Genomic DNA, 288,358 nt, shown 5'->3' on the forward strand with positions numbered 1-288,358 from the left:
TATGCGTGGAGCCAGAGGAAATGGGTGAGGTATTAAATGAGTACTTTGTGTCAGTATTCACCAAAGAGAAGGACTTGGTGGCTGATGAATCTGGGAAAGGATGTGTAGATAGTTTGAGTCATATTGAGATCAAAAAGGAGGAAGTATTGGGGTTTTTGAGAAACATCAAGGTAGACAAGTCCCCAGGGCCTGATGGGATATACCCCAGAATACTGAGAAAGGCAAGGGAGGAAATTGCTGGGGCCTTGAAAGAAATCTTTGTATCCTCACTGGCTACAGGGGAGGTCCCAGAGGATTGGAGAATAGCCAATGTTGTTTCTTTGTTTAAGAAGGGTAGCAAGAATAATCCAGGTAATTACAGGCCGGTGAGCCTTACATCAGTGGTAGGGAAATTATTGGAGAGGATTCTTCGAGACAGGATTTATTCCCACTTGGAAATAAGTGGACGTATTAGTGAGAGGCAACATGGTTTTGTGAAGGGGAGGTCGTGTCTCACTAACTTGATCGGGTTTTTCGAGGAAGTGACGAAGATGATTGATGAGGGTAGGGCAGTGGATGTTGTCTACATGGACTTCAGTAAGGCTTTTGACAAGGTCCCTCATGGCAGACTGGTGCAGAAGGTGAAGTCGCATGGGGTCAGAGATGAGCTGGCAAGGTGGATACAAAACTGGCTCGGTCAAAGAAGACAGAGGGTAGCAGTGGAAGGGTGCGTTTCTGAATGGAGGGCTGTGACAAGTGGCATTCCTCAGGGATCAGTGCTGGGACCTTTGCTGTTTGTAATATATATAAATGATTTGGAGGAAAATGTAACTGGTTTGATTAGTAAGTTTGCGGATGACACAAAGGTTGGTGGATTTGCGGATAATGATGAGGACCATCAGAGGATACAGCAGGATATAGATCGATTGGAGGCTTGGGTGGAGAGATGGCAGATGGAGTTTAATCCGGACAAATGTGAGGTAATGCATTTTGGAAGGTCTAATACAGAGAGGAAATATACAGTAAATGGCAGAACCCTTCAGAATATTGATAGGCAAAAGGATCTGGGTGTACAGGTACACAGGTCACTGAAAGTGGCAACGCAGGTGGAGAAGGTAGTCAAGAAGGCATGCGGCATGCTTGCCTTCATCAGCCGGGGTATTGAGTTTAAAAATTGGAAAGTCATGTTGCAGCTTTGTAGAACCTTAGTTAGGCCGCACTTGGAATATAGTGTTCAATTCTGGTTGCCACACTACCAGAAGGATGTGGAGGCTTTGGAGAGGGTACAGAAAAGATTTACCAGGATGTTGCCTGGTATGGAGGGCATTAGCTTTGAGGAGAGGTTGGAGAAAATTGGTTTGTTCTCACTGGAGTGACGGAGGTTGAGGGGAGACCTGATAGAAGTCTACAAGATTATGAGGGGCATGGACAGAGTGGATAGTCAGAAGCTTTTTCCCAGGATGGCAGAATCAGTTACTAGGGGGCACAGGTTTAAGGTGCGAGGGGCAAGGTTTAAAGGAAAATTACGAGGCAGATATTTTACACAGAGAGTAGTGGGTGCCTGGAACTCACTGCCGGGGGAGGTAGTGGAAGCGGATACGATAGTGACTTTTAAGGAGCGTCTTGACAAGTACATGAATAGGATGGGAATAGTTGGATACGGTCCCCGGAAGGGTCGGGGGTTTTAGTTCAGTCGGGCAGCATGGTCGGTGCAGGCTTGGAGGGCCGAAGGGCCTGTTCCTGTGCTGTAATTTTCTTTGTTCTTTGTTCTTTATCCGCTGGTTGCCCCCCAGCCTCTGTCTGCCTTTCTGCCCTTTCACAATACGGATACCCCTGTTGTGCTGCCGCACAGTCTGTTTTAATCCTTACACGGAGGACAAATAACTGCGAGTAGACGTCTGGTTAGTACAACCAATATTTATTTAAGACACACAATCAATAATCACCCACCCAACCAACAATAAGTTATCTTTACAGAAAATACGAGAGTTCAAGTCCAATACAAGACCTTGACTTAACTTTGCGTGACTGGCGAGTACCCAAGCAGATATTGGCCTTTATCTGTGCGCTGGTCTCGGTCGTCCTCTGCGTAGTCTGGTCCTTTGGTCTGGTCTGGCACTCTGGCTCTGGTCTTCCTTCCTTCTCGGGTGTGGTGGCTCTCCTCGTGCTGGTTGTCACTGGCGATGGTCACCGGTGTTGTAGCTCGTTCGTGGGGTCAGAGAGAGGGAGATTCTTGGTTGTGCAGCACCCTTTATACCGCGTTGGGTTTCGTGCTCCTTTTGGCCATTGCCAATCAATCGATCAGGACTTGATCACCCTGATCGATAAAGTCCAATCGGGTGCTGCCACACCAATCTCTGGGTGTGTCCCCAACGGCCATGTCTGCAGGTGCTGGGGGCACGTAGGGTTCACACCTCCCTCCCAAATAAGGGGTTACGGCGCCCTTATGTCTGGTAAACAAACCAGTTTGACCAGAAAGTCTCTGTTGTCCTGGAGATGACCCATATCCTGTTTATTCACCCGTCTGGGTTGCAGCCTGTTTATCTGTCTTTTAGGCTGCAGCCTGTAGTTTTACTTCTTGCCCAATTGTCCCAGAGTGCTTTACAAATTGCCATTTTAGATGCCCGTTTGGCCACAGTCCCCCCCTTTGATCCTGAACGTGAAGTGTGATGGATCACAAACTCAGCACCAGTATCTGTCAGGAATTCCCCAGTCACTCAACGGTCAAGTAAGGCCCAGGCATTGGCACGCACAGTAATAGTACATTCCTACAACATATTCCAGAAGCTACAGACAACAACACTCTGCAAATACAAACAACCACATATTCCAAACACCATTACTACAATAAGCTAATTATAAACCAACATTCAAACAGACATTGGAATAAAGTATTCGCAGATCTGAGGCACATTTTGGTAGTAGAATTTCCAACGGCTCATTAGTACAAATGGCAAAATGGCTTCCTGTAAACATTGCTGTACTGAATTAGAGGGGACCATGGTTCAAGGGCGGACCCCGTGTCCTGCCTCCGGGTGATCCTCTTTTTCCATTGGCTGAATTGGACTGTGAGGATGATTAGGTATACCAGGGTGAACAAAATCAGTACGACCGCCAGGTGTGACATTATGCGAACAAATGGATGGATTTGGATGTTTGAGCTCCAGTTCCAAAGGTCATCCCACCAAGAGGTGACTTTAATTTCTTTAATCCTCCTTTTCACCTCTTGGGTCTGCTGTACTATTGGTGAAGGTTCTGTGGGCTGTAGCCAATTTTGCCCGAATCAGGTTCAATTCCTCTGGCAGGAGTTTGAGGCTTGTGTCATATTTCTCATGGAACTCCCCTAGAGTCTGTCGGAGCTCGTCAGTGGCGTTCAAATCTACCCTCTCCCTCTTATGGATGTCTATTAGTTGAATGAGACCCACCCTGGCTGTGTGGTTTGATGCAGAATGTAGTGTTAGTAATATTACAATGTGTTGTGCCATACTGATATTGTTTCAGGGAGGTGGTGAGACAGTATCTCCCTGCTCCCTTGTAAGCCACCCGAGTTATGTCTGTGTCCAGGCTACGAGCTTCTACTGAGCAATTTAGGCTAGTGTTCTGAAGCCACACAGTGCATGCTCATTTAAGTAAACTGGGTACGGGCATGCGATTATTTCGTCAGTTTGCTGACATCTGTCCAGAGTAGTGCCTATGAGCCTTCCTTCTTTCTCCACTGCGTACGGTAAAGTGCCGTCGTGCCCTATCCAGATATCCTCATGGATGATCCCTATATTTTCCACTTCAAAGAACAAAGAACAATACAGCACAGGAACAGGCCCTTCGGCCCCCCAAGCCTGCGCCGCTCATGTGCCCAACTAGACCATTCTTTTGTATCCCTCTATTCCCAGTCTGTTCATGTGGCTATCTAGATAAGTCTTAAACGATCCCAGCGTGTCCGCCTCAATCACCTTGCTTGGCAGTGCATTCCAGGCCCCCACCACCCTCTGTGTAAAATACATCCCCCTGACATCTGTGTTGAACCTTGTCCCCCTCACCTTGAACCCGTGACCCCTTGTGTTCGTCACCTCCGACCTGGGAAAAAGCTTCCCACTGTTCACCCTATCTGTGCCCTTCATAATTTTATACACCTCTATTAGGTCGCCCCTCATCCTCCGTCTTTCCAGGGAGAACAACCCCAGTTTACCCAATCTCTCCTCATAGCTAAGACCCTCCATACCAGGCAACATCCTGGTAAACCTTCTCTGTACTCTCTCCAAAGCCTCCACATCCTTCTGGTAGTGTGGCGACCAGAACTGGACGCAGTATTCCAAATGTGGCCTAACCATCGTTCTATACAGCTGCAACATCATATGCCAACTTTTATATTTGATGCCCCATCCAATAAAGGCAAGCATGCCATATGCCTTCTTCACCACCCTCTCCACCTGTGCTGCCACCTTTAAGGATCTGTGGACTTGTACACCCAGGTCCCTCTGTGTGTCTATACTCCTGATGGTTCTGCCATTTATTGTATAGCTCCCCCTTACATTAGATCTACCGAAATGCATCACTTTGCATTTATCTGGATTAAATTCCATCTGCCATTTCTCCGCCCAATGTTCCAGCCTATCTATATCCTGCTGTATTCTCTGACAATGTTCATCACTATCCGCAACTCCTTCAAAGACCCTCAGTCCGACCCGGTCGTCAGTGATTATCGGGAGCCCTAAGATCATTCCCAGGGCTTTCCCTGGAGTCCCTTTGCAGTCGTCATTGAACCAGACTTTGGTCAACTGTCGCATCCGGCAGCCAGATAACTCGGGGTGTTTCTTACCCGTAAATAAGTGTTCCATCTGTTCGTCACTAATCCAAGACGGAACCTGTCCACTGCGTACCTGCTCTAGGTTTTCCCTCAGCTGTTCTATCATCCACTGTCCATATGCACGACATAAAGTCCGGTTCTGTTGTCGGTCATCATCCTCTAATTTTTCCCTGATAATTTGATTGATTGTCTTGGTGTGTCCTTTAACACAGCTACCATGTGGCTGCTGGCTGTGTTCCCAGTCAGTTCCCCTTCAGCATCTTGCTGATTGTCCTCATTGATGGAACTCAGTGTCTGTTTAACCTGTTGGGTCAGAACTCTAAGTTTATTGTCCAGGTCGGCTAAATCAAGGGCGTTGATGGTTGCTCACCCTGCCCCGTATGCTGTGGCCATGTCATTGACTAACTCCCTCCTGGATCTTTCCTGTCTTTCATCCATTCCTACCTTCCGTTCTAACAGTCTGCGAGTTAAGTGGAGGTATCTCTTAAATTGGGGAGAGCACCACTCTGGCAGTTGGGTCCCAGCTATATCCACCACCACAGGTACCAATTCGTGGTGGATGTTGTCATACAGGGATTTCCCTGTGTGTTTCAGTATCAATCCATTCTGTGGTCCGGGGGTGGCTTCAGGACAAATCGAGTGGGAATGGGTCTGGGATTGGCTTCGGTCCAGTTCTTATTTCATACAATGCAAAGTTCCCCTCTGAGCGTCCCGGGGCACCGCTGCCCGAGCTCCAATCCTTTTCCTGGGCCGTTGGCCAGACATCCAATTTCAGGGCACCCATTATTTGAAAATCCCCACCAATCCCCTGCTACGGTGACACTCGGATAACATTCAATTGAACTGCCATTTGGTTTTGTGTACACCAGCCGCTGGTTGTTAGACCCAAACATTATACTCTTCTCAGGGTGCACCCATAACACACCCTCCTCACATTCCCCCGCATGGGGCAAACCATAAATAACCGGGATACCACAAGTTCATCCTGCTTGGAATGTCCTGTGTGCTTATCCCGATGCTGAGTCCGATGAGGTCGATTGTAGGTTGCATCTCTGTCGTCGTCCGTCACTGTCCTGAGAAAATCAATGTAATTTCTGCTGTTACCGCATCTAATATTTGATGTATGTACATATATTTAAAGTATCCATGCTCCCCCCTTTTTTTTTGAACACTTATTTGAGAGTGGTGTGGTCAGGGGGACCCCGGTATCTCGAGCGTCACTTGCACGTCGTAATTTTTTATTCTAATTGTGGAGCACTACGGAGCAATCTTTTTGTTCAGATCGATGAGTAGACGAGTCGTGGGGTTGTTAGAAAGAGCTTATTTTAACTGGCCAGCAAAATCAAGGTGGCTGGTTTTAGTCTAGCAGCAGTCACCATTAACTATAGGGATTCGAACAGCACTGGAGACGGTCTGTAAGGACCTGAAGAAGTGTCTGTTTTCTAAGTGTGTTGGAGTTTGAAAGCGGGCCGCATGTAAAATTTAGCACAAGTGCCTCTAAGAGTTGAAAATGTGTCCCTTTAATATTAGGGGTAAAGAGATGGCCCTTCACTATAAGAAGGATGTGGAAGCGCTGGAAAGAGTGCAGAGGGGATTTACCAGGATGCTGCCTGGTTTGGAGGGTAGGTCTTAAGAGGAAAGGTTGAGGGAGCTAGGGCTGTTCTCTCTGGAGCGGAGGAGGCTGAGGGGAGACTTAATAGAGGTTTATAAAATGATGAAGGGGATAGATAGAGTGAACGTTCAAAGACAATTTCCTCGGGTGGATGGAGCTATTACAAGGGGGCATAACTATAGGGTTCGTGGTGGGAGATACAGGAAGGATATCAGAGGTAGGTTCTTTACGCAGAGAGTGGTTGGGGTGTGGAATGGACTGCCTGCAGTAATAGTGGAGTCAGACACTTTAGGAACATTTAAGCGGCTATTGGATAGGCACATGGAACACACCAGGATGATAGGGAGTGGGATAGCTTGATCTTGGTTTCAGATAAAGCTCGGCACAACATCGTGGGCCGAAGGGCCTGTTCTGTGCTGTACTGTTCTATCTATCTATCTATGTTCTATCATTAGAACACTGGAAATACAATTCTCAGTGTCACTCGGAACGCAGAGCAGCTGCATATTGTACCAGGCTTTTGCACTGTAAGAGTTTGTTTATTTTATTTCCTGTTGAGAATGTAGTTCAGTCGCCTTGAAGATTTAAAATTTAGTGCAGCTGCCTCAATGAAGTTAAAATTTAGCATAGCTGCCTCAAAGATTTTAAAATGTAGCATAGCTGCCCAAAGATACGTATAATTTGCTTAATGTGGTCTTAACTGGAGAAAGTTGGCGAAAGCGTTGGCATCGGGTTATATGAGTAGCCTGGTTAATCGTACTAGCAGTATGGAACCGCTTGTAGGCTGGTGCTTCCATCAGAGATTCTTGTACCTTGCATTGGTCTGTACCGTAGGCTGAATGTCATCATCTGGAGCACCTTAGATCCCTTCGTTCAGCATTTTTGTTAACCAATTGCCCAACAGAGACTCATCTTCTGAATCCTTTGTCTCATGGTGCTCCATCATTATCTCCTCACCTGGTTTCCATACCCGTGTCTGGTCGTTGGACTGCACTGTGGGGTCTACATTTGAATCAAGGTTCAGAGGTCCTTCATCCTCGTGTCCCAGTCTAATTAATCTATGTGTCTGGTCCCTTATCCATGTGGGGGATGCAGCATCGGGTGTCCCCATCACAATAACCCAGTGTTGTTTAGTCGGGGCCTCACTGTTGGGTCTGGGGCTGTTAAGGTTTATGTTTATGGGAGAATCCATAATGCTGCGAGGGCCGATATCTAGCGAGTCGCGCCAGTCCTCTAGGGTGCGCAAGTCTCCTGTTATGTCTGGGTCGATCAGTACCCCTCGGGGCACTTCAGGTGTGGACGAGGCTCTGGGCTGTAGTGTGATAGGGGTAAGGATCTGGTCTGAACCTGAAAGTGGATGAGAAGGTGTCTGGGGAAATACATTTTCTGGGTGGGGCCGTTCTGGTCACCTAGTGTCATCCTCCCCTATCTCTAATGTGAGATGGTGGAAGTGATTATTCTGAGTCCCGTAAGCTTTCAGTTGATTGACGTGGAACCAATCAGTTTCCCCGTTGGTGATCAGGACCTTATACACTGAGGGGCTTATTTTGTCGGTGATGGTGTGCGGGCCTGTGTATCTCGGGGACAAGAAAGAACTGGGGTTGTAGCGGGAAATCATCACCTGCTGGCCAACTGTATATTCTACCGGGTGGACCCTTTTATCGAAATATGTCTTGCTCTGTTTCTTTTTAACTCCTAATCGGACAGCCGCGGCTAACTGGGCTGCTTTAATGTTTTCGGTTGGCTGCTGGATGGCTTTCTCGTGGGTGAGCGCTGTGATAGCAGGCTCAGTTAAATCAAACCCCAATAAATATTCAGCTCCCTTCATAGGTCGGCCAGTCATTAATGTGTGGGGGGTGAATCCAGTAGAACTGGAAACAGTGTTACGTACCATCATGAGGGCAAAGGGAAGTACTGTATCCCATGTTGTGTTGTTTTGCTCCACTGTCTTTCTAATGATCCCTTTTAGCGTTCGGTTCATGCGCTCTACGATTCCACTGGATTGTGGATGGTCGGCGATATGGAATTTCTGCTTGATGCCAAACATAGCCATAACGTTCTGCATCACCCGCCCGATGAAATGTGTCCCTTGGTCGGACTCTATGCTGGGGGGAAGACCCCATCGTGTAAACACCTGTTGGGCTAATATCTTTGCGGTGGCCTTAGCTGTGTTGGATCTAGTGGGGAATGCCTCGACCCATTTGGTGAAAGTGTCTATTATTACCAGGATGTATTTAAATCCATTCCTACATGGCGGCAGTGGGCCGAGATAATTAATTTGGAGATTTGTCCAGGGGCCTTCCACTGGGCGTGTGTGTCTTAGCTCCGCTTTTCTGGCATCCCTATCGGGGTTGTTCTGGGCACAAATTAAACAATTGTCGATATAATGGGCAACGTCATCGTGCGGTTCGGGCCACCAACATAATTCTTTTAATCACTCGGTTGTTGTCTTGATGCCCTGATGGCCATGTCCGTCATGGCACTGGTAGATGAGCTGATTCCTGTCCTGGGTAGGGACTACGTAAGTGCCTGCCTTTAATATCAAACCATCCTGAATCTGTATTTTGTCTTTCCATTTCTCATATGGGGCTGGGTAGACTCCGTCTAAAATTTGTTTTAGGGAACTGTCAGTGCGCTGCGCCTGGTCCAGGTCGGCTATATTAGTTTGGCAAATGGTCACAGCATTTACTCGCTCTCCTATAGGTGGCTGCCAAAACTGTCCCGTATGAGCACCAGCTGTGGCTAGTGCATCAGCCTTACAGTTACCAGGTGGGGAGGTCCTATGGTGGCTTCTAACCTTAATAATCCCATATGTGTGCCCTTCGGTGGCCTGCAGAACGTATTTTAATAAGGGGGCTGAAGGTAGGGGCTTTCCGTCTGCAGATACGAAGCCTCTGGCTTCCCAGAACGGTAGGAACTCAGTCAGAACATAAGAACATAAGAAATAGGAGCAGGAGTAGGCCATCTAGCCCCTTGAGCCTGCCCCGCCATTCAACAAGATCATGGCTGATCTGAAGTGGATCAGTTCCACTTACCCGCCTGATCCCTATAACCCCTAATTCCCTTACCGATCAGGAATCCATCTATCCGTGATTTAAACATATTCAGCGAGGTAGCCTCCACCACTTCAGTGGGCAGAGAATTCCAGAGATTCACCACCCTCTGGGAGAAGAAGTTCCTCCTCAACTCTGTCCTAAACTGACCCCCCTTTATTTTGAGGCTGTGTCAGGCTGTTGCACACGTACATACTATCGGAGTGTATGTTGGCGGGGGTTGGAAATAGGTCTGGGTGACTCACTACGTCTGCGACTGCTGCTAGTTCGGCAGCTTGAGCACTCAAATGTCTGGGTAGTTTGAGAGTGAATTCTATTAGTGGCTGTCCCTGTTGATTTTCTACATAAATGCCCCATCCTGTGATTCTGGTCCCATCCTCTATGGTGGATGAACCGTCTACATAAATTCTCACGGCTGAGTCTGTCCGTCGGGTGGTTATTTGTTTTGTCCCTGATCGTCTCTCCTGTTGTTTCGGGATAAACGGACCTGTGGGGCCCTTTGTGGCTATGACCTGACACTCATGCGGATCTCCCCCATAATTTAAATTATCTGCCAGGAACGTGGGCACTTTAGTTCGCTTTGCAGTGATGTCCGTACCCTGCAGTAGTCGTGTCCAACGGGCAGCGCGGACCTGGCTTACTGAGCCGTCTTTAAGGCAGCCATCCAGCAGAAGCTGGGTTGGGGTGTGTTCAGTGAGGACGGTTATTGGGTTCAGTCCGGTGATATCGGCGAAGTGCTGCACGGCCCAGAATACCGCGAGCAGGTGTCGTTCACACCCGAAGAAGCCTTGTTCGACTGGGTCTAATACTCGTGAGGCATTGGCTACTGGGCCTGGTCTACCATGTCTTTCTTGTAATAATACTGCTGAAAGTGTGTGGTTGGTGGCTGCAACTTCTAAGGCGTGTGGTAGATCTGGGTCAGGGACTAGTAAGGCTGGCGCTGTGGCGAGGGCGCGCTTTAAATCGGTCACTGCAGCTGTGGGCTGCACAGTCCACTTCCAGGTCGCGTTTTTCTTTAGCAATTCAGACAGTGGGGCTGCCTTGGTGGCGAAGCCGTCTATATGGTTCCGACAGTACCCTACTAGACCTAGGAAAGATCAGAGGGAACTCACATCTCGGGGCAGTGGGAGGTGCACTATGGAGTCTATCCATTTCTGTTCAATCTCCCTCTTCCCATGGGTAATCACTGTACCTAGATGTATAACCTTGGGCTGCAAAACTTGGGTCTTTTTCGGGTTGACTTTGCAGCCTAATGAGTGGAGCAGTGCGAGTAATTCATCCAGCAATGTTATATGTTCCTCTTTAGTGTTAGTCTGGAACAATAAATCATCTACATATTGGACCAAGCACTCGGGTCGGGAAAACTTTCCTAGTCCGGTAGCCAGTCGCCTGTGAAAGATGGACGGGGAATTATGGAAACCCTGTGGTAGGCAAGTCCAAGTATATTGCTGTCCTTGGAAGTGAAGGCAAACTTATACTGGCAAGACCGATTTAAAGGGATGGACCAGAAGCCGTTACTAATATCTAGTACCGTGAAAAACTTTGCCTGGGCTCCCTGTCTCATCATGGTGACGGGGCTTGTGGCTACTGTGGGGGCCGTGAGTGGGGTAACCTTATTTAACTCCTGGTAGTCGACCGTTAACCTCCATGATCCATCTACCTTCTTCACAGGCCATATCGGGGCATTATTTGTGGATGCCACTCGTCTCAACACCCCCTGCTGTAATAGACTATCAATTACTTTGACCACCTCCCCCTCTGCCTGCCTGGGGAAACCGTATTGTTTCTGTGGTTTCAAGTCCGGCCCTTCAATGAACACGTTCCCCGGTATCTGGCCACAATCATGTTTATGCCGCGCAAACACCCCATTGTTTCTTTGAAGCACCTCCCTGATGGCTGGATCACTGCTAATCGTTAAAGGATCAAACCAGAATTCCCCTATTGTGCTAACCCTATCAGCATATGTCCCGACTGGAATGATTGAAGGCACTCTGCTAATCGTAGCCATCTGCCAAATGCATCGATTAGCTGGATCGAATGAAAGATTACGTTTATTCATATAACGATGTGTTCAGCGCTTGGGGGAAGGTCAACTAACACTACCGGATGGTCACACACCATGTTACCTAGGAGGACCAGTACAGGGGCTGTAATGTGTCCCTCCTGCGTGTGTCCTGTGAATCCACTGAGTGTAATTGTGCCCGTAGTTGGCCAAAGGGTAGTTCGGGAGCCTCCGGTTTCCCAAAGGAATTCTATAAGGTGGCCTCTTACCTCACCGTTAACTAGGGGTCTCCCCACACTATCCCACCTGGTGCTACAGATCCAGGTTGGGGAGGCCAGGCACCGTCAATCTAGGGTTCCATAGGCGGGGACAGTTGGATACAGTGATGGGCTTGTGCTTACGGTATGCATGGGGTGACCAGGACCTTCCATCGGTGGTGGGTGGTGTTCTCTCTCGTACCTAGGAGCTGCCCTAACTGGTGGAGCCAGTGGTCCTGGTAGTCTTATATAGATAGATAGAACATTACAGCGCAGTACAGGCCCTTCGGCCCTCGATGTTGCGCCGACCAGTGAAACCAATCTAAAGCCCCTCTAATCTAACTATTCCAATATCATCCATATGTTTATCCAATAGCCATTTGAATGCTCTTAATGTTGACGAATCCACTACTGCTGCAGGCAGGGCATTCCACGCCCTTATTACTCTCTGAGTAAAGAACCTCCCTCTAACATCTGTCCTATATCTCTCACCCCTCAATTTAAAGCTATGTCCCCTCGTGCTAGCCAACACCATCCGAGGAAAAAGGCTCGCACTATCCACCCTATCTAATCCTCTGATCATCTTGTATGCCTCTATTAAGTCACCTCTTAATCTTCTTCTCTCTAACAAAAACAACCTCAAGTCCCTCAACCTTTCCTCATACGATTTGCCCACCATACCAGGCAACATCCTGGTAAATCTCCTCTGCACCCTTTCCAACACTTCCACATCTTTCCTCTAATGCGGCGACCAGAACTGTACGCAATACTCCAAGTGCGGCCGCACCAGAGTTTTGTACAGTTGCAGCATGACCTCCTGGCTCCGAAACTCAATCCCTCTACCAATAAAAGCTAACACACCGTATGCCTTCTTAACAACCCCATCAACCTGGGTGCCAACTTTCAGGGATCTATGCACATGGACACCCAGAACCCTCTGTTCATCCACACTACCAAGTATCTTACCATTAGCCCAGTACTCTGTACTCCTGTTACTCCTTCCAAAGTGAATCACCTCACGCTTTTCCGCATTAAACTCCATTTGCCACCTCTCAGCCCAGCTCTGCAGCTTATCTATGTCCCTCTGTAACCTGCCACTTCCCTCCGCACTGTCTACAACTCCACCGACTTTAGTGTCATCCGCAAATTTACTAATCCATCCAGGTCATTTATAAAAATGACAAACAGCAGTGGCCCCAAAACAGATCCTTGCGGTACACCCACTAATCACTGAACTCCAGGATGAACATTTCCCATCAACCACCACCCTCTGTTTTCTTACAGCTAGCCAATTCCTGATCCAAACCACTAAATCACCCTCAATCCCATGTGTCCGTATTTTCTGCAATAGCTTACCGTGGGGAACCTTATCAAACGCTTTACTGAAATCCATATACACCACATCAACCGCTTTACCTTCATCCACCTCTTTGGTCACCTTCTCAAAGAACTCAATAAGATTTGTGAGGCACGACTTACCCTTCACAAAACCGTGCTGACTATCCCTGATCAAATTATTCCTTTCCAGGTGATTATAAATCCTATCTCTTATAATCCTTTCCAATACTTTGCCCACAACAGAAGTAAGGCTCACCGGTCTATAATTACCAGGGTTGTCCCTACTCCCCTTCTTGAACAAGGGGACAACATTTGCTATCCTCCAGTCTTCTGGCACTGTTCCTGCAGACAATGACGACACAAAGATCAAAGCCAAAGGCTCTGCAATCTCCTCTTTAGCCTCCCAGAGAATCCTAGGATAAATCCCATCCGGCCCAGGGGACTTATCTATTTTTACCCTTTCCAGAATTGCTAACACCTCCTCCTTATGAACATCAATCCCGTCCAGTCCAACAGCCTGCATCTTAGTACTCCCCTCGACAACACTGTCACTCTCCTGTGTGAATACCGACAAAAAATATTCATTTAGTGCCTCTCCTATCTCTTCAGACTCCACGCACAACTTCCCACTACTGTCCTTGACTGGCCCTAATCTTACCCTAGTCATTCTTTTACTCCTGACATACCTATAGAAAGCTTTAGGGTTTTCCTTGATCCTACGTGCCAAGACTTTTCATGTCCCCTCCTGGCTCTTCTTAACTCTTTCTTTAGGTCCTTCCTGGCTAACTTGTAACTCTCAAGTGCCCTAACTGAGCCTTCACGTCTCATCTTAACATAAGTCTCCTTCTTCCTCTTCACAAGAGATTCAACCTCCTTAGTAAACCACGATTCCCTCACACGTCTGCTTCCTCCCTGCCTGACAGGTACATATTTATCAAGGACGCGTAGTAGCTGTTCCTTGAACAAGTTCCACATTACAATTGTGCCCATCCCCTGCAGTTTCCTTCCCCAACCTATGCCACCTAAATCTCGCCTAATCGCATCATAATTTCCTTTCCCCCAGCTATAACTCTTGCCCTTTGGTATATATCTATCCCTTTCCATTGCTAAGGTAAACGTAATCGAATTGTGATCACTGTCACCAAAGTGCTCACCTACCTCCAAATCTAACACCTGGCCTGATTTATTACCCAGTACCAAATCCAATGTGGCCTCGCCTCTTGTTGGTCTATCTACATACTGCGTCAGGAAGCCTTCCTGCACACACTGGACAAAAACCGACCCCTCTAAAGTACTCGAACTATAGCTTTTCCAGTCAATATTTGTAAAGTTAAAGTCCCCCAGTACAACTACCCAGTTACTTTCGCTCCTATCCAGAATCATCTTTGCAATTCTTTCCTCTGCATCTCTGGAACTTTTTGGAGGTCTATAAAAAAACTCCCAACAGGGTGACCTCTCCTTTCCTGTTTCTAACCTCAGCCCAAACTACCTCAGTAGACGAGTCCTCATCAAATGTCCTTTCTGCCACCGTAATACTGTCCTTGACTAACAATGCCACACCTCCCCCTCTTTTACCACCTTCCCTGCACTTACTGAAACATCTAAACCCCGGAACCTGCAACAACCATTCCTGTCCCTGCTCTATCCATGTCTCCGAGATGGCCACAACATCGAAATCCCAGGTACCAACCCATGCTGCAAGCTCACCCACCTTATTCCGGATGCTCCTGGCGTTGAAGTATACACACTTCAAACCGCCTGCCTGCCTGCCAGTTCACTCCTGCGACCCTGAAACCTCATCCATGACCTCACTACTCTCAACCTCCTGTACACCCGGAGCTACAATTCAGGTACCCACCCCCCTGCTGAATTAGTTTAAACCCTCCCGAAGAGCATTAGCAAATTTCCCCCCCCAAGATATTGGTACCCCTCTGGTTCAGGTGTAGACCATCCTGTTTGTAGAGGTCCCACCTACCCCAGAAAGAGCCCCAAATGCCCAGGTATCTGAAACCCTCCCTCCTGCACCATCCCTGTAACCACGTGTTCAACTGCTCTCTCTCCCTATTCCTCTCCTCACTATCACGTGGCACGGGTAACAAACCAGAGATAACAACTTTGTTTGTTCTAGCTCTAAGCTTCCACCCTAACTCCCTGAATTTCTGCCTTACATCCCCATCGTCTTGGGGACCGTGTATATGGTGGCGGGGATCTCCTACAATCTTGAGCGAAGTGTCCTGGCTGCCTGCCAGTAAAACATGTCCCTCTATCTCTCCCTAGTCAGAGGCTACAGAAGGATATCGATAGGCTGGAAATTTGGGCAAAGAAATGGCAGATGGAGTTCAATCCAGATAAATGCGAGGTGATGCATTTTGGTAGAACTAACATAGCGGGGAGCTATACGATAAATGGCAGAACCATAAAGTGTGTAGATACACAGAGGGACCTGGGTGTGCAAGTCCACAGATCTTTGAAGGTGACGTCACAGGTGGAGAAGGTAGTGAAGAAGGCATATGGCATGCTTGCCTTTATAGGACGGGGCATGGAGTATAAAAGTTGGGGTCTGATGTGGCAGTTGTATAGAACGTTGGTTCGGCCGCATTTGGAATACTGTGCCCAGTTCTGGTCGCCACACTACCAGAAGGACGTGGAGGCTTTAGAGAGAGTGCAGAGGAGGTTTACCAGGATGTTGCCTGGTATGGAAGGGCTTAGTTATGAGGAGAGATTGGGTAAACTGGGGTTGTTCTCACTGGAAAGACGGAGGATGAGGGGTGACCTAATAGAGGTGTATAAAATTATGAAAGGCATTAGATAGGGTGAACAGTGGGAAGCTTTTCCCCAGGTCGGTGGTGACGTTCACGAGGGGTCGTAGGTTCAAGGTGAGTGGGGGGAGGTTTAACACGGATATCAGAAGGACGTATTTTACGCAGAGTGTGGTGGGGGCCTGGAATGCGCTGCCGGGCAAGGTGGTGGAGGCGGACACACTGGGAACGTTTAAGACTTATCTAGATAGCCACATGAACAGAGTGGGAATGGAGGGATACAAAAAAATGGTCTAGTTTGGACCAGGGAGCGGCGCGGGCTTGGAGGGCCGAAGGGCCTGTTCCTGTGCTGTATTGTTCTTTGTTCTTTGGAGCTGCTGTGTAAGGTGGAGCTGTACCTCTCTGGTATTGGTGATCCCCTCTACCCTCGTTTCTCCATACTGGACCCTGGCTGGCCCTCATTGGAAGCATTCTCGCCTCCCTTTCTGACCGTGACATTGTTCCCTGAACTTCCTGTTCCCAGACTCGAGCGAAGCGTCGGAGAACCCATGCTTCATTGTGTGAGGTCTCTGCGGGGTCAAAATTAACACAGGCTTTCTTGCCTTCCTCGAGACTCATGTCCAAGCCCATTTGGAGGAATCAGCTTCACTCAATCTAGCCCGATCTAATTCCCCATACACTCCCGTGAAGTGATCCATAAACGACCGGCAAAGGCAGTCGGATGTTCCCCTTTCCTCTGTCTACGTTTATTTAACCCATCTACAGGATCCCCTTTATTAAACCCTACCGCGGTCAATATCGCTTCCTTAATTTTGTTTAAGGTTCCTTCCCAGACATTTTGAGGGGCTGGCAGGGCAGACCGTACAGACTTGCTTAAGCACATGATTATCAGCTTCACCTCTTCCCTTTTATCCAGCCCATGCATTATCTTCTGCTGCACAACATCCTCAAAGAAACTGTGTGGATCAGCCGATGGCGCAAAGGTTGTGATTTTATTTGCGATTTTGGCCAATTGTGCCGCCGTAAACAGGGTTGTATATGTAACAGCTGGGGCCTGAGACTCTCCCACCCAACGTTCAGTCGTCACTGGGTGCACTGGTACTGGAGGTGAATCTGGGGGCGCAGTGGGTATGACTTCCCCTGGGAAAGATGGCGGTGGACCCCAATCCTCGGTTTGCGTAACGTAAAGTTTAGCATTCTCCTTTAACTCTCCCCAATCTTCATCCTCTATCTCCTCTTCCTCTCCTGTCCCAAAGGTTCACATAAATCCGCTCTGAACCGATAATAGGGATTCCAGCTGTGAAATTTCTCACTGGCGTTTGGAGTGGTCAGCGGTTGCCTGTCTCTGTTCTTTACCGGCTTGATGTAGCACTTTTATTGCCGTCTGCAGATTGGTGCACTTAGCTTCCAATCGTGCTACTGCCTGCTCAGTTTCACCTTTGGCCAAGACAGCGCGCTGGGTGTCTTGGTAGGCTCTCTCATTCTGGGTTTGAAAATTGCCCAGATGTAATAAATTTGCCTGGTTGGTTCTCCTTAATTCATCCACCTCTCTGTCCTTTTCTGCTCTTATCTGCTCCATCCTCTCCTGCTGCTGTTCCCTTAGTTTCTTAATCTCCTCCTTTTCCTCCTGTGCTCGCTTCGATTCCTCCAGTTCCTTATGAACTGTGTTTAACTCCTTTTCTGTTCCTAGCAGCTGTCCTAAGCAGCTCACAATGGCAATTTCTTTCTCACTTTTGTCTGCCCGTTTTCCCTGAACTTTCCTTAGATCATCCCAATACTTCTCCCCTCGGGATCCCGGTCCCGTCTCAGTATTGGCACAAGATTCTGCCCATAGGGGCCACCCTTTCTTCTCAATATATTCCCTGATTTTTGTTTCCCATATGGGACACTTCTCTGTCTCTGTGCTGTTTCCTGCCATTCTATATTCAATGAGAATGGGTAGGGAGCTGATCGGACTGCGGGTACGGCTTTGGGCTATGTTCCGGTCCTAATCCCTCCGGATTCTAATGTAAACCTACCGAGTTTACCCTATCCTCCTTGTTAGTAACAATGCATGCACAATAAACAATTTCCCGAAAGCGGTTATTTGTCCAATAAGGAGTTTACACCTGTTGGCTGAGTTTTAAATATTCCTTTAATATAGATTCTGCGGGATTCGATATCGGAGCAACAAAGTTACTTCTTGTCGATGTCCCGGCGGAGTCGCCAATTGTTGTGCTGCCGCACAGTCTGTTTTAACCCTTATACGGTGGACAAATAACTGCTAATAGACGTCTGGTTAATACAACCAATATTTATTTAAGACACACAATCAATAATCACCCACCCAACCAACAATAAGTTATCTTTACAGAAAATACGAGAGTTCAAGTCCAATACAAGACCTTGACTTAACTTTGTGTGGCTGGCGAGAACCCAAGCAGATATTGGCCTTTATCTGTGCGCTGGTCTCGGTCGTCCTCTGTGTAGTCTGGTCCTTTGGTCTGGTCTGGCACTCAGGCTCTGGTCTTCCTTCCTTCTCGGGTGTGGTGGCTCTCCTCGTGCTGGTTGTCACTGGCGATGGTCACCGGTGCTGTAGCTCGTTCGTGGGGTCAGAGAGAGGGAGATTCTTGGTTGTGCAGCACCCTTTATACCCCGTTGGGTTTCGTGCTCCTTTTGGCCATTGCCAATCAATCGATCAGGACTTGATCACCCTGATCGATAAAGTCCAATCGGGTGCTGCCACAACAATCTCTGGGTGTGTCCCCAACGGCCATGCCTGCAGGTGCTGGGGGCACGTAGGGTTTACAGCGCCCTTATGTCTGGTAAACAACCCAGTTTGACCAGAAAGTCTCTTATCCTGGAGATGACCCATATCCTGTGTATTCACCCATCTGGGTTGCAGCCTGTTTGTCTCTGTCTTGCCCAATTGTCCCAGAGTGCTTTACACATCGCCCATTTTAGATGGCCCGTTTCGCCACACCTCCCATGTCCCTCCCCATCTGTACCCTCTACACCCCCATCCCCCAGCCACCCCCCAGCTGTAACCTTTGCCTCGCATCATCTTCAGAATATCCCCCGCCCTTTGTGTCAACCTGCAGCATCTCACACTATCCCCAAGATTCTCTCAGGAATTATTCTGGTATTTCATTATTTGGCGTCATGTGCAATATTTAAATGGTTTTCATTGAGGTACAGTATCCACTCCAGCTGTCAATCTGAAACACCCGTGTTCTCGATGACATTGTTAAACCAGAAAGATTCTCACTCATTATCCATTTTATTAGAACATAGAACATAGAACAGTACAGCACAGAACAGGCCCTTCGGCCCACGATGTTGTGCCGAGCTTTATCTGAAACCAAGATCAAGCTATCCCACTCCCTATCATCCTGGTGTGCTCCATGTGCCTATCCAATAACCGCTTAATTTCCAAAATATGGTGGCAAAAACTTTGACACCAAACTAAAAAAGAATGTTACCTCTTCATAGATGAGGGAGAAAGACAGCCAGCTTTACTGATATCAGCTCGATCTGTTAATCTGGCAGTTGCATTATTAGAATATTTCAGAAAGAGCAGGTCGGCTTGGCACAAACTGTACTGAAAGAGAATTGGCCTCCTGTCTGCTAATGCTAGAAGTTATTTGTGGAATGGAAGCTTAGTTCTGAATCTCATTAGCGTTCTCAGAATGTCCCGTCTGCTCCCTGCAGTCTAAAACATAGATTCACTTGCAAAGTAATCATCCAAATTAATCAACAATGAATTCAGAAGCTTGTATCTGTTGTGTGATTTGGCACATCAGCAACACAGCTTTCAAACTCGTTCTGATTTTAATAGATCGTTTGAAAGAATTTTGTCAAAGAAAAGAAAAAAAAAGGAAATGCTGGAAAAAATGGCCTGGCAGCATCTGTGGAGAGAGAAACAGAGTTAACGTTTCCAGTCTGTGTGACCTGTCTTCAGGTTCATTTCTGAGCAGCTATCTTCAACCTCAGTGAATGAACTGTGACCTGCCCAATGGCAGTGCATAGGAGTGAAATTTAACTTCACAAAAACTGAAAAAGCATTTCAACAGTTATCGAATTCTATCCATAACGTTCATCTCACAAGTGAAGCTTGGCTTCAAGTTAACTTTGTTTAGCAGACTCTGTAACAGGAGACTAGAACATTAGCTGATTGGTGAGGCTGAAAAGTTGGGCTCTCACTTTGCTCCAAGTAACAGTTCCGATGTTCCAGCAATAACTGCCCAGAGAAGCAGTGGAAAGCTGCTGCAAGTGAGGGGCTGGGAATTGGGTGCGGAGGGAATTCTGTGCAGAGGGAATTGGGTGCAGAGGGAATTGGGTGCAGAGGGAATTGGGTGCAGAGGGAATTCTGTGCAGGGGGAATTCAGTGCAGAGGGGGAAGAGGAGCTGCTTCTTTTCAGTGGTTGGTGAGTTTCTTTCTTGTCTCCAAGCTCGATGAGTGTAACTTTCTATCGCATTATCTGTGTAAGTTGTTAACTAAATGATGAATGAACTAAACAGGGCTGGACAGAAATTTTGGGGCTGCTGGTGTGCTGTGACTGCAGCATGTGGGAACTTGGACAACCATATCTGCAGAAAGTGTCTGCTGCTTTGGCAACTTTGACTGTGAGTTGCTGAGCTGGGTTCTGAGTTGCGGACACTGCGGGGATGTGTTACTTGAAGACAGTCACTACCCTCAGGCTAGGCAGGACTTTACAGCTGATGAGTGGTCAGGGACAGGAAGGTGCGATTGTGAGTCAGGTAAGGGTGTTGTGCTGGAGGAGTCTCAGCCCCTGACTTTGTCCAATAGATACACTGCATGTGTGGATGAGGAGAAGGGTTGTAAGGTGGATGAATGGACTGACCATGACACCATGGTGAAGGATGCTATTCAACTGTGAGGAGGATTATGGGAGTGATAGGAGAATGTATCATCTCCCATCACTCCCAATGGAAAATGGTGAGAGTGACGGTTGCTCTGGTTCATGCAGCAGCAAGAATCCTCCAGTTGCAAGCAATAATAAATAGAAATCAACTTCACAAAGTCAATCCAGAGTAAAGATTTAATAAAGATCCTTCATTACACAACAACTTGGGCCACACCCTGGGTCACAGACGCTTCCCCCCAATCCCCATCTGCTTCCTGTTTTTACTGGGTCAGCTGACCAGCACACCATGTTGCCATTGGTAACAGATTCCCCTTTTTTCCTTCAATTTAATTTTAGGTAACCATTCTCCAGTTCTCAACAATTTCCCGCACTTCGATTAGTAAGGCAATCAGATATGTGGAGATTTGCACCAGTTTAGCTTTGAAACCTCCTTGTTTTGCAGCATTTGTTTAATGCTGGCCAAATTAATTCTCACTCGCTTTTGGGTTACAGAGTGGATGGGGATTGTTCAGGCCTCTTTTCAAGAAAGAAGCAAAGAGCTCTCAGGCCGTCCTGGTGTGGGATGGAGGTGTGGAGAGATTGCACATCCATGGTGAATAGGAGGCGGTTAGGGCCTGCGATCTGGAAGCTGTCAATATGACGCAGGACATCAGAGAGAACCTGGCTGTAGGTGGGGAGGGAATGGACCAGAGGAGTGAGGATGGAGTTAGAGGAAATAAGTTCAGTGGGCAGGAGCATGCTGACACAATGGGCCTACCAGGACAGTCCTTTTTGTGGATTTTGGGAAGTAGGCTGAAGCGGGCTGTCCGGGGTTGGGAGACTATGAGGTTGAAAGCTTTGAGGGGAAGGCATCTGGAGGAAATGAGGTCGGTGACGGTGTTGGTGATAATGTTTTGATGTTCAGTGGTGTGGTCTGGTCCAGGGGGAGATAGGAGGAAGTATCTGAGAGTTGGCACTCAGCCTCTGCGAGGTAGCGGTCAGAACGCCAGATGCCAACAGCACCCCCTTTGTTGGCAGGTTGATGACAATGTCAAGGTTGGATCTGAGGGAGTGAAGTGCAGAAAGTTTGGAAGGAGAGAGGTTGGAATGGGTGAGGGGGGCAGAAAACCTAAGACGACCAATGTCCTGTTGACAGTTCCCAATGACAAGATCGAGGGCAGGTAATTGTCCCAATGAGGATGTCCAATTAGAGGCAGAATATTGGAAGCACATGAATGGATCTGTGGACCACAGGTAGGGGAGTCTAAAACTAGAGGGCATAGGTTTAAAGTGAGAGGGGAGAGATACAAAAGGGTCCAGAAGGACAATTTTTTCACACAGAGGGTGGTGAGTGTCTGGAACAAGCTGCCAGAGATAGTAGTAGAGACGGGTATAATTTTGTCTTTTAAAAAGCATTTAGATAGTTACATGGGTAAGATGGGTATCGAGGGACATGGGCCAAATGCAGGGCAACTGGGATTAGTTTAGGGGGTTTAAAAAAAAAGGGCGGCATGGACAAGTTGGGCCGAAGGGCCTGTTTCCATGCTGTAAACCTCTATGACTCTATGACCAGGGAGGGAGGACTCTTGCCCAAAGACAGTATGGAGACAAAAGCGGCGGAAGAAGAGTTCAGCATCATGTCGAGCTCGAAGTCACTGAGGTGAGGACGTAAGGGTACGAAGCTGAGTCCTTTGCTGAGTTCAGTACGCTCAGCCTCAGAGAGGGGAAGTCGGAGGGTGTGGTGAAGTCACGGCTAGGGCTGGGGATGGAAGAGATGAGGTTTGAGGGATTGGAACCGGTGGAGGGCCCAGGATGGGCAGTGGCGTTGATGAGTTGCTACAAATCACCGTAGATATTCTAGGTGCCTCACATATTCGAAGGACCTCAGCGATGACAGGGCTGGCTGCTGGAGGATAAGGGGTACCTGCATCCACTGAAAGACCGTTACAATCAGTAATATCGAGAGCAAGTTCACATTTGGGCTTGCACCTTCAACCCTCATAACTCACCAGGCCCTAATCATTGGAAAGGTCAGCAGTGAACCTTATATCCATGAACTCTGGGAACTGAATGTCAGCACAACAGTGCAGGCAATGCGTCAAAGATCTTGATGTGAAAATAGCCACTTCACTGAGAAACCTTTAGCAGAAACTGAGCTGTGCGCATGGTTGGAGAGACATCACAGCTGCAGCTCTTGCGCTTTGACACCAGCAATGAAGACAGCTATTCTCTGAGAGTACGAAAGCACCCCCCGGTGAGCAAACCAAACCCTATGCTCCGACGCCCCACCTGTGTGTGGTAACAGTCGTATTGCCGAGAACAGCACTGCTGCAGATAGGCTTTGAACATTGCAATTCCCTCAGAGTCATGAGTGAAATTATAGCAGATACTCTCCAAGCCGCTTTATTGAACCATAGAAAATTACAGCTCATAACAGGCCTTTTGGTCCTTCTTGTCTGTGCCGAACCATTTTATGCCTAGTCCCACTGACCTGCACTTGGACCATATCCCTCCACACCCCTCTCATCCATGAACCCGTCCAAGTTTTTCTTAAATGTTACCACTTTATCTGGCAGCTCATTCCACACTCCCCCCACTCTCTGTGTGAAGAAGCCCCCCCTAATATTCCCTTTAAACTTTTCTCCTTTCACCCTTAACCCATGCCCTCTGGTTTTTTTCTCCCCTAGCCTCAGTGGAAAAAGCCTGCTTGCATTCACTCTATCTATACCCATCAAAATCTTATACACCTCTATCAAATCTCCCCTCAATCTTCTACGCTCCAGGGAATAAAGTCCCAACCTATTCAATCTCTCTCTGTAACTCAGCTTCTCAAGTCCCGGCAACATCCTTGTGAACCTTCTCTGCACTCTTTCAACCTTATTTACATCCTTCCTGTAACTAGGTGACCAAAACTGTACACAATACTCCAAATTCGGCCTCACCAATGCCTTATATAACCTTACCATAACACTCCAACTTTTATACTCGATACTCCGATTTATAAAGGCCAATGTACCAAAGGCACTCTTTACGACCCTATCCACCTGTGACGTCACTTTTAGGGAATTCTGTACCTGTATTCCCAGATCCCTCTGTTCAACTGCACTCTTCAGAGTCCTACCATTTACCCTGTACGTTCTTCTTTGGTTTGTCCTTCCAAAGTGCAATATCTCACACTTGTCTGGGTTAAATTCCATTTGCCATTTTTCAGCCCATTTTTCTAGTTGGTCCAAATCCCTCTGCAAGCTTTGAAAACCTTCCTCACTGTCCACTACACCTCCAATCTTTGTATCATCAGCAAATTTGCTGATCCAATTTACCACATTATCATCCAGATCATTGATATAGATGACAAACAACAATGGACCCAACACTGATCCCTGCGGCACACCACTAGTCACAGGCCTCCACTCAGAGAAGCAATCCTCCACAACCATTCTCTGGCTTCTTCCATTACTGTTCTTCCATTAAGCCAGTGTCTAATCCAATTTACTACCTTCCCATGTATACCCAGCGACTGAACCTTCCTAACTAACCTCCCATGAGGGACCTTGTCAAAGGCCTTGCTGAAATCCAGGTAGACAATATCCACCACCTTCCCTTCATCCACTTTCCTGGTAACCTCCTCGAAAAACTCTAATAGATTGGTCAAACATGACCTACCACGCACAAAGCCATGTTGACTCTCCCTAATAAGTCCCTGTCTATCCAAATATTTGTAGATCCTATCCCGTATCACACCTTCCAATAACTTGCCCACCACCGACGTCAAACTTACTGGCCTATAATTTCCCGGATTTCTTTTGGAACCTTTTTTAAACAACGGAACAACATGAGCCACCCTCCAATCATCCGGCACCTCCCCCGTGAATACTGACATTTTAAATATGTCTGCCAGGGCCCCTGCAAATTCAACACTAGCTTCCCTCAAGGTCCGTGGGAATACCCTGTCCGGTCCTGGGGATTTATCCACTCTGATTTGCCTCAAGACAGCAAGCACCTCCTCCCCTTTAATCTGTCAAGGTTCCATGACCTCCCCACCTGTTTGCCCTATTTCCGTAGACTCTATGCCCGTTTCCTCAGTAAATACGGATGCAAAAAAACCATTTAGTATCTCCCCCATCTCTTTTGGTTCCATACACAGTCTACCACTCTGGTCTTCAAGAGGACCAATTTTATCCCTCACTATCCTTTTGCTCCTAACATACCTATAGAAGCTCTTTGGATTTTCCTTCACTCTGTCTGCCAAAGCAACCTCATGTCTTCTTTTAGCCCTCCTGATTTCCCTCTTAACTAGCATCTTGCACTTTTTATACTCCTCGAGCATCTGATTTGTTCCTTGCTGCCTGTACATTTCATACAACACTCTCTTCCTCTTAATCAGTGTTACAATCTCCCTCGAGAACCAAGGTTCCTTATTCCTATTTACTTTGCCTTTAACCCTGACAGGAACATACAAACTCTGCACTCTCAAAATTTCTCCTTTGAAGGCCTCCCACTTTCCATTTACATCCTTACCAGAGAACAGCCTGTGCCAATCCACACTTCCCAGATCCCTTCTCATTTCATCAAATTTGGCCTTTTTCCAGTTCAGAACTTCAACCCGAGGACCAGATCTATCCTTATCCATGATCAGGTTGAAACTAATGGCATTATGATCACTGGATCCAAAGTGTTCCCTCACACTCACACCCATCACCTGCCCTAACTCATTTCCCAACAGGAGATCCAATATCGCATCCTCTCTAGTTGGCACCTCTATATACTGATGTAGAAAATTCTCCTGAACACATTTTACAAACTCTACCCCGTCTAAACCTTTAACAGTATGCGAGTCCCAATCTATATGTGGAAAATTAAAATCCCCGACTATCACAACTGTTCTGATTCAGAGCAGTCTAATTTCCTGCTGATGTCGCCCATAATTGGGGGGGTGAATGTGATTCTGGTGAGTCGCATTTATATTCATGACATGGATGTAAATGGTGGGCTGACATGAAGCTGTGGGAAAGCTGACCAGCCATTGGCCCGCTATGAGAGTGGCGAGGGGAAAATTCCTCATCGATATCCTGTCAATGGGATTCTGACTTTTGGTCTCTCTGAATTTTCAGCTCCCGCCCACCACAAAACACCACCTGGTGGAACAGGAAAATTCCACCCAAAGTATTTGTTTAGTTTCTCTGCCATTTCCTTATTCCCCATTATACAATCTCCTATCTCAGCCTGTAATTGGCCCAGGTTTGTCTTTGTTCATCTTTTCTTTACATACCCACAGAAGCGTTTACGTTCTGTTTTGTTTCAAAGTCTATTTCCCTTTCTTTATCAGTTCCTTGGTTCTTCTTTGATAAATTCTAAAAAGTTCCCAATCCTCAGACTTGCTGCTTTTTATGAACATTCTCAGCCTGTTCCTTTGATTTAATACAATCCCTAAACTTTTCTTTAACACAGGTGAATCATCTTTCCTGCTGAGATTTTGTGCCTGAAAGGACTGTATATCTGTTGTAAGCCATGTGTTAATTCTTTACATGCTGGCCATTACCTGTCTCCCATCATATCTTTGAATGTAGTTATTCAATCTACTGTGGCTAACTTGGCTCTCTTACCTTTGTAATTTTCTTTGTTTAGATTTAAGGCCTTAGTTTTGGATTGAATTACATCACTTCCAAACTTATTGTAAAGTTCCTCCATAATATGATCACACTTCCCTAAAGGCTGCTTCACAGCAAGATTGTCATTCAAATTAGCCCATTTTCTAGTCACCATACTCCAGCGCCTGTTTGGGTACACTGAGGGAGAATTTAGCATGGCCAATGCACCTTATCAGTAAGTCTTTCAGACTGTGGGAGGAAACCGGAGCCCCCGGAGGAAACCCACCAGACACGGGGAGAATGTGCAAACTCCAAGCCGGGAATCAAACCCAGGTCCCTGGCGCTGTGAGGCAGCAGTGCTAACCACTGTGTCACCATTTGGCACCATGTATCCGTAATGGAAATGAGATCATATCTGTTTACTTCTTTTTGTGCTATCAATTCACCGACCTTGTTGTGAACTTTGCATGCATTCAGATAGAGTGCTTTTAATTCTGTCTTATTATTATTGCAATCACTGGCCTTATCTGCTGGTAAACTCTGAGTTCAGACGGTCTGTCCCTTCCTGCCACGCTCCGATCATCATTGCCCTTCTATTTAGTTTATCGCATCTTGCCAAACAAATTCCTCACCCCACTATTTAAACCCCTCTCTGCTGCTCGAGTTATAACATGGTTCAGGTGAAGACTGTCCGAATGGTGCAGTTGCCACTGTCTCCAGCACTGGTGCCAATGCCCATTCATCAAAACCCATTCTCCCACACCAGTCTTTGAGCCATGCATTTAACTCTCCAATCTTATTTACACCCTGTCATTTGTTCAGGGTCAGGTAAGCAGGGGTTCTAGTCCAGTAATAATCCGAGGGGATTTCTGAAGGGGTTTTCACAGTAACTTCATTGCAGTATTAATGTAAGCCTACCTGTGACAATAACAAAATAAACTTAAACTTAATCCAAAGCTATTACCTTTGAATTTCTGCTTTTAAATTTAGCCCTGAGCTAAGCAGAACCTCTTTCCTAGTCTGATCTATGTTGCTGGTACTATATGGTATATGACCTCTCCCAATGCAAGTTCATCTCCAGCCCAGAGCAGATGTCCTGAACTCTGTAACCGGGCAGGTGTCAGAGCTATCTGGAATCGTGCATTTAGCTGCAGAGACCCATGTCTTTCCTGTGACAATACTGTAATCGACTGCCACCAGTTCCACCCTTCCACCCCACTCCCCACTCGAATGGCTTCCTGTACCACAGTCTCAGGGTCAGTTTTTGCATCCACCCTGCTCATCATAGAATCATAGAAACCGTACAGTGCAGAAAGAGGCCATTTGGCCCATCGAGTCTGCACCAACCACAATCCCACCCAGACCCTACCCCCATATCCCTACATATTTACCCGCTAATCCCTCTAACCTACGCATCTCAGGACGCTAAGGGGCAATTTTAGCATGGCCAATCAACCTAACCCGCACATCTTTGAACTGTGGGAGGAAACTGGAGCACCCGGAGGAAACCCATGCAGACACGAGGAGAATGTGTAAACTCCACACAGAGAGTGACCCGAGCCGGGAATCGAACCCAGGTCCCTAGAGCTGTGAAGCAGCAGTGCTAACCACTGTGCTACCGTGCCGCCCCAAAGCTGTACCTGCTTTCATCCATACAGGCTTCAAAAAGCTCAAACTTATTGGATATTAGCAGAGGCTGAGGCTCCTTCACTTCCACCCTCTCGCTAACAAGAAATAGAGCATTGGCACAAATGGGTCATTTTCTGGCTGGCAGGATGTGAGATTGGAAGAGAGCCACAGGGATCAGTGCTGGAGACTCAACTTTTTACAACTTATATCAATGATTTGGGAGAAGGGACTGAAGGAATGGTTGCTAAATTTGCTGACAACACAAAAATAGGTCGGAAAGTAACTTGTGAGGAGAATGTAAGGAGACACGGGTTAAGTGAGTCGGCAAAAATATGGCAAATGGAAAATTTGTCAGGAAGAATAAAAAAGCTTATTGAGTAAGTGGTGAGAGATCGCAGAGCTCTGAGATGCAGAGGGATCTGGGTGTCCTAGTGCATGAATCACACTAGTGTACAGATATAGCAAGCAATGAGGAAAGCTAGTAGAATGTTATAATTTATTGTGACAAAATTGATTACAAAAGTAGGGAGGTTTTGCTGCAGTTGTACAGGGCACTGGTGAGACCACATCCAGAATATTGTGTATTTTATTTAGATAAAGATGTAAATCTGTCAGTAGTTCAGAGAAGGTTTACTGGGCAATTACAAGGAATGGGAGGGTTGTCTGACAAGGAAAGGTTGGAGAGGTTAGGTTTGTATCCACTGGAGTTTAGATGAGTAAGAGGCGACTTGATTAAAACCTTTAAGATCCTGAGGGGTATTGACAGGGTGGATATGGAGAGGATGTTTTCTCTTGTTGGAAAATCTAGAACTTGGGGTTACTGTTTAAATATAAGGGGTCGTTCATTTAAGGCAGAAATAAGGAGAACGTTTTTTTCTCTCAGATGGTCGTGGGTCTTCGGAAACTTCCTGAAAAGGCAGTGGGAGCAAAGTCATTGAATATTTTTAGGACAGATCTAGATAGATTGTTGATTAATCCAGCCTTGTCGATCCTGCAAAGTTCTCCTTACTAACAACTGGAGGCCAGTGCCAAAATTGGGAGAGCTGTCTCACAGACCCAGCAGGCGTGGTGGCACTGCGGTATACAGCGGGAAGCAGTTTCCCTGGAAATCCTCAACATCGACTCTGGACCCCATGAAGTCTCACGTGACCAGGTCAAACATAGGCAAGGGAATCTCCTGCTGGTTACCACATACTGTCTGATGAATCAGTATTCCTCCACGTTGAACACCACTTGGACGAAGCACTGAGGGTGGGAAAGGAGCAGAATGTACACTGCATGAGACCGTAGCTGGAGTCATCTGTACTTTTGATTTGATTTGATTTATTATTGTCACGTGTAAATATACAGTGAAAAGTATTGTTTCTTGTGCACTATACAGACAAAGCATACCGTTCATAGAAAAGGAAAGGAGAATGTAGTGTCACAGTCACAGCTAGGGTGCAGAGAAAGATCAACTTAATGCGAGGTCGGTCCATTCAAAAGTCTGACGGCAGCAGCAGGGAAGAAGCTGTTCTTGAGTCGGTTGGTACGTGACCTCAGACTTTTGTATCTTTTCCCCGACGGAAGAAGGTGGAAGAGAGAATGTCTGGGGTGCGTGGGGTCCTTAATTATGCTGGCTGCTTTTCCGAGGCAGTGGGAAGTGTAGACAGAGTCAATGGATGGGAGGCTGGTTTGCGTGATGGATTGGGCCTTTTGTCATTCCTTGCGGTCTTGAGCAGAGCAGGAGCCGTACCAAGCTGTGATACAACCAGAAAGAATGCTTTCTATGGTGCATCTGGTGGTGATATAAACAGGGCCTAGTTTTAAGGCTGATAAAATTGGATATCCTAAATTAAAGAATTGGGCATTTTGAAATCAAACACAGTCAGGCCAATTGTACAATACACAAATGTGTCTGCGCCTGACCCATCAACCACCCATCAAAGGTCGTTACACTCTACTTGAGACTTAGCAGGTGATCATGGCACCTCATTGAAATGCATCGGTCTATTGTTAGAAGCCCAGATCGGGCCAGACTTTCTGTCACCGAAAGTTCCTGGGAGACGGGACTCTGGTGTCCTGTCAGGTAGACATCAAGAAACCCACTGGGTATTGGAACCCCCTCCTGGGACCTCATTGGCCGGAAGCCAGAGAAGTTTCTGGAAAGGCAAGCAGGCAGGGGATAAAGGGACACATTTTCAGACACACCAGCAGTGAAGACTCGACGAAGGAGACGACCTTGACCATCCGGAAGACTGACCAGAGAAGGAAGGAAGGAAGAAGCTGCCATCGAGACTCACCTTCGTGACGACGGACCAGAGGGACTCAGCGAATCGGGCCTGCAGTTTAACCAAACCACCTTTATGGGTAGTATACTTGAATCTGGGGTATCCTCTTGTTTTATGTGGGTAATTTAAAGGTTAATAGTGTTGTTATTAATAAACTTGTTGAACCTTTACTTGTGTTTGTCTTTTGTCCATCTTGTAAATAAGGGCACCGGGGTAAAACCTTAGAGTAAGCAAACTGGTCGAAAGTATCTGAGAATTCACAGGTACAACAATCTGTAAAGGTTGGTGAGAGTTGTAGCTGACATGCCAAATTTCCTTCGTCTCCTAAGAAAATAGAGGCGTTGGTGAGCTTTCTTAACTATAGTGACGGCATGGAGAGATGAGGACAGCTTGTTGGTGATCTGTACACCTAAAAATTTGAAGCTCTCGACCATTTCGACTTCATATTTATTGTTTTAGACAGGGGCATATCCTCCACCACGCTCCCTTAAGTCGATCACTATCTCCTTCGTTTTGTTGACATTGAGGGAGAGATTATTGTTGCCGCTCCAGTTCACCAGATTCCCTATCTCATTCCTGTACTCTGTCTCGTCATTGTTTGAGATTCGACCCACTACGGTGGTGTCGTCAGCAAACTTGAAAGTCGAGTTGGAGGGGAATTTGGCCGCACAATCATAGGTGTATAAGGAGTAGAGTAGGGGGCTGAGGACACAGCCTTGTGGGGCACCAGAGGAGGTGTTGTTGCATATCCTTACTGATTGCGGTCTTTGGGTTAGGAAGTCGAGGATCCAGTTGCAGAGGGAGGAGCCGAGGCCCGTGCTACGGAGTTTGGAGATGGGTTTCGTGGGAATAATGGTGTTGAAGGCTGAGTTGTAGTCAATAAATAGGAGTCTGACATAGGTGTCCTTGTTATCCAGGTGTTCCAGGGTTGAGTGCAGGGCCAGGGAAATGGCGTCTGCTGTGGACCTGTTGCAGCGATAGGCAAACTGTAGTGGATCCAGGCAATCTGGGAGATCGGAATTGATTCGTGCCATGACTAACCTTTCGAAGCACTTCATAATGATGGATGTCAGAGCCACCAGCCAATAGTCATTAAGGCACGCTGCTTGACTTTTCTTTGGTACCGGGATGATGGTCGTCTTCTTGAAGCAGATAGGGAGCTCAGATTGGTGTAAAGAGAGGTTGAAGATGTCTGTGAATACCTCCGCCAGCCGATCCACGCAGGATCTGAGTGCTCGTCCGGGTACCCCATCCAGGCCAGTCGCTTTCCATGGGTTGACTTTCGAGAAAGCTGCTCTGACATCTGTGATCGTGACCTCAGATGCAGGTTCATCCGAGGCTTCAGGATGGAGGGCGTGGTCTCGCGCCCCTCTTGCTCAAAACGGGCGTAGAATGCATTGAGCTGATCAGGGAGGAGTGCGTTGGAGCCGGCGATTTTACATGCCATCATTTTGTAGCCTGTTATATCTTGCAGACCTTGCCATTGTCAGCTGGGATCTGTGTGGAAGTCTGGAACTCTAGCTTGGTCCGTTACTGTCTTTTGGCATCTTTGATGGATTTCCTTAGATCATATCCGGCTTTCTTGTATAGGTCAGGGTCACCTGACTTGAACAGCTCAGACCTGGACTTCAGCAAGCAGTGGATATCCCTGTTCATCCATGGTTTCCGGTTGGGGAACACACGGATTTGCTTCTTTGACACACAGTCTGCTACACATCTACCAATGAAGTCAGTTACTGTAGTGACGTACTCGTTCAGGTTGGTCACAGAGTTTTTAAATACTGACCAGTCCACTGACTCCAAGCAGCCCCGTAGGAGATTATCCAATTCCTCAGACCAACATTGCACGACTTTCTTTGACGAATTCTCCCGCTTCAGTTTTTGCCTGTAAGCCGGGAGCAGGAGCACAGCCTTGTGGTCTGATTTGCCAAAGTGTGGGCGGGCGATAGAGAGGGAGGCATGTTTGATATTTGTATAGCAGTGGTCTGGCATGTTTGGGCCTCTGGTGGAACAGGTGACGTGATGGTGGTAACTTGGTAGTACGCTCTTGAGCTTGGCCTGATTGAAGTCCTGGCCACGATGAACAAGGCCTCGGGATGTTTCATCTCAAGGCTATTTGTAGTTGTGTATATTTCATCCAGCGCGGTTTTCACGTCCGCGTGCGGTGGGATGTAAACTGCTGTCAGGATAACGGAGGTGAACTCTTGCGGAAGGTAGTAGGGGCGGCATTTTAGCATCAGGTATTCTGGTCCGGACAGCAGAAACTCGCCAGTGTGGCTACGTTTAAGCACCACGAGGTGTTGATTAGAAGACAGACCCCACCTGCCCTAGCCTTGCCAGTATCGGTTTCCTTATTTAATGAAAGATGTAAATGTGTTCAAAGCAGTTCAGAGAGGGTTCACTCGATAACCCTCGAGCAGGTTGGGCAGGTTGTCTTATGAGGAAAGATTGGAGCGGTTAGGTTTGTATCCACTGAAGTTTAGAAGAGTAAGAGGTGACTTGATCAAAACCTTTAGATCCTGAGTGGTGTTGACAGGGTGGATGTGGGGAGGATGTTTCCTCTTGTGGGTGAATCTAGAATTAGGGGATCACAGTTTAAATATAAAGGGTCACTTCAGACAGAAATAAGGAGAATCTTTTTTGTTGCGAGTCTCTGAAAGTCTTTTAAAAGGCAGTGGCGGCAGAGTCTTTGAATATTTCGAAGGCAGAGCTAGACAGAATCTTGATTAACATTGGGGTGAAATGTTATCGGGGTTGGCAGGAATGTGGGGTTGAGGTTACCATCAGAGCAGTCATGATCTTATTCAATGGCAGAACAGGCTCAAGGGGCCAAGTGGCCTACTCCTGCTCCTAATTTATATCTTGATCCCCCTCACTCACAGTCACACCCTCCTGTCCCAGACCAAAGCCTAAACCAGACACCCTATCCTAAGTCTTGTGACTGCCTTCTCAAACAGTGTCCAGGTAACTTTGCCCTTCACTGAATGTGTCACAGTGTCTGCAGCTCGGCCTCCAGTTCTATAGCTCTGAGCTGATATTAGCCTCTGTGAACCAGGCTCAGGCTGGGAGTTCAGCCAGGCTTCATGCTACAGATCTTTATCCAGTGAATTGGGATGGGAAGACTGTAAGAGGCTGTGAAGGAGAACAGATTGGGATCAGCTTTGTGAAAGAGGGTGCAAGAGAAAGGATGAGCATGTTAGAGGGGTCAGATATTAGACAGAGGGCAGCATAGTGGTTAGCGCTGCTGCCTCACAGCACCAGGGACCCAGGTTCAATTCCCGGCTTGGGTCACTGTCTGTGTGGAGTCTGCACCTTCTCCCCGTGTCTGCGTGGGTTTCGTCCAGGTGCTCCGGTTTCTTCCCACAGTTGGAAAGACGTGCTGGTTAGGTGCATTGGCCATTCTAAATTCTCCCTCAGTGTACCCAAACAGGCGCCGGAGTGTGGCGACTCAGGGATTTTCACAGTAACTTCATTGCAGTGTTAATGTAAACCTACTTGTGACAATAATAAATAAACTTAAAAAGCTATACGTTGGTTCATTGACACTGGTTGGTCAGATTCCACCTTATGTGGGTTTGTCCACTGCGATATGGCATGTGATATCTATAAACTCGAAGACTGCCTCAGTGCCACTCAGAGTTGCTCTGCCTTGTGTCAGTCAGTGTCCTTTTGCTGCGCACAATTCTCCTGAAACAAGTGTTACCCATGAAGGTGCAGATTGAGCCTGGACTGAGGGGCCCTGCCCACAACATGCCTGACTGTAATAGTGAGTGGGGAGTGTGTTTGGTATGTGCAGACACATTTAGCTGGAACAGTACCGGTCCATTTCACTGGCAAACAGCTTTGAATTGACAATGGGAGCTGCTATCAGTTAGCCATCCAAACACAGCAACCTCTGTGTGAACAGTGTGTCTCCTTAACCAATCAGATTGAAGAATGAGTAGCCCAGAATCGGGATCAGGAAGTCCAAGTTAAAATTGTGGATTCCAAGTTAAATCAGGTACAGAGAACAAAATAAAGAGGAAAGGGTGGCTGAATTAGGACACAGGTAAAAAAGTGACAAGAATTTTTTTTTAAAATGGCATTTTTAATATTTTAAATATCTGACAATGAAAATCTGAAGGAATGTTAAAAGGGGTCATTTGCCAGAAATTAAGACTTGGCACCCTATTAACAGCATACCTGTACTGGAATGGACAAACCCTCACAGTTTTTGGTGAGTTTAGCATGTATATATCAGATAGATGCAAAGTACAAAAACATCATGTTGTTCCATGTATGTGAACAAATCGTCTCTCGGCGAGATACCAGTATAATGCAACATCTGCAGGAACAGAGCACCTCAGGCAACAAATTGCTGATTTTCACAATTAACTGCCCATGCACAGTCGCTGGAATTTTCTGTCTAATTTCCATTTAAATAATCTTATTTTCACAGCAATATCTGGCCATTCAGCTGGTGAACAATCCCAATTTCCTAACTCAGACACTGGAAGTATTCAGTGAGTAGATTATCAGGTCACTTTAACTTGTGCTACAATATTGAGACAACTCACATTGGAATGTCAATGTTCCTGACAGAGCAATTAGTCTTAAACTAGCCCAGAGAAACTTTGCTGCTCATGGCCGGACTGCCCAGGTCCTGCTAGAGCCAGCCTAGCCAAATTGGAGGGAATTCAATTTGCTCTATAATAAAACTTATTGCAATTTAAAAAAAAATTATTTCATGAGATTTGGGCATCACTGGATGGGCCAGCATTTATTACCCATCCTTAATCGTCCTTGAGAAGGTGGTGATGAGCCGCCTTCTTGAACCACTGCAGTCTATGTGGCGTAGGTACACCCACAGTGCTGTTAAGGAGTTCCAGGATCTTGACCCAGTGACAGTGAAGGAATGCCAATATATTCCCAAGGCAGGACAGTGAGCAGCTTAAAGGGGAATCTCCAGGTGGGGGTGTTCCCATGTGTCTGCTGTCCTTGTCCTTCTTGATGACAGTGGTCGTGAATTTGAAAGGTGCTGCCTAAGGAGCCTTGGTAAGTTTCTACAGTGCATCTTGTAGATGGTACACACGGTTGCCACTGTGCATCAAGTAGTGGATGTTTAGGTTGGTGGATGGGGTGCCAATCAAGTGGGCTGTTTTGTCTTGAAAGGTTCTAAAAATCTTATGGTCATAAATTTGGCATGAACATCTGTTTGTAAAAATCACTGAGGGGAATTTTCTCGTCCCGCCTGCCACGGGAATCGTAGTGGGCAGGGGCGGACCATGCAAAGGTCTGTTGATCTCGGGTGAATTTTCCAGTCCTGGGGCGAGCGGGGCTGGAAAATCCCGCCCTACATCTTATCTCCGACCCTGCAAAGTTTCTTCTTAAAAATGAGAAAGCCAACAAGTAGCAGAATGAAGAGCAAGATGGAAAAAATGACCATGACTGTGAGATAGGAGGTATAAGTGAGGGGCCTGGTATAAGGCAGTTCCGCGGGAATCATATTTGTAAGGTTCAACATGTAACCAAGGGTCCACCCAGCATCACTTCCTTTAATCTGCAAAGAAAGAAAAAAAACTATCAGTAACCGGGACAGTGAGATGCAGCCAGACCGCAACATGAAGGAGGAAATTAGGCAATAAGTTGATTTCAGCTGCAGTTAGTCGAAAGGACAAAGGGCGGATGAGAGAAACAGAATACTGGAGTGAACAGGTGGAGCGTTCTGGGGAGGGGATTGATGAGATTACCGAGGTTGGGAAAGGTGAAGCAGGAGAGAATCCAAACACAAGGATAACAATTATAATTCCTGAGGCTTTACGTTCAGAAGCTAGATATAAAACAAATCAAATTCCAGGTGATATCGAACTCGGTCTAATACAGATAGAAATATACAGTAAATGGCAGAACCCTTAAGAGTATTGACAGGCAAAGGGATCTGGGTGTACAGGTACACAGGTCACTGAAAGTGGCAATGCAGGTGGAGAAGGTAGTCAAGAAGGCATACGGCATGCTTGCCTTCATCGGCCGGGGTATTGAGTTTAAAAATTGGCAAGTTATTTTGCAGCTTTAAAGAACCTTAGTTAGGCCGCACTTGAAATATAGTGTTCAATTCTGGTCGCCACACTACCAGAAGGATGTGGAGGCTTTGGAGAGGGTACAGAAAAGATTTACCAGGATATTGCCTGGTATGGAGGGCATTAGCTATGAGGAGAGGTTGGAGAAACTTTGTTTGTTCTCACTGGAGCAACAGAGGTTGAGGGGAGACCTGATAGAAGTCTACAAGATTATGAGAGGCATGGACAGAGTGGATAGTCAGAAGCTTTTTCCCAGGGTGGAAGAGTCAATTACTAGGGGGCATAGGTTTAAGGTGTGAGGGGCAAGGTTTAAAAGAGATGTACGAGGCAGATTTTTTCCACAGAGAGTGGTGGGTGCCTGGAACTCGTTGCCGGGGGAGGTAGTGGAAGCGGATACGGTAGTGACTTTTAAGGGGCGTCTTGACAAGTACATGAATGAGATGGGAATAGAGGGATATGGTTCCCAGAAGGGTAGGGGGTTTTAGTTAAGTTGGGCAGCATGGTCGGTGCAGGTTTGGAGGGCCGAAGGGCCTGTTCCTGTGCTGTAATTTTCTTTGTTCTTTGTTCTTTCGGTGGGACAGTGGATTTAGCTGTTCGAAGCAAGGTGAATAAAAAGTGGACAGAGCAATGGCAGATGAAGTTTATCACAAAAAAATGCCCTACATTAGCAAGACATATGTTTAGAATGGTGCTGAAATAGCTCACATGGAAGTTGAAATAGAATTGGTGTATTCAACTCAATGCACAATGTTCAACCAGTAAGCAGCCACAACTACCTAGGCAATAGGATGTTAAACCATATAGCCAGAACCATTGGATAAATCAAAGTAATGATCAAACTATACAGAGTTCTGTTCAATCCCACCTAGAGCATTATGTCCAGTTATGGTCAGACCCACTCGGAACAGTGTGTCCAGTTATGGTCAGACCCACTCGGAACAGTGTGTCCAGTTATGGTCAGACCCACTCGGAACAGTGTGTCCAGTTATGGTCAGACAGCACCTTGAGCACTATGATCAGTTCTAGTTATTTATGTGCTGGGGATGATACAGAAAAAATCCACAAGGATTGTTCCTAATCTGAAAGATCTGGGTGTTCAGAAATGATTGGAAATTCAATTCTTCAGATTTGAAAGGGGGCATCAGTGGCAGAGAAAATGGAATAGAAGGAAGCCATCGGAATATTTAAATTGTAAGAATGGGACAAGGTCGCAGGTTTTAACTGTAAAAGTTAAAGTTAGTAACGTCAGTTGGAAAATTTCTTCCCACTGATCAACACATGAAATGGACTCCCAGAGCAATGCACCAACGATCAGTGGAATCAGCAAAGATCAATGTATGCAGCGAAAGGGAGAATTTGGAATTACTTTCATCAATAAACTGAGGTGGGAGGAGTGTCATCACTAATGTAAAATGATGACCTTGTGATGGGTGATGAGGACTTGCATTTAGAATAGCGGCAGTAGAGTTTGGATGAGCAGAGGTTTATGGCGTGTATGAGGTGTACGGTCTGCCTGGAAATAACTTTGCTGCTCAGCAAACATCCCTGAGAAAGACACATGTGATGTTAGATTTGGAACATGATAAAGCAATTGTCTTTGGAAAGTTAGTAGATTAGCAATTTACTCAATCAGGTCATTACTGCAATCTTTTAACCAAGCAACTCAAATGAAAATATTAATGGAATCCATAAGACCATAAGACATAGGCGCAGAATTAGGCCCATCGAGTCTGCTCTGCCATTCAATCATGCCGGATAGAATCAAGTGTGAGGATTTGAGAGAAAAAATGCAAATTGTTTTAAACTTAGTTCATTACCCCTCTTGTCACGATTAAAAATCCTACTAAAGGATGCGGAGTAGTTGATGATGAGTACACCAAGCTAATTGTGGAAATTAGTCAAAAATATGATAAATGCAAAAGCTATTGGAACACTGCCATGGTTATTGTAAGTCTCCCATTAGCATGACACCTTAATGAGGTGTAGCTATGGATTGGAAGGTGTGGGACAAGGACAGAAACATTCGAATTTTATATTTCATAGACATGGCAATAAGATTCAGTATTTCTAAAGTAATCGCTTCTCGGCCTTTTGGCTAAGATCAAGTGTAGTATGGATCGCCTGCACTTGGTTGAGGCCATTGGGTTACGCTGAGGCTTCATATGTTTCACATGAAGCAATTTTTAAAAGCGGCATCTCGGCCTTTTGGCTGAGATGCAAATGAGCTCAAGTCTTGGAGGAGGATCCTCCCCCTTCTCCAGTCAGCTTGACTCGTGTAGATCAGGCCCAGGACAGGGTGATTTTGGTCTCCCGTCCTGTCTTGTCAGCCTAGATCTGAAATGTCTCAACTTGTTGAGACTCTGAATTGGATTTGATTTGATTGAATTGGAAAAGTATAAAATAAAAAGAGATTTCTAAAGTAAGACATGGTAAAGACAAAGAGTGATTGTAAATAAAATCATCGGAAGTGGGTGGGGCCAGATTGGGGCATCAGCTAATTTTTTACCTGATGGTGGGGGTGGGCGGGGCTTTTTATCAATGACTAATTTAGAGACATGTGCAACATGATAAACAGTACCAGCTGAAAACCCAATCACAGAGTGATTGATGGGATGCTGCATAAGATCTTAACTAACTGACCAAATTGCAAGTTAACATCTCCCTGGCATGGACATTCCATACAAAGAATTTGTTCCAAATGGTTGGGGACTATATCTGCACCTGTTGGTTGATTGGAGAAATCCAAAAATATTTTCTGTGATTTGGGATTATCTTCTGGCCTTGGAAGGGACTACATTTAGTTCCACCTTTTCTGTTCACTTGAATGCCGTATAGGCAGGGAGAAGTCTCAAAAGGTTCAGTGAGCATTATGGTGTCACATAAGACTGTCAGAGATAGACTTCTTTCTGGGATTTAGTATGATATAAAAGAAAGGGTCGGAAAGAGTGGAAAGGTCTGGGTAAAGTGATAGGGTGGGATGGTAATCAAAGTATTCAGATACATTCATCTAGATTAATTGGGATAAACCTGCAGGATTTGAGCAATGAATAGAAGGTGATGAGGTATTCTGCACTCTGCCATATTCCTGTGTCTGACAGTTATGAGGAGCAGGATAAGACAAAGTGATAACGATGCACAGAAGAAGGTTACTTTACCCAAGGACAATTCCCGAAAGCTGGTACTAGGATAATATACGTATCAGAAGGAGCCAGTGAATGGAGATCATTGTAGGGAGAGCAGGGAAAGCCACTGGCAAATTCAAACATTGGCTAAATGTCCAAGATGATGGACAAGTGGTAAGATCTAGATGAGTTAAAACTGTGGAAAGGAAGAAAACACAGTACGAGTTCCCACAGCAGATCTGAAAGTGACTCTGGCCTAGGGAATAACAGTCACATACTGGCAATAATGGAGGGAGGGAGAGGTCACATAGCAATGATCCAGAAAGAGATAGGAGGGCAAGGAGAGTCATAGTTTGACTAGAACAAGGACTATAGAACAATTTCTAAGACATTAGAAGCAGAAGCCCGTTACTGGGAAGGTTTGGTCACTATTTAATGTAAAGTGTCAATTCGAATAATCAGAAATTGTACATCATCAAAGGAAGTGATGTAACATCACATGATTTGATCTCTTTCTTGCAGCCTGATGTAAGACCACAGTAAGATGTGTCTCAGTATCACTCCTGTTTTCATACCTCATCAGGCTTAGTAAATATTCTGTATTAGTCTAACAATACCAAGAATATTATCTAACAATACCAAGAATATGTATGATGGCAGCGAATGAAATAAGAGTTATGGAGAAGTCTTTACCATTGCTAGAAAACTTCGAAAAAGTCGCAGTGCATGGCTGATTTGGTTTCGGAGATTTAACAGATATCAAACCACATCAGGTCTTGTTGCAAAGACAAGCAGTGAGCAGGTCAGTATACAGTTACATGTAATAGAAAACAATATCCTTGTCAGGATGGATAAAAGTTAAGTAAATGCGGGGTCACACTTCTGAAGTAGTGATTACAGAAGGAGATATTTGCAAAACATGGAATCCAGGCCTGGTCATTTCAGCCAAGAGATTGCAGTTCCCCAATGAATACTTTAAAGAGCTCATGGCATCATATGGATTTGTCCAGACTACCAAAATACCCTCAAGTTTACTGAAGCGGAAGGAGGAGTCTGTACACTGAAAGCATTGCTGAACAACAATCAAGCCCAACCTGCACTGTGTGTTATCGTTCAAATCCACTCCAAAATGGTTTAACATAATCGCAACTCCTCCTGAAAAGAAAACTTGAGAACTCAACTCCCTACTCTCTCCCACGCACGCACACACTCAGGCTGTGAGTACAAGCTGATGACTTGGACAAAGAGAATGAGAGAGGACAAATATTTTTCCAGTGCAGAACTATGACAAATGTAACAAGGCATGAAACCTACCAGACTTCTAATGAAGAGAGGCAGTTTGGATCCGAGATCAGGCAAGTGGTTGAACAGAAACCACATCCGCAATCCTACTTTATCTAAACAGAGTATGGTTATGGTGAGATGGAGCAGACATGTACTGGTTGCCACATAGAAGCTAACTCCTATCCTGTGGAAGGAGTCATCTACCCAATCAAACTGGCCAGAGATATTGCATTTATCCATCAAGCTAGATTCACCTTCCGTGAGCAGAGGCAGCTGGACCTGTGAGGGACACACTGTAGTGAGAGGATAAATAGTGGAACAAGGATAGAGGTTCTGCTGAAGGAGTATGAGCAACTAGGCGCTAAATTAAAAGGCAGAACTAAAAAGGTAATAATCTCTGGATTACTACCTCAGCCACAAGCTAATTGGCACTAGGTGAATAAGATTAAAGAGGTATACGTGTGACTCAAAGGTTGGTGTGGGAGAAATGGGTTTGAATTCATGGGAATTCCCCAGTACTGGGGAAGGAGGGACTTATTCCAATGGGAGGGTCTTCACCTGAACCATGATGGGATGACAGTCCTGGTGAATCATATAATCAGGGCCGTAGATAGGGCTTAAATCAAAATTAAAGGAGAAGGTAGGAGTGCAGATTAGTGATGAGGTGGATTGTTACCAGAAAATAAAAGCAAGGGACAGAACGTGTGAACGTCATTTTGGAATTATGTAAGAGTAGGGAAAATCAATAATAGAACAAACTTAAAGACTTTGTGTCTGAATGCACAAAGCGTTTGGAACAAAATTAATGAGTTAACCGCACAATTGGAGACAAAGAGGTATGATTTGGTGGCGTATTTTGAAAGGAGAGACAGAAAGGAAAAGGAGGCGGTGCAGCTTTGCTGGTGAAGGAAGGGGTGAGTGCGAGAGTGAGAAATGATATAAGCACCTGGAGATCATGAAGTGCGTAGAAATAAGAAATAGCAAAGGAAAGAAGTCCCTGGTAGGGACAATCTATAGGTCCCCAAACAGTAGTTCCGCAGTGGGGCACAGTATAAACTAGGAAACACTGGGGGCTTGTAAGAAAGGTAGAGCAATAATCTTGCGTGATTTTAATATGCACATAGACTGGATTAATCAAACTGGCAAGGGTAACATTGAGGGAAAGTTCATTGAATGCATTACAGATTGTTTCTTGGAGCAATATGTTGTGGAACCAACCAGAGAACAGGCTCTTCTGCATTTGGTATTGTGTAATGAATAGAGATTAATCAATGACCTCAGTTTGAGTTTAGAAGAGTGAGAGGGGATCTCATAGAAACTTATAAAATTCTAATAGGGTTGGACAGGGTAGATTCAGAAACAATGTTCCCAGTGCTGGGGGAGTCCAGAACTAGAGGTCATAGTTTGAGGGTAAGGGGGTAAATCTTTTTGAACTGAAGTGAGAAGAAAAGGTGGTGAATGTGTGGAATTCACTATCACAGAATGTAGTTGAGGCCAAACCATTGTCTGATTTCAAAAAGAAATTCGATATAACTATTGGGGCTAAAGGATCAAGGGATATGAGGGAACGGGGGGAGGGGGGGATCAGGATATTGAATTTGATGATCAGCCATGATCAAAATGAATACAGAGCAGGCTCGAAGGATTGAATGGTCTACCCCGCTTCTAGTTTCTATAGTTAAGGATCCTCTAGGGAAGCGTGATCAGAGTATGCACAGTGAAACATTTCAAGAAATGTTTTTGAAACTACCTTAAGACATGAGTGATGTCAAAAGGAAGCTGTGGAAACTATATAAATGTGTTTATGGACTGAATGATGTGCTGAAAGTGTGGTATTTCTTGGTTCCATCTATTTTGTCAAAAGTAGATTGTATTTAGCTGAAAGCAGCAATGTTATACTGGTATCACAAAGAGAAACTCTCAGGCATCTTTATGATACATGTTGATGATTTTCTGCAGAACTTAAGCAATTTGGTTTGGATAATATGAAGATTGGAGTCAGGTTTGAGGGCTTTTAGATACAAAGGGTGGGATTCTCTGGCCCCCTGCAGCATGTTTCTCGCTGGCCTGCCATTGGCTGGTGGCGGTATCTTCTGGTCTTGCTGATGTCAATGGGATTTTCCAATGAATCCACGCCATGCCGCCGGGAAACCGGTGGTGGGAGTGCACCATCAGCAAGGCTGGAAGTTTCCACCGGCATCAACAAATGGAAGAAGACCTCCCCAATAGGGTTAGACAGAGTAGGCCAGCAATAACCTTAAATGAACAAGTGTTAATCAAACTGGACCAGGTCCTCACAGAGATGATCTTCCTTCCAAAGAAGAAACAGAGCAATTAAGATGATTGGAAAGTTAAACTGGCTGTGCACTCGGATAAGACCCAATGGCAAATATTGCATACTGGAATTTAGTACAGTAATGAAACACGCTTTAGTTAAGGAGATTCTGAGGGAAAATCAGAAATTAAATCTGAAGAAATATACGCTCAAGTTTCCAGCCTTGGGTGAACTGAAAGATATGAAGTTTGTCCATTTCAGTGATGCTGCTCATGGATGGATTTATTTTAGTACAACTGGATTTATCACACTCTTAGTTGATGAAAACTGAAAATGTTGCCCCTTGGCCTGGGAAGCCAAGATAATAAAAAGAATGGTTAAAAGTTACCTAGCCGCAGGAATAGCAGCACCAGTAGAAGCAGTAGACATGGTATTTGGAAGGAAATCCTACAAGAGGCAGTCTGAGAAAAGTATGCCCATTGAATGATGTGTGAATAACCAGTCTCTGTGGGATAAGGGTCATTCAGTAAGGAGTGTCACTGGGGAAAAAGTGAGTATTGACCTCACTAATATCAAGGGAATGTTAGAGAGGAAGGAGATCTCGAAAATGGGCCGATGGAAGTCACCAATTATCAGGCAGCTTTACAAAGAGAAATGCTTGTTGGAGGTCCTGGGAAAGGAATGGCTTGTGTTGTAAGAAATATGGAAAACCAATTTATTTTCTTTGATTGCATGATAATGATTTCAGTATGTTATGTAATTTTTGTTTGAAAGAAGGAAGCCTGTTACTGGTTGGTTGATTGTGTTGTTAAAAGATACACAGGTGATCACATTGTGTGATTAAAGACTAAGAGCACATGTTAAGAGCACCTCTCCATGGCTGTGTAGGTGGTCAGTTATCCCTGGAGAGGCCCTCAATGACTGCTGGGCAGCCCGGGGACAGGAGTGTAGCATTTTGATTTAATTAGTTTCCTTTAAGGTTTTTCTTTTGTTACAGTGCCTCTTTAAGAGGCTGTCACTTAAATTTGTTAATTTAACCATCTGTTTATTTAACCTCAAAAGGTTATAAAGGTGGGTCTCTGGAGAAGCTGGGCTGGTAGTTAGGAGGCAGAGATCAGTAACTTTGCATCTTGTGAATTAATCTATTCTCAAGAAAAAGATGTGTGTCTGGTTTTGTATTTCAGCACATGGCTTGAATCCATTGGACATTTTACAGCTCAAAGTAGGCAGCCCTGGTGATGGAGATAATCAGGTTAGGAACTCCATTTAGGATCAAACAGAACATCAAGATTGTGAGCAGCCTGATCTAACGGACATCCTGACTCGAAGCGTTGGCTCCATTCTCTCTCCACAGATGCTGTCAGACCTGCTGAGTTTCTCCAGCATTTTCTGTTTTTGTTTCAGATTCCAGCATCTGCAATTCTTTGCCTTTATCTTTGTGATTTATACTGAGCTAGAGGCTGGGGAGGAATGGAAGCAGTGACCAGGATACAAACCTTTCTCACAAACTTGATTGCTTTCCAATTAGTGGATGTAAAATTGTAACCGTTTTGCAGGAGGCTGAGGATATAATGTCCAGCAAAGCAATATTCACTCAGATATCTTTCATCAATCGAGAACACGCTCTTCACCTGTTAAGAATAAGATAGTATTTTATAAAATAAACAAGATATGTAACTTCTGTGATCAATCCCCAGACTACTTATTCTACACCACAAGGGAGAGTGGAAATGATATTACTCGCCAACAGTCAAACTCGGGGCTTGTAGCAGCAGGAGGCAACAGTACCTGAGAACTAAGCCTAGCGAGCTGCCAGTTAGCTGACCAAAGCTTCACTGACTCCCGCTCAGAGAAAACAAAAAACCTAAAGGAATCAATTAGGAGGAATAAAAGGAAGAAATGGTAAAAAAATATTGGAAGGTAAAGGCAGAGAGAAATAAAAAGGCAGAGAGATGTTGGACTACTGTGTTTTACGTACAGGGTGGTGGAGCAGTGTGAGGAGCCGTGAGTTCTCACTCACTCACTCACTCACTCACTCAGGCACGTCACAGGTTCCAATGACCTCCTCCTTTACAGAGTGGTTAGTCCAGGTGTACACAAGGCTGGACTCTGGTGAATAACTATTATCCTCTTCAGTCTCATGTATTGATTTTGTGGTTTCTGCTCCTGTCGCCAGTATCCTGGGGTTAGGGTTAGATTTTCCTAGTTGGGGATTCAGCTCTGGCCAGAGGAGGCTAGGTTGTAGCTGGATGTGTTCATTGTACTGTTCTTCAGCCATAAACAGTTCCTTCCCTCGCTCAGCAAACACCTGCAATTAATTTTTGAACAACATGTTTCCATCAGGAGGGTTTAATCTCACCCAAATGATGTGTCTCCCATTGTAATAAATTCCAGCACCAATCACAGTAAGTCACCCTCTGCTCTCTGATCCTGGAGGTGAAGGGAAGACTAATGTTGCAGGAACTTTCCACCGGGCCAAAGCGTTCTCACCTACCTCAGCCCACGGGCTTGAACAGAACGTATCAACTGCCTTCTTCACTTTATCCAGATCGTGAGGCCCATCTTTTGTCAGATTTAAAAAATTCATCACAAAATAAAATGCAGAGAATGCCTGCGTGAGAAAAAGGAGAAATGGAATGAAAAAAGCCTTTCTTTTGATCGGTCACCATTCAGCCTGAGCCATAGCAGCATTCCTTAAGCACAGAAACATTACATTCTCACAGAATCAGAATAGTTCCTGTGGAGGAGGCCATTCGGTCCATCGTGTCTGCACCAGCCCTCAGAATGGGCAATTCACTTGGTGCCATTTCCCTGTAACTCTGCACTTTCTTTCTTTTCAAATAACAATACAATCCCCTTCTGGAGCTTTGATGGAGCTGCCTCTATTTCACTCTCAGACAGTACATCCTAATTGTTTTGTGAAAAAGCTTTGTCTCATCTTGCTTTCGTTTCTTTTACTTTAAATCTGTGCCCTCTCATTCTCGACCCTTTCACAAGCAGTTTCTACATATCCACTCTGACCAGAAAGCTTGTGATTTTCAATTCCTCTTCTCAGACAATCCCAGCTTCCCCAATCACTCGATGTAACTGAAGCTCCTCATTCCTCGGAATATTCTCAGGAATTTCTTCTGCATCCTCTCTCATGTCTTCACACCTGATGAGGTGTATCCCAGGACATTGTGGGAGGCTAGGGAGGAAATTGCGGGTCCCTTAGTCGAGATATTTGAATCATCGATAGTCACGGGTGAGGTGCCTGAAGATTAGAAAGTGGCAAATGTTGTGCCTTTGTTTAAAAAGGGCTGCAGGGAAAAGCCTGGGAACTACAGGCCAGTGAGCCTCACATCAGTAGTGGGTAAATTGTTGGAAGGTATTTTGAGAGACAGGATCGACAGGCATTTAGAGACGCAAGGACTAATTAGGGACAGTCAGCATGGCTTTGTGAGTGGAAAATCATGTCTCACAAATTTGATTGAGTTTTTTGAAGGGGTAACCAAGAAGGTAGATGAGGGCAGTGAAGTTGATGTTGTCTACATGGACTTTAGCAAGGTCTTTGACAAGGTACCGCATGGTAGGTTGTTGCACAAGGTTAAATCTCACGGGATCCAGGGTGAGGTATCTAAATGGATACAAAATTGGCTTCTTGACAGGTGGTTGTAGAGAGTTGTTTTTCAAACTGGAGGCCTGTCACCAGCAGTGTGCCTCAGGGACCAGTCCACTGTTATTTGTCATTTATATTAATGATTTGGATGAGAATATAGGAGCCATGGTTAGTAAGTTTGCAGATGACACTGAGATTGGTGGCATAGTGGACAGTGAAGAAAGTTATCTCTGATTGCAACGGGATCTTGATCAATTGGGCCAGTGGGCTGACGAATGGCTGATGGAGTTTAATTTAGACAAATGCGAGGTGATGCATTTTGGTAGATTGAACCAGGGCAGGACTTTCTCAGTTAATGGTAGGGCGTTGGGGAGAGTTACAGAACAAAGAGATCTAGGGGTACATGTTCATAGCTCCTTGAAAGTGGAATCACAGGTGGACAGAGTGGTGAAGAAGGCAGTCGGCATGCTTGGTTTCAGCGGTCAGAACATTGAATACAGGAGTTGGAATGTCTTGTTGAAGTTGTACAAGACATTGGTAAGGCCACACTTGGAATACTGTGTACAGTTCTGGTCACCCTATTATAGAAAGGATGTTATTAAACTAGAAAGAGTGCAGAAAAGATTTACTCGGATGCTACCGGGACTTGATGGATTGAGTTATAAGGAGAGGCTGGATAGACTGGGACTTTTTTCTCTGGAGCGTAGGAGGCTGAGGGGTAAACTTATAGAGGTCTATAAAATAATGAGGGGCACAGATCAGCAAGATAGTCAATATCTTTTCCCAAAGATAGGGGAGTCTAAAACTAGAGGGCATAGGTTTAAGGTGAGAGATACTAAGGTGTCCAGAGAGGCATTTCTTTCACACAGAGGGTGGTGAGTGTCTGGAACGAGCTGCCAGAGGTAGTAGTAGAGGCGGGTATAATTTTGTCTTTAAAAAGCATTTAGACGGTTACATGGGTATGATGGGTATAGAGGGATATGGGCCAAATGTGGGCAATTGTGATTAGCTTAGGGGTTTTAAAAATAAAAGGCGGCATGGACAAGTTGGGCCAAAGGGTCTGTTTCCATGCTGTAAACCTCTATGACATCTTCCCTAAAGTGCGGCACCCAGAATTGTACACAACACAACGCAGACAAGTGTGAGATATTGCACTTTGGAAGGACAAACCAAAGAAGAACGTACAGGGTAAATGGTAGGACTCTGAAGAGCGCAGTTGAACAGAGGGATCTGGGAATACAGGTACAGAGTTCCCTAAGAGTGACGTCACAGGTGGATAGGGTCGTAAAGAGTGCCTTTGGTACATTGGCCTTTATAAATCGGAGTATCGAGTATAAAAGTTGGAGTGTTATGGTAAGGTTATATAAGGCATTGGTGAGGCCGAATTTGGAGTATTGTGTACAGTTTTGGTCACCTAGTTACAGGAAGGATGTAAATAAGATTGAAAGAGTGCAGAGAAGGTTCACAAGGATGTTGCCGGGACTTGAGAAGCTGAGTTATAGAGAGAGATTGAATAGGTTGGGACTTTATTCCCTGGAGCGTAGAAGATTGAGGGGAGATTTGATAGAGGTGTATAAGATTTTGATGGGTATAGATAGAGTGAATGCAAGCAGGCTTTTTCCGCTGAGGCTAGGGGAGAAAAAAACCAGAGGGCATGGGTTAAGGGTGCAAGGAGAAAAGTTTAAAGGGAATATTAGGGGGGCTTCTTCACGCAGAGAGTGGTGGGAGTGTGGAATGAGCTGCCGGATAAAGTGGTAAATGCGGGGTCACTTTTAACATTTAAGAAAAACTTGGACGGGTTCATGGATGAGAGGGGTGTGGAGGGATATGGTCCAAGTGGTTAGCACGGTAGCACAGTGGTTAGCACTGCTGCTTCACAGCTCCAGGGTCCCGGGTTCGATTCCCGGCTCGGGTCACTGTCTGTGTGGAGTTTGCACATTCTCCTCGTGTCTGCGTGGGTTTCCTCCGGGTGCTCCGGTTTCCTCCCACAGTCCAAAGATGTGCGGGTTAGGTTGATTGGCCAGGTTAAAAATTGCCCCTTAGAGTCCTGAGATGCGTAGGTTAGAGGGATATGTGGGGGTAGGGCTTGGGTGGGATTGTGGTTGGTGCAGACTCGATGGGCCGAATGGCCTCCTTCTGTACTGTAGGGTTTCTATGATTTCTAAGTGCAGGTCAGTGGGACTAGGCATAAAATGGTTCGGCACAGACAAGAAGGGCCAAAAGGCCTGTTTCTGAGCTGTAATTTTCTATGGTTCTATGAGGACAAACTAATGTCTTACACGAGTTGAACCTAACCTCTGCTCTTGTCATCTATTAATAAACCCTCGATTACAGTGATGCTGAAGTTCTACACTATATTCCTCACAGTCCACAATGTTTCCAACTTTCATATCATATGCAGATTTTGAGACTGTGTCCTGTACAACAATGTCTAGGTCATTAATATACATCAGGAAGAGCAAGGATCCCAACACCGACCCCAGGGGAACTCCACTACAAACTGTCCTGCAGCCCGAGTACATTCATTAACTGTAACTCTGTGTTTCCTGTCACTCAGCTATGTTACTACTGTCTCTTTATTCCATTCTCGATAACTGCAAGGACAGATGCGTTATGTTTGTGCATTTATAATGAGGTATTATGGGTGAATAGGTTGTATCTAACATTTACATTTTTGAACAAATTGAGTGTTTCTTTGAATATGGAAGGGATAGCCAGGGTAAGAGGAAACATTTTGCAGCTTACAGGAATTCTGCGGGTAACAGAAGAGTATTGGGAGTGAAATCAAGCCTGCAATCAGTGTCCGTGTGAATGCCGGTGGGAGCTCAAGATCTGGAAGTCACAGTTCTCACTGGCGACCTTGATCTTTCTCTACACCCTAACTATAACTGTAACACTACATTCTGCACTCTCTCCTTTCATTCTCTATGAATGGTATGCTTTGTATAACGCGCAAGAAACAATACTTTTCACTGTATGTTAATACGTGACAATAATAAATCAAATCAGAATGTGATTTTGGATCTTCCCTGTCCCTCACCAGTGACATCATCATGTTTACATCAATGACAGGCGTCAGCCTACTTTACATGAATTTGATCGGGGGGGGGATAGAGAAGTACTGACTCTGATCAGGGGTGGCGAGGGGAGGCCCCGAGACCTCCATGGTGGGCTCGGAGGGTAGTTTATTCAAGTTATGATTGGATGTCCTTTAAAGATGGCGGCCCAATCTCTGTGCAAGCAGATTTTGCCAGTGTGTTGAGGCCCTGCCCCGCTGTATGAGAGCGTGAAACACTCCCCCTGGTTTATCTCTTAGCAGCACGTGGTAAGATCTGGAGAGAATACTGACATGTTTCTAGAAACACACCGGTTTTCTTGCCAGAAACAAAACTGTCATTCTTTGGTAAGATTTTCCCCGATATTACATTTTATTAACCCGAAAGCAAATAAAAAGGTGAAAGATTTGGAAGGATTTAAGTTTCAAAGCGGTGCGAGAACATTGGAACCTGAAATGAAATGGGGAAAGAAGGTATTTTCAGGTTAATGTTGGCTGTGTGTGGCGAAGATCTCCTGAAAACAGCTCTGGGCTGGGACAAGGCAAAGTTTGAATCAGACGCGTCTGACCAGAAAAGTCTTTGGCTTCAAAATAGCCGTCTTGTTTCTTGGATTTCCACAGCAGAATGAAAGACTGTTTGAAAAGTTGTGCGGGATATTTCCATTGAAGCAAAGGCGGTTATTTCTTGTGAATTATTACTGGATTTTATAGCTAAACACCGATAAGGGAGCGTTACCTAGAAAATGTTTACTCGTGGGTCTGACCAAATAGGGATTCTTTTTGGGGAGGACTGTTTTGTAAGACTAATTTTAACTGTGTAATTGTAATCCTGTGTGATTAACTTTTCATAGAATCAGAACCCCAACAGTGCAGAAGGAGGCCATTCAGCCCATCGAGCCTGCACCAACAACAATCCTATCCAGGCGCTATCCCTGTAACCCCACGTATTTACCCTGCTCGTCCCCCTGACACTAAAGGTAAATTTCGAATAGCCAGTCAACTTAACCCACACATCGTTAGACTTTTTTTTCCTCTTGTTAATAAATCTTTTAACCTCAATCATAAAATCCCAGAAGTGTTACTGTACATCTTGCTGCTGAAATTCATACTTTTCGTTTTCAGAAAACAAAGATAGGGTCTGGCCTGGAAGCCATGTTTCGTTCAGCATTTAACATCTGCTGCGTTCAGAACTCTGTATCAAATGCCTTTGGAATGCTGTGTATACCACACCAAAAACATTACCCTGATCAACCCTATTACCTCATCAAAAAATACCCCAGCAATACTCCCAAGAAATCCATGTCGGCTTTCCTTAATTAGCCCATATTTGTCCAAGTCACTTTCAAGTTTCTCCTGAAGATTGTTTCCAGAATATTGTATTGGGGCAGCACGGTGGCACAGTGGTTGGCACTGCTGCCTGACAGCGACAGGGACCCGGGTTCGATTCCTGGCTTGGGTCATTGTCTGTGTGGAGTCTGCATGGATTTCCTCCCACAGTCCAAAAGACGTGCTGGTTAGGGCGCATTGGCTGTGCTAAATTCTCCCTCAGTGTACCCGAACAGGCGCTGGAATGTGGCAACTAGGGGATTTTCACAGCAACTTCATTGCAGTATTAATGTAAGCCTACTTGTGACACTAATAAGTAAACTTCAAACTTTATTATTTATTTTTGACTCTCTCTCTCTGCAATGCGATACACTAACATGGGGAAGGACTGCAGACAGCAACAGGAATAGTTGCTGATAAAGCCTTGATTAAATCTTACAGAATTGAAAGAGGTCATTCAGGAAGTGGCAATTAAGCAAGGATAACTTCCGATTGGAGAAACTGGAGATGTTGGAAAGTATTGTGTGATAGAAGGTTATTGCAGAAACTGATGAAGAATCTACAAGACTGTCCTGAGACTGACCTTGTAACATAGAACAGTGGCTCAGCACTGCTACAATGTCCTGTACAGGATTGCCAGGGGTCTGTGACAGGTGTACAATATACAGGAACCTCTCAGTGTGCTGAGGGAACAGTGTACAGGAACCTGTCACGGTGCTGAGAGAACAGTGTACAGGAACCTGTCAGTGTGCTGAGGGGACAGTGTACAGGAACCTGTCACGGTGCTGAGAGAACAGTGTACAGGAACCTGTCAGTGTGCTGAGGGGACAGTGTACAGGAACCTGTCAGTGTGCTGAGAGAACAGTGTAGAGGAACCTGTCAGTGTGCTGAGGGAACAGTGTACAGGAACCTGTCAGTGTGCTGAGGGGACAGTGTACAGGAACCTGTCAGTGTGCTGAGGGGACAGTGTACAGGAACCTGTCAGTGTGCTGAGGGAACAGTGTACAGGAACCTGTCAGTGTGCTGAGGGGACAGTGTACAGGAACCTGTCAGTGTGCTGAGGGAACAGTGTACAGGAACCTGTCACGGTGCTGAGAGAACAGTGTACAGGAACCTGTCAGTGTGCTGAGAGAACAGTGTAGAGGAACCTGTCAGTGTGCTGAGGGGACAGTGTACAGGAACCTGTCAGTGTGCTGAGGGGACAGTGTACAAGAACCTGTCAGTGTGCTGAGGGGACAGTGTACAGGAACCTGTCAGTGTGCTGAGAGTCATGATGTGGAGATGCCGGCGTTGGACTGGGGTAAGCACACTAAGAAGTCTCACAACACCAGGTTAAAGTCCAACAGGTTTATTTGGTAGCAAATACCATAAGCTTTCGCAGCGTGCTGCTCCTTCGTCAGATGGAGTGGTCTCTGTTCTCCAACAGTGCACAGACACAGAAATCAAGTTACAGAATACTAATTAGAATGCAAATCTCTACAGCCAGCCAGGTCTTAAAAGGTACAGATAATGTGGGTGGAGGGAACATTAAACACAGGTTAAAGAGATGTGTATTGTCTCCAGACAGAACAGCTAGTGAGATTAAGCAAGACCAAGGGCAAGCTGTGGGGGTTACTGATAATGTGACATAAATCCAACATCCCGGTTTAGGCCGTCCTCATGTGTGCGGAACTTGGCTATCAGTTTCTGCTCAGCGACTCTGCGCTGTCGTGTGTCGTGAAGGCTGCCTTGGAGAACGCTTACCTGAAGATCCAAGGCTGAATGCCCGTGACTGCTGAAGTGCTCCCCCACAGGAAGAGAACAGTCTTGCCTGGTGATTGTCGAGTGGTGTTCATTCATCCGTTGTCGTAGCGTCTGCATGGTTTCCCCAATGTACCATGCCTCGGGACATCCTTTCCTGTAGCGTATCAGGTAAACAACGTTGGCCGAGTTGCAAGAGTAGGTACCGTGTACCTGGTAGATGGTGTTCTCATGTGAGATGATGGCATCCGTGTCGATGATCCGGCACGTCTTGCAGAGGTTGCTGTGGCAGGGTTGTGTGGTGTCATGGTCACTGTTCTCCTGAAGGCTGGGTAGTTTGCTGCGGACAATGGTCTGTTTGAGGTTGTGTGGTTGTTTGAAGGCAAGAAGTGGGGGTGTGGGGATGGCCTTGGCGAGATGTTAGTCTTCATCAATGACATGTTGAAGGCTCCGGAGGAGATGCCGTAGCTTCTCCGCTCTGGGGAAGTACTGGACGACGAAGGGTACTCTGTCCACTGTGTCCCGTGTTTGTCTTCTGAGGAGGTCGGTGCGGTTTTTCGCTGTGGCGCGTCGGAACTGTCGATCGATGAGTCGAGCGCCACATCCTGTTCTTATGAGGGCATCTTTCAGCGTCTGGAGGTGTCTGTTGCGATCCTCCTCATCCGAGCAGATCCTGTGTATTCGGAGGGCTTGTCCGTAGGGGATGGCTTCTTTTACGTGTTTAGGGTGGAAGCTGGAGAAGTGGAGCATCATGAGAACCTTCAGGAGAACAGTGACCATGACACCACACAACCCTGCCACAGCAACCTCTGCAAGATGTGCCGGATCATCGACACAGATGCCATCATCTCACGTGAGAACACCATCCACCAGGTACACGGTACCTACTCTTGCAACTCGGCCAACGTTGTCTACCTGATACGCTGCAGGAAAGGATGTCCCGAGGCATGGTACATTGGGGAAACCATGCAGACGCTACGACAACGGATGAATGAACACCACTCGACAATCACCAGGCAAGACTGTTCTCTTTCTGTGGGGGAGCACTTCAGCAGTCACGGGCATTCAGCCTTGGATCTTCAGGTAAGCGTTCTCCAAGGCGGCCTTCACGACACACGACAGCGCAGAGTCGCTGAGCAGAAACTGATAGCCAAGTTCCGCACACATGAGGACGGCCTAAACCGGGATGTTGGATTTATGTCACATTATCAGTAACCCCCACAGCTTGCCCCTGGTCTTGCATAATCTCACTAGCTGTTCTGTCTGGAGACAATACACATCTCTTTAACCTGTGTTTAATGTTCCCTCCACCCACATTATCTGTACCTTTTAAGACCTGGCTAGCTGTAGAGATTTGCATTCTAATTAGTATTCTGTAACTTGTAAGCAAATAATGGATGCGTGCAAAAGTGGAACGGCAATAATCATGGGGGATTTTAACCTACATATTGATTGGTCGACTCAAATTGGACGTGGAGGGCTTGAGGAAGAGTTCTTGGAATGCTGTCGGGATTGTTTCATTGAACAGTATGTTACAGAACCTACGAGAGAGCGAGTTATCTTGGATCTGGTTCTGTGCAATGAGACAGGTAGGATTAAGGATCTTCTTGTGAAGGATCCTCTTGGGATGAGTGATCATAATATGGTGGAATATCTGATACAGATGGAGGGTGAGAAAGTAGGGTCCCAAACCAGTGTCCTCTGCTTGAACAGAGGGGAGTACGATAGGATGAGGGTGGAATTGGCTAATGTAGACTGGGCGAGCAGACTGGTAGGTAGGACAGCTGAGGAACAGTGGAGGATTTTTAAGGAGATTTTTTTAAGTACTCAGCAAAAATATATTCCGGTGATAAAGAAGGACTGTAAGAAAAAGGATAACCGGACGTGGATAACAAAGGAAATAAAGGAGAGTGTTAAAATAAAATCAGATGCGTACAGAGTGGCCAAAAATAGTGGAGAATTAGTGGATTGGGAAAGCTTTAAAGAAAAACAAAGAACGACTAAGAAAGCGATTAAGAAAGGAAAGATAGATTATGAAACTAAACTAGCTCAAAATATAAAAAATGATAGTAAAAGTTTTTACAAGTATATAAAAAGGAATAGAGTGGCTAGAGTGAATGTTGGACCCTTGGAAGATGAGAGGGGGGATTTAATAGTGGAAAACGAGGAAATGGCTGAGAATTTAAATAAGTTCTTTGTGTCGGTCTTCACGGTGGAAGACACAAATAGTTTGCCGAATATTAGAGATCGAGAGTTGGTAGGAGGGGAGGTCCTTAAAACAATTACTGTTACTAAGGAGGTGGTGCTTGGTAGACTAATAGGACTGAAGGTAGACAAGTCCCCGGGCCCGGATGGAATGCATCCCAGGGAACTGAAAGAAATGGCTGAGGTAATAGCAGATGCGTTAGTAGTAATTTATCAAAATTCGCTGGACTCTGGGGTAGTGCCGGCTGACTGGAAAACAGCTACTGTTACGCCGCTGTTTAAAAAAGTAAGTAGACAAAAGGCGGGTAACTACAGGCCGGTTAGCTTAACGTCCGTAGTTGGGAAGATGCTAGAGTCCATTATTAAAGAGGAAATAACAGAGCACCTGAATAAGAATGGTTCGATCAAGCAGACGCAGCATGGATTCATGAAGGGAAAGTCGTGTTTGACGAATCTACTGGACTTTTATGAAGATGTCACTAGTGCGGTTGACAGAGGGGAACCGGTGGATGTGGTGTTTTTAGATTTCCAGAAGGCGTTCGATAAGGTGCCTCACAAAAGGTTGCTGCAGAAGATTGGGGTACACGGAGTTAGGGGTAAGGTGTTGGCATGGATTGGGGATTGGCTATCTAACAGGAAGCAGAGAGTTGGGATAAATGGGTGCTTTTCTGGTTGGCAGTTGGTGACCAGTGGCGTGCCGCAGGGATCGGTGCTGGGGCCTCAACTGTTTACCATTTACATAGATGATCTGGAGGAGGGGACTGAATGTAGGGTATTCAAGTTTGCTGATGACACGAAGGTGAGTGGGAAAGCGAATTGCGTGGAGGACGTGGAAAGTCTGCAGAGAGATTTTGATAGGCTGAGCGAGTGGGCGAGGATCTGGCAGATGGAATATAACGTTAGCAAATGTGAGGTTATCCACTTTGGAAGAAATAATAGTAAATTGGAATATTATTTAAATGGAGAAAAATTACATCGTGCGACTGTGCAGAGGGACCTGGGGGTCCTTGTGCACGAATCGCAAAAACTCAGTCTGCAGGTGCAGCAGGTGATCAAGAAGGCGAATGGAACGTTGGCCTTTATCGCGAGGGGGATAGAATATAAAAGCAGGGAGGTCTTTCTGCAACTGTACAAGGCACTGGTGAGGCCGCAACTGGAGTACTGTGTGCAGTTTTGGTCCCCTTATTTGCGAAAGGATATATTGGCCTTGGAGGGAGTGCAGAGAAGGTTCACCAGGTTGATACCGGAGATGAGGGGTGTAGCTTATGAGGAGAGATTGAACAGATTGGGTCTGTACCCGTTGGAGTTTAGAAGGATGAGGGATGATCTTATAGAGACATATAAGATAATGAAGGGGCTGGATAGGGTAGAGGTAGAGAGATTCTTTCCACTTAGAAGGGAAACCAGAACTAGAGGGCACAGCCTCAAAATAAGGGGGGGCCAGTTCAGAACAGAGTTGAGGGGGAACTTCTTCTCTCAGAGGGTAGTGAATCTCTGGAATTCTCTGCCCATTGAAGTGGTGGAGGCTTCCTCGTTGAATATGTTTAAATCACGGGTAGATCGTTTTCTGATCGATAAGGGAATTAGGGGTTATGGGGAGCAGGCGGGTAAGTGGAACTGATTCGCTTCAGATCAGCCATGATCTTGTTGAATGGCGGGGCAGGCTCGAAGGGCCAGATGGCCTACTCCTGCTCCTATTTCTTATGTTATGTTCTTATGTTTGATTTCTGTGTCTGTGCACTGTTGGAGAACAGAGACCACTCCATCTGACGAAGGAGCAGCAAGCTCCGAAAGCTTATGGTATTTGCTACCAAATAAACCTGTTGGACTTTAACCTGGTGTTGTGAGACTTCTTAGTGTGCTGAGGGAACAGTGTAGAGGAACCTGTCAGTGTGCTGAGGGAACTGTGTAGAGGAACCTGTCAGTGTGCTGAGGGAACAGTGTACAGGAACCTGTCAGTGTGCTGAGGGAACAGTGTACAGGAACCTGTCAGTGTGCTGAGGGAACTGTGTAGAGGAACCTGTCAGTGTGCTGAGGGAACAGTGTACAGGAACCTGTCAGTGTGCTGAGGGAACAGTGTACAGGAACCTGTCAGTGTGCTGAGGGAACAGTGTACAGGAACCTGTCAGTGTGCTGAGGGAACAGTGTAGAGGAACCTGTCAGTGTGCTGAGGGAACAGTGTACAGGAACCTGTCACGGTGCTGAGGGAACTGTGTACAGGAACCTGTCAGTGTGCTGAGGGAACAGTGTACAGGAACCTGTCAGTGTGCTGAGGGAACTGTGTACAGGAACCTGTCAGTGTGCTGAGGGAACTGTGTACAGGAACCTGTCAGTGTGCTGAGGGAACAGTGTACAGGAACCTGTCAGTGTGCTGAGGGAACAGTGTACAGGAACCTGTCAGTGTGCTGAGGGGACAGTGTACAGGAACCTGTCAGTGTGCTGAGGGAACAGTGTACAGGAACCTGTCACGGTGCTGAGGGAACAGTGTACAGGAACCTGTCAGTGTGCTGAGGGAACAGTGTACAGGAACCTGTCAGTGTGCTGAGGGAACAGTGTACAGGAACCTGTCAGTGTGCTGAGGGAACAGTGTACAGGAACCTGTCAGTGTGCTGAGGGAACAGTGTACAGGAACCTGTCAGTGTGCTGAGGGAACTGTGTACAGGAACCTGTCAGTGTGCTGAGGGAACAGTGTACAGGAACCTGTCAGTGTGCTGAGGGAACTGTGTACAGGAACCTGTCAGTGTGCTGAGGGAACAGTGTACAGGAACCTGTCACGGTGCTGAGGGAACAGTGTACAGGAACCTGTCAGTGTGCTGAGGGAACTGTGTACAGGAACCTGTCAGTGTGCTGAGGGAACAGTGTACAGGAACCTGTCAGTGTGCTGAGGGAACAGTGTACAGGAACCTGTCACGGTGCTGAGAGAACAGTGTACAGGAACCTGTCAGTGTGCTGAGAGAACAGTGTACAGGAACCTGTCAGTGTGCTGAGGGAACAGTGTACAGGAACCTGTCACGGTGCTGAGAGAACAGTGTACAGGAACCTGTCAGTGTGCTGAGGGAACAGTGTACAGGAACCTGTCAGTGTGCTGAGGGAACAGTGTACAGGAACCTGTCACGGTGCTGAGAGAACAGTGTACAGGAACCTGTCAGTGTGCTGAGGGAACAGTGTACAGGAACCTGTCACGGTGCTGAGGGAACAGTGTACAGGAACCTGTCAGTGTGCTGAGGGAACAGTGTACAGGAACCTGTCAGTGTGCTGAGGGAACAGTGTACAGGAACCTGTCACGGTGCTGAGGGAACAGTGTACAGGAACCTGTCAGTGTGCTGAGGGAACAGTGTACAGGAACCTGTCAGTGTGCTGAGGGAACTGTGTACAGGAACCTGTCAGTGTGCTGAGGGAACAGTGTACAGGAACCTGTCAGTGTGCTGAGGGAACTGTGTACAGGAACCTGTCAGTGTGCTGAGGGAACAGTGTACAGGAACCTGTCACGGTGCTGAGGGAACAGTGTACAGGAACCTGTCAGTGTGCTGAGGGAACAGTGTACAGGAACCTGTCAGTGTGCTGAGGGAACAGTGTACAGGAACCTGTCAGTGTGCTGAGGGAACTGTGTACAGGAACCTGTCAGTGTGCTGAGGGAACTGTGTACAGGAACCTGTCAGTGTGCTGAGGGAACAGTGTACAGGAACCTGTCAGTGTGCTGAGGGAACTGTGTACAGGAACCTGTCAGTGTGCTGAGGGAACAGTGGACAGGAACCTGTCAGTGTGCTGAGAGAACAGTGTACAGGAACCTGTCACGGTGCTGAGGGAACAGTGTACAGGAACCTGTCACGGTGCTGAGGGAACAGTGTACAGGAACCTGTCAGTGTGCTGAGGGAACAGTGTACAGGAACCTGTCACGGTGCTGAGGGAACAGTGTACAGGAACCTGTCAGTGTGCTGAGAGAACAGTGTACAGGAACCTGTCAGTGTGCTGAGGGAACAGTGTACAGGAACCTGTCAGTGTGCTGAGGGAACAGTGTACAGGAACCTGTCAGTGTGCTGAGGGAACTGTGTACAGGAACCTGTCAGTGTGCTGAGGGAACAGTGTACAGGAACCTGTCAGTGTGCTGAGGGAACAGTGTACAGGAACCTGTCAGTGTGCTGAGGGAACTGTGTACAGGAACCTGTCAGTGTGCTGAGGGAACAGTGTACAGGAACCTGTCAGTGTGCTGAGGGAACAGTGTACAGGAACCTGTCAGTGTGCTGAGGGAACAGTGTACAGGAACCTGTCAGTGTGCTGAGGGAACAGTGTACAGGAACCTGTCAGTGTGCTGAGGGAACAGTGTACAGGAACCTGTCGGTGTGCTGAGGGAACAGTGTACAGGAACCTGTCACGGTGCTGAGAGAACAGTGTACAGGAACCTGTCAGTGTGCTGAGGGAACAGTGTACAGGAACCTGTCACGGTGCTGAGGGAACAGTGTACAGGAACCTGTCAGTGTGCTGAGGGAACAGTGTACAGGAACCTGTCAGTGTGCTGAGGGAACAGTGTACAGGAACCTGTCACGGTGCTGAGAGAACAGTGTACAGGAACCTGTCAGTGTGCTGAGGGAACTGTGTACAGGAACCTGTCAGTGTGCTGAGGGAACTGTGTACAGGAACCTGTCAGTGTGCTGAGGGAACAGTGTACAGGAACCTGTCAGTGTGCTGAGGGAACTGTGTACAGGAAGCTGTCAGTGTGCTGAGAGAACAGTGTACAGGAACCTGTCAGTGTGCTGAGGGAACAGTGTACAGGAACCTGTCAGTGTGCTGAGAGAACAGTGTACAGGAACCTGTCAGTGTGCTGAGGGAACTGTGTACAGGAACCTGTCAGTGTGCTGAGGGAACTGTGTACAGGAACCTGTCAGTGTGCTGAGGGAACAGTGTACAGGAACCTGTCAGTGTGCTGAGGGAACAGTGTACAGGAACCTGTCAGTGTGCTGAGGGAACAGTGTACAGGAACCTGTCAGTGTGCTGAGGGAACAGTGTACAGGAACCTGTCAGTGTGCTGAGGGAACAGTGTACAGGAACCTGTCACGGTGCTGAGGGAACAGTGTACAGGAACCTGTCAGTGTGCTGAGGGAACAGTGTACAGGAACCTGTCACGGTGCTGAGGGAACAGTGTACAGGAACCTGTCAGTGTGCTGAGGGAACAGTGTACAGGAACCTGTCACGGTGCTGAGGGAACAGTGTACAGGAACCTGTCAGTGTGCTGAGGGAACAGTGTACAGGAACCTGTCAGTGTGCTGAGGGAACAGTGTACAGGAACCTGTCAGTGTGCTGAGGGAACTGTGTACAGGAACCTGTCAGTGTGCTGAGGGAACAGTGTACAGGAACCTGTCAGTGTGCTGAGGGAACAGTGTACAGGAACCTGTCACGGTGCTGAGGGAACAGTGTACAGGAACCTGTCAGTGTGCTGAGAGAACTGTGTACAGGAACCTGTCAGTGTGCTGAGAGAACAGTGTACAGGAACCTGTCAGTGTGCTGAGGGGACAGTGTACAGGAACCTGTCACGGTGCTGAGGGAACTGTGTACAGGAACCTGTCACGGTGCTGAGGGAACAGTGTACAGGAACCTGTCAGTGTGCTGAGGGAACAGTGTACAGGAACCTGTCAGTGTGCTGAGGGAACTGTGTACAGGAACCTGTCACGGTGCTGAGGGAACAGTGTACAGGAACCTGTCAGTGTGCTGAGGGAACAGTGTACAGGAACCTGTCAGTGTGCTGAGGGAACAGTGTACAGGAACCTGTCAGTGTGCTGAGAGAACTGTGTACAGGAACCTGTCAGTGTGCTGAGAGAACAGTGTACAGGAACCTGTCAGTGTGCTGAGGGGACAGTGTACAGGAACCTGTCACGGTGCTGAGGGAACAGTGTACAGGAACCTGTCAGTGTGCTGAGGGAACAGTGTACAGGAACCTGTCAGTGTGCTGAGAGAACTGTGTACAGGAACCTGTCAGTGTGCTGAGGGAACTGTGTACAGGAACCTGTCAGTGTGCTGAGAGAACTGTGTACAGGAACCTGTCAGTGTGCTGAGAGAACAGTGTACAGGAACCTGTCAGTGTGCTGAGAGAACAGTGTACAGGAACCTGTCAGTGTGCTGAGGGAACTGTGTACAGGAACCTGTCAGTGTGCTGAGGGAACAGTGTACAGGAACCTGTCAGTGTGCTGAGGGAACAGAGTACAGGAACCTGTCAGTGTGCTGAGGGAACAGTGTACAGGAACCTGTCACGGTGCTGAGGGAACAGTGTACAGGAACCTGTCAGTGTGCTGAGGGAACAGTGTACAGTAACCTGTCAGTGTGCTGAGGGAACAGTGTACAGGAACCTGTCAGTGTGCTGAGGGAACAGTGTACAGGAACCTGTCAGTGTGCTGAGGGAACAGTGTACAGGAACCTGTCAGTGTGGTGAGGGAACAGTGTACAGGAACCTGTCAGTGTGCTGAGGGAACAGTGTACAGGAACCTGTCAGTGTGCTGAGGGAACAGTGTACAGGAACCTGTCACGGTGCTGAGGGAACAGTGTACAGGAACCTGTCAGTGTGCTGAGGGAACAGTGTACAGGAACCTGTCAGTGTGCTGAGAGAACAGTGTACAGGAACCTGTCAGTGTGCTGAGAGAACAGTGTACAGGAACCTGTCAGTGTGCTGAGGGAACAGTGTACAGGAACCTGTCAGTGTGCTGAGGGAACAGTGTACAGTAACCTGTCAGTGTGCTGAGGGAACAGTGTACAGGAACCTGTCACGGTGCTGAGGGAACAGTGTACAGGAACCGGTCACGGTGCTGAGGGAACAGTGTACAGGAACCTGTCAGTGTGCTGAGGGAACAGTGTACAGGAACCTGTCAGTGTGCTGAGGGAACAGTGTACAGGAACCTGTCAGTGTGCTGAGGGAACTGTGTACAGGAACCTGTCAGTGTGCTGAGGGAACTGTGTACAGGAACCTGTCAGTGTGCTGAGGGAACAGTGTACAGGAACCTGTCAGTGTGCTGAGGGAACAGTGTACAGGAACCTGTCACGGTGCTGAGGGAACAGTGTACAGGAACCTGTCACGGTGCTGAGGGAACTGTGTACAGGAACCTGTCGGTGTGCTGAGGGAACAGTGTACAGGAACCTGTCAGTGTGCTGAGGGAACAGTGTACAGGAACCTGTCAGTGTGCTGAGGGAACTGTGTACAGGAACCTGTCACGGTGCTGAGGGAACAGTGTACAGGAACCTGTCGGTGTGCTGAGGGAACAGTGTACAGGAACCTGTCAGTGTGCTGAGGGAACAGTGTACAGGAACCTGTCAGTGTGCTGAGAGAACAGTGTACAGGAATCGGTCACGGTGCTGAGGGAACAGTGTACAGGAACCTGTCAGTGTGCTGAGGGAACAGTGTACAGGAACCTGTCACGGTGCTGAGGGAACAGTGTACAGGAACCTGTCAGTGTGCTGACGGAACAGTGTACAGGAACCTGTCACGGTGCTGAGGGAACTGTGTACAGGAACCTGTCAGTGTGCTGAGGGAACAGTGTAGAGGAACCTGTCAGTGTGCTGAGAGAACAGTGTACAGGAACCTGTCAGTGTGCTGAGAGAACAGTGTACAGGAACCTGTCAGTGTGCTGAGAGAACAGTGCACAGGAACCTGTCAGTGTGCTGAGGGAACAGTGTACAGGAACCTGTCAGTGTGCTGAGGGAACAGTGTACAGGAACCTGTCAGTGTGCTGAGGGAACAGTGTACAGGAACCTGTCAGTGTGCTGAGGGAACAGTGTAGAGGAACCTGTCAGTGTGCTGAGGGAACAGTGTACAGGAACCTGTCAGTGTGCTGAGGGAACTGTGTACAGGAACCTGTCAGTGTGCTGAGGGAACTGTGTACAGGAACCTGTCAGTGTGCTGAGGGAACAGTGTACAGGAACCTGTCAGTGTGCTGAGGGAACAGTGTACAGGAACCTGTCACGGTGCTGAGGGAACAGTGTACAGGAACCTGTCACGGTGCTGAGGGAACTGTGTACAGGAACCTGTCGGTGTGCTGAGGGAACAGTGTACAGGAACCTGTCAGTGTGCTGAGGGAACAGTGTACAGGAACCTGTCAGTGTGCTGAGGGAACTGTGTACAGGAACCTGTCACGGTGCTGAGGGAACAGTGTACAGGAACCTGTCGGTGTGCTGAGGGAACAGTGTACAGGAACCTGTCAGTGTGCTGAGGGAACAGTGTACAGGAACCTGTCAGTGTGCTGAGAGAACAGTGTACAGGAATCGGTCACGGTGCTGAGGGAACAGTGTACAGGAACCTGTCAGTGTGCTGAGGGAACAGTGTACAGGAACCTGTCACGGTGCTGAGGGAACAGTGTACAGGAACCTGTCAGTGTGCTGACGGAACAGTGTACAGGAACCTGTCACGGTGCTGAGGGAACTGTGTACAGGAACCTGTCAGTGTGCTGAGGGAACAGTGTAGAGGAACCTGTCAGTGTGCTGAGAGAACAGTGTACAGGAACCTGTCAGTGTGCTGAGAGAACAGTGTACAGGAACCTGTCAGTGTGCTGAGAGAACAGTGCACAGGAACCTGTCAGTGTGCTGAGGGAACAGTGTACAGGAACCTGTCAGTGTGCTGAGGGAACAGTGTACAGGAACCTGTCAGTGTGCTGAGGGAACAGTGTACAGGAACCTGTCAGTGTGCTGAGGGAACAGTGTAGAGGAACCTGTCAGTGTGCTGAGAGAACAGTGTACAGGAACCTGTCAGTGTGCTGAGGGAACAGTGTACAGGAACCTGTCAGTGTGCTGAGGGAACAGTGTACAGGAACCTGTCAGTGTGCTGAGGGAACAGTGTACAGGAACCTGTCAGTGTGCTGAGAGAACAGTGTACAGGAACCTGTCAGTGTGCTGAGGGAACAGTGTACAGGAACCTGTCAGTGTGCTGAGGGAACAGTGTACAGGAACCTGTCAGTGTGCTGAGGGAACAGTGTACAGGAACCTGTCAGTGTGCTGAGGGAACTGTGTACAGGAATCGGTCACGGTGCTGAGGGAACAGTGTACAGGAACCTGTCAGTGTGCTGAGGGAACTGTGTACAGGAACCTGTCAGTGTGCTGAGGGAACAGTGTACAGGAACCGGTCAATGTGCTGAAGGAACAGTGTACAGGAACCGGTCAGTGTGCTGAGGAAACAGTGTACAGGAACCTGTCACGGTGCTGAGGGAACAGTGTACAGGAACCTGTCAGTGTGCTGAGGGAACAGTGTACAGGAACCTGTCAGTGTGCTGAGGGAACTGTGTACAGGAACCTGTCAGTGTGCTGAGGGAACAGTGTACAGGAACCTGTCAGTGTGCTGAGGGAACTGTGTACAGGAACCTGTCAGTGTGCTGAGAGAACAGTGTACAGGAACCTGTCAGTGTGCTGAGGGAACAGTGTACAGGAACCTGTCAGTGTGCTGAGGGAACAGTGTACAGGAACCTGTCAGTGTGCTGAGAGAACAGTGTACAGGAACCTGTCAGTGTGCTGAGGGAACTGTGTACAGGAACCTGTCAGTGTGCTGAGGGAACTGTGTACAGGAACCTGTCAGTGTGCTGAGGGAACAGTGTACAGGAACCTGTCAGTGTGCTGAGGGAACAGTGTACAGGAACCTGTCAGTGTGCTGAGGGAACAGTGTACAGGAACCTGTCAGTGTGCTGAGGGAACAGTGTACAGGAACCTGTCAGTGTGCTGAGGGAACAGTGTACAGGAACCTGTCAGTGTGCTGAGGGAACAGTGTACAGGAACTTGTCAGTGTGCTGAGGGGACAGAGTACAGGAACCTGTCACGGTGCTGAGGGAACTGTGTACAGGAACCTGTCAGTGTGCTGAGGGAACTGTGTACAGGAACCTGTCAGTGTGCTGAGGGAACTGTGTACAGGAACCTGTCACGGTGCTGAGGGAACAGTGTACAGGAACCTGTCAGTGTGCTGAGAGAACTGTGTACAGGAACCTGTCAGTGTGCTGAGGGAACAGTGTACAGGAACCTGTCAGTGTGCTGAGGGAACAGTGTACAGGAACCTGTCACGGTGCTGAGGGAACAGTGTACAGGAACCTGTCAGTGTGCTGAGAGAACTGTGTACAGGAACCTGTCAGTGTGCTGAGAGAACAGTGTACAGGAACCTGTCAGTGTGCTGAGGGGACAGTGTACAGGAACCTGTCACGGTGCTGAGGGAACTGTGTACAGGAACCTGTCACGGTGCTGAGGGAACAGTGTACAGGAACCTGTCAGTGTGCTGAGGGAACAGTGTACAGGAACCTGTCAGTGTGCTGAGGGAACTGTGTACAGGAACCTGTCACGGTGCTGAGGGAACAGTGTACAGGAACCTGTCAGTGTGCTGAGGGAACAGTGTACAGGAACCTGTCAGTGTGCTGAGGGAACAGTGTACAGGAACCTGTCAGTGTGCTGAGAGAACTGTGTACAGGAACCTGTCAGTGTGCTGAGAGAACAGTGTACAGGAACCTGTCAGTGTGCTGAGGGGACAGTGTACAGGAACCTGTCACGGTGCTGAGGGAACAGTGTACAGGAACCTGTCAGTGTGCTGAGGGAACAGTGTACAGGAACCTGTCAGTGTGCTGAGAGAACTGTGTACAGGAACCTGTCAGTGTGCTGAGGGAACTGTGTACAGGAACCTGTCAGTGTGCTGAGAGAACTGTGTACAGGAACCTGTCAGTGTGCTGAGAGAACAGTGTACAGGAACCTGTCAGTGTGCTGAGAGAACAGTGTACAGGAACCTGTCAGTGTGCTGAGGGAACTGTGTACAGGAACCTGTCAGTGTGCTGAGGGAACAGTGTACAGGAACCTGTCAGTGTGCTGAGGGAACAGAGTACAGGAACCTGTCAGTGTGCTGAGGGAACAGTGTACAGGAACCTGTCACGGTGCTGAGGGAACAGTGTACAGGAACCTGTCAGTGTGCTGAGGGAACAGTGTACAGTAACCTGTCAGTGTGCTGAGGGAACAGTGTACAGGAACCTGTCAGTGTGCTGAGGGAACAGTGTACAGGAACCTGTCAGTGTGCTGAGGGAACAGTGTACAGGAACCTGTCAGTGTGCTGAGGGAACAGTGTACAGGAACCTGTCAGTGTGCTGAGGGAACAGTGTACAGGAACCTGTCACGGTGCTGAGGGAACAGTGTACAGGAACCTGTCAGTGTGCTGAGGGAACAGTGTACAGGAACCTGTCAGTGTGCTGAGAGAACAGTGTACAGGAACCTGTCAGTGTGCTGAGAGAACAGTGTACAGGAACCTGTCAGTGTGCTGAGGGAACAGTGTACAGGAACCTGTCAGTGTGCTGAGGGAACAGTGTACAGTAACCTGTCAGTGTGCTGAGGGAACAGTGTACAGGAACCTGTCACGGTGCTGAGGGAACAGTGTACAGGAACCGGTCACGGTGCTGAGGGAACAGTGTACAGGAACCTGTCAGTGTGCTGAGGGAACAGTGTACAGGAACCTGTCAGTGTGCTGAGGGAACAGTGTACAGGAACCTGTCAGTGTGCTGAGGGAACTGTGTACAGGAACCTGTCAGTGTGCTGAGGGAACTGTGTACAGGAACCTGTCAGTGTGCTGAGGGAACAGTGTACAGGAACCTGTCACGGTGCTGAGGGAACAGTGTACAGGAACCTGTCACGGTGCTGAGGGAACTGTGTACAGGAACCTGTCGGTGTGCTGAGGGAACAGTGTACAGGAACCTGTCAGTGTGCTGAGGGAACTGTGTACAGGAACCTGTCACGGTGCTGAGGGAACAGTGTACAGGAACCTGTCGGTGTGCTGAGGGAACAGTGTACAGGAACCTGTCAGTGTGCTGAGGGAACAGTGTACAGGAACCTGTCAGTGTGCTGAGAGAACAGTGTACAGGAATCGGTCACGGTGCTGAGGGAACAGTGTACAGGAACCTGTCAGTGTGCTGAGGGAACAGTGTACAGGAACCTGTCACGGTGCTGAGAGAACAGTGTACAGGAACCTGTCACGGTGCTGAGGGAACTGTGTACAGGAACCTGTCAGTGTGCTGAGGGAACAGTGTAGAGGAACCTGTCAGTGTGCTGAGAGAACAGTGTACAGGAACCTGTCAGTGTGCTGAGAGAACAGTGTACAGGAACCTGTCAGTGTGCTGAGAGAACAGTGCACAGGAACCTGTCAGTGTGCTGAGGGAACAGTGTACAGGAACCTGTCAGTGTGCTGAGGGAACAGTGTACAGGAACCTGTCAGTGTGCTGAGGGAACAGTGTACAGGAACCTGTCAGTGTGCTGAGGGAACAGTGTAGAGGAACCTGTCAGTGTGCTGAGAGAACAGTGTACAGGAACCTGTCAGTGTGCTGAGGGAACAGTGTACAGGAACCTGTCAGTGTGCTGAGGGAACAGTGTACAGGAACCTGTCAGTGTGCTGAGGGAACAGTGTACAGGAACCTGTCAGTGTGCTGAGGGAACAGTGTACAGGAACCTGTCAGTGTGCTGAGGGAACAGTGTACAGGAACCTGTCAGTGTGCTGAGGGAACAGTGTACAGGAACCTGTCAGTGTGCTGAGGGAACAGTGTACAGGAACCTGTCAGTGTGCTGAGGGAACTGTGTACAGGAATCGGTCACGGTGCTGAGGGAACAGTGTACAGGAACCTGTCAGTGTGCTGAGGGAACTGTGTACAGGAACCTGTCAGTGTGCTGAGGGAACAGTGTACAGGAACCGGTCAATGTGCTGAAGGAACAGTGTACAGGAACCGGTCAGTGTGCTGAGGAAACAGTGTACAGGAACCTGTCACGGTGCTGAGGGAACAGTGTACAGGAACCTGTCAGTGTGCTGAGGGAACAGTGTACAGGAACCGGTCAGTGTGCTGAGGGAACAGTGTACAGGAACCGGTCAGTGTGCTGAGGGAACAGTGTACAGGAACCTGTCAGTGTGCTGAGGGAACAGTGTACAGGAAGCTGTCAGTGTGCTGAGGGAACTGTGTACAGGAACCTGTCACGGTGCTGAGGGAACTGTGTACAGGAACCGGTCAATGTGCTGAGGGAACAGTGTACAGGAACCGGTCAGTGTGCTGAGGGAACTGTGTACAGGAACCTGTCAGTGTGCTGAGGGAACAGTGTACAGGAACCTGTCAGTGTGCTGAGGGAACTGTGTACAGGAACCGGTCAATGTGCTGAGGGAACAGTGTACAGGAACCGGTCAGTGTGCTGAGGGAACAGTGTACAGGAACCTGTCAGTGTGCTGAGGGAACAGTGTACAGGAACCTGTCACGGTGCTGAGGGAACAGTGTACAGGAACCTGTCAATGTGCTGAGGGAACAGTGTACAGGAACCGGTCAGTGTGCTGAGGGAACAGTGTACAGGAACCTGTCAGTGTGCTGAGGGAACAGTGTACAGGAACCTGTCAGTGTGCTGAGGGAACAGTGTACAGGAACCGGTCAATGTGCTGAGGGAACTGTGTACAGGAACCTGTCAGTGTGCTGAGGGAACAGTGTACAGGAACCTGTCAGTGTGCTGAGGGAACAGTGTACAGGAACCGGTCAATGTGCTGAGGGAACAGTGTACAGGAACCTGTCAATGTGCTGAGGGAACTGTGTACAGGAACCGGTCAATGTGCTGAGGGAACAGTGTACAGGAACCTGTCAGTGTGCTGAGGGAACAGTGTACAGGAACCTGTCAGTGTGCTGAGGGAACAGTGTACAGGAACCTGTCACGGTGCTGAGGGAACAGTGTACAGGAACCTGTCAGTGTGCTGAGGGAACAGTGTACAGGAACCTGTCAGTGTGCTGAGGGAACAGTGTACAGGAACCGGTCAATGTGCTGAGGGAACAGTGTACAGGAACCTGTCAGTGTGCTGAGGGAACAGTGTACAGGAACCTGTCAGTGTGCTGAGGGAACAGTGTACAGGAACCTGTCACGGTGCTGAGGGAACAGTGTACAGGAACCTGTCACGGTGCTCAGGGAACAGTGTACAGGAACCTGTCACGGTGCTGAGGGAACAGTGTACAGGAACCGGTCAATGTGCTGAGGGAACAGTGTACAGGAACCTGTCACGGTGCTGAGGGAACAGTGTACAGGAACCGGTCAATGTGCTGAGGGAACAGTGTACAGGAACCTGTCAGTGTGGTGAGGGAACAGTGTACAGGAACCTGTCAGTGTGCTGAGGGAACAGTGTACAGGAACCTGTCACGGTGCTGAGGGAACAGTGTACAGGAACCGGTCAATGTGCTGAGGGAACAGTGTACAGGAACCTGTCAGTGTGCTGAGGGAACTGTGTACAGGAACCTGTCAGTGTGCTGAGGGAACAGTGTACAGGAACCTGTCAGTGTGCTGAGGGAACAGTGTACAGGAACCTGTCAGTGTGCTGAGGGAACAGTGTACAGGAACCTGTCACGGTGCTGAGGGAACAGTGTACAGGAACCGGTCAATGTGCTGAGGGAACAGTGTACAGGAACCTGTCAGTGTGCTGAGGGAACAGTGTACAGGAACCGGTCAATGTGCTGAGGGAACAGTGTACAGGAACCTGTCAGTGTGGTGAGGGAACAGTGTGCAGGAACCTGTCACGGTGCTGAGGGAACAGTGTACAGGAACCTGTCAGTGTGCTGAGAGAACAGTGTACAGGAACCTGTCAGTGTGCTGAGGGAACAGTGTACAGGAACCTGTCAGTGTGCTGAGGGAACAGTGTACAGGAACCTGTCACGGTGCTGAGGGAACAGTGTACAGGAACCTGTCACGGTGCTGAGGGAACAGTGTACAGGAACCTGTCACGGTGCTGAGGGAACAGTGTACAGGAACCGGTCAATGTGCTGAGGGAACAGTGTACAGGAACCTGTCAGTGTGCTGAGGGAACAGTGTACAGGAACCTGTCAGTGTGCTGAGGGAACAGTGTACAGGAACCTGTCACGGTGCTGAGGGAACAGTGTACAGGAACCTGTCACGGTGCTGAGGGAACAGTGTACAGGAACCTGTCAGTGTGCTGAGGGAACAGTGTACAGGAACCTGTCACGGTGCTGAGGGAACAGTGTACAGGAACCTGTCAGTGTGCTGAGGGAACTGTGTACAGGAACCTGTCAGTGTGCTGAGGGAACAGTGTACAGGAACCTGTCAGTGTGCTGAGGGAACAGTGTACAGGAACCTGTCACGGTGCTGAGGGAACTGTGTACAGGAACCTGTCAGTGTGCTGAGGGAACAGTGTACAGGAACCTGTCAGTGTGCTGAGGGAACAGTGTACAGGAACCTGTCACGGTGCTGAGGGAACTGTGTACAGGAACCGGTCAGTGTGCTGAGAGAACAGTGTACAGGAACCTGTCAGTGTGCTGAGGGAACTGTGTACAGGAACCTGTCAGTGTGCTGAGGGAACAGTGTACAGGAACCTGTCACGGTGCTGAGGGAACAGTGTACAGGAACCTGTCACGGTGCTGAGGGAACTGTGTACAGGAACCTGTCAGTGTGCTGAGGGAACAGTGTACAGGAACCTGTCAGTGTGCTGAGGGAACAGTGTACAGGAACCTGTCACGGTGCTGAGGGAACTGTGTACAGGAACCGGTCAGTGTGCTGAGGGAACAGTGTACAGGAACCTGTCACGGTGCTGAGGGAACAGTGTACAGGAACCTGTCAGTGTGGTGAGGGAACAGTGTACAGGAACCTGTCAGTGTGCTGAGGGAACAGTGTACAGGACCCTGTCAGTGTGCTGAGGAAACAGTGTACAGGAACCGGTCAATGTGCTGAGGGAACTGTGTACAGGAACCTGTCAGTGTGCTGAGGGAACAGTGTACAGGAACCTGTCAGTGTGCTGAGGGAACAGTGTACAGGAACCTGTCACGGTGCTGAGGGAACAGTGTACAGGAACCTGTCAGTGTGCTGAGGGAACAGTGTACAGGAACCGGTCAGTGTGGTGAGGGAACAGTGTACAGGAACCTGTCAGTGTGCTGAGGGAATAGTGTACAGGAACCTGTCACGGTGCTGAGGGAACAGTGTACAGGAACCTGTCAGTGTGCTGAGGGAACAGTGTACAGGAACCTGTCAGTGTGGTGAGGGAACAGTGTACAGGAACCTGTCAGTGTGCTGAGGGAACAGTGTACAGGAACCGGTCAGTGTGCTGAGGGAACAGTGTACAGGAACCTGTCAGTGTGCTGAGGGAACAGTGTACAGGAACCTGTCAGTGTGCTGAGGGAACAGTGTACAGGAACCTGTCAGTGTGCTGAGGGAACAGTGTACAGGAACCTGTCAGTGTGCTGAGGGAACAGTGTACAGGAACCGGTCAGTGTGCTGAGGGAACAGTGTACAGGAACCTGTCAGTGTGGTGAGGGAACAGTGTACAGGAACCTGTCACGGTGCTGAGGGAACAGTGTACAGGAACCTGTCAGTGTGCTGAGGGAACAGTGTACAGGAACCTGTCACGGTGCTGAGGGAACTGTGTACAGGAACCTGTCAGTGTGCTGAGGGAACAGTGTACAGGAACCTGTCAGTGTGCTGAGGGAACTGTGTACAGGAACCTGTCACGGTGCTGAGGGAACAGTGTACAGGAACCTGTCAGTGTGCTGAGGGAACAGTGTACAGGAACCTGTCAGTGTGCTGAGGGAACAGTGTACAGGAACCTGTCAGTGTGCTGAGGGAACAGTGTACAGGAACCTGTCAGTGTGCTGAGAGAACAGTGTACAGGAACCTGTCAGTGTGCTGAGGGAACAGTGTACAGGAACCTGTCAGTGTGCTGAGGGAACAGTGTACAGGAACCTGTCACGGTGCTGAGGGAACTGTGTACAGGAACCTGTCAGTGTGCTGACGGAACAGTGTACAGGAACCTGTCAGTGTGCTGAGGGAACAGTGTACAGGAACCTGTCAGTGTGCTGAGGGAACAGTGTACAGGAACCTGTCAGTGTGCTGAGAGAACAGTGTACAGGAACCTGTCAGTGTGCTGAGGGAACAGTGTACAGGAACCTGTCACGGTGCTGAGGGAACAGTGTACAGGAACCTGTCAGTGTGCTGAGGGTACAGTGTACAGGAACCTGTCAGTGTGCTGAGGGAACAGTGTACAGGAACCTGTCAGTGTGCTGAGAGAACAGTGTACAGGAACCTGTCAGTGTGCTGAGGGAACAGTGTACAGGAACCTGTCACGGTGCTGAGGGAACAGTGTACAGGAACCTGTCAGTGTGCTGAGGGAACAGTGTACAGGAACCTGTCAGTGTGCTGAGAGAACAGTGTACAGGAACCTGTCAGTGTGCTGAGGGAACAGTGTACAGGAACCTGTCAGTGTGCTGAGAGAACAGTGTACAGGAACCTGTCAGTGTGCTGAGGGAACAGTGTACAGGAACCTGTCACGGTGCTGAGGGAACAGTGTACAGGAACCTGTCAGTGTGGTGAGGGAACAGTGTACAGGAACCTGTCAGTGTGCTGAGGGAACAGTGTACAGGAACCTGTCAGTGTGCTGAGAGAACAGTGTACAGGAACCTGTCAGTGTGCTGAGGGAACAGTGTACAGGAACCTGTCAGTGTGCTGAGGGAACTGTGTACAGGAACCTGTCACGGTGCTGAGGGAACAGTGTACAGGAACCTGTCAGTGTGCTGAGGGAACAGTGTACAGGAACCTGTCAGTGTGCTGAGAGAACAGTGTACAGGAACCTGTCAGTGTGCTGAGGGAACAGTGTACAGGAACCTGTCAGTGTGGTGAGGGAACAGTGTACAGGAACCTGTCACGGTGCTGAGGGAACAGTGTACAGGAACCTGTCAGTGTGCTGAGGGAACAGTGTACAGGAACCTGTCAGTGTGCTGAGGGAACTGTGTACAGGAACCTGTCAGTGTGCTGAGGGAACAGTGTACAGGAACCTGTCAGTGTGCTGAGGGAACAGTGTACAGGAACCTGTCAGTGTGCTGAGGGAACAGTGTACAGGAACCTGTCACGGTGCTGAGGGAACAGTGTACAGGAACCTGTCAGTGTGGTGAGGGAACAGTGTACAGGAACCTGTCAGTGTGCTGAGGGAACAGTGTACAGGAACCTGTCACGGTGCTGAGGGAACTGTGTACAGGAACCTGTCAGTGTGCTGAGGGGACAGTGTACAGGAACCTGTCAGTGTGCTGAGGGAACTGTGTACAGGAACCTGTCAGTGTGCTGAGGGAACTGTGTACAGGAACCTGTCAGTGTGCTGAGGGGACAGTGTACAGGAACCTGTCAGTGTGCTGAGGAAACAGTGTACAGGAACCTGTCAATGTGCTGAGGGAACAGTGTACAGTAACCTGTCACGGTGCTGAGAGAACAGTGTACAGGAACCTGTCAGTGTGCTGAGGGAACTGTGTACAGGAACCTGTCAGTGTGCTGAGGGAACAGTGTACAGGAACCGGTCAGTGTGCTGAGGGAACAGTGTACAGGAACCGGTCAGTGTGCTGAGGGAACAGTGTACAGGAACCGGTCAGTGTGCTGAGGGAACAGTGTACAGGAACCTGTCAGTGTGCTGAGGGAACAGTGTACAGGAACCTGTCACGGTGCTGAGGGAACTGTGTACAGGAACCTGTCAGTGTGCTGAGAGAACTGTGTACAGGAACCTGTCACGGTGCTGAGGGAACAGTGTAGAGGAACCTGTCAGTGTGCTGAGGGAACTGTGTACAGGAACCTGTCACGGTGCTGAGGGAACAGTGTACAGGAACCTGTCACGGTGCTGAGGGAACAGTGTACAGGAACCTGTCACGGTGCTGAGGGAACAGTGTACAGGAACCTGTCAGTGTGCTGAGGGAACAGTGTACAGGAACCTGTCACGGTGCTGAGGGAACTGTGTACAGGAACCTGTCAGTGTGCTGAGGGAACAGTGTAGAGGAACCTGTCAGTGTGCTGAGGGAACAGTGTAGAGGAACCTGTCAGTGTGCTGAGGGAACTGTGTAGAGGAACCTGTCAGTGTGCTGAGGGAACAGTGTACAGGAACCTGTCAGTGTGCTGAGGGAACAGTGTAGAGGAACCTGTCAGTGTGCTGAGGGAACAGTGTACAGGAACCTGTCAGTGTGCTGAGGGAACAGTGTACAGGAACCTGTCAGTGTGCTGAGGGAACAGTGTACAGGAACCTGTCAGTGTGCTGAGGGAACTGTGTAGAGGAACCTGTCAGTGTGCTGAGGGAACAGTGTACAGGAACCTGTCAGTGTGCTGAGGGAACAGTGTACAGGAACCTGTCAGTGTGCTGAGGGAACAGTGTACAGGAACCTGTCAGTGTGCTGAGGGAACAGTGTACAGGAACCTGTCAGTGTGCTGAGGGAACAGTGTACAGGAACCTGTCACGGTGCTGAGGGAACAGTGTACAGGAATCGGTCAGTGTGCTGAGGGAACAGTGTACAGGAACCTGTCAGTGTGCTGAGGGAACTGTGTAGAGGAACCTGTCAGTGTGCTGAGGGAACAGTGTACAGGAACCTGTCAGTGTGCTGAGGGAACTGTGTAGAGGAACCTGTCAGTGTGCTGAGGGAACAGTGTACAGGAACCTGTCAGTGTGCTGAGGGAACAGTGTAGAGGAACCTGTCAGTGTGCTGAGGGAACAGTGTACAGGAACCTGTCACGGTGCTGAGGGAACAGTGTACAGGAACCTGTCAGTGTGCTGAGGGAACTGTGTACAGGAACCTGTCAGTGTGCTGAGGGAACAGAGTACAGGAACCTGTCAGTGTGCTGAGGGAACAGTGTACAGGAACCTGTCAGTGTGCTGAGGGAACAGTGTACAGGAACCTGTCAGTGTGCTGAGGGAACAGTGTACAGGAACCTGTCAGTGTGCTGAGGGAACAGTGTACAGGAACCTGTCAGTGTGCTGAGGGAACAGTGTACAGGAACCTGTCAGTGTGCTGAGGGAACTGTGTACAGGAACCTGTCAGTGTGCTGAGGGAACAGTGTACAGGAACCTGTCAGTGTGCTGAGGGAACAGTGTACAGGAACCGGTCAGTGTGCTGAGGGAACAGTGTACAGGAATCGGTCAGTGTGCTGAGGGAACAGTGTACAGGAACCTGTCAGTGTGCTGAGGGAACTGTGTACAGGAACCTGTCAGTGTGCTGAGGGAACTGCGTACAGGAACCTGTCAGTGTGCTGAGGGAACAGTGTACAGGAACCTGTCAGTGTGCTGAGGGAACAGTGTACAGGAATCGGTCAGTGTGCTGAGGGAACTGTGTACAGGAACCTGTCAGTGTGCTGAGGGAACAGTGTACAGGAACCTGTCAGTGTGCTGAGGGAACAGTGTACAGGAACCTGTCAGTGTGCTGAGGGAACAGTGTACAGGAATCGGTCAGTGTGCTGAGGGAACTGTGTACAGGAACCTGTCAGTGTGCTGAGGGAACAGTGTACAGGAACCTGTCAGTGTGCTGAGGGAACTGTGGACAGGAACCTGTCAGTGTGCTGAGGGAACAGTGTAGAGGAACCTGTCAGTGTGCTGAGGGAACAGAGTACAGGAACCTGTCAGTGTGCTGAGGGAACAGTGTACAGGAACCTGTCAGTGTGCTGAGGGAACAGTGTACAGGAACCTGTCACGGTGCTGAGGGAACAGTGTACAGGAACCTGTCAGTGTGCTGAGGGAACTGTGTACAGGAACCTGTCAGTGTGCTGAGGGAACTGTGTACAGGAACCTGTCACGGTGCTGAGGGAACAGTGTACAGGAACCTGTCAGTGTGCTGAGAGAACAGTGTACAGGAACCTGTCAGTGTGCTGAGGGAACAGTGTACAGGAACCTGTCAGTGTGCTGAGGGAACAGTGTACAGGAACCTGTCACGGTGCTGAGGGAACAGTGTACAGGAACCTGTCAGTGTGCTGAGGGAACAGTGTACAGGAAACTGTCACGGTGCTGAGGGAACAGTGTACAGGAACCTGTCAGTGTGCTGAGGGAACAGTGTACAGGAACCTGTCAGTGTGCTGAGGGAACAGTGTACAGGAACCTGTCAGTGTGCTGAGGGAACAGTGTACAGGAACCTGTCAGTGTGCTGAGGGAACTGTGTACAGGAACCTGTCACGGTGCTGAGGGAACAGTGTACAGGAACCTGTCAGTGTGCTGAGGGAACAGTGTACAGGAACCTGTCAGTGTGCTGAGGGAACAGTGTACAGGAACCTGTCACGCTGCTGAGGGAACAGTGTACAGGAACCTGTCACGGTGCTGAGGGAACAGTGTACAGGAACCTGTCACGGTGCTGAGGGAACAGTGTACAGGAACCTGTCACGGTGCTGAGGGAACAGTGTACAGGAACCTGTCAGTGTGCTGAGGGAACAGTGTACAGGAACCTGTCAGTGTGCTGAGGGAACAGAGTACAGGAACCTGTCAGTGTGCTGAGGGAACAGTGTACAGGAACCTGTCAGTGTGCTGAGGGAACAGTGTACAGGAACCTGTCAGTGTGCTGAGGGAACAGTGTACAGGAACCTGTCAGTGTGCTGAGGGAACAGAGTACAGGAACCTGTCAGTGTGCTGAGGGAACAGTGTACAGGAACCTGTCAGTGTGCTGAGGGAACAGTGTACAGGAACCTGTCACGCTGCTGAGGGAACAGTGTACAGGAACCTGTCACGGTGCTGAGGGAACAGTGTACAGGAACCTGTCACGGTGCTGAGGGAACAGTGTACAGGAACCTGTCACGGTGCTGAGGGAACAGTGTACAGGAACCTGTCACGGTGCTGAGGGAACAGTGTACAGGAACCTGTCAGTGTGCTGAGGGAACAGAGTACAGGAACCTGTCAGTGTGCTGAGGGAACAGTGTACAGGAACCTGTCAGTGTGCTGAGAGAACAGTGTACAGGAACCTGTCACGGTGCTGAGAGAACAGTGTACAGGAACCTGTCAGTGTGCTGAGGGAACTGTGTACAGGAACCTGTCACGGTGCTGAGGGAACAGTGTACAGGAACCTGTCAGTGTGCTGAGGGAACAGAGTACAGGAACCTGTCAGTGTGCTGAGGGAACAGTGTACAGGAACCTGTCAGTGTGCTGAGAGAACAGTGTACAGGAACCTGTCAGTGTGCTGAGGGAACAGTGTACAGGAACCTGTCAGTGTGCTGAGGGAACAGTGTACAGGAACCTGTCAGTGTGCTGAGGGAACAGTGTACAGGAACCTGTCAGTGTGCTGAGGGAACAGTGTACAGGAACCTGTCAGTGTGCTGAGAGAACAGTGTACAGGAACCTGTCAGTGTGCTGAGGGAACAGTGTACAGGAACCTGTCAGTGTGCTGAGGGAACAGTGTACAGGAACCTGTCAGTGTGCTGAGGGAACAGTGTACAGGAACCTGTCAGTGTGCTGAGGGAACAGTGTACAGGAACCTGTCAGTGTGGTGAGGGAACAGTGTACAGGAACCTGTCACGGTGCTGAGGGAACAGTGTACAGGAACCTGTCACGGTGCTGAGGGAACAGTGTACAGGAACCTGTCACGGTGCTGAGGGAACAGTGTACAGGAACCTGTCACGGTGCTGAGGGAACAGTGTACAGGAACCTGTCAGTGTGCTGAGGGAACAGTGTACAGGAACCTGTCAGTGTGCTGAGGGAACAGAGTACAGGAACCTGTCAGTGTGCTGAGGGAACAGTGTACAGGAACCTGTCAGTGTGCTGAGGGAACAGAGTACAGGAACCTGTCAGTGTGCTGAGGGAACAGTGTACAGGAACCTGTCAGTGTGCTGAGAGAACAGTGTACAGGAACCTGTCACGGTGCTGAGAGAACAGTGTACAGGAACCTGTCAGTGTGCTGAGAGAACTGTGTACAGGAACCTGTCACGGTGCTGAGGGAACAGTGTACAGGAACCTGTCACGGTGCTGAGGGAACAGTGTACAGGAACCTGTCAGTGTGCTGAGGGAACTGTGTACAGGAACCTGTCACGGTGCTGAGGGAACAGTGTACAGGAACCTGTCAGTGTGCTGAGGGAACAGAGTACAAGAACCTGTCAGTGTGCTGAGGGAACAGTGTACAGGAACCTGTCAGTGTGCTGAGAGAACAGTGTACAGGAACCTGTCAGTGTGCTGAGGGAACAGTGTCCAGGAACCTGTCAGTGTGCTGAGGGAACAGTGTACAGGAACCTGTCAGTGTGCTGAGGGAACAGAGTACAGGAACCTGTCAGTGTGCTGAGGGAACAGTGTACAGGAACCTGTCAGTGTGCTGAGAGAACAGTGTACAGGAACCTGTCACGGTGCTGAGGGAACAGTGTACAGGAACCTGTCAGTGTGCTGAGGGAACAGTGTACAGGAACCTGTCAGTGTGCTGAGGGAACAGTGTACAGGAACCTGTCACGCTGCTGAGGGAACAGTGTACAGGAACCTGTCAGTGTGCTGAGGGAACAGTGTACAGGAACCTGTCACGGTGCTGAGGGAACAGTGTACAGGAACCTGTCAGTGTGCTGAGGGAACAGTGTACAGGAACCTGTCAGTGTGCTGAGGGAACAGTGTACAGGAACCTGTCAGTGTGCTGAGGGAACAGTGTACAGGAACCTGTCAGTGTGGTGAGGGAACAGTGTACAGGAACCTGTCAGTGTGCTGAGGGAACAGTGTACAGGAACCTGTCAGTGTGCTGAGGGAACAGTGTACAGGAACCTGTCAGTGTGGTGAGGGAACAGTGTACAGGAACCTGTCAGTGTGCTGAGGGAACAGTGTACAGGAACCTGTCAGTGTGCTGAGAGAACAGTGTACAGGAACCTGTCACGGTGCTGAGGGAACAGTGTACAGGAACCTGTCAGTGTGCTGAGAGAACAGTGTACAGGAACCTGTCAGTGTGCTGAGAGAACAGTGTACAGGAACCTGTCAGTGTGCTGAGGGAACAGTGTACAGGAACCTGTCACGGTGCTGAGAGAACAGTGTACAGGAACCTGTCAGTGTGCTGAGAGAACAGTGTACAGGAACCTGTCACGGTGCTGAGAGAACAGTGTACAGGAACCTGTCAGTGTGCTGAGAGAACAGTGTACAGGAACCTGTCACGGTGCTGAGGGAACAGTGTACAGGAACCTGTCAGTGTGCTGAGGGAACAGTGTACAGGAACCTGTCAGTGTGCTGAGGGAACAGTGTACAGGAACCTGTCACGGTGCTGAGGGAACAGTGTACAGGAACCTGTCACGGTGCTGAGGGAACAGTGTACAGGAACCTGTCAGTGTGCTGAGGGAACAGTGTACAGGAACCTGTCAGTGTGCTGAGGGAACAGTGTACAGGAACCTGTCAGTGTGCTGAGGGAACAGTGTACAGGAACCTGTCAGTGTGCTGAGGGAACAGTGTACAGGAACCTGTCAGTGTGCTGAGGGAACAGTGTACAGGAACCTGTCAGTGTGCTGAGGGAACAGTGTACAGGAACCTGTCAGTGTGCTGAGGGAACAGTGTACAGGAACCTGTCAGTGTGCTGAGGGAACAGTGTACAGGAACCTGTCACGGTGCTGAGGGAACAGTGTACAGGAACCTGTCAGTGTGCTGAGGGAACAGTGTACAGGAACCTGTCAGTGTGCTGAGGGAACAGTGTACAGGAACCTGTCAGTGTGCTGAGGGAACAGTGTACAGGAACCTGTCACGGTGCTGAGGGAACAGTGTACAGGAACCTGTCAGTGTGCTGAGGGAACAGTGTACAGGAACCTGTCAGTGTGCTGAGGGAACAGTGTACAGGAACCTGTCAGTGTGCTGAGAGAACAGTGTACAGGAACCTGTCACGGTGCTGAGGGAACAGTGTACAGGAACCTGTCACGGTGCTGAGAGAACAGTGTACAGGAACCTGTCAGTGTGCTGAGGGAACAGTGTACAGGAACCTGTCAGTGTGCTGAGGGAACAGTGTACAGGAACCTGTCAGTGTGCTGAGGGAACAGTGTACAGGAACCTGTCAGTGTGCTGAGGGAACTGTGTACAGGAATCGGTCAATGTGCTGAGGGAACAGTGTACAGGAACCTGTTGCACGGTTTGAGAGTTGGGAGTGTGGGATCTTCCTGAGACCTGCGCAATACTTACTCCAAATTGCCCATGGAGCGGGGGTTGGTAAACCCCATTAAATGAGCAGCTGCTCCAGCTGCAGGAAGTGAAATTGAAGATCTTGTTGACATCCTTACTGCATTGGGCAGAATCACCTGTCCCAATGAGATTCAGTGTTTGGTGAGTCGTACTCTGAGGTCTGGATATGCATGGAGTGTCAAAGAAGACAGTTGCATTGATGGATTTTGAATAACCACGGTTAAAACAGGGGTTGGAAATGGTTCCATCGTTAAGCACCTGAAAAAGAACAAAAAATAAATTCATTGAAGATGTTTAATATGCAGCCCACGCACACAATCCAGGCCAATGTTTAGGTCAGTTTTTGTAAGGCTGCTACTATAGCAGGCATACAGCCTGTTTTATTCCCCCATTTCTTTAAAAAATACATTTCTATATAAAGAGACAGAGAGAGTAGGAGCAGCAATGCAGCTGAGTGCGGTAATGTTTCCTACCTTTTAATTATATTCTGTTTATAAATAGCTGCAGCCAACAGATAAATTATATAATTTAGTCAGTAAACTGGCACACCCCTGCTGGGGGTCCGGTGTGCCCTGTCTCTGTCCCAAATTGAATGGACATCTACAACAATAATTTGAATGTATACATCACCGTCAGTGCATTGGATGACAAGGTACCAGGACAGCTGGCCTAAAGCTTGGTCAAGGAACTCGGTTTTAAGGATTGTTTTACAGGAAGAGGGGAAGTTAGAGCAAAGATGTTTGGGCAAATTTGAGAGATTGTGGGCTGGGCCGGTTGAAGAGGTGGCCACAAGCAGGGGGGCTGAAGGAAGTTGAGAATGCACAAAAGGTGAGAACAGGAGCAATCAGAGTTGATGAAGGTTATAGGCTGGCACCAGCAGTTCAATGAGAATCCCATACATTTCCAAACAAATATTGTTCCTCTTTCTCACACTCCTGCCCCACTCCTGGTCCATGATGCAAAAATCATCATGGTGCAAAACAAAAGTCAACAGACTTGACACAAACTTCTGGAATCTGCAAGCATTTTGGAATCAAATATTTTGCTAGCTAGAAAAAGGTTCAAGGAATCATAATCCATGAAATGACCTTCTGTGGACATGGAACAGTCATTCTGTACTAAACATAATCCGTTTGAGTCAGATGAGAAAGGAGCTGCCACAATACACCCAGGCATGGCCCAGCTCCCATAAGAAGTCAGGCTGACAGTCAGGTTGTGGTAGAGTTGTTCAGAGCTCCTGGGTTAAGGGAATATCTTCTCCCCCCTTCTCTGCCGATTATTTGTTAACAATAAAAACAACGCTGAATCTTCCAAATCTCAATCTTCAGTCTTGTGACAAATCTCATTCAGAACTCAACTTCCTCTCCTGTATTCCAGACACAAGACTACATGATTTTATCACGATTGGCCACAAGCTCCTTGCATTCATTGACAGACACTTGTAGTTCAGTCATCTTCAGAGCAACACCGGTGCCCCACAAGGCTGTGTTCTCAGCCCCCTACTATACTCCTTATACACCTATAACTGTGTGGCCAAATTCCCCATCAACTCCATTTTCAAGCTTGCTGATGATGCGACTGTCAAATCTCAAACAGAGACGGGACAGAGTACAGGAAAGAGATCGAGAATCTGGTGAACTGGTGCGCCGACAATAATCTCTCCCTCAATTTCAGTGAAACAAAGGAGATAGTCATCGACTTGAGGAAATGTAGTGGAGGACATGCTCCTGTCTACATCAACCAGGATGAAGTGGAAATGGTCGAGAGCTTCAAGTTTCTAGGTGTTCAGATCACCAACAATCTGTCCTGGTGCTCCCCATGCCAACACCATAGTTAAGATTGCCCACAACGCCTCTACTTTCTCAGAAGACTAAGGAAATTCGGCATTTCCACTATGACACTAATTTTTACAGATGCACCATAGAAAGCATGCTTTCCGGATGCATCACAGCTTGGTATGGCTCCTGCTCTGACCAAAACCGCAAGAAACTACAAAAGGTTGCGAATATAGCCCAGTCCATCTCGCAAACCAGCCTCTCATCCATTGACTCTGTCTACACTTTTGGCTACCTTGGGAAGATGACCAGCATAATCAAGGACTCCATGCACCCCAGACATTCTCCCTTCCACCTTCTTCCATTGGAAAAAAGATACAAAAGTCTGAAAACACGTACCAACCGATTCAAGAACATCTTCTTCCCTGCTGCCATCAGACTTTTGAATGGACCTATCATTTATATACACACCCTAGCTATGACTGTAACACTATATTCTGTACCCTCTCCTTTCCAACTTCCCTACATACTCTATGAACAGTATGCTTTGACTCTATAGCGCACAAGAAACCATACTTTTAACTGTATCCCAATACTTGTGACAATAATAAATCAACACACTTGGAAATTAACCTTTTGGCGTGTTTCAAGTTGCTACCAATCTTACTCAACTGGTGACTCATATCGAGTTTTTTGGTCACATTTCAGATCCAAAGGAGAAGACGCCTCCCAGTTTTTATTCACTTTTAGCTGCTGAGTCTCCCCCCCATTCATAACCATATATAGATATTTGAAAAGGAAAACTTTGCAGAGCCAGAGGGAAAATGTAGTGGAATGTAACTAAAAGCAAAATACTGCAGATGCTGGAAATCTGAAAGAAAAACAGAGAATATGGACTCGAAATGTTAACTCTGTTTCTCTCTCCTAAATTACAAGGGGAACTGCACTTTACAAAGTACTCCCCTGGCTGGAAAATGCCTTGGGTTACCCTGAGCTTGTGAAAGGTGCTATAGAAATGCAACTTCTTTTCTTTCTATCACGGGTACCATATCTCCTATCCTAATACCCACAAGAACTGAGTTTGTCCGGCATTTTTCTGTTTTTAGTGGAGTAATTGGAGAGCTCTTTCTAAAGCGAGTGCGACCACAACGGCCAAATAGCCTCTTTTTGTGCAGTATGATTCCAGGATCGTAGATTCAGTAACTCCTGATTTAAAGTCTCCACTCCGATCTTTATCCACTCTCATCATTTACCTTGAAGAGGCAAACAAAAGTCTTTACCTCAAATTAACATGGAAACTGGCAGATACAGCTCGTTTCCCACGAAAGTTAGAACAAGTGACCAACAGGAGAGGGCCTCAGTCTACATTCAGATGCTTTTTCCACGGATTTAAAATTTTAATGACTGATCCCCAAATTCAACAAAAGACTCGAAATACAATTGCAGCAACATCCCAGAAAACGTATCACATCGAGAAACGCCAGAGAACGTGATCCTTACCTTCCAGAATCATGTATTCTTGATTGGTCAGGTAACTGCTGTTCTCCAAAGCATCACTGTCACTAATCTATAAAGTCCTCGGTGCCATCACACTCTGGGAACACCACCTTGCTCAGCCTCTGTAATCACAACTTTGTCCTGGAGGACATTATTGTGTATTTTTAAGAAAGTGATTCTCTTTCACAAGGGCACCATTCTCTGTATGAATCTTAATCATTATCAGGAGTGTACCACAATGTCTATGGTCGCAGTGCCACTAAGTAGCACACCATCACCACATTGCCAACATCTTGAGGGCTACATGAAACATTGGTTAACTATCAACCTCCTGGGGGTTACCATTGACCAAAAACTGAACTAGACTAGCCATATAAATACTGTGGTTATAAGACCAGATCAGAGGCTGGGAATCTTGCAGTGAGTAACTCACGTCCTGACTCCCCAAAGCCTGTCCACTATCCACAAGACACAGGTCAGGGGTGTAATGGAATACTCCCCACTTGCCTGGATGGGTGCAGCTCCAACAACACTCAAGAAGCTCAACACCATCCAGGGCAAAGCAGCCCTGCTTGATTGCTACCCCTTCCACTGACATTCACTCCCTCCACCACTGATGAACAGTGGCAGCCATGATGCACTGCAGGAACTCATCAAGATTCCTGAGGCAGCACCTTCCAAACCCACAACCACTACCATCTAGAAAGACAATGGCAGCAGATACCAGGGAACATCCCCAACTAGAAATTTCTCGATAAGTCATTCACCTTACCAACTTGGAAATATATCACAGTTCCTTCACTGTCACTGGGTCAAAATCTTGGAACCTCCTCCCTAACAGCAGAGTGGGTGTACCTACACCTCAAGTACTGCAGTACTTCAAACAGGTAGGTCATTACCACTTTGACAAGAGCAACTAGGTATAGACTACCAGTGACACCAATATCCTGTAAACTGATTTTTAAAAAAGTACCAAGTTCATTCACTATGTCTATAACCTCCATGAGACCACTGCTGTTGCTGCAAAGATGCCAGTTCTGTTGTCCACAGAGTATAGCAATAAAGTTAGCACCATTGGAGAAAAGGAATTTTATATAGTGCACCTTTCCTGACCTCAGGACACTCCAATGTAATTTACAGTCAATGAAGTATTTTTGAATTGCATTCACTGTTAGGATATTGCTTCTTTCTATGAAGGTGCTGCAATCCACAGACCCTTTTCCTTTCCAAAAGATTCACTGTCATTATCAACAACATTCTGACTATTCTTTCTAATTCTGTCCTTTCTGATAGGCTTAATCAATCTCAGTTGATGTTGACCCTACCACAGCAATGGAGCCCACGCAAAGCTCAAACACAGTAAATAGGAGGTAGCTCGATGTAACATTAGTACCTACAGATAAAAGGAGAATGCAGCGACCTTCCATCCTATTTTAAAGTTTCAACTTTCCAAGAGTTCTTTAAATTCAATCCCTATTCTCATTATTCTTAGAAACTTGGCTTTAAAAACTTCACTTGACCTCCTCTTGGGAAATAAGGAAGGGCAGGTGACAGAAGTGTTAGTGAGAGATCACTTTGGGACCAGTGATCATAATTCTATTAGTTTTAAGATAGCTATGGAGAATGGGAGGTCTGGCCCAAAAGCTAAAATTCTAAATTGGGGCAAGGCCAATTTTGATGGTATCAGGCAGGAACTTTCAAAAGTTAATTGGGGGAGTCTGTGGGAAGGCAAAGGGACGTCTGGTAAGTGGGGAGGCCTGTGTTAACCAGGGTTCAGGGTAAACACATTCCTCTTAGGGCAAGGCTAGTAGAAGTAGGGAACCCTGGATGACTCGGGATATTGAGGCCCTGGTCAAGAAGAAGAAAGAGGCGCATGACATGCATAGGCAGCTGGGATCAAGTGAGTCCCTTGAAGAGTATAGGGGGTGTAGGAGTAGAGTTAAGAGAGAAATCAGGAGGGCAAAAAGGGGACACGAGATTCTTTTGGCAGATAAGGCAAAGGAGAATCCAAAGAGCTTCTACAAATACATAAAGGGCAAAAGAGTAACTAAGGAGAGAGTAGGGCCTCTTAAGGATCAACAAGGTCATCTATGTGCGGATCCACAAGAGGTGGGTGGGATCCTAAATGAATATTTTTCATCAGTATTTACTGTTGAGAAAAGCATGGATGTTAGGGAACTTGGGAAATAAATAGTGATGTCTTGAGGAGTGTACATATTACAGAGAAGGAAGTGTTGGAAGTCTTAAAGCGCATCAAGGTAGATAAATCCCCAGGACCTGATGAGGTGTATCCCAGGACATTGTGGGAGGTTAGGGAGGAAATTGCGGGTCCCCTGGCAGAGATATTTGAATCATCGATAGTCACAGGTGAGGTGCCTGAAGATTGGAGGGTGGCAAATGTTGTGCCTTTGTTTAAAAAGGGCTCCAGGGAAAAGCCTGGGAACTACAGGCCGGTGAGCCTCACATCTATGGTGGGTAAATTGTTGGAAGGTATTTTGAGAGACAGGATCTACAGGCATTTAGAGACGCAAGGACTGATTAGGGACAGTCAGCATGGCTTTGTGAGTGGAAAATCATGTCTCACAAATTTGATTGAGTTTTTTGAAGGGGTAATCAAGAAGCTAGATGAGGGCAGTGCAGTTGATGTTGTCTACATGGACTTTAGCAAGGCCTTTGACAAGGTACCACATGGTAGGTTGTTGCATAAGATTAAATCTCACGGGATCCATGGTGAGGTATCTAAATGGATACAAGAGGGTGGTTGTAGAGTTGTTTTTCAAACTGGAGGCCTGTGACCAGCGGTGTGCCTCAGGGATCGGTGCTGGGTCCACTGTTATTTGTCATTTATATTAATGATTTGGATGAGAATATAGGAGACGTGGTTAGTAGGTTTGCAGATCATAGAAATCATAGAAACCCTACAGTGCAGAAAGAGGCCATTTGGCCCATCGAGTCTGCACCGACCACAATCCCACCCAGGCCCTACCCCCATATCCCTACATATTTTACCCGCTAATCCCTCTAATCTACGCATCCCAGGACACTAAGGGGCAATTTTAGCATGGCCAATCAACCTAACCCGCACATCTTTGGACTATGGGAGGAAACCGGAGCACCCGGAGGAAACCCACCCAGACACGAGGAGAATGTGCAAACTCCACACAGACAGTGACCCAAGCCGGGAATCGAACCCAGGTCCCTGGAGCTGTGAAGCAGCAATGCTAACCATTGTGCTACCGTGCCGCCCTAGATTGGTGGCATAGTGGACAGTGAAGAAGGTTATCTCGGATTGCAATGGGATCTTGATCAATTGGGCCAGTGGGCTGACGAATGGCAGATGGAGTTTAATTTAGACAAATGCGAGGTAATGCATTTTGGTAGATTGAACCAGGGCGGGACTTACTCAGTTAATGGTAGGGCGTTGGGGAAAGTTACCGAACAAAGAGATCTCGGGATACATGTTCATAGCTCCTTGAAAGTGGAGTCACAGGTGGACAGAATGGTGAAGAAGGCATTCGGCATGCTTGGTTTCATTGGTCAGAACATTGAATACAGGAGTTGGAATGTCTCGTTGAAGTTGTACAAGACATTGGTAAGGCCACACTTGGAATACTGTGTACAGTTCTGGTCACCCTATTATAGAAAGGATATTATTAAACTAGAAAGTGTGCAGTAAAGATTTACTCAGATGCTACCGGGACTTGATGGTTTGACTTATAGACTGGGACTTTTTTCTCTGGAGCGTAGGAGGCTGAGGGGTGACCTTATAGAGGTCTATAAAATAATGAGGGGCATAGATCAGCTAGATAGTCAATATCTTTTCCCAAAGGTGGGCGAGTCTAAAACTAGAGGGCATAGGTTTAAGGTGAGAGGGGAGAGATACAAAAGGATCCAGAGTGACAATTTTTTCACACAGAGGGTGGTGAGTGTCTGGAACAAGCTGTCAGAGGTAGTAGTCGAGGCGGGTATAATTTTTAAAAAAGCGTTTAGACAGTTATTTGGGTACGATGGGTATAGAGGGATATGGGCCAAATGCGGGCAATTGGGACTAGCTTGGGGGTTTTTAAAAAAAGGGCGGCATGGACAAGTTAGGCTGAAGGGCCTGTTTCCATGCTGTAAACCTCTATGACTGCAAAATTTGATGCATTGTTTCACTGTTTTTCTGGAGATCTCGTGGGCATTATCAAGACAATTCTTCCCATCCTAATAACCTCATAGCATTCTGGTGCTGACATGTAACTGTGACCTTTCCTAATGGCTGGAGAGCGCAAAGGTGGCTTAACTGCTCAATGAAGCTTAAACAGACACCATTATTAATCAATTTGAATTAAAATCACAGCAGGAGGCCATTCAGCCCATCATGGCTGTGGCCATCTGGGAAAAAGCAAGCCAGCCTAATCCCAATTCTTGGTCGATAACCTTGTAGGTTACAGCGCCACAAGTTTATATCCAGGTATTTAAGTGGGAGTACCACATTTCAGGAAGAATGCTCCATGCTCTGGGTGAATTAAACTCTCTTCAACACCCTCCAATCCTTATGCCAATTACTTAAAGGCTGCATTTGCTGTGAGCACTGTGCATTCAGAGTTGCACCGTTTTACTCTGTCACATCATTGCCACTAACAGAGTAGACAATGGCCAGGAGCAAAGATGCTGCTTTTCAAATCATCGCGGCTGTGTTTTAGGCAGCTCGGTGTAAAGATTGGCCTTGTTTGTTCTTTATTTTTGACTGGCTATCTTTAAAACAGGTTAGTTCATTTCATTTACAATTCATCCTGAACATTTGCATAGCTGACAGGGAATTTGCGGAGCACACAGCTACCCCAAGGAAGGGTGAAATCCACCCAGGTTAAAGAAGGTGAAAATGATCATTGCTGTTTGTAAGTGGAGCTCCTGCCAACTTAATTATGAGAAACACCATCCTGGGAATGGATGGGCACGTGGCACATCATAACATTTCGGGCTATGGGCCAAGTGCTGATAAAGGGGATTAGGTGGGAGTTCAGGTGTATTAATGTGTCGGTGCAGACTCGATGGGCTGAAGGGCCTCTTCTGCACTCTATGATTCTCTGATTGCCTTGTATTTTCCAAGTGCCCTGCTCTATCATCTTTAACAATGGATACTGATGTTTTCCCTATGATAGATGTTAGACTAACTGGCCTGTAGGTTCCTGTTCTCTGTCTTGCTCTCTTTTTGAATGACTGAGTTACATTTGCTGTTCCTAATGGAACCTTCCCCAAATCCAGGGAATTTTGGAAAATTAAAACCAATGCATCAACTATCTCACCAGCCACTTCTTTCAGGAACAGATGGTGTATGTGCCTGGTGATGTCATGGACTTACGCACAGGGCAGTGCGCATAAGCAGGTGGGTATCACTGACCATCTTATGTTGGCAGGAAACACTTTCACTTCATGTCCTGGTGAGTGACCTCTCCACCTCAATCTCGCCTCAGTCTTCTCTGTTTCAAAGAAAACAATCCCAGCCTATCCAATCCTTCAACATCGCTACAATTCTCCCGTTCTGGCCATCCTCTCTGTAACCTCGCTCGTACAATCAGATCCTTCCAGCAATGCAGTGATCAGAATTAGAACATAGAACAGTAGAGCCCACGATGTTGTGCTGAGCATGACGCCAAATTAAACGAATCCCTTCTGCCTGCCCCTAGTCCTTATCTCTCTATTCCTTGCATATTCATGTGCTTATCTAAAAGCCCCTCAAACACCCCTTTCGTACCTGCCTCCACCACCCCTGACAGCGCGTTCCAGACACCTACCACCCTCTGTGTAAAAATACTTGCCCCTCACAACCCTAGTTTGTCCAGCCTCTCCTTATAGCTCATACCGTCTAATCTAGGCAGCTTCCTGGTAAAACCTCTTCAACATCCTCTCCAAAACCTCCGCATCCTTCCTGTAATGTGGCGACCAGAATTGAACACAATACTCGAAATGCGGCCTAACCAAAATTTTATGAAGCTGCAACATGACATCCTGACTAAATAAATTATAAGCAGTAATCTTGCTGTGGTCTAACCAGTTCCCTCCGTTCAGTCAATAAACTGAAGATATCCTGGATGCCTTCCTTGGTAATTAGCCATTGGCTACAAAAGGACGTTGAGCATCTTTGTCCATTAGAGGCAGACAATTGGTCATATTACTCGAGAGGCACCACTCCAGTCAAGCTAAGGAGGCCTCTATGAGTTACCACAGCTGGTACAGGAATTAAACCCACACTGCTGGCATCATTCTAGCCATCTCGCCAACTAAACTAAATGACCCCCACATACCTGTGTAAGGAAAGCACACTTTAAAATGGCTGCCTGGCACATAAAGAGTTAACTGGAAAGGAGCCAAAAAGCAGACACCGGCTTCCACTTAGACAAAGATCACTTCAAATCAAACCCAACAGACAAGCCATTTCTAAATCACAGACAGTGACTTAAAGTAAACAAACACCTCAGGAAGCCAAGCCAAGGGTCGAGACATCTTTTAGATAAGGAAAACCCGAGACAAAGGGAATAGATTAGCCATAGGAAGAGCGGGAAATATGAATGCGGGGAAACCAATTAACACCTGAATGAGCCGAAACCAACCATTGATAGATATGGACATAGGAAATGTACCCATTCATAAGAACAATACTATGTTAAATGTCTGTATCTGTTTGTATCTGCCTAAAACGATGTGATAATGTTCAAATCACCGGTCCATCTATTGTGTAAAGAGTATAAAGATGGACCGCTCCCGACATTTTACTGAGAGAAGGTTTGCTACAGACATGTGCCTTGTCTCCATGGAACTCCGTTGAATAAATTGTGTTTTCTGAATCTCGAGGTCTGACTACTATTGGATTTTTCCCACAACACCTGTTTAACCAACTTGCCTAATATGTTACCTTCAGGGATCTTTAGACCGAGATTCCTCTGTTCCTCTACATGTCTCAGTGTCCTACCATTAAGTATTTCCTTGCCTTATTTGTACTTCCCAAAAACCTCACATTTTTCTGGATTGAACTCCCGTTACTGCTTTTCCACACACCTGATCCCACATTGATATCTTACAGCCTTCTTCCTCACTGTCAAACGGCAACTTATCGTATCATTTTTAAACCTCATTATCATATGTTTAAATCTTTATATACATATTGTGAATAACAATGGACCAAGTACCGAGTCCTGTGGAACTGTCACTCTAGTAGAAGTGAGTTGAGATGGAACTCACATCAATGCAGTGACCAGTGTTGAGCCCCACTCCACACCCCCAGGATTCATGCCCTTGCTCAGACTGAAACAGAATTTCAATGTCTCCCATTCCTTGCTACTTCACGGATCAGGAATTTGTTCTGTCCTTTCTTATTATCCAGGTTCTTTGACTTTTTACAGAGATTGAGCTAATGAATGGTTGTAACTTTTGTTAAGAGTGTGTTCACACAATGTAACTGTGGCCATTCTTCAATCAAACACTCAAACATTGTCTATCCAAACACTTCCACAGGGGCTGCCAGACACTCTATGCTCATTCCATTCTTACATTAAGTTTATCCAGAAGCATTTTGAGAGCCTGATCCTTTCCGTAACACAGGTAGCTGTGTGTGTATATGTTGTAACTCTTCCCATACAGACGGAAACACAGAGAACTTTCCTCCGATTCAGTATTCCCATCAGGAACAAATGTGATCTGTGTGGAGGCACCGCCCAGGTCCAAAGCCCCCAGTGTTGGGGAATCTTCTCCTGCGCTGTCCTAACAGAAACAGGAAAGCATTAGACAAAATCCAACCCCGATTTCCAACACAATCAGGAGTTACACCCCTCCCCCCACACGCACACATCCACCTTCACACGCACCACACCGACAAGCAAGCACCAACCACACACGCATGCACTCCCCACACGCATGCACCCCACCCACACCACACCCACATGCATGCACCTCCACACGCAGGCACCAACCACACACACACCTCCCACACAGCCCCCAAAGTGCACTCAATCTCCCCCCACACCCGCACTCCCTCCCCGACAGTCCACGTTCCCCACCCCCGACCCAAACACACACACACTCCACCCCCAAACACAATCTCCCCACACAACCACCCTCACGCTCACCTTCAATCTGGTGTGCGGGCAGTGGGGATGGAGACCTGAAGTGGGCCTTGCTGAAGGGGGATGCCCAGCGAGGGGAATGCCAGGAATGGGGGGACTAACAGTGGGAGCCAGGAGCTGGGGGAATGATGGAGGCCCCACCGTCCAGCGCCTCCCTCTCCAACTTCCCCCGCCATTACCGGTGTCCGCTGCTCCTCCAATCACTGTCTGCTTCTCCCCCATGTTTGCTGCTGATAGGCTGAGTGAGTCCATCAGCAACAATCGCAGGAGACAAACAGACTGTGATTGGAGGAACAGTTCCCTGCAGAATTCTCCCAACTCACTGACCGTCAGAGCAGCATTTTAACCATCGCTGTGTGCGTCACACAGGGGGTCCCTGGCTCTGTGCGTCACACAGGGGGTCTCTGGCTCTGTGCGTCACACAGGGGGGTCCCTGGCTCTGTGCGTCACACAGGGGGGTCCCTGGCTCTGTGCGTCACACAGGGGGTCCCTGGCTCTGTGCGTCACACAGGGGGTCCCTGGCTCTGTGCGTCACACAGGGGGTCCCTGGCTCTGTGCGTCACACAGGGGGGTCCCTGGCTCTGTGCGTCACACAGGGGGTCCCTGGCTCTGTGCGTCACACAGGGGGTCCCTGGCTCTGTGCGTCACACAGGGGGTCCCTGGCTCTGTGCGTCACACAGGGGGGTCCCTGGCTCTGTGCGTCACACAGGGGGGTCCCTGGCTCTGTGCGTCACACAGGGGGGTCTCTGGCTCTGTGCGTCACACAGGGGGGTCCTGGGCTCTGTGTGTCACACAGGGGGGTCCCTGGCTCTGTGCGTCACACAGGGGGGTCCCTGGCTCTGTGCGTCACACAGGGGGGTCTCTGGCTCTGTGCGTCACACAGGGGGGTCTCTGGCTCTGTGCGTCACACAGGGGGGTCCTGGGCTCTGTGTGTCACACAGGGGGGTCCCTGGCTCTGTGCGTCACACAGGGGGGTCTCTGGCTCTGTGCGTCACACAGGGGGTCTCTGGCTCTGTGCGTCACACAGGGGGGTCTCTGGCTCTGTGCGTCACACAGGGGGGTCCCTGGCTCTGTGCGTCACACAGGGGGGTCTCTGGCTCTGTGCGTCACACAGGGGGGTCTCTGGCTCTGTGCGTCACACAGGGGGGTCCTGGGCTCTGTGCGTCACACAGGGGGGTCCTGGGCTCTGTGCGTCACACAGGGGGGTCCCTGGCTCTGTGCGTCACACAGGGGGGTCCCTGGCTCTGTGCGTCACACAGGGGGTCTCTGGCTCTGTGCGTCACACAGGGGGTCTCTGGCTCTGTGCGTCACACAGGGGGGTCTCTGGCTCTGTGCGTCACACAGGGGGTCCCTGGCTCTGTGCATCACACAGGGGGGTCCCTGGCTCTGTGCGTCACACAGGGGGGTCCCTGGCTCTGTGCGTCACACAGGGGGTCCCTGGCTCTGTGCGTCACACAGGGGGGTCCCTGGCTCTGTGTGTCACACAGGGGGGTCCCTGGCTCTGTGCGTCACACAGGGGGTCTCTGGCTCTGTGCGTCACACAGGGGGTCTCTGGCTCTGTGCGTCACACAGGGGGTCCTGTGCTCTGTGCGTCACACAGGGGGGTCTCTGGCTCTGTGCGTCACACAGGGGGGTCCCTGGCTCTGTGCGTCACACAGGGGGGTCTCTGGCTCTGTGCGTCACACAGGGGGGTCCCTGGCTCTGTGCGTCACGCAGGGGGGTCTCTGGCTCTGTGCGTCACACAGGGGGGTCTCTGGCTCTGTGCGTCACACAGGGGGTCCTGGGCTCTGTGCGTCACACAGGGGGATCCCTGGCTCTGTGCGTCACACAGGGGGTCCTGGGCTCTGTGCGTCACACAGGGGGGTCCCTGGCTCTGTGCGTCACACAGGGGGGTCCCTGGCTCTGTGCGTCACACAGGGGGGTCCCTGGCTCTGTGTGTCACACAGGGGGTCTCTGGCTCTGTGCGTCACACAGGGGGGTCCCTGGCTCTGTGCGTCACACAGGGGGGTCCCTGGCTCTGTGCGTCACACAGGGGGGTCTCTGGCTCTGTGCGTCACACAGGGGGGTCCCTGGCTCTGTGCGTCACACAGGGGGTCCCTGGCTCTGTGCATCACACAGGGGGTCTCTGGCTCTGTGCGTCACACAGGGGGTCCTGTGCTCTGTGCGTCACACAGGGGGGTCCTGGGCTCTGTGCGTCACACAGGGGGGTCCCTGGCTCTGTGCGTCACACAGGGGGTCCTGGGCTCTGTGCGTCACACAGGGGGTCCTGTGCTCTGTGCGTCACACAGGGGGTCCCTGGCTCTGTGCGTCACACAGGGGGGTCCCTGGCTCTGTGCGTCACACAGGGGGGTCCCTGGCTCTGTGCGTCACACAGGGGGGTCCCTGGCTCTGTGCGTCACACAGGGGGGTCCCTGGCTCTGTGCGTCACACAGGGGGGTCCCTGGCTCTGTGCGTCACACAGGGGGGTCCCTGGCTCTGTGCGTCACACAGGGGGTCCCTGGCTCTGTGCGTCACACAGGGGGGTCTCTGATACTGAGGACCGATAGAAGGTCTTCTGATCACAGGTCACATGGAGGCGCCGAGAAACCCCTTTCCCTTCCATGACCCCAAAACCCCCAATCTACCTCACCACCAACTCCACGTCCGTTCCCCCAAACCTGCCCCTCCCCCATTGAACTTCCCATGACCCTCCTCACTGACGCCCCCCCCCCAGTCTCCAACCTGACCCCCCACCCCTCTCCACCGACCACCCCCCCACCAGGAATATTTAACGGTTAATGTTTCTGGAATTACCTTCAGGAAGTTTCCCATTAAATAGTTGATGGTAATCCATCCAAATGCTCCCTCATCCTGTCCAGTTAGAATCCGTGCTCCTTGCAAATTGAATGGGTATGTCTTGATGAATTCTTGCACCGAGTTCAGAAGGCTCTCAGACAGTTGCTGGTTCTGTAACCTGAAAATAAGCAGAAAACCTGTTAGAGGATGTGATAGTGTGGCCCCTTTAAGATTGTTCATGGGTCACATGATCATCCCAGGACCTATGAAAATGGAACGTGTGAAGCCCAGCCCATTGAGAACTGGAATGTGAGCCTGCAGTGTGAGCCCAGGAATCGGTGGGACTGGACCTGTATCTGTACATAGAAACATAGAAACTAAAAGCAGGAGGAGGCCATTCAGCCCTTCGAGCCTGCTCCGCCATTCATTCAGATCATGGCTGATCATCAACTTCATGTCCTGATCCCCCCCATTTCCCTTGATCCCTTTAGCCCCAAGAGCTATATCTAATTTCTTCTTGAAATCAGACAACGTTTTGGCCTCAGCTACTTTCTGTGGGAGTGAATTCCACACATTCACCACCCTCTGGGTGAAGAAATTTCTCCTCACCTCAGTTCTAAAAGCTTTACCCCTTACCCTCAAACTGTGACCCCTAGTTCTGGACTCCCCCACCATTGGGAACATTCTTTCTGAATCTACCCTGTCTAACCCTGTTAGAATTTTATAAGTTTCTATGAGATCCCCTCTCACTCTTCTAAACTCCAGTGAATATAATCCTAACTGACTCAGTCTCTCCTCATGTGACAGACCTGTTGTCCAATCAATCACCATTGTGATCCAAGGTTCTTATCACATTACCTCGCGTTGCAATATTGGCAATGAGGATGGGACTGGTCTACAGTCGCAAAAAGAAAATCAACATTTGGCGGGGGAAGAGGCAGTTTCCAAAAACCTGTATGGAAGATAAAAGTTGTATCACCAGAGTGGAGTCGCTGTGCTACTGTTCAGGAAAATCAATCTGTTGGATTCGGAGGCTGAAAGTTGGGGTCAGTACATCGAAAGCTTCGATACTGTGTTGCTGCCAACAAAATAACTTCCAAAACAAAGGAGAAAGTTATTTTACTCAGTTTTGTGGCCCACAAACATTAAACCGCGTCAGAAGCCTGACTTCTCTGGAGGTTCCGGATACAAAATCCTTTGAGCAGCTAGTAGCCCGAGTAAAGGGCCATCACATTCCCCGACGCTCCATCATCATACAGCAATATAAATTCCATTCACCATTAGGGAGCCATGGAAGAACGTTTCTGCTTTTGTCACCAGGGTTTGCCAAGTGGCCAAACGCTGAGTTCAGCCCATCTCTGAGTGATGTGTTATACGATAGTCTCTTATGTGTTTAAGTTTATTTATTAGTGTCACAAGTAGGCTTACATTAACACTGCAATGAAGTTACTGTGAAAATCCCCTAGATGCCACACTCCGGCGCCTGTTCGGGTACACTGAGGCCAAATTTAGCATGGCCAATGCACCCTAACCGGCATGTCTTTCAGACTGTGGGAGGAAACTGGAGCACCCGGAAGAAAACCTCGCAGACATGGGGAGAACGTGCAGACTCCGCACAGACAGTGACCCAAACCAGGAATTGAACCCTGGTCCCTGGCGCTGTGAGGCAGCAGCGCTAACCACTGTGCCACCGTAGTATTAATAGTTGAACGTTTAGGAGAATCTGCCAGCAGAAACAAATTATCCCAGGATGAAGCGGCTGAATTGGCTCAAGTGATTGAAAATCCTGAACAGAGCATTTCTGAACTGCAAGGCGTGCAGGGTGAGGTGAGTCACATTTGGCAGGAAATGGCAGCCATTCGAAATACCAGCAGCGAGGGCCCGGCGGAACCCAGCAGCGAGGGCCCAGCGGAACCCAGCAGCAAGGGCCCGGCGGAACCCAGCAGCAAGGGCCCGGCGGAACCCAGCAGCAAGGGCCCGGCGGAACCCAGCAGCAAGGGCCCGGCGGAACCCAGCAGCGAGGGCCGGCGGAACCCAGCAGCGAGGGCCGGCGGAACCCAGCAGCGAGGCCTGGCGGAACTCAGCAGCAAGGGCCCAGCGGAACCCAGCAGCGAGGGCCCAGCGGAACCCAGCAGCGAGGCCCGGCAGAACCCAGCAGCGAGGCCCGGCGGAACCCAGCAGCGAGGCCCGGCGGAACCCAGCAGCGAGGGCCCGGCGGAACCCAGCAGCGAGGGCCCAGCGGAACCCAGCAGCGAGGGCCCAGCGGAACCCAGCAGCGAGGGCCCAGCGGAACCCAGCAGCAAGGGCCCAGCGGAATCCAGCAGCAAGGGCCCAGCGGAATCCAGCAGCAAGGGCCCAGCGGAACCCAGCAGCGAGGGCCCAGCGGAATCCAGCAGCGAGGGTCCGGCGGAACCCAGCAGCGAGGGCCCGGCAGAACCCAGCAGCGAGGGCCCAGCGGAACCCAGCAGCGAGGGCCCGGCGGAACCCAGCAGCGAGGGCCCGGCGGAACCCAGCAGCGAGGGCCCGGCGGAACCCAGCAGCGAGGGCCCGGCGGAACCCAGCAGCGAGGGCCCGGCGGAACCCAGCAGCGAGGGCTCGGCGGAACCCAGCAGCGAGGGCCCGGCGGAACCCAGCAACGAGGGCCCGGCGGAACCCAGCAACGAGGGCCCGGCGGAACCCAGCAGCGAGGGCCCGGCGGAACCCAGCAGCGAGGGCCCAGCGGAACCCAGCAGCGAGGGCCCAGCGGAACCCAGCAGCGAGGGCCCAGCGGAACCCAGCAGCGAGGGCCCAGCGGAACCCAGCAGCGAGGGCCCAGCGGAACCCAGCAGCGAGGGCCCGGCGGAACCCAGCAGAAGAAAGAGAAGTCGCCAGCCACAATGAGTCTTGTCATTGTTGGGGAGATCTTCCCCAAGACAGATGCAAATGTAAAGAGTTCATTGGTTCCAGATGTAATTGGAAGGGTCATGTACAAGCCAGATGCAGAGTCCGGCAGATGGTGCCTAGTTCCCAAAAAAACCCAATAACTTCAGGGAATAAACTTGAGGAAGATTCTGAAGAGAATCCTAAAGTTTATGAAGTCAACTTTGTGGCGATTACAGGCTGGCGTAAATAGAGCTGCCCAGATCGCTCTCCTATCCCTGGGATTGAAGACCCAAAACAGGCAAGACGCCTCAAGTACATGAAACTGAACTTAGGTCATGTGTACCAACAACTGGAGCTAGAGGAAGAGTCGAGAGAATTTGTCACCATTGATACACACGAGGACTTATCCCAATAAATGAGGTTACCTACAGCATTTCACCTGCATGTGCTGTCTTTCAGCACACCAAAGAAAAGTTTATTAGTCACAAGGCTTACATTAACACTTCAATGAAGTTACTGTGAAATTCCCTGAGTCGCCACATTCCAGCGCCTGTTTGGGTCAATGCACCCTAACCAGCACGTCTTTCAGACTGTCTTTCACCATGGAATGTCTGCTGCAAGGCATCCCAAGAGTTGTCGTTTATCTGGACGATATCTTAGTAACAGGGGCTCTCCACCTGAAGAGCATCGGGCCAATTTGGAGGAAGCTTCAAAAGATTCAACGAAGCTGGTGCCCACTTGAAAAGAGAAAAATGTACTTTTCAGGCTGATGAGGGCGAGGTGCTTAGGATTCAGAATCGATGCAAAAAGCTTCGACTCACTTGAAGAAAAGCTCAAAGTGATAAAAGAGTTGCCTGCATCGGTATGTAACAGAGCTGAAGACTTTCTTAGGGATGGTCTTTTACTGAACCTGTCTACCATTTTGGCACTCTTATACCAACTTCTAAAGCAACATCCATGTTGGAAATGGAAAGATTCTCAGAGAAAGTCTTTGACCAAGTGAACAGGCTCTACAGTCATCGACCTTACTCATTCATTTCCACCCAGATAATAGTGACGTGTTGTGCATCACCTTACGGCATAGCGGCTGTACTTTCCCAGAAGATAGAAGATGGCTTGTCACTTTTGCTTCCAGCACCTTGCCTGTTGCCAAAAGGAAGTATTCACAGATTGATAAGGAGAGTCTGGCAGTTATATTCACAGTCAAGAAGTTCCACCAATATGTTTGTGGCAGCTGTTTCACAGTCATCTTTAACCCATTACCAGGGCTGTTCTGTGACGATAAACCATCAGCTCAAGTACAAATTGGGCCTTACTTTTAGCTGCTTACAGCAACACTTTTCAACACGGGCCAGGGACACAGATCTCCAATGCCAATGCTCTAAGTCTGGTCACACATCCACAGGCAGTACCTTTGCCTCCTGCTCTTCATCAAATGGTCCTTGCTTTGGCACTCTGCCCATTTCATCGGCCCACATCAGTAAGTCAGCCAGAGACACCCAGTCCTTCTGAAGGTTAAAAGAATGCTTTAGACCGGCTGGTATTTTGACATCCGAGCAAGTCCAGCCCTATTTGCAGCGCAGGGTGAAATCAGCTATGAAGACGGGGTGCTTTTGTGAGGAGTCCAGTGATAATACCACCCTAAGGTGACAGTCATGTCTCCGGGAGCTATCGAGTGCGCACCCTGGCAGGCTAAGATGATGTTGGCCAGGAATTGATGAGGAAATAAGGATGTGGTCAACTCTTGTCAACAATGTCAAACGCAGCAGACCCTTGTGCCTGCGACAAATCTGCGCGCTTTGGAGTGGCCCGGCTTCCCTTCAATCAGGCTCCACATTAACTTTGTTGGCCCTTTGGTGGGGATAATGACTTTGACCCTGGTGGACACCCACTTGATGTAGCTTGATGTTCAGATCATGCGTTCCACAACCTTGTCAGCCACCGTAGACAAGCTGCGGAAAATGTTCACAATGCATCACATACCAGAGTGGTTGATTCTGGCAATGGCACCGCTTTCAATACTTTATCAGGACTCATGGCCTCCAACACATACAGACAACCTCGCACCATCCTGTTCCAATGAGTTGGCAGAAAGGACAGTACAAATTTCCATTCTGGTTCGCCAGTTTACTGCTCTCCTATCATACCAGCCCTCAGCTGAACTGTTAATGTGTTACCTGGGGGGTTCGACCTCTTTGTTCGACTGGAGCATAAAAAGCCGGCCGCACTATACAGCGGGCAGCGTCGGGAGCGGGCAGTGAAGTGTGTGGGAAGCAGAGTGTGAGCTATAAGGGCTTTGGCTCACAGGGCATAGGCTGAAAGGGCGAGGCAAGGTAAGTTATTTTTACCCAAACCTATATAGGATAAGAGTAACTATGAGTGATAGGCCAGTTCGGTGCTTCCGGTGTGGGATGTGGGAGTTCCTGGAAACACCTAGCCGCCCGGAGGACCACATTTGTGCCAGGTGCGTGGAACTGCAGCTCCTGAGGGACCGCGTCACGGAACTGGAGCTGCAGATTGCTGACCTTAGTCTAGTCAGGGAGAATGAGAGAATAATTGACATGAGTTATAGGCAACTAGTTACACCGGGGCATCGGGAGGAAGACACGTGGGTCACAGTTAGGAGGAGTAAAGGTCAGAAGGGTAACGTACCAGAGAGTATTCCAGTGGCTGTCTCTCATAATAGGAAGGGTTCGGCAACAGGTGTGAGAGGGGAGGGGAGTGAGCAATTAGTGGAGGGGTCACCTGTGGTTGTCCCCCTCCAAAACAGGTATATTGTTTTGGATAGTGTGGAGGAGGATGACTCTCCAGGGGTAAGCCACAGCGACCAGGTCACTGGCACAGAGTCAGGCTCTGTGGCCCGGAAAGGAAAGAGAGGGGTTAGGAGAGCAATAGTGGTGGGGGATGCGACAGTTAGAGGCACGGACAGGCGATTCTGTGGGTGCGAACGGGACTCCAGGATGGTAGTCTGCCTACCTGGTGCCATGGATGTCTCCGAGCGGATAGGAGGCATATTAAAAGGGGAAGATAAAGAAACGGATGTCATTGTACACATTGGTGCAAATGACGTAGATAGGAAGAGCAGGGGGATCCTACGAGAGCAATTCAGGGAGTTGGGAAATAGGCTAAAAAGTAGGGCCTCCAGGGTGGCAATCTCTGGGCTGCTCCCAATACCGAGGGCCAGTGAGACTAGGAATAGGGAGTTAGTACAATTGAACGCTTGGCTAAAGGACTGGTCCAGGAGGGAGGGCTTCATTTTCCTAGATCAATGGGAAGTTTTCAGGAGAGGAGGGCACCTGTACAAGAAGGACGGGTCACAACTAAGTTGGAAGGGCACGAATATCCTGGCTGGGAGTTTTGCTAGTGCAGTTCGGGTGGGTTTAAACTAGTATGGCAGGGGGGTGGGGATCAAAATATTAGGTCTACAAGTGTAGAGGCTGGGGACGAGCTTGGGGCTGGGACAAGGCTGGCAAAGAAGAAGAGCACTCTGGGGGAGGATGACCTCACTGGGCCTGGGGGTCTGGAGTGCTTATACTTCAATGCAAGGAGCGTAGCAGGTAAGACAGACGAACTTAGGGCCTTAATGCTGACGAGGAATTTGGATGTGGTTGCGGTGACAGAGACTTGGTTGAAAGAGGGACAGGACTGGGGCAGCTGAATATTCCGGGGTACAAGTGTTTTAGGCGAGACAGAGGAGGGGCCAAAAGAGGTGGGGGAGTAGCAGTATTAGTTGGAGAGCATATTACAGCGGTGCAGAGGGAGGACAATTCAGAGGGGTCGTGTAACGAGTCACTGTGGGTGGAGCTTAGAAACAGGAAGGGCGCAGTCACTATGTTGGGGGTATACTACAGGCCCCCCAACAGCCCAAGGGAAGTGGAAGAACGGATATGTCAGGAGATACTGGATAGGTGCAGGAAAAATAGGGTTGTTGTAGTGGGAGACTTCAATTTCCCTGGTATAGACTGGAAATTGCTGAGAGCTGGGACTCTGAATGGGGAGGAATTTGTAAAATGCGTACAGGAGGGTTCTTTGGAACAATATGTAGATAGCCCGACTAGAGAGGGGGCTATACTGGACCTAGTACTGGGGAATGAGCCCGGTCAGGTCTTCAAAGTTTCGGTAGGGGAACATGTGGCAAATAGTGACCACAATTCTGTTAGCTTTAGGATAGTGATGGAAAAGGATGAGTGGTGTCCCAAGGGTAAGGTGTTGGATTGGGGCAAGGCTAACTTTAGTGGGATTAGGCAGAAATTGGCAGCTCTTGATTGGGAGAGGCTGTTTGAGGGTAAATCCACATCTAGCATGTGGGAAGCTTTTAAGGAACAGTTGTTCGGGCTGCAGGACACTCGGTCCCCCTCACTCACTCGGTCCCCCTCACTCACTCGGTCCCCCTCACTCACTCGCTCGGTCCCCCTCACTCACTCGCTCGGTCCCCCTCACTCGCTCGGTCCCCCTCACTCGCTCGGTCCCCCTCACTCGCTCGGTCCCCCTCACTCACTCGCTCGGTCCCCCTCACTCGCTCGGTCCCCCTCACTCACTCGCTCGGTCCCCCTCACTCACTCGCTCGGTCCCCCTCACTCGCTCGGTCCCCCTCACTCGCTCGGTCCCCCTCACTCGCTCGGTCCCCCTCACTCGCTCGGTCCCCCTCACTCGCTCGGTCCCCCTCACTCGCTCGGTCCCCCTCACTCGCTCGGTCCCCCTCACTCGCTCGGTCCCCCTCACTCGCTCACTCAGTCCCCCTCACTCACTCGCTCAGTCCCCCTCACTCGCTCACTCGGTCCCCCTCACTTGCTCACTCGGTCCCCCTCACTCGCTCACTCGGTCCCCCCCACTCGCTCACTCGGTCCCCCCCACTTGGTCCCCCTCACTCGCTCACTCGGTCCCCCTCACTCGGTCCCCCTCACTCGCACGGTCCCCTCACTCACTCACTCGGCCCCCTCACTCACTCACTTGCTCGGTCCCCTCACTCACTCACTCACTCGCTCGGTCCTCTCACTCGCTCGGCCCCCTCACTCACTCACTCGGCCCCCTCACTCAGTCCCCCTCACTCACTCAGCCCCCTCACTCACTCACTCGCTCGGTCCCCTCACTCACTCACTCGCTCAGCCCCCTCAATCACTCACTCGCTCGGTCCCCTCACTCGCTCGGCCCCCTCACTCACTCACTTGCTCGGCCCCCTCACTCAGTCCCCCTCACTCACCCACTCACTCGCTCGGCCCCCTCACTCACTCACTCACTCGCTCGGTCCCCTCACTTGCTCGGTCCCCTTCACTCACTCGCTCGGCCCCCTCACTCACGCGCTCGGCCCCCTCACTCGCTCGGTCCCCTCACTCACTCACTCGCTCGGTCCCCCTCACTCGCTCACTCGGTCCCCTCACTCACTCGCTCGCTCGGTCCCCTCACTCGCTCGGTCACCCTCACTCGCTCGGTCACCCTCACTCGCTCGGTCACCCTCACTCGCTCGGTCACCCTCACTCGCTCGGTCACCCTCACTCACTCGCTCGGCCCCCTCACTCACTCGCTCGGTCACCTCACTCAGTCCCCCTCACTCGCTCACTCGGTCCCCCTCACTCGCTCGCTCGGTCCCCATCACTCGCTCGCTCGGTCCCCATCACTCGCTCGCTCGGTCCCCCTCACTCGCTCGCTCGGTCCCCCTCACTCGCTCGCTCGGTCCCCCTCACTCGCTCGCTCGGTCCCCCTCACTCGCTCGCTCGGTCCCCCTCACTCGCTCGCTCGGTCCCCCTCACTCGCTCGCTCGGTCCCCCTCACTCGCTCGCTCGGTCCCCCTCACTCGCTCGCTCGGTCCCCCTCACTCGCTCGCTCGGTCCCCCTCACTCAGTCCCCCTCACTCGCTTGCTCGGTCCCCCACACTCGGTTCCCCTCGCTCGGTCCCCCTCGCTCGGTCACCCTCGCTCGGTCCCCCTCGCTCGGTTCCCTCCCCCCGCTCGGTCCCCCTCGCTCGGTCCCCCTCACTCGGTCCCCTCGCTCACTCACTCACTCGATCCCCTCACTCACTCACTCGGCCCCCTCACTCACTCACTCGCTCGCTCGGCCCCCTCACTCACTCTCATTCGCTCGGCCCCCTCACTCACTCTCATTCGCTCGATCCCCTCACTCACTCGCTCGGCCCCCTCACTCACTCGCTCGGCCCCCTCACTCACTCGCTCGGTCCCCCTCACTCACTCGCTCGGTCCCCCTCACTCACTCGCTCGGTCCCCCTCACTCACTCACTTGGTCCCCTCAATCGCTCGGTCCCCCTCACTCACTCACTCACTCGCTCGGTCCCCTCACTCGCTCACTCGGTCCCCTCACTCGCTCGCTCGGTCCCTCTCATTCGCTCGCTCCCTCTCATTCGCTCGCTCCCTCTCATTCGCTCGCTCCCCCTCATTCGCTCACTCGGTCCCCCTCACTCACTCGCTTGGTCCCCCTCATTCGCACGGTCCCCCACACTCGCTCGGTCCCCTCACTCGCTCGGCCCCCTCACTCGCTCGGCCCCCTTCACTCGCTCGGCCCCCTCACTCGCTCGGCCCCCTCACTCGCTCGGTCCCCTCACTCGCTCGGTCCCCTCACTCGCTCGGTCCCCCTCACTCGCTCGGTCCCCCTCACTCGCTCGGTCCCCCTCACTCGCTCGGTCCCCCTCACTCACTCGCTTGGTCCCCCTCATTCGCACGGTCCCCCACACTCACTCGGCCCCCTCAATCACTCACTCGCTCGGCCCCCTCAATCACTCACTCGCTCGGCCCCCTCAATCACTCACTCGCTCGGCCCCCTCAATCACTCACTCGCTCGGCCCCCTCAATCACTCACTCGCTCGGCCCCCTCAATCACTCACTTGCTCGGTCCCCTCACTCGCTCGGTCCCCCTCACTCGCTCGGTCCCCCTCGCTCGCTCGCTCGGTCCCCCTCGCTCGCTCGCTCGGTCCCCCTCACTCGCTCGCTCGGTCCCCCTCACTCGCTCGGTCCCCCTCACTCGCTCGCTCGGTCCCCCTCACTCGCTCACTCGGTCCCCCTCACTCGCTCGGTCCCCCTCACTCGCTCACTCGGTCCCCCTCACTCGCTCACTTGGCCCCCTCACTCACTCACTCGCTCGGTCCCCCTCACTCACTCACTCGCTTGGCCCCCTCACTCGCTCGGTCCCCCTCACTCAGTCCCCCTCACTCACTCACTCGGCCCCCTCACTCACTCACTCACTTGGCCCCCTCACTCACTCACTCGCTCGGTCCCCCTCACTCACTCACTCGCTTGGCCCCCTCACTCACTCACTCGCTTGGCCCCCTCACTCAGTCCCCCTCACTCACTCGCTCGGTCCCCCTCACTCAGTCCCCCTCACTCACTCGCTCGGTCCCCCTCACTCACTCGCTCGGTCCCCCTCACTCAGTCCCCCTCGCTCACTCACTCACTCGCTCGGTCCCCTCACTCGCTCGGTCCCCCTCGCTCGCTCGGTCCCCCTCACTCACTCGCTCGGTCCCCCTCACTCACTCGCTCGGTCCCCCTCACTTGGTCCCCCTCACTCACTCACTCAGTCTCCCCCACCCGCTCGGTCCCCTCACTCACTCGCTTGGTCCCCCTCACTCACTCGCTTGGTCCCCCTCACTCACTCGCTCGGTCCCCCTCGCTCACTCGCTCGGTCCCCCTCACTCACTCACTCAGTCCCCCTCACTCGCTCGGTCCCCTCACTCACTCGCTCGGTCCTCCTCACTCACTCGCTCGGTCCTCCTCACTCACACGCTCGGTCCCCTCACTCACTCGGTCCCCTCACTCACTCTCTCGCTCGGTCTCCCTCACTCACTCACTTGCTCGGTCCCCCTCACTCGGTCGGTCCCCCTCACTCACTCGCTCGGTCCCCCTCACTCACTCGGTCCCCTCACTCACTCGCTCAGTCCCCCTCACTCGCTCAGTCTGCCTCACTCACTCACTCAGTCCCCTCACTCACTCGCTCGGTCCCCCTCACTCACTCACTCAGTCCCCCTCACTCACTCACTCAGTCCCCCTCACTCACTCGGTCCCCTCACTCACTCGGTCCCCTCACTCACTCGGTCCCCTCACTCGCTCGCTCGGTCCCCCTCACTCACTCGCTCGGTCCCCCTCACTCACTCGGTCCCCTTACTCACTTGCTCAGTGTCCCTCACTCACTCGGTCCCCTCACTCACTCACTCAGTGTCCCTCACTCACTCAGTCCTGTTTCCTTGTTGTGAATGTGGGACTTTACAGGATTGTAATGTTCACCGTCTCTGAGGTAAAGCAGAACACGGTGAATGGGGATGAGTCCTGAAGAAGGGGCTTGCAGCTCCGAAAGCTTGTGTGGCTTTTGCTACCAAATAAACCTGTTGGACTTTAACCTGGTGTTGTTAAACTTCTTACAATATTTATCCCTCAGTCAACAGCATATAAACAGATGATTTAATCTCCCTTATTTACTAGCTCCTCATTTACAGGCTGCAGATGCGTTCCCTTGTTGTGACAGTGCTGGCTATTGGACAGTACCAAGCCACCAATCCCCAGGAGCTGAAATGTGTGAACCAAGATATACATGCCGGTAGGATATACATACCGAGACAAGCCCAGTGGCATGGTCCGCAGGACTCCACTCCACTCCACTCCTCACTCTTAGCCTCCCTGTGGGGGCTGTGATGATAAGGTGCAGCTCAGGATGACTCCCTGACTCCCCTTAAGTTCTCATGGTATACAGATGGCAAGAGTGAACCTTGAACCTGTCAGACATGCGTAGGTAAGGTTGCTAAGCGGCGAGGGAAAGATGTCCATGTCCAGTTAGCCAATGAGTTCCTAATTATGCTGGTGGATAGAATGCTGTTGGCCAAGGTAAATAGTGTGTATTATTGTAATTGGACCATCCAGTTTGGGTGACAGATTGGGCGGGGAATACGGATCTTTGAAAAGAGTTTATTGGAGGTGTTCATGTGATGTAATTTCAGAGAGAAGCTGGAATCCACCTGGCATCTCACTACCAATGGATATCGGTCAAATAAAGAACATCTTTAACTGCACACTGTCTCTCACAAGTTTTGTATTAGCTGAATTCGGGTCAGTGCAGGACCCCCAGAGGGAAGCCCCCAGAAAATTCCCCTGAGAAATACCTTGAACAAGTGGAATTTACAGCAGAAACATTCCAGCCCAGCCAACACAATGACCCAGCAGACAAGCAGTCTGTCCCAGACAGCTTCAGGCAAAGACAGCTCTTCACAGGTCCTAATCTCCAATAATAACGCTAATAGCCTAAGCATTCATTTATAGAATCATTGAATCCCTACAGTGCAGAAGGAGGCCATTTGAAATTCAACGTGGGCAAGTGCGAGGTCGTACACTTTGGAAAAAAGAATAGAGGCATGGACTATTTTCTAAACGGTGACAAAATTCATAATGCTAAAGTGCAAAGGGACTTGGGAGTCCTAGTCCAGGATTCTCTAAAGGTAAACTTGCAGGTTGAGTCCGTAATTAAGAAAGCAAATGTAATGTTGTCATTTATCTCAAGAGGCTTGGAATACAAAAGCAGGGATGTACTTCTGAGGCTTTATAAAGCACTGGTTAGGCCCCATTTGGAGTACTGTGAGCAATTTTGGGCCCCACACCTCAGGAAGGACATACTGGCACTGGAGCGGGTCCAGCGGAGATTCACACGGATGATCCCAGGAATGGTAGGCCTGACATACGATGAACGTCTGAGGATCGTGGGATTATATTCATTGGAGTTTAGGAGGTTGAGGGGAGATCTGATAGAAACTTACAAGATAATGAACGGCTTAGATAGGATGGACGTAGGGAAGTTGTTTCCATTAACAGGGGAGACTAGGACGCGGGGGCACAGCCTTAGAATAAAAGGGAGTCACTTTAGAACAGAGATGAGGAGAAATTTCTTCAGCCAGAGAGTGGTGGGTCTGTGGAATTCATTGCCACAGAGGGCTGTGGAGGCCGAGACGTTGAGCGTCTTCAAGACAGAAATTGATAAATTCTTGATTTCTCGAGGAATAAAGGGCTATGGGGAGAGAGCGGGTAAATGGAGTTGAAATCAACCATGATTGAATGGTGGAGTGGACTCGATGGGCCGAATGGCCTTACTTCCGCTCCTATGTCTTATGGTCTTATGGTCTTATTTGGCCCATCAAGTCTGCATTGAGCACAATTCCACCCAAGCCCTATCCCCGTAACCCCATGTATTTATCCTTCTAATCCCCGATACTAAGGGGCAATTTAGCACGGCCAATCAACCTAACCCGTACATTCTTTGGACAGTGGCGGGAAACCGGAGCACTCGGAGGAAACCCACGCAGGCACGGGGAGAACATGCAAACTCCACCCGAGGCCAAAATTGAACCCAGGTCCCTGGCACTGTGAGGCAACAGTGCTAACCACTGTGCCACCGTGCTGCCCCGGGTCCCTGGCACTGTGAGGCAACAGTGCTAACCACTGTGTCACCGTGCTGCCCCGGGTCCCTGGCACTGTGAGGCAACAGTGCTAACCACTGTGTCACCGTGCTGCCCCGGGTCCCTGGCACTGTGAGGCAACAGTGCTAACCACTGTGCCACCGTGCTGCCCCGGGTCCCTGGCGCTGTGAGGCAGCAGTGCTAACCCACTGTGCCACCGTGCTGCCCCGGGTCCCTGGCACTGTGAGGCAGCAGTGCTAACCCACTGTGTCATCATGCTGCCCCGGGTCCCTGGCGCTGTGAGGCAGCAGTGCTAACCCACTGTGCCACCGTGCTGCCCCGGGTCCCTGGCACTGTGAGGCAACAGTGCTAACCCACTGTGCCACCGTGCTGCCCCGGGTCCCTGGCACTGTGAGGCAACAGTGCTAACCACTGTGTCACCGTGCTGCCCCGGGTCCCTGGCACTGTGAGGCAACAGTGCTAACCACTGTGCCACCGTGCTGCCCCGGGTCCCTGGCGCTGTGAGGCAGCAGTGCTAACCACTGTGTCACCGTGCTGCCCCGGGTCCCTGGCACTGTGAGGCAACAGTGCTAACCCACTGTGCCACCGTGCTGCCCCGGGTCCCTGGCACTGTGAGGCAACAGTGCTAACCACTGTGCCACCGTGCTGCCCACATTAACTGTTCTAACAAAATGGTTTCAACAAGAGAACCTTGTTTAACATACCGAAACTAGTGTCACAAGACCGAGACTTGGGCTGGCTGACTTCTTTTAATTATACAGTCCTTGGACCTTATTGGCAGTGACTGTTTGACCTCCAATGAGAGCAGGACAACAGCCTGTGCTGTCTGCCGTCAAGCAGGTGGCAGCAGGAAGAACTCTGGCCCTCATCAAACCGTGTGGCTTTTGCTACCAAATAAACCTGTTGGACTTTAACCTGGTGTTGTTAAACTTCTTACTCATCAAACCTGCCAAGTGCCGGAAGCTTGGAACTCGTGTCTCCAGAGTAACTCATTCCATTGGCCGTCTGTGATTGAGGAAGTTCCACTGCGGAAAGACGGATCACTCTCCAATCAGTCACTTCCCTCAGAAAAAACCTTCCATTAGATTTCTGATTCTGGACACATGGAAAACCCTAACCTGTATTTTTATTGTGGCCATACCCTGAACCCGCTTCCTTTTCCTTATCCCCTGCTATTGTGTCAATGAAATGGTGCAGACATTGTGAAACCCTCGTGCGTATGCTTGTAAAAACAAACTAACCTCAGCTTTGACAAAGGATCATCTGGACTCGGAACGTCAGCTCTTTTCTCTCCTTACAGATGCTGCCAGACCCGCTGAGATCTTCCAGCATTTTCTCTTTTGGTTTCAGATTCCAGCATCCGCAGTAATTTGCTTTTATTTATTTATTTTCATCTGAGCTCCAGTTTGCTGTGCCAGTTATTCATAGAGGATTGGAACAAAAACACCTTTCTGTTTACAGACGCCATGAGTTGTCCTCGCTCTGATACTCAATGCCCCTATTAATAAGGACCAGAATATTATATGCTTTATTTACTGCTCTCTCCACCTCCCTCTGCTCCTGCCCCCTTGTAGAATTTTACCCCTAACTTCATATTGTCTCTCCATGTTCTTCGTACCAAAACGCATCACCTCACACTTCTCCGCATTGAACACCATCTGCCACCTATCTGCCACTCCACCAACTTGTCTATGAAAGGGAAATCCAATTTATTGAAGTTCTTTGAATGAGTCGCAAGTGCTGTGGATAAAGGGGAACCGGTGGATGTACTGTACTCAGATTTCCAGAAGGCATTTGATAAGGTGCCACATCAAAGGTTATAGCATAACATTTGCAATTCTCCAGTCTTGGCACCTCCCCTGAGCCAAGAGAAAATTGGAAGATTATGGCCAGTGCCTCTACAATTTCCATTCTCATTTCCTTCACTGTATTTGGATGCATCTCAGCTGGTCCTGGTGTCTTCTCATTTCCTTACCTGCGACACTTGCTGCTGCAGTGAGGGTAACCATTCTCCCCACTCTCGCTCTCCAGCCAAGCTGTAGCTGACTGGCTCCCTCATTTTATCTGTAATCAGCGACTCCTTGCTGATGAGGGAGTGTCTGAACCCCCTGTGTCTTCATTACACGGTTCATGATCTCATTTTTATTTAAAGTTAAAGTCAATCTCATGAATTTAATAAATAAAAGAATGCCAGTCTCAGGCGGTTTGGAATAGGAGACAGGAGTTCAGAGATGGGAGAGAGTATGAAGGATTCGTCACAGAGGAACACAGGATTTAGGAGTTGGATGAAGGCTCTCACCTGAGTAAACGCATGCCGGCTGTAGCTCCCAGGTAGACTGGGGTCTCATGATGCTGCTTCACTGGGAGTTTCCCTTTCGCATCATTCAGACAATCTCTCAGAGAGAGGCCAGCCTTTTTAACATCCATCCAATAGCTGGAAATACCAGGACCTGTGAGGGAGGAAAAATAAACTCGGTAAAGACACAACTTTCCTTTAGGGGGCAGAGTACAGACATTCAACCCAATAATATTCCTGTGATTCTGTTAATAACCTGTAGATCTTGAAAAGTTTTTAACGTGACAGGGAAAGGGAGTCAGATGGAGAGAGAAAGAGTGAGAGAAGGAGAGAATGAAGCACAGGGAGAGAGAGGAATCAAAGAGAGGGGACAGGAAAGGGAGAGTGAGGGCAGAGGAGGGGAGAGCGAGGGGAGGGCGAGGGGAGGGCGAGGGGAGGGCGAGGGGAGGGCGAGGGGAGGGCGAGGGGAGGGCGAGGGGAGGGCGAGGGGAGGGCGAGGGGAGGGCGAGGGGAGGGCGAGGGGAGGGCGAGGGGAGGGCGAGGGGAGGGCGAGGGGAGGGCGAGGGGAGGGCGAGGGGAGGGCGAGGGAGGGCGAGGGAGGGCGAGGGGAGGGCGAGGGGAGGGCGAGGGGAGGGCGGAGGGAGGGCGAGGGGAGGGCGAGGGGAGGGGCGAGGGGAGAGCGAGGGGAGAGCGAGGGGAGAGCGAGGGGAGAGCGAGGGGAGAGCGAGGGGAGAGCGAGGGGAGAGCGAGGGGAGAGCGAGGGGAGAGCGAGGGGAGAGCGAGGGAGAGCGAGGGGAGAGCGAGGGGAGAGCGAGGGGAGAGCGAGGGGAGAGCGAGGGGAGAGCGAGGGGAGAGCGAGGGAGAGCGAGGGGAGAGCGAGGGGAGAGCGAGGGGAGAGCGAGGGGAGAGCGAGGGGAGAGCGAGGGGAGAGCGAGGGGAGAACGAGGGGAGAACGAGGGGAGAACGAGGGGAGAACGAGGGGAGAACGAGGGGGAGAACGAGGGGAGAACGAGGGGAGAACGAGGGGAGAACGAGGGGGAGAACGAGGGGGAGAACGAGGGGGAGAGCGAGGGGGAGAGCGAGGGGGAGAGCGAGGGGGAGAGCGAGGGGGAGAGCGAGGGGGAGAGCGAGGGGGAGAGCGAGGGGAGAGCGAGGGGGAGAGCGAGGGGAGAGCGAGGGGGAGAGCGAGGGGGAGAGCGAGGGGGAGAGCGAGGGGGAGAGCGAGGGGGAGAGCGAGGGGGAGAGCGAGGGGGAGAGCGAGGGGGAGAGCGAGGGGGAGATCGAGGGGGAGATCGAGGGGGAGAGGGGAGAGCGAGGGGGAGAGGGGAGAGCGAGGGGGAGAGGGGAGAGCGAGGTGGAGAGGATGGGAGAGCGAGGGGAGAGGGGAGAGCGAGGGGGAGAGGGGGAGAGGGGAGAGGGAGGGGGAGAGGGAGGGGGAGAGGGAGGGGGAGAGGGGAGAGGGAAGGGGAGAGGGAGGGGGAGAGGGGAGAGCGAGGGGGAGAGGGGAGAGCGAGGGGGAGAGGGGAGAGCGAGGGGCAGAGGAGGGGAGAGCGAGGGGCAGAGGGGAGAGGGGAGAGGGAGGGGGAGAGGGAGGGGGAGAGGGGAGAGGGAAGGGGAGAGGGGAGGAGGGAGGGGGAGAAGGGGAGAGCGAGGGGGAGAGGGGAGAGCGAGGGGGAGAGGGAGAGCGAGGGGGAGAGGGGAGAGCGAGGGGAGAGGGGAGAGCGAGGGGGAGAGGGGAGAGCGAGGGGGAGAGGGGAGAGCGAGGGGAGAGGGGAGAGCGAGGGGGAGAGGGGAGAGCGAGGGGGAGAGGGGAGAGCGAGGGGGAGAGGGGAGAGCGAGGGGGAGAGGGAGAGCGAGGGGGAGAGGGGAGAGCGAGGGGGAGAGGGGAGAGCGAGGGGGAGAGGGGAGAGCGAGGGGGAGAGGGGAGAGCGAGGGGGAGAGGGGAGAGGGAGGGGGAGAGGGAGGGGGAGGGGGAGAGGGAGGGGGAGAGGGGAGAGGGAGGGGAGAGGGGAGAGGGGAGAGGGAGGGGGGAGGGGAGAGGGAGGGGGAGAGGGAGAGGGGAGAGGGGAGGGGGAGAGGGGAGAGGGAGGGGGAGGGGAGAGCGAGGGGAGAGGGGAGAGCGAGGGGGAGAGGGGAGAGCGAGGGGGAGAGGGGAGGGGCGAGGGGGAGAGGGGAGGGCGAGGGGAGAGCGAGGGGGAAGAGGGGAGAGCGAGGGGGGAGAGGGGAGAGCGAGGGGAGAGGGGAGAGCGAGGGGAGAGGGGAGAGCGAGGGGGAGAGGGGAGAGCGAGGGGGAGAGGGAGAGCGAGGGGGAGAGGGGAGAGCGAGGGGGAGAGGGGAGAGCGAGGGGGAGAGGGGAGAGCGAGGGGGAGAGGGGGAGAGCGAGGGGGAGAGGGGAGAGCGAGGGGAGAGCGAGGGAGAGCGAGGGGAGAGCGAGGGGGAGAGCGAGGGGAGAGCGAGGGGGAGAGCGAGGGGGAGAGCGAGGGGGAGAGCGAGGGGGAGAGCGAGGGGGAGAGCGAGGGGGAGAGCGAGGGGGAGAGCGAGGGGGAGAGCGAGGGGGAGAGCGAGGGGGAGAGCGAGGGGGAGAGCGAGGGGGAGAGCGAGGGGGGAGAGCGAGGGGGAGAGCGAGGGGGAGAGCGGGGGAGAGCGAGGGGGAGAGCGAGGGGGAGAGCGAGGGGGAGAGCGAGGGGGAGAGCGAGGGGGAGAGCGAGGGGGAGAGCGAGGGGGAGAGCGAGGGGAGAGCGAGGGGGAGAGCGAGGGGGAGAGCGAGGGGGAGAGCGAGGGGAGAGCGAGGGGAGAGCGAGGGGGAGAGCGAGGGGGAGAGCGAGGGGGAGAGCGAGGGGGAGAGCGAGGGGGGAGAGCGAGGGGGAGAGCGAGGGGGAGAGCGAGGGGGAGAGCGAGGGGGAGAGCGAGGGGGGAGAGCGAGGGGGAGAGCGAGGGGGGAGAGCGAGGGGGAGAGCGAGGGGGAGAGCGAGGGGGAGAGCGAGGGGGAGAGCGAGGGGGAGAGCGAGGGGGAGAGCGAGGGGGAGAGCGAGGGGAGAGCGAGGGGGGAGAGCGAGGGGGAGAGCGAGGGGGAGAGCGAGGGGGAGAGCGAGGGGGAGAGCGAGGGGGAGAGCGAGGGGAGAGCGAGGGGGAGAGCGAGGGGGAGAGCGAGGGGAGAGCGAGGGGGAGAGCGAGGGGGAGAGCGAGGGGGAGAGCGAGGGGGAGAGCGAGGGGGAGAGCGAGGGGGAGAGCGAGGGGGAGAGGGAGAGCGAGGGGGAGAGGGGAGAGCGAGGGGGAGAGGGGAGAGCGAGGGGGAGAGGGGAGAGGGAGGGGGAGAGGGGAGAGCGAGGGGGAGAGGGGAGAGGGAGGGGCAGAGGAGGGGAGAGCAAGGGGCAGAGGAGGGGAGAGCGAGGGGCAGAGGAGGGGAGAGCGAGGGGCAGAGGAGGGGAGAGCGAGGGGCAGAGGAGGGGAGATCGAGGGGCAGAGGAGGGGAGATCGAGGGAGATCAGGAGATCGAGGGGAGATCGAGGGGAGAGCGAGGGGAGAGCGAGGGGAGAGCGAGGGGAGAGCGAGGGGAGAGCGAGGGGAGAGCGAGGGGAGAGCGAGGGGAGAGCGAGGGGAGAGCGAGGGGAGAGCGAGGGAGAGCGAGGGGAGAGCGAGGGGAGAGCGAGGGAGAGCGAGGGGAGAGCGAGGGGAGAGCGAGGGGAGAGCGAGGGGAGAGCGAGGGGAGAGCGAGGGAGAGCGAGGGGAGAGCGAGGGGAGAGCGAGGGGAGAGCGAGGGGAGAGCGAGGGGAGAGCGAGGGGAGAGCGAGGGGAGAGCGAGGGGGAGAGGAAGGGAGAGCGAGGGGCAGAGGAGGGGAGAGGGAGGGGGAGAGGGGAGGGGGAGGGGGAGAGGGGAGAGGGAGGGGGAGAGGGTAGAGGGAGGGGGAGAGGGAGGGGGAGAGGGGAGAGGGAGGGGGAGAGGGGAGAGGGAGGGGGAGAGGGGAGAGGGAGGGGGAGAGGGGAGAGGGAGGGGGAGAGGGGAGAGGGAGGGGAGAGGGAAGGGGAGAGGGGAGAGGGGAGAGGGAGGGGGAGAGGGGAGAGCGAGGGGGAGAGGGGAGAGGGAGGGGGAGAGGGGAGAGCGAGGGGGAGAGGGGAGAGCGAGGGGGAGAGCGAGGGGAGAGCGAGGGGGAGCGAGGGGAGAGCGAGGGGAGAGCGAGGGGAGAGCGAGGGGAGAGCGAGGGGAGAGCGAGGGGAGAGCGAGGGGAGAGCGAGGGGAGAGCGAGGGGAGAGCGAGGGGAGAGCGAGGGAGAGCGAGGGGAGAGCGAGGGAAGAGCGAGGGGAGAGCGAGGGGAGAGCGAGGGGGAGAGCGAGGGGAGAGCGAGGGGAGAGCGAGGGGAGAGCGAGGGGAGAGCGAGGGGAGAGCGAGGGGAGAGCGAGAGGAGAGCGAGGGGAGAGCGAGGGGAGAGCGAGGGGAGAGCGAGGGGGAGAGGAGAGAGCGAGGGGCAGAGGAAGGGAGAGCGAGGGGGAGAGGGGAGAGGGAGGGGGAGAGGGAGGGGGAGAGGGGAGAGGGAGGGGGAGAGGGGAGAGGGAGGGGGAGAGGGGAGAGGGGAGGGCGAGGGGAGAGGGAGGGGGAGGGGGAGAGGGGAGAGGGAGGGGGAGAGGGGAGAGCGAGGGGGAGAGGGGAGAGCGAGGGGGAGAGGGGAGAGCGAGGGGAGAGCGAGGGGAGAGCGAGGGGGGAGAGCGAGGGGGAGAGCGAGGGGGAGAGCGAGGGGGAGAGCGAGGGGGAGAGCGAGGGGGAGAGCGAGGGGGAGAGCGAGGGGGAGAGCGAGGGGGAGAGCGAGGGGGAGAGCGAGGGGGAGAGCGAGGGGGAGAGCGAGGGGAGAGCGAGGGGGAGAGCGAGGGGGAGAGCGAGGGGGAGAGGGGAGAGGGAGGGGGAGAGGGGAGAGGGAGGGGAGAGGGGAGAGCGGAGGGGGAGAGAGGGGGAGAGGGAGAGGGAGAGGGAGAGGGAGGGAGAGAGGGGGAGAGGGGAGAGGGAGGGGCAGAGGAGGGGAGAGCAAGGGGCAGAGGAGGGGAGAGCGAGGGGCAGAGGAGGGGAGAGCGAGGGGCAGAGGAGGGGAGAGCGAGGGGCAGAGGAGGGGGAGAGCGAGGGGCAGAGGAGGGGAGAGCGAGGGGGAGAGCGAGGGGGAGAGCGAGGGGAGAGCGAGGGGAGAGCGAGGGGAGAGCGAGGGGAGAGCGAAGGGAGAGCGAGGGGGAGAGCGAGGGGAGAGCGAGGGGAGAGCGAGGGGGAGAGCGAGGGGGAGAGCGAGGGGGAGAGCGAGGGGGAGAGCGAGGGGGAGAGCGAGGGGGAGAGCGAGGGGGAGAGCGAGGGGGAGAGCGAGGGGGAGAGCGAGGGGGAGAGCGAGGGGGAGAGGAGGGGAGAGCGAGGGGCAGAGGAGGGGAGAGCGAGGGGCAGAGGAGGGGAGAGCGAGGGGCAGAGGAGGGGAGAGCGAGGGGCAGAGGAGGGGAGAGCGAGGGGCAGAGGAGGGAGATCGAGGGGAGATCGAGGGGAGATCGAGGGGAGATCGAGGGGAGAGCGAGGGGAGAGCGAGGGGAGAGCGAGGGGAGAGCGAGGGGAGAGCGAGGGAGAGCGAGGGAAGCGAGGGGAGAGCGAGGGGAGAGCGAGGGGAGAGCGAGGGGAGAGCGAGGGGAGAGCGAGGGGAGAGCGAGGGGAGAGCGAGGGGAGAGCGAGGGGAGAGCGAGGGGAGAGCGAGGGGAGAGCGAGGGAGAGCGAGGGGAGAGCGAGGGGAGAGCGAGGGGGAGAGGAAGGGAGAGCGAGGGGCAGAGGAGGGGAGAGGGAGGGGAGAGGGGAGGGGGAGGGGGAGAGGGAGAGGGAGGGGGAGAGGGTAGAGGGAGGGGGAGAGGGAGGGGGAGAGGGGAGAGGGGGAGAGGGGAGGGGGAGGGGGAGGGGGGAGAGAGGAGAGAGAGGGGAGAGGGGAGAGGGAGGGGGAGAGGGGAGAGGGAGGGGGAGAGGGAGAGGGAGGGGAGAGGGAGGGGGAGGAGGGAGAGGGAGGGGGAGAGGGGAGAGCGAGGGGGAGAGGGGAGAGGGAGGGGGGAGAGGGGAGAGGGAGGGGGAGAGGGGAGAGCGAGGGGGAGAGGGGGGAGCGAGGGGGAGAGCAAGGGGAGAGCGAGGGGAGAGCGAGGGGAGAGCGAGGGGAGAGCGAGGGGAGAGCGAGGGGAGAGCGAGGGGAGAGCGAGGGAGAGCGAGGGGAGAGCGAGGGGAGAGCGAGGGGAGAGCGAGGGGAGAACGAGGGGAGAACGAGGGGAGAACGAGGGGAGAACGAGGGGGAGCGAGGGGAGAACGAGGGGAGAGCGAGGGGAGAGCGAGGGGAGAGCGAGGGGAGAGCGAGGGGAGAGCGAGGGGAGAGCGAGGGGCAGAGGAGGGGAGATCGAGGGGAGATCGAGGGAGAGCGAGGGGAGAGCGAGGGGAGAGCGAGGGGAGAGCGAGGGGAGAGCGAGGGGAGAGCGAGGGGAGAGCGAGGGGAGAGCGAGGGGAGAGCGAGGGGAGAGCGAGGGGAGAGCGAGGGGGAGAGCGAGGGGAGAGCGAGGGGAGAGCGAGGGGAGAGCGAGGGGGAGAGCGAGGGGGAGAGGAAGGGAGAGCGAGGGGCAGAGGAGGGGAGAGGGAGGGGAGAGGGGAGGGGGAGGGGGAGAGGGGAGAGGGAGGGGGAGAGGGTAGAGGGAGGGGGAGAGGGAGGGGGAGAGGGGAGAGGGAGGGGGAGAGGGGAGAGGGAGGGGGAGAGGGGAGAGGGAGGGGGAGAGGGGAGAGGGAGGGGGAGAGGGGAGAGGGAGGGAGAGGGGGAGAGGGGAGAGGGAGGGGGAGAGGGAGGGGGAGAGGGGAGAGGGAGGGGGAGAGGGGAGAGCGAGGGGGAGAGGGGAGAGGGAGGGGGAGAGGGGAGAGGGAGGGGGAGAGGGAGAGCGAGGGGAGAGGGGGAGCGAGGGGGAGAGCGAGGGGGAGAGCGAGGGGAGATCGAGGGGAGAGCGAGGGGAGAGCGAGGGGAGAGCGAGGGGAGAGCGAGGGGAGAGCGAGGGGAGAGCGAGGGGAGAGCGAGGGGAGAGCGAGGGGAGAGCGAGGGGAGAGCGAGGGGAGAGCGAGGGGAGAGCGAGGGGAGAGCGAGGGGAGAGCGAGGGGAGAGCGAGGGGAGAGCGAGGGGAGAGCGAGGGGAGAGCGAGGGGAGAGCGAGGGGAGAACGAGGGGAGAACGAGGGGAGAGCGAGGGGAGAGCGAGGGGAGAGCGAGGGGAGAGCGAGGGGAGAGCGAGGGGAGAGCGAGGGGAGAGCGAGGGGAGAGCGAGGGGCAGAGGAGAGAGCGAGGGGCAGAGGAAGGGAGAGCGAGGGGCAGAGGGGAGAGGAAGGGGAGAGGGAGGGGGAGAGGGGAGAGGGAGGGGGAGAGGGGAGAGGGGAGGGGGAGAGGGGAGAGGGAGGGGGAGGGGAGAGGGGAGGGGGAGAGGGGAGAGGGAGGGGAGAGGGGAGAGCGAGGGGGAGAGCGAGGGGGAGAGGGAGAGCGAAGGGGAGAGGGGAGAGCGAAGGGGAGAGGGGAGAGGGAGGGGGAGAGGGGAGAGCGAGGGGGAGAGGGGAGAGGGAGGGGGAGAGGGGAGAGTGAGGGGGAGAGGGAGAGCGAGGGGGAGGGGGAGGGCGAGGGGGAGAGGGGAGGGCGAGGGCGAGGGCGAGGGGGAGGGGGAGGGGAGGGAGAGCGAGGGGGAGAGGGGAGAGCGAGGGGGAGGGAGGGAGAGCGAGGGGGGAGAGGGGAAGAGGGAGGGGGAGAGGGGAGAGCGAGGGGGAGAGGGGAGAGCGAGGGGAGAGGGGAGAGCGAGGGGGAGAGGGGAGAGGAGAGGGGAGAGGGGAGAGGGAGGGGGAGAGGGGAGAGGGAGGGGGAGAGGGGAGAGCGAGGGGCAGAGGGGAGAGGGAGGGGGAGAGGGGAGAGGGAGGGGAGAGGGGAGAGAGAGGGGGAGAGGGGAGAGCGAGGGGAGAGGGAGAGCGAGGGGGAGAGGGAGAGCGAGGGGGAGAGGGGAGAGGGAGGAGGAGGGGAGAGCGAGGGGGAGAGGGAGAGGGAGGGGGAGAGGGAGGGGAGGGGGAGAGGGGAGAGGGAGGGGGAGGGGGGGAGCGAGGGGGAGAGGGGAGAGCGAGGGGGAGAGGGAGAGCGAGGGGGAGAGGGGAGAGCGAGGGGAGAGGGGAGAGGGAGGGGGAGAGGGGAGGGCGAGGGGGAGAGGGGAGGGGATGGGCGAGGGCGAGGGGAGGGCGAGGGGGAGGGGGAGGGGGAGGGCGAGGGGGTGGGCGAGGGGGAGGGAGGGGGAGGGCGAGGGGGAGGGGAGGGGGAGAGGGGAGAGCGAGGGGAGAGGGGAGGGCGAGGGGAGAGGGGAGGGCGAGGGCGAGGGCGAGGGCGAGGGCGAGTGGGAGGGGGAGGGCGAGGGGAGGGGAGGGGAGGGCGAGGGGGAGGGCGAGGGGGAGGGCGAGGGGGAGGGCGAGGGGGAGGGCGAGGGGGAGGGCGAGGGGGAGGGCGAGGGGGAGGGCGAGGGGGAGGGCGAGGGCGAGGGGGAGGGCGAGGGCGAGGGGGAGGGCGAGGGCGAGGGCGAGGGGAGGGCGAGGGGAGGGGAGGGCGAGGGCGAGGGCGAGGGCGAGGGCGAGGGCGAGGGCGAGGGGGAGGGGGAGGGCGAGGGGGTGGGCGAGGGCGAGGGCGAGGGGCGAGGGGGAGGGGAGGGGGAGGGGAGGGGGAGGGGGAGGGGGGGAGGGCGAGGGCGAGGGGGAGGGCGAGGGGGAGGGCGAGGGGAGGGGGAGGGGAGGGCGAGGGCGAGGGCGAGGGCGAGGGCGAGGGGGAGGGCGAGGGGGAGGGCGAGGGCGAGGGCGAGGGCGAGGGCGAGGGCGAGGGCGAGGGCGAGGGGGAGGGGGAGGGCGAGGGGGTGGGCGAGGGCGAGGGCGAGGGCGAGGGGGAGGGGGAGGGGGAGGGGGAGGGCGAGGGCGAGGGGGAGGGCGAGGGCGAGGGGGAGGGCGAGGGCGAGGGCGAGGGCGAGGGCGAGGGCGAGGGCGAGGGCGAGGGCGAGGGCGAGGGCGAGGGCGAGGGCGAGGGGGAGGGGGAGGGCGAGGGGGAGGGGGAGGGCGAGGGGGAGGGCGAGGGCGAGGGCGAGGGCGAGGGCGAGGGGGAGGGGGAGGGCGAGGGGGAGGGCGAGGGGGAGGGCGAGGGGGAGGGCGAGGGGGAGGGCGAGGGGGAGGGCGAGGGGGAGGGCGAGGGGGAGGGCGAGGGGGAGGGCGAGGGGGAGGGCGAGGGGGAGGGCGAGGGGGAGGGCGAGGGGGAGGGCGAGGGGGAGGGCGAGGGGGAGGGCGAGGGGGAGGGCGAGGGGGAGGGCGAGGGGGAGGGCGAGGGGGAAGGCGAGGGGGAAGGCGAGGGGGAGGGTGAGGGCGAGGGCGAGGGCGAGGGGGAGGGGGAGGGGGAAGGGGAGGGCGAGGGGGAGGGCGAGGGGGAGGGCGAGGACGAGGGCGAGGGCGAGGGCGAGGGCGAGGGGGAGGGCGAGGGGGAGGGCGAGGGCGAGGGCGAGGGCGAGGGGGAGGGGGAGGGCGAGGGCGAGGGCGAGGGCGAGGGGAGGGCGAGGGGGAGGGCGAGGGGGAGGGCGAGGGGGAGGGGGAGGGCGAGGGGGAGGGCGAGGGCGAGGGCGAGGGGGAGGGCGAGGGGGAGGGCGAGGGGGAGGGCGAGGGGGAGGGCGAGGGGGAGGGCGAGGGGGAGGGCGAGGGGGAGGGCGAGGGGGAGGGCGAGGGGGAGGGCGAGGGGGAGGGCGAGGGCGAGGGCGAGGGCGAGGGCGAGGGCGAGGGGGAGGGCGAGGGGGAGGGCGAGGGGGAGGGCGAGGGGGAGGGCGAGGGGGAGGGCGAGGGGGAGGGCGAGGGGGAGGGCGAGGGGGAGGGCGAGGGGGAGGGCGAGGGGGAGGGCGAGGGGGAGGGCGAGGGGGAGGGCGAGGGCGAGGGCGAGGGGGAGGGGGAGGGGGAGGGGGAGGGCGAGGGGGAGGGCGAGGGGGAGGGCGAGGGCGAGGGGGAGGGCGAGGGGGAGGGCGAGGGGGAGGGCGAGGGGGAGGGCGAGGGGGAGGGCGAGGGCGAGGGCGAGGGCGAGGGGGAGGGGGAGGGCGAGGGGGAGGGGGAGGGCGAGGGGGAGGGGGAGGGGGAGGGGGAGGGGGAGGGGGAGGGCGAGGGGGAGGGGGAGGGGGAGGGGGAGGGGGAGGGCGAGGGGGAGGGCGAGGGCGAGGGCGAGGGCGAGGGCGAGGGCGAGGGGGAGGGGGAGGGGGAGGGGGAGGGCGAGGGGGAGGGCGAGGGGGAGGGCGAGGGGGAGGGCGAGGGGGAGGGCGAGGGGGAGGGCGAGGGCGAGGGCGAGGGGGAGGGGGAGGGCGAGGGGGAGGGGGAGGGGGAGGGGGAGGGCGAGGTGCAGAGCAGGGGAGAGTGAGGGGCTGAGGGGAGAGTGAGGGTGACAAAAAGAGAGAGAGATGGAGAGAAGCAGAAACACAAAGAGAAAGAAAGACGGAGAAATAGAGGGAGAGGTGTGCGACAGAGAAAGAGGAGGGAAAGAAATAGCAGGAGTGAGAAAGGAGAGGTTCACCATATCAATCCTGCCGGGCTCTGGAGTCATCCCCTCGAGGTTCCTTAATTCTGGACGAATGATGGTTTCAGGACTAGGTGTGTTTACATTGGTCTCAGAGGGAGGACTGGACAAGGATGCGCTTCAAAGATTTTCATCCATTCCAACTCTGAATACAATCTGTGTGCTGGGCAAATTTCACCTCGAGCCAGCAAAAATCGAGAGATCCAGTCAGTCTGAGCCAATTATTAGAGCTGTCCTTATCCACAGCTACACACATGCTCTTTGATCAGGGGATCACTGGATCACAAAGGCTCGCTGACACCCCCTCGCTATCCTGGGGAATGGCTCCAGTCAATTGTCCTTCCGTGGTTGTCGTCTATATGGACTTCAGTAAAGCGTTTGACAAAGTCCCTCATGGTAGGCTGGTGAAAAAGGTTGGATCTCATGGGATAAAGGGGGAGGTGGCTAGATGGGTGGAGAACTGGCTTGGTCACAGAAGACAGAGGGTGGTAGTGGAAGGGTCTTTTTCAGGCTGGCTGCCTGTGACTAGTGGTGTTCCGCAGGGCTCTGTATTGGGACCTCTGCTGTTTGTGATTTATATAAACGATCTGGAAGAAGGTGTAACTGGGGTGATCAGTAAGTTTGCGGACGACACGAAAATGGCTGGACTTGCAGATAGTGAGGAACATTGTCAGAGGCTACAGAAGGACATAGATAGGCTGGAAATTTGGGCAAAGAAATGGCAGATGGAGTTCAATCCTGATAAATGCGAAGTGATGCATTTTGGTAGAACTAACATAGGGGGGAGCTATACGATAAATGGCAGAACCATAAAGTGTGTAGATACGCAGAGAGACCTGGGTGTGCAAGTCCACAGATCCTTGAAGGTGACGTCACAGGTGGAGAAGGTGGTGAAGAAGGCATATGGCATGCTTGCCTTTATAGGACGTGGCATAGAGTATAAAAGTTGGGGTCTGATGTTGCAGTTGTATAGAACGTTGGTTCGGCCGCATTTGGAATACTGTGCCCAGTTCTGGTCGCCACACTACCAGAAGGACGTGGAGGCTTTGGAGAGAGTACAGAGGAGGTTTACCAGGATGTTGCCTGGTATGGAGGGGCTTAGCTATGAGGAGAGATTGGGTAAACTGGGGTTGTTCTCACTGGAAAGACGGAGGATGAGGGGCGACCTAATAGAGGTGTGTAAAATTATGAAAGGCATAGATAGGGTGAACAGTGGGAAGCTTTTCCCCAGGTCGGTGGTGACGTTCACGAGGGGTCATAGGTTCAAGGTGAGGGGGGGGGAGGTTTAACACGGATATCAGAAGGACGTATTTTACACAGAGGGTGGTGGGGGCCTGGAATGCGCTGCCGGGCAAGGTGGTGGAGGCGGACACACTGGGAACGTTTAAGACTTATCTAGATAGCCACATGAACGGAGTGGGAATGGAGGGATACAAAAGAATAGTCTAGTTTGGACCAGGGAGCGGCGCAGGCTTGGAGGGCCGAAGGGCCTGTTCCTGTGCTGTATTGTTCTTTGTTCCTCCATTTGTGAGCTGACAGTGATTTTTAATATTATGCATCATGAATGCAGTTTTTTAAATTCAATGGATCAGCGACGTTAGTTATCAGGACATACAAGAGAATCTGTGATTGAGGGGAGACTCAATAGAAGCCTTTAAAATGATGAGGGGGTTTCAATAGGATAACCATCGAGAAGATGTTCCACTTTGGGAGGGAACAGAACTGTGGCCTATTAATATAAAATAGTCACTTATAAATCCAGTCGGAAATCTGGGAGTAACTTTGTTAGAAGTTTTCGGTATCTTGTCTGCTTTCTTGCATCTTTGTAGAAAGTAACTTTGTTACCCAGAGAGTGGTGCAAATGTGGAACTCACTACCACAGGGAGGGGTTGGGATGATTAACAGACAGATTTAGGGAGAGATAAACGCAATGGGAGACAGGAACAAGATGGGTTAAATAAATTTGGGTGGCAGGAGACTTATGGGGAGCATAAAACTGCTACCCTGAATCCCACAGTGATCTTTCTCCTATTCAGCTGTCCATTTCTTGCTTTCAGGCAATTGTTTTTAGCATATCTTCACACACTGTTTTTCATTTGGGGAATAGTGGGGGGAAACGGTGGAGGGATTCCCCAGCTGATGAACAGTTTGTTGAACTGTGTTATGAACGCTCCTTCTGTGCCCAACAAATCATGGCATTGGACTTGAACCCAAAGCTCCTGGTCCAGAGGTGGGCACTACCCACTGTGCCACAGGATCTCAGAGTCATAGAGTCATAGAGGTTTACAACATGGAAACAGGCCCTTCGGCCCAATTTGTCCATGCCGCCCTTTTTTAACCCCTAAGCTAGTCGGATCATTCATTATAATTAATCTGTTGGTGTTGACAAACTGGAACCGCCCAATGAAAATAGAAGTCTGGCAGCAAATACAATGGATTGGTCAGAGTGATATCAACACTTCCCACCCTGCTGGGACAAAGAAACATCTACTTTTATATTTGTTCTTGGCGTGTGAATGTTGCTGTCAAGGTCCAGCATTTATTGTCTATTTACAGAGTCAAATGACGGCAGATTTCCTTCCCTAAAGAATATGAGTGAACTGGATGAGTTTGTTTTGTTGCAATGTTTTATTATAGACTGGTTTTATGTTTCAGAAAAAGAATCTGAGGATTTTCCCTCCCATATGGCAGCTGAGGTCTTTAGAATGGGGTCACCAAACAGACAGGAAGCCAGTGCGCCATTCTGCCACCTTTCCAGCTCCTTTACATCAGCAGCAAATCTGGGGCTAATGACACCGCACTGGTTCAGTCTGCCCGTGAGATTGACAACCATTTTCCCATCGCTGTGGTCATCAATAATCTCAAACTCTCCAATGTATCCCTGATACATCATTGCAGTCAAGAATTGTACAATCACTTTGGGGAATGGTCAGATGGGAACCTGCCTTTTCCACATTTCTCTGCATTGTCAATGCTCGTCAGGGCATCGGCCACAACATTCATGTGCACCATGATGTTTGAAATGAAATGGGATCAAAGAACATCGCTGTTTAGGGATAGCGATGGTCGGCTGACCACTGGCTGGTGACTGGAGTTGGGGAAAGTTTACTCGACAAGATTCCTTGAGAATCTGGAAGGAGCAATCTTTGATCCACACGGAATGCTGAAGGGACCTCGTCTCACTTTCTCCTCGGGAATTCTGGGCTACAACAGCCAATGACATATTGGGCTCCTGACTGCACTGTGGCAGCCCCAATGTAAATGCAGATATTTGGACGCTCTGATATAAACCTCTTTCTGCTCCCTGTATTAAACTCTTTGTGGACAGCAGCCCCACCCCAACCCTCTCCAACCTCAGGGATGGTTATTCTGCTGTCGTCCTTTGCTTTAAGGGTGAGTAACCCATCAATAACCTTTCAAAGGAGAATCTCATACCTTTCACTTTGCAGGAAGTCAATTCTCTGACGAGACCAGTATCATTCATCTTCTCAGCAGGCCATTGGTAGATGTACAATGAAGTGTGAGAGGAGCCAGCATCAATCACTATTCCGTACTGTTGGAGAAGCAATAGGACATGACATTATTCCTCAATGATTGGACTGCATTATAACACTAACAGCAATAGATTCCCTATCACTCATTAGGCTCAATAACCAGAGAGTCCATGGCAGGAACACAAAATCCCATCACTGCACTGCTTTGCTCAGGATCTCACATTCATGAGTGTCACTGACTTTCGGCACTTGTCTTGTCCACAGCATGAACAGGAGTGGCGCTGCCAGGAGTTTTTTGGTCTGGGAAATCGAAGCCTGGGAAACATGCCTAGTACCGTGCTGCCTGCAGTGTAAGCAGCCGATAGTCCATCACACAAATAAAATAGGAACCTCTGTCACTGCTGTGACCTGCTCACCTTGCAGGGTGAGGAACACGGAGGGTGTGAGATCAAGAATGGGGTGGAAGAGCCAAGAAGGAGGGCACCAAAAGACCCCGGGGGGGGGGGGGGGGGGTAAAGGGAAGACCGGGGGGGGAAAGGAAGACCCTAGGGGGGGGAAGGGAAGACCCCGGGGGGGGAGGGAAGAGATCCCGGGAGGGGTGGGCAAGGGAAGATCCGGGGGGGGGGGGGGGGCAGACCCGGGGGGGCGGGGGGAGGAGAGGGGGAGAAACCCATGTGGGGGGAAGGAGGGCAGACCCGGGAGGGCGGGGGCAAAGACTTTGGGGGGGGGGGGGGAGGGAAGACCCGGGGGGGGGGGGGGGGGGGGGGAAGAGACCATAAGTGACTAAACGAAGAACTGAAGGGAACAAGACTCAGTTGCGTTCTTTCATAGAACATAGAACATAGAAAGCCACAGCACAAACAGGCCCTTCGGCCCACAAGTTGCGCTGATCATATCCCTACCTCTAGGCCTATCTATAGCCCTCAATCCCATTAAATCCCATGTACTCATCCAGAAGTCTCTTAAAAGATCCCAACGAGTTTGCCTCCACCACCACCGACGTCAGCCGATTCCACTCACCCACCACCCTGAGTGAAAAACTTACCCCTGACATCTCCTCTGTACCTACCCCCCAGCACCTTAAACCTGTGTCCTCTCGTAGCAACCATTTCAGCCCTTGGAAATAGCCTCCGAGAGTCTACCCTATCCAGACCTCTCAACATCTTGTAAACCTCTATCAGGTCACCTCTCATCCTTCGTCTCTCCAGGGAGAAGAGACCAAGCTCCCTCAACCTATCCTCATAAGGCATGCCCCCCAATCCAGGCAACATCCTTGTAAATCTCCTCTGCACCCTTTCAATGGCTTCAACATCTTTCCTGTAATGAGGTGACCAGAACTGCGCGCAGTACTCCAAGTGGGGTCTAACCAGGGTCCTATAAAGCTGCAGCATTATCTCCCGACTCCTAAACTCAATCCCTCGATTAATGAAGGCCAGTACGCCGTACGCCTTCTTGACCGCATCCTCCACCTGCGAGGCCGATTTAAGAGTCCTATGGACCCGGACCCCAAGGTCCTTCTGATCCTCTACACTGCTAAGAATGGTACCCTTCATATTATACTGCTGCTTCATCCCATTGGATCTGCCAAAATGGATCACCACACACTTATCCGGGTTGAAGTCCATCTGCCACTTCTCCGCCCAGTCTTGCATTCTATCTATGTCTCGCTGCAACTTCTGACATCCCTCCAAACTATCCACAACACCACCTACCTTGGTGTCGTCAGCAAACTTACCAACCCATCCCTCCACTTCCTCATCCAGGTCATTTATGAAAATGACAAACAGCAAGGGTCCCAGAACAGATCCCTGGGGCACTCCACTGGTCACTGACCTCCATGCAGAGAAAGACCCCTCCACAGCCACTCTCTGCCTTCTGCAGGCAAGCCAGTTCTGGATCCACAAGGCAACAGCCCCTTGGATCCCATGCCCTCTCACTTTCTCAAGAAGTCTTGCATGGGGGACCTTATCGAACGCCTTCGTACTGTAATGAAAGTTTTAGCAATGAACTATAAGCAACAAGAAAGCTGTAATCTGTCAGAAAGTAAGAAAAGCCGCAGCAGAAGAAGAGTGAAAAAAAAAGTGTAAAGCTGGATAAATTTACCGAGGACGACAGCAAATTGAAAATGTGGTAAAAATGTGTTCCCCACAGTCTGATGAGAAGTGGCCCAGCTCTATCAAAGCTCAGAGAGAAAGGAATGCTGTGAAAAAGGGGGAAGTAGTCAATTAGAAATATTACAATATTCACCAACAAGCAGTGAAGGAAGTGGAGTTAGAGCATGAAGATGTGAATTGAAGGTAAACAGGATTGATAGAAATAGCACAAGTGGAACTCAGCACCAGAGGTTATGGAAGTCGAGGAAAGCCGAGGAAATCCCACCTAATGGATGCTATCAATTTTGTGATTGGTGAAAGAACTGCTCGTCTCTGAGTGAAGCAGCTCCGGGTTGCATGGCGGTTACAACATCTACTGCAAGAGAGACTGTGCTGTTGAAGCAGCAATTAGAGCAAGGCCATTATTCACCACAGCCAGATTGGGAATTCTTTAACGATCCAACTGAATAATCGAGCTACCGGTCATGTGGAAATGAGCTAGAGAAATTGGCATTTTGCAGAGAGGCAGAAACTGTCTGGTGTTTGAGGGTGCTGAGGAGGACTTGGCAATGGACAAACCCAAAGAGAGAACATGACTGTTAGAACAAATTAGCAATTCAGGAGAATTGTCTGATAAAAAAATAACATGAAGAAGGAAGAATTGTTGAATGTAGCAGTAGGGTGTGAATTTCCCAGCCTGCTGCGCTAACCCTAACTCTCACTGCTAATTCCCCGAACCTTTAAACTCTTTCTATTGTCGCTCTGCTTCCTCCTGGACTCTGACTGATGTCTCTGCTCCCTCTCAGACTCAGTTCTAAACTCCCACCAGTCTCTCTGTTCCCTCTCAGACTTGCAGCCAGTGGCACCCACATCCCAAGACTGGACAATAACCTGCCTAGGAAACAGGATCCTAAGTTTGATGGGAGGTGAGATGGGCAACACATCACTGACTGACCACTAGAAATCTCCTGACACTATTCGCAATTACCTTCAGTTTCTGTGGGAGTGCCAGGTTCTGTATTACAGCTATTGTCACCAATACTCCGACAACTACAAGGATGATGATTAGTGTGATCAGGAGCTTGCGATTCCTCGGGTTTTTTACTGAAAATGAAGAAGAAAAAAATACATGAACAAAAATTCATGACAAGAGGATTGTGAAGTTGTTAGAAAGACTCACTCAGACACGATATAGTCTTCATAGAATCCCTACAGTGCAGAAGGAGGCCATTTGGCCCATCGAGTCTGTACCGACAACAATCCCACACATTTACCGCACCAATCCCTCTAACATATACATCCCGGGACACTAAGGGGCAATTTAGCATGGCCAATCGACCTAACCTGCACATCTTTGTACTGTGGGAGGAAACCGGTGCATCTGGAGGAAACCCACGCAGACACGGGGAGAATGTGCAAACTCCACACAGACATTGACCCAAGCTGGGAATCGAACCCAGGTCCCTGGAACTGTGAGGCAGCAGTGCTAACCACTGTGCCACCATACTGCCCCCTGAACCTGTCTGTCCCTTATTTCTCCTGTTCATGTGTCCCTAGTTTCAGAGGGGTTTCTGTTTCATTAGACCATAAAACCATAAGAAAATAGGAAAAGCAGTAGCTGTTCCGCCCCCAGTGGTTCCCAAAGGTGCGGCGAGAGAGGATGGTGGGAAGATTCAAGGACAATCAAAGAAACATTTAAACATTCATGTATAGAAACCTGTAGAAGTTTCCAGATCTCATGCCATCTCTCTTTGTGTTAAGACTTAACACCAGTGTGGCGCGCCGCACCCTTTGGGAACCACAATAGGACCGTGGATATTATGTTTTGAATGTAGAATGTGCAGCACAAAAGCAGTATATTCAGTCCAACCGGTGTGTGCTGTGGCACTGACACTCACCACCAGTTTCCTCCTCATTGTATTTCACCGCACAACAGGATATCCTTCTATTTTTGATGCATCCTGGTCAATATTATCCCTCAATTAACATCAGATTACCTAGTCATTTTTCTCTTTGCTGCTTGTGAAATCTCCCTTGCTATGTGTAAACCTATTGCCATGTTTGACTATATTACAACTCTGGTTAGATTTCACTTCATCGGTCGTGCAGTGTTCAAAGTTAAGGACTTAAAGATTCTTTCCTTTAATAAATTAAATTGACAGCTCGGTGAAATGATCTCATTGGTTTACTAGATGCTGACATCAATGAAAAGAAATGAACAAGCTTTTGACATCTTTTTTCTAAATGATCAATTTTCTTTGGCATTGAACCTCTCCAGTCACAAACAGCTCAAGTCTTGAGGTGTTAGAGGGAGGAGATAACTGGATAAAGATCAATGGAGGTGATTGATAATTCACGGAGGCATGCCTTATTAAATTTAGGACAAAATCTGATTTAATTGAAAGTCCTGTCACTGGGTGAATACCAGTGGTAGTGGGAGTGGTATTATTTACCCAATTAAGGCCCTTAATTGGCAGCAGAACGGTAAGGCTGTCAATGGATATTCCCATCCGAGATTTAATTAGGATGGAGGCGGTGTTCTCACCTGCCACCTTCCTGCTCAATGAAATGTCCCGACACTATCAGATTTGCCATGGGGAGGACACAGGATTCTGCCCTAAAATTCCAGATGTATGTCATGCTAACTTCTCCAGAATGAGACACAGATTGTCACTGTAAACTGGGCAAACCTGTTACTGAGTAAATTGACGGGAGATTAGTGGGAGGTATTGAAAAAATAATTTGAGATTCAGAACCAGTTTATATCCTGAAGAGGCAAAAACACTACCTGCCAAGAAAGACAGTAAAGAACTATGGAGGAAAGATATATGTTAAATGATAAGTAAAAGCATAGAAGATGCTAAAAATAGCACAGATCCTGGCAAAGATGAAAAATACAAAGCAGAGTATGGATGACAAAATGGACAGTTCAAACTACAAAAAGAGAGTATGAAAAGAACTTGTAAATTATATCAAAATTAACACATTTTTTAACAATTGAATTTAGGAAAAGAGAGTGTGGTCAGGAAAAATATGAGTTTCTTGTAAACTGTTAACTGTGATGCTATCAATGAAAATAAGGAACTGCAAAAGAACTGAATCATTACTTAGCTTCAATATTTATAATGGAAGAAGTCAGCATTCCAGGGTATTCCAAGGAAACTAATCAGGAACTCACACTAATTAACGTAAGCAAAATAATGGTAAGTAAAACTTAATGGTACTGAAGTGTGTCAAATCCCCAGAGCCAGATGGTTTTTGTCCAGGAGGTTAAAGGAATTAGCTGAGAACATTGCAGATGGCCTGAATATAATCTTCCTATAATATTCTGTTGGTATAGAAATTGCTGCTTTAAATTGGAAAATTGTACATACTCGATGGGCCAAAAAGTCTCTTCTGGACTCCAATGGTAAATGGATATCATTTATATGGACTTCCAGAAGACATGTGACAAAGGCTGGAGTTCTCTGACCTCGCCCGTGGGGGGGATTCTCTGCTTTCGCTGCGGTGAATGGAGATTTGGCTGAGCGCCTAATTCTCTGTCTCATTAGCGGTGGCAGGGCCTCAGACATCAGAGAATTCCAGCCAAAGTTCCTCATAAGAGACCGTTGGCTAAAGTTGAAGCTCATGAAACTGAAGACAAATTATTCACCTGGTTAGGAAATAGGATCTGTGTTCAAAGAATAATTGAATGGTTACAGCACAGAAAGAGGCCCTTCAGCCCATCGAGTTCAGGTTTGTTCTCTGCAAAAATAACTTAGCGCATCTTACTCCCCTCCCCAACTATTGTGGTCCTCCTATTCCCCATGAATCTTCATGACTTATCTGATGGGATAGGAAGCAACATGTCCAAATGCTGCTGACACTAAATGTAGCATCGTAACCAATGTGAGGAAATGTGAAGTAATCAAATTTAGATTGAGACTGATAGGACAGGGCACTTTCTAAATTGTGAAAAGCTGGAATGAGATCATTAAAATATCATGAATAGATCCAGAAAATAACTGAAAATGGAATGCTGTCCTTTGTATCTTGAAACGAGAATACAAGTGGGTAGAAGTCATACTTCAACCATACAAAACATCAGGGGAGTGTCCTCGAATAGAATGGAGTGCAATAGAACTTATTGTCCACACAAAGGTGAACATTTATCTTTGGCTTCACCTCCAGTATGACATAATCATACAGTCATTATTTAAAAACCATGGACATTTCATGCATACATACATTCTTACATTTGTATATATATAACATTCTTCCACAACATACAAATATAACACACTGCACTCTGCCATTAATTCACTCGCTGCAGTTGAATAAATAAAGACGGTGGGTTGAGTTTACATGATGTTATTTAGTAAGCTGATAGCACTGGGAACAAAAGACCTCTTGAACAGACCCAACCATCTTCAGCTGCTTCTTCAATGAGCATCCCATCATCATGAGGTCAGAAGTGGGGATGTTCGCTGATTGCACAATGTTTAGCACCATTCGCCACTCCTCAGATACTGAAACAGTTCATATCCAAATGCAACAAGATGTGGACAATATCCAGGCTTGGACTGACAAGAGGCAAATAATATGTGCCACACAAATGCCAGGCAATGGTCATCCCGAACAAGGGAGAATCTAACCATCGCCCCATGACATTCAATGGCATTACCATCGTTGAATACCCCACTACCAACCTCCTGGAGGTTACCATTGATCAGAAACTGAACTGGACGAGCCATACACTGTGGGTGGGGCTAACCGAGCAACCCCACCACGTGGCATCGGGAGGTGCCTCGCCATTGGCTGGCAGCAAGATCTTCACCTCCCGCCATTGTCAATGGGGTTTCCTGTTGAATGCAGCCCTTGCAGCCTGGAAACCAGCTGGGGGGTGGGGGGGGTTGGGGGTGGGGAGGTGCACCCTCGGTGGGACCATAAGATCCTGCTGCCTTGCACGGCCGGAATGTTCTGGCCTATGGCCACTGCAACACACAGTGCACCAACTCACCAAGGTTCCTTCGGCAGCTCCTTCCAAATCCATGACTACTTCCATCTAGGACAAGGGCAGCAGATACCTGGAAACACCACCATCTGGAGTTCCCGTCCAGGTCACTCACCATCCTGACTTGGAAATAAATCGCCGTTCCTTCACTGTCACTGGGTCAAAATCCTGGAATTCCCTCTCTAACAGCACGGTGGGTGTGCCTACAGATCAGGGACTGCAGCGATCCATGAAGGCAGCTCACCACCACCTTCTCAAGGGCAACTAGGGATGGGCAATAAATGCTGAGCCAGCCAGAAATGCCCATATCCTGTAAATAGAGTCATAGAGGTTTACAGCATGGAAGCAGGTCCTTCGGCCCAACCTGTCCATGCACCCTTTTCTTTTTTAAAACCCCTAAGCTAATCCCAATTGCCTGCATTTGGCCCATATCCCTCTATACCCATTGTACCCATGTAACTATCTAAATGCTTTTTAAAAGTCAAAATTGTACCCGCCTCTACTACTACCTCTGGCAGCTTGTTCCAGACACTCACCACCCTCTGTGTGAAAATATTGCCCCACTGAACACTTTTGTATCTCTCCCCTCTCACCTTAAACCTATGCCTTCTAGATTTAGACTCCCCTATCTTTGGGAAAAGATATTGACTATCTAGCTGATCTATGCTCCCCATTATTTTATAGACCTCTGTAAGATCACCCCTCAGCCTCCTACGCTTCAGAGAAAGAAGTCCCAGTCTATCCAGCTTCTCCTTATAACTCAATCCATCAAGTCCCGGTAGCATCCTAGTAAATCTCTTCTGCACTCTTTCTAGTTTAATAATATCCTTTCTATAATAGGGTGACCAGAACTGTACATAGTATTCCAAGTGTGGCCTTACCAATGTCTTGTACAACTTCAACAAGACGTCCCAACTCCTGTATTCAAAGTTCTGACCAATGAAACCAAGCATGCTGAATGCCTTCTTCACCACTCTGTCCACCTGTGACTCTACTTTCAAGGAGCTATGAACCTGTACCCCTCGATCTCTTTGTTCTGTAACTCTCCCCAGTGCCCTATCATTAACTGAGTAACTCCTTGCCTGGTTCAATCTACCAAAATGCATCACCTCGCATTTATCTAAACTAAACTCTATCTGCCATTCATCAGCCCATTGGCCCAATTGATCAAGATCCCATTGCAATCTGAGATAACCTTCTTCACTGTCCACTGTGCCACCAATCTTGGCATCATCTGCAAACTTACTAACAAAGAACAAAGAACAGTACAGCACAGGAAACAGGCCCTTCGGCCCTCCAAGCCTGTGCCGCTCCTTGGTCCAACTAGACCAATTGTTTGTATCCCTCCATTCCCAGGCTGCTCATGTGACTATCCAGGTAAGTCTTAAACGATGTCAGCGTGCCTGCCTCCACCACCCTACTTGGCAGCGCATTCCAGGCCCCCACCACCCTCTGTGTAAAAAACGTCCCTCTGATATCTGAGTTATACTTCGCCCCTCTCACCTTGAGCCCGTGACCCCTCGTGATCGTCACCTCCGACCTGGGAAAAAGCTTCCCACTGTTCACCCTATCTATACCCTTCATAATCTTGTACACCTCTATTAGATCTCCCCTCATTCTCCGTCTTTCCAAGGAGAACAACCCCAGTCTACCCAATCTCTCCTCATAGCTAAGACCCTCCATACCAGGCAACATCCTGGTAAACCTTCTCTGCACTCTCTCTAACGCCGCCACGTCCTTCTGGTAGTGCGGCGACCAGAACTGGACGCAGTACTCCAAATGTGGCCTAACCAGCGTTCTATACAGCTGCATCATCAGACTCCAGCTTTTATACTCTATACCCCGTCCTACAAAGGCAAGCATACCATATGCCTTCTTCACCACCTTCTCCACCTGTGTTGCCACCTTCAAGGATTTGTGGACTTGCACACCTAGGTCCCTCTGTGTTTCTATACTCCTGATGACTCTGCCATTTATTGTATAACTCCTCCCTACATTATTTCTTCCAAAATGCATCACTTCGCATTTATCCGGATTAAATTCCATCTGCCACCTCTCCGCCCAATTTTCCAGCCTATCTATATCCTGTTGTATTGCCCGACAATGCTCTTCACTATCCGCAAGTCCAGCCATCTTCGTGTCATCCGCAAACTTGCTGATTACACCAGTTACACCTTCTTCCAAATCATTTATATATATCACAAATAGCAGAGGTCCCAGTACAGAGCCCTGCGGAACACCACTGGTCACAGACCTCCAGCCGGAAAAAGACCCTTCGACCACTACCCTCTGTCTCCTATGGCCAAGCCAGTTCTCCACCCATCTAGCCACTTCTCCTTGTATCCCATGAGCCTTAACCTTCTTAACCAACCTGCCATGTGGGACTTTGTCAAATGCCTTACTGAAATCCATATAGACGACATCCACGGCCCTTCCTTCATCAACCGTTTTTGTCACTTCCTCAAAAAACTCCACCAAATTTGTAAGGCACGACCTCCCTCTTACAAAACCATGCTGTCTGTCACTAATGAGATTGTTCCGTTCTAAATGCACATACATCCTGTCTCTAAGAATCCTCTCCAACAACTTCCCTACCACGGACGTCAAGCTCACCGGCCTATAATTTCCTGGGTTATCCCTGCTACCCTTCTTAAACAACGGGACCACATTCGCTCTCCTCCAATCCTCAGGGACCTCACCCATGTCCAAAGAAGCGACAAAGATTTCCGTCAGAGGCCCAGCAATTTCATCTCTCGTCTCCCTGAGCAGTCGAGGATAGATGCCATCAGGCCCTGGGGCTTTGTCAGTTTTAATGTTCCCTAAAAAACCTAACACTTCCTCTCTTGTAATGGAAATTTTCTCTAACGGTTCAACACCTCCCTCCGAGACACTCCCGGTTAACACGCCCCTCTCTTTCGTGAATACCGATGCAAAGTATTCATTTAGGATCTCCCCTATTCCCTTGGGTTCTAAGCATAATTCCCCTCCTTTGTCCCTGAGAGGTCCGATTTTCTCCCTGACAACTCTTTTGTTCCTAACGTATGAATAGAATGCCTTAGGATTCTCCTTAATCCTGCCTGCCAAGAACATCTCGTGACCTCTTTTTGCCCTTCTCACTCCCCGTTTGAGTTCTTTCCTACTCTCTCTGTATTCCTCCAGAGCTCCATCTGTTTTCAGTTGCCTGGACTTAACGTACGCCTCCCTTTTCATTTTAATCAGATCCTCAATTTCCCTGGTTATCCACGGCTCTCGAATCCTACCTTTCCTATCTTTCCTTTTTACAGGCACATGCCTATCCTGCAGCCTTATCAATAGTTCCTTAAAAGACTTCCACGTGCCAGACGCGGACTTACCCTCGAACATCCTCTCCCAATCAACATCCACCAATTCCTGCCTAATCCGGCTATAGTTAGCCTTCCCCCAATTTAGCACCCTGCCCGTAGGACAGCACTCATCCTTGTCCATTACTATCCTAAAGTTAACAGAGTTGTGGTCACTATTTGCCACATGTTCCCCTACCGAAACTTTGACGACCTGACCGGGCTCATTTCCCAGAACTAGGTCCAGTATAGCCCCCTCTCTAGTCAGGCTATCGACATACTGTTCCAAAGAACCTTCCAGTACGCATTTTACAAATTCCTCCCCGTCCGGACCCCCAGCTCTAAGCACTTTCCAGTCTGTGCCAGGGAAATTAAAGTCCCCCACTACAACAACCCTATGTTTTCTGCACCTATCCAGAATCTCCTGACATATCCTTTCCTCCACTTCCCGTGGGCTGTTGGGTGGTCTGTAGTACACCCCCAGCATAGTGACTGCACCCTTCCTGTTTCTGACTTCCACCCACAGCGACTCAGTACATGACCCCTCTAAGTTGTCTACCCTCTGCACCGCGGTAATATGCTCCTTAACTAATATCGCTACTCCCCCACCTTTTTTAGCCCCTCCTCTGTCTCGCCTAAAACACTTATACCCCGGAATATTCAGCTGCCAGTCCTGTCCTTCTTTTAACCAAGTTTCCGTCACCGCAACCACATCCAAATTCCGCCTAAGCATTAAGGCCCTAAGTTCGTCTGTTTTACCCGTTACGCTCCTCGCATTGAAGCAGATGCACTCCAGACCTCCAGGCCCACTCAGGTCATCCTCCTCCAGAGTGCTTCTCTTCTTAGCTAGCCTTGCCCTGGCCCCCAGCTCAACCCCAGCCTCAGTATTTACTGACCTACTGTTTTGTTCCCCACCCCCCTGCCACCAGGTTAAAGTCCAACAGGTTTATTTGGTAGCAAACGCCACTAGCTTTCAGAGCACTGCTCCTTCGTCAGATGGAGTGAAGAAGCAGCGCTCTGAAAGCTAGTGGCGTTTGCTACCAAATAAACCTGTTGGACTTTAACCTGGTGTTGTTAGATTCCTTACTCTGTCATCAAGCCAGTTTTGTATCCATTTAGATACCTCACCCTGGATCCCGTGAGATTTAACCTTATGCAACAACCTACCATGCGGTACCTTGTCAAAAACCTTGCTAAAGTCCATGTAGACAACATCAACTGCACTGCCCTCATCTACCTTCTTGGTTACCCCTTCAAAAAACTCAATCAAATTTGTGAGACATGATTTTCCACTCACAAAGCCATGCTGACTGTCCCTAATCAGTCCTTGTGTCTCTAAATGAATTTTTAAAAAACCCTTAGACCACACTCAGCACATTGTTCACGCTGTGAGCAGCTCTGGACATCTGACCAAAATTAAGAACATAGAACATAGAACAGTACAGCACAGAACAGGCCCTTCGGCCCACGATGTTGTGCCGAGCTTTATCTGAAACCAAGATCAAGCTATCCCACTCCCTATCATCCTGGTGTGCTCCATGTGCCTATCCAATAACCGCTTAAATGTTTCTAAAGTGTCTGACTCCACTATCACTGCAGGCAGTCCATTCCACACCCCAACCACTCTCTGCGTAAAGAACCTACCTCTGATATCCGTCCTGTATCTCCCACCACGAACCCTATAGTTATGCCCCCTTGTAATAGCTCCATCCACCCGAGGAAATAGTCTTTGAACGTTCACTCTATCTATCCCCTTCATCATTTTATACACCTCTATTAAGTCTCCCCTCAGCCTCCTCCGCTCCAGAGAGAACAGCCCTAGCTCCCTCAACCTTTCCTCATATGACCTACCCTCCAAACCAGGCAGCATCCTGGTAAATCTCCTCTGCACTCCTTCCAGCGCTTCCACATCCTTCCTATAGTGAGGTGACCAGAACTGCACACAATATTCCAAATGTGGTCTCACCAAGGTCCTGTACAGTTGCAGCATAACCCCACGGCTCTTAAACTCCAACCCCCTGTTAATAAAAGCTAACACACTATAGGCCTTCTTCACAGCTCTATCCACTTGACTGGCAACCTTTAGAGATCTGTGGATATGGACCCCAAGATCTCTCTGTTCCTCCACAGTCTTCAGAACCCTACCTTTGACCCTGTAATCCACATTTAAATTAGTCCTACCAGAATGAATCACCTCACATTTATCAGGGTTAAACTCCATTTGCCATTTTTCAGCCCAGCTTTGCATCCTATCTATGTCTCTTTGATTGATTAGAGAGAGAGTGCTGATTTATGAGAATGATACCAGGGCTCCAATAGTAAATTGTAAACAGAGATTATACAAACTGGGGTTGTATTCCCGGGAATTTTGAAGATTAAGGAATGATTTGATCAAAGTGTTCAGGCATTAAAGGGGATAGAGTGAAATTAGGAAACATTTGTACACAGAGTGGTGGAAGTTTGGAATTCTCTTCCCAAATTGCAACTGTTGCTAAATCAATTGGGAATTTGAAAGGAGATTGGTAGATTTTTGTGAATCAAAGATGTTAAGGGATAAGAGGCAAAGGTGGGTACATAGAGATAGCTTTCAGATCAACCATGATCTTATTGAACGATGGACCAGGCTCAAGAGGCTGAATGGACTCCTCCTATTTCTAAGTTCATTTTAAAGTCACATATTTTGTCTTTATTTTTAGATAATACTTTAATTTTATATCACTACCATTTTTCATTCTCAAACTTACTGGTAGCTTGGGCTGTAGAGGAGCAGAGGTTTGGTACAGACTAAGGGACCGGGAGATTTTAACTGAGGTGTGGCACCACCAGTAATGAGTAGGTGTAACCACAGTGTGACACATTTACATTGGCATTCTCCATTGTAATTTATAACAGAAAAAGTTGAGTGAAAGTTTATTTTTTATTCATCCATGGGACATGGGCATCACTGGCCGGGCCAGCATTTATTGCCCATCCCTAGTTACCCTTGGAGGGCAGTTGAGAGTCAACCACATTGCTGTGGCTCTGGAGTCACATGTAGCCAGACCAGGTAAGGATGGGAGATTTCCTTCCCTAAAAGACATGTGAACTGGATAGGTTTTTCCGACAATCAACAATAGTTTCATTGTCATTAGTAGATTCTTAACTCCAGATATTTTTTATTGAATTCAAATTCCACCATCTGCCGTGGTGGGGCTTGAACATTAGCCGTGTTTCTGGATTTAACATTGGGAAGAAAGATTTCAGACAAAGAGCTAACACTGAACAGGAGGTTGAAAAAAACTTAAGTTTACTTTAGGTTCTTCCCACTATATAAATATACTCAGTCAATGACAACTTCCAACAAGGAGGAAGGACATGCTGCAAATAGGCTAAATCTGAACATCTGGGCCCTCGTCTAGCCCCATTCAAGGGTTTTCAAATCTGTATTTCTTTTCATCTGTACTGTACAAAGGAAGCTTGGATAAGTTGAACCTTTGACTGTAACAACCCCCCCCCCCCCGTCCCCCCCCCGTCCCTTCTCTGGGGTGAGATCAGAATCTCACAGCACAGGGTACTCAGATCCTTTCATACTCTCCTGGCTAACTGCTGCCATATTTGCACCTCAGGTACTAACCAAATATTTCTAGCCACACAACCTTTACAGAATCTTAGTTCCAAGACTGCAGATTTACTGCTTGTATCATGAAATAACCTATTGGATGCACAGTTTAGAAGCAGAAGGCCAACTGGCCCCTCAAGCCAGTTCTCCTGCAGATAAGAATTGATTCTGGCCTCAACTCCACTTTCCTGGACAGCCTTTGACTTCCTTGTTAATCAAAAATCTAACTCAGTCTTAAAAGTATTCAATATTCATGTTGTGAATCAGAAGACTTAACATAGAACAAACTATAGAAACCGAGACAAATCACTGCTCTACACACAGTCCCTGGATTATGTTACAGCCCTAGCAGAGTGACAGGAGTAGATGAACAGAATTGTGGTCAAAGTGTCGGGAAAACCATTGGTGAGATTCTCTGGCCTTTCCTCAGCACTTTTCCCGGCAGTGGGAGGCAGTGCGCCATTCGCTCCTGGCGGGATCCTCTGGTCCCGCTGCTATCAATGGGAATTCCCAGTGAAGCCACCTCACAACCACCGGAAAACACACAGCAGGCAATACACCACTGGTAGGACTGGAGAATCAGTTGGTGTGAACAGCTGGCAAATTCCGGACACTATCTTCACAAATCTTTCCTCTCGTAGGAAATCCAGATCTAGGGGCAATTTAAAAATGAGGGGCCTCCATTTTAAAATGGAAATGATGGGGAATTGCTGCTCTCCAAGGGTTGTTAGTCTGTGCAATTCTGTTCCGGCTGTGTCAGTGAAGACTGATTTTGATAGATTTGTGATTTTCACAAAGGTAATGGGGGCAGTGGGGTGAAGGCCACAGTCAGATCAGTCATGATCTTATTGAATGGGTGGAGCAGGCTCATTGGGCCGAATGGCCTATTCCTACATATGAACGTACAAATTTGAAGCAACAGGAGGCCACTCAGCCCTTCGAACCTGCTCCATCATTCAATAAGATCATGGCTGATCTGGTTTTAAGCCCAACCCCACACTCCTACCCAGCCCTGATAACCTTTCACCCCCTTGTTAATCAAGAAATGATTTAGCTTTGCCCTAAAAATATTCAAAGACTCTAATTCCACTGCCTTTTTTGGAAGAGAGTTCCAGAGACACTTGGCCTGATGACCTGCACCGATTTCTTATCATCTGCTGCTGATTTCTGACCTTCCTGTCTGTCGAGGACAAATAAACTTTACATGAGCTGGAATACGGTGTGCAGTATTGGTCCCCTTATATGAGGAAGGATATATTGGCATTGGAGGGAGTGCAGAGAAGGTTCACCAGGTTGATACCGGAGATGAGGGGTTTGGATTATGAGGAGAGGCTGAGGAGATTGGGTTTGTACTCGTTGGAGTTTAGAAGGATGAGGGGGGATCTTATGGAGACTTATAAGATAATGCGGGGGCTGGATAGGGTGGAGGCGGAGAGATTCTTTCCACTTAGTAAGGAAGTTAAAACTAGAGGACACAGCCTCAAAATAAAGGGGGGTCGGTTTAAGACAGAGTTGAGGAGGAACTTCTTCTCCCAGAGGGTGGTGAATCTCTGGAATTCTCTGCCCACTGAGGTGGTGGAGGCTACCTCGCTGAATATGTTTAAAGCGCGGATGGATGGATTCCTGATCGGTAAGGGAATTAAGGGTTATGGGGATCAGGCGGGTAAGTGGTACTGATCCACGTCAGATCAGCCATGATCTTATTGAATGGCGGGGCAGGCTCGAGGGGCTAGATGGCCTACTCCTGCTCCTATTTCTTATGTTCTTATGTTCTTACGAGACTTTCTCTGCTCTTCAGTATCATCTACAGGTCCGAAACCTCTCTGAGATCAGTCCCTGGCATCATAATGAGCTGTGGCAGGAATTTCTTGCAGCTTCAATTACTCCATGCAGCTTGGAGCCACTTCAAACAATATATTCATCTCCAAAGGAAAAACAACATCCCTTCCAGTTGATTTTCCCAAGTTACGTTATTCTTTAATGCTTCACCAAGATGTAATTGTGAAACAGCAGAGGAAATGGAGCCTGACCAGACTGGTCTTTGTTACGGGGCAAGGGAACCCGAGAATGAGCCAAGAGGTTGATTTGATGCGGAAAGTATGTGGGTGAAGAGTTTGCATGATTTCTACTCTGCCGTGCTTGTTTGCTTCTCATTTCCAGCCTACACCACTGATCAGCAGCAATGAAACAGAGGGAGCCCAATGTGTAACTATCTCCCGTCAGTACATTGCCTTTCCAGGAGCACCCTAGCTATAACACTACATTCTGCACCCTCGCCTTTCCTCCTTCCCTATGTACTCTACGAACAGTATGTTTTGTCTGTATAGCACGCAAGAAATAATACTTTTCATTGTATACTAATATATGTGACAATAATATATCAAATCAAAAGTCCTCAGCTGTCTCCCCTCATGGTGACCCACAGACATTATACGGACCACGTGGACTTGAAACATTTGGCGGGATTCTCCAGCTGTTCATGCCAGTAGATTCTCTGTCCCACTGTATTGAATGGAGATTTGGCTGAGCGCCAAATCCTTTGTCCTCGCTTGCAGCGGCGATGGAGCAGGAACAGCCAGAGAATGCCAACCATTTCCTCTCTCCACAGATGCTGACAGACCTGCTGAGTTTATCCAACATTTTCATTTCAGATTTTCAAAATCCACAGTATTTTGTTTTTATTATTACTTTTCTACCTATCTTTGTGTCATCAGCAAATTTAGCAACCATCCCTTCATCCAGGTCATTTATATAAATTGTAAACAGTTGAGGTCCCAGCACTGATTCCTGTGGCACACCATTTGTTACATCTTGCCAACCTGAAAATGACTTAAGTTATGCCTACTCTTTGCTTCCCATTAGCCAGCCAATCTTTTATCCATGCCAATATGTTATCTCCATACCATAAACTTTTATTTTCCACAAAAACCTTTGATCTGGCACTTTTATCAAATGCTTTCTGGAAATACAGTTCACCCATCGGTTCCCCTTTATCCACAGCATGTTCTTTCCTCAAAATCTTCAGTAAGTTGGTTAAACATGAATTCTCTTTCACTAAACCATGTTGACTCTGCCTGATTCCTTGAGCTTATCCAAGAGCCCTGCAATGACTTCTTTACGAACAGCTTGAACATTTTCTCTAGGACAGCTGTAGCACCCTTGTTACCTGCGTCTCTATTTTCCTGTTTGTCATCCCTACCTTAGGCCTATAGACAACTCCCACTAATGTTTCCCACCCTTACTTCTTTGCTCCACTCAGACTGATTCCACACCTGATTTTCTGAGCCAATATCCTCTTTCAATATTGTACTGATTTCATCTATAATTAACAGTTCCACCCCACCTCCTTTTCCTTTTTGTCCGTCCTTCCAAAGTATTGAATACTCTTGGATATTCAGTCCCCAGCCTTGGTCATCCTGTAATTGTAATCGTATCATACCCGTTTATATCAATTTATGCTGTTCATTGCTTCGACTGGAGCAAGGCTGAGAGGAGCGATTTGAGGCCACAGTAAAAAGGGTACGGGATCGACTTTTATTACTTACCTTTTCGCAGGGTTTCTTTGTTACTAACTTGAAGGGAAAAGCGGAAGTAGGCCGAGCGCGGGGTGAGCTGGGAAGAAAATTTGTTTTTTTTTAAGCGTGCGGGAGGTTTAAAAGCAGGCCGCACTATTCAGCGGGCAGCGTTTTAGCGGGCAGCGGAGTGAGCAGGGAGCAGAGTGAGAGCTAAAGGGCTTTGGCTCATCGGGCTTCGGCGTAAACAGGCAGAGGCAGGATAGGTTCTGTTCTTCGTTCTTCCAGTAATTTAAAGAAAGGGGTAATTATGAGCGGGAGGCCAGTTTGTTGCTGTCAGTGTCGGATGTGGGAGTTCATGCAGTCGCCTAGCCTCCCGGAAGTCCATATCTGCACCAGGTGTGTCGAACTGCAGCTCCTGAGAGACCGCGTTAGGGAACTGGAGCTGCGGCTCGATGACCTTAGTCTAGTCAGGGAAAATGAGAAGTTAATGGATAGAAGTTACAGGCAGGTCGTCACACCAGGGCCACGGGAGGAAGGCACTTGGGTCACGGTTAGGAAGGGTAAAGGTCACGTACCAGAGAGTACCCCGGTGGTTGTCCCCCTTAACAGTAAGGGATGGGTGTCAGATGGGAGAGAGGAAGGGAGAGAGCAGTCAGTGATGGGATCCCCTGTGGTTGTTCCCCTCCAGAATAAGTATACCGTTTTGGATACTGGGGGGGGGGGGGGGGGGGGGGGGGGGGGGGGGAGAGAGTCCCTCCAGGGGTAAGCCATGGTGACTGGGTCACTGGCACGGAATCGGGCTCTGTGGCTCAGGAGGGAAAGAGGGGAACCAGGAGAGCAATAGTAGTGAGGGATGAAATGGTTAGAGGCACAGACAGGCGGTTCTGTGGGCGTGAACGAGACTCCAGGATGGTAGTCTGCCTCCCTGGTGCCGGGGTCCTGGATATCTCTGAGCGGGTAGGAAGCACCCTAAAAAAGGCGGGTAACCAGACAGATGTCATTGTCCACATTGGTGCAAATGACGTAGGCAGAAAGAGCAGGGAGGTCCTGAGAGAGCAATTCAGGGAGTTGGGTAGTCGGCTAAAAAGCAGGGCCTCCAAGGTAGCGATCTCTGGACTACTCCCAGTGCCACAAGCTAGTGAGGCTCGGAACAGGAAGACTGCACAGCTGAACGCGTGGCTAAAGGACTGGTGCAGGAGGGAGGGTTTTGAATTCGTGGATCACTGGGAAGTCTTCAAGAAAGGATGGCACCTGTACAAGAAGGACGGGTTACACCTAAACTGGAGGGGCACGAATATCCTAGCCGGGAGTTTTGCTAGTGTGGTTCGGGTGGGTTTAAACTAATGTGGCAGGGGGGTGGGGATCAGAACAATAGGTCAATAAGCATAGAGGCTGGGGACGAGGTTGGGGCCAAGACAAGGCTATCTAAGAGGAAGAGCATTCTGGGGGAGGATGACCTCAGTGGGCCTGGAGGTCTGGAGTGCATCTGCTTCAATGCAAGGAGCGTCACGTCAAGACAGACGAGCTTAGAGCCTTAATGCTTGAGCGGAACTTGGATGTGGTTGCAGTGATGGAGACTTGGTTAAAAGGACAGGACTGGCAGCTGAATATTCCGGGGTACAAGTGTTTTAGGCGAGACCAAGGAGGGGCTAGGAGAGGTGGGGGAGTAGCAATGCTGGTTAGGGAGCATATTACAGCGGTACAGAGGGTGGACAATATGGAAGGGTCAGGTAACGAGTCACTGTGGGTGGAGCTCAGGAACAGGAAGGGCGCAGTCACTATGCTGGGGGTATACTACAGGCCTCCCAACAGCCCACGGGAAGTTGAGGAACGGATATGTAAGGAGGTTCTGGACAGGTGCAGAAAAAATAGGGTTGTTGTAGTGGGAGATTTTAATTTCCCTCACATAGACTGGAAACCGCTTAGGGCTGGGGGCCTGGACGGGGAAGAATTTATAAAATGCGTACAGGAAGGTTCTTTGGAACAATATGTTGACAGTCCAACGAGAGAGGGGGCTATACTGGACCGAGTACTGGGGAATGAGCCTGGTCAGGTCATCAAAGTTTCAGTGGGGGAACATGTGGCAAATAGTGACCACAATTCTGTAAAATTTAGGATAGTAATGGAAAAAGATGAGTGTTGTCCTATGGGTAAGGTGCTGAATTGGGGGAAGGCTAACTACAGCCGGATTAGGCAGGATTTGGTGGCTGTTGATTGGGAGAGGCTGTTCGAGGGTAAATCCACATCTGGCATGTGGGAGTCTTTTAAGGAGCAGTTGATAGGACTGCAGGACAGGCAAAAGAGATGGGGGAGATACTAAATGGTTTTTTTGCATCCGTATTTACTGAGGAAACGGGCATGGAGTCTACGGAAATAGGGCAAACTGGTAGGGAGGCCATGGAACCTTTACAGATTAAAGGGGAGGAGGTGCTCGCTGTCTTGAGGCAAATCAGAGTGGATAAATCCCCAGGACCGGACAGGGTATTCCCACGGACCTTGAGGGAAGCTAGTGTTGAACTTGCAGGGGCCCTGGCAGACATATTTAAAATGTCAGTATTCACGGGGGAGGTGCCGGATGATTGGAGGGTGGCTCATGTTGTTCCGTTGTTTAAAAAAGGTTCCAAAAGAAATCCGGGAAATTATAGGCCAGTAAGTTTGACGTCAGTGGTGGGCAAGTTATTGGAAGGTGTGATAAGGGATAGGATCTACAAATATTTGGATAGACAGGGACTTATTAGGGAGAGTCAACATGGCTTTGTGCGTGGTAGGTCATGTTTGACCAATCTATTAGAGTTTTTCGAGGAGGTTACCAGGAAAATGGATGAAGGGAAGGCGTGGATGGTGTCTACCTGGATTTCAGCAAGGCCTTTGACAAGGTCCCTCATGGGAGGTTAGTTAGGAAGGTTCAGTCGCTAGGTATACATGGGGAGGTAGTAAATTGGATAAGACACTGGCTCAATGGAAGAAGCCAGAGAGTGGTTGTGGAGGATTGCTTCTCTGAGTGGAGGCCTGTGACTAGTGATGTGCCGCAGGGATCGGTGTTGGGTCCATTGTTGTTTGTCATCTATATCAATGATCTGGATGATAATGTGGTCAATTGGATCAGCAAGTTTGCTGATGATACAAAGATTGGAGGTGTAGTGGACAGTGAGGAAGGTTTTCAAAGCTTGCAGAGGGATTTGGACCAACTAGAAAAATGGGCTGAAAAATGGCAAATGGAATTTAACGCAGACAAGTGTGAGATATTGCACTTTGGAAGGACAAACCAAAGAAGAACGTACAGGGTAAATGGTAGGACTCTGAAGAGTGCAGTTGAACAGAGGGATCTGGGAATACAGGTACAGAATTCCCTAAAAGTGACGTCACAGGTGGATAGGGTCGTAAAGAGTGCCTTTGGTACATTGGCCTTTATAAATCAGAGTATCGAGTATGAAAGTTGGAGTGTTATGGTAAGGTTATATAAGGCATTGGTGAGGCCGAATTTGGAGTATTGTGTACAGTTTTGGTCACCTAGTTACAGGAAGGATGTAAATAAGATTGAAAGAGTGCAGAGAAGGTTCACAAGGATGTTGCCGGGACTTGAGAAGCTGAGTTACAGAGAGAGATTGAATAGGTTGGGACTTTATTCCCTGGAGCGTAGAAGATTGAGGGGAAATTTGATAAAGGTATATAAGATTTTGATGGGTATAGGTAGAGTGAATGCAAGCAGGCTTTTTCCGCTGAGGCTAGGGGAGAAAAAAACCAGAGGACATGGGTTAAGGGTGAAAGGAGAAAAGTTTAAAGGGAATATTAGGGGGGGCTTCTTCACGCAGAGAGTGGTGGGAGTGTGGAATGAGCTGCCGGATAAAGTGGTAAATGCGGGGTCACTTTTAACATTTAAGAAAAACTTGGACGGGTTCATGGATGAGAGGGGTGTGGAGGGATATGGTCCAAGTGCAGGTCAGTGGGACTAGGCATAAAATGGTTCGGCACAGACAAGAAGGGCCAAAAGGCCTGTTTCTGAGCTGTAATTTTCTATGGTTCTATGTGCCTGTAAAGAGGAAGGATAGGAAAGGTAGGATTCGAGAGTCGTGGATAACCAGTGAAATTGTGGGTCTAACCAAAAAGAAAAAAAGAGGCATACATGAGGTCCAGGCAGCTAAAAACAGATGGAGCACTGGAGGAATACAGAGAAAGTAGAAAAGAACTCAAACAGGGACTTAGAAATGTCCTTGGCAGACAGGATTAAGGAGAATCCTAAGGCATTTTATACATACGTTAGGAACAAGAGGATTGTTAGGGAAAGAATCTGACCTCTCAGGGACAAAGGAGGGGAATTATGTTTAGAACCAAAGGAAGTAGGTGAGATCCTAAACAAATACTTTACATCAGTATTCACAAAGGAGAGGGACATGTTGACTGGTAGTGTCTCAGAGAGATGTGTTGACCCGTTAGAAAAATTCTCAATTACGAGGGAGGAAGTGTTAGGTTTTTTAGGAAAAATTAAGACAGACAAATCCCCAGGGCTGGATGGCATCTATCCTAGACTCCTCAGAGAGGCGAGAGATGCAATTGCTGGGTCTCTAACAGAAATCTTTGTCTCTTCACTGGACACAGGTGAGGTCCCAGAGGATTGGAGGATAGCAAATGTGGTCCCGTTATTTAAGAAGGGTAGCAAGGATAACCCGGGTAATTATAGGCCGGTGAGCTTGACGTCCGTGGTAGGGAAATTGTGGGAGAAGATTCTTAGAGATAGGATATATATGTATTTAGAACTGAATAATCTCATTAGCGATAGCATGGTTTTGTACGAGGGAGGTCATGCCTCACAAATTTGGTTGAGTTTTTTGAGGAGGTGACAAAAACGATTGACGAGGGAAGGGCCGTGGATGTCGTCTATATGGATTTTAGCAAAGCGTTTGACAAGGTCCCTCATGGCAGGCTGGTGCACAAGGTTAAATCTCACGGGATAAAAGGTGAGCTAGTTAGATGGGTGGAGAACTGGCTTAGCCATAGAAGACAGAGCGTAGCAGTGGAGGGGTCTTTTTCCGGTTGGAGGTCTGTGACTAGTGGTGTTCATGATGTTCCACAGGGCTCTGTACTGGGACCTCTGCTGTTTCTGATATATATAAATGATTTGGAGGAAGATGTAACTGGTGTGATCAGTAAGTTTGCGGATGACACGAAGATTGCTGGAGTTGCGGATAGTGATGAACATTGTCAGAGAATACAGCAGGATATAGATAGGCTGGAACATTGGGCGGAGAAATGGCAGATGGAATTTAATCCAGATAAATGCGAAGTGATGCATTTCGGTAGATCTAATGTAAGGGGGAGCTATACAATAAATGGCAGAACCATCAGGAGTATAGACACACAGAGGGACCTGGGTGTACAAGTCCACAGATCCTTAAAGGTGGCAGCACAGGTGGAGAGGGTGGTCAAGAAGGCATATGGCATGCTTGCCTTTATTGGACGGGGCATAGAATATAAAAGTTGGCATATGATGATGCAGCTGTATAGAGCGATGGTTAGGCCACATTTGGAATACTGCGTCCAGTTCTGGTCGCCGCACTACCAGAAGGACGTGGAGGCTTTGGAGAGAGTACAGAGAAGATTTACCAGGATGTTGCCTGGTATGGAGGGTCTTAGCTATGAGGAGAGATTGGGTAAACTGGGGTTGTTCTCTCTGGAAAGACGGAGGATGAGGGGCGACCTAATAGAGGTGTATAAAATTATGAAGGGCATAGATAGGGTGAACAGTGGGAAGCTTTTTCCCAGGTCGGAGGTGACGAAGGGGTCACGGGTTCAAGGTGAAGGGGGCAAGGTTCAACACAGATGTCAGGGGTACGTTTTTTACACCGAGGGTGGTGGGGACCTGGAATGCACTGCCAAGCAAGGTGATTGAGGCGGACACGCTGGGATCGTTTAAGACTTATCTAGATAGCCACATGAACAGACTGGGAATAGAGGGATACAAACGAATGGTCTAGTGGGCACATGAGCGGCGCAGGCTTGGAGGGCCGAAGGGCCTGTTCCTGTGCTGTATTGTTCTTTGTTCTTTAGTTCATCAACCTAATTGTGAATGCTGTGTGCATTCAGATATAACGCCTTTAGAATTGTCTTTTTAATATTTTTATGCGTTTTTTGTACTGTGGCCCTATTTGCTGAAGCCTTTGTTTCCTCTGCCTTCCATAAGACCATAAGAAATAGGAACAGGAGTAGGCCATTCAGCCCCTCCAGCCTGCTCCGCCATTCAATTGGATTATGGCTGATCCAGCATTCCTCACGTTCACCTTCCTGACCTTTCCCTGTAACCCTCGATTCCCTTACTGATCAGAAATCTATCTATCTGAGCCTTTCACACACACAAGGACTCTGCCCCACATCTCTCTGTGGTAAGGAGTTCCAAAGACTCACAACCGTCTGAGAGAAGAAATTCCTCCTTATTTGAGTCTTTGCTTTCTACTTTTCTGTCTTTCATTTCTATCTTTGTTCTCCTTTCTTGTGTCTCCCCGCACAGGAATACCCCTGTCATTCTGTTTTTCCTACCAAAGTGAATAACTTCACACTTGTATACTGCCAGGTATTTTCCACTCATTCAACTTGTCTAAATCAACTTGGTGCCTCTTAACATCCTCCTCACCATCCACATTCCCATCTAGTTTTGAGTCATCAGTTCACGGTGGCACAGTGGTTAGCACTGCTGCCTCTCAGCGCCAGGGACCCGGATTTGATAATCAACTTGGGTCACTGTCTGTGCGGAGTCTACACGTTCTCTCCGTGTCTGTGTGGATTTCCTCCGGGTGCTCCGGTTTCCCCCCACATTCTGAAAGACGTGCTGGTTAGGGTGCATTGGCCGTGCTAAATTCTCGCTCAGTGTGCCCGAACAGGTGCCGGAATGTGGCGATCAGGGGATTTTCACAGTGACTTCATTGCAGTGTTAAGGTAAGCCTACTTGTGACACTAATAATTCCGATTCTGGCCACTGTCTGTGTGGAGTTTGCACATTCTCCCCGTGTCTGTGTGAGTTTCCTCCGGGTGCTCTGGTTTCTTCCCACAGTCCAAAGACATGCAGGTTAGGTGGGATTGGCTATGCTAAATTGCCCCTCAGTGTCAGGGGGAGCAGCAGGGTAAATATGTGGGGTTACAGGTATAGGCGCTGGTGGGATTGTTGTCGGTGAAGGCTCGATTGGCTGAATAGCCTCCTTTTGCACTGTAGGGATTCTATGATTCATTTAGAAAGCTTTTGTGAGGCAAATGTCCACTGTGAAAAGCAACCAGAATGCATGCAGTGTGACTGTGTTGCAATGTTTGCGACTGACATTTTCTCTTCCCCCCTCAGATGCCTCATGATGTCACAGATACCCCCATGGACCCTCCCTTGAGCACTCCAAGGAAGAGCAGCTACCAGATGCTCCATGTCATATCCTTTCTTTGCACCAAGCATCAACAGTCATGTTGGTCAGCATAAGCCTTCGTATCAGATGGCTGTGCAATTGGTGAAGACTTCAAACTCACCCGAAGAGCTGGAGGAGGCAGTGAGCTCTCAGGGCTCTGGCTGTGAGAGTGTTATTGGAGACCAGGACCATGCTGAGTCCAAGCTGGGTGATGGAATCATCCATCAGGTGGCAGCTGCTGAATGTCTGGGGGGATACGTGGGGAGACCAGGCAGAAATCCTGGGGAGTCTGCGTACCATTATCTCTGTCTTGCAGAAGTTCCTGAGGAGCATCAGCACCTCACTGACCTGGAGCTCTGAATGCACAGCCTACTCCATTGAGCAAGTGGCAATCCTCAATCAGGAGTTTCTGGGGTTGTGTTCAGACCCTGCAAACCCATACACTGGCAGTGAGCTCAGCAAGTCAACACAAGTGTTAGAGATGTATGAAGCACCTAGTAACTCTGCTCGCTGCCTGTCCATCAATGGAGCCTGCATCTGCAAACTCCTCTCAGGGTGTTGTGTACGATGGCACTGGGCCCCTCTGCCAGTGACCATGGCATCCGAGACTACGATGACTGAGGAGTGCCCAGCTTGGGCGCTGGACTCCCCTGCCCACATGGGTTTCATCAGGTAGCGGATCAGGGCTGAATTGGCATCAGAGACTGCAGGTTGCCTCGAATCCAGCCATCACCAACGAGGGGGTACTGAGATGTCGCACTTTCCAATGAACAAAGAACAAAGAACAATACAGCACAGGAACAGGCCCTTCGGCCCTCCAAGCCCGTGCCGCTCCCTGGTCCAAACTAGACCATTCTTTTGTATCCCTCCATTCCCACTCCGTTCATGTGGCTATCTAGATAAGTCTTAAACGTTCCCAGTGTGTCCGCCTCCACCACCCTGCCTGGCAGCGCATTCCAGGCCCCCACCACCCTCTGCGTAAAATATGTCCTTCTGATATCTGTGTTAAACCTCCCCCCCTTCACCTTGAACCTATGACCCCTCGTGAACGTCACCACCGACCTGGGGAAAAGCTTCCCACCGTTCACCCTATCTATGCCTTTCATAATTTTATACACCTCTATTAAGTCTCCCCTCATCCTCCGTCTTTCCAGGGAGAACAACCCCAGTTTACCCAATCTCTCCTCATAACTAAGCCCCTCCATACCAGGCAACATCCTGGTAAACCTCCTCTGCACTCTCTCCAAAGCCTCCACGTCCTTCTGGTAGTGTGGCGACCAGAACTGGACGCAGTATTCCAAATGCGGCTGAACCAACGTTCTATACATCTGCAACATCAGACCCCAACTTTTATACTCTATGCCCCGTCCTATAAAGGCAAGCATGCCATATGCCTTCTTCACCACCTTCTCCACCTGTGACGTCACCTTCAAGGATCTGTGGACTTGCACACCCAGGTCCCTCTGCGTATCTACACCCTTTATGGTTCTGCCATTTATCGTATAGCTCCTCCCTACGTTATTTCTACCAAAATGCATCACTTCGCATTTATCAGGATTGAACTCCATCTGCCATTTCTTTGCCCAAATTTCCAGCCTATCTATATCCTTCTGTAGCTTCCAACAATGCTCCTCACTATCTGCAAGTCCTGCCAATTTTGTGTCGTCCGCAAACTTACTGATCATCCCAGTTACACCTTCTTCCAGATCATTTATATAAATCACAAACATAAGAACATAAGAACATAAGAAATAGGAGCAGGAGTCGGCCATCTAGCCCCTCGAGCCTGCCCCGCCATTCAATAAGATCATGGCTGATCTGACGTGGATCAGTACCACTTACCCGCCTGATCCCCATAACCCTTAATTCCCTTACCGATCAGGAATCCATCCATCCGCGCTTTAAACATATTCAGCGAGGTAGCCTCCACCACCTCAGTGGGCAGAGAATTCCAGAGATTCACCACCCTCTGGGAGAAGAAGTTCCTCCTCAACTCTGTCTTAAACCGACCCCCCTTTATTTTGAGGCTGTGTCCTCTAGTTTTAACTTCCTTACTAAGTGGAAAGAATCTCTCCGCCTCCACCCTATCCAGCCCCCGCATTATCTTATAAGTCTCCATAAGATCCCCCCTCATCCTTCTAAACTCCAACGAGTACAAACCCAATCTCCTCAGCCTCTCCTCATAATCCAAACCCCTCATCTCCGGTATCAACCTGGTGAACCTTCTCTGCACTCCCTCCAATGCCAATATATCCTTCCTCATATAAGGGGACCAATACTGCACACAGTATTCCAGCTGCGGCCTCACCAATGCCCTGTACAGGTGCATCAAGACATCCCTGCTTTTATATTCTATCCCCTTCGCAATATAGGCCAGCATCCCATTTGCCTTCTTGATCACCTGTTGTACCTGCAGACTGGGCTTTTGCGTCTCATGCACAAGGACCCCCAGGTCCCTTTGCGCGGTAGCATGTTTTAATTAATTAATCTAATTCCGATTAGGCAATCCTGTCACAGTACAACCTCTGAAATAAAGTTTGCAGTCCTTCCTCTGTATCACGTGTGACCCACAGGTCTATTTCGCATTGAAAGCATGAAGCACGCTCAGGCCTTTGCACATGAAGGGACATTTTCAGAAAGTATCCAAACGTGCACATGCTCCAAGAAAGCACAAATCACCGTGACAACCCCTTCATGTTGGCTGGTGAAAAAGGTTGGATCTCATGGGATAAAGGGGGAGGTGGCTAGATGGGTGGAGAACTGGCTTGGTCACAGAAGACAGGGTGGTAGTGGAAGGGCCGGTTTGCCCCCTCGCTGTGCGCATGCGGGCGGAGCGGCCAGGTGGTCATGACGCAATGACTTGGCTCGGCCACTCGGAGATTCTATCCCGCTCCTGGCCCGGGCGGAGCAGGTAAAACCCAGCCAGGCTGCCGAGAGCGACCCAGGGCCGCTGAGGGGGCTCCATCCCCATCGGCAACTGCCCCGCCCCACCCCCAAGCACTCGCCCCGCCCCCCCCAGTTAATCTACAAACAGCAGAGGTCCCAATACAGAGCCCTGCGGAACACCACTAGTCACAGGCCTCCAGCCGGAAAAAGACCCTTCCACTACCACCCTGTCTTCTGTGACCAAGCCAGTTCTCCACCCATCTAGCCACCTCCCCCTTTATCCCATGAGATCCAACCTTTTTCACCAGCCAACATGAAGGGGTTGTCACGGTGATTTGTGCTTTCTTGGAGCATGTGCACGTTTGGATACTTTCTGAAAATGTCCCTTCATGTGCAAAGGCCTGAGCGTGCTTCATGCTTTCAATGCGAAATAGACCTGTGGGTCACACGTGATACAGAGGAAGGACTGCAAACTTTATTTCAGAGGTTGTACTGTGACAGGATTGCCTAATCGGAAACACCATTAAGGATTGCATGCCCCTTGCCATCACCTTGATTCCTTGTTTTGGATGCTTAGCTGAAAGTTCTCTGAATCAAGGCCTTCCTGTTTCACACAAGGAATCTTGCTCATCGCCCTGAGGTTCTCAGGCTCCTCCTCAGACCAAGCACTTGAGTTGTCCCCTGGGCCTGTGAAGCAACGTTGCCGTCTTTATCCTCCAAGGGCTTTGACAGAGCCAGAAAGTGCAGAGAGTAGTCGATAAGGGAAATGTGCTCAAGAGAATATTAAAGGGATCTCTCCGAGTGGCCCAGACTTTGTAACTTCATCTTGAGTAGACCTTTGGTTTTCTCATTGACTGCCTTTGTGGTGGAATGACTGTATTTCTCTCTCTGCTCAGCGTCTGTCCTTGGTCTCTCACTGGGGTTATGAGCACCTTTTCAGTGGATATCATTTGTCCCCTGGGACCATCCAAGCAAGCTGGAGCAATGAAGAGCCCTTGGCATTTGGGAGTGAAGGAGGATTTAGGCAACATAACAGTTCCCAGGGTAACTGGTGCGGACCTGGAAGATTTCACAATTACAGTCACACATCCAGATAAACGCAAACTACTGCAGATGCTGGAATCTGAAACAAAAAATGTTGGAAAATCTCAGCAGGCTGCCGGCTCTGACAAAAGGGTGAACCAGACTGGAAACGTTGGCTCTATTCTCTCTCCATAGATGCTGTCAGACCTGCTGAGATTTTCCAGCATTTTATGTCTTTGTCGTGGTCGCACATTGCCTGCATGTTTAGGGAATGGAAACCCATTCTATTGACAAAGACACCCAGCTTCCTGCTGGATCCTTGTTGGGCACATGCTCACAGTCAATGGCTCCTTGAATGAAAGCCTCGCTCCGCCAGGCTGGCCTTGTCTGTCCAGTAGCGAATGAAGGTATTGGACTTTCTGAACAAAGCACCAATGACCAATTTGATGCAACTGATTGGAGGAAACCACACAAGTCTCCCACTGACAGCCCGGAATGAACCAGAGGTGTAGGGTTCAGTGCGGCTGTAACATTAAGAACCACTGGCATCGGATGGCCATCTACACAGTTGGAGGTGGTCTCTGGACCAATCATCTTGCATATGAAGGTAAGAGCGTCCCCAGACCTCAGATATGGCCAGGTAGCAGTAAGAGTTTTAACAACACCAGGTTAAAGTCCAACAGGTGTATTTGGGAGCAAATACCAGGTAGCAGTCCAGGCCTATAGATTCTTCCTATTGGATAACGGCACCTTCTCGAGACCCTTCAGCCTTTCATTTCCTGCTGGCCCTGCATGCCTTCTGGTTGCACTTCTTAGTAAATGGGTCTCGCTCTGGGATGCTGTCTGCAAGCAGCTGGCCTCTACTGCACTTCCGAAGAGGCTTCCAACAGAGTAGACAATTCACCTTATTGTAAAGATGAGTGTGCACTGAGGGGCCAATTGGAAAAAAGCCACGATAAATGCTGAGAAATATAGACACCAAACTGAACAAACTCTGAGATGCTCACCGCCAACCCCCCCCTCACACACACAGAGATACTCACCCACACACACTCACCCACAGAGACACTCACCCACAGAGATACTCACCCACAGAGATACTCACCCACACACACTCACCCACAGAGACACTCACCCACAGAGATACTCACCCACAGAGATACTCACCCACACACACACACCCACAGAGACACTCACTCACCCACAGAGACACTCACCCACACACACTCACCCACAGAGACACTCACTCACCCACAGAGACACTCACTCACCGAGACACTCACTCACCCACAGAGACACTCACTCACCCACAGAGACACTCACTCACCCACAGAGACACTCACCCACCCACAGAGACACTCACCCACAGAGACACTCACCCACAGAGACACTCACCCACCCACAGAGACACTCACCCACCCACAGAGACACTCACCCACCCACAGAGACACTCACCCACCCACAGAGACACTCACCCACAGAGACACTCACCCACAGAGACACTCACTCACCCACAGAGACACTCACCCACCCACAGAGATACTCACCCACCCACAGAGACACTCACCCACAGAGACACTCACCCACAGAGACACTCACCCACAGAGACACTCACCCACAGAGACACTCACCCACAGAGACACACACTCAGCCCCTCCCCGGATATTCGTGGCCAAGCGGCGCATGCGCATGCGGGCGGAGCGGCCAGGTGGTCATGACGCAATGACTTGGCTCGGCCACTCGGCCCGCTGGGAGATTCTATCCCGCTCCTGGCCCGGGCGGAGCAGGTAAAACCCAGCCAGGCTGCCGAGAGCGACCCAGGGCCGCTGAGGGGGCTCCATCCCCACCGGCAACTGCCCCGCCCCACCCCCAAGCACTCGCCCCGCCCCCCCCAGGCGCTCGCCCCGCCCCAAGCACGCGCCCCGCCCCCCCAAACACTCGCCCCGCCCCCCAGGCTCTCGCCCCGCCCCCTCAAGCACTCGCCCCGCCCCCCCAGGCTCTCGCCCCGCCCCCCCAAGCGCTCGCCCCGCCCCAAGCACGCGCCCCGCCCCCCCAAACACTCGCCCCGCCCCCCAGGCTCTCGCCCCGCCCCCTCAAGCACTCGCCCCGCCCCCCCAGGCTCTCGCCCCGCCCCACCAGGCACTCGCCCCGCCCCCCAGGCTCTCGCCCCGCCCCCCCAGGCTCTCGCCCCGCCCCCCCAGGCTCTCGCCCCGCCCCCCCCAGGCTCTCACCCCGCCCCCCCCAGCCTCTCACCCCGCCCCCCCAGCCTCTCGCCCCGCCCCCCCCAGCCTCTCGCCCCGCACCCCCCAGGCTCTCGCCCCGCCCCCCCCAAGCTCTCGCCCCGCCCCCCCAGGCTCTCGCCGTGCCCCCCCCAAGCTCTCGCCCCCCCCCCAAGCTCTCGCCCCGCCCCCCCCAGGCTCTCACCGCGCCCCCCCCAAGTTCTCGCCCCCCCCCAGGCTCTTGCCCCCCCCCCCCAGGCTCTCGCCCCGCCCCCCCCAGGCTCTCGCCCCGCCCCCCCAGGCTCTCACCGCGCCCCCCCCCAGGCTCTCGCCCCGCCCCCCCAAGCTCTCGCCCCGCCCCCCCCAAGCTCTCGCCGTGCCCCCCCCAGGCGCTCGCCCCGCACCCCCCAGGCTCTCGCCCCGCCCCCCCAGGCTCTCACCCCGCCCCCCCCAAGCTCTCGCCACCCCCCCCAGGCGCTCACCCCGCACCCCCCAGGCGCTCACCCCAGGCTCTCGCCCCGCCCCCCCAAGCTCTCACCCCGCCCCCCCCAAGCTCTCATCCCGCCCCCCCCAGGCTCTCGCCCCGCCCCCCCAGGCTCTCGCCGCGCCCCCCCCAAGCTCTCGCCGCGCCCCCCCAAGCTCTCGCCGCGCCCCCCCCAAGCTCTCGCCCCGCCCCCCCAGGCTCTCGCCGTGCCCCCCCCAAGCTCTCGCCGCACCCCCCCCAAGCTCTCGCCGTGCCCCCCCCAAGTTCTCGCCGCGCCCCCCCCAAGCTCTCGCCCCTCCCCCCCAGGCTCTCGCCGTGCCCCCCCCAAGCTCTCGCCGTGCCCCCCCCAAGCTCTCACCCCGCCCCCCCCAGGCTCTCGCCGTGCCCCCCCCAAGCTCTCGCCGTGCCCCCCCCAAGCTCTCACCCCGCCCCCCCCCAGGCTCTCGCCGTGCCCCCCCCCAAGCTCTCGCCGTGCCCCCCCCAAGCTCTCGCCGCGCCCCCCCCAAGCTCTCGCCGTGCCCCCCCCAGGCTCTCGCCGCGCCCCCCCCAAGCTCTCGCCCCGCCCCCCCCCAGGCTCTCGCCCCGCCCCCCCCCAGGCTCTCGCCGTGCCCCCCCCAAGCTCTCGCCGTGCCCCCCCCAAGCTCTCGCCCCGCCCCCCCCAGGCTCTCACCGTGCCCCCCCAAGCTCTCGCCCCTCCCCCCCAAGCTGTCGCCGCGCCCCCCCCAGGCTCTCACCGCGCCCCCCCCAAGCTCTCGCCCCTCCCCCCCAAGCTGTCGCCGCGCCCCCCCCAAGCTCTCGCCCCTCCCCCCCAAGCTGTCGCCGCGCCCCCCCCAAGCTCTCGCCACGCCCCCCCCCAAGCTGTCGCCGCGCCCCCCCAAGCTCTCGCCGCGCCCTCCCCCAAGCTGTCGCCGCGCCCCCCCCAAGCTCTCGCCACGCCCCCCCCCCAAGCTCTCGCCGCGCCCCCCCCAAGCTCTCACCACGCCCCCCCCCCCCCAGCTCTCGCCACGCGCCCCCCCCAGCACTCGCTGCCATTCCCATCCCCCACCTGCTCATTCACCACTCAGTGCACAGGATGGATGTTTATTTCAAAGCTTGCCTTTCATGGGGTGATGTGACTGTTACAGGCCATGCGAGAGTCAGTCCATCCCCCGATTCTCTTCTCACCTCACAGTCTCCCCATGACATCTGTGCTTTTATATTGTTGTAAAAACAATGCTGCTGCCATTATTTAATGTGAGTGATTCAGATGTGGTTTCTATCAGCTGATGACGATCAGCAGCTTGTAAATGGAAGCAATCAATGTCTGAGCTTTGGGAATTAACAGGAAGTGAAGACTCGGCCTTCACTTCACCATCAGAGGGTTTTGGAATCCTAACTTGGCTTCATCCTAAGTTATGCAGATGTTCGGTTTTTTGTTTGAATCAAAAATGGTGCAGAGTTTCTGCGCAAAGAGGACTCACATTCTTCAGAATGATTCTGGAACCTTGTGAAGTGCTTTTCCACTGTCCCAAAACTGTGGTCAAATGTTCCAAATACTTGGAATGCTGGTCACACACACAATGATTGGTCTGACACCGGTCTGAGTTCCTGGCGTTTGTGAGATCCGCGATGCGTAGGAATCACATTTTTGTTGTTCTCAGTTCCTCTCATGCTCCCAGTTTCCATTGTTAATGTTGATAAGATCATACAAATTAGAAACAGGAGTCAGCCTGGCCCTCCAGCCTGCTCCGTCATTCAATAAAACCTCATTGTGGTCTTCATTCCGTTTTCCTGCCTGTGCTCACTTGACTTTCTTGTTGATCAAACGTCTAACTCAGCCTTGAATACATCCAATGGCCTAACCTCCACTGTTCTCGGAAGAAGGCAATTCCAAAAACAAAAAACTTCTCAAAAAATAATTCTTCTCCAAGTTACAATTTGTCAGCCTGAAAATGACCCATTTCTTCCAACTCTGTTTCCTGTTAGTTAGCCAATCCTCTATCCATGATAATATACCACCTCAAACACCTGAGCTTTTCATTTTGTGCAGTGACCTGTTGTGTGGAATTTTATTCAATGCCTTTTGGAAATTCAAAACACGACATTTACTGGGTTCCACTTTATCCACCCTGCTTGTTACATCCTCAAAAAATTCTAATGAATTTGTGCAATATGATTTTCCCTTCATACAAACCATATTGACTCTGCCTGATTGTATTATCATTTTCTAAATGTCCTGCTACTCTTCCCTGAGTGATGAATCCTGGCATTTTCCCAATGACAGCTATTAAGCTAACTGTCCAATGGTTTCCTGTTTTCTGTCTCCCACCTTTCTTTAATACTGTTACATTTGTGATTTTCCAATCTGTTGGCAGCTTTCTAGAATATAAGGAAACTTGGAGGATTATAAACTATGCATCCGCAATCTCTATAGCCACTTTCTCCAATACCCTGGGCACATATCAGCATTTAATCCCAAGGCAGCACGGTGACATAGTGGTAAGCACTACTACCTCGCAGCGCCAGCGACCCAGGTTCAATTCCAGCCTTGGGTGATTATTTATGTGGAATTTGCACGTTCTCCCCCTGTCTGCGCGGATTTCCTCCGGGTGCTCTGGTTTCTGCCCACACTCCAAAGATGTGCAGGTTAGGTGAATTGGCCATGCTAAATTGTATCTTAATTTGCAATGATGCGTAGATGATGTGGATTTGCCAATGGTAAACACGTGGGATGGTGGTTATTATAAGAATGGAGCAGGGGGATGGGCCTGGGTAAGATGCTCTTTCAGAGAGTCAGTATAGAGTTGATGGGCTGAATGGCCTCCTTCTGCGGGTTCGAGCTTTCATGCCTTTTCCCCAATGAGTGTGATCTTTGCCTCTTGATTTTCTACTGGGACACTTTGTTTTTGATTTGGTTTGATTTCACACACCCCAATCAGTAAGGATAGGCAACAACACCACCTCCACGATTATCCTCAACCCCCGACCCACAAGGCTGTGTCCTCAGCCCCTTACGATACTCCTTACACACCTGTGACTGTGTGGTCAAATTCCCCTCCAACTCTATTTTCAAGTTTGCTGATGACACCACCGTAATGGATTGGACCTCAAACAATATTGAGATAGAGAACAGGAATGAGAAAGAGAATCTGGTGAACTGGTGCGGCAACAATAATCTCTCCCTCAATATCAGTAAAACAAAGGAGATAGTTATTGACTTCAGGAAGCGTAGTGGAGGACATGCTCCTGTCTACATCAATGGGGATGAAGTGGAAATGGTCGAGAGCTTCAAGTTTCTAGGTGTCCAGATCGCCAACAACTTCTCCTGGTTCCTTCATGCCGACGCTATAGTTAAGAAAGCCCACCAATGCCTCTACTTTCTCAGGCTAAGGAAATTTGGCATGTCTGCTACAACCAACTTTTACAGATGTACCATGGAAAGCAGCCTTTCTGGTTGTATCGCAGCTTTGTATGGTTCCTGCTCTGTCCAAGACCGCAAGAAACTACAAAGAGTTGTGAACGAAGCCCAGTCCATCACACAAACCAGCCTCACATCCATTGACTGTCTGCACTTCCCCTGCCTCGGAAAGCAGCCAGCATAATTAAGGACCCCACGGACCTCAGACATTCTCTCTTCCACCTTTTTCCGTCAAGAAAAAGATACTAAAGTCTGAGGTCACGTAACAACCGAATCAAAAACAACTTCTTCCCTGCTGCCATCGGACTTTTGAATGGATCTACCTCATGTTAAGATAAAAGCAAAATACTTCCAGTGGATGCTGGAATCTGAAACAAAAACAGAAAACGCTGGAAAATCTCAGCAGGTCTGTCAGCATCTGTGGGGAGAAAATAGAGCCAAAGTTTTGAGTCTTGATGACCCTTCGTCATCAAGAGTCTGCACTGTGAATCTGTGGAATTCGCTACCCCAAAGTGCGGTGCTTGCTGGAACAGTGAGTAAATTTAAGGGGGAGTTAGACAGAGTTTTAATTGGTAAGGGGTTGAAGGGCTATGGGGAGAAGGCAGGAAAATGGGGATGAGGAGCATATCAGCCATGATCGAATGGTGGAGCGGACTCATTCAACTGAATGGCCTAATTCTGCTCCCATATCTTATGAACTTATGAAACGTTGGCTCCATTCTCTCCCCACAGATGCTGTCAGACCTGCTGAGATTTTCCAGCATTTTCTGTTTTTGCACCTCATGTTCAGTTGATCTTTCTCTCCACCCTAGCTTTGATTGTAACACTACATTCTGCACTCTCTCCTTTCCTTCTCTATGAATGGTATGCTTTGTCTGTATAGTACGCAAGAAACAATACTTTTCACTATATACTAATACATGTGACAATAATAAATTAAATCAAATCATCCTGTAATCTAAATCTATCCTCACTATTTACCACCCTACCAATTTTTGTATCATTTTACCCATCAACCCTCGTACATTCAAGTTTAAATTATTTATGTAAACCCAAACAGCAAGGGCCCAACAGTGATCCCTGGGGGACCCCACTGGAAGAAGTTTAACAACACCAGGTTAAAGTCCAACAGGTTTATTTGGTAGCAAAAGCCACACAAGCTTTCGGACACAGTCGTCCAAAAACGCCCCTTCTCCATCACCCTCTGCTTCTTGCCACTCAGCCAATTATGGATCCAATTTGCCTAAATTTCCTCGTAATCCATGGGCTCTTACTTTCATTATCAGTTTCCCACGTGGGACCTTATCAAAAGCCTTGCTGAAGTCCAAGCAGATTATGTCAAATGCATTGCCTCATCTATACACCTGGTTCCTTCTTTGAAAAATTCAATCAAGTTGGTCAGACATGACCTCCCCTTAACAAATCCATGCTGACCGTTCTTGGTCAATCTCTGCCTCTCCAAATGCTGATTAATTCTGTTTCTCAGAATTGCTTCCAATAGTTTCCCCACAACTGAGGTTAGACTGACTGGCCTGTAGTTTCCTGGTTTATCCCTTCCGCTCTTCTGGAATAATGGCTGTCTCCCTATGGCCGAGCGGAATTGAAAATTATTGCCAACGCCTCTGCCATTTCCTCCTTTGCCTCACTCAACAGCCTGGGATGCATTTCATCCAGCCCTGGAAATGGATTTACTTTTAAGGTTGCCAGACCACTCAGAACTTCCTCTCCATGATAATTCCTTTAATTTTAGCGCAGTCCTTCTCCCCGATTTCTATACTCACATCGCCCCTCATACGAGTGAGCACCAACCCCGTTTAGAACCCTACCTGTGTCCTCCAGCTCCACATACAAATTAGCCCTTGTGGTCCTTAATGGGCCCTACTCTTCCCCTAGCTATCCTTTTACCCTTCATGTGCTTGTAAAACAACTTCGGATTTTCCTTTATTCTGCCTGCCAGTATCCTTTCATGTCCCCTTTCTGCTCTAATTTCCTTTTTCAGTTCCTCCTTGCACATTCTATATTCTTCTCGGGCTTCTGCTGTTTTGAGCCCTCGATATTTATCATACGCTTTCCTTTTTCTCTTTATCCAATATTATAAATCCCTCGATATCCAGGGGGATTTGTTGGTCCGACCTTTTTTCTTTGTTGGAACATGTTGACCCTGTAATTTCCCCATTTCCTTCTTGAATGCATCCCACTGTTCTGTCACAAATTTACCTAAACATGTCTGCTCCCAGTCCACTCTGGCCAAATCATAGCAGCCATGCATTTGCCCACTCACTCAGCCTGTCCAAATCACACTGCAGCATCTCTGCATCAAAGAACAAAGAAAATTACAGCACAGGAACAGGCCCTCCGGCCCTCCAAGTCTGCACCAACCATGCTGCCCTTCCGGGGACCATATCCCTCTATTCCCACCCTATTCATGTATTTGTCAAGACCCTTAAAAGTCACTACCGTATCCACTTCCACTACCTCCCCCGGCAACGAGTTCCAGGCACCCACTACTCTCTGTGTAAAAAATTTGCCTCGTACATCTCCTTTAAACCTTTCCCCTCGCACCTTAAACCTGTGCCCCCTAGTAATTGACTGTTCCACCCTGGGAAAAAGTTTCTGATTATCCACTCTGTCCATGCCCCTCATAATCTTGTAGACTTCTATCAGGTCTCCCCTCAACCTCCGTCATTCCAGTGAGAACAAACCAAGTTTCTCCAACCTCTTCTCATAACTAATGCCCTCCATACCAGGCAACATCCTGGTAAATCTTTTCTGTACCCTCTCCAAAGCCCCCACATCCTTCTGGTAGTGTGGCGACCAGAATTGAACAAGTGCGGCCTAACAAAGGTTCTATAAAGCTGCAACATGACTTGCAAATTTTTAAACTCAGTGCCCCGGCCTACGAAGGGAAGCATGCCGTATGCCTTCTTGACTACCTTCTCCACCTGCATTGCCACTTGCGGTAACCTGTGTACCTGTACACCCAGATCCCTCTGCCTATCAATACTCTTAAGGGTGCTGCCATTTACTGTATCCTCCTCACAGCTCTCCCTCCCACCCAACTTTGTATCATCTGTAAATTTGGAAATGTTACATTTAATCCCCCCATCTAAATCATTTGTATTGTGAATAGCTGGGGTCCCAGCACCGAACCCTCTGTCACCCTACTAATCACTGTCTGCAACTTGGAAAAATACCCGTTTAGTCCTACTCTTTGTTTCCTGTTTGCCAACCAGTTTTCTATCCATCTCAATACACTACCCTCAATCCCAAGCGCTTTAATTTTACACGCTAATCTCTTTTGTGGGACTTTGTCGAAAGCCTTCTGAAAGTCCAAATATACCGCATCTACTGGCTTCCCCTTATCAACTGTACTAGTTAAAAGCAAAATACTGCAGATGCTGGAATCTGAAAACAGAAAATGCTGGAAAATCTCAGCAAGTCTGACAGCATCTATGAAGAGAGAAAAGAGCCAATGTTTCAAGACTGAACAACCCTTCGTCAGAGCAGAGTCTACTAGTTACATCCTCGATGAATTCCATTAGATTTGTCAAGCACGATTTCCCTTTCATAAATCTAAGCTGACTCTGTCCACTGTTTACCAAGTGCTGTCCAATAAGACCTTTGATAATGGACTCTAGAATTTTCCTCACTATCAACATCAGGCTGACTGGTCTATAATTCCCTGTTTTCTCACTGCCGCTCTTTTTAAATAGTGCAGTAACATTCGCTACCCTCCAATCTGTAGGAACTGTTCCAGAGTCTATGGAATTTTGGAAGATGATCACCAATGCATCCACTGTTTACAAGGCCACTTCCTTAAGCACTCTGGGATGTAGATTACCAGGCCCTGGGGATTTATCCGCCTTCAATTTATGTTTCCTCAACACCATTTCTCTACTGACACTGATCTCCTTCAGTTCCTCTCTGTCACTAAACCCTGTGTTCCACAACAATACTGGTACATTCTTTATATCCTCCTTTGTGAAGACAGGACCAAAGTATGTCTTTAGTGGGTCAGCCATTTCTTTGTTCCCCATGAGGGAGGCAATGGCCTCGTGGTATTATCACTAGACTATTAATCCAGAAATTCAGCTAATGTCCTGGGGACCCAGGTTCGAATCCCACCATGACAGATGGTGGGATTTGAATTCAATAAAAAATATCTGGAATGAAGAATCTACTGATGACCATGAATCCATTGTCGGAAAAACCCATCTAGTTCACTAATGTCCTTTAAGGACATTAGAAATCAGGGCGACACAGTGGTTAGAACTGCTGCCTCACAGTACCAAGGACCCAGATTCAATTCCCAGCTTGGGTCACTGTCTGTGTGGAGTTTGCACATTCTCCCCGTGTCTGCGTGGGTTTCCTCCAGGTGCTCCTGTTTCCTCCCACACTCCAAAGATGGGCGGGTTAAGTGGATTGGCCATGCTAAATTTCCCCTTAGAACATAGAACAGTACAGCACAGAACAGGCCCTTCGGCCCACGATGTTGTGCTGAGCTTTATCTGAAACCAAGATCAAGCTATCCCACTCCCTATCATCCTGGTGTGCTCCATGTGCCTATCCAATAACCGCTTAAATGTTTCTAAAGTGTCTGACTCCACTATCACTGCAGGCAGTCCATTCCACACCCCAACCACTCTCTGCGTAAAGAACCTACCTCTGATATCCGTCCTGTATCTCCCACCACGAACCCTATAGTTATGCCCCCTTGTAATAGCTCCATCCACCCGAGGAAATAGTCTTTGAACGTTCACTCTATCTATCCCCTTCATCATTTTATACACCTCTATTAAGTCTCCCCTCAGCCTCCTCCGCTCCAGAGAGAACAGCCCTAGCTCCCTCAACCTTTCCTCATATGACCTACCCTCCAAACCAGGCAGCATCCTGGTAAATCTCCTCTGCACTCTTTCCAGCGCTTCCACATCCTTCTTATAGTGAGGTGACCAGAACCTTAGTGTCAGGGGGACTAGCTAGGGTAAATGCATAGGGTTATGGGGGTAGGGCCTGGGTGGGATTGTGGTCAGTGCAGACTCGATGGGCCGAATGGCCTCCTTCTGCACTGTAGGATTCTATGATCTATGATTCTATGAAATCTGCCATCCTTACCTGGTCTGGTCTACATGTCACACCAGAGCCACAGCAATGTGGTTGACTCACAGCTACCCTTAGGCAACTAGGGATGGACAATAAACACTGGCCAGCCAGTGATGCCCACATCCCATGAAAGAATTTTTTAAAATTATAAATTCTTCTGTTTCTAACTGTAAGGAACTTACATTTTTCTTCACCAATCTTTTTATCTTAACTATTGAAGCTTTAAAGTCTGTTTTTTATGTTCCCCCGCAAGCTTAGTCTCGTAATCACTTTCTCCCTTCTTAACCAACCGCTTTGTGCTCTGCTGAATTTTAAACTGCATCCAATCCTCAGGTCTGTTGTTTTTTCTGGCCAATTTGTTAGCTTCACCCTTGGATCTAATACGCTCTCTAATTTCCCTTGTAAGCCATGGTTTGGCCACCTTTCCAGTTTTACTTTTGTGCCAGACAGCATTAAACAATCATTACAGTTCATCCATGTGCACGTTGGATGTTTGCGATTGCCTATCCATCGTCATCCCTTCAAGTAACGTTTCCCAATCAAAGAAGATGGTTTAAAAATGTATTTAAAGTTTACTTATTAGATGGCTCCGGAGCGAGGTGACTTGCAAGCCGTCCCCAGCATACCCCCTAATTCCATCTTTTCACTACATTCTGCACCCTCTCTTTCCTTCTCCCCTATGCACTCTTTCAGTCGTATGTTTTGTCTGTATAGCTCGCAAGAAACAATACTTTTCCCTGTATCCCAATACACGTGACAATTAAATGAATCAATTAATCCATCACAGCGCGCGCGCGCCTCATACTATTGAAGTTTCCTTTAGGATTCAGGATCCTAGTCTCAGAATCAACTAATCATTCTCCATCTTAATGAAAAATTCTATCATATTTTAGTCATCCATCCTCAAGGGGTCTCACACAACTAGATTGCTAATTATTCCTTCCTCATTACACAATAGCGAGTCTAGGATGGCCTGTTCTAGTTGGTTCCTTAAGGTATTGGCCCAGAAAACCATCTCGTATACACTTCAGGAATTCCTCTTCTATGGTATTGTGACAAATTTGATTTGCTCAATCTATATGCAGATTAAAATCACTCATAATTACAGATGTTCCTTTATTGTTTGTGCTTCTAATTTCCTAGGGAAGGCAGTGGCGTAGTCATAATATCACTGGACTAGTAACCCAGAGCCCAGGGTACTGCTTTGGGGACCCGGGTTCGAATCCCAGCACGGCAGATGGTGAAATTTGAATTCAATAACAATCAGGAATTAAAAGATCGTGAAACCATTGTCGATTGTTGTAAAAACCCATCTGGTTCACTAATGTCCTTTAGGGAAGGAAACCTGCCGTCCTTACCTAGTCCGGCCTACATGTGACTCCAGACCCACAGCAATGTGGTTGACTTTTAAATGCCCTCAACTGAAGGGCAATTAAAGATGGGCAATAAATGCTGCCCAAGTCAGCGATGCCCATGTCTCATGAATGAATCTTTAAAAAAATCCTGTTTAATGCTATTCCCAACATCAACACTACAGTTTGGGGGTCTATTTTGTCTGTTTCTTTTTGTCTATCCTGCCTAAATAGCGAATACCCCAGAATGTTCAATTCCCATCCCTGGTCACCCTGCAGCCACGTCACTGTAATCCCAACTATACTATACCCCTTACACCAATTTGCTTGATTATTTAATCCACTTTATTGCTAATGCTCCGTTTGTCTCTTTAACATTACTTTCCAGTTCCCACTACTTTGCACTATGGCCTAGTTTGATTTTGGCCCTTAGTTTCTCTGCCTATCACATTACTTATTCCCCATTGACTTTTGTTTTTGTCCTTGATTACCCCTTCTTTGCCTCCTTGCACATGTTTTCATCCTGCTGCCATTTTAACCCTAACCCTCCCCAACCACTCGAGCAAATACTCCCTCTATGACATTAGTCCGGTCCTGCCTGGGAATAACCCATCCAGTTTGTAATGGTCCCACCTCCCCCAGAACTGGTCCCAATGCCCCAACACCATGGGCTGTTATCTTTTATGTGAGACCTTATTGAACACTTTTTGGAAATCCAAGTAAATTACATTGACTGGTTCTCCTTTATCTATCCTGCTCATTAACACGTCACAGAGAATTTTGATAAATTTGTCAGCAATGTTTTCCCCTTCATGAAGCCATGCTGACTGTGTGATTTTATTATGGATTTCTAAACGTTCTGGACTTTAACATTGTCCCAGTGATCGCTGTTAAGCTAACAAGCCAATAGTTCCCTGTTTTTTGTCTCCCTTTTTGAATAAGGGTGTTGCATTGGCAGTTTTCCAATCCTCTGGGATTTTTCTCAGATTTAAGGATTCTTGTAAGATTACTACCAGTGCATCCATTACCTCTGTAGCTACTTACTTTGACACACTCTTCCCAGAATCTGTTTGATTTGTGTACTTTCCATCACCTCTTCCAATATTTCCCATTGTTGATTTTTGGATCTGGGCACTTGTTCATGTTCCCATTTAATAAGGTCCCACTATAATATGCTTTCTTGCAGTCATTTTCCTTGTCCTTAACTCTTCAATTCAGTTCCTCTTCTTACACTGCATATTCCAGTCATTGGACTTGATATGAACCACACTACAACAGATAGGGAAGAGTCAAGTGAGGAATTATATTTGTTCCCTGTAACATTAACCGGGGTGATTCAAACTTCAGACAAAAGCTCGCCCTCAAGGACAATGGAGTGGATTCAACGTGAATGTTGGAGTACTGTGAGCTGTTTTGGGCCCTGTATCTAAGGAAGGATGTGCTGGCTTTGAAAGGGTCCAGAGGAGGTTCACAAGAATGATCCCTGGAATGAAGAGCTTGTCTTTTGTGGAACGGTTGAGGACTCTGGGTCTGCACTCGTTGGAGTTTAGAAGGACATGGGGGGATCTTAATGAAACTTACAGGATACTGCGAGGCCTGGATAGAATGGACGTGGAGAGGGTGTTTCCACTAGTTGGAAAAACTAGAACCAGAGGGCACAACCTCAGGCTAAAGGGACGATCCTTTAAAACAGAGATGAGGAGGAATTTCTCAGCCAGAGAGTGGTGAATGTGTGGAACTCTTTGCCGCAGAAGGCTGTGGAGGCCAGGTCATTGAGTGTCTTTAAGACAGAGTGAGATAGGTTCTTGATTAATAAGGGGATCAGGGGTTATGGGGAAAAGACAGGAGAATGGGGATGAGAAAAATATCAGCCATGATTGAATGGTGGAGCAGACTCGATGGGCCAAGTGGCCTAATTCTGCTCCTCTGTCCTATGGTCTTATGGAAACACTCAGCTCAATAACATAAATGTATGTGCATCTCAAATGATCTGCAGGGCCATAAGGGGCATGAGAGACCCACCATATCAAGGAAGAGTTAGCAGCCCAGAAAACACAATGCAATAGACCCATCACTCTCTCATCCTCTGTACACACAGAATGTGCCAGTCTCTCAGTATCCGTGTATGCACAGAATGTGCCCTGTCTCTCAGTATCCCTGTACACACAGTATGAACCCAGTCTCTCAGTATCCCGTGTACACACATTATGTGCCCAGTCTCTCAGTGTCCCGTGTACACACAGTATGAACCCAGTCTCTCAGTATCCCGTGTACACTCAGTATGAACCCAGTCTCTCAGTATCCCTGTACACTCAGTATGAACCCAGTCTCTCAGTGTCCCGTGTACACACAGTATGAACCCAGTCTCTCAGTATTTGTGTACACACAGTATGAACCCAGTCTCTCAGTGTCCCGTGTACACTCAGTATGAACCCAGTCTCTCAGTATCCCATGTACACACATTATGAACCCAGACTCTCAGTACCTTCTCTACACACAGTATGGATCCAGCCTCTCAGTTTCCTCTGTGTAAACACAGTATGAGTTTTAACAACACCAGGTTAAAGTCAAACAGGTTTATTTGGTAGCAAATTTGCTACCAAATAAACCTGTTGGACTTTAACCTGGTGTTGTTAAAACTCTTACTGTGTTTACTCCAGTCTAACGCCGGCATCTCCACATCATGACACACAGTATGTACAGAGTCTCTCAGTATCCCTGTACACTCAGTATGAATAGTAAGAAGTCTCACAACACCAGGTTAAAGTCTTCTCTACACACAGTATGGGGCCAGTCTCTCAGTATCCGTGTACACACAGTATGGGCCCAGTCTCTCAGTATCTGTGTACACACAGTATGGGCCCAGTCTCTCAGTATCCGTGTACACACAGTATGGGTCCAGTCTCTCAGTATCTGTGTACACACAGTATGGGTCCAGTCTCTCAGTATCTGTGTACACACAGTATGGGTCCAGTCTCTCAGTATCTGTGTACACACAGTATGGGTCCAGTCTCTCAGTATCTGTGTACACACAGTATGGGTCCAGTCTCTCAGTATCTGTGTACACACAGTATGGGTCCAGTCTCTCAGTATCTGTGTACACACAGTATGGGTCCAGTCTCTCAGTATCTGTGTACACACAGTATGGGCCCAGTCTCTCAGTATCCGTGTACACACAGTATGGGCCCAGTCTCTCAGTATCCGTGTACACACAGTATGGGCCCAGTCTCTCAGTATCTGTGTACACACAGTATGGGCCCAGTCTCTCAGTATCCGTGTACACACAGTATGGGCCCAGTCTCTCAGTATCTGTGTACACACAGTATGGGCCCAGTCTCTCAGTATCCGTGTACACACAGTATGGGTCCAGTCTCTCAGTATCTGTGTACACACAGTATGGGTCCAGTCTCTCAGTATCTGTGTACACACAGTATGGGTCCAGTCTCTCAGTATCTGTGTACACACAGTATGGGTCCAGTCTCTCAGTATCTGTGTACACACAGTATGGGTCCAGTCTCTCAGTATCTGTGTACACACAGTATGGGTCCAGTCTCTCAGTATCTGTGTACACACAGTATGGGCCCAGTCTCTCAGTATCCGTGTACACACAGTATGGGCCCAGTCTCTCAGTATCTGTGTACACAAAGTATGGGTCCAGTCTCTCAGTATCTGTGTACACACAGTATGGGCCCAGTCTCTCAGTATCCGTGTACACACAGTATGGGTCCAGTCTCTCAGTATCTGTGTACACACAGTATGGGTCCAGTCTCTCAGTATCTGTGTACACACAGTATGGGCCCAGTCTCTCAGTATCTGTGTACACACAGTATGGGTCCAGTCTCTCAGTATCCCGTGTACACACAGTATGGGTCCAGTCTCTCAGTATCTGTGTACACACAGTATGGGTCCAGTCTCTCAGTATCTGTGTACACACAGTATGGGTCCAGTCTCTCAGTATCCGTGTACACACAGTATGGGCCCAGTCTCTCAGTATCTGTGTACACACAGTATGGGCCCAGTCTCTCAGTATCTGTGTACACACAGTATGGGTCCAGTCTCTCAGTATCTGTGTACACACAGTATGGGCCCAGTCTCTCAGTATCTGTGTACACACAGTATGGGCCCAGTCTCTCAGTATCCGTGTACACACAGTATGGGTCCAGTCTCTCAGTATCTGTGTACACACAGTATGGGCCCAGTCTCTCAGTATCCGTGTACACACAGTATGGGCCCAGTCTCTCAGTATCTGTGTACACACAGTATGGGTCCAGTCTCTCAGTATCTGTGTACACACAGTATGGGTCCAGTCTCTCAGTATCTGTGTACACACAGTATGGGCCCAGTCTCTCAGTATCCGTGTACACACAGTAGGGGCCCAGTCTCTCAGTATCTGTGTACACACAGTATGGGCCCAGTCTCTCAGTATCTGTGTACACACAGTATGGGCCCAGTCTCTCAGTATCTGTGTACACACAGTATGGGCCCAGTCTCTCAGTATCCGTGTACACACAGTATGGGCCCAGTCTCTCAGTATCTGTGTACACACAGTATGGGCCCAGTCTCTCAGTATCTGTGTACACACAGTATGGGTCCAGTCTCTCAGTATCTGTGTACACACAGTATGGGTCCAGTCTCTCAGTATCCGTGTACACACAGTATGGGCCCAGTCTCTCAGTATCCGTGTACACACAGTATGGGCCCAGTCTCTCTGTATCCGTGTACACACAGTATGGGCCCAGTCTCTCAGTATCTGTGTACACACAGTATGGGCCCAGTCTCTCAGTATCTGTGTACACACAGTATGGGCCCAGTCTCTCAGTATCTGTGTACACACAGTATGTGCAGAGTCTCTCAGTATCCATGTACTCACAGTATGTACAGTCTTTCAGTATCCGTGTACACACAATATGTACAGTCTCTCAGTATCCGTGTACACACAATATGTACAGTCTCTCAGCATCCGTGTACACACAGTATGAACCCAGTCTGTGTCCTTTGTACACACAGTATTTACAGAGTCTCTCAGTATCCGTGTACACACAGTATGTACAGAGTCTCTCAGTATCCGTGTACACACAGCATGTAGAGTCTCTCAGTATCCGTGTACACACAGTATGACCCAGTCTCTGAGAATCCCCTGTGGCCTGTACAACGTGTCTGAATCTCCAATACACATGGATAATAGTAAACAATCAGAAAAATGGCTTTCACCGACCCTAAGCTGTTTATAAAAGTCCTGATAATTAGCAAAATATTTTACATAACATCAGCTAACCTGCGAATTGAAGCATGAAGAACTGCATTAGTCACTGTTAGCCTGGCTCCCGTTTGGCACACTCAGTAATAAACAGTATAGGATGTGCCTCGGGCCCATCACTCGACACGGAGTTTGGAGGGACAGAATAGGTTCCAAATACGCATGACAAAAGCTTAGGGTTCCGCAAGCAGCATTGTGAAGTAGTTGTTTGTCTTTGGTTCCAGAACAAAGACGTTACTAAGGCTTTAGTAACTTTTGGTACAGGAAGTTTAATGATGTTCTGATTCTGGGATTCACACCCCGTGTAACTATGCTGCTTTATGTATCGATGTGTTCTAACTTGTTAATATCTGAAGAGGCTGAATGAGAGAATATTTTAAACAGATTAAACCTCTTACTCACGAACAGTATCAAATAGGTTACCTCAGCCTGGAGCGATCACTGGTCATGAGTCAGGAGACATTGGTCAGACTCAGGCAGACAGCTGCAACTCCAGAACATTCAATGAGCCATACAGGAGAGGCTCTGGTTCCAGTTCGGCCTGTGTTGTGGCTCCTCACCCTGATCTGAACCAGTTGAATGGGATTTAAGGTTGGCCTCAGTGCCAAGTTAGAACAAAAACAAAGAGAAGTACAGGAACAGGCCATTCGGCCCTCCAAGCCCGTGCTGATCATAATGCCCGAACTAAACTAAAAAAAAACCCTTCTGCCCTTACTCGTTCCGTATCCCTCTATTCCCTCCCTATTCATGTACCCATCCTGATGCCTCGTAAAAGGTGATGCCTCACCTTAGGGAAGGTGAACAGGCAGGAATTCTCTTCCCAATGGCTATAAAACAATGTTTGCTCGACATGTGCATGTAGAAGTCCCAGCGAAATGGAATCTGCTGTGAGGCCCCCACTAGCTGCTGATCAGGTCAGGCATCAGAGAGCAACTGCCTCAAATGAGAATAAGCATAGATGCATGCACTTATCCAGCTTCACACATATCCCCACACAAACATACACAGATATACATCTGTCAACATTACATGTGCAGTGGACAATGGGGAACCTGTGGATGTGGTGTATCTGGATTTCCAGAAGACATTTGACAAGGTGCCGCACCAAAGACTGCTCCATAAGATAAAGATGCACAGTGTTACGGGTAATGTATTAGCATGGATAGAGGATTGGTTAACTAACAGAAAGCAAAGAGTGGGGGTAAATGGGTGTTTTTCTGGTTGGCGATCAGTGACTAGTGGTGTGCCTCAGGGATCAGTGTTGGGACCGCAATTGTTTACGATTTACATAGATGATTTGGAGTTGGGGACCAAGTGTAGTGTGTCAAAATTCGCAGATGACACTAAGATGGGTGGAAGAGCAAAGTGTGCAGAGGACGCTGAAAGTCTGCAAAGGGATATAGATAGTCTAAGTGAGTGGGCGAGGGTCTGGCAGATGGAGTACAATGTTGGTAAATGTGAGGTCATCCATTTTGATAGGAATAACAGCAAAATGGACTATTATTTAAAGGGTAAAAAATTGCAGCATGCTGCTGTGCAGAGGGACCTGGGTGTCCTTGTGTAGGAATCTCAAGGAGTTGGTTTGCAGGTGCAGCAGGTAATTAAGGCAAATGGAATTTTGTCCTTCATTGCTAGAGGGATGGAGTTTAAAAACAGCGAGGTTATGTTGCAGCTGTATAAGGTGCTGGTGAGGCCACACCTGGGGTACTGTGTACAGTTTTGGTCTCATTACTTGAGAAAGGGTATACTGACACTGGAGGGGGTGCAGAGGAGATTCACTAAGTTGATTCCGGAGTTGAGAGGGTAGATTTATGAGGAGAGACTGAGTAGACTCAGGCTACACTCATTGGAATTCAGAGGAATGAGGGGAAATCTTATAGAAACATATAAGATTATGAAGGGAATAGATAAGATAGAAGCAGGGAAGTTGTTTCCACTGGTGGGTGAAACTAGAACTCGGGGGCATAGCCTCAAAATAAGGGGAAGCAGATTTAGGACTGAGTTGAGGAGGAATTTCTTCACACAAAGGGTTGTGAATCTGTGGAATTCCCTGCCCAGTGAAGCAGTTGAGGCTACCTCATTGAATGTTTTTAAGGCAAGGATAGATAGATTTTTGAACAGTAAAGGAATTAAGGGTTATGGTAAGCGGGTGGGTAAGTGGAGCTGAGTCCACAAAAAGATCAGCCATGATCTTATTGAATGGCGGAGCAGGCTCGAGGGGCCAGATGGCCGACTCCTGCTCCTAGTTCTTATGTTCTTATACATCAACACACTTTAGAAAAAGGCCATTCAACTCAATGTGTCTCTGCTAGTGTTTCTGTTCCGTACGGATTTCCACTTACCCTATCTGCAAATCCTTTCCACAGGATCACAGAATTGTTACAGGACAGAAGGCCATTCAGCCCATCATGTCTCAGTTGGAGCAATTTATTTAGTGCCGCCTTCCCACCTTTTTCCCGTTTCCCTGCACATTCACTGATTTTATAACAATTCAATTCCTTTTTGGAGCCCCGATTCATGCTGCCTCCACCACACTCTAACGCAGTGCATTCCAGATCTTAACCATTTCCTCATATCTCCATTGCTTTTTTCATCATTTACCATAAATCTCTGTCCTCTGGTGCTCAATCCTTCCACCAATTTCTCCCTGTTTCCTCTGTCCAGATTACTCATGATTCTGAACATTTTTTTCAAATCTCCTCCCAACCTTCTCTTCCCCAAGGAAAATAGTGGCAACTTCTCAACTGAGGTTCCTCATCCCTGAGACCATTCGTATGAATCTTTTCTGCACCTTCAATGTTCTGTACAAGTACAAAGAACAAAAAAAATTACAGCACAGAAACAGGCCCTTCGGCCCTCCAAGCCTGCACCGACCATGCTGCCCGACTTAACTAAAACCCCCTACCCTTCCGGGGACCATATCCCTCTAGTCCCATCTCATTCATGTATTTGTCAAGATGCCCCTTAAAAGTCACTGCCGTATCCGCTTCCTCTACCTCCCCCGGCAACGAGTTCCAGGCACCCACTACTCTCTGTGTAAAAAATCTGCCTCGTACATCTCCTTTAAACATTTCCCCGCGCACCTTAAACCTGTGCCCCCCCTAGTAATTGACTCTTCCACCCTGGGAAAAAGTTTCTGACTATCCACTCTGTCCATGCCTCTCATAATCTTGGAGACTTCTTTCCGGTCACCCCTCAACCTCCATCGTTCCAGTGAGAACAAACCAAGTTTCTCCAACCTCTCCTCATAGCTAATGCCCTCCATACCAGGCAACATCCTGGTAAATCTTTTCTGTGCCCTCTCCAAAGCCTCCACATCCTTCTGGTAGTGTGGCGACCAGAATTGAACGCTATATTCCAAGCGCGGCCTAACTAAGGTTCTATAAAGCTGCAACATGACTTGCCAATTTTTAAACTCAGTGCCCCGGCCGATGAAGGCAAGCATGCCGTATGCCTTCTTGACTACCTTCTCCACCTGCATTGCCACTTTCAGTGACCTGGGTGACCAGTACACCCAGATCCCTCTGCCTATCAATACTCTTTAGGATTCTGCCATTTGCTGTATATTTCCTATCCGTTTTAGACCTTCCAAAATGCATTACCTCACATTTGTCCGGATTAAACTCCATCTGCCATCTCTCCGCCCAAGCCTCCAACCGATCTATATCCTGCTGTATCCTCTGATGGTCCTCATCGCTATCCGCAAATCCACCAACCTTTGTGTCGTCCGCAAACTTACTAATCAAACCAGTTACATTTTCCTCCAAATTATTTATATATATGACAAACAGCAAAGGTCCCAGCACTGATCCCTGAGGAACGCCACTTGTCACAGCCCTCCATTCAGAAACGCACCCTTTCAGTGCTACCCTCTGTGTTCTATAACTGATGTGGAGATGCCGGCGTTGGACTGGGGTAAACACAGTAAGACGTTTAACAACACCAGGTTAAAGTCCAACAGGTTTATTTGGTAGCAAAAGCCACACAAGCTTTCGGAGCTGCAAGCCCCTTCTTCAGGTGAGTGGGAATTCTGTTCACAAACAGAGCATATAAAGACACAAACTCTATTTACATGAATAATGGTTGGAATGCGAATACTTACAACTAATCAGGTCTTTAAGAAACAAAACAACGTGAGTGGAGAGAGCATCAAGACAGGCTAAAAAGATGTGTATTGTCTCCAGACAAGACAGCCAGTGAAATTCTGTGGGGGTTACAAATAGTGTGAGATGAACCCAATATCCCGGTTGAGGCCGTCCTTGTGTGTGCGGAACTTGGCTATCAGTTTCTGCTCAGCGACTCTGCGCCGTCGTGTGTCGTGAAGGCCGCCTTGGAGAACGCTTACCCGAATATCAGAGGCCGAATGCCCGTGACCGCTGAAGTGCTCCCCAACAGGAAGAGAACAGTCTTGCCTGGTGATTGTCGAGCGGTGTTCATTCATCCGTTGTCTCAGCGTCTGCATAGTTTCCCCAATGTACCATGCCTCGGGACATCCTTTCCTGCAGCGTATCAGGTAGACAACGCTAGCCGAGTTGCAAGAGTATGTACCGTGTACCTGGTGGATGGTGTTCTCACGTGAGATGATGGCATCCGTGTCGATGATCCGGCACGTCTTGCAGAGGTTGCTGTGGCAGGGTTGTGTGGTGTCGTGGTCACTGTTCTCCTGAAGGCTGGGTAGTTTGCTGCGGACAATGGTCTTTTTGAGGTTGTGCGGTTGTTTGAAGGCAAGAAGTGGGGGTGTGGGGATGGCCTTGGCGAGATGTTCGTCTTCATCAATGACATGTTGAAGGCTCCGGAGGAGATGCCGTAGCTTCTCCGCTCCGGGGAAGTACTGGACAACGAAGGGTACTCTGTCCACCGTGTCCCGTGTTTGTCTTCTGAGGAGGTCGGTGCGGTTTTTCGCTGTGGCGCGTCGGAACTGTTGATCAATACTCAGACTCACCATAGACTACTCTCCGGAATCGGTTGCATTCTTGGACACACGCATCTCCATTAAGGACGGTCACCTCAGCACCTCACTGTACCGCAAGCCCACGGATAACCTCACGATGCTCCACTTCTCCAGCTTCCACCCTAAACACGTTAAAGAAGCCATCCCCTACGGACAAGCCCTCCGTATACACAGGATCTGCTCGGATGAGGAGGATCGCAACAGACACCTCCAGACGCTGAAAGGTGCCCTCCTAAGAACAGGATATGGCGCTCGACTCATTGATCAACAGTTCCAACGCGCCACAGCGAAAAACCGCACCGACCTCCTCAGAAGACAAACACGGGACACAGTGGACAGAGTACCCTTCGTTGTCCAGTACTTCCCCAGAGCGGAGAAGCTACGGCATCTCCTCCGGAGCCTTCAACATGTCATTGATGAAGACGAACATCTCGCCAAGGCCATCCCCACACCCCCACTTCTTGCCTTCAAACAACCACACAACCTCAACAGACCATTGTCCACAGCAAACTACCCAGCCTTCAGGAGAACAGTGACCATGACACCACACAACCCTGCCAGAGCAACCTCTGCAAGACGTGCCGGATCATCGACACAGATGCCATCATCTCACGTGAGAACACCATCCACCAGGTACACGGTACATACTCTTGCAACTCGGCCAACGTTGTCTACCTGATACGCTGCAAGAAAGGATGTCCCGGGGCATGGTACATTGGGGAAACTATGCAGACGCTGCGACAACGGATGAATGAACACCGCTCGACAATCACCAGGCAAGACTGTTCTCTTCCTGTTGGGGAGCACTTCAGCGGTCACGGGCATTCGGCCTCTGATGTTCGGGTAAGCGTTCTCCAAGGCGGCCTTCGCGACACACGACGGCGCAGAGTCGCTGAGCAGAAACTGATAGCCAAGTTCCGCACACACGAGGACGGCCTCAACCGGGATATTGGGTTCATGTCACACTATTTGTAACCCCCCAGAGTTTCACTGGCTGTCTTGTCTGGAGACAATACACATCTTTTTAGCCTGTCTTGATGCTCTCTCCACTCACATTGTTTTGTTTCTTAAAGACTTGATTAGTTGTAAGTATTCGCATTCCAACCATTATTCATGTAAATTGAGTTTGTGTCTTTATATGCTCTGTTTGTGAACAGAATTCCCACTCACCTGAAGAAGGGGCTTGCAGCTCCGAAAGCTTGTGTGGCTTTTGCTACCAAATAAACCTGTTGGACTTTAACCTGGTGTTGTTAAACTTCTTACTGTGTTCTATAACTGAGCCAGTTTTGTATCCACCTTGCCAGCTCAGCTCTGATCCCATGCAACTTCACCTTCTGCACCAGTCTGCCATGAGGGATCTTGTCAAAGGCCTTACTGAAGTCCATGTAGACAACATCCACTGCCCTACCCTCATCAATCATCTTCACCACTTCCTCAAAAAACTCGATCAAGTTAGTGAGACATGACCCCCCTTCACAAAACCATGTTGTCTCTCGTTAATACGTCCACTTATTTCCAAGTGGGAGTAAATCCTGTCTCAATGAACAAAGAACAAAGAAAATTACAGCACAGGAACAGGCCCTTCAGCCCTCCAAGCCTGCACCGACCATGCTGCCCGACTGAACTAAAACCCCCCCTACCCTTCCAAGGACCATATCCCTCTATTCCCATCCTATTCATGTATTTGTCAAGACGCCCCTTAAAAGTCACGACTGTATCCGCTTCCACTACCTCCCCCAGCAACGGGTTCCAGGCATCCACCACCCTCTGTGTAAAAAATCGGCCTCGTACATCTCCTTTAAACCTTGCCCCTCACACCTTAAACCTGTGCCCCCAAGTAATTGACTCTTCCACCCTGGGAAAAAGCTTCTGACTATCCACTCTGTCCATGCCTCTCATAATCTTGTAGGCTTCTATCAGGTCTCCCCTCAACCTCCGTCGTTCCAGTGAGAACAAACCAAATTTCTCCAACCTCTCCTCAGAGCTAATGACCTCCATACCAGGCAACATCCTGGTAAATCTTTTCTGTACCCTCGCCAAAGCCTCCACATCCTTCTGGTAGTGTGGCGACCAGAATTGAACACTATATTCCAAGTGCAGCCTAACTAAGAATAATCCAGGTAATTATAGGTTCTACAAAGCTGTAACATGACTTGCCAATTTTAAAACTCAGTGCCCCGGCTGATGAAGGCAAGCATGCCGTATGCCTTCTTGACTGCCTTCTCCACCTGCATTGCCACTTTCAGTAACCTGTGTACCTGTACACCCAGATCCCTTTGCCTATCAATACTCTTAAGGGTTCTGCCATTTACTGTATATTTCCTATCTGTATTAGACCTTCCAAAATGCATTACCTCACATTTGTCCGGATTAAACTCCATCTGCCATCTCTCCGCCCAAGTCTCCAACTGATCTATATCCTGCTATATCTGATGGTCCTCATCGCTATCCGCAAATCCACCAACCTTTGTGTCGTCTGCAAACTTACTGATCAAACCAGTTACATTTTCCTCCAAATCACTGATATATATTACAAACAGCAAAGGTCCCAGCACTGATGCCTGAGGAACACCACTTGTCACAGCCCTCCATTCAGAAACGCACCCTTCCACTGCTACCCTCTGTCTTCTTTGACCGAGTAAGAGTTTTAACAACACCAGGTTAAAGTCCAACAGGTTTATTTGGTCGCAAACACCATAATAAACCTGTTGGACTTTAACCTGGTGTTGTTAAAACTCTTACTGTGTTTACCCCAGTCCAACGCCGGCATCTCCACATCATGACTTCTTTGACCGAGCCAGTTTTGTATCCACCTTGCCAGCTCACCTCTGATCCCATGCGACTTCACCTTCTGCACCAGTCTGCCATGAGGGACCTTGTCAAAGGCCTTACTGAAGTCCATGTAGACACCATCCACTACCCTACCCTCATCAATCATCTTCGTCACTTCCTTGAAAAACTCGATTAAGTTAGTGAGACGTGACCTCTCCTTCACGAAACCATGTTGCCTCTCACTAATATGTCCATTTATTTCCAAGTGGGAATAAATCCTGTCTCGAAGAATCCTCTCCAATAATTTCCCTACCACTGATGTAAGGCTCACCGGCCTGTAATTACCTGGATTATTCTTGCTACCCTTCTTAAACAAAGAAACAACATTGGCTATTCTCCAATCCTCTGGGACCTCCCCTGTAGCCAGTGAGGATACAAAGATTTCTCTCAAGGCCCCAGCAATTTCCTCCCTTGCCTCTCTCAGTATTCTGGGGTATATCCCATCAGGCCCTGGGGACTTGTCTACCTTAATGTTTCTCAAGAACCCCAATACCACCTCCTTTTTGATCTCAACATGACTCAAACTATCTGCACATCCTTTCCCAGACTCATCATCCACCAAGTCCTTCTCTTTGGTGAATACTGACGCATGGTACTCATTTAATACCTCGCCCATTTCCTCTGGCTCCACGCATAGATTCCCTCCCTTGTCCTTGAGTGGGCCGACCCTCTCCCTGGCTACCCTCTTGCTCTTTATATACGTATAAAAAGCCTTGGGATTTTCCTTAATCCTGCTGGCCAATGATTTTTCGTGACCCCTTTTAGCCCTCCTTATTCCTTGCTTAAGTTTCTTTCTACTTTCCTTGTATTCCACACTTGCTTCGTGTCTTCCCAGCCTCCTAGCCTTGACAAATGCTTCCTTTTTTTCTTTGACTTGGCTCACAATATCTCTCGTTATCCAAGGTTCCCAAAACTTGCCATACTTATCCTTCATCCTTACAAGAATGTGGCGGTCCTGAATCCCTATCAACTTACACTTGAAAGCCTCCCACATGCCAGATGTTGATCTGCCCTCAAACATCTGCCCCCAATCTACATTCTTCAGTTCCTGCCTAATATTGTTGTAATTAGCCTTCCCCCAGTTTAGCACCTTCACTTGAGGACTACACTTATCTTTATCCATCAGTACCTTAAAGCTTACTGAATTGTGGTCACTGTTCCCGAACTGCTCCCCTACTGACACATTGACCACCTGGCCGGGCTCATTCCCCAATACCAGGTCCAGTATGGCCCCTTCCCTACATACTGCTTCAAGAGGCCCTCCTGGATGCTCCTTACAAACTCTGCCCCATCCACGCCCCTAGCACTAAGTGAGTCCCAGTCAATATAGGGGAAATTAAAATCTCCCACCACAACAACCCTGTTACTTTTAGATCTTGCCAAAATCTGCCTATATATCTGTTCCTCAATGTCCCGCTGGCTGTTGGGCGGCCTATAGTAAACCCCCAACATTGTGACTACACCCTTCCTATTCCTGTTACACTTCTTGCATTGAAACAAATGCACTTTAGTCCACCAGACCCTCTTTGATTAGCAACCCCACCCTGCCTGCTGTTTCTCTGAGTCTCACTGGCCCTACTCTCTCGTTCCCCTTCAGTTAATTTAAATTTATTGCTTTTGCACTCCATGCCCTTTTCAGAAAGCCTTGGATACTGAATAGTTTATTAACTGCTCTCTCAACCTTCCTGCCATCTTCAATGATTTATGCACACTTACCCATATTGCCTCGCTGTATGAGCCTCCGAGGTGTTCTCCCGTAGTACAGCTGTGATATTCTCCTTAACTAGTAGTTCAACTCCCCCACTCCTTTTACATCCCCTTCTATCCTGCCTGAAACACCTGTATCCTGGAATGTTAAGCTGCCAAACCTGTCTTTCCCTTAACCAAGTCTCTGAAATGGCAACAACATCATAGTTCCTAGTGCTAATCCAAGCTCTAAGTTCATCTGCCTTACCTGTTACACTACTTGCATTGAAACAAATGCACTTTAGTCCACCAGACCCTCTGTGATTAGCAATCCCACCCTGCCTGCTGTTTCTCTGAGTCTCACTGACCCTACTCTCTCGTTCCCCTTCAGTTAATTTAAATTTATTGCTTTTGTACTCCATGCCCTTTTCAGAAACCCTTGGATACTGAATATTTTATTAACTGCTCTCTCAACCTTCCTGCCATCTTCAATGATTTATGCACACTTACAGCCAGGTCGCTCTGCTCCTGCACTCCTTCAGTTTATATTGTCTCTCTCTTCTTCCTACTAAAATGAATCACTGCATCAAGCTACATAAAGAGATATTAAATCAGATGACCAGAAGCTTGGCTTTCCTGAACTGTTGCAGTCCATGTGGTGTAGGTGCACCCACAGTGCTGTTAGGGAGAGAGTTCCAGGATTTTTACTCAGTCACTGTGAAGGAATGGCTGCAATATATCTTTTGTGGACGGTACACGCTGCTTTGTCCTGGGTGGTGTTGAGCTTCTTGAATGTTTATGGAGCTGCACTCATCCAGGCAGGTGGAGGGTTCTAGCCTCTGACCTGCTCTTGTAGCTACAATATTTATATGGTTGATGCAGTTCGGTATCTGGTCAATGGTAACCCCCCAGGAAGTTGACAGTGGGGGATTCAGTGATGGTAATGTCAAGGAGTGATAGTTAGATCCTCTCTTGTTGGTGATGGTCATTGCTTGGCACTTGTGTGGCGCGAATGTTACTTGTCAATTGTCAGGCCAAGCCTGGATATTGTCCCGGTTTTGCTGCATTTAGACATCAGCTAAAGTATCTGAGGAGTGGCGAATGGTGCTGAACATTGTGCAGTCATCAGGGGACATCCCCACTTCTGACCTCACGACGGAGGGAAGGCCGTTGATGAAGCAGCTGAAGATGGTTGGGCCGAGGACACTGACCCTGAGGGACTCCTGCAGAGATGTCCTGAAACTGATGATTGACCTCCAACCACCACAACCACCTTCCTCTGTGCCGGGTCTGACCCCAACCAGCAGAGAGTTTTCCTCTTGTTTCCTATTGAGTCCAGTTTTGCTAGGGCTCCTTGATACCATACTGGGTCAAATCCTGCATCGACATCAAGGGTAGTCATTCTCATCTCACCTCTTGAGTTGAGAGATTGGGTAAACTGGGGTTGTTCTCCTTGGAAAGACGGAGAATGAGGGGAGATCTAATAAAGGTATACAAGATTATGAAGGGGATAGATAGGGTGAACGGTGGGAAGCTTTTTCCCAGATCAGAAGTGACGTTCACGAGGGGTCACGGGCTCAAGGTGAGAGGGGCGAGGTATAACTCAGATATCAGAGGGATGTTGTGTACACAGAGGGTGGTGGGGGCCTGGAATGCGCTGCCAAGTAGGGTGGTGGAGGCAGGCACGCTGACATCGTTTAAGACTTACCTGGATAGTCACATGAGCAGCCTGGGAATGGAGGGATACAAACGATTGGTCTAGTTGGACCAAGGAGCGGCACAGGCTTGGAGGGCCGAAGGGCCTGTTTCCTGTGCTGTACTGGTCTTTGTTCTTTGAGCTATTTTGTCCATGTTTGAACCAAAGTTGTAATGAGTCCAGGAGCCAGTTGGCCTTCGCAGAACCCAAACTGAGCATCTGTAAGTAGGTATTGCTGAGTAAGTGCCGGTTGATAGCATTGTTGATAACCCCTTTCATCACTTTACTGATGATCAAGAGTAGACTGATTGGGCGGTAATTGGGCGGGTTGGATTTGTCCTGTTTCTTGTGCACAGGACATACCTGGGCAAATTTCCACATTGCCGGGTAGATGCCAGTGTTGTAGCTGTACTGGAACAGCTTGGCTAGTTCTGGAACACAAGTCTTAAGTACTATTGCTGGGAATGTGGTCAGGGCCCATTGCCTTTGCAATATCCAGTGACTTCAGTTGTCCCTTGATCTCACATTGAGGACAGGCTGGAACATTCCCTCAGTGCCTCGGGCTGAAGATGAGGTTGAAAACCTCAGTCTTAGGACTGAGTTGAGGAGAAACTTTTTCACACAAAGGGTTGTGAATCTGTGGAATTCCCTGCCCAGTGAAGCAGTTGAGGCTACCTCATTGAATGTTTTTAAGGCAAGGATCGATAAATTTTTGAACAGTAAAGGAATTAAGGGTCATGGTGAGCGGGCAGGTAAGTGGAGCTGAGTCCACAAAAAGATCAGCCATGATCTTATTGAATGGTGGGGCAGGCTCGGGGGGCTAGATGGCCTACTCCTGCTCCTAGTTCTCATGTGCTGTTTTGTGCTGATGTGCTGGGCTCCACCACCATTGAGGAAGGGGATATTTGTGGAGCCTCTTCCTCCAGTTGATCATTCACAGCTGGATGTGGCAGAGCTTAGATTTGATCTATTGGTAATGGGATTGCTTAGCTCTGTCTATTACTTGCTGTTTATTTTTTTTCAGACACAAGTAGTCCTGTTTGGTAGCTCCACCAGGTTGACACCTCATGTTTAGGTGTGCCTGGTGCTGTTCCTGGCATTGCCCTCCTGCACTCTTCATTGAAACAGAGTTGATCCCCTGGCTCGGTGGTAATGGTTTTGTGAAGGGGAGGTCGTGCCTCACTAACCTGAGCGAGTTTTTCGAGGAAGTGACAAAGATGATTGATGAGGGTGGGGCAGTGGATGTTGTCTACATGGACTTCAGTAAGGCCTTTGACAAGGTCCCTCATGGCAGACTGGTGCAGAAGGTGAGGTCACATGGGATCAGAGGTCAGCTGGCAAGGTGGATACAAAACTGGCTCGGTCAAAGAAGTGGAGATGCCGGTGTTGGACTGGGGTAAACACAGTAAGTCTCACAACACCAGGTTTAAAGTAACCTGGTGTTGTGAGACTTCTTACTTGGTCAAAGAAGACAGAGGGTAGCAGTGGAAGGGTGCATTTCTGAATGGAGGGCTGTGACAAGTGGCGTTCCTCAGGGATCAGTGCTGGGACCTTTGCTGTTTGTAATATATATATAAATGATTTGGAGGAAAATATAACTGGATTGATTAGTAAGTTTGTGGACGACACAAAGGTTGGTGGATTTGCGGATAGTGATGAGGACCATCAGAGGATACAGCAGGATATAGATCGGTTGGAGACTTGGGCGGAGAGATGGCAGATGGAGTTTAATCCGGACAAATGTGAGGTAATGCATTTTGGAAGGTCTAATACAGATAGGAAATATACAGTAAATGGCAGAATCCTTAAGAGTATTGATAGACAAAGGGACCTGGGTGTACAGGTACACAGGTCACTGAAAGTGGCAATGCAGGTGGAGAAGATAGTCAAGAAGGCATACGGCATGCTTGCCTTCATCGGCCGGGGCATTGAGTTTAAAAATTGGCAAGTCATGTTGCAGCTTTATAGAATCTTAGTTAGGCCGCACTTGAAATATAGTGTTCAATTCTGGTCGCCACACTACCAGAAGGATGTGGAGGCTTTGGGAAGGGGACAGAAAAGATTTACCAGGATGTTGCCTGGTATGGAGGGCATTAGCTCTGAGGAGAGGTTGGAGAAACTTGGTTTGTTCTCACTGGAACAACGGAGGTTGAGGGGAGATCTGATAGAAGTCTACAAGATTATGAGGCATGGACAGAGTGGATAGTCAGAAGCTTTTTCCCAGGGTGGAAGAATCAATTACTTGGGGGCATAGGGTTAATGTGCGAGGGGCAAGGTTTTAAAGGAGATGTACGAGGCAGATTTTTTACACAGAGGGTGGTGGATGTCTGGAACCCATTGCCGGGGGGAGGTAGTGGAAGCGGATACAGTAGTGACTTTTAAGGAGCGTCTTGACAAATACATGAATAGGATGGGAATAGAGGGATATGGTCCCCGGAAGGATAGGGGGGTTTTAGTTCAGTCAGGCAGCATGGTTGGTGCAGGCTTGGAGGGCCGAAGGGCCTGTTCCTGCGCTGTAATTTTCTTTGTTCTTTGATAGAGTGGGGGATATGACGGCCATGAGCTTACAGATTGTACTGGAGTACAATTCTGCTGCTGCTACTGATGGCCCACAATGCCTCATGGATGCCCAGTCTTGAGTTACTAATCTGTTCAAAGTCTGTCTCATTTAGCATGATGATAGTGCCACACAACACGATGGAGGACATCCTCAAGGTGAAGACAGAACCTCATCTCCACTAGGACTGTGCGGTGGTCACTCCTATCAATATTGTTATGCATCTGGAAACTGTAGATTAATGAAGACAAGGTCAGATAGTTTTTCTCCCCTCGTTGGTTTACTCAGCATCAGCCACAGACCCAGTCTAGCTGGCTCAGTCACTCGCTATGTTACCAAGCCATACTTGGTGGCATTGTTCTGAGGAATGAACCAGGAAATGGCTATCACTAATTTTGTTTCGATGAAACAGGTGCAATATGTGACGTGCTCTTTCTGTCTACTAAGAACAGGGTCCTGTGTATTAATATTTGACAAAGGATCATCTGGACTCGAAACGTCAGCTCTTTTCTCTCCTTACAGATGCTGCCAGACCTGCTGAGATTTTCCAGCATTTTCTCTTTTGGTTTCAGATTCCAGCATCTGCAGTAATTTGCTTTTATTAATATTTGTAACTCCCAGTATGAATGTGAGCCCAACTGACAATCTTAAATTGGTTGTCAGCGTCATTCTTAGCATGCTGAGGATTTTTTAGCAATGTTGTCTAATTGCAGAATCACATCTAATGTTGGATGCTGTGTTTTGAGTTTTTGAAGCATAGGCTGGTTGGGTATGGTCTGTCCCTTGTCCGTTGCTGGTTGCGTATGGTCTGTACCTTGTCCGTTGCTGGTTGCGTATGGTCTGTACCTTGTCCGTTGCTGGTTGCGTATGGTCTGTACCTTGTCCGTTGCTGGTTGCGTATGGTCTGTACCTTGTCCGTTGCTGGTTGCGTATGGTCTGTACCTTGTCCGTTGCTGGTTGGGTATGGTCTGTACCTTGTCCGTTGCTGGTTGCGTATGGTCTGTACCTTGTCCGTTGCTGGTTGCGTATGGTCTGTACCTTGTCCGTTGCTGGTTGCGTATGGTCTGTACCTTGTCCGTTGCTGGTTGCGTATGGTCTGTACCTTGTCCTTTGCTGGTTGCGTATGGTCTGTACCTTGTCCGTTGCTGGTTGGGTATGGTCTGTACCTTGTCCGTTGCTGGTTGCGTATGGTCTGTACCTTGTCCGTTGCTGGTTGGGTATGGTCTGTACCTTGTCCGTTGCTGGTTGCGTATGGTCTGTACCTTGTCCGTTGCTGGTTGCGTATGGTCTGTACCTTGTCCGTTGCTGGTTGCGTATGGTCTGTACCTTGTCCGTCGCTGGTTGCGTATGGTCTGTACCTTGTCCGTTGCTGGTTGGGTATGGTCTGTACCTTGTCCGTTGCTGGTTGCGTATGGTCTGTACCTTGTCCGTTGCTGGTTGCGTATGGTCTGTACCTTGTCCGTTGCTGGTTGCGTATGGTCTGTACCTTGTCCGTTGCTGGTTGCGTATGGTCTGTACCTTGTCCTTTGTTGGTTGCGTATGGTCTGTACCTTGTCCGTTGCTGGTTGGGTATGGTCTGTACCTTGTCCGTTGCTGGTTGCGTATGGTCTGTACCTTGTCCGTTGCTGGTTGGGTATGGTCTGTACCTTGTCCGTTGCTGGTTGCGTATGGTCTGTACCTTGTCCGTTGCTGGTTGCGTATGGTCTGTACCTTGTCCGTTGCTGGTTGGGTATGGTCTGTACCTTGTCCGTTGCTGGTTGCGTATGGTCTGTACCTTGTCCGTTGCTGGTTGGGTATGGTCTGTACCTTGTCCGTTGTGAACAGTGAAAGGAACATGCTGTTTGATATATCCAGCAGTCTTTGGGGTGTATGGCAATGTCTTGCCCACTCAGAATTAAGTGACCTAGTTTAAGATTTTCAAACAATGCTTGGCAGTTTACTATCAGTCACCATTAATTGCTACATTCTCTATGACAATGCCTCGACCAATCAGAGTCCATTGACAACCAACCAATCAGTATAAAGTTGTTGTTTTCCCTGACATTGGTATTCTTATGATTGTTCTGATGAGTCCAAGATGAAATGCTTCAACAGAATGTTTGTTCCCAGCAATAATGAAGTCCTGGACTATCAAACAACAAAATGGGTCGAGGTGAGAGGGATGGAGCAAGGTGAGATTCTCAAAGGAGAAAGAGCCAGAGAGTAAGTGGGCGGCGCACAAGCACAGAGAGAGCACATCCTGAGTGACACACAGACAGGGTGATTGCATTTAACGTGGAAATTGAACTGATAAGTCTTTTTAAGTGTTTCAAATTTACTAGCCAAGGCAAAAGGTTAAAAAGGCAGCTGACTGAGTGACAGTCAACTGTCACTGACCTGAAAACTGAACAGGCCCTCAATCGGTGTTGAATACTGTTGAAGCTACACTGGTGAGTGATTTATCTCAGCACATCTCAGCTCTGTTTATGAAAGGGACTGTTGGAAGTGCAAGTTTAGTAAGTGGGCGCCTGAGCATGGGAAGAGAATTTGGTGCAGAGGGGAAGAAGCGCTTTTTTGCTTTCTAACTTTTAAATCTACATAAAGTGGTCTTGCCCTGTTACAGGAGTAGAGGCTGCAAGAGAGAGAGCTGATTGGTAAATAGTGCGTAAGTTGTTTAAAAGCTACATTAAGGCAAAGTAAGAGTTTTAACTCTTTAAAAAAATAACTTAAATAATTTTCTATTTGGAATAAGTTTAATGAATCTTTTAATTAACAGTAATACTGGGGATCTCAGTCCGTGTTTTGCACGGTTTGCAGTATGGGGGAATTCCTAGAAACTCCTTGCAGTCTGAATGACCACATTTGGAGGAAGTGCCACTGGTTTGACCAGCTTAAGAGGCACAGAGGTGCGCCAATGAGGCTGAGAGGTTTGTCATAGAGTCGTACAGGCAGAAAAGGCCCTTCGGTCCATTGTGGATAGAATACTTTTATAAGTGGTTGCCCTGCAGTTTAAGGAAGTCACTGAATGGCTGTAGAGCATTCTGAAAGGGGTCGTGGTTCACATTGGACAAGGAGGGTTGAGGTCCTGCAGCAAGAATTTAGGGAGCTAGGTAGCAGACAGAAAAGCAGGACCTCAAAGGTTGTAATCTCTGGATTATTTCCAGTGTCACGTGCGAGTGAGTATAGGATTAGGAGGATAGAGCAGATGAAAGCATGGCTGAAGAGATGGTGCAGGAAGGGGGGCTTTAGTTTCCCAGATCACTGGACACAGGTGTGACCTGTACAAGTCTGGAATGAAGAGCTTGTCATATGAGGAACGGTTGAGGACTCTGGGTCTGCACTCGTTGGAGTTTAGAAGGATGAGGGGGGATCTTATTGAAACTTACAGGATACTGCAAGGCCTGGAGAGAGTGGACGTGGAGAGGATGTTTCCACTAGTAGGAAAAACTAGAACCAGAGGGCACAACCTCAGGCTAAAGGGACGATCCTTTAAAACAGAGATGAGGAGGAATTTCTTCAGCCAGAGAGTGGTGAATCTGTGGAACTCTTTGCCGCAGAAGGCTGTGGAGTTCAGGTCATTGAGTGTCTTTAAGACAGAGATAGATAGGTTCTTGATTAATAAGGGGATCAGGGGAAAAGGCAGGAGAATGGGGATGAGAAAAATATCAGCCATGATTGAATGGCGGAGCAGACTCGATGGGCCGAGTGGCCTAATTCTGCTCCTATGTCTTATGGTCTTGTGGTCTAAGTCGGACAGGTTGTATCTGAACCAGAATGAAACCAACATCCTTGCAGTGCTGTTGGAGGGGTTTAAACTAATTTAGCAGGAGCATGAATTACAGAGTGAAGGTACAGCAGGGGGTGATGCACAACCAAATATAGAAGAAAAAAAGCAAATCAGTCTGGAAGCGTGATGAGAGACATGTTAAGGCACCAGGGAATATGGCGTTTATTTTAATGCAAGGAGTCTTATGGGAAAGGCAGATGAATTGAGGGTGTTGATTAAGAGATGAGCAAATATTATTGCAATCGCAGAGACATGGTTGAGGGAGAGACAGGACCTACTGTCCAATATTCCGGGGTAAGGAATGCTCAGGCAGGGGTTTAAAAAAGGAGGCAGTGTTGCAATATTGATTGAGTCAATTACTGCAGTGAGGAGGGATGATATCTGAGCAGACACCTCAACTGAGGCCACATGGGTAGAACTTAAAAACAAAACAGGCAATCACATTGCTGGGAGTGTACTATAGGCCCCCAAATAGTCAGGGTGAGATAAAAGAGCAGAAACATCAACAAATCTCAGAGAAGTATAAAAATAATAGGGTAATAATAGTCGTGGATTTTGACTTCCCCAACATTAATTGGAACAGGCAAAGTGTGAAAGGCTTAGAGGGAGCAGAATTCTTAAAGTGCATCCAGGAGAGCTTTTTGAGCCAGCACGTAGATAGTCCGACAAGAGAGGGGGTGGTACTGGACCTAATTTTAGGGAATGAAGCCGGGTAGGTGGTAGAAATATCAGTGGGGGGAGCGGGTTTGGTGATAGTGACCATAACTCAGTAAGATTTAAGGTAGTTATGGAAAATGACAAAGATGGCCCAGAAATAAAGATTTTGAATTGAGGAAATGCCAATTTTGATATAAGGCAGGATCTGGCCAAAGTGGACTGAGAGCAGCTGCTTATAGCAAAATCCACATCAGAGCAGTGGGAATCATTCAAAAAGAAACAGGGAAAGTACAGGGCCAGCATGACCCTGTAAAGGTATAGGGTGGGACCAACAAGTCCAGAGAACTCTGGATGTCAAGGGATATGCAGGGTTGGATAAGGGAAAAAAAGGGTGGAGTATGGTAGAGACAGGGAGCTGAAAACAGAGGATGCCCGAGAGGAGTATAGAAAGTGCACTGGGGTACTTAACAAAAAATAGGAGAGCGAATGGGGACATGAAAAAACTGGCAGACAAAATTAAGGAAAGTCACAAGGTGGTTTGTAAGTATCTTAAGGGCAAGAGAGTAACCAGGAAAAGAGTCAAGCTCATAAGGGATGAAAGTGGCAATGTGAGTGTGGAGCTGAAAGATGTAGCCGAGGTATTAAATTAATATTATGCATCTTTCTTCCAAAGTGGATAACCTCACATTTGCTAACGTTATATTCCATCTGCCAGATCCTCGCCCACTCGCTCAGCCTATCCAAATCTCTCTGCAGACTTTCCGCGTCCTCCACGCAATTCGCTTTCCCACTCACCTTCGTGTCATCAGCAAACTTGAATACCCTACATTCAGTCCCCTCCTCCAGATCATCTATGTAAATGGTAAACAATTGAGGCCCCAGCACCGATCCCTGCGGCACGCCACTGGTCACCAACTGCCAACCAGAAAAGCACCCATTTATCCCAACTCTCTGCTTCCTGTTAGATAGCCAATCCCCAATCCACGCCAACACCTTACCCCTAACTCCGTGTACCCCAATCTTCTGCAGCAACCTTTTGTGAGGCACCTTATCGAACGCCTTCTGGAAATCTAAAAACACCACATCCACCGGTTCCCCTCTGTCAACCGCACTAGTGACATCTTCATAAAAGTCCAGTATATTCGTCAAACACGACTTTCCCTTCATGAATCCATGCTGCGTCTGCTTGATCGAACCATTATTATTCAAATCCCCTGGCCTAGATGAGAAGTATCTGAGGCTACTGCCTGAAGCAAGAGAGGAGATTGCAGAGGCTCTGACACTAATTTTCAAATCCTCTCTGCCAGAGGACTGGAGGACAGCTAATGTGATACTATTATTCAAGATGGGAAGTAGGGAAAAACCAGATAATTACAGGCCAGTGAGCCTAACATCAGTGGTAGGGAAATTATTGGAAATAATTCTGAGGGACAGAATTAACTTCCACTTGGAGAGCAAGAATTAATCAAGGACAGTCAGTATGGATTTGTCAGGGGGAGATCATAACTAACGAATTTGATTGAATTTTTCAAGGAGGTGACTAGGTGTGTAGATGGGGACAGTGCAGTTGATGTAGTCTACATGGACTTCAGTAAGGCTTTTGACAAGGTTCCACATGGGAGACTGGTCAAAAAGGTAAGGGCCCATTGGATCCAGGGCAATTGGCAAATTGGATCCAAAATTGGTTTAGTGGCAGGAGGCAGAGGGTGCTGGCTGAAAGTCATTTTTGTGACTGGAAGCCTGTGTCCAGCGGTGCACTGCAGGGATTGACGCTGGGTCCCTTGCTGCTTGTAGTGAACATTAATGATCTAGACGTGAATCTGGGGGTATGATCAGTAAGTTTGTCGTTGACACGAAATTTGCTGGTGTGGTAAATAGCGAAGAGGAAAGTCTTGGATTACAGGATGATATAGACGGGCTGGTCAGATGGGCAGAACGGCAGCAAATGGAATTTAACCCTGACAGGTGTGAGGTGATGCATTTTGGGAGAAGTAACAAGGCAAGGGAATACGCAATGAATGGTAGGAAGCTAGGACAGAGGGCCCGAGGGACCTTTGGGCAGATGACAAAGATTTCTAAATGCAACAGGACAGGTAGATAAGGTGGTTAAGAAGGCATATGGGATACTGGCCTTTATTAGCCGAGGCTTGGAATGTAAGAGCAGGCTGGTTATGATGGAGCTGTGTAAAATGCTCGTTAGGTTACAGCTAGAGCACTGTGTGCAGTTCTGATTGCCACACTACAGGAAGGATGTGATTGTTCGAGAGAGAGCGCAGAGGAGATTCACCAGGATGTTGCCTGGCTGGAGCAGTTCAGCTATGAAGAGAGGCTGGGGTTGTTTCCCTTAGGGCAGAGAAGGCTGAGGGAGGACCTGATTGAGGTGTATAAATTATGAAGGGCACAGATAGGGTAGATAGGAAGGGACTTCTCCCCTCGGTAGAGGAGTCAATAACCAGGGGGCAGAGATTTAAGGTCAGGGGCAGGAGATAGAGAGAGAATTTGAGAAAAAAGGATTGTTTTTCAAACTGGAGACCTGTGGCCAGCGGTGTGCATCAGGGATCAGTGCTGGGTCCACTGTTATTTGTCATTTATATTAATGATTTGGGTGAGAATATAGGAGGCATGGTTAGTAAGTTTGCAGATGATACCCAGATTGGTGGCATGGTGGACAGTGAGGAAGGTTATCTCCGATTGCAACGGGATCTTGATCAATTGGGTCAGTCGGCTGATGAATGGCAGATGGAGTATAATTTAGACAAATGCGAGGTGATGCATTTTGGTAGATTGAACCAGGGCAGGACTTACTCAGTTAATGGAAGGGCGTTGGGGAGAGTTACAGAACAAAGAGATCTAGGGGTACATGTTCATAGCTCCTTGAAAGTGGAGTCACAGGTGGACAGAGTGGTGACGGCATTCAGCATGCTTGGTTTCATCGGTCAGAACATTGAATACAGAAGTTGGGATGTCTTGTTGAAGTTGTACAAGACATTGGCAAGGCCACACTTGGAATATTGTGTACAGTTCTGATCACCCTGTTATAGAAAGGTTATTATTAAACTAGAAAGAGTGCAGAAAAGGTTCACTAAGATGCGACTGGGACTTGATGGATTGAGTTATAAGGAGAGGCTGGATAGACTGGGGCTTTTTTCTCTGGAGCATAGAAGGCTGAGAGGTGATCTTATAGAGGTCTATAAAATAATGAGGAGCACAGATCAGCTAGATAGTCAATATCTTTTTCCAAAGGTAGGGGAGTCTAAAACTAGAGGGCATAGGTTTAAGGTGAGAGGGGAGAGATACAAAAGTGTCCAGAGGGGCAATTTTTTCACACAGAGTTTGGTGAGTGTCTGGAACAAGCTGCCAGAGGTAGTAGTAGAGGTGGGTAAAATTTTGTCTTTTAAAAAACATTTAGATCGTTACATGGGTAAGATGGGTATAGAGGGATATGGGCCAAATGCAGGCAATTAGGATTAGCTTAGGGATTTAAAAAAAAGAGCAGCATGGACAAGTTGGGCTGAAGGACCTGTTTCCATGCTGTAAACCTCTATGACTCTAAAAACCTTTTCACCCAGAGGGTGGTGGGAATCTGGAACTCGCTGCCTGAAAGGATGAACAAAGAACAATACAGCACAGGAACAGGCCCTTCGGCCCTCCAAGCCTGCACCGATCATGTGTTCCTAACTAGACCATCCGTTTGTATTCCTCTATTCCCAGTCTGTTCATGTGGCTATCTAGATAAGTCTTAAATGATCCTAGCGTGTCTGCCTCAACCACCTTGCTTGGTAGTGCATTCCAGGCCCCCACCACCCTCTGTGTAAAATACATCTCCCGCATATCTGTATTGAACCTTGCCCCCCTTACCTTGAACTTGTGACCCCTTGTGTTTGTCATTTCTGACCTGGGAAAAAGCTTCCAACTGTTCACCCTATCTATGCCCTTCATAATTTTATAAACTTCTATTTCAGCAAGGCCTTTGACAAGGTCCCTCATGGGAGGTTAGTTAGGAAGGTTCAGTCGCTAGGTATACATGGGGAGGTAGTAAATTGGATAAGGCACTGGCTCAATGGAAGAAGCCAGAGAGTGGTTGTGGAGGATTGCTTCTCTGAGTGGAGGCCTGTGACTAGTGGTGTGCCGCAGGGATCGGTGTTGGGTCCATTGTTGTTTGTCATCTATATCAATGACCTGGATGATAATGTGGTCAATTGGATCAGCAAATTTGCTGATGATACAAAGATTGGAGGTGTAGTGGACAGTGAGGAAGGTTTTCAAAGCTTGCAGAGGGATTTGGACCAACTAGAAAAATGGGCTGAAAAATGGCAAATGGAATTTAACGCAGACAAGTGTGAGATATTGCACTTTGGAAGGACAAACCAAAGAAGAACGTACAGGGTAAATGGTAGGACTCTGAAGAGTGCAGTTGAACAGAGGGATCTGGGAATACAGGTACAGAATTCCCTAAAAGTGACGTCACAGGTGGATAGGGTCGTAAAGAGTGCCTTTGGTACATTGGCCTTTATAAATCGGAGTATCGAGTATAAAAGTTGGAGTGTTATGGTAAGGTTGTATAAGGCATTGGTGAGGCCGAATTTGGAGTATTGTGTACAGTTTTGGTCACCTAGTTACAGGAAGGATGTAAATAAGATTGAAAGAGTGCAGAGAAGGTTCACAAGGATGTTGCCGGGACTTGAGAAGCTGAGTTACAAAGAGAGATTGAATAGGTTGGGACTTTATTCCCTGGAGCGTAGAAGATTGAGGGGAGATTTGATAGAGGTGTATAAGATTTTGATGGGTATAGATAGAGTGAATGCAAACAGGCTTTTTCCGCTGAGGCTAGGGGAGAAAAAAACCAGAGGGCATGGGTTAAGGGTGAAAGGAGAAAAGTTTAAAGGGAATATTAGGGGGGGCTTCTTCACGCAGAGAGTGGTGGGAGTGTGGAATGAGCTGCCGGATAAAGTGGTAAATGCTTTTAACACTTTTAACATTTAAGAAAAACTTGGACGGGTTCATGGATGAGAGGGGTGTGGAGGGATATGGTCCAAGTGCAGGTCAGTGGGACTAGGCATAAAATGGTTCGGCACAGACAAGAAGGGCCAAAAGGCCTGTTTCTGAGCTGTAATTTTCTATGGTTCTATGGTTCTAGGTTGCCCCTCAACCTCCCTCTTTCCAGGGAGAACAACCCTAGTTTACTCAATCTCACCTCATAGCTAATACCCTCCATTCCAGGCAACATCCTGGTAAACCTTTTCTGCACTCTCTCCAAAGCCTCCACGTCCTTCTGGTAGTGTGGCGACCAGAACTGGACGCAGTATTCCAAATGTGGCCTAACCAACATTCTATATAACTGCAACATCATATGCCAACTTTTATACTCTATGCCCAGTCCAATAAAGGCAAGCATGCCATATGCCTTCTTCACCACCTTTTCCACCTGTGCTGCCACCTTTAAGGATCTGTGGACTTGCACACCCAGATCCCTCTGTGTGTCCATACTCCTGATGGTTCTGCCATTTATTGTATAGCTCCCCCCTGCATTAGATCGACCAAAATGCATCACTTCGCATTTATCTGGATTAAATTCCATCTGCCATTTCTCCGCCCAATGTTCCAGCCTATCTGTATCCTGCTGTATTCTCTGACAATGTTCATCACTATCCGCAACTCCAGCAATCTTTGTGTCCTCCGCAAACTTACTAATCAGACCAGCTACATCTTCTTCCAAATCATTTATATATATCAGAAACAGCAGAGGTCCCAGTACAGAGCCCTGTGGAACACCACTAGTCACAGACCTCCAATCAGAAAAAGACCTCTCCACTGCTACCCTCTGTCTTCTATGGCCAAGATGTGGAGATGCCAGTGTTGGACTGGGGTGAACACAGTAAGAAGTCTCACAACACCAGGTTAAAGTCCAACAGGTTTATTTGGTAGCAAATACCATAAGCTTTCGGAGCACGTCCCTGACGAAGGAGCAGTGCTTCGAAAACTTATGGTATTTGCTACCAAATAAACCTGTTGGACTTTAACCTGGTGTTGTGAGACTTCTTTCTATGGCCAAGCCAGTTCTGTACCCATCTAGCTAGTGGTAGAGGCATGAACCCTCACAACATTTAAGAAGCATTTAGATGAGCAGTTGAAACGTCACAGCACACATGGCTACAGAGCAAGTGCTGGGAAATAGAATTAGAATGGATGTGTTAGTCAGAGCAGAAACAGCAGGATATATATGACAAACACATGGTTAAAGAGGTGGTGTGATCGGGGGAGGTGAGAGCTGTACAGACTGGATGCGTTACAGTTGGGCAGGACTGGAACTGATGTCCTTGGGGGAGTATTTGCGAGAATGGTTGGGGAGAGTTTAGACTAAAACGGCAGGGGGATGGGAACCTATGCAAGGAGTCAGAAGAGGAGGAAACGGGGATAAGAGTAAAAGATAGTAAGGGGAATAAAAAAAGTGATAGGCAGAGAAATCAAGGGCCAGAATCAAAAAGCACCCCAGTGAAAAATAGTGGGAATGGGACAAATAATGTTGGAAAGACAAGCCTTAAGGCTTTGTGCCTTAACACATGGAGCATTCGCAATAATGATGAATTAATTGCTCAGATAGATGTAAATAGGTATGATATTGTCGGGATGACAGAACATGGCTGCAGGGTGACCATGGATGGAAACTGAACATTCAGGGATATTCAGTATTTAGGAAGGACAGACAAAAAGGAAAAGGCAGTGGGGTGGCATTGCTGGTTAAAGGGGAAATTAATGCCCTAGGGGATTTTCACCTAACTTCATTGCAGTGTTAATGTAAGTCTCCTTGTGACACTCATAAATAAACTTTTATAAACTAATGTAATAATGAGGAAAGATATTGGCTGGGATTCTCCGATCTCGTCTCCATCCAGAATTTTCTGGATCTGCTGCTGTGAATGCAGATTTAGCTGAGTGCCAAATTCTCTGTTCTCACTGGCAGAGGTGGTGGGGTATAAGATATTGGAGAATTCTGGCCACCAGCTCTGATGATGTGGAATTTTTATGGGTAGAACTGAGAAACACCAAGGAACGTTAATGGGGTTGTATATAAACCCCCAATTGTAGTGGTGATGCCAACAACATCCTCCTTCACAAAGGAGGACACAAATAACATGTCAAATGTTGAGGAACACATGGTCTGGTGAGAGGGAGGAACTGAAGGAAATCTGTAGGGAAATGGTGTTCGGGAAATTGTTGGCATTGAAGACTGATAAATCCTCACGGCCTAATAATCTATACCCCAGGGTACTTAAGGAAGTGGCCCTGGAAATAATATATGCAATGGTGGTCATCCTCCAAAGGTCCATAGACTCTGGAACATTTCCTATGGATTGGAGATCCTCCAATCTGTAGGAACCAGCCCAGAGATTTTGGAAAATGACCACCAATGGATCGACGATTTCCAGGCCCACTTCCTTAAGTACTCTGGGATAAAGATTTATCCACCTTCAATCCCATCAATTTCCACCAAACCATTTCTCTACTAATGTTGATTTCCTTCAGCTCCTCACTAAAACATGTTTCTCTCAGCACTTCTGGTACATTGCGTAAGTCTTCACAAAGGAAGACATGAATCAAGATAGATAAGTCGCCGGGACCGGATGGGATGTTACTATGGGAGGCGAGGGAAGAGATTGCAGAGCCTCTGGCGATGATCTTTGCATCGTCGATGGAGACGGGAGAGGTGTCGGAGGATTGGAGGATTGCGGATGTGGTTCCTATTTTCAAGAAGGGGAATAGGGATAGCCCAGGAAATTACCGACCGGTGAGTCTAACCTCAGTGGTTGGTAAGCTGATGGAGAAGATCCTGAGGGACAAGATTTATGAGCATTTAGAGAGGTTTAGTATGCTCAAGAATACTCAGCATGGCTTTGTCAAGGGCAGATCATGCCTTACGAGCCTGGTGGAGTTCTTCAAAAATGTGACTAAACACATTGACGAAGGGAAAGCGGTAGATGTGGTTTATATGGATTTTAGCAAGGCGTTCGATAAGGTCCCCCATGCAAGACTTCTAGAAAAGGTGAGAGGGCATGGAATCCAAGGGGCTGCTGCCCTGTGGATCCAGAACTGGCTTGCCCAAAGGAGGCAGAGAGTGGGTATAGATGGGTCTTTTTCTAATTGGAGGTCGGTCACCATTGGTGTGCCCCAGGGATCTGTTCTGGGACCCTTGCTGTTTGTCATTTTCATAAATGACCTGGATGAGGAAGTGGAGGGATGGGTTGGTAAGTTTGCCAACGACACGAAGGTTGGTGGGGTTGTGGATAGTCTGGAAGGATGTCAGAAGTTACAGAGGGACATAGATAGGATGCAAAACTGGGCAGAGAAGTGGCAGATGGACTTCAACCCAGATAAATGCGTAGTGGTCCATTTTGGCAGGTCGAGTGGGATGAAGGAGTACAATATAAAGGGAAAGACTCTTAGTACGGTAGAGGATCAGAAGGACCTTGGGGTCCGGGTCCATAGGACTCTAAAATCGGCCCCGCAGGTGGAGGAGGTGGTTAAGAAGGCGTATGGTGTGCTGGCCTTTATCAATCGAGGGACTGAGTTTAGGAGTCCGGGGATAATGATGCAGCTATATAAGACCCTCGTCAGACCCCACTTGGAGTACTGTGCTCAGTTCTGGTTGTCTTATTACAGGAAGGATGTGGAAAAGATTGAAAGGGTGCAGAGGAGATTTACAAGGAAGTTGCCTGGATTGAGTGGCATGCCTTATGAGGATAGGCTGAGGGAGCTCGGTCTTTTCTCCTTGGAGAGACGTAGGATGAGAGGAGACCTAATAGAGGTATATAAGATGTTGAGAGGCATAGATCAGGTGGACTCTCAGAGACACTTTCCCAGGGTGGAAATGTCTGCTACAAGAGGACACAGGTTTAAGGTGCTGGGGGGTAGGTACAGGGGAGATATTAGGGGTAAGTTTTTCACACAGAGGGTGATGGGCGAGTGGAATCGGCTGCCGTCAGTGGTGGTGGAGGCAAACTCACTCGGGTCTTTTAAGAGACTCCTGGATGAGTACATGGGACTTAATAGGATGGAGGGTTATAGGTAGGCCTAAAAGGTAGGGATATGTTCGGCACAACTTGTGGGGCTGAAGGGCCTGTTTTGTGCTGTAGTTTTCTATGTTTCTATGAATAAAGTACAAATTTAATTCCTCAGCCATTTCTTTATTCCCATCATGAACTCTCCTGTTATTGAGGTCTACATTCATTTTTGTCAATCTTTTTCTTTTTACATTCCTGTAGAAAATTTTGCAGTCAGTTATGTCTAGCTTACTTTCATACTCTATTTTCCCCTTCTTAATCAATCCCTTAGTGCTTCTTTCCTGAATTTTAAATTGCTCCCAATAGCCTCTTGCTATTTTTGGCAATTTCTATGCTTCTTCTTTCAATCTAATACTATTTCAAGTTTATTGAGATTCAGGACCCTGGCCTCAGAATCAACTACATCATTATCCACTTTGACAAAGAATCCGACCATATTATGATCAATCGTCCCCAAGGGTTCTCTCACAACTAGATTGCCAACTAATCTTTTCTCATTGCACAGCATCCAGTCCAATATGGCCTGCTCCTTGTTGGTTCCACAACGTATTGCTCCAGAAAACCATCCCGTATACACTCCAGAAATTCCTCCTCTATTGTAACCATGCTTGACAAATCTATTGGAATTCTTTGACGATGTAATGGTTTAAGCCTCTCGGTGACAGTTCAGTAAAGGAGACACGAGTTCTGCTTCTTCATAAACTATCTTTATTTCTATGATCCACCTTCACACACAATTCTGCTTCAACGTCCAGTGCAGCCCCTTTTTATATCAATGACTTCTATTGAATAATTGACATCAAATTAGGATTTAATTGGAAGGTCTGTTAACCCATTCCTAACAGTTAACTGGTAGAGTTGATGAGGGGAAACCAGTGGGTGTGGTTTATTTGAACTTTCAGAAGGTTTTCAACAAGATTCCACATAAGAGATTAGAGTGTAAATTACAACACATGGGATTGGGGGAGTGTATTGCAATGGACAGAAAACTGGTTGGCAGACAGGAAACTAAGATTAGGAATAAATGGTCTTTTTACAAGTGGCAGCAGGTTAGGGTGCATTGGCCATGCTAAAATCTTCCTCAGTGTACATGAACAGGTGCTGGAGTGTGGCAACTAGGGGACTTTCACAGTAACTTCATTGCAGTGTTAATGTAAGCCTACTTGTGACGCTAATAAATAAACTTAAATTTGCAGATGGCATAAAGCTGTGAGGAGGATGCAGAGATGCTTCAGTATGATTTGGACAAGCTGATTGAGTGGGCAAATGCTTGGCAGATGCAGTATAATATAGATAAATGTGAAGTATGTTGACATTCATAGTGAGAGGATTCAAGTGCAGGAGCAGGGATATCTTGCTGCAATTATACAGGGTCTTGGTGAGGCCACACCTGGAATGTTGTGTGCAGTTTTGATCTACTTATCTGAGGAAGGATGTCCTTGCTATAGAGGGAATACAGCAAAGGTTTAACAGGCTGATTCCTGGGATGGCTGGACTATGAGGAGAGAGTCAGTTGGCTATGAATACATTTGCTGGAATTCAGAAGAATGATGGGGGAATCTCATAGAAACCTATTAAGTGCTAACAGCAGTGGACAGGGTAGATGCAGAAGGATGTTCCTGATGGCGGCAGGCCAGTCTAAGGATAACGGGTAAACACATTTAGGACTGAGATGAAGAGGAATTTCTTCACCCAGGGAGTGGTCAGCCGATGAAATTCTCTACCTTAGAAAGCAGTTGAGGCCAAAATGTTATTTGTTTTCAAGAAGGAATTAGATATAGCTCCTGGGGGAAAGGGATCAAAGGATATGGGGGGAAGGTGGGAACAGGTTTCTAAGTTGGATGATCAGCCATTATCATGAAGAATGGCGGAGCAGGCTTGAAGGACTGAATGGCCTCCTCCTGCTCCTATTTTCTATGTTTCTAGGTGTTTGATGGCCAGTGCAGACATGATGGGCCAAAGGGCCTGTTTCTGTGCTGTAAAACTCTGAGTCTATAAGCAGCGGGGAGCTGCGGGGGCCATGCCAAGGTGTTATTTTGTGATAAGACCAAAACCATCACAACATTATTTGCGGAAGGATATATTGGCCTTGGAGGGAGTGCAGAGAAGGTTCACCAGGTTGATACCGGAGATATGGGGTGTTGATTATGAGGAGAGACTGAGCAGATTGGGTTTGTTCTCGTTGGAATTTAGAAGGCTGAGGGGGGATCTTATAGAGACCTATAAGATAATGAAGGGGCTGGATAGGGTAGAGGTGGAGAGATTCTTTCCACTTAGAAAGGAAACTAGAACTAGAGGGCACAGCCTCAAAATAAAGGCGGGTCAGTTTAGGACAGAGTTGAGGAGGAACTTCTTCTCCCAGAGGGTGGTGAATCTCTGGAATTCTCTGCCCACTGAAGTGGTGGAGGCTACCTCGCTGAATATGTTTAAATCACGGATAGATGGATTCCTGATTGGTAAGGGAATTAGGGGTTATAGGGATCAGGCGGGTTAGTGGAACTGATCCACTTCAGATCAGCCATGATCTTATTGAATGACGGGGCAGGCTCGAGGGGCTAGATGGCCTACTCCTGCTCCTATTTCTTATGTTCTTATGTTCTAACAGACTTGGTGGGGCAAGTGGCTGGGAGATTTGCTGGAGCCACTCAGAAGGGTTTAAACTAGTTTGGCCGGGGGGTGGGATCCAAAGCAGGAGGGAGACAGAAGAGGAGGAGGACAGCACAGACGTTAAAGAGAGCACGTTCATTAGTAAAGGCAGTGTCAGTAATCCTAGTACCAGACGGATCAGGCAAAAGCAGAGCAGAGAGCAAGGGAAGTCCAGATTAAACTGCATTTATTTCAATGCAAGAGGCCTGACGGGCAAGGCAGATGAACTCAGGGCATGGATGGGTACGTGGGACTGGGATATTGTAGCTATTACTGAAACATGGATAAGGGAGGGACAGGACTGGCAGCTCAATGTTCCAGGGTACAGATGCTGTAGGAAAGATAGAACAGGAGGTAAGAGAGGAGGGGGAGTTGCACTTTTGATTAGGGAAAGCATCACGGCCGTACTGAGAGGGGATATATCCGAGAGTTCACCCACTGTGTCTATATGGGTAGAACTGAGAAATAAGAAGGGGGAAATCACTTTGATAGGTTTGTACTATGGGCCCCCAAATAGTCAGTGGGAAATTGTGGAGCAAATATGTAAGGAGATTACAGACAGCTCCAAGAAAAATAGGGTGGTAATAGTCGGGGATTTTAACTTTCCCAACATTGACTGGGACAGCCATAGTATTAGAGGGTTGGATGGAGAGAAATTTGTTGAGTGTATTCAGGAGGATTTTCATATTCAGGATGTGGATGCCTGACTAGAGAGGGGGCAATAAGGAAGGGCAGGTGACAGAAGTGTTAGTGAGGGATCGTTTTGAGACCAGTGACCATAATTCTATTAATTTTAAGATAGCTATGGAGAATGATGGGTTTTGCTCAAAAGTTAAAATTCTAAATTGGGGCAAGGTCAATTTTGATGGCAGGAACTTTCAAAAATTAATTGGGGGAGTCTGTGGGTAGACAAAGGGACATCTGGTAAGTGAGAGGCTTTCAAAAGTGTGTTAACCAGGGGTCAGGGTAAGCACATTCCTCTTAGAGTGAAGGGCAAGGCTGGTAGAAGTAGGGAACCCTGGATGACTCGGGATATTGAGGCCCTGGTGAAGAAGAAGAAGGAGGCACATGACAGGCATAGGCAGCTGGGATCAAGTGAATCCCTTGAAGAGTATAGAGTGCATAGAGTCAGAAGAGATAGGAGAGGCGATGAATGAATACTTTTCTTCAAAGAACAAAGAACAGTACAGCACAGGAAACAGGCCCTTCGGCCCTCCAAGCCTGTGCCGCTCCTTGGTCCAACTAGACCAATCGTTTGTATCCCTCCATTCCCAGGCTGCTCATGTGACTATCCAGGTAAGTCTTAAACGATGTCAGCGTGCCTGCCTCCACCACCCTACTTGGCAGCGCATTCCAGGCCCCCACCACCCTCTGTGTAAAAAACGTCCCTCTGATGTCTGAGTTATACTTCGCCCCTCTCAGCTTGAGCCCGTGACCCCTCGTGATCGTCACCTCCGACCTGGGAAAAAGCTTCCCACTGTTCACCCTATCTATACCCTTCATAATCTTGTATACCTCTATTAGATCTCCCCTCATTCTCCGTCTTTCCAAGGAGAACAACCCCAGTTTACCCAATCTCTCCTCATAGCTAAGACCCTCCATACCAGGCAACATCCTGGTAAACCTTCTCTGCACTCTCTCCAATGCCTCCACGTCCTTCTGGTAGTGTGGCGACCAGAACTGGACGCAGTACTCCAAATGTGGCCTAACCAGCGTTCTATACAGCTGCATCATCAGACTCCAGCTTTTATACTCTATACCCCGTCCTATAAAGGCAAGCATACCATATGCCTTCTTCACCACCTTCTCCACCTGTGTTGCCACCTTCAAGGATTTGTGGACTTGCACACCTAGGTCCCTCTGTGTTTCTATACTCCTGATGACTCTGCCATTTATTGTATAACTCCTCCCTACATTATTTCTTCCAAAATGCATCACTTCGCATTTATCTGGATTAAACTCCATCTGCCACCTCTCCGCCCAATTTTCCAGCCTATCTATATCCTGCTGTATTGCCCGACAATGCTCTTCGCTATCCGCAATTCCAGCCATCTTCGTGTCATCCGCAAACTTGCTGATTACACCAGTTACACCTTCTTCCAAATCATTTATATATATCACAAATAGCAGAGGTCCCAGTACAGAGCCCTGCGGAACACCACTGGTCACAGACCTCCAGCCGGAAAAAGACCCTTCGACCACTACCCTCTGTCTCCTATGGCCAAGCCAGTTCTCCACCCATCTAGCCACTTCTTGTATCCCATGAGCCTTAACCTTCTTAACCAACCTGCCATGTGGGACTTTGTCAAATGCCTTACTGAAATCCATATAGACGACATCCACGGCCCTTCCTTCATCAACCGTTTTTGTCACTTCCTCAAAAAACTCCACCAAATTTGTAAGGCACGACCTCCCTCTTACAAAACCATGCTGTCTGTCACTAATGAGATTGTTCCGTTCTAAATGCACATACATCCTGTCTCTAAGAATCCTCTCCAACAACTTCCCTACCACGGACATCAAGCTCACCGGCCTATAATTTCCTGGGTTATCCCTGCTACCCTTCTTAAACAACGGGATCACATTCGCTATCCTCCAATCCTCAGGGACCTCACCCGTGTCCAAAGAAGCGACAAAGATTTCCGTCAGAGGCCCAGCAATTTCACCTCTCGTCTCCCTGAGCAGTCGAGGATAGATGCCATCAGGCCCTGGGGCTTTGTCAGTTTTAATGTTCCCTAAAAAACCTAACACTTCCTCTCTTGCAATGGAGATTTTCTCTAATGGGTCAACACCTCCCTCCGAGACACTCCCGGTTAACATGCCCCTCTCCTTCGTGAATACCGTGCAGAGGAGGCCCCTCAGCCCATCGAGTCTGCACCAGCACGCGAGACACACCTGAACTCCCACCTGCCCGCATTTGGCCCAGAGCTCTGACTCTTCAGATGTTTCAAGGAGAAGGTGATGGCCTGCTGGTATTTTCACTAGAAACCAGAATCCAGAAACTCGGCTAATGTTCTTGGGACCTGGGAATTAAGAATCTGCTGATGACCATGAAACCATTGTCGATTGTTGGAAAAACCCACCTGGTTCACTAACGTCCTTTAGGGAAGGAAATCTGCTGTCCTTACCCGGCCTGGCCTACATGTGACTCCAGAGCCACAGCAATGTGGTTGACTTTCAGCTGCCCTCAGGCATCGAGGGATGGGCAATAAATTCTGGCCAGCCAGTGACGCCCATGTCCCACGATTAAATAAATAAATTGAAATTAAGTGCTCAACTTTTACTTTTTAAAGGATGTGCGGCAACCCACCCTCCCAGACAGCGCGTTCCAGACCCTCACCACCCTCCCAGCTGGCGCATTCCAGACCCTCCTCCATCCTCCCAGGCAGCACGTTCCAGACCCTCCACCACACTCCCAGGCAGCGCTTTCCAGACCCTCCTCTACCCTCCCAGGCAGCGCGTTCCAGACCCTCCACCACCCTCCCAGGCAGCGCGTTCCAGACCCTCCACCACCCTCCCCACAGCGTGTTCCAGACCCTCCCCACCCTCCCAGGCAGCACGTTCCAGACCCTCCTCCACCCTCCCAGGCAGCGCGTTCCAGACCCTCCACCAACCTCCCAGGCAGCGCGTTCCAGACCCTCACCACCCTCCCAGGCAGCGCGTTCCAGACCCTCAGCACCCTCCCAGCTGGCGCATTCCAGGCACTCCTCCACTCTCCCAGGCAGCGCGTTCCAGACCCTCCTCCACCCTCCCAGGCAGCGCGTTCCAGACCCTCCTCCACCCTCCCAGGCAGAGCGTTCCAGACCCTCCTCCACCCTCCCAGGCAGCGCGTTCCAGACCCTCCTCCACCCTCCCAGGCAGAGCGTTCCAGACCCTCCTCCACCCTCGCAGGCAGCGCGTTCCAGACCCTCCTCCACCCTCCCAGGCAGAGCGTTCCAGACCCTCCTCCACCCTCCCAGACAGCGCATTCCAGACCCTCTTCCACCCTCCCAGGCAGTGCATTCCAGACCCTCCACCACCCTCCCAGGCAGCGCGTTCCAGACCCTCACCACCGTCCCTGACAGCGCGTTCCAGACCCTCCTCCACCCTTCCAGGCAGCGCGTTCCAGACCCTCCTCCACCCTCCCAGGCAGCGCGTTCCAGACCCTCCACCACCCTCCCAGGCAGCGCGTTCCAGACCCTCGTCCACCCTCCCAGGCAGCGCGTTCCAGACCCTCGTCCACCCTCCCAGGCAGTGCGTTCCAGACCCTCCACCACCCTCCCAGGCAGCGCGTTCCAGACCCTCCTCCACCTTCCCAGGCAGAGCATTCCAGACCCTCCTCCACCCTCCCAGGCAGCGCGTTCCAGACCCTCCCCCACCCTCCCAGGCAGCGCATTCCAGACCCTCTTCCACCCTCCCAGGCAGCGCGTTCCAGACCCTCCTCCACCTTCCCAGGCAGTGCATTCCAGACGCTCCACCACCCTCCCTGACAGCGCGTTCCAGACCCTCCTCCACCCTCCCAGGCAGTGCGTTCCAGACCCTCCACCACCCTCCCAGGCAGCGCGTTCCAGACCCTCCTCCACCTTCCCAGGCAGCGCGTTCCAGTCCCTCCTCCACCTTCCCAGGCAGTGCGTTCCAGACCCTCCACCACCCTCCCAGGCAGTGCGTTCCAGACCCTCCACCACCCTCCCAGGCAGAGCGTTCCAGACCCTCACCGCCCTTTGGGTAAGAAGGTTTTTCCTCACATTCCCCCTAAACCTCCTGCCCCTCACCTTGAACCTATGTCCCCTCGTGATTGACCTTTCAACTAAGGGGAACATTTGCTCCTTATCCACTCTGTCCATGTCTCTCATAATCTTGAACACCTTAATCAGTTCGCCCCCTCAGTTTTCTCTGCTCCAATGAAAACAACCCAAGCCTATCCAACCTCTCTTCATAACTTCAATGTTCCATCCCAGACAGCATCCTGGTGAATCTCCTCTGCACCCCCTCCAGTGCAATCACATTCTTCCTATAATGTGGCGACCAGAACTGCACACAGTACTCCAGCTGTGGCCTCACCAAAGTTCTATACAACTCCAACATGACTTCCCTGCTTTTGTAATCTATCCCTCGATTGATAAAGGCAAGTGTCCCATATGCCTTTTTCACCACCCTACTAACATGCCTTTCTGCCTTTAGAGATTTGTGGACAAACACACCAAGGTCCCTTTGTTCCACAGAACTTCCTGGTGTCCTACCATTCATTGAATGCTTCCTTGTCAAATTACACCTTCCAAAGTGCATCACCTCACACTTTTCAGGGTTAAGTTCCATCTGCCACTTATCTGCCCATTTGACCATTACATCGATATTTTCTTGGAGCCCAACACACTCCGCCTCACTGTTAACCACCCGGCCAATCTTTGTGTCATCCGCAAACTTCCAAATCCTACCCCTCACATAGTCATCAATGTTATTTATATCAATGACGAATAATAGGGGGCCCAGCCGGATCCCTGTGGTATTCCACTGCACACTGGCTTCCAGTCACTAAAGCAGCTTTCTGTTATCAACTGAGCCAATTTTGAATCCACTTTTTCAAATTACCCTGTATCCCATGTGAATTTACCTTCTTTACAAGTCTCCCATGTGGGACCTTGTCAAAGGCTTTGCTGAAATCCATATAAACTACATCGACTGCTCTACCCTCGGCTACACACCTGGTCACCTCCTCAAAACATTCAATCAAATTTGTTAGGCATGACCTCTCTCTGACAAAGCCATGCTGACTATTCCTGATCAAGCTTTGCCTCTCCAAGTGGAGATAGATGCTCTCCTTCAGAAGTTTCTCTAATAGTTTCCCTACCACTGACATGAGACTCACTGGTCTATAGTTCCCTGGTTTATCTCTACAACCCTTCTTAAATAGCGGAACTACATTAGCTGTTCTCCAGTCGTCTGGCACCTCCCCCATGATGTGGAGATGCCGGCGTGGGACTGGGGTAAACACAGTAAGAGGTTTAACAACACCAGGTTAAAGTCCAACAGGTTTATTTGGTAGCAAAAGTCACACAAGCTTTCGGAGCTCTAAGCCCCTTCTTCAGGTGAGTGGGAATTCTGTTCACAAACAGACTGCTCCCCCGTGGCCAGAGAGGAATTGAAATTTGGGTCAGAGCCCCTGCAATCTCCTCCCTTGCCTCCCACAGAGCCTAGGGCACAATTCACCTGGAGATTTGTCCACTTTTAAGGTTGCCAACACCTTGTCCTCCTAAACCTTAGTGGAGAAATGAAACAGACATGTCGGTAGAAGTGAGTTGAGGAGGAATAAAGAGAAAAGAAGTTAAAAGCGAGAGCAAAAGTAGAAAGGATTTATAGGTTTGGCTCCAAAGTGACGACCAAAATGTGTATGCAAATAGATACGCAAGCACTGTTTACATAGGTCTAGTTACATAAAAACATTATACTCAACTTAATCATGGCCTGGAAGCTATGGCCACAAATAATTTAAAGATTTTCTCCATTTTGAGGTGCCCTCCCGTTCCCTATTGCCAAAGCAGTGCCCAGCTCTCCCAGTGGAGCTGGCAGATGTCAGACAACCCAAGTTTGATGGAGGACATTAAAGCATTTGATCATGGGAACTGAATCCACATTTGGATCTCTGAAAATCTTCAAAGGCTGGAAAATTCTGCTTGTTTCTCTCTCCACAGATGCAATTTCCAGCATTTTCTGTTTAATTTCAGATTCTCAACATCCATACATTTTGTAATAAGAAGTGCTGTTTATTTTGATAGAAACAGCTGTGTGTATGCATGCACACGCACTTTGTTAAGGGGCAATGATAGTAATAAGTGATTTATTGAGGCAGACTTCATTTTAATTATTAATATTTTCGGATGAGTATTTTTTCCTGGAACATGTCAGGTTGTGCCGGGGTGCTGTGTAAATCTGTGCTGACAGTCCATCAGCTGGAATAAATAGCTCAAATCTGAACACTAAATGTAGGTGTAGACCCTCGGGTTATATGGACCTTTTATCTCACCATTTCTTTCTTCTATTGCTTTAGGCCATCTCTATGCTGCTGTTGAGTGAATGCTTACTGTTCACTCACTTTAAAAATATGAGCTAAACACTGCTCTGCAGCGACTCCAGGCCGAGTTGGAGCTGAGCTGAAGCAAAGCTGTGACTGCAGTTGCTCTGGCTCCAGTAGAAGTGGAACCAATGAGCTAGGTCTTGCTGAGCTGGACAATGCTTTAAGAGAAGGATGATTAGTTGACCATGTCAAAGGTCGCAGAGAATTAGGAAGACTATCGATATGTCGCAGTTACAGAGGATGCCTATGATTTGTCATTTTGTTTAGGATTGGTTCAGTGGTGAAACCTGATGAGTGAGATCAAAACACAAAGCTGTGGGAACGCTGGGCGCTGGCTACAGGTCAAAGTGCAAGGTGAACAGACTGTGATTGTAAGTGTGAAATATCTGATGTAATTTATTCTTGTGACACACTATTCCTATTTACAAAGCAGATGGTTAATGACTTTACAACGTACAATTAGCTGAGCAAACAGGTGAGGATAACAAATGTACAGTGAAACCGAAACAGTATCAGGACTGTTTCCTGGAATCATAGAATTCCTACAGTGCAGAAAAAGGCCATTCAGCCCATCGAGTCTGCATTGACTCAGCATCACCCAGGCCCACTCCCCCATCCTATCCCCGTAATCCCATGTATTTACCCTGCTAACCCTCTTAATCTACACAACTTGGGACATTAAGGGAGAATTTATCATGGACAATCCACCTAACCTGCACACCTTTGGAGTGTGGAAGGAAACCGGAGCACCTGGAGGAAACCCACGCAGACATGGGGAGAATGTGCAGACTCCGCACAGACAGTCACCTGAGGCTCGAATTGAATTTGTGTCCCTGGGGCTGTGTGGCAGCAATGCTAACCACTGTGCCGCCCCAATCTGCACCAAGTGGAAAAAAAGTCTCTCATTGGACATTTCATGAGGGCATGCCTTAATTAACATGCAGATCGCCGGTTCTCAGCCTAATGAGGGCGATACGCACGGCTTTCAAAATAGCAAGTTGTAATCGATGGTAAGTAACTGAGAGCGCACTTCAAAATGGAGGCAGTTTCTCTCCAACTCTTTTAAATCGCCAAGTAAAAAATAAAAGTAGCCAAGCAACCACTGTGGTGGTGGGGAGCCAACCTCTCCACAGGGCGGCCTGTGGCTGCACCTGTGCCCAAGCAGGAAATGGGGAGAGGGTCTCTCAGCCTGCCTGGAATGCTAGCCCCCTGTCAAATGACCCACTAGGGAGCTTTCATCAAACAAAGTTTAATTAAGAATACAGTTAACATAGAGTAAGGAAAATTAGCAATATCTTTTACCAATTACAAATTAGCAATACCACTGATGAACATCTGCCTATTTTTCCTCTGCCTGAATACGTAAAGGTCTCCATTTCTTTATTTTTAAGGTAATAACATTCTGGTATACACTCAGATTCCTCTTCCGTGTATACTTTCTGATACAGCTGTTTTATTTCTAGATCCTTCTGTTGTAACTCTAACCAGCTTTCCCGAACTAAAAATACCCACCTCATCCTCCACCTGTTTTTGTTCCTTTCCAACCATCTGATCAAAAATCGTTTCTGATAATTGAACTTCAACTTTCTTATCTTCACTCTTTGATTTCTCCTCCTGTCTTAACCTGTGACTTTGTGACCTTGTTACTACACAATTTGGAAAAATCCCAGGATAAGCATCCTTTAACAACTCAGTTGTTTAATTCTCCACTGGTTTTTCAACCACAATAGGCATCACTCCCACCTGTGATCCAGCTATTTCGTTACCCAAGATAAACCGTATTCCTGGACAAGATAATTTCTCTATTTCTCCTACTACCCCTTCACCACTCTTCACTGGACTCTCCAACCTCACCTTGTATAATGGAACACTATTCTCCTCACTCTGAATTCCACATGTTACCAACTTTTCTGGCAGTACTCCTTCCATATTACACAACTCCTCATCTCTTGCTATCAAAGATTGAGTTGCTCTCGTACCTCTTAAAATTTTAACCTCTTTATCTACTCCTCCTGGTACACATGAGTAAACTTTACCCACACAAGTAAATTCTTCGAAGAGATCTGGCACCTTCTTATCAGGATGTGGAGATGCCGGCGTTGGACTGGGGTAAACACAGTAAGAAGTTTAACAACACCAGGTTAAAGTCCAACAGGTTTATTTGGTAGCAAAAGCCACAAAAGCTTTCGGAGCTCCAAGCCCCTTCTTCAGGTGAGTGGGAATTCTGTTCACAAACAGCGCATATAAAGACACAAACTCAATTTACATGAATAATGGTTGGAATGCGAATACTTACAGCTAATCAAGTCTTTAAGAAACAAAACAACGTGAGTTGCTACCAAATAAACCTGTTGGACTTTAACCTGGTGTTGTTAAACTTCTTACTACCTTCTTATCAATCAACCCATGACCATGCTGTACCTTCTTTTGCACCTCTTTTGCCTCAATTGGACTTTCCTTTGCCACTTTCACAAACCCCACTGGCTTACCCTGTTTTACCACATCTGTCTTCCCAGTGCTTTTCTTAAGTCCCCAACACTGCGACTTTGCATGGACTAAAGTGAAAACATCTGAGGCTTTTAATTTCTCTTCCACCCTCCTGTGTTTCCTTTTTAACCTGAGATGCACTGTCTTTATCATCTCCCACAAGATCTCCTTTATCTTTGCCACCTGAAGGTTTCTCTTTTCCCCAGTTTCCCTCACAAGCTGAAACTGATGTTGGAAATCAAACTTTGATTTATGAACTAATTTGTAATCATCTGCCATTTCTGCTCCTGACATGGCAGTTTTAACCCTCTGCTCTTCCACATGAGTTCTCAATACATCAGGAAGTGAATAATTGTTTCTCTAAGAGATTCATATGTCTGATCTATTTTCAGAACCCTTATCCATCTATCAAAATTACTCTGTTTGATTCTTTCAAATTCTATGTACGTTTGACCAGGTTCTTTCCTTAGATTTCTAAACAGTTATCTATAGGCTTCTGGCACTAATTCATTTGCACATAAGATGGCTTTTTTCACCTCCTCATATGTACCAGATATCTCCTCTGATAGTGATGCAAACACCTCACCAGCCCTACCTACCAACTTTGTTTGAATCAGTAATACCCACATGGTCTGTGGCCATTTCATTTGTTTAGCCACTTTCTCAAATGAAATGAAAAAGGTTTCTACATCCTTCTCATCAAACCTTGGCAATGCTTGGACATATTTAAATAGATCTCCACCCAGCCTTTGACTACGACGCTGTTTCTCTTTCTCACCGTCCTCATCAGTACTCTCAACCTGGACTTTTCCCTTTACCTCTGCCAATTTTAAGTAACGTTCACTTTTTATTGCCAGTTTCTGAATTTCAAATTCTCTCTCTTTTTCTTTAAGTTATGCCGGAGCCGTCCTTTCCCCCTCGATCCTTTCCCCCCCCCGTCCTTTCGCCCCCCCCGTCCTTTCACCCCCCCCCCCCCGTCCTTTCGCCCCCCCCCCCCCCCCCCGTCCTCCCCCCCCCCCCCCCCCTTTCCTTTTCTTTATTCTTTATCTATAATTCAAACTGTTTCAATTCTTTTGCTTGCTGTTCCTCCCTTTCTCTGGCTTTTGCTGCTCTCTCTCTTTCCTTTGCTTCGAATTCAAGCTGCTTCATTTGTAATTGAATTCTAGCCATTTCCAATGATTCTGCCTGTGTTTCTGGCTATTTTAAATGCTGCCACAATTGTCTCCCCCTTCCTGACACTGCAATGTTTGTGCTCACTGTCTTTGAGTTCAATAATCCCAAATCAATCAAGGAATATAGATTTTAATCCTGCAAAGCACCCCAAATTGTTATAATCCAGATCAGAAACTCAAAAGTGTTTTATAAAGTCCGCCTGGATCATTAGCCTTCCTCCAGATTCTTTATCCCTTTAGCCCCAAGAGCTACATCTAATTCCTTCTTGAAATACACAACCTTTTGGCCTCAACTACTTTCTGTGGGAGTGAATTCCACACATTCACCACCCTCTGGGTGAAGACATTTCTCCTCATTATCCTCAAACTATGACCCCTAGTTTTGGACTCCCCCACCACTGGGAACATTCTTTCTGAATCTACCCTGTCTAATCTTGTTAGAATTTTATAACTTTCTCTGAGAGCCCCTCTCACTCTTCTAAACTCCAATGCTTCTTGCGATCATATCGCCTCAGTAGCACAAACCCAGCTCTGCTTCACATCAGGAAATGGGCACAATCAGCGAGCACATAAGTTCGAGCTGTGCCCACCTCTGCTGTGCCTCCCAGCAGGGCTCAGTAATTCGGGTTTGAGGAGGTTAGATTTCAAACAATGTTGCTCTCAGTATAAAGCTGCGAAGGTAAGATCATCCTTAACCTAAATTCAACATCATTGGGGATAGGGCCTGGGTGGGATTGTGGCTGGTGTAGACTCGATGGGCTGAATGGCCTCCTTCTGCATTGTAGGGATTCTATGATTATCTATGATCTTATTATCAAACAGGCAACAAATTACTGGGAGCAATTCCAAAATGTTTGGCCTTTTAGAATCACATGATTAGCAGGTTACAGTCGCTCTGAGAGACCATCATCTAACCTGCTTTTCACAACATTATGAGATTCTGACTGGAAATAATATGCACGATTATGTTTTCAAGTTTGAATGTAGCACTGCTAGTAGCAATCAGCAAGGACATTGCACTCAAACCAGCATTGGGACCTTGTGCCATGAAGACAGCAACCACAATTTCAGAATGTCTCATTCAGGCATTTCATCACAGCCACAGCACCAAACCACACTGCTTTGAACAAAGGTGACAACGTTTCTGACACATCTACAAATGCATCATCACAGTGGATGTAATTAGTCACTGTTCGATAAGGCGACTCAGAGGAGCCATAGTGATCTGGTGAAGCACGCCATGCTTCAAGAATTTAATTGATATAGAACCGTAGAAAATTACAGCTCAGAAACAGGCCTTTTGGCCCTTCTTGTCTGTGCCGAACCATTTTTTGCCTAGTCCCACTGACCTGCACTTGGATCATATCCCTCCACACCCCTCTCATCCATGAACCCGTCCAAGTTTTTCTTAAATATTAAAAGTGACCCCGCATTTACCACTTTATCCGGCAGCTCATTCCACATTCCCACCACTCTATGTTTGGGTAAATCACAAAATGTTTCACAGAAGGAAAAAGATGCAGAGGTTCTTAACAGAGAGATTTCAGGTTCCAGGTACACAGCTTTTTAATAGTGACGGACATGCACAATCATGAGGAGCAAAAAGGTTTTGAGAGCAACCGAATATTAAAGCAATTTATAATGACTTTGATTAAACCATAAAGTACTACATCTGAACATGAGTACCCTATTAAACAAAGGGTGATAGGGCCACAGAAATAAGGGAAGACCAAAGATTTACTTAAATGATACAATGATTGGAAGGTTGAATTCTGCATTATTTTCTGAAAACTTTTGAATATAAACACTGAAGATTGGTTTTACAGATCAGAAATTTGAAAAAAGGGACATAAGGGAACAGGATGTGGATCAGTAACAGAGTGAGGGTCAGATAAAGAGACACTGACCAAGGGTCAGACTCAGGTCTGATAGAGAGACGTAGACCGAGGGTCAGTAACAGAGACCCAGACCGAGGGTCAGTAACAGAGACACAGACCGGGGGTCGGTAACAGAGACCCAGACCGAGGGTCAGTAACAGAGACTCAGACCGGGGGTCGGTAACAGAGACTCAGACCGAGGGTCGGTAACAGAGACACAGACCGGGGGTCGGTAACAGAGACCCAGACCGGGGGTCAGTAACAGAGACTCAGACTGAGGGTCAGTAACAGAGACACAGACCGAGGGTCGGTAACAGAGACACAGACCGGGGGTCGGTAACAGAGACCCAGACCGAGGGTCAGTAACAGAGACCCAGACCGAGGGTCAGTAACAGAGACCCAGACCGAGGGTCAGTAACAGAGACCCAGACCGGGGGTCGGTAACAGAGACTCAGACCGAGGGTCGGTAACAGAGACTCAGACCGAGGGTCGGTAACAGAGACCCAGACCGAGGGTCAGTAACAGAGACTCAGACCGAGGGTCAGTAACAGAGACCCAGACCGAGGGTCAGTAACAGAGACTCAGACCGGGGGTCGGTAACAGAGACTCAGACCGAGGGTCGGTAACAGAGACACAGACCGGGGGTCGGTAACAGAGACACAGACCGGGGGTCGGTAACAGAGACACAGACCGGGGGTCGGTAACAGAGACCCAGACCGAGGGTCAGTAACAGAGACTCAGACCGAGGGTCAGTAACAGAGACCCAGACCGAGGGTCAGTAACAGAGACCCAGACCGGGGGTCAGTAACGGAGACCCAGACCGAGGGTCAGTAACAGAGACTCAGACCGAGGGTCAGTAACAGAGACCCAGACCGAGGGTCAGTAACAGAGACTCAGACCGGGGGTCGGTAACAGAGACTCAGACCGAGGGTCGGTAACAGAGACACAGACCGGGGGTCGGTAACAGAGACACAGACCGGGGGTCGGTAACAGAGACACAGACCGGGGGTCGGTAACAGAGACTCAGACCGAGGGTCGGTAACAGAGACTCAGACCGAGGGTCAGTAACAGAGACTCAGACCGGGGGTCAGTAACAGAGACCCAGACCGAGGGTCAGTAACAGAGACCCAGACCGAGGGTCAGTAACAGAGACCCAGACCGAGGGTCAGTAACAGAGACACAGACCGGGGGTCGGTAACAGAGACACAGACCGGGGGTCGGTAACAGAGACACAGACCGGGGGTCGGTAACAGAGACTCAGACCGGGGGCCAGTAACAGAGACTCAGGCCGAGGGTCAGTAACAGAGACTCAGACCGGGGGTCGGTAACAGAGACTCAGGCCGAGGGTCGGTAACAGAGACACAGACCGGGGGTCGGTAACAGAGACCCAGACCGAGGGTCAGTAACAGAGACCCAGACCGAGGGTCAGTAACAGAGACCCAGACCGAGGGTCAGTAACAGAGACCCAGACCGAGGGTCAGTAACAGAGACCCAGACCGAGGGTCAGTAACAGAGACCCAGACCGAGGGTCAGTAACAGAGACCCAGACCGAGGGTCAGTAACAGAGACCCAGACCGAGGGTCAGTAACAGAGACCCAGACCGAGGGTCAGTAACAGAGACCCAGACCGGGGGTCGGTAACAGAGACTCAGACCGAGGGTCGGTAACAGAGACCCAGACCGAGGGTCAGTAACAGAGACCCAGACCGGGGGTCAGTAACGGAGACCCAGACCGAGGGTCAGTAACAGAGACTCAGACCGAGGGTCAGTAACAGAGACCCAGACCGAGGGTCAGTAACAGAGACTCAGACCGGGGGTCGGTAACAGAGACTCAGACCGAGGGTCGGTAACAGAGACACAGACCGGGGGTCGGTAACAGAGACTCAGACCGAGGGTCGGTAACAGAGACACAGACCGGGGGTCGGTAACAGAGACCCAGACCGGGGGTCGGTAACAGAGACCCAGACCGAGGGTCAGTAACAGAGACCCAGACCGAGGGTCAGTAACAGAGACTCAGACCGAGGGTCAGTAACAGAGACCCAGACCGAGGGTCAGTAACAGAGACCCAGACCGGGGGTCAGTAACGGAGACCCAGACCGAGGGTCAGTAACAGAGACTCAGACCGAGGGTCAGTAACAGAGACCCAGACCGAGGGTCGGTAACAGAGACTCAGACCGAGGGTCAGTAACAGAGACTCAGACCGAGGGTCAGTAACAGAGACCCAGACCGAGGGTCAGTAACAGAGACCCAGACCGAGGGTCAGTAACAGAGACCCAGACCGAGGGTCAGTAACAGAGACTCAGACCGGGGGTCGGTAACAGAGACACAGACCGGGGGTCGGTAACAGAGACACAGACCGGGGGTCGGTAACAGAGACTCAGACCGAGGGTCGGTAACAGAGACACAGACCGGGGGTCGGTAACAGAGACCCAGACCGAGGGTCAGTAACAGAGACCCAGACCGAGGGTCAGTAACAGAGACCCAGACCGAGGGTCAGTAACAGAGACCCAGACCGAGGGTCAGTAACAGAGACCCAGACCGAGGGTCAGTAACAGAGACCCAGACCGAGGGTCAGTAACAGAGACCCAGACCGGGGGTCAGTAACGGAGACACAGACCGAGGGTCAGTAACAGAGACCCAGACCGAGGGTCAGTAACAGAGACCCAGACCGGGGGTCGGTAACAGAGACTCAGACCGAGGGTCGGTAACAGAGACACAGACCGGGGGTCGGTAACAGAGACACAGACCGAGGGTCAGTAACAGAGACCCAGACCGAGGGTCAGTAACAGAGACACAGACCGGGGGTCAGTAACAGAGACTCAGACCGAGGGTCAGTAACAGAGACCCAGACCGAGGGTCAGTAACAGAGACCCAGACCGAGGGTCAGTAACAGAGACCCAGACCGAGGGTCAGTAACAGAGACCCAGACCGAGGGTCGGTAACAGAGACCCAGACCGAGGGTCGGTAACAGAGACCCAGACCGAGGGTCAGTAACAGAGACCCAGACCGAGGGTCGGTAACAGAGACCCAGACCGAGGGTCAGTAACAGAGACTCAGACCGAGGGTCAGTAACAGAGACTCAGACCGGGGGTCGGTAACAGAGACACAGACCGAGGGTCAGTAACAGAGACACAGACCGGGGGTCGGTAACAGAGACTCAGACCGAGGGTCGGTAACAGAGACACAGACCGAGGGTCGGTAACAGAGACACAGACCGGGGGTCGGTAACAGAGACTCAGACCGGGGGTCAGTAACAGAGACTCAGGCCGAGGGTCGGTAACAGAGACACAGACCGGGGGTCGGTAACAGAGACTCAGACCGAGGGTCGGTAACAGAGACACAGACCGGGGGTCGGTAACAGAGACTCAGACCGGGGGTCAGTAACAGAGACCCAGACCGAGGGTCAGTAACAGAGACTCAGACCGGGGGTCGGTAACAGAGACTCAGACCGAGGGTCGGTAACAGAGACACAGACCGGGGGTCGGTAACAGAGACTCAGACCGGGGGTCGGTAACAGAGACTCAGGCCGAGGGTCAGTAACAGAGACTCAAACCGAGGGTCAGTAACAGAGACACAGACCGAGGGTCGGTAACAGAGACACAGACCGAGGGTCGGTAACAGAGACACAGACCGAGGGTCGGTAACAGAGACCCAGACCGAGGGTCAGTAACAGAGACCCAGACCGAGGGTCAGTAACAGAGACCCAGACCAAGGGTCAGTAACAGAGACTCAGACCGGGGGTCAGTAACAGAGACCCAGACCGAGGGTCAGTAACAGAGACCCAGACCAAGGGTCAGTAACAGAGACCCAGACCGGGGGTCAGTAACAGAAACCCAGACCGGAGGTCAGTAACAGAGACCCAGACCGAGGGTCAGTAACAGAGACCCAGACCGAGGGTCAGTAACAGAGACCCAGACCGGGGGTCAGTAACAGAGACTCAGACCGGGGGTCAGTAACAGAGACTCAGACCAGAGGTCAGTAACGGAGATTTGGACCAGGGGTCAACGGAATAGAGTCATGGAATTCCTGAAGTGCAGAAGAGGTCATTCAGCCCATCGAAACTGCTCTGACTCTCTGACAGCGTAACTTATCCTGGCATTCTCCCCTGGCCTATCCCTGTAACCCCACACATTTACCAGGACTGACCCCATCTAACCTACACACCTTTGAACACTAAGGGGCAATTTAGCATGGCTAATCCACCTAACCTGCACATCGTTGGACTGTGGGAGGAAACCGGAACACCCAGAGGAAACCCATGCAGACACGGAGAGAACGTGCAGACTCCACACAGTCAATGACTCAAGCCGGGAATTGAACCCGGGTCCCTACCGCTGTGAGGCAACAGTGCTAACCACAGTGCCACCCTGAGGAGGTTTTGCTGAACATGCGAGCCAATCCTGTGTGGGTGGGTGAGGGGAGCGGCACCTTATTGGTGGCAGAAATTGACAGGCCACCCTCGGGACCTTCATCCAGTTGTGGCTAGGAGCTCAGATAGGATACAGATGCTGTAGGAAAGATAGAACAGCACGTAAGAGAGGAGGGAGAGTTGCACTTTTAATTAGGGAAAACATCACGACAATACTGAGAGGGGATATATCCAAAGGTTCGGCCACCGAGTCTATATGGGTAGAACTGAGAAATAAGAAGGGGGAAATCACTTTAATATGGTTGTACTACAGGCCCCCAAATAGTCAGCGGGAAATTGAGGAGCAAATATGTAAGGAAATTACAGATCGCTCCAAGAAAAATAGGGTGGTAATAGTCGGGGATTTTAACTTTCCCAACATTGACTGGGACAGCCATAGCATTAGAGGGTTGGATGGAGAGAAATTTGTTGAGTGTATTCAGGAGGAATTTCTCATTCAGTATGTGGATGGCCCGACTAGAGAGGGGGCAAAACTTGACCTCCTCTTGGGAAATAAGGAAGGGCAGGTGACTTTAGTGAGGGATCATTATTCTATTAGTTTTAAGATAACTATGGAGAATGATAGGTCTAGCCCAAAAGTTAAAATTCTAAATTGGGGCAAGGCCAATTTTGATGGTATCAGGCAGGAACTTTCAAAAGTTAATTGGGGGAGTCTGTGGGAAGGCAAAGGGACATCTGGTAAGTGGCATGCTTTCAAAAGTGTGATAACCAGGGTTAAGGGTCAGCACATTCCTCTTGGAGTGAAGGGCAAGGCTGGCAGAAGTAGGGAACCCTGGATGACTCGGGATATTGAGGCCCTGGTCAAGAAGGAGGAGGTACATGACATGCATTGGCAGCTGGGATCAAGTGAGTCCCTTGAAGAGTATAGGGGGTGTTAAGAGTATAGAGTTAAGAGTATAGAGTTAAGAGAGAAATCAGGAGAGCAAAAAGGGGACACGAGATTGTTTTGGCAGATAAGGCAAAGGTGAATCCAAAGCACTTCTACAAATACATAAAGGCCAAAAGAGTTACAAGGGAGAGAGTAGGGCCTCTTAAAGATCAACAATGTCATCTGTGTGCGGATCCACAAGAGATGGGTGAGATCCTAAATGAATATTTCTCATCAGTATTCACTATTGAGAAAAGCATGGATGTTAGGGAACTTGGGAAATAAATAGTGATGTCTTGAGGAGTGACAATATTATAGAGAAGGAAGTCTTTAAGCGCATCAAGGTATATAAATCCCCTGATGAAGTGCATCCCAGGACAATGTGGGAGGCTAGGGAGGAAATTGCGGATCCCCTGGCAAAGATATTTGAATCATCGATAGTCACAGGTGAGGTGCCTGAAGATTGGAGGGTGGCAAATGTTGTGCCTTTGTTTAAGAAGGGCTGCAGGGAAAAGCCTGGGAATTACAGGCCGGTGAGCTTCACATCTGTGGTGGGTAAATTGGTGGAAGGTATTTTGAGAGCGAGGATCGACAGGCATTTAGAGATGCAAGGACTGATTAGGGACACTCAGCATGGCTTTGTGAGTGGAAAATCATGTCTCACAAATTTGAGTTTTTGAGGGGGTAACCAAGAAGGTAGATGAGGGCAGTGCAGTTGATGTTGTCTACCTGGACTTTAGCAAGGCCTTTGACAAGGTACCGCATGGTAGGTTGTTGCATAAGGTTAAATCTCACGGGATCCAGGGCGAGGTAGCTAAATGGATACAAAATTGGCTTGATGACAGAGGCCAGAGGGTGGTTGTAGAGGGATGTTTTTAAAACTGGAGGCCTGTGACCAGCGGTCACCCAATCTTGAACAATTGGGCCAGTGGGCTGACGAATGGCAGATGGAGTTTAATTTGGATAAATGCGAAGTGATGCATTTTGGTAGATTGAACCAGAGCAGGACTTACTCAGTTAATGGTAGGGCATTGGGGAGAGTTACAGAACAAAGAGATCTCTGGGTACATGTTCATAGCTCCTTGAAAGTGGAATCACAGGTGGACAGAGTGGTGAAGAAGGCAGTCAGCATGCTTGCTTTCATCGGTCAGAACATTGAATACAGGAGTTGGGACATCTTGTTGAAGTTGTACAAGACATTGGTAAGGCCACACTTGGAATACTGTGTACAGTTCTGGTCACCCTATTATAGAAAGGATATTATTAAACTAGAAAGAGTGCAGAAAAGATTTACTAGGAAGCTACCAGGGTGGTTTGAGTTATAAGGAGAGGCTGGATAGACTGGGACTTTTTTCTCTGGAGCGTAGAAGGCTGAGAGGTGATCTTATTGAGATCTATAAAATAATGAGGGGCATAGATCAGCTGGATAGTCAATATCTTTTCCCCAAGGTGGGGGAGTCTAAAACTAGAGAGCATAGGTTTAAGGTGAGAGGGGAGAGATACAAAAGGGTCCAGAGGCGCAATTTTTTCACACACAGGGTGGTGAGTATCTGGAACAAGCTGCCAGAGGTAGTAGTAGGGGCGGGTGCAATTTTGTCTTTTAAAAAGCATTTAGATAGTTACATGGGTACGATGGGTATAGAGGGATATGGGCCAAATGCGGGCAATTGGGATTAGCTTAGGGGTTTAAAAAAAAAGGGTGGCATGGACAAGTTGGGCTGAAGGGCCTGTTTCCGTGCTATAAACCTCTATGAGTCAGCCTGAAGAGCTGACAGTCAAATCAGTGACTCGGCTGAGGTTAGTTGCAAGGTGAAGGCAGGGCTGTTCAATGGCTCCGTGCTCCTGAAGAGTGACTGAGTGCAGTATCATTGCATCATATTGTAGCGCTGGTCACTGCTGCTGGGATCCCATTTGAATTCATGCAGTTAGCATAAAGGAGGCCCCACTCACTGGAAATCTGCTTGGGCATTGCCAGTATTAACTTGGGCATCTTTCGCTCATGCAGCAGCCGGCTGTACCAAACAGGGAAAACTGGCACCACGTTCATTTGTCTGTCCACTGGGTGCTGCAGCTGGTAGTTTGTCTTGGTGGCAGGAATGCAGACTTTGGGCTTATCTTCAATGTCTACCCCTAACATACTACCAGCCTATTCACCTGCTTTAGGTTGGGGAAGTCCAGCCGACAGACTGAGGTTCTGGAAAATAAATGAAAACAGAAATGTTTTCATCCAGTAAGGTATTTGAACTGGAAATGCTTCACCAAACGGGGCAAGTGAGGTGGAGACTATTATTTAAAATGGCATCGAATAAATATCTGAAAATGAAGAGGACAAGAGCATCCAGGGAATGACCAGGGATCTGAGTACATACCTTCAGTCCTGCTGAATTGCCATTTCTGTTACATAGAACGACAGGGCACTCCCCTCCCCCAGTGATGCACCGTGGCTGCAGCCTGTACTTCCACAGGATGAGAATCATGTTTCCTTCAACAGCTCATCCTTAGCAACTGCAACCTCCAGTATCTCACACAAGTGGAAGCCTTTCTGCTTTGCCGATTCTATCCAACCCTTCGCAGGTTCCTGCTCAATCTTTTCTAGAGAAAAGCACCTCAGCCTGTTCAGACTTTTCTTGTAATTAGAACTTCTCGACTTTTGCATCATCACTGAAAATCAGTTTTGCATCTTGCCTGTGGCTCTATTTCCTATTTATAATATGGAGACCAGAACTGTGTTACTTTACCATTCTTGTTCATCAGTCATTAGTGGCAACTTGCTCTCTGAACAGAATTCCCCATCCAGTAAAGACAAATGTTAGATTTCATCTCGAGGGGAATGGAATAAGAGCAGCTGGAAGTTTTGGTTCAGTCAGACAGAACCTTGGCCAGGCCTCATTTACTGAGTTCAGTTCTGGACACTGCATCTCAGGAAGGATATATCAGCCTTAAAGAGGGAGGGGCGGGGGAGGGGGGGGGGGGGGTAGAAGGGTGCAGTGCAAATTCACCAGAATAATGCTGAGGCCTAAAGTAATGAGTTCCAGTGCATGAACTTACCTTTATTCCTTTGAGTTTAAAAGTTTGATGGGTGATATACTTGGGGTCTTTAGCATGATAGAGAGACAATGGGAAAACATAAGGAAACTGCTTCCTCTGAGGACATAATCTTAAAATTAGAGCGAGGTCATTTGGGGATGAAGTGTCAGATTGTCTGCTCCAGTCTGTAGTGACAAGCCCACCTCTCCCTCCATGGTGAGTGTGCTTCGAACTCTATCAAACTAATATTTCTGTTCAGTTCACATTAATTTCTCCAAGGTTTTGCATTTACACCTGACAATACCGAACACAATAATAACTTTGATCTCTGATTATCTCACTGTGTAAGAAGTTTAACAACACCAGGTTAGCAGTGCTCGTCAGCACTGAAGATCATCACTAGAACTGGGCTTTGAGGTTAAAACTCAATCCATCTCACCAGTTTCTGAGATTGGTCTCATTGGAGTTACACTTTGCAGCTAACTTTTACAATAAATGATGGGGTGATGTCTAATGGGATAAAATACAGGAAACATCAATATGCATCACATGGAGTTGGAGAGTTTGGGCACTGGGCAGAGAGTTCAGTGAGTTTGTCCCCATGTTCTGCAGTCAACATTGGAATGTTCAAAGCTAATCCTGCAGAAGAAATGTGAAGATTCTGGTCACCTACCCTGACACTCCTGACATTAATGAGCAAAGATATGTACACAGGAAATCCACACTGAAGGGTAATTGCATTATGAAAATGACAAGTGGTACACTTTCATCAGAAGCAGTTCAGAGAACATTCTCAAGGCTGATTCCTGGAATGAAAGCTTTGCCTTATGAGGAAAAGCTCAGCAGGTTGGGCCTGTACTCACTGGAGTTTAGAAAAGTGAGAGGCGATCTTAAACCACGTAATAATCTGAGAGGGTTTGACAGGTAGGATGCTGAGAGGATGTTTCCTCTTGTGGGGAAATCTAGAACTAGGGGCACAGTTTAAAAATAAGGGGTCTCCCTTTTAAGATGGAGATGAGGAGGAATTTCTTCCCTCAGAGTTAGTGTTTGGAATTCTCTCCTGGAGCGCAGTGCAGGCTCGGTCATTGAATATATTCAAGAGCGAGTTAGACAGACTTTTGATTGATAAGGGAGTTAAGGGTTCTGGGGGCTGGCATGAAAGTGGAGTTAATGTCAGATCAGCCATGATCTTACTGAATAGTGGAATAGGCTCAACGGGCTGAATATCCTACTTCTCCTTCTTATGTTCTTATCAACCATTTCCAGGTGCTGGAGCAGAGCTGTGCCCTCCAACAGTTTTACACACTATTTATGTGAAATTCAGAGATATTCATTTGTGGGACATGTCGCTGGCTGGCCAGCTTTTATTGCCCATCCTTAGCTGCCCCTGTTCAGAAAGCAGAGGGCGGTTGAGAGTCACATTGCTGTGGCTGCATGTATGGCTGGAGGAGAGTACAGAGATTGAGCAGGGAGTGGCCATGGAGTAATGTAAAAACAAGGAGAATTTCCTCAGTAGGTCAGTGAGCACACCACTGATGGGAGATTGGGATTTGGTACAAATTAGTCTACAGGCAGAGTTTTGGATGATGTCAAGTTGACAGGGCATGTGGGAGTGCAGCCAGGAATGTATTGGAATAGCCAACTCCAGAGGTAACAAAGGCAGAAGTGAGGGTTTTAGCAGCAGGAGGGTAACTGAGACAGGTAAAACTGGCTAATGCCGGTGGTGTTAGTGATGGAATGGATATATAGTCATAAACTCATCTCGGGTCAAATCTGTTACCAAAGTGGGAATAGTCAGCTTCAACCTCAGGTTTTCCGGGAGAGAGAACGGATTTGGTGGCAGCTGAGACAGAGCTCATGGTGGGAATTATTTTGGACTTCCCAATATTTAATTGAAGGACATTTCTGTTCAACCTGCAGTGGATGTGGGATAAGCAGCCTGACAGTTTGGAGACAACAGTGCAATGCAGGCACAGAGTGAAGCACCGAGTAAGACATTGCAAGCTGAGTGTCTGAGACACAGACTCAGATGCCAGTCAGTCCCTTGTTTATCAATAGCAAAAGATGTCGGTGCCCTTTCACTGCTGAAGCTATCAGACTGGGATGCATAAATACTAATATAGCGAGCCCTAGAAACCCCACACTGAGACACAACCTTATCGCAGAGGGACAGTGACTGTGCCCCAGTTTAATGTTGGGGTGAATCTACTTATACATAAAGTGAAGGCTGTATAAGATGTTAATGCAGAATGTTAATGTAGAGCTGACGTCGCTTTAGAAAACACTTCCAGTGATTTGTTTTATTTGCCGATTGTGATAAAGAGACAGAATTCTGAGAATCCACTCAACTCATTCACTGGTGCCATTCGGTTCGAGACACCTTAGAGCTTTCCCGCGGTTTAATTGTTGTAACTCTGTTAGTTAAACTGCAAAAATCAAAGCAGCACCGGCAAACATTCCCAATTCTCAGCTCACTCCAACCCCCTCCATTGAAGCCATTAACACTTTCCCCACTTGCACTTTTACCGCTCTGCAGCCCAGAGTTTTCTCAACTTCTGGCTTTCTTCCTTTCAGCGGTTAGTTTTAGATATGATGCCATCTTTCCGCTTACCTTCCTGTGCTCCAGGCATCTCAGCCTCTATCCCGCTGCCCTGCTCCGGCACTTTCTTATTGTCGCTGCTGCTCCGATCTCTGCAACTGGACTTCCCGCAAAGTAGGAGGAGTTATTCTTGAGTGGGACGTCTGAGACTGGACACGGCGAAGTGAAACACCCATCCCTTTTCACAAGATCTGATCAGTTCAAACCTCAACAAACATTTCCTCAGACTTTCCGGTGACCCACACACTGAAAAAAACACACAAGCAGCTTCCCTTTTCTTCAAATCCGATGACTTGTGTTCCTGTAATCAGTCATCAGTCACACCAACCCAACAGCCTCCTTGCAAGAGACAGACATCCACATCCTAACTCACATAAGGCTGATATCTGGATCCATACTCACCATCACTGTGAGACTGACATCCAGATCCATATCACACCCTCACTGATACTGATATTCAGATCCATATCACACCCTCACTGTGATACTGATATCCAGATCCATATCACACCCTCACTGTGATACTGATGTTCAGATCCATATCACACCCTCACTGTGACACTGATATCCAGATCTATATCACACCCTCACTGTGATACTGATATCCAGATCCATATCACACCCTCACTGTGAGACTGATATCCAGATCCATATCACACCCTCACTGTGATACTGATATCCAGGTCCATGTCACACCTTCACCGTGACACTGATACTCAGATACATATCACATCCTCACTGTGACACTGCTATCCAGATCCATATCACACCCTCACTGTGACACTGATACCCAGATACATATCACATCCTCACTGTGACACTGCTATCCAGATCGATATCACACCCTCACTGTGACACGGATATCCAGATCCATATCATACCTTCAGTTTGAGTCTGATATCCAGATCCATATCACACCCTCACTGTAGCACTGATATCCAGATCCATATCACATCCTCACTATGAGTCTGATATCCAGATCGATATCACACCCTCACTGTGACACTGCTATCTGGATCCATATCACGCCCTCACTGTGACACTGATATCTGGATCCATATCACAACCTCACTGTGACACTGATATCTGGAACAATATCACACCCTCACTGTGACACTGATATCTGGATCCATATCACAACCCCACTGTGATACTGATATCTGGATCCATATCACACCCTCACTGTGAGACTGATATCCAGATCCATATCACAACCTCACTGTGACACTGATATCTGGAACAATATCACACCCTCACTGTGAGACTGATATCCAGATCCATATCACAACTTCACTGTGATACTGATATCTGGATCCATATCACAACCTCACTGACACTGCTATCTGGATCCATATCACACCCTCACTGTGATACTGATATCTGGATCCATATCACAACCTCACTGTGACACTGATATCCGGATCCATATCACACCCTCACTGTGATACTGATATTTGGATCCATATCACACCCTCACTGTGAGACTGATATCTGGATCCATATCACAACCTCACTGTGATACTGATATTTGCATCCATATCATGCCCTCACTGTGACATTGATATCTGGATCCATATCACAACCTCACTGTGATACTGATATCTGGATCCATATCACACCCTCACTGTCATACTGATGCCTGGATCCATATCACACCCTCACTGTGAGACTGATATCCAGATCCATATCACAACTTCACTGTGATACTGATATCTGGATCCATATCACAACCTCACTGTGACACTGCTATCTGGATCCATATCACACCCTCGCTGTGAGACTGATATCTGGATCCATATCACAACCTCCCGGTGATACTGATATCTGGATCCATATCACACCCTCACTGTGACACTGATATCTGGATCCATATCACAACCTCACTGTGATACTGATATCTGGATCCATATCACACCCTCACTGTGAGACTAATATCCAGATCCATATCACAACCTCACTGTGACACTGATATCTGGATCCATATCACAACCTCACTGTGACACTGATATCTGGATCCATATCACAACCTCACTGTGATACTGATATCTGGATCCATATCACAACCTCACTGTGACACTGATATCCGGATCCATATCACACCCTCACTGTGATACTGATATTTGGATCCATATCACACCCTCACTGTGAGACTGATATCTGGATCCATATCACAACCTCACTGTGATACTGAAATTTGCATCCATATCATGCCCTCACTGTGACATTGATATCTGGATCCATATCACAACCTCACTGTGATACTGATATCTGGATCCATATCACACCCTCACTGTCATACTGATGCCTGGATCCATATCACACCCTCACTGTGAGACTGATATCCAGATCCATATAGAACATAGAACATAGAACATAGAACATTACAGCGCAGAACAGGCCCTTCGGCCCACGATGTTGCACCGACCAGTTAAAAAAAAAACTGTGACCCTCCAACCTAAACCAATTTCTTTTCGTCCATGAACCTATCTACGGATCTCTTAAACGCCCCCAAACTAGGCGCATTTACTACTGATGCTGGCAGGGCATTCCAATCCCTCACCACCCTCTGGGTAAAGAACCTACCCCTGACATCGGTTCTATAACTACCCCCCCTCAATTTAAAGCCATGCCCCCTCGTGCTGGATTTCTCCATCAGAGGAAAAAGGCTATCACTATCCACCCTATCTAAACCTCTAATCATCTTATATGTTTCAATAAGATCCCCTCTTAGCCGCCGCCTTTCCAGCGAAAACAATCCCAAATCCCTCAGCCTCTCCTCATAGGATCTCCCCTCCATACCAGGCAACATCCTGGTAAACCTCCTCTGCACCCTCTCCAAAGCCTCCACATCCTTCCTGTAATGTGGGGACCAGAACTGCACACAGTACTCCAAGTGCGGCCGCACCAGAGTTGTGTACAGTTGCAACATAACGCTACGACTCCTAAATTCAATCCCCCTACCAATAAACGCCAAGACACCATATGCCTTCTTAACAACCTTATCTACTTGATTCCCAACTTTCAGGGATCTATGCACACATACACCTAGATCCCTCTGCTCCTCCACACTATTCAAAGTCCTCCCGTTAGCCCTATACTCAACACATCTGTTATTCCTACCAAAGTGAATTACCTCACACTTCTCCGCATTAAACTCCATCCGCCACCTCTCGGCCCAACTTTGCAACCTGTCTAAGTCTTCCTGCAAACTACGACACCCTTCCTCACTGTCTACCACACCACCGACTTTGGTGTCATCAGCAAATTTGCTAATCCACCCAACTATACCCTCATCCAGATCATTAATAAATATTACAAACAGCAGTGGCCCCAAAACAGATCCCTGAGGTACACCACTTGTAACCGCACTCCATGATGAATATTTACTATCAACCACCACCCTCTGTTTCCTATCCGCTAGCCAATTCCTGATCCAATTTCCTAGATCACCCCCAATCCCATACATCTGCATTTTCTGCAGAAGCCTACCATGGTGAACCTTATCAAACGCCTTACTAAAATCCATATATACCACGTCCACTGCCCTGCCCCCATCCACCTCCTTGGTCACTTTCTCAAAAAACTCAATAAGGTTAGTAAGGCACGACCTACCTGCCACAAAACCATGCTGACTATCACCTATCAATTCATTACTCTCCAAATAACTATAAATCCTATCCCTTATAATTTTTTCCAACATCTTGCCGACAACAGAAGTGAGACTCACCGGTCTATAATTCCCGGGGAAGTCTCTGTTCCCCTTCTTAAACAATGGGACAACATTCGCTAACCTCCAATCTTCTGGTACTATACCAGAGGCCAACGACGACCTGAAGATCAGAGCCAGAGGCTCTGCAATCACTTCTCTTGCCTCCCAGAGAATCCTTGGATAAATCCCATCCGGACCAGGGGATTTATCTATTTTCAGACCCTCCAGAATATCCTGCACATCCTCCTTATCAACTGTAATACTGTCTATTCTACTCCCTTGCAACCCAGTGTCCTCCTCAGCTATATTCATGTCCCCTTGCGTGAACACCGAAGAGAAATATTGGTTCAATGCTTCACCAATCTCCTCCGGTTCCACACATAACTTCCCTCTGCCATCTATAACTGGCCCTAAACTTGCCCTAACCAACCTTCTGTTCTTGACATACCTATAGAACGCCTTAGGATTCTCTTTAACCCTATCCGCCAAAGTCTTCTCATGTCCCCTTTTAGCCCTTCTAAGCTCGCTCTTCAACTCCCTCTTAGCCAATCTAAAGCTTTCTAGTGCACTACCCGAGTGCTCACGTCTCATCCGAACATAAGCCTCCTTTTTCTTTTTAACCAACAAAGAAACTTTTTTGGTGCACCACGGTTCCCTAGCCCTACCAATTCCTCCTTGCCTGACAGGGACATACCTATCACAGACTCGCAGTAGCTGCTCCTTGAAAAAACTCCACATGTCGGACGTTCCCAGTCCCTGTAATCTCCTAGTCCAACCTATGTTTCCTAATTCTCTCCTAATAGCCTCATAATTACCCTTCCCCCAGCTAAAACCACTGGCCCGAGGTTCATGCCTATCCCTTTCCATCACTAAGGTGAACGTAACCGAATTGTGGTCACTATCACCAAAATGCACACCAACTTCCAAGTCTAGCACCTGGTCTGGCTCATTTCCCAGCACCAGATCCAATATAGCCTCACCTCTAGTTGGCCTGTCTACATACTGAGTCAAAAAACCTTCCTGCACGCTTTGAACAAAAACTGACCCCTCTAACGAGCTAGAGCTATAACAATTCCAGTCAATATTAGTCAAGTTAAAATCCCCCATAACAATTGCCCTATTACTATCACTCCTAAGCAGGATTGACTCCGCAATCCTTTCCTCAACCTCTCTAGAACTTTTAGGAGGTCTATAAAAGACTCCCAACAGGGTGACCTCTCCTCTCCTATTTCTAATCTCCGCCCATACTACCTCAACAGATAAGTCCTCATCAAACCTCCTCTCTGACACTGTGATACAATCTCTGACCAATAATGCTACCCCTCCCCCTCTTCTACCTCCTTCCCTACTTCGACTAAAACATTTGAACCCCGGGACCTGCAGCATCCATTCCTGCCCCTGCTCTATCCATGTCTCTGAAATAGCCACAACATCGAAGTCCCAGGTACTGATCCACGCTGCAAGTTCACCCACTTTATTGCGAATACTCCTGGCATTGAAGTATACACATTTCAAACCCTGCTCCACCCCACCTCTGCAATGCCGTGCATTGCAGTCCCCATCCATGCATCCCTCACTTTCAGCCCCACTACTCAGGATCCCTCCCCCCCCCCGAATCAGTTTAAACCTCCCTGCACTGTGATACTGATATCTGGATCCATATCACAACCTCACTGTGACACTGCTATCTGGATCCATATCACACCCTCGCTGTGAGACTGATATCTGGATCCATATCACAACCTCCCGGTGATACTGATATCTGGATCCATATCACACCCTCACTGTGACACTGATATCTGGATCCATATCACAACCTCACTGTGATACTGATATCTGGATCCATATCACACCCTCACTGTGAGACTAATATCCAGATCCATATCACAACCTCACTGTGACACTGATATCTGGATCCATATCACAACCTCACTGTGACACTGATATCTGGATCCATATCACAACCTCACTGTGATACTGATATCTGGATCCATATCACAACCTCACTGTGACACTGATATCTGGATCCATATCACACCCCCACTGTAGAACATAGAACATAGAACATTACAGCGCAGAACAGGCCCTTCGGCCCACGATGTTGCACCGACCAGTTAAAAAAAAACTGTGACCCTCCAACCTAAACCAATTTCTTTTCGTCCATGAACCTATCTACGGATCTCTTAAACGCCCCCAAACTAGGCGCATTTACTACTGATGCTGGCAGGGCATTCCAATCCCTCACCACCCTCTGGGTAAAGAACCTACCCCTGACATCGGTTCTATAACTACCCCCCCTCAATTTAAAGCCATGCCCCCTCGTGCTGGATTTCTCCATCAGAGGAAAAAGGCTATCACTATCCACCCTATCTAAACCTCTAATCATCTTATATGTTTCAATAAGATCCCCTCTTAGCCGCCGCCTTTCCAGCGAAAACAATCCCAAATCCCTCAGCCTCTCCTCATAGGATCTCCCCTCCATACCAGGCAACATCCTGGTAAACCTCCTCTGCACCCTCTCCAAAGCCTCCACATCCTTCCTGTAATGTGGGGACCAGAACTGCACACAGTACTCCAAGTGCGGCCGCACCAGAGTTGTGTACAGTTGCAACATAACGCTACGACTCCTAAATTCAATCCCCCTACCAATAAACGCCAAGACACCATATGCCTTCTTAACAACCTTATCTACTTGATTCCCAACTTTCAGGGATCTATGCACACATACACCTAGATCCCTCTGCTCCTCCACACTATTCAAAGTCCTCCCGTTAGCCCTATACTCAACACAACTGTTATTCCTACCAAAGTGAATTACCTCACACTTCTCCGCATTAAACTCCATCCGCCACCTCTCGGCCCAACTTTGCAACCTGTCTAAGTCTTCCTGCAGACTACGACACCCTTCCTCACTGTCTACCACACCACCGACTTTGGTGTCATCAGCAAATTTGCTAATCCACCCAACTATACCCTCATCCAGATCATTAATAAATATTACAAACAGCAGTGGCCCCAAAACAGATCCCTGAGGTACACCACTTGTAACCGCACTCCATGATGAATATTTACTATCAACCACCACCCTCTGTTTCCTATCCGCTAGCCAATTCCTGATCCAATTTCCTAGATCACCCCCAATCCCATACATCTGCATTTTCTGCAGAAGCCTACCATGGTGAACCTTATCAAACGCCTTACTAAAATCCATATATACCACGTCCACTGCCTTGCCCCCATCCACCTCCTTGGTCACTTTCTCAAAAAACTCAATAAGGTTAGTAAGGCACGACCTACCTGCCACAAAACCATGCTGACTATCACCTATCAATTCATTACTCTCCAAATAACTATAAATCCTATCCCTTATAATTTTTTCCAACATCTTGCCGACAACAGAAGTGAGACTCACCGGTCTATAATTCCCGGGGAAGTCTCTGTTCCCCTTCTTAAACAATGGGACAACATTCGCTAACCTCCAATCTTCTGGTACTATACCAGAGGCCAACGACGACCTGAAGATCAGAGCCAGAGGCTCTGCAATCACTTCTCTTGCCTCCCAGAGAATCCTTGGATAAATCCCATCCGGACCAGGGGATTTATCTATTTTCAGACCCTCCAGAATATCCTGCACATCCTCCTTATCAACTGTAATACTGTCTATTCTACTCCCTTGCAACCCAGTGTCCTCCTCAGCTATATTCATGTCCCCTTGCGTGAACACCGAAGAGAAATATTGGTTCAATGTGACACTGATATTCAGATCCATATCACACCCTCACTGTGACACTGATATCCAGATCTATATCACACCCTCACTGTGACACTGATATCCAGATCTATATCACACCCTCACTGTGACACTGATATGCAGGTCCATATCGCACCCTCACTGTGAGACTGATATCTGGATCCATATCACACCCTCACTGTGAGACTGATATCTGGATCCATATCACACCCTCACTGTGAGACTGATAACCGGAATCCATATCACACCCTCACTGTGACGCTGATATCCAGATCTATATCACACCCTCACTGTGACACTGATATCCAGATCCATATCACACCCTCACTGTGAGACTGATAACCGGAATCCATATCACACCCTCACTGTGACACTGATATCCAGATCTATATCACACTCTCACTGTGACACTGATATCCAGATCTATATCACACTCTCACTGTGACACTGATATCCAGATCCATATCACACCCTCATGGTGAGACTGATAACCGGAATCCATATCACACCTGTTGTGGTGACCACGGGAGATCTCCCAGTGGGCCTTGTAGAATACGAGCTCCTCGATTAGGCAAATGCAGAGTAGCCCAATAGGGAAGGAACAGCAGTGGGTTTACAACCAGCCAGCTCCACTTAGGCTGGCAGTCCAAAGACTTTGGGGCTGACCTTTGCAGCGCAGCCGCTGAGCAGCACTTTGAGTATGTTGTAAATAAAGGGTGATGGTGATGGAAGACTGGCCTCAGTACAATTATTACACTGGCGATGAGGAGTAAGACAATTTTTTTCTTCCCTCCAGATCATCTTTACTGTTATGAAAAGTAATCCTCCGGTAAGAAAAATGCTTCTTTTTGGTAAGCCTGAAGCCTACGATTCAAGCATAGAAGACTGAACCCAATACGCAAGCACAGGCGTTACCATTTTCAGGCCAACAATATTGAGGGGGCTGAGAAGCAGAAAGTGATCCATTTGACGGCAGGTGGGGTCCCTACCCAGATGCCCCGTCTCCAAAACCTTTAATGAATTGGTGGACTCGGTTAAATACTATTATGACCTGAAACCCTCCATAATGCTCCAGTGATACCGCTTTAGCATGAAAGGGCAAAACTCTGGAAAATCTGTCACTGAATTTCTGACCAGGCTGCAAAAATTAGCAGAGCATTGTGAATTTGGTCCACCACTGAACGACATGTTGCAAGACAGTCTGGCTAGTGAATTAACAATGTGACAGTCCAAAAAAAATTTAGCAGAACCCAAATTGGATCTAAAGAAGGCCATTAAGATAGCTCTATCATTGGAGAATGCAGAGAAAAGAGCTCAGGAACTACAGGGGATGTCAGATAGCAGTGGGAGATCGTCAATAGATCTCCCAGTGGGCCTTGTAGAATATGAGCTCCCCATCAGGCATATGGAGAGTAGCCCAATAGGGAAGGACCAGCAAGGGGTTTGCAACCAGCCAGCTCCACTCAGGCCAGCAGTCCAAAGACTTTGGGGCTGACCTGCGCAGCGCAGCCGCTGAGTCTGACATCCGTCCTCTGAGTGGGGGGGAGGGACCTCATGCATCATCCATCCCTCAACTGAGAGCAAAATGGTATCAGTAAAATATCCCAGAATCCTTTACAGCGGTGGAACCCAAATCACATCGCAGGTAGTCAAGGAAGGACCGGAAAAGCCTTCAGACAGCTATGGAGCATATTCCAGAAGGCTGTAGGTGCCAGGTGGAGGGTCTAATACAAGTGCTGCAGAAGATCACAACCAAGGCAAAGATTTGAGACAGTCAAAATGTGTGCTATTTTGAAAAAAGGCACTGGACTGTACCCAAGTATTTTAGAGCGAGACCAGTTCCATACTCACTCGAGGTTAACTTGGGCCAAACATTTTCGCCGGAGCCATGCATGTCTTCAACGTGAAGTAGAATCACAGAATCCCTACAGTGCAGAAGTTGACCATTCAGCCCATTGGGTCTGCACTGACTCTCCAACAGAGCATTGTACCCAGGCCCTAACCCGGAACCCCACGTATATACCCCACTAATCCCCCTAACCTAACACATCTTGGAACACTAAGGGACAATTTAGCACGGCCAATCCATTTAACCTGCACATCTTTGGATGGACCTTCTGGAGTTTGGGGGGACGCCACAGCTGGAGGCTTTCAACAGCGTTAGACAGCAACTTTTGTCCACGAAGTTATTGGCCCATTTTGACCCCAAAAAAAGACTTTGGCCAGGATTCTCTCAAAAAAAACTAAGTGCCCAATGGGTGAGAAAACGGGAGATTTTTCCAGCACTCTGTGCACTCTCCACAAAGTGCCACGGGGGATCCAGACCAGTAAGTGGGGGTGGGACCTCATCCAGCTGGAGAGGCCAGAATCAGTGTGCTGAACAGGCCACTGCGCATGCACCCGTCTGTCAGTGGGGAGATCGGTGCATGCACACTGGCCCCTCTCGTCGCTGGCCTCCCAAGTGTTGGCCTACCAGCTTTTTCCCAACCCCCAAACCCCCCTAGTAGGCCCCACCCCTCTGGCCCCACCCCTTTGGCCCCACCCCCTTAGCAATGCTCAGTGCTTGGTGGGTGTGCCAGGATGCCAGGCTGGCAGTGCCTAAGGGGCACCCCATTGCCCCCGACCTCTCGGGGGGGCCTCAGTGGCCTCTGTTCCCACCAGCAGTGTGAGCACATCTGGTCCCCATTGGTGGGGAGCAGTTGTAAACCTCGCTTGGGGAACCGCTCCTGGTGAGGGATAGGAGACATTAGTGGGCATTAGCAAAAAAGGCAATTTCAATATGATAATGAGTCCTGCACCAATCTCCAGCGCGGCACTGATTATGTCTAACAACATAGCCTGGGAGAGTCGCAATTGGCCGGACGCCGGTTGCAAATCCCACTACAGGCTCCTCACTGATGTCTCCCGGCCCACTGCACCAGTCAAGCAGCGCAGCGGACTGGGAGAATCCCAGCCCTTATCCTGACATGCAAAGCCTCCCTTTCCAGGGTTGGTGCGATACTGGCACTTTACTGGAGAGATGGAACAAAGAAGCCTATTGCGTAGATAGGTTCATGGACGAAAAGAAATTGGTTTAGGTTGGAGGGTCACAGTTTTTTTTTTTAACTGGTCGGTGCAACATCGTGGGCCGAAGGGCCTGTTCTGCGCTGTAATGTTCTATGTTCTATGTTCTATGCATGGAATGGTGGCACAGTGGTTAGCACTGCTGCCTCACAGTGCCAGGGACCCGGGTTCAATTCTGGACTTGGGTGACTGTCTGTGTGGAGTTCTCCCCCTGTCTGCTGAAGTTTCCTCCGGATGCTCCAGTTTCCTCCCACAATCCAAAGATGTGCGGGTGAGGTTGTTTGGCCGTGTTAAATTGCCCCTTAGTGCTCCAAGATGGATAAATTAGGGGAATTAGCGGGGTAAATTTGTTGGGTTACGGGGATAGGCTCTGCGTAAGATGCTCTGCTGGAGAGTCAGTGCAGACTCAATGGGCCGAATAGCCTCCTTCTGCACTGTAGGGATTCTGCGATCTAGGACCCTATCGGATGCTCAGCGGAAGTATTCCCAGATTGAGAAAGAGGGATTGGCAGTAGTCTTCAGTGTTAAAAACTTGCATGAATATGTCTACAGTAGATGCTTCATCATCGTAACTGATCATAAACCATTGCTGGGACTTTATAAAGAAGACAAGGCAATACCACCCCCCCTCCCCCACCCCACCTTGCCTTTGCCCGGTTACAGCGTTGGACCTTGTTACTGGCGGCTTATAAATACCTCCAGATAGTTAACGCTGATGCACTGAGTTGTCTGCCGTTGCTTGGAACTCTGGTTTCGTTACCATCTGTGAAACAGGTCTTGGTGACCCTCAATTTTTTTGGATACCCTGCCAGTAAATCAAAGCCTGGCTGGAAGGACCCAATCCCATTTAAATTGAAACATATGGGCCGGGATTCTCCCGAAAAAATTCTGAAGTCTCCAATTCACGTGAATGTGGGAGTAATTCTGCCGATGTTTTCAGCGTGATTTCCAGAATGAATCTCCCACATTCTGTGCATCACAGAGTGCCTCAGCGGAATTCTCTCTGAAAACCAGGGGTGGGGCTTATTGCCGCTGGAGAGGCTGGCAGCCTAGCGCTGAGTGGGCCACTGCACATGCGCCGATCTATCAGCGTGGAGAACAGCACATGTTCAGTAACCTCGTATTGCCAGCTTCCCGATTGCTGGCCAGCTCTGCGAGTCTCCATCGCTGGCCATGCAGCCCCCCCTCCCCCCTCCCCTACAACCCCTGATTGCTGGCCTTCCAGACCTTCCCTGATCTCCCTGATGCCCCTACCCCCCATCTGGCCAGCCCCAGTCTCCGGATACCCCCTCCCCCCCCAGCAATCACATCCCCCACCAGCCTGATGCCCAGTGGGCAGTGCCAAGGTGCCCTTTGGCAGTGCCAGTTTGCCCCTTGGGCAGTGCAAGGGTGCCAGGGCACTGTCCAAGGGGTACCTCCCTTACCCGTGACCTCTCTTGGGGGGCCTCAATAGCCTGTCTTCCCTCTAGTGGGATTGGGCCACCTGTTCCCCATTCATGAGGAGCAGTTGTAAACCCCGCTGGAGTGAAACACTCCTGGCGGGAGGGGAGATGCTCGCAGCCCCAGAGATTTCATTCCAGGGCCTGCTAATGACATGGAAATGAAGATTTCCATATTGTAATCAGCACCGTGCTGATTTCTGGCACGGAACTGATGATGGTGGAAATCTTTGCCTGGGAGATGCGTGGAAGCCCAGGCACCCAGCGGCCCGGGAATGTGAGAGCAGTGGGCAACCCGGGATGGGCAATAAATGCTGGCCAGCCATCGACGCCCATGTCCCAGGAATGAATAAAAAACCCTAGTTGCCCTTGGAGGATAGTTGAGAGTCTACATTGCTGTGGCTCTGGAGTCACATGTAGGCCAGACCAATAAGAATGACAGATTTCCTTCTCTAAAGGGCATTAGTGAACCAGGTGGGTTTTTCCGACAATCGACAATGGTTTCATGGTCATCAGTAGATTCTTGTTCCAGATTCTTGTTCCAAATTTTTTTATTGAATTCAAATTCTACCATTTGCAATGGCAGGATTTGAACCTGGGTCCCTAGAACATGAGCTGAGTTTCTGGATTAATAGTCTAGCGATAATGCCATTAGGCCATCGCCTCCCCTAAGACTTTGCTTCTACTGCCTTTTGAGGAAGAGAGTTCCAGAGACTCTCGACCCTCAGAGAGAAAACATTTCTCCTCATCTCCATTTTAAATGAGCGACTCCTTATTTTTGAACAGTGACCCCTAGTTCTAGGTAACATAGAAACATAGAAGATAGGAGCAGGAGGAGGCCATTGGCCCTTCGAGCCTGCTCCGCCATTCATTACGATCATGGCTGATCATCCAATTCAATAGCCTAATCCTGCTTTCCCCCCATAACCTTTGATCCCATTCACCCCAAGTGCTATATCCAGCTGCCTCTTGAATACATTCAATGTTTTTGCATCAACTACTTCCTGTGGTAATGAATTCCACAGGTTCACCTCTCTTTGGGTGAAGAAATGTCTCCTCACCTCCGTCCTAAATGGTCTACCCTGAATCCTCAGACTCCCCCACCATCGGGAACATCTTCCCTGCATCTACCCTGTCTAGACCTGTTAGAATTTTATAAGTCTCGATGAAATCCCCCCTCATTTTTCTGAACCCCAGTGAAAACAATCCTAACCTAGTCAATCTCTCCTCATACATCAGTCCCTCCATCCCTGGAATCAGCCTGGTAAACCTTCGCTGCACTCCCTCGAGAGCAAGAACATCCTTCCTCAGAAAAGGAGACCAAAACTGCACACAATACTCTAGATGTGGCCTCACCAAGGCCCAGTATAATTGCAACAATGATGTGGAGATGCCGGCATTGGACTGGGGTGAACACAGTAAGAAGTCTCACAACACCAGGTTAAAGTCCAACAGGTTTATTTGGTAGCAAATACCATGGTATCCCTGCTCCTGTACTCGAAACCTCTCGCAATGAAGGCCAACATACCATTTGCCTTCTTTACCGCCTGCTGCACCTGCATGCTTACCTTCAGTGCCAGATTCCCGAACAAGAGGAAACATCCTCTCCACATTCATTCTGTCAATACTCTCAGGATCTTAAAGGTTTCAACCAAGTCGCCTCTTACTCTTCTAAACTCTAGTGGATACAAACCTAACCTCTCCAATCTTCCCTCAGAAGAGAAACCCCCCATTCCTGGTTTTAGTTGAGTAAATTTTCTCTGAGCTGCTTTGAATGCATCTCCATCTTTCCTTAAATAAGGAGACCAATACAAAGAACAAAGATCAAAGAACAGTACAGCACAGGAAACAGGCCCTTCGGCCCTCCAAGCCTGTGCCGCTCCTTGGTCCAACTAGACCAATCGTTTGTATCCCTCCATTCCCAGGCTGCTCATGTGACTATCCAGGTAAGTCTTAAACGATGTCAGCGTGCCTGCCTCCACCACCCTACTTGGCAGCGCATTCCAGGTCCCCACCACCCTCTGTGTAAAAAACGTCCCTCTGATGTCTGAGTTATACTTCGCCCCTCTCAGCTTGAGCCCGTGACCCCTCGTGATCGTCACCTCCGACCTGGGAAAAAGCTTCCCACTGTTCACCCTATCTATACCCTTCATAATCTTGTATACCTCTATTAGATCTCCCCTCATTCTCCGTCTTTCCAAGGAGAACAACCCCAGTCTACCCAATCTCTCCTCATAGCTAAGACCCTCCATACCAGGCAACATTCTGGTAAACCTTCTCTGCACTCTCTCCAATGCCTCCACGTCCTTCTGGTAGTGCGGCGACCAGAACTGGACGCAGTACTCCAAATGTGGCCTAACCAGCGTTCTATACAGCTGCATCATCAGACTCCAGCTTTTATACTCTATACCCCGTCCTATAAAGGCAAGCATACCATATGCCTTCTTCAATGTTCCAGATGTGGTCTCACCAATGCTCTGTACAACTGAAGCATAACCTCACTACTCTTGTAATCAATTCAACTCATAATAAATGATAACATTCTAGTAGCTTTCCTAATTGCTCTCTGTACCTGCATCTTAGCCTTGATTCACGCAGTCTCACCATTTAGATAATAAGCTTTTCTATTCTTTCTGCCAAAATGGGCAATTTCACATTTGCCCACATTATGCTCCATTTGTCAGATTCGTGCCCACTCATTTAATCTGTTGATGTCCCTTTGTAGCCTCCTTATGTCCTTTCACAATTTACTCTCCTATCTGTGTCATCAGTAAATTAGCACTCAAATCTTCAGTCCCTTATCCAATTCATTGATAGATATTGTGAAAAGTTGAGGCTCCAGATCTCTGTGGCTCACCACTCATCCCATTCTGTTAGGTAGCCAATCTTCAGCCCATGTTTCCTCCATTTAAATGTTCTGTATGAATAAAAATTGCTGCTGTTCTTCAGTGTCGCTGGTCACTGTCTATGATCTGGAGTAGGTTTTCTGCATTATTAAATGGCAGCCTCAGTCAGGGATTGTCAGGTCTATCGGCCGCCATCATCTTACACTTGGGTGCCGTGTTCATTCTTGTGGAAGATGGACTGTGAAACATTTTATTAAGTCCAAGTATGATACAAACCAATAAATGTGTTTATTTTTAAACAAGGTATCTAAATAAGCCCGGTGCTGCTTTCACACAGTATGGAGCATTGTACCCCTTGTATGGAAAACAATAAAGTGCAACTCACACTTAGTAAAAGCTCACTTTCAAAATAGTTAATCTCGATGGAACCGTAGAAGAGATACAACACAGCAGGAGGAGATCATTCAGCTGTGTCAGCTCTCTGAAACAAGAATTTAGCCTGTTCTGCTCCCTCATCCTTTCCCTGTGACCCTGGATTGTTTTTCCGATTCAGATGCTTATCCTAGCTAAGCTTTTCTTACATTTGGTTTGGTTTGCAACAACAGTAATTTATTTTTATACAATACCTTTTATGTAATAAAATGTCCCAAGATGTTTCACAAAACAAAATATGTGACACCATGCCACATAACCAGGTGTTGTGGTCAGATAACCAAAGTCACAATTTTTAAGGAGTCTCTGACATGTGGAAAGCAAGGTAGAGACAGAGGGGTAGCGAGCTTAGCACCCAGGCAACAGAAAGCACGACTACCAATGGTGAAGTGATTAATATTATTCACTGTTTAAAATGCCTAGCAACTGGCCTTATAAATCCAATAAACACAAATCTGATGCAACAAATTTGTTTTCCCTTTTCTAGCGTCTTCCAACAGACTCAAAACTCCATCTATCACATTCCCATTGTTTTGCTTCTCTTATTAGTTTATCCCCAAGTTATTAACAGCTACTAAAACGTCACAGTCATGTTTTTGTTCTGAGATTGTTCTGTAGCCGTTACTTCCTTTGAATCTATTCGAGTTATGGCCTTTACTTATCGGGGCTACTGCAGTGAGGTCACCTCCCAGCACAACTGGAAACTCTTTCTAATTTTCTTATGCAGGAGTCACTTCTGGACTCACTTTTAGTACCGGCACTGCGTTGTCTTAGTCCCCACTCTGCCAAATCCATAGAATATGCTTCTGGCCATCATCCTGAATATTCATACAATATTGAAACTTGTCAGTAGTTTTCCTGTTTGCCCCACAATTGCTGCATTCCTCCATTCATTACACATATGTACCTCAGTATCCACTCTGGGAAACTGATTTTTGGATGCAATAGCTTTCATAGAATCATAGAATCCCTCCAATACAGAAGGAGGCCATTCAGCCCATCGAGTCTGTACTGACTCTCCAACAGAGCATCTTACTCCGATCCATCCCCCTGTCCTATCCACGTAACCCCATGCATTTACCCCGATAATCCCCCTAACCTACACATCTAGGGACACTAAGGGGCAATGTAGCGTGGCCAATCCACCAAACCTGCACATCTTTTATCTTGTGCATCATGATCCCTCACTTTATCACTATCCAGTGCTTGATAATCCATATAGTGTTCCCCAGGATATTCACCAACAGACACATTTAGCCCTTGACCAAAGGTGTCACTTTTCCTCCTGTTAATTGCACAGATCCTGAGTAATAGATTGCATGATTCCTTTCACAGGCTCCATTGCTGGAAGAACTTTCAGCTTTGTAAAAATTATTTCATGGAACATGATATCGCTGGCTAGGCCAGCACCTATTACCCATCTTGAGTTGTTTTTAAAGTTTATTTATTAGTCACAAATATGCTTACATTAACACTGCAATGAGCCTCTGGTGATGCTCTTTGCGTCGTCAATAAGACGGGAGAGGTGCCGGAGGATTGGAGGATTGCGGATGTGGTTCCTATTTTCAAGAAGGGGAATAGGGATAGCCCAGGAAATTACCGACCGGTGAGTCTAACCTCAGTGGTTGGTAAGCTGATGGAGAAGATCCTGAGGGACAAGATTTATGAGCAATTAGAGAGGTTTAGTATGCTTAAGAATACTCAGCATGGCTTTGTCAAAGGCAGATCGTGCCTTACGAACCTGGTGGAGTTCTTCGAAAATGTGACTAAACACATTGACGAAGGGAAAGCGGTAGATGTGGTTTATATGGATTGTAGCAAGGCGTTCGAAATGGTCCCCCATGCAAGGCTTCTAGAAAAAGTGAGAGGGCATGGAATCCAAGGGGCTGCTGCCCTGTGGATCCAGAACTGGCTTGCCCAAAGGAGGCAGAGAGTGTGTATAGATGGGTCTTTTTCTAAATGGAGGTCGGTCACCAGTGGTGTGCCCCAGGGATCTGTTCTGGGACCCTTGCTGTTTGTCATTTTCATAAGTGACCTGGATGAGGAAGTGGAGGGATGGGTTGGTAAGTTTGCCGACGACACGAAGGTTGGTAGGGTTGTGGATAGTCTGGAGGGATGTCAGAAGTTACAGAGGGACATAGATAGGATGCAAGACTGGGTGGAGAAGTGGCAGATGGACTTCAACCCAGATAAATGCGTAGTGGTCCATTTTGGCAGGTCAAATGGGATGAAGGAGTACAATATAAAGGGAAAGACTCTTAGTACTGTAGAGGATCAGAAGGACCTTGGGGTCCGGGTCCATAGGACTCTAAAATCGGCCCCGCAGGTGGAGGAGGTGGTTAAGAAGGCGTATGGTGTGCTGGCCTTTATCAATTGAGGGATTGAGTTTAGGAGTCCGGGGATAATGATGCAGCTATATAAGACCTTCGTCAGACCCCACTTGGAGTACTGTGCTCAGTTCTGGTCGCCTCATTACAGGAAGGATGTGGAAAAGATTGAAAGGGTGCCGGGGAGATTTACAAGGATGTTGCCTGGATTGAGTGACATGCCTTATGAGGATAGGCTGAGGGAGCTCGGTCTTTTCTCCTTGGAGAGACGGAGGATGAGAGGAGACCTGATAGAGGTATATAAGATGTTGAGAGGCATAGATCAGGTGAATTCTCTAAGGCTTTTTCCCAGGGTGGAAATGGCTGCTACGAGAGGACACAGGTTTAAAGTGCTGGGGGGTAGGTACAGGGGAGATGTTAGGGGGAAGTTTTTCACACAGAGAGTGGTGGGCGAGTGGAATCGGCTGCCGTCAGTGATGGTGGAGGCAAACTCAATAGGGTCTTTTAAGAGACTCCTGGATGAGTACATGGGACTTAATAGGATGGAGGGTTATAGGTAGGCCTAGAATGTAGGGATATGTTCGGCACAACTTGTGGGATCGAAGGGCCTGTTTTGTGCTGTAGTTTTTCTATGTTTCTAATGAAGTTACTGTGAAAATCTCCTAGTCGCCACACTCCGGCGCCTGTTCGGGTACCCTGAGGGAGAATTTAGCACGGCCAATGCACCTAACCAGCACGTCTTTCAGACTGTGGGAGGAAACCGGAGCAACCGGAGGAAACCCACGCAGACACAGGGAGAACGTGCAGACTCTGCACAGACAGCAACCCAAGCCAGGAATCGAACCCGGATCTCTTGCGCTGTGAGGCAGCAGTGCTAACCGCTGTGCCACCGTGCTGCCCCAGTGCATCTTGTAGCTGGTACATAAGATAAAAGCAAATTACTGCAGATGCTGGAATCTGAAACAAAAATGGAAAATGCTGGAAAATCTCAGTAGGTCTGACAGCCTGTGGTAAACCACTGTTAAGCTTATTGCCTGTGTGTGTGTGTGTGTGTGTGTGTGTGACATGCCTGGGCATGCCCCTGCTGGCCCTGCCTGGGACTCCTCCCCCCCGGTCCAGGTATAAAGGTGACTGCTCCCCACCCCCTGCCTCAGTCTCTGGACCAGTTCATCAGCATGGGTGTGCTCCAAGTCTTTTGCGAATAAAAGCCTATTTGTTCTTGCATACAAACTAGTCTTTGCTTGATTGATAGTGCATCAATTTTATTCGCAAAAAGCTTTGGGATGAGCAGATACTAAAACCCGATAGATTAGAATTGGATCCTCAAGCTGTAGGAGCCTCTAACAGCTTCGATCACTGGCTTTGAAACTTTCCTCACCGCCTCTGTCGTCCGGACCGAAACCGACAAGCTCCACGTGCTCCACGCCCGGGTCAGCGATCAAGTATTCTCGATGATTAGAGACGCTGAAACTTACGAGGATGCGATTGAACTTTTAAAAGGACAGTACAACAAACAGACTAATGTAATCTACGCCAGACATCTTCTGGCTACTCGCAGACAACAGCAGGAGAATCGGGCGACCAATTCCTGCGTGTGTTGCGAGCACTTGGCAGGGCCTGCAACTGCAAGGCCGTAACAGGCGCCCAAAACACTGAGGACTTAATTAAAGATGCCTATGTCACGGGTATCAGGTCAAACTATATCCGACAACGACTGCTGGAACAGGGTGGGCTGGATCTGCCAAAGACTGTAGCGCTTGCCGACTCGTTAGAGGTGGCCTTCTGTAATCTCGAGGCCTACACCCCCGACCACGGGGGCGCATCGTGGACGCCGCAGTCACCGCCACCTCTGTACTCAGGAGGGACGCAGGCCTACGCCACGCCACGTCCCACCAATGACCCGACTGCTGCAGCAGTCTCTGGAGGCCCGAAGTGCTACTTCTGCGGCCTGGGGAAGCACCCCCCGACAACGCTGCCCGGTGAAGGATGCGATCTGCTCCGGGTGTGGAAAGAAGGGCCATTACGCGAAGGTATGCAGGGCGAAATCGACCTCCAAGCCCAGTAGCGCCGTGTGCGACCCGTGGGGACCACCATCTTGGGTGCCAGTAGCCGCGTATGAGCCATGCGGGCCGCCACCTTGGACGCCTTCAGCCGCGTGTGGGCCACCATCTTGGAGGCCATCAGCCGCGTCGCAAAATCCAACAGTGGCTTCGGTTACGCTGGACCAATCCAAGCCTCACCAACTCGCCAGGTCCATGATGGACATCGAGGTAAACGGTCGCACTACAACCTGTTTATTTGACTGTGGGAGTACGGAGAGCTTTATTCACCCTGACACAGTGAGTCGCTACGCCCTTTCAGTACTGCCAGTGAAGCAAACGATCTCCATGGCTTCAAAGTCCCACTCGGTGGATGTCCTCGGGTACTGTGTGGCGACCCTGACTGTACGGGGCACAGTGTACAAAAACTTCAGGCTCCTCGTGCTGCCACAACTCTGCGCTGCCGTACTCCTGGGGCTAGATTTCCTGTGTCACCTTAAGAGCGTCACCATGGAGTACTTAACTTGAATTGCCTGTAGACTGTTGCCCAGCTCATCCCTCTCTGGCATCTTCACATCCTGGAGGAGGATGTGGCCTCCACGTTTATTCTGGAATTTAATCAGAAATCTGTTTGCAATCACCAGTTCTTAGATCGCCCACCGCGCACCACCTGCAGCCTCTCGACCCTTAAAGTCGCCCCTCCCTCACTGTTTGAATACCTCACCCCCGACTGCAAGCCCATCGCCACCAAGAGCAGATGGTACAGTGCTGGAGACAGGGCTTTTATCAGGTCTGAAGTACAACGGCTCCTCGGGGAGGGGGTCATCGAGGCCAGTACCAGCCCCTGGAGAGCCCAAGTAGTAGTTGTTAAGACTGGGGAGAAACATCGCATGGTCATTGACTACAGTCAGACCATTAACCGCTACACGCAGCTGGACGCATACCCCCTTCCCCGCATATCTGACATGGTTAATCAGATTGCGCAATATCAGGTGTTCTCCACCATCGACTTAAAATCTGCATACCACCAGCTCCCTATCCGCCCGGAAGACCGCCAATATCCTGCCTTCGAGGCGGATGGCCGCCTCTATCACTTCCTTAAGGTCCCCTTCGGCATCACCAATGGGGTCTCGATTTTCCAGCGTGAGATGGACTGAATGGTAGACCAGAACAGGCTGTGGGCCACCTTCCCGTACCTGGATAACGTCACCATCTGCGGCCATGATCAGCAGGACCACGACGCCAACCTCCACAAATTCCTCCACACCGCCACACTCCTAAATCTGACCTATAATAAGGAGAAGTGCGTATTCCGCACACGCCGCCTCGCCATCCTTGGTTGTGTTGTGGAAAACGCGGTTATCGGTCCCGATCCCAACCGCATGCGTCCCCTCCTGGAACTTCCCCTCCCCACCAGCCTCAAAGCACTGAGGAGATGCCTGGGCTTCTTCTCGTATTACATCCAGTGGGTCCCCAATTATGTGGATGAAGCCCGTCCGCTCATCAAATCCACCTCTTTTCCCCTGACGGCAGAGGCCCGCCTGGCCTTCGACCGCATCAAAGCTGACATCGCGAAGGCCACGATGCACGTTGTAGACGAATCCATCCCGTTCCAGGTGGAGAGTGATGCGTCTGACTTCGCCCTAGCCGCCACCCTTAACCAGGTAGGCAGACCCGTGGCCTTCTTCTCACGAACCCTCCAAGGCCCTGAAATTCGACACTCCTCTGTCGAGAAAGAGGCCCAAGCCATAGTGGAAGCTGTACGGCACTGGCGCCACTACTTAGCTGGTAACCGATTCACCCTACTCACGGACCAATGGTCAGTTGCATTCTTGTTTAACAACACGCAGCGGGGCAAGATCAAAAATGATAAAATATTGAGGTGGAGAATCGAGCTTTCCACCTACAATTATGACATCTTATACTGGCCCGGGAACCTCAATGAGCCCCCAGACACCCTGTCCCGGGGAATATGTGCCAGCGCACAAATAGACCAATTGCAGACTCTCCACAACGACCTCTGCCACCCGGGGGTCACCAGGTTTTTTCACTTCATTAAAGCCTGTAACCTGCCCTACTCCATTGAGGAAGTCAGGTCTATAACCAGACACTGCCAGGTCTGCGCAGAGTGCAAACCGCACTTCTATCGGCCAGACAGAGCACTCCTCATAAAGGCCACCCGCCCTTTCGAACGCCTAAGCGTCGACTTCAAAGGCCCCCTCCCCTCTTCTGACCGCAACATATACTTCCTCAACGTCAATGATGAATATTCACGTTTCCCCTTCGCTATTCCCTGCCCGGATATGACGTTGGCAATGGTCGTCAGGACCCTGCACAGCCTCTTCACCCTGTTCAGTTTCCTTAGCTATATCCATAGTGACCGGGGATCCTCCTTTATGAGTGATGAGCTGCGACAGTACCTGCTCTCCAAAGGCATAGCCTCGAGTAGGACCACCAGCTACAACCCCAGGGGGAACGGACAAGTAGAGAGGGAGAACGCGACAGTCTGGAAGGCCGTTTTACTAGCTCTGAGATCTAAAGGTCTTCCAGTCCCCCGCTGGCAAGAGGTCCTCCCTGATGCACTACACTCGATTAGATCACTCCTTTGCACAGCTACCAATGCTACCCCTCATGAAAGGATGTTTGTTTTCCCCAGGAAGTCCTCCTCGGGGACCTCACTACCGTCACGGCTGATGTCCCCAGGCCCTGTCCTGCTCCGGAAGCACGTGAGGACCCATAAGTCGGACCCCCTGGTCGAAAGGGTCCAGCTCCTCCAAACCAACCCCCAAAGATGTGCGGGTTAGGTTGATTGGCCAGGTTAAAAATTGTCCCTTAGAGTCCTGAGATGCGTAGGTTAGAGGGATTAGCGGGTAAAATATGTGGGGGTAGGGCCTGGGTGGGATTGTGGTCAGTGCAGACTCGATGGGCCAAATGGCCTCCTTCTGCACTGTAGGGTTTCTATGTTTCTATGTTTAATACGCCTATGTGGTGTATCCTGACGGGCGGGAGGACACGGTCTCCATTCGAGACCCGGCACCCGCAGGTGCCCCAGGGACCACTACGACCCACAACCCCACACCCCCAACCCCCGTATACAGCACGCCTGAGCCCCAGGAGCCGCCACCACGCACCCGACAATCGGAAGGGACTACAGACGACTTGAGCGACTACAGCCTGGCGCCTGAACCAACACCGCGGCCACCGGAACCGGCACCACAACCGGCATTACGGCGGTCGCAGCGGCAGATCAAGCCCCCAGAGAGACTGAATTTGTAAATTTGTAATTCTGTAAATATCGTTCCACCCACCTCACCCCCGCTGGACTCTTTTTAAAGCAGGGGGTGAATGTGGTAAACCACTGTTAAGCTTATTGCCTGTGTGTGTGTGTGTGTGTGAGTGTGTGTGTGTGTGTGTGTGTGTGTGACAGGCCTGGACACGCCCCTGCCGGCCCTGCCTGAGACTCCTCCCCCCCTGGTCCAGGTATAAAGGTGACTGCTCCCAACCCCCCTGCCTCAGTCGCCGGACCAGTTCATCAGCATGGGTGTGCTCCAAGTCTTTTGCGAATAAAAGCCTATTTGTTCTTGCATACAAACTAGTCTTTGCTTGATTGATAGTGCATCACAGCCTTTCGGACTTTACATTGAGTTCAACAACTTCAGACTATGAACTCTCTCCTCCACCCTATTTTTTATTTCCTTCAATTTATTTTCATCCCCACTTCTGACCTTATAAGAACATAAGAACATAAGAAATAGGAGCAGGAGTAGGCCATCTAGCCCCTCGAGCCTGCCCCGCCATTCAATAAGATCATGGCTGATCTGACGTGGATCAGTACCACTTACCCGCCTGATCCCCATAACCCTTAATTCCCTTACCGATCAGGAATCCATCCATCCGCGCTTTAAACATATTCAGCGAGGTAGCCTCCACCACCTCAGTGGGCAGAGAATTCCAGAGATTCACCACCCTCTGGGAGAAGAAGTTCCTCCTCAACTCTGTCTTAAACCGACCCCCCTTTATTTTGAGGCTGTGTCCTCTAGTTTTAACTTCCTTACTAAGTGGAAAGAATCTCTCCGCCTCCACCCTATCCAGCCCCCGCATTATCTTATAAGTCTCCATAAGATCCCCCCTCATCCTTCTAAACTCCAACGAGTACAAACCCAATCTCCTCAGCCTCTCCTCATAATCCAAACCCCTCATCTCCGGTATCAACCTGGTGAACCTTCTCTGCACTCCCTCCAATGCCAATATATCCTTCCTCATATAAGGGGACCAATACTGCACACAGTATTCCAGCTGCGGCCTCACCAATGCCCTGTACAGGTGCATCAAGACATCCCTGCTTTTATATTCTATCCCCTTCGCAATATAGGCCAACATCCCATTTGCCTTCTTGATCACCTGTTGTACCTGCAGACTGGGCTTTTGCGTCTCATGCACAAGGACCCCCAGGTCCCTTTGCACGGTAGCATGTTTTAATTTGTTTCCATTGAGATAGTAATCCCATTTGTTATTATTTCCTCCAAAGTGTATAACCTCGCATTTATCAACGTTATACTCCATTTGCCATATCCTCGCCCACTCACTCAGCCTGTCCAAATCTCTCTGCAGATCTTCTCCGTCCTCCACACGATTCACTTTTCCACTTATCTTTGTGTCGTCTGCAAACTTCGTTACCCTACACTCCGTCCCCTCCTCCAGATCATCTATATAAATGGTAAATAGTTGCGGCCCGAGTACCGATCCCTGCGGCACGCCACTAGTTACCTTCCTCCAACCGGAAAAACACCCATTTATTCCGACTCTTTGCTTCCTGTCGGATAGCCAGTCCCCAATCCACTTTAACACACTACCCCCAACTCCGTGTGCCCTAATCTTCTTCAGTAGCCTTTTATGGGGCACCTTATCAAACGCCTTTTGGAAATCCAAAAACACCGCATCCACCGGTTCTCCTCCATCAACCGCCCTAGTCACATCTTCATAAAAATCCAACATGTTCGTCAAGCACGACTTTCCCCTCATGAATCCATGCTGCGTCTGATTGATCGAACCATTTCTATCCAGATGCCCTGCTATCTCCTCTTTAATAATGGATTCCAGCATTTTCCCTACTACAGACGTTAAGCTGACCGGCCTATAGTTACCCGCCTTTTGTCTCCTTCCTTTTTTAAACAGCGGCGTAACATTAGCCGTTTTCCAATCAACCGGCACTACCCCAGAATGCAACGAGTTTTGATAAATAATCACTAACGCATCCACTATTACCTCTGACATTTCTTTCAATACCCTGGGATGCATTCCATCCGGACCCGGGGACTTATCCACCTTCAGTCCCATTAGTCTACCCAGCACTGCCTCTCTGGTAACATTAATTGTATTAAGTATTTCTCCTGCTGCCAACCCTCTATCGTTAATATTTGGCAAACTATTTGTGTCCTCCACCGTGAAGACCGACACAAAAAACTTATTTAAAGACTCAGCCATATCCTCATTTCCCACTATTAACTCCCCCCTCTCGTCCTCCAAGGGTCCAACATTCACTCTAGCCACTCTATTCCTTTTTATATATTTATAAAAACTTTTACTATCATTTTTTATATTATGACGGAGGGAAGGTCATTGATGAAGCAGCTGAAGATGGTTGGGTCGAGGACATTGACCCTGAGGGACTCCTGCAGAGATGTCCTGGAGCTGAGATAATTGACCTCCAACCACCACAACCATCTTCCTTTGTGCCGGGTCTGACTCCCAACCAGCAGAGAGTTTTCCTCCCGATTCCCATTGAGTTGAGTTTCACGAGGGCTCCTTGATGCCACACTCGGTCGAATGCAGCCTTGATGTCAAGGGCTGTCACTCTCACCTCTGGAGTTCAGCTCATTTGTCCATGTTTGAACCAAGGTTGTAATGAGGTCAGGAGCTGAGTGACCCTGGCACAACCCAAACTGAGCGCCAGTGAGCAGGTTGGTGCTGAGTATGTGCTGCTTGACAGTGCTAACTGTAACACCTTCCATCACTTTACTAATATCAAGAGTAGACTGATGGGACGGTAATTGGTGTTAATGTTGAAATTATGCTGTAATAAACATGCTTTAAGCTGTGAATTAAAACTGCCCCTAGCTGCTCCCAATTAGGGATGAAGCAGGATATCACGAGAGTATCAAACCAGTTCACATTGACTGTTGGAGGGGAGCTCGAGGTAATTTGGCTTAAGAAAAAGGCTGGTTTCAGAGTCATCCTCAGTATACGATTAATGGAATTAACATTGTGTCCTGTTTCTTGGGTACAGGACATACCTGGGCAATTTTCCACATTGCCAGATAGATGCCAGTGTTGTAAAATCAGAGTAATGGTTTTATTAGGCCTTGGGTATCAAGGGTGTGGTGCAGTTGAACAAATCAATACGTGTAGAAATGTTATGGCTAATACGGCCAAAGGCTAGGCAGTTGAGATTTTAAAAATGCAATTATAAGTGACTTGGGGGATAGGTTTTCCAGGGTTTGCACAGGAGGTGGAGCCTCACATATTGACTTTAACATCCAGGTGCCCCTCCGAGAGGAAAGTCAATGGAAAAAGCCAACCCATTAGAGCTGTGAAGTCTGGAAATTTAGCCCTGAAACCATCAATCAAAAATACCAGTGAGCAAAATGCCTCCATTTTGAAGTGGGAGCTCTCAATACACAAGGGTCTGTTTCAATAAAGCTTCTTGCTTGGCACATTGAGTAACCAATGTCTGACCAATCCACTACCACATGAACAGACTGGGAATGGAGGGATACAAAAGAATGGTCTAGTTGGGCACATGAGCGGCGCAGGCTTGGAGGGCCGAAGGGCCTGTTCCTGTGCTGTATTGTTCTTTGTTCTTATCCCAAAGAAAACACTTCATCACAGCAAAATTATAATGGTCGTCAATGTTTTCCTGCTAACATTTTCAATGATTAAAACTGCCACCTAATTTCATGTCAGCTTGTCTTGTAAATTGTGCAAAGTGTGCAGAGGACGCTGAAAGTCTGCAAAGGGATATAGATAGTCTAAGTGAGTGGGCGAGGGTCTGGCAGATGGAGTACAATGTTGGTAAATGTAAGGTCATCCATTTTGATAGGAATAACAGCAAAATGGACTATTATTTAAATGGTAAAAAATTGCAGCATGCTGCTGTGCAGAGGGACCTGGGTGTCCTTGTGCAGGAATCTCAAGGAGCTGGTTTGCAGGTGCAGCAGGTAATTAAGAAGGCAAATGGAATTTTATCCTTCATTGCTAGAGGGATGGAGTTTAAAAACAGTGAGATTATGTTGCAGCTGTATAAGGTGCTGGTGAGGCCACATCTGGAGTACTGTGTACAGTTTTGGTCTCCTTACTTGAGAAAGGATATACTGGCACTGGAGGGGGTGCAGAGGAGATTCACTGGGTTGATTCCGGAGTTGAGACGGTTGGCTTATGTGGAGAGACTGAGTAGACTGGGGCTACACTCATTGGAATTCAGAAGAATGAGGGGAGATCTTATAGAAACATATAAGATTATGAAGGGAATAGATAAGATAGAAGCAGGGAAGTTGTTTCCACTGGCGGGTGAAACTAGAACTAGGAGGCATCGCCTCAAAATAAGGGGAAGCAGATTTAGGACTGAGTTGAGGAGGAACTTCTTCACACAAAGGGTTGTGAATCTGTGGAATTCCCCGCCCAGTGAAGCAGTTGAGGCTCCTCATTGAATGTTTTTAAGGCAAGGAGAGATAAATTTTTGAACAGTAAAGGAATTAAGGGTTATGGTGAGCAGGCGGGTAAGTGGAGCTGAGTCCACAAAAAGATCAGCCATGATCTTATTGAATCGCGGAGCAGGCTCGAGGGGCCAGATGGCCTACTCCTGCTCCTAGTTCTTATGTTCTTATATTGAATATAAAATGATAGTGATGTCAGTTGAAAAAATCACTTACAGTCAAACTACTCTCTGCAACACCAACCTGTGTAGTCTTTATGTGATCTAGCAGGTTTATGTGATCTAGCAGGCCTCAATCATAATTCAGGGAATGCCAGTTCAAATTCCACCTTGATCATATTGAAATAATTGAATTATAAAACTAACATCAGTCAACATGATCATGAGGCTTATTGGGTTGTTACAAAAAAAAACTAGTTCCAAAGAAGAATCATATTGGACTCAAAATGTTAACTCTGTTTTTCTCTCCACTGGAAAGGTGGAGGCTGAGGGGAGACCTGATAGAAGTCTACAAAATTATAAGAGACACAGACAGGGTGGATAGTCAGAGGCTTTTTCCCAGGGTGGAAGTGTCAATTACAAAGGGGGCACAGGTTCGCAGTGAGAGGGGGAAAGTTTAAGGGAGATGTGCGGGGGAAGTTTTTCACACAGAGAGTGATGGGTGTCTGGAACGTGCTGCCACGTGGAAACAGGCACATTTAAGAGGCATCTGGATGGATACATGAATAGGGAGGGAATAGAGGCACAATAAGGGCAGAAGGTTTTTTTTTAGTTCAGTTGGGGCATCATGGTCGGCACGGGCTTGAAGGGCCAAAGGACTTGTTCCTGTGTTGGATTTTTCTTTGTTCTTTGTTCTTTATGTTGCAAGACCCACTGAATTCTTCCAGCAGTTTCTGTTTTTATTTATGTTGTAAAACCCAAGTGATTCACGAATGTTCTTTAAGGAAGGAAATCTCCCATCTTTACCTGATACCACCTATACATGACCCCAGCTCCATGTTGTTTCCCTCTGCCATGTTGTTCAGTTGTATCAGACTTTCTTAGGGCAACTACATTTTTAAAATGTTTTCCTTCACGGCAGGACCTGCATTTGTTGCCCATCTCTGATTGCCCTTGATTTGAGTGGCTTGTTCGGCCATTGCAGAGGTCAGTTACAGGTCAGCCACATGAAATGACATTGAATTTTGCAGCATAGAAACTGGTCATTAAGCTCAACAGGTCGATACAGGTTTTTAAGGTCTAGTCGATCCTTCTCCCGCCTTGTTTCATCTCATCCTATCAACATATCTTTCTCATAGGTTCCGGTTAAATACATCAGTACTATTTGCTACAACTACTTGTGGGACCATGTTCCACATTCTCACCACTCTCTGGGTGCAGACGTTGCTCCCTTGTTCCTCATTGTACTTATTAATGACTACCTTAGTCTTATGATCTCCAGTTTTGGACTTCCCCACAAGTGTAGATGCAGGGAGGATATTCCCGATGGTGGGGGAGTCCAGAACCAGGGGTCACAGTCTGAGGATTTGGGGTAGACCATTTAGGACAGAGGTGAGAAGACATTTCTTCACCCAAAAAGTGGTGAGCCTGTGGGATTCATTGATGCCAAAACATTGAATGTATTCAAGAGGCGGCTGGATATAGCACTTGGGGTGAATGGGATCAAAGGTTATGGGGAAAAAGCAGGATTAGGCTATTGAGTTGGATGATCAGCCATGATCGTAATGAATGGTGGAGCAGACTCGAAGGGCCAAATGGCCTCCTCCTGCTCCTATCTTCTATGTTTCTATGTAAGCTGAAACATCTTAGTCATAGAATCTGACCTACAGAAGGATGCCATTCAGCCAATCGAGCCTGTGCCAGCTATTTGAAACAGCTATCTTTTCTACTTCTACCCAACCACGGGTACAAAGACTCCAGCAGTGTGCCTCAGGGATCAGTGCTGGGCCCACTGTTATTTGTCATTTATATTAATGATTTGGATGAGAATATAGGGGGCATGGTTAGTAAATTTGCAGATGATACCAAGATTGGTGGCATGGTGGACGGTGAGGAAGGTTATCTCCAATTGCAGCAGGATCTTGATCAATTGGGCCAGTGGGCTGACGAATGGCAGATGGAGTTTAATTTAGACAAATGCGAGGTGATGCATTTTGGTAGATTGAACCAGGGCAGGACTTACTCAGTTAATGGTAGGGCGTTGGGGAGAGTTACAGAACAAAGAGATCTAGGGGTACATGTTCATAGCTCCTTGAAAGTGGAGTCACAGGTGGACAGAGTGGTGAAGAAGGCATTCGGCATGCTTGGTTTCATCGGTCAGAACATTGAATACAGGAGTTGGGACGTCTTGTTGAAGTTGTACAAGACATTGGTGAGGCCACACTTGGAATACTGTGTACGGTTCTGGTCACCCTATTATAGAAAGGATATTATTAAACTAGAAAGAGTGCAGAAGAGATTTACTAGGATGCTACTGGGACTTGATGGATTGAGTTATAAGGAGAGGTTGGATAGACTGGGACTTTTTTCTCTGGAGCGTAGGAGGCTGAGAGGTGACCTTATAGAGGTCTATAAAATAATGAGGGGCATAGACAAGGTAGATAGTCAATATATTTTCCCAAAGGTAGGGAAGTCTAAAACTAGAGGGCATAGGTTTAAGGTGAGAGGGGAGAGATACAAAAGTATCCAGAGGGGCAATTTTTTCACACAGAGGGTGGTGAGTATCTGGAACAAGCTGCCAGAGGTAGTAGTAGAGGCGGGTACAATTTTATCTTTTAAAAAGCATTTAGATAGTTACATGGGTACGATAGAGGGATATGGGCCAAATGCGGGCAATTGGGGTTAGTTTAGGCATTTTTAAAAAAAAGGGCGGCATGGACAAGTTGGGCCGAAGGGCCTGTTTCCATGCTGTAAATCTCTATGACTCTATGACTCTATGATTCAAACCCCTCATCATTTTAAAGACCTCGATCAGATCACTTCCTAGTCTTCACTTTTCCAGAGCTCAAAGACTCCAGCTTGTCCGGATTGCCTCGGGATGGACAGACTTACACACATACTGAAAGAAATAAAAACAAGTGTTGCCCAATTTTTATTTCTAACTGCAATACTCTACACTTGTACTTGATTAAAGTTCAGTTGGCAATGCTTCCACCAGTTAATGTTTGACTTACTGTAGTTTCGGAGCTGTTCCATGATGAAGAACACTAGGTTAACTATACTCCCCACCTGATCATTCCATCCAGTTTTTTGACTGAGCTTTTTAATTGCTTATTAATAATGTTGTCTGATATTTCTGCAGTGAATGGTATGAAATGTTTTTGTGACTATTAATTAACTGAAACACAGACACTACATCAACCCACTCTGGCTGACTAAATAAAGATTTGTTCTGAATTATGCCTTATCATTGGTCTTACTATCAAGCTTAATTTGGAACCCAACTTTCGTGCACGAAAGCTGTGCGGGACCGAGTCGAGAAGAAAAGGAAAGCGTACAAAAGGTTCAGAGAGCTTGGCGAAGATAGGGATTTAGAAGAGTATACGGCTTGTAGGAAGGGACTAAAGAAGGAAATTAAGAGAGCCAGAAGGGGTCACGAGAAGGCCTTGGCAGGTAGGATTAAGGAAAACCCTAAGGCGTTCTATAAATATGCGAAGAGTAAAAGGATGAGACGTGACGGAATAGGGCCTATAAAAGGTGAAGGCGGGAAAATCTGTACGGAACCAGTAGAAATGGCAGAGGTGCTCAATGAGTATTTTGCTCCGGTTTTCACAGAGGAGAAGGATCTGGGTGGATGTACTGCGGGCGTGCGGTGGACTGAAAGGATTGAGTGTGTGGACTTTAAGAAAGAGGTTGTGCTGGAATCTTTGAATGGCATCAAGATAGATAAGTCGCCGGGTCCGGATGGGATGTACCCCAGGTTACTGTGGGAGGCGAGGGAAGAGATTGCAGAGCCTCTGGCGATGATCTTTGCGTCGTCGATGGAGACGGGAGAGGTGCCGGAGGATTGGAGGATTGCGGATGTGGTTCCTATTTTCAAGAAGGGGAATAGGGATAGCCCAGGTAATTACTGACCGGTGAGTCTAACCTCAGTGGTTGGTAAACTGATGGAGAAGATCCTGAGGGACAGGATTTATGAGCATTTAGAGAGGTTTAGTATGCTCAAGAATACTCAGCATGGCTTTGTCAAGGGCAGATCGTGCTTTACGAGCCTGGTGGAGTTCTTCGAAAATGTGACTAAACACATTGACGAAGGGAAGGCGGTAGATGTGGTTCATATGGATTTTAGCAAGGCGTTCGATAAGGTCCCCCATGCAAGGCTTCTAGAAAAAGTGAGAGGGCATGGGATCCAAGGGGCAGCTGCCCGGTGGATCCAGAACTGGCTTGCCCAAAGGAGGCAGAGAGTGTGTATAGATGGGTCTTTTTCTAAATGGAGGTCGGTCACCAGTGGTGTGCCCCAGGGATCTGTTCTGGGACCCTTGCTGTTTGTCATTTTCATAAATGACCTGGATGAGGAAGTGGAGGGATGGGTTGGTAAGTTTGCCGACGACACGAAGGTTGGTGGGGTTGTGGATAGTCTGGAGGAATGTCAGAAGTTACAGAGGGCCATAGATCGGATGCAAGACTGGGCGGAGAAGTGGCAGATGGACTTCAACCCAGATAAATGCGTCGTGGTCCATTTTGGTCGGTCAAATGGGATGAAGGAGTACAATATAAAGGGAAAGACTCTTAGTACTATGTTTCTATGTTCTAATATGAAACATAATCTGGAAGTTTTTACAGACAAATAGTTTGTCCTAAGGCAAGGAAAGGCAGCAAAGTACTCTGCACGAGGCAGATGCTGGGGGTCTTTCCTTTCACATTTTAGGAACTTTATGCAGCATTGAGGGGCACTTCGTCCCAAGTTTATGATATTGGTAAAGTGACTGGTGTCTGATTTTAGATCCTGTCGGGGGCAGGAATGGATATGTGCCAGTATTGAAAATAGTGGTGATGCCAGTCTGCTGGATTCCTCGCACCAGCCCTAAAAATCCACCCAATCCCACCCAAGGAAAGCCAATCATGCTATTTAAAGAGCTCACTGAGAGATTGTGGAGTGCCAACTTGAGATTTTGGTGGGAACATACACCCTGGGTCAGGGCAACACAGCGGGAAGCTGGTCATGGCTGCCGCAAGAAATGAGATTGGTTCACAAGAATGATCCCTGGAATGAAGAACTTGTCGTATGAGGAACGGTTGAGGACTCTGGGTCTGTACTCATTGGAGTTTAAAAGGATGAGGGGGAATCTTATTGAAACTTACAGGATACAGCGAGGCCTGGATAGAGTGGACGTGGAAAGGATGTTTCCACGAGTAGGAAAAACTAGAACCAGAGGGCACAACCTCAGGCTAAAGGGACAATCCTTTAAAACAGAGATGAGGAGGAATTTCTTCAGCCAGAGAGTGGTGAATCTGTGGAACTTTTTGCCACACAGAAGGCTGTGGAGGCCGGGTCATTGTGTGTCTTGTGCTGTGGCTTTCTATGTTCTATGTTCTATGTCTTTAAGACAGAGATGGATAGGTTCTTGATTAATAAGGGGATCAGAGGTTATGGGAAAAAGGCAGGAGAATGGAGATGAGACAAATATCAGCCACGATTGAATGGTGGAGCAGATTCGATGGGCCGAGTGGCCTAATTCTGCTCCTATGTCTTATGCTTTTATGGTCTTTGAAAGGGAGAGTGGGTGTGAGGAGCACTCAGTTATTGCACAGACACCATCAGCTGTGCAGGGAAGATGTCCATTGCTCAGGAACTGCAAGGATTTGGCATCCTGCTTCCATTGGGAGGGCAGAAGAAGAGGGGGTAATGCTTCCAGACACAATTCAGAGGTCACCTATTTGCAGGTCAGGCAGCAGCTGACAATGGGAGCAAGACTCTCAGGTTTTGGGTCCAGTGACATCGAAGAGAAACAGCCTCGACAGGAAGGGCAGAGGCCTGGGCATGAGGAGGGCAGCAGAGAGGGGCGAGGGGCGAGGGACAGGAAAGCAATGGAGGTCATACATTCAGCATAGAATCTACTAGCAAAGAAGGAGCGATCTTGAGACGTGTTTAGAACCAGCATCACAAGAGATTATGACTCTCCGGACAGTTAGTCAGAGAGATTTGTGTCTCATTGTCAAAGACCTCAAATCTCATTCTACTGCTGAGCAGGTCCTGCCAGTAACCGTCAAACTTTCTGTCACCTTGAACATCTTGACTTCTGACTCCTTCTAAGAATTAGCTGTGGACCCTGGTGTTATCTCATAAATGACGGGATGTGGGAGTTTGTGTCCTCAGCAAACTTGGCTGCAGGGGATGTCAGCATCTGAAATCTCCCTGACTCAGAGTCATTGAGCTGGAGTATGAGTGTGGGAGACTCTAGAACATAAGGGAGGGGGAAGAGTTTATGGACAATTTTATCCAGAAGTACGTCACTCCCTAGAAGAAAACATGTGGAGTTGGGGTTACAATCAGATCAGCCATGATTTTATTGAATGGTGGAGCAGGCTCGAGGGACTGAATGGTCTACTCCTGCTCCAAATTTGTGTGCTCATGTGGTACACACTGCCCCTGCTGTTTGTCGGTGGTGGAGGGAGTGAAGGTTGGTGGAAGGGGTGCCAATCAAACGGGCTGCTTTGTCCTGGATGCTTTGGATCTCTTAAATGTTGTTGAAGCTGCACTCATCCAGGCAAGGGCAGAGGATTCCATCACACTCCTGACTTGTGCCTTGTAGATGGTGGACAGGCTTTGGGGGGGTCAGGAGGTGAGCTACTCACCACAGGATTCCTAGCCTTTGACCTGCTCTGGTAGCCACAGTATTTATATGGCTAGTTGTGGTGAACCATCGTTGGTTCCCACTAGGTAGTACTGAGCCAGGGTCTGGCCAGTACTACGAGTATGTATATGTGTTGCTGTTGGGGTTAGGGATGGGTTGTTCTACTTGTTGCTGTTGGGGTTAGGGTTGGGTTGTTACACCTGTATTATAGTTATTATGGTCATCCCAGTCGGGCTCCGCCTCCTGGGAGAGGTATAAAGGTCACTGCTCTGTCTGGGACCCCTCAGTCTGGGATCGTGTACTATACATGGTAGCTTCGTTGTAATAGTAAATAAAAGCCTTTATTTCCTTGAGCATCTCAAGCCTCGTGTGTGATATCGCGCATCAATTTTATTTACTATTAATTAAACTCTTGTCGTTAAAAAAAAAGAAAACGATACAGAGAGTATGGAGCAAATGTTAAAACCCAAACGTCTTACACTGGATCCACGTGCGGCGGGCGCCTCTAACACCTTCGACCACTGGTTGAAATGTTTTGAGGACTACCTGGCAGCCTCCGCAGCGGTCACCACAGATGACAGACTCCGGGTCCTCCACGCGAGGGTAAGCGACACCGTATATAGAAACATAGAAACATAGAAAGCCACAGCACAAACAGGCCCTTCGGCCCACAAGTTGCGCCGATCACATCCCCACCTCTAGGCCTATCTATAGCCCTCAATCCCATTAAATCCCATGTACTCATCCAGAAGTCTCTTAAAAGACCCCAACGAGTTTGCCTCCACCACCACCACCGACGTCAGCCGATTCCACTCACCCACCACCCTCTGAGTGAAAAACTTACCCCTGACATCTCCTCTGTACCTACCCCCCAGCACCTTAAACCTGTGTCCTCTCGTAGCAACCATTTCAGCCCTTGGAAATAGCCCCTGAGAGTCTACCCTATCCAGACCTCTCAACATCTTGTAAACCTCTATCAGGTCACCTCTCATCCTTCGTCTCTCCAGGGAGAAGAGACCAAGCTCCCTCAACCTATCCTCATAAGGCATGCCCCCCAATCCAGGCAACATCCTTGTAAATCTCCTCTGCACCCTTTCAATGGCTTCAACATCTTTCCTGTAATGAGGTGACCAGAACTGCGCGCAGTACTCCAAGTGGGGTCTAACCAGGGTCCTATAAAGCTGCAGCATTATCTCCCGACTCCTAAACTCAATCCCTCGATTAATGAAGGCCAGTACGCCGTACGCCTTCTTGACCGCATCCTCCACCTGCGAGGCCGATTTAAGAGTCCTATGGACCCGGACCCCAAGGTCCTTCTGATCCTCTACACTGCTAAGAATGGTACCCTTCATATTATACTGCTGCTTCATCCCATTGGATCTGCCAAAATGGATCACCACACACTTATCCGGGTTGAAGTCCATCTGCCACTTCTCCGCCCAGTCTTGCATTCTATCTATGTCTCGCTGCAACTTCTGACATCCCTCCAAACTATCCACAACACCACCTACCTTGGTGTCGTCAGCAAACTTACCAACCCATCCCTCCACTTCCTCATCCAGGTCATTTATGAAAATGACAAACAGCAAGGGTCCCAGAACAGATCCCTGGGGCACTCCACTGGTCACTGACCTCCATGCAGAGAAAGACCCCTCCACAGCCACTCTCTGCCTTCTGCAGGCAAGCCAGTTCTGGATCCACAAGGCAACAGCCCCTTGGATCCCATGCCCTCTCACTTTCTCAAGAAGTCTTGCATGGGGGACCTTATCGAACGCCTTGCTGAAGTCCATATAGACCACATCCACCGCTCTTCCTTCGTCAATGTGTTTGGTCACATTTTCAAAGAACTCAACCAGGCTCGTAAGGCACGACCTGCCCTTGACAAAGCCGTGCTGACTACTTTTGATCATACTAAACTTCTCTAGATGATCATAAATCCTGTCTCTCAGGATCCTCTCCATCAACTTACCAACCACTCAGGTTAGACTCACCGGTCGGTAATTTCCCGGGCTGTCCCTGTTCCCTTTCTTGAATATAGGGACCACATCTGCAATCCTCCAATCCTCCGGAACCTCCCCCGTCTCCATCGACGATGCAAAGATCATCGCCAAAGGCTCCGCAATCTCCTCCCTCGCCTCCCACAGTAACCTGGGGTACATCCCATCCGGTCCCGGCGACTTACCAACCTTGATGCCATTCAATAGTTCCAACACATCCTCTTTCTTTATGTCCACATGCTCGATCCTTTCTGTCCACCGCAAACCAGCAGTACAACCACCCAGATCCCTTTCCACCGTGAATACCGAGGTAAAGTATTCATTAAGCAGCTCCGCCATTTCTAACGGTTCCGCACAAACTTTTCCCCCTTCACCTTTTAAGGGTCCTATGCCTTCACATCTCATCCTTTTACTCTTGACATATTTGTAGAAAGCCTTGGGATTCTCCTTAATCTTACCCGCCAAGGCCTTCTCATGACCCCTTCTCGCTCTCCTAATTTCCTTCTTAAGCTCCTTCCTACATCCCGTATACTCCTCTAAATCCTTAACACCTCCTAGCTCTCTGAACCTTCTGTACGCCTCTCTTTTCTTATTCACCAGGTTCATCACAACCTTCGTGCACCACGGTTCCCGTACCCTACCAACACCCCCCTGTCTCATCGGAACGTTGTCATGCAGAGCTCCAGACAAACATTCCTTGAAAATCCTCCACTTTCCTTCGGTACTTTTCCCCAAGAATGCCTCCTTCCAATTTACCCGTCTAATTTCCTCCCTGATGACACTGTATTTCCCTTTACTCCAGAGAAACACTTTCCTAGCCTGCCTGATCCTATCTCTTTCCAATGCTATCGTGAAGGAGATAGAATTATGATCGCTATCCCCAAGATGCTCACCCACCGAGAGATCCTCCACCTGCCCAGGTTCATTAGCCAGCACCAGATCAAGTACAGCCTCTCCTCTAGTAGGCTTATCCACATACTGTGTCAGGAAACTCTCCTGGACACACCTAACAAACTCCTCTCCATCCAAACCCCTAGCCCTAGGGATATTCCAATCTATGTTTGGGAAATTAAAATCTCCCATCACGACAACTCTGTTATTCCTACATCTCTCCAGGATCTGTTTCCCCATCTGCTCCTCAACATCTCTGTTACTACTGGGCGGCCTATAGAAAACACCCAGCAACGTTACCGACCCCTTCCTGTTCCTAACCTCCACCCACAGAGACTCCGTAGTCAGTCCCTCCACGGCGTCCACCTTCTCTACAGCCGTGACACTATCCCTGATCAACAGTGCCACTCCCCCCCCTCTCTTGCCTCCCTCCCTGTCCTTCCTGAAACATCTAAAACCCAGCACCTGAAGCACCCAGTCCTGTCCCTGAGACATCCAAGTCTCCGTAATGGCCACCACATCACAATTCGAAGCAGCAATCCACGCTCTAAGCTCATCCACTTTATTCACTACACTCCTGGCATTAAAATAGACACATCTCAGACCTTCAGCCTGAGCACTTCCCTTCTCCATCACTCGTCTAACCTCCCTCTTACCCTGTTTACATTCCTTATCTATTTGCGAGCTAACCTCCTCGCTCTCAGTCCCCTCATTTCGATTCCCTCCCCCCAACCTTTCTAGTTTAAAGTCTCTCCAGTAGTCTTAGCCAACCTTCCCGCCAGGATATTGGTCCCCCTGGGATTCAAGTGCCACCCGTCTTTTTTAAACAGGTCACACCTGCCCCTAAAGAGGTCCCAATGATCCAAGTACCCAAATCCTTGTCCCTTGCTCCAGTCCCTCAGCCACGCATTCATTCTCCACCGATTCCTGTTCTCACTCTCCCGCGGCACAGGCAGCAATCCCGAGATTACTACCTTTGCATTCCTCTTTCTCAGCTGTCTACCTAACTCCCTATATTCTCTTTTCATGACCCCTTCCCTCTTCCTACCTATGTCAGCAGTACCTATATGCATCACGACCTCTCACGATCCGTGCGGCCACCGACTACACAAGGGCCCTCGAGCTTCTTAAGAAGCGTTACATTAAACCGCCAAACGAGATGCATGCTCGATACCTCTTAGCCACTCGACGACGGCAGCCCGGCGAAACGACGGAAGAGTACGCAAACAAGCTCCTACAGCTAGCCAGGGGCTGTAACTGCAAAGCAGTGTCGGCAGACCAGAACATGAACGACCTCGCTCGAGATGCGTTTGTGGCGGGAATCGGATCATCTTCTATCCGACTCAGACTGTTGGAGCAAGGTAATCTTGATCTCACTAAGTCGATAGAACTCGCGGATACGTTGGAGAGGCCTCCAAAAGCCTAGTATTGTATCCCGAAGACCACGTGGAGACAACGTGGCAGGAGCAGTCGCTGATCCCTCCTCGTCCCTCGGGTTCGAAAAGCTGTGTGATGGCATGCCCACACTCGGGCCTGACGATGGCAGCAGCTCCGGGCGGCCCGCGGTGTTACTTCAGTGGGGGAGTGAAGCACACTCGGCAGCGATGTCCCGCTAAAGCTGTGTTGTGCTCCGCCTGTGGTAAGAAGGAGCACTATTCGAAAGTGTGCCGATCCAAACTTACTTCCAGGAACAGCAGTGCGGCCTGCGACTCCCCGGAGCCCGGTTCTTCGTCGTCGGCATCGTCGAGGGTTTCGTCCACGTGCGAGGCCGGGACGCCGCCATTACAGTCGACGGAGTCGCAAGAGATGCGCGACGACCAGGGGTCGCTGATTTTGGCGGCATCACCCACGTGCAACCTATGGGAGTAGCCATGTTGGTCGGCACCGACCGCGAACAACCAGCAGGGGTCATCTTCATCTATCTCAGCTGCCTGCAGTGGCGCTCACGAACCAACGGTGGCGTCGATCATCCTGGACCAGGCCAAGCCTCATAGACTCGACAAGTCTATGATGGACATTCAGGTAAACAAACACTTGATTTATTGTCTGTTTGACAGCGGGAGCACTGAGAGTTTTATTCACCCAGACGCTGTGAAGCGGTGTGGCCTCCAGATCCAACCTGTCAAACAGACGATTTCGATGGCATCAAGGTCCCGGTCTGTCACCGTGCTAGGGAGTTGAGTGGTAAATTTAACGGTGCAGGGCACGGTTTACAGGCGCTTCAAGCTCCTGGTGTTACCGCACCTTTGCGTGCCAATACTCCTCGGACTAAATTTCATGGTCCACTTGAGGAGTGTAACCCTACAGTATGGTGGGCCACTCCCTCCGCTTTCAGTGGGAGAACAGCAGCTTCCAAATTGCCCAACGTGCCCCACCTGTAGCCTCTCGATGCTGAAGATTACCACACCCTCCCTGTTCCAGAATCTTGTGCCAGGCTGCAAGCCCATCGCGACTAAGAGTAGGCGTTACAGCGCTGAGGATCGGATCTTCATTCGATCTGAAGTTCAGCGGCTCCCCAAGGAAGGGATCATACAACCTAGCGCTAGTCCTTGGAGAGCGCAGGTCGTGGTGGTCAAGAGTGGGAACAAACCCCGGATGGTCATTGACTATAGTCAGACCATTAACAGATACACGCAGCTGGATGCGTATCCCCTCTCGTGCATATCTGACATGGTCAACCAGATTGCGCAGTACCGGGTGTTCTCCACCATAGACCTCACGTCTGCCTACCACCAACTCCCCATTCGCCCAGAGGACCGACAGTGCATGGCTTTTGAGGCGGATGGTCGCTTGTATCACTTTCTCAGGGTTCCTTTTGGTGTCACCAATGGGGACTCGGTCTTCCAGCGTGCTATGGACCGAATGGTGGACCAGAACGGACTGCGGGCTACCTTCCCGTACCTGGATAACGTCACCATCTGCGGCCATGACCAGCAGGACCATGACACAAATCTCCTTAAGTCCCTACGCACTGCATCTCGCCTGAATCTGACCTACAACAGGGAGAAGTGTGTGTTCCGTACGCGCCGTTTAGCCATCCTCGGATACGTGGTGGAAAACGGGGTCATTGGCCCTGATCCAGACCGTATGCGTCCCCTCCTTGAACTTCCCCTGCCCACTAGCGCAAAAGCACTGAGAAGATGCTTAGGCTTCTTCTCTTACTGTGTGGAGTTTGCATATTCTCCTCGTGTCTGCGTGGGTTTCCTCCGGGTGCTCCGGTTTCCTCCCACAGTCCAAAGATGTGCGGGTTAGGTTGATTGGTCAGGTTAAAAATTGTCCCTGAGATGCGTAGTTAGAGGGATTAGCAGGTAAATATGTGGGGGTAGGGCCTGGGTGGGATTGTGGTCGGTGCAGACTCGATGGGCCGAATGGCCTCCTTCTGCACTGTAGGGTTTCTATGATTTCTATGATTCTACTATGCACAGTGGGTTCCCAATTACGCGGACAAAGCCCTTCCGCTCATCAAGTCCACCTCTTTTCCCCTAACACCAGAGGCTCGATTGGCTTTTGATAAACTAAAAGCCGACATCGCGAAAGCCACGATGTTGATGAGTCCATCCCCTTTCAGGTGGAGAGCGATGCATCTGATTTTGCCCTGGCCGCCACAGTTAACCAGGCGGGCAGGCCCGTCACCTTTTTTTCCCGCACCCTTCAAGGCCCCGAAATTCGACATTCAGCGGTGGAAAAGGAGGCCCAGGCCATTGTGGAGGCCGTCAGGCATTGACGCCATTACTTGGCGGGAAAACGGTTCACCCTGATCACGGACCAGCGGTCCGTGGCGTTCATGTTCAATAACACGCTGCGGGGCAAGATCAAGAACGACAAGATCTTGAGGTGGAGAATCAAACACTCCACCTATAATTACGACATCATGTATCGTCCAGGGAAACTCAACGAGCCCTCGGATGCCCTCTCGCGTGGAACATGCGCCAGTATACAGGAGGACCGTTTGCAGGCTCTCCATAATGACCTATGCCATCCTGGGGTCACTCGGCTCTACCACTTCGTAAAAGCCCGCAATCTGCCCTACTCGGTGGAGGATGTCAGGTCCATAACAAGAAGCTGTCGGGTATGCGCGGAATGCAAACCGCACTTTTACCGACCTGACCGGGCACAACTAGTCAAGGCCACTCGTCCCTTCGAGAGACTGAGTGTCGACTTTAAGGGCCCCCTTCCCTCGACAGATCGGAATGTGTACTTCCTCAACATCATTGATGAGTACTCGAGATTCCCTTTTGTTATTCCCTGCTCTGATACATCCGCTGCCACGGTTATCAAGGCATTCCGTGATCTTTTATTCTGTTCGGGTACCCCCGCTACATTCACAGCGATAGGGGCTCGTCGTTCATGAGCGATGACTTGAGGCAATTCCTGCTCTCATACGGGATTGCCTCTAGTAGAACCACGAGCTACAACCCTAGGGGTAACGGACAGGTGGAACGTGAGAATGCTACAGTCTGGAAGGCTGTCTTACTGGCGTTGAAGTCAAAAAGCCTTCCAGTCTCCCGTTGGCAAGAGGTGCTCCCTGATGCGCTCCATTCCATACGCTCACTCCTGTGTACGGCAACCAACCCTACTCCTCATGAGAGGCTGTTTTCATTCCCTCGGAAGTCTTCCTCTGGGACCTCATTACCGTCTTGGTTGACGTACTCAGGACCTGTCCTCCTGCGGCGACATGTTAGGACCCGCAAGTCCGACCCGTTGGTCGAACAGGTCCATCTCCTCCACGCCAACCCTCAGTATGCCTATGTGGCATACCCTGACGGGCGAGAGGACACGGTCTCGATTCGAGACCTGGCACCAGCAGGGGACGTAGAAACCCCTGTCGCTCCCATACCTCCTGTTAGAGATCCCCCAACTATTGTTTCCCCTCCTGACACGGCGCGGGCAGCATCGGGACCGTCACTTAACCCTTTTACTCCCGTGTACAGCTTGCCTGAGTCCAGGAGATGGTCACCACTTCAGGGCGTGTTGGAACTCAACGGATTATCATCACCTCGGGGTCAGCCGGCCCGTGAGACTGTGGAGGAACCGTTGGACATCGCCTTGGGGAGAACGCCACCGCGAGTGCCTACTCCGGTGTCATCGCCGGTGTTGAGGAGGTCACAATGACGGTGCGGTCCCCCTGACCGTCTGAACTTATAGACTGATGACAAATTATTCTGTGTTTTTTTGTACCCCGCCGGCCTTTGTCTTCAAAGGAGGGGTGAATGTGGTGAACCATCGTTGGTTCCCACTAGGTAGTACTGAGCCAGGGTCTGACCAGTACTACAAGTATGTACATATGTTGCTGTTGGGGTTAGGGATGGGTTGTTCTACTTGTTCCTGTTGGGGTTAGGGTTGGGCTGTTCTCCCTGTATTATAGTTATTATGGTACATCCCAGTCGGGCTCCGCCTCCTGGGAGAGGTATAAAGGTCACTGCTCTGTCTGGGACCCCTCAGTCTGGGATCGTGTACTATACATGGTACCTTCGTTGTAATAGTAAATAAAAGCCTTTATTTCCTTGAGCATCTCAAGCCTCGTGTGTGATAACGCGCATCACTAGTCCAGATCAGTTTCTGGTCAATAGTAACTCCCAAGATGTTGATACTGGGGGATTCAGCAATGGTCAAACTATTGAATGTCAAGGAGCGATGGTTATAGAGTCATGGAGTCATAGAGGTTTACAGCATGGAAACAGGCCCTTCGGCCCAACTTGTCCATGCCGCCCTTTTTTTTAAACCCCTAAACTAATCCCAATTGCCCCCATTTGGCCCATATCCCTCTATACCCATCTCACCCATGTAACTATCTAAATGCTTTTTAAAAGACAACATTGTACATCCTCTACTACTACCTCTGGCAGCTTGTTCCAGACACTCACCACCCTCTGTATGAAAAAATTGCCCCTCTGGACACTTTTGTATCTCTCCCCTCTCACCTTAAACCTATGCCCTCTAGTTTTAGACTCCCCTACCTTTGGGAAAAGATATTGACTATCTAGCTGATCTGTGCCCCTCATTATTTTATAGACCTCTATAAGGTCACCCCTCAGCCTCCTATACTCCAGAGAAAAAAGTCCCAGTCTATCCAGCCTCTCCTTATAACTCAATCCATCAAGTCCTGGTAGCATCCTCGTAAATCTTTTCGAGTTAGATTCTTTCATGTTGGAAATGGTCATTGTTTAGCATTTGTGTGGCACGAATGTTACTTCCCGCTTGTCAGCCCAAGCCTGGATATTGTCCAGATCTTGTTGCATTTGAACACGGACTGCTTCAGTATCTGAGAGTCGCGAATGGTGCTGAACATTGTGCAATCATCAGCAAACATCGACACTTCAAAGAAATCATAGAAATCATCGAAACCCAACAGTGCAGAAGGAGGCCATTCGGCCCATCGAGTCTGCACTGACCACAATCCCACCCAGGCCCTATCCCCACATATTTACTCGCTAATCCCGCTAATCAACGCATCTCAGGACTCTAAGGGGCAATTTTTAACCTGGCCAACCAACCTAACCCACACATCTTTGGACTGTGGGAGGAAACCGGAGCACCCGGAGGAAACCCACGCAGACACGAGGAGAATGTGCAAGCTCCACACAGACAGTGACCCGAGCCGGGAATCGAACCTGGGACCCTGGAGCTGTGAAGCAGCAGTGCTAACCACTGTGCTACCGTGCCGCCCTTCTGACCTTATGATGGATGGAAGGTCATTGATGAAGCAGCTGAGGATGGTTGGGCCTCAGACACTCCCCTGAGGGACTCCTGCAGTGATGTCCTGGAGCTGAGATGATTGACCTCCAATCACCACAACCATCTTCCTTTGTGCCGAGTGTGACTCCAACCAGTGAGGGTTTTCCTATTCCTTCATCCAGGTCATATATAAATAAAGTGAAAAGCTGAAGCCCCCACACAGGTTCCTGCAGGAACAATCCAGGACCAATCACATGCTGCCAATTTAGCTATAATTCCATTATCCCTTCTTTGTCCCAGACCTCCTAATCAAATCTATATTCAAACTAATCAGTTACACAGCACTTTAATTGACTTTTTTATGTGGAATTCCATCTGTTTATCTGCTTTTTTAAAATCAAACTCTCGCATCAATATATCGACAATGACTGAAAGCTGGTACTAAATACTTGCCCATTACACCTTGAGGCTGAACCCAAGGTTGATATCTATACGAAAGGGACTGGGACTCATTGGAATATTCGGAAGGCCAGCTGGGCTGGATAGTTTTTTCTGTGCTGTATTTATAACGAAACATAAATACTTTGCATGTCTTGTGGAATGTAAACACAGACTCAGAGGGGGGACTGCCCGAGTCCTGGCTTTTGTGCTCCCTCATAAACAGCTGATTCACTTTTTCCAAATAATTTGCAATAAATTGCTCCCTGCTTAAAGCTGAAAGTTCAGAGACTGATCCACAGCCAAATTCCTGACTTCTGCCTGAACGCTACAGGTCTATGAAGAATATGATGGATTGACGGACGGCACGGTAGCACAGTGGTTAGCACTGCTGCTTCACAGCTCCAGGGACCTGGGTTCGATTCCCGGCTCGGGTCGCTGTCTGTGTGGAGTTTGCACATTCTCTTCGTGTCTGCGTGGGTTTTCTCCGGGTGCTCTGGTTTCCTCCCACAGCCCAAAGATGTGCGGGTTAGGTTGATTGGCCATGCTAAAATTGCCCTTAGTGTCCTGGGATGCGTAGGTTAGAGGGATTAGTGGGTAAATATGTAGGGATATGGGGGTAGGGCCTGGGTGGGATTGTGGTCGGTGCAGACTCGATGGGCCGAATGGCCTCTCTCTGTGTTGTAGGGTTTCTAAGATTCTTCTAAGATGAGATCCCCAATCTCGCCCGTACCCACCTGCTGCCAGCAAGAACGGAGGATTTGGCACTCAGCCAAAACTCCAATTACTGCAGTGATATTCAGAGAATCCCAGCCACGGATGAGGACGGTGGTTTCCACCATATATTTTTTTGGTTTGACAATTTTAAACCCTTTCTTGATATGTATCAAAACATTCTGACCAAGGTATATAAACCACATCCATTGCTTTACTTTGTCCCTGGACTAGGCTATGATTAAGCAATGAACAAATTCATACGTTTAAGATGATTGAAGGAATAACTACGGTAGGTAGAGCTATTCTCCAGGGGAGTGGAAAGTTTCCCTTCTTATTTATGACTTGTGCCTTGTAGATGGTGGGCAGGCTTTGGAGAGTCAGGAAGTGACTTGGTCTATGCAAAATCCCCAGTCTCTGAACTGCCCTTGTCGCGACAGTATTTATACAGATGGTCTAGTTGATGTTCAGGTCAGTTGTGACAAAGACTAGCAAGTGAAGAATGACTGCAAGAGAGAGACACACATAGAGTTTAGGAAGACACGAGTGAGCGTGATTGTAGGGTTGCCTCTAGTAAGCAGTCCCACACCTCCAGGAGGGGAGTTGCAATGTAGATCAGCAGCACTATTGAATGAGATGGCACTGTGATTTATCTCATTCTATACAGAGTACCACCTCGAGGGGAACTTTGTTTCCCAATTATAAATTCCAATTAATTGCAGCGATTTCTTGTTCCCATTTGATCCATGTTATTCTGTTTTGTGGGTGGGGGATTGAGCAATGGTAATGCCATTGAACGTCAAGTCAATGTTATAAGGAATATAAACCAAAAATGCTGGATAAACTCAGCAAGTCTGGCAGCATCTGTGGAGGGAGAAACGGAGTTAATGGGTGGGATTATCTGGCCTCGCTGATCCGGAAACCGTGCCCGAGGCCAACAGACCTTCCCATGCTCCGCCCCTTGCCCGCTCCGATTCCCGTGGTGGGCGGGCCGATAAAATTGCAGCCAATGTTTCAAGTCTGTGTAATGCTGCTAAGGACTCGAATCGTTAACTCTGTTATTCTCCACAGACGCTGCCAGACCTGCTGAGTTTATTCAGCACTTATTGTATTTATTTCAGATTTCTGCAGCATTTTTCTTTTCTCTGTCCAATACTAGGCTGATCCCCTCGGTGCAGGTCACATTTGTTACAGTGTGGGTGGTACAGTACTCAGTCCCACATTAACCCTGTACATGCCAGATCTTTATGCTACAGTCGAGGTGGTCAATCCTGTTCCCCTGTTGCAGAACAACTTGCCTTTATCCATGTGTAACCCCAGGGATATATACCAGCCTTTTAACTAATGATTAAATCCATTCATGAAGCCATGATGTGGAGACAGAACTAACTGTGACCTAAAACCAATTATTGATTAGCTAAGATAGTGGATCCATTACACGGAAAAGGAACTGACTTCCAACAGTGGGAGTCTTTAAATTTAAACTGGTGGTTTCCAAGCGAAAAATAAAAGTTAATTTATAATTTATTAGGAAAGGTGAGAAATAATTTATACGTAGGAATTGCATCTACAAGTAATGAGTGGTTGTACTTTAAGGACTGAATCAGTTTTACACAGAACGTACAGCATATTCAGAAAGAGGGAATGGTCTGATAGTATTGTCACTGGATAGTATTCCAGAGACCCAGGGAACTGCCCTGAGGACTTGGGTTTGAATCCCACCACAGCAGAGGATAAGAATCTGGGATTAAAAGTCTAATGAAAGCTCATTTAGATCACTAACGTCCTTTAGGGAAGACATCTTCTGTCCTTACCTGCTCTGGCCTCTTGACTCTAAACCACTCTCACTTGTGTCAAACTGCAAAAATGTTTTGGGTGTACCTACACCTCAGGGACTGCAGCGATTCAGGAAGGCAGCTCACCACCACCTTCTCCAGGGTAATTAGGGAAAAGATCATAAGACATAGGAGCAGAAGTAGGCCATTTGGTCCTTGAAGTCTGCTGCCTCATTGAGAGACCATGACTGATCTGATATGATCTTCCTCAATTCCACTTTCCTGCCTTATCCCCATAATCTTTGATTCTGTTATCAATGGGCAATAAACCCACATCCCAGTGAATGAACAGTAAAGAAAAACAGCCAATTGCTGGAGTGTATGCTCCTTATCTGTTTGTTCGCTCACGTCATATGGTGTTGCTGACAAAAGCAGCATTTATTCGCCATCTCCAGTTGCCCTTAATTGAGTGACCTTATAGATCATTTCAGAGGGAAGTTCTGAGTCCACCATATTGTTGTGGGTCTAGAGTAGCATCTCAGGTCCAACCCAGGGAAGGACAGCAGATTTCCTTTCCTTGACGGACATCAGTGATCCAGATAATCTTTTATGACAATCTGGTAATTACACGGTCACCATTATTGATAGGGACATAAGAAATAGGAGCTGGAATGGACCATTTTGTTTTTCAAACCTGCTCCACCTTTCAACAAAACCCTGGCTAATCTTTTACCTCACCTTCCCACACTATCCCCATATTGTAGTCTGTCAACCTTTGTCTCAAATGTATGCAATGACTCTGTATCCTTTGGCAAAATGGTGTAGTATTAATGCCACTGGACTAGTAATTCAGAGGCCCAGACTAATGCTCAGGGGTCATGGCTTCAAATATGGGTTCAAATCCCATCACAGCAGCTGATGAAATGTGAATTCACTGAATGAATTTGGAATATAAAGCTAGTCTCAGTAATGGTGACCATGAAGCTATCATCGATTGTTTTAATAGTGATCCATCTGGTTCACTAATGTCCTTTAGGGAAGGAAATCTGCCATCCTTACCTGGTCTGACCTACATGTGACTCCAAACTCACAGCAATGTGGCTGACTCTTAACTTCCCCTCTGAAATGGCCGAGCAAAGCATGCAGTTCAAGGGCAATTAGGAATGGGCAATAAATGCGAGGGAGCTGTGTGGAGAAGGTTTTCTACACAGAGGTGGTGGGTGCCTGGAACGCACTGCCAGTGGAGGTGGTGGAGACAGGCATGTTAGAACATAGAGCATAGAACAGTACAGCACAGAACAGGCCCTTCGGCCCACGATGTTGTGCCGAACTTTTTCCGAATTCAAGATCAAGCTATCCCACTCCCTATTATCCTGGTGTGCTCCATGTGCCTATCCAATAACCGCTTTAAAGTTCCTAAAGTGTCTGACTCCACTATCACTGCAGGCAGTCCATTCCACACCCCAACCACTCTCTGCGTAAAGAACCTACCTTGGACATCCCTCCTATATCTCCCACCATGAACCTTATAGTTACGCCCCCGAGTAATAGCTACATCCACCCGAGGAAATAGTCTCTGTTAGCAACGTCCAAGATTTATTTTGATAGACACATGAATGAGAGGCAAACAGAGGGATAGAAACCGGTTATCGAAGCAGGCTTGGTGGGCCAAATGGCCTGTTCCTGTGCTGTACTGTTCTTTGTTTGTACATCCTGTGAATAAATAGTTTAAAAATTGGTAGGGGGCGGGTCCAGTGTCAGGGTTGTTATTCAAAGGTCTGAAAGGGCAGAGACAGAGCAAAGAACACATGAAGGATGATAACACTAAAGGGGCAGCAAAGCAGAGGGTCCTGTGTGTTTCTGTGAATATATCGTTAAAGGTGACAGAGGAGATTGAGAATGTAGTTGATAAGGCATACAATATTCTAGGCTTTATTAATGGGGCACAGAGTATAAGAGCAAGGAAGTTAAACTTGTATAAGAAGCTAATTTGTCCTCAGCTATAGTTGTTGTATCAAATTCTTGATCCTACACTTTAGGCTGGGATTGAGGGCAATGGAGAGAGTGCAGAATCGCTTCTTTCTAACTGTAACAATTCTGTGATAACAGCAGGGTTCAGGGTTAGACTGGCATCATGATGGGGAAGAGTGTAGGCACCGGGTGAGAGAAAGCATATCCAGGTCTATGGTGATAGGGTCCAGGATAATGGGGCAGGTTGAAGGGTTACAGAGGGAGGCAAAAGATTATGTTGGGTGTGTCAAGAGTGATCAGTAAGCTTAACATCCATGATCAAGGACTTCCTGGCAGAGCATTTAGAAAGCAGTGACAGGATCAGACAGACAGCATGGATTTATGAAGGGGAAATCATGCTTGATAAATCTGTTGGAATTCTTTGAAGATGTAACTAGTAGAGTTGACAAGGGGGAACCAGTCAATGTGGTATATTTGGACTTTCAGAAAGCGTTTGACAAAGTCCCACACAAGAGATTATCGAGCAAGATTAAAGCGCATGGGATTGGGGGAAGTGTATTGAGATGGATAGAAAACTGGTTGGCAGAGAGGAAACAAAGAGTAAGAATTAATGGGTGCTTTTCAAATTGGCAGGTAGTAACTAGTGGGGTGCCACAGGGATCGGTGCTGGGACCCCAGCTATTCACAATATATATTAATGATTTGAATGAGGGAACAAAATGTAACATCTCAAAGTTTGCAGTTGATACCAAGTTGGGTGGGAGGGTGAACTGTGACGAGGATGCAGAGATCCTTCACAATGATCTGGACAGGTTGGGTGAGTGGGCTAATTAATGGCAGATGCAGTGTGCAATAGCTGGTATTGGGGAATGAGCCCGGCCAGGTGGTCGATGTTTCAGTAGGGGAGCAGTTCGGGAACAGTGACCACAATTCACTCAGCTTTAAGGCACTCATGGATAAAGATAAGTGTAGTCCTCAAGTTAAGGTGCTAAATCGGGGGAAAGCTAATTACAACAATATTAGGCAGGAACTGAAGAATTTAGATTGGGGGCAGATGTTTGAGGGAAAATCAACATCTGGTATGTGGGAGGCTTTCAAGTGCAAGTTGATCGGGATTCAGGACCGGCACATTCCTGTAAGGATGAAGGATAAGTATGGCAAGTTTTGGGAACCTTGGATAACGAGAGATATTGTGAGTCTAGTCAAAGAGAAAAAGGAAGCATTTGTCAAAGCTAGGAGGCTGGGAACACACGGTGGAAGACACAAATAGTTTACCGAATATTAACGATCGAGTGTTGGTAGGAGGAGAGGTACTCAATACAATTACTGTTACTAGAGAGGCAGTGCTTGATAGACTAAAGGGACTGAAGGATATTCTTGCTCTTGCGGGAGCGCAGCGAAGGTTTACCAGGCTGATTCCGGGGATGACAGGACTGATGTATGAGGAGAGATTGACTAGAGTCATAGAGGTTTACAGCATGGAAACAGGCCCTTTGGCGCAACTTGTCTATGCACCCTTTTTTTTAAAAACCCCTAAGCTTTTTCATGACCCCTTTTAGCCCTTCTTACTTCTTGCTAAAGTTTCTTTCTACTTTCCTTGTATTCCACACTTGCTTCGTGTGTTCGCCAAATGCGGGCAATTGGGATTAATTTAGGGGTCATGAAAAAGCATTGGCCAGCAGGATTAAGGAAAATCCCAAGGCTTTTTATACGTATATAAAGAGCAAGAGGGTAGCCAGGGAGAGGGTTGGCCCACTCAAGGACAAGGGAGGGAATCTATGCGTGGAGCCAGAGGAAATGGGCGAGGTATTAAATGAGTACTTTGCGTCAGTATTCACCAAAGAGAAGGACTTGGTGGATGATGAGTCTGGGAAAGGATGTGTAGATAGTTTGAGTCATGTTGAGATCAAAAAGGAGGAGGTATTGGGGTTATTGAGAAACATTAAGGTAGACAAGTCCCCAGGGCCTGATGGGATATACGCCAGAATACTGAGAGAGGCAAGGGAGGAAATTGCTGGGGCCCTGAGAGAAACTTTGTATCCTCACTGGCTACAGGGGAGGTCCCAGAGGATTGGAGAATAGCTAATGCTGTTCCTTTGTTTAAGAAGGGTAGCAAGAATAATCCAGGTAATTACAAGCCGGTGAGCCTTACATCAGTGGTAGGGAAATTATTGGAGAGGATTCTTCAAGACAGGATTTACTCCCACTTGGAAATAAGTGGACGTATTATTGAGAGGCAACATGATTTTGTGAAGGGGAGGTCATGTCTCACGAACTTGATCACGTTTTTCGAGGCCGTGACGAAGATGATTGCTGAGGGCAGGGCAGTAGATGTTGTCGACATGGACTTCAGTAAGGCCTTTGACAAGGTCCCTCATGGCAGACTGGTGCAGAAGGTGAAGTCGCATGGGATCAGAGGTGGCAAGGTGGATACAAAACTGGCTCGGTCAAAGAAGACAGAGGGTAGCAGTGGAAGGGTGTGTTTCTGAATGGAGGGCTGTGACAAGTGGTGTTCCTCAGGGATCAGTGCTGGGACCTTTGCTGTTTGTAATATATATGAACGATTTGGAGGAAAATGTAACTGGATTGATTAGTAAGTTTGCAGATGACACAAAGGTTGGTGGGTTTGCGGATAGCGATGAGGACCATCAGAGGATACAGCAGGAGATGGATCAGTTGGAGACTTTGGCGGAGAGATGGCAGATGGAGTTTAATCCGGACAAATGTGAGGTCATGCATTTTGGAAGGTCTAATACAGATAGGAAATATACAGCAAATGGCAGAACCCTGAGGAGTATTGATAGGCAGAGGGATCTGGGTGTACAGGTACACAGGTCACTGAAAGTAGCAATGCAGGTGGAGAAGGTAGTCAAGAAGGCATACGGCATGCTTGCCTTCATCGGCCGGGGTATTGAGTTTAAAAATTGGCAAGTCATGTTGCAGCTTTATAGAACCTTAGTTAGGCTGCACTTGGAATATAGTGTTCAATTCTGGTCGCCACACTACCAGAAAGATGTGGAGGCTCTGGAGAGGGTACAGAAAAGATTTACCAGGATGTTGCCTGGTATGGAGGGCATTAGCTATGAGAAGAGGTTGGAGAAACTTGGTTTGTTCTCACTGGAACGACGGAGGTTGAGGGGCCTGATAGAAGTCTACAAGATTATGAGAGGCATGGACAGAGTGGATAGTCAGAAGCTTTTTCCCAGGGTGGAAGAGTCAATTACTAGGGGGCATAGGTTTAAGGTGCGAGGGGTGAGGTTTAAAAGAGATGTACGAGGCAGATTTTTTACACAGAGAGTGGTGGGTGCCTGGAACTCGTTGCCGGGGGAGGTAGTGGAAGCGGGTACGGTAGTCACTTTGAAGGGGCGTCTTGACAAGTGCATGAATGAGATGGGAATAGAGGGATATGGTCCCCAGAAGCGTAGGGGGTTTTAGTTAAGTCGGGCAGCATGGTCGGTGCAGGCTTGGAAGGCCGAAGGGCCTGTTCCTGTGCTGTAATTTTCTTTGATCTTTGTATAATTTGGATAAATGTGAGGTTATTCACTTTGGAAGCAAAACCAAGAAGGCAGATTATTACCTGAATGGGTGTAAATTGGGAGAGGGGAGTGTGCAGCGGGACCTGGGTGTCCTTGTGCACCAGTCACTGAAGGTAAGCATGCAGGTGCAGCAGGCGGTAAAGAAGGCAAATGGCATGTTGGCCTTCATTGCGAGAGGTTTCGAGTACAGGAACAGGGATGTGTTGTTGCAATTATACAGGGCCTTGGTGAGGCCACACCTAGAGTATTGTGTACAGTTTTAGTCTCCTTTTCTGAGGAAGGATGTTCTTGCTCTCGAGGGAGTGCAGCGAAGGTTTACCAGGCTGATTCCGGGGATGGCAGGACTGATGTATGAGGAGAGATTGACTAGAGTCATAGAGGTTTACAGCATGGAAACAGGCCCTTTGGTGCAACTTGTCTCGCACTCTTTTTTTTAAAAACCCCTAAGCTAATCCCAATTGCCCGCATTTGGCCCATATCTCTCTATACCCATCGTTCCCATGTAACTATCTAAATGCTTTTTAAAAGACAAAATTGTACCCACCTATACTACTACCTCTGGCAGCTTGTTCCAGACACTCACCACCGTCTGCGTGAAAAAATTGCCCCTCTGTATCTCTCCCCTCTCACCTTAAACCCATGCCCTCTCGTTTTAGACTCCCCTACCTTTGGGAAAAGATAATGACTACCTATCTGATCTATGCCCCTCATTATTTTATAGACCTCTATAAGGTCACCTCGCAGCCTCCTACACTCCAGAGAGAAAAGTCCCAGTCTATCCAACCTCTCTTTATAACTCAATCCATCAAGTCCCGGTAGCATCCTAGTAAATCTTTTCTGCACTCCTTCTAGTTTAATAATATCCTTTCTACAATAGGGTGACCAGAACTGTACACTGTATTCCAAGTTTGGCCTTACCAATGTCTTGTACAACTTCAACAAGACATTCCAACTCCTGTATTCAATGTTCTGACCGATGAAACCAAGCATGCCAAATGCCTTCTTCACCATTCTGTCCACCTGTGACTCCACTTTCAAGGAGCTATGAACATGTACCCCTAGATCTCTTTGTTCTGTAACTCTCCCCAACGCCCTACCATTAACTGAGTAAGTCCTGCCCTGGTTCAATCTACCAAACTGCATCACCTCGCATTTGTCTAAATTAAACTCCATCTGCCATTCGTCAGCCCACTGGCCCAATTGATCAAGATCCTGTTGCAATTGGAGATAACTTTCTTCACTGTCCACTATGCCACCAATCTCAGTGTCATCTGCAAACTTACTAACCATTCCTCCTATATTCTCATCCAAATCATTAATATAAATGACAAATATTAGTGGACCCAGCACTGATCCCTGAGGCACACCGCTGGTCACAGGCCTCCAGTTTGAAAAACAACTCTCTACAACCACCCTCTAGCTTCTGTGAAGAAGCCAATTTTGTATCCATTTAGATACCTCACCCTGGATCCCGTGAGATTTAACCTTATGCAACAACCTACCATGTGGTACCTTGTCAAAGGCCTTGCTGAAGTCCATGTAGACAACATCAACTGCACTGCCCTCATCTACCTTCTTGGTTACCCCTTCAAAAAACTCAATCAAATTTGTGAGACATGATTTTCCACTCACAAAGCCATGCTGACTGTTCCTAATCAGTACTTGCATCTCTAAATGCCTGTAGATCCTGTCTCTCAAAATACCTTTCATCAACTTACCCACCACAAATGTGAGGCTCACTGGCCTGTAGTTCCCAGGCTTTTCCCTGCAGCCCTTTTTAAACAAAGGCACAACATTTGCCACTCTCCAATCTTCAGGCACCTCACCTGTGGCTATCGATGATTCAAGTATCTTGGCTAGGGGACCCGCAATTTCCTCCCTAGCCTCCCACAATGTCCTGGGATACACTTCATCAGGTCCCGGGGATTTATCTACTTTGATGCGCTTTCAGACTTCCAGCATCTCCTTCTCTGTAATATGTACACTCCTTGAGACATCACTATTTATTTCCCAAGTTCCCCAACATCCATGCTTTTCTCAACAGTAAACACTGATGAGAAATATCATTTAGGATCTCACCCATCTCTTGTGGATCCGTACATAGATGACCTTGTTGATCCTTAAGAGGCCCTACTCTCTCCCTAGTTGCTCTTTTGCCCTTTATGTATTTGTAGAAGCTCTTTGGATTCTCCTTTCCCTTATCTGCCAAAGCAATCTCGCGTCCTCTTTTTGCCCTCCTGATTTCTCTCTTAACTCTACTCCTACACCCCCTATACTCCTCAAGGGATTCACTCGATCCCAGCTGTCTATGCACGTCATGTGCCTCTTTCTTCTTCTTGACCAGGGCCTCAATATCCCGAGTCATCCAGGGTTCCCGGCTTCTACCAGCCTTGCCCTTTACTCTAAGAGGGTTGTGTTTACCCTGAACCCTGGTTTAACACACTTTTGAAAGCGTGCCACTTACCAGGCGTCCCTTTGCCTTCCCACGGACTCCCCCAATTAACTTTTGAAAGTTCCTGCCTGATACCATCAAAATTAGCCTTGCCCCAATTTAGAATATTAACTTTTGGGCCAGACCTATCATTCTCCATAGCTATCTTAAAACTAATAGAATTATGGTCACTGGTCCCAAAGTGATCCCTCACTAACACTTCTGTCACCTGCCCTTCCTTATTTCCCAAGAGGAGGTCAGGTTTTGCCCCTCTCTAGTCGGGCCATCCACATACTGAATGAGAAATTCCTCCTGAATACACTCAACAAATTTCTCTCCATCCAAGCCTCTAATACTATGGCTGTCCCAGTCAATGTTGGGAAAGTTAAAATCCCCGACTATTACCACCCTATTTTTCTTGGAGCTATCTGTAATCTCCTTACATATTTGCTCCTCAATTTCCCGCTGACTATTTGGGGGCCTATAGTACAACCCTATCAAAGTGATTTCCCCCTTCTTATTTCTCAGTTCTACCCATATAGACTCAGTGGCCGAACCCTCGGATATATCCCCTCTCAGTACGGCCGTGATGCTTTCCCTAATCAAAAGTGCAACTCCCCCTCCTCTCTTACCTCCTGTTCTATCTTTCCTAGAGCATCTGTACCCTGGAACATTGAGCTGCCAGTCCTGTCCCTCCCTTAGCCATGTTTCAGTAATTGCTATGATATCCCAGTCCCACGTACCCATCCATGCCCTGAGTTCATCTGCCTTGCCCGTCAGGCCTCTTGCATTGAAATAAATGCAGTTTAATCTGGATTTTCCTTGCTCTCTGCTCTGCTTTTGCCTGCTCTGTCTGGTACTATAATTACTGACACTGCCTTTACTAATTAATGTGCTCTCCTTAACTTCTGTGCTGTCCTCAAACTTCCCTTCTGTCTCCCTACTGGTTTGGATCCCACCTCCCTGCCAAACCCGTTTAAACCCTCCCGAGTGGCTCTAGCAAATCTCCCGCCAGGATGTTAGTCCCCCTCCAGTTCAAATGTAACCCATCCCTCTTGAACAGGTCAGCCCTTCCCCAGAAAAGATCCCAATGATCCAAAAATCTAAATCCCTGCCCCCTGCACCAGCTCTCAAGCCAGGCATTCATCTGCCTAATCCTCTTAGTTTAGGATTGTTTTCGTTGGAGTTCAGATGAATGAGAGGGGACCTCATAGAGACTTACAAAATTCCTAGACAGGGTAAATGCAGGAAGGATGTTCCCGATGGTGGGGGAGTCCAGAACCAGGGGTCACAGTCTGAGGATTCAGGGTAGACCATTTAGGACGGAGATGAGGAGACATTTCTTCACCCAAAGAGCAGTGAGCCTGTTGAATTCATTACCACAGGAAGCAGTTGATGCAAAAACATTGAATGTATTCAAGAGGCGGCTGGATATAGCACTTGGGGCGAATGGGATCAAAGGTTATGGGGAGAAAGCAGGATTGGGCTATTGAGTTGGATGATCAGCCATGATCATAATGAATGGTGGAGCAGGCTCGAAGGGCCAAATGGCCTCCTCCTGCTCCTATCTTCTATGTTTCTATGTGATGGGGGCAAGTATGCAGGCTACAGGAGAAGGGTGGAAGATAAAGGAATCTGTCTGAACAATCACAAGCACCATCTTGAGAGGGTCATTGAGAAGGTTGCTTTGCAATACAGAATGTGCAAAGACCAAAGAAAATTACAGCACAGGAACAGGCCCTTCGGCCCTCAAAGCCTGCACCGACCATGCTGCCCGACTGAACTAAAACCCCCTACTCTTCCGGAGACCACATCCCTCTATTCCCATCCTATTCATATTTGTCCAGACACCCCTTAAAACTCACTATGGTATCCGCTTCCACTCCCTCCCCCAGCATCGAGTTCCAGCCACCCACCATCCTCTGTGTCAAAAAGATTGGTCTCACATCTCCCTTAAACCTTGCTCCTTGCACCTTAAACCTATGTCCCCTTGGGGCAGCACGGTGGCACAGTGGTTAGCACTGCTGCCTCACAGCGCCAGGGACCCAGGTTCGATTCCCGGCTCGGGTCACTGTCTGTGTGGAGTTTGCACATTCTCCCCATGTCTGTATGGGTTTCCTCTGAGTGCTCCAGTTTCCTTGCACAGTCTGAAAGACGTGTTGGTTAGGTGCATTCACCTGAACAGGTGCTGGAGTGTTGTGACTCGGGGAATTTCACACGAACTTCATTGCAGTGATAATGTAAGCCTACTTGTGACACTAAATTGGCATGCCAACTACAACTCTCACCAACTTTTACAGATGCACCATAGAAAGCATTCTTTCTGGTTGTATCACAGCTTGGTCTGGCTCCTGCTCTGCTCAAGACCGCAAGGAACTCAAAAGATTGTGAATGTAGCCCAATCCATCACGCAAACCAGCCTCCCATCCATTGACTCAGTCTACACTTCCTGCTGCCTCGGCAAAGCAGCCAGCATAATTAAGGACCTCATGCACCCTAGACATTCTCGCTTCCACCTTCTTCCGTCGGGAAAAAGATACAAAAGTCTGCGGTCACGTACCAACCGACTCAAGAACAGCTTCTTTCCTGCTGCTGTCAGATTTTTGAATGGACCGACCTTGCATTAAGTTGATCTTTCTCTACACCCTAGCTATGACTGTAACACTACATTCTGCACGCTCTCATTTCCTTCTCTATGAATGGTATGCTTTGTCTGCATAGAAACATAGAAACATAGTAAAACTACAGCACAATACAGGCCCTTCAGCCCAAAAAGTTGTGCCGAACATGTCCCTACCTTAGTGATTACTAGGCTTACCTATAACCTTCTATCTTACTAAGTTCCATGTACTTATCTAAAAGTCTCTTAAAAGACCCTATCGAATCCGCCTCCACCACTGTTGCTGGCAGCCCATTCCACGCACCCACCACCCTCTGAGTGAAAAACTTACCCCTGACATCTCCTCTGTACCTACTCCCCAGCACCTTAAACCTGTGTCCTCTTGTGGCAACCATTTCAGCCCTGGGAAAAAGCCTCTGACTATCCACTCGATCAATACCTCTCAACATCTTATACACCTCTATCAAGTCACCCCTCATCCTTCGTCTCTCCAAGGAGAAAAGGCCGAGCTCACTCAACCTATCCTCATAAGGCATGCTCCTCAACCCAGGCAACATCCTTGTAAATCTCCTCTGCACCCGTTCTATGGCTTCCACATCCTTCCTGTAATGAGGCGACCAGAACTAAGCACAGTAGTCCAAGTGGGGTCTGACCAGGGTCTTATATAGCTGCAACATTATCTCACGACTCCTAAACTCAATTCCTCGATTGATGAAGGCCAGTACACCATACGCCTTCTTAACCACAGCCTCAACCTGCACAGCTGCTTTGAGCGTCCTATGAACTCGGACCCCAAGATCCTTCTGATCTTCCACACTGCCAAGAGTCCTACCATTAATATTATATTCTGCCATCCTATTTGACCTGCCAAAATGAACCACCTCACACTTATCTGGGTTGAACTCCATCTGCCACTTCTCCGCCCAGTCTTGCATCCTATCAATGTCTCGCTGCAACTTCTGACATCCCTCCACACTATCCACAACACCTCCAACCTTTGTGTCATCAGCAAACTTACCAACCCATCCCCCCACTTCCTCATCCAGGTCATTTATAAAAATCACAAAGAGTAAGGGTCCCAGAACAGATCCCTGGGGCACTCCACTGGTGACCGACCTCCATGCAGAATATGACCCATCTATAACCGCTCTTTGCCTTCTGTGGGCAAGCCAGTTCTGGATCCACAAAGCAATGTTCCCTTGGATCCCATGCACCCTCACTTTCTCAATAAGCCTTGCATGGGGCACCTTATCAAATGCCTTGCTGAAGTCCATATATACTACATCTACTGCTCTTCCTTCATCAATGTGTTTAGTCACATCCTCAAAAAATTCAATCAGGCTCGTAAGGCATGATCTGCCTTTGACAAAGCCATGCTGACTATTCTTAATCATATTATACCTCTCCAAATGTTCATAAATCCTGCCTCTCAGGATCTTCTCCATCAACGTACCAACCACTGAGGTTAGACTCACTGGTCTATAATTTTCAGGGCTATCTCTACTCCCTTTCTTGAATAAAGGAACAACATCCGCAATCCTCTGGAACCTCTCCCATCTCCATTGATGATGCAAAGATCATCGCCAGAGGCTCAGCAATCTCCTCCCTCGCCTCCCACAGTAGCCTGGGGTACATCTCATCCGGTCCCGGCGACTTATCTAACTTGATGCTTTTCAAAAGCTCCAACACATCCTCTTTCTTAATTTCTACATGCTCAAGCTTTTCAGTCCGCTGCAAGTCTTCACTACAACCACCAAGATCCTTTTCCATAGTGAATACTGAAGTAAAGTATTCATTAAGTACCTCTGCTATTTCTTCCGGTTCCATACAAACTTTTCCACCGTCACACTTGATAGGTCCTATTCTTTCACGTCTTATCCTCTTGCTCTTCACATACTTGTAGAATGCCTTGGGGTTTTCCTTAATCCTGCCTGCCAAGGCCTTCTCATGACCCCTTCTGGCTCTCCTAATTTCCTTCTTAAGATCCGGGGCGTGGATTGGTACTTGGGACTACGATGTTGTGGCCATTACGGAGACGTGGGTAGAACAAGGACAGGAATGGTTGTTGGACGTTCCGGGGTATAGATGTTTCACTAAGTGTAGGGAAGCTGGTAAAAGAGGTGGAGGAGTGGCATTGTTAATCAAGGATAGTTTAACGGCTGCGGAAAGGCACTTCGTGGGGGATCTGCACACTGAGGTAATATGAGCTGAAGTTAGAAATAGGAAAGGAGCGGTCATGTTGCTAGGAGTTTACTATAGGCCCCCAAATAGTAATAGAGATGTGGAGGAAGAAATTGCTAAGCAGATTATGGATATGTGTGGGGGTCACAGGGTAGTTGTCATGGGGGACTTTAACTTTCCAAATATTGATTGGAACCTTTGTAGGTCAAATAGTTTGGATGGGGCAGTTTTTGTGCAGTGTGTGCGGGAGGGTTTCCTGACACAATATGTGGATGGGCCGACTAGAGGTGAGGCCACATTGGATTTGGTACTGGGAAATGAACCGGGCCAAGTGTTAGATTTGGTTGTGGGAGAGCAATTTGGAGATAGTGACCACAATTCGGTGTCTTTTGTAATTGCAATGGAGAGGGATAGGGCCGTACGGCAGGGCAAGGTTTACAATTGGGGGAGGGGTAATTATGATGCGATTAGGCAAGAATTAGGGGGCATAAGTTGGGAACAGAAACTGTCAGAGAAAGGAACTAATGAAAAGTGGAACTTTTTCAAGGAACAAATACTGGATGTCCTTGATAGGTATGTTCCTGTCAGGCAGGGAGGAAATGGCCGAGTGAGGGAACCATGGTTCACGAAAGAGGTGGAATGTCTTGTGAAAAGGAAGAGGGAAGCTTATGTAGGGATGAGGAAACAAGGTTCAGATGGCTCGATTGAGGGTTACAAGTTAGCAAGGAATGAGCTGAAAAAGGGGCTGAGGAGAGCTAGGAGGGGACATGAGAAGTCCTTGGCGGGTCGGATCAAGGAAAACCCCAAGGCTTTTTACTCTTATGTGAGGAATAAAAGAATGACCAGGGTGAGGTTAGGGCCGGTCAAGGACAGTAGTGGGAACTTGTGTATGGAGTCAGTAGAGATAGGCGAGGTGATGAATGAATACTTTTCTTCAGTGTTCACCAAGGAGAGGGGCCATGTTTTTGAGGAAGAGAAGGTGTTACAGGCTAATAGGCTGGAGGAAATAGATGTTCGGAGGGAGGATGTCTTGGCAGTTTTGAATAAACTGAAGGTCGATAAGTCCCCTGGGCCTGATGAAATGTATCCTAGGATTCTGTGGGAGGCAAGGGATGAGATTGCAGAGCCTTTGGCGTTGATCTTTGGGTCCTCGCTGTCCACGGGGATGGTGCCAGAGGACTGGAGAATGGCGAATGTTGTTCCTCTGTTTAAGAAAGGGAATAGAAATGACCCTGGTAATTATAGACCGGTTAGTCTTACTTCGGTGGTTGGTAAATTGATGGAAAGGGTCCTTAGGGATGGGATTTACGACCATTTAGAAAGATGCGGATTAATCCGAGATAGTCAGCACGGATTCGTGAAGGGCAAGTCGTGCCTCACAAATTTGATAGAGTTTTTTGAGGAGGTAACTAAGTGTGTTGATGAAGGTAGGGCAGTTGATGTCATATACATGGATTTTAGTAAGGCGTTTGATAAGGTCCCCCATGGTCGGCTTATGATGAAAGTGAGGAGGTGTGGGATAGAGGGAAAGTTGGCCGATTGGATAGGTAACTGGCTGTCTGACCGAAGACAGAGGGTGGTGTGGTGGTCGATGGAAAATTTTCGGATTGGAGGCAGGTTGCTAGCGGTGTGCCGCAGGGATCAGTGCTTGGTCCTCTGCTCTTTGTGATTTTTATTAATGACTTAGAGGAGGGGGCTGAAGGGTGGATCAGTAAATTTGCTGATGACACCAAGATTGGTGGAGTAGTGGATGAGGTGGAGGGCTGTTGTAGGCTGCAAAGAGACATAGATAGGATGCAAAGCTGGGCTGAAAAATGGCAAATGGAGTTTAACCCTGATAAATGTGAGGTGATTCATTTTGGTAGGACAAATTTAAATGTGGATTACAGGGTCAAAGGTAGGGTTCTGAAGACTGTGGAGGAACAGAGAGATCTTGGGGTCCATATCCACAGATCTCTAAAGGTTGCCAGTCAAGTGGATAGAGCTGTGAAGAAGGCCTATAGTGTGTTAGCTTTTATTAACAGGGGGTTGGAGTTTAAGAGCCGTGGGGTTATGCTGCAACTGTACAGGACCTTGGTGAGACCACATTTGGAATATTGTGTGCAGTTCTGGTCACCTCACTATAAGTAGGATGTGGAAGCGCTGGAAAGAGTGCAGAGGAGATTTACCAGGATGCTGCCTGGTTTGGAGGGTAGGTCATATGGGGAAAGGTTGAGGGAGCTAGGGCTGTTCTCTCTGGAGCGGAGGAGGCTGAGGGGAGACTTAATAGAGGTGTATAAAATGATGAAGGGGATAGATAGAGTGAACGTTCAAAGACTATTTCCTCGGGTGGATGGAGCTATTACAAGGGGGCATAACTATAGGGTTCGTGGTGGGAGATACAGGACGGATGTCCGAGGTAGGTCTTTGCGCAGAGAGTGGTTGGAGTGTGGAATGGACTGCCTGTAGTGATAGTGGAGTCAGACACTTTAGGAACATTTAAGCGGTTATTGGATAGGCACATGGAGCACACCAGGATGATAGGGAGTGGGATAGCTTGATCTTGGTTTCAGATAAAGCTCGGCACAACATCGTGGGCCGAAGGGCCTGTTCTGTGCTGTACTGTTCTATGTTCTATGTCTATCCTTCCTATTAGCCGTATACTCTTCTAGATCTCTAACATTACCTAGCTCCCTGAACCTTTTGTAAGCTTTTCTTTTCTTCTTGACTAGATTCATTACAGCCTTTGTACACCACGGTTCCTGTAACCTACCAATAACTTCCCTGTCTCATTGGAATGTTGCTATGCAGAACTCCAGACAAATATTCCCTGAAAATTTGCCACATTTCTTCCCTAGATTTCCCTGAGAAAACCTCTTTCCAATTTAAGCCTCCAATTTCCTGCCTGATAGCCTCATAATTCCCCTTACTCCAATTAAACACTTTTCTAACTTGTCTGATCCTATCTCTCTCCAATGCTCTTGTAAAGGAGATAGAATTATGATCACTATCTCCAAAATGCTCTCCCACTGAGAGATCTGACACCTGCCCAGGTTCATTTCCCAATACCAAATCAAGTACAGCCTCTCCTCTTGTAGGCTTATCCACATACTGTGTCAAGAAACCCTCCTGAACACACCTAACAAACTCCTCCCCATCTACACCCCTTACTCTAGGGAGATTCCAATCAATATTTGGGAAATTAAAATCTCCCATCACGACAACTCTGTTATTATTACACCTTTCCAGGATCTGTTTCCCTATCTGCTCCTCAACATCCCTGTTACTATTGGGCGGCCTATAGAAAACACCCAGTAAAGTTATTGACCCCTTCCTGTTCCTAACCTTCACCCACAGAGACTCCGTGGACAATCCCTCCATGGTGTCCATCTTTTCTGCAGCCGTGACACTATCTCTGATCAACAGTGCCACTCCCCCACCTCTTTTGCCTCCCTCCCTGTCCCTTCTGAAACATCTGAAACCCGGCACTTGAAGTAACCAGTCTTGTCCCTGAGTCATCCAAGTCTCTGTAATGGCCACCACATCATATTTCCAAGTAGTGATCCACGCTCTAAACTCATCCACTTTGTTCACAACACTCCTTGCGTTAAAATAGGCACATCTCAAACCTTCGGTCTGAGCGCTCCCCTTCTCTATCACCTGCCTATCCTCCCTCTCACACTGTCGACAAGCTTTCCCTATTTGTGAGCTAACCTCCTCTCTCCCAGTCACTTCAAATGATTCCCACCCCCCAACCATTCTAGTTTAAACTCTCCCCAGTAGCCTTCGCAAACCTCCCCGCCAGGATATTGGTCCTCCTGGGATTCAAGTGCAACCCGTCCTTATTGTACGGGTCACACCTGCCCCAAAAGGGGTCCCAATGATCCAGAAACCTGAATCCCTGCCCCCTGCTCCAATCCCTCAGCCACGCATTTATCCTCCACCTCATTCCATTCCTACTCTCACTGTCGCGTGGCACAGGCAGCAATCCCGAGATTACTACCTTTGCGTTCCTTCTTCTCAACTCCCTTCCCAACTCCCTATATTCTCCTTTCAGGACCTCTTCCCTTTCCTACCTTCCCAATTGTCATTGGTACCAATATGTACCACGACCTCTGGCTCTTCTCCCTCCCACTTCAGGATATCTTGGACGCGATCAGAAACATCCCGGATCCTGGAACCAGGGAGGCAAACTACCATCCGAGTTGCTTGTCTGCATCCACAGAATCGCCTGTCCAACCCCCTCACTATAGAGTCCCCTATCACTACTGCCTTCCTCCTCCTTTCCCTCCCCTTCTGAGCTACTGGGCCGGACTCTGTGCCAGAGGCACGGCCACTGTTGCTTCCCCCAGGTAGGCTGTTCCCCCCAACAGCACTCAAACAGGAGTACTTATTGTTAAGGGGCACAGCCACTGGGGTACTCTCTAGTACCTGACCTTTCCCCTTCCCCTTCCTAACCGTGACCCACTTGTCTGCCTCCCGTGGCCCCGGTGTGACCACCTGCCTGTAACTTCTCTCTATCACCTCCTCATTCTCCCTGACCAGACAAAGGTCATCGAGCTGCAGCTCCAGTTCCCCAACACGGTCCCTCAGGAGCTGCAGCTCGACGCACCTGGCGCAGATATGGACGTCCGGGAAGCTAGGAAACTCCAGGACCTCCCACATCTGACACCGAGAACAACAAACTGGCCTCACACTCATAATTCCCCTGTCTTCAAATAACACAGGAAACAACTAAGAACTAAACCTACCCTGCCTCGCCCGTTGAGCCAAAGCCCTTCAGCCTTCACTCTGCTCCCTCTCACTCCGCTGCCCGCTGGATACAATAGCGCGCAAGAAACAATACTTTTCACTGTATGTTAATACATGTGACAATAATAAATCAAATCAAATCAAATTATAAATATATAAAAAAATGAAAAAACTAATTGACTCTTCCACCCTGGGAAAAAGTTTCTGACTATCCACTCTGTCCATGCCCCTCATAATCTTGTAGACTTCTATCAGGTCTCCCCTCAACCTACGTCGTTCCAGTGAGAACAAACCAAGTTTCTCCAACCTCTCCTCATAGCTAATGCCCTCCATACCAGGCAACATCCTGGTAAATCTTTTCTGTACCCTCTTCAAAGCCTCCACATCCTTCTGGTAGTGTGGCGACCAGAATTGAACACTATATTCCAAGTGCGGCCTAACTAAGGTTCTATAAAGTTGCAACATGACTTGCCAATTTTTAAACACAATGCCCCGGCCAATGAAGGCAAGCATGCCATATGCCTTCTTGACTACCTTCTCCACCTGCATTGCCACTTTCAGTGACCTGTGTACCTGTACACCCAGATCCCTCTGCCTATCAATACTCCTAAGGGTTCTGCCATTTACTGTATATTTCCTATCAGTATTAGATCTTCCAAAATGCATTACCTCACATTTTTCCAGATTAAACTGCATCTGCCATCTCTCCGCCCAAGTCTCCAACTGATCTATATCCCGCTGTATCCTCTGATGGTCCTCATCGCTATCCGCAAATCCACCAACCTTTGTGCCGTCCGCAAACTTACTAATTGATTGTTCAGTAAAAGTGTCGATCGAGGTGAGAGGTGGATAGTATTTGGTGCTGGAGTTCTGTGTGCGCACAATTGGCTGATTAAAGGGACTGACTGATCATTAGTTC

At 49.0% G+C, this 288,358-nt stretch overlaps 1 protein-coding gene and 1 pseudogene across 4 annotated transcripts; one reads left to right on the forward strand and one right to left on the reverse strand.

Moving 5' to 3' along the window:
* Window positions 1–34,210: 34,210 nt before the first annotated feature.
* Window positions 34,211–223,526, reverse strand: entpd1 (ectonucleoside triphosphate diphosphohydrolase 1). 4 transcript variants are annotated; one of them, XM_078222976.1, is made up of 10 exons: window positions 223,381–223,526; window positions 126,476–126,591; window positions 123,336–123,453; window positions 109,335–109,485; window positions 93,793–93,952; window positions 90,428–90,637; window positions 79,626–79,883; window positions 45,370–45,486; window positions 44,372–44,506; window positions 34,211–35,677 (listed from the first exon to the last, which is right to left on the reverse strand). In XM_078222976.1, the coding sequence occupies exons 1-10, from the start codon at window positions 223,397–223,399 to the stop codon at window positions 35,471–35,473; spliced, it is 1,491 nt and encodes a 496-aa protein (XP_078079102.1). In that variant the 5' UTR covers window positions 223,400–223,526; the 3' UTR covers window positions 34,211–35,470. The 4 variants fall into 4 exon arrangements, with proteins under 4 accessions (XP_078079102.1, XP_078079101.1, XP_078079103.1 ...); XM_078222975.1 differs by lacking the exon at window positions 223,381–223,526 and adding an exon at window positions 170,029–170,274; XM_078222977.1 differs by lacking the exon at window positions 223,381–223,526 and adding an exon at window positions 153,833–154,072.
* Window positions 38,270–38,449, forward strand: LOC144501008 (U2 spliceosomal RNA; annotated as a pseudogene).
* Window positions 223,527–288,358: the final 64,832 nt, after the last annotated feature.

The sequence above is a fragment of the Mustelus asterias genome, chromosome 11 (genome assembly GCF_964213995.1).
Source record: "Mustelus asterias chromosome 11, sMusAst1.hap1.1, whole genome shotgun sequence".
NCBI classification, from domain to species: domain Eukaryota; kingdom Metazoa; phylum Chordata; class Chondrichthyes; order Carcharhiniformes; family Triakidae; genus Mustelus; species Mustelus asterias.

Coding starts and splice junctions, on each gene's coding strand:
- entpd1 (XM_078222975.1), bottom strand. CDS start 170,056: ATGCAGTTCTTCATGCTTCAATTCGCAG. Junction 79,884..90,427: donor TGCTTCTGGATAAACTTAAT/GTAAGAATGGAA, acceptor GTTCTTTTTCAG/GTGCTTAACGATGGAACCAT. Junction 35,678..44,371: donor CAATCAAGTTTGTGAGAAAG/GTTTGTATCCTG, acceptor CTTTCTTTGCAG/ATTAAAGGAAGTGATGCTGG.